Raw genomic sequence first — 288,358 nt, 5'->3', positions numbered from 1 at the left:
AGCTTGGGACTCCCTAACAGTTAAAAATACCAGTGCTATGTACTTTACTCAAGGACAAGTGCAAACTCTTCTGGCCTCTGTACACTCCTCTGTGTGTGTGTGTGTGTGTGTGTGTGTGTGTGTGTAACTGACCCTTGTTTTTCATAGAACCCAGCTTTGCCTCAGTATATCAGATATTCAGTCTCTAAGAGTGACAGAATCTGAATTTTTCCACCCTGAATTTAACCTGTGTGGTTCCAGCCCCCAACCCAGGGTGACCTCCAAGCTCTTCTGAATCTCCAGATCCTGAGTAGCCTCCTGTGATTGACGAAGGAAGAGTCAGGGGAAGTTGTTGAAGGCAAGAGATATTTTCTGTGAAGCTCCCCATAAGCTGCACAGGAAGACAGATTAGAAGTCTTCTCCTGCTTAATGAAGTTTCCTACAAAATTCATCCAGCCAACTCGCCATTCTGCATCATCTGTAGATAATGGATTACACTGACCCAGTGCCCAGCAGAGTAGGTCTGAAATCAATGGTGATGAATAAATAAATGAAAACATGATTTGCATTTAAGCTCAAATAGCTAAGAAAGCGTGATATTTAGTAGCACCTTTGCAAATTCATCTCTTCATGGCAAACTTGGCCTCCAAACCTTGGGTGTATACTGAGGATGCAACTTTCACATTGGCCCATAAGACACATTGTCCTCAGCTGCCTATCCCACCCCTATCTCATTTGAGCCTAAATGTAAGAAAGGACAGGAAGTTTTATTCCAGTTTTCCCAGTGAGGAAACTGGGGCTGTGTTATGGGCTGAACTGCATCCCCCCAAACTCATGTGTGGAAGCCTTACCCCCCCCAGCTCCTCAGAATGTGACTCTATTGGAGATAGTGTCATTAAAGAGGTAATTACGCTAAAATGGGGTCATTAGGGTGGCCCTAATCCAATGTGATCGGTGTCCTTATAAAAAAAGGATATTAGGACACAGAGAGGACATCAGAACATCATCTGTGGGGGCACAGAGAGATGACCAAGGGAGAACACAGCAAGGAGGCAGCCCTCCGCAAGCCAAGGAGAGAGGCCTCAGGAAAAAAGCTAAACAAAACAAAACAAAAACCCTACCAACACCTTGATCTCTGACTTCTAGCCTACAGAAGTGTGAGAAAATAAATGTCTGTTGTTTAAGCCACCCAGTCTGTGGTCTTTTGCTATGGCGGCCCTAAGAGCCTAGCACAGGCTCAAAGATGTTAACAACCTGTAAGAAATAGTGTGAACTTTAGACCACGTGCCCCAATTTGAAACTTCTTTATCAAATAGAACAATTGACTTAGGCGAAAATGCCCTGCTTTGTGGCTGTTAACCTGTAATGGATCTCTGATTTACTTACTGCTTCCTCGCTGTTTAAGTGCCCTAGGGCTATACACACACAAACACAAATTCCAACGGTCCTTTCATTTCAGGTGACTTTAGTTCAATTAGTACTTAGAGCAAAATGTTCATTTGATCCTAGGCAGGGCAGCGCTGGAAAATAATTCAGGGTCCACACCCCCTATTTCCCCAAAGAAAAGCTAAAACGGCCCTTCTTATCTGCCCTTATTTGTCTAATACTCACATTTCTTATTTGAGCAACACGCAGAGAATGACAAAGATCCTGAGAAAAATTAGACTTCTTCAGGCAGACATAATTCCAATTAAAACAGCCCTTGGATCCTGACTTGTCTCCTTTGGGGAAAACTGAAGTGCACTGCTCCCCCCGCTCATGCCAAAAGTGACCAGGCACTGCGAAGGGGTCACCACTTTACTTCTAAGTCTAGGTTTTCCCTGCCAGATTACTGTCTGGGAGGTGGCGGCAGAGCTCATTTGCATTCCGAGGCAGAACTGAAACTTGGGGGCGTGATCAATGATTTGCATTATGAGCCCATTTCCTCTTTTCCTCTCTGCTTCCCCAGGGACACTCACTAAGTCCCAAATGGGCCTGACGCCTGGGGTCTGCCTTCTTGAAGCAGAGAGAAGGCCCCTCAGTCCCAAAGACAGCTCTGGAACAGGTGGCCCAGGAGCCAAGCTGTATTCTGCGCAGAGCCCTCCCCCTGCTGAACCGGCTAGAGATGCCTTTGTTACCACTGGGGTGGGAGGGAGGCTGGAAGAAGGACACAGCTGACTTTCCCAGCAGGCAGAGATCAGGCACTGACCTGGTTAAAATAGTAACTGCTGAAAGGGACAGCGACATAAGCCATGTGTGCAGCGGTCACAATCGGGGTTCTCCAGCCATGCTCTGGCTGAAGACCAACCTGGGTGACCTTGTACCCTGCCCAGCTCCAGGACCCAAACCTAAGTGTTTTGGGAATTTGCATTCCTGTCTACTAATGTAAGTACTGTACTTTAACTGGATTCCTTAAAAATATGCCTCTGTGTCTTCATTATCATCATCTTTGCGGTTTTCAGGATGGTCATTAGATTCTTATCAATATATGCACAACTGGCAAAGATTCCAATCACGCCACTAAAGAACAGTCTCCAAATCTCTGACCTTCATGCGGAGTGGGGAAGTTGTCATCCCACCCAGGCTGTGACATGGGGGTGATACGGCGGCTTGGGAGGTGTGTGAATCTTAGACATGTTAAGCTCTAAGTAATGCAGCTCTTCCCTCTCTTCCAGCGGCCTTTGAAGTAAAGGCAAATTTAAGTCTGCTGATCCCCAAACATCATAAAATGAGGTGTAAGGACCCCGGGGCAGTGGCTGATTGCCCATCTAAACAGCCACCACAGAGGACGCACTACTGGTGCATTCCCAATGCAGCACAAGTCCTTTATTAAAGATTTTATTAAGGAAAACCGTATTTTTCACTCCCCACTAAAGCAAGTTTGCAAATTTCTAGATACACCTCAGTTTTATTACCAAAGCTCCAGCAACATACCCAGCTACTAAAGCAAATATTATCCTACATTAAATGGAAACGGCTCCCTGAGAAAAATTCCCTACATGTCAAGCCAGGGTTAAACCGTCTAGAATGAGAAAGACAGCAATGAGTGAGGTTTTCCTTTCCAGAGAGAAAACCACTTAAAGGAGACCAGGTTCCCGGCAGGGAAGCCTGATAAGTGTCCCCGTGGGCTGCGAGGGGCCCTGGGCCAAAGGAGGAGATGAGACGGGGCTCTACACCCAGGGAGGTGGGGGACAGCAGGGGCGCAGATGGAGGTGAGGCCCTAGAAGGAAAAGAAGGGCAGAGCCGTGGTTCAAGCCGTGGGAAATCCTCAAGCGATGATTTAGGAAGTGAAAAGGGACTCACAGCCTCGGGTCGAGTAAAGTGGCTGGAAGCTCCTAAGGGGAGCTGTTCCCAGCTCGCTCCCCACTCCCAGGGCACCTTTCAAAGCCCTGCCTAGACACCCAGACAAAGAGATGAGCCGGCTCAGAAAGGCGGGTTCGGCTCCTCGTCTGCCTTCCTCTCCACCTCCGCCCCGCCCCCTACCGCGGGCAGGCGGGCCGCTCGCAGGCTTCCTTTGATTCATAGATGGTTGCGTTTCCAACAACCCTATAGGAAGCAGGAGGGGCTGAACCTCCAGCCCAGGCTTTCGGGGGGCCTAGGCTTCCTTCAAAGAAGGAAATGATTGTGTTGACTTAATTTAGAAGCCCCGAATTTCATGTGCCCTTAATTTGAAAGCTGGATTTTCTCTCCCACTTTCTTCCTAACCTGAGAAACAGATCCTTAGCTGGAAAGCTCCAGCCCCAGAGGGAGCATATGGCAACTGTCACTTGCAGAAGGGAGGGCTGGATGGACAGAAAAATGGTCTGGCAATATCTCAGTTGACACCAAAGGCTAGTAGCTCATCAGTAAGAGAGCACTGCCTATGCTGGAGATGGAGGCCCTGAACAGATCCCAGACACACTGAGGCTTTAACTGACAGTGACTTAGGGCACTGGTAGGAGACAGGGGACTGCACCAGAGGACACACTCGCAGTTGCCTGCTCTGAACGAAGCTTCCTGTCACCTCGATAAGGTGTCTTTTCAGACTGTAAGGTCCTCATCCTTTTTATATGAATTGCATGCCCTGCTGTCATCTCCTCCAGCCCTGTTCCAATCCTCAGTCACATCTGTCATGTGGAAATAGAAGAGGAGGACTTGATTCTTAAACCAAGGGCCTCAGTTAGCTACCTTTAGTTTTTCTCCAGAAATTGGAACAATTAATTGGATGGTTATAAACGATAGGAGAAAGTTTTGTTATTTTTAGCAATCTATAGTGAATGTAATAAAATTCAGAGTCATAAAGCAGAGCCTGCTGGATTTCTTCTTCATGTGGTGGTGATATGACATTAAAGCAGCTCTTTTTTCCAGGAGGGCATTTCCTCTCTGCTTGCAATGCTGCTTGATCAATCCCATCCTAAACTCTCTCCAGATAGGAGATAGCTGAGACAGAGCTCAGAAATAAAAATAGTGCTTTCTAGCTGAAAGAAAGAAAGAAAGAAAGAAAAGAAAGAAAAGAAAGAAAGAAAGAAAGAAAGAAAGAAAGAAAGAAAGGAAAGAAAAGAAAGAAAGAGAGAAAGAAAGGGAAAGAAAGAAAAGTAAGACCCATTGATTAAGTTGCTCAAGTTTAATCCAAATTAGCCTCCCAAATTTTGGAGTGTGAAACTATGCTCAATATCCAAAAATAGTGATTTCTGAGATTAAGAAGTTAAAGATTTAGATAACAGTAGTGTTGTTGGCCCCTCCTGGGAGTGGGCAGTTTGAGAAGTGGATCTGCCAGCCGGAAACGAGACGGCTCGGCAGCGCATTGGGCTCATTCTCTCTAACAAACATCTGCAAAGTGCTGCAGGAATGTTGCCTTTCTTCCAAATGTCCAGCTCTAGGAGACTTGAAAATTCTTCAAAGGTTGGAAAGCTTTTGATATTTTCTGTTTAGGGATTTGGGCAACAGTAGAAGCACACACTAGGTTATGCTAGTACCAGCCATCCAGGGTCACAGACTTCTCTGGGGGCTGAGTATACGCAAAGACAGGGACTAAAAGCCCAAGTTACAGGAAAGATCTCTCAGGATCCTGCAGACTGGGCTCCCGCCAGGTGATGAGAAAGAAAGGGAGATGCATGCTTCCTAGTGTGTGATAATTGGCTGGTTTCATAACGTTCCTCTGCCACCTAGTGGCAGTTAGAGCCTACACGTAAGTCCCACAGAACCTTCTAGGAGTTCCTATGTCAGGGAGGATTATCTACAAGACTTTTAAGAATTAACTTTATGCTTTACACAAACGCTTTTCAAAACATCCTTCCTGAGGTTCACCAGAGAGATCAATGAAAACTGACTTCAGGTCTATGGTGGTGTGTGGGGCGATGACCACTTTACAGGGACACTTTGCCTAAGAACTTGTAGCAGGTAACAGCTTTTTCCTTCATAACAATGTGATCCACAGCACAAAAACTAGACACACACACACACACACACACACACACACACACACACACACACAATCCTTGCTCTCTTTATCACTAGACACAAGGAGTTCCACCGTAACTCCCTGACTGGCCTCTACTGTATGTACTGATTTGGGGATTCTTTTCTAAGGATGAAGCCAGCCTTTAATGACATCATGCCAATTTGCATGACTGCAGTCTTTTGCCTGGTATCTATGACCTTGCACTGTTCTTCCTTGCCTGGAAGAGCCATGTTCAGTGCTGGTGTTCTGAACTCTCTATCACGACAACAGCTTGTTTTAATTCAGTGCTCACACTGCATGAAAGAGTAGATGGTATAGACTTGTTATTTCATTTGAATCTCAAGACAATACTACGAGCAAGGTACCTACTCTCATCATCATTGTACCTACGAAGAAACTGAAACACAAAAGGTTTCATCAAGTGATCAGATCCAGGTGGTCAGATTCCAGAATGTATACTCTTTAGCTATTTTGCCACAGCTTCCTTCAAGTTCATATCATATCCCCACTACTGGACTTTTTGATGGTATGAAACTTATCAAATTTTTCAAGCTGATCAAATTGCTTGATTAATAGTCCAAGCTCATCACTATGCACAAATATAAGGTCTCTCAGCATAAATAAACCCAGCCTTATTCCAGGAGGTGGGTGTCATATTGGCATTGCATGTCACATTATGTCGAGGACTTCTTAGCACAGAAGCAGAAGCCTGTAAGTGAATTACACATGTGAAAGATTTGTAGCATATTTCAGACTAGCAAATCTCAGTGAATATTTCCCAGAACCATTCCAAAGGAAGAACTTATAGATGGTGTGAAAGAGTGAAATGAGCCCAGATCCAAAGTCGGGCACCTGAGCCCCTCATATGCAGTCACATCAATTGGGAAACTAATTTTATTAATCGCTAAAAATCATTCTTTCAACAAAGCTAAAAAGTAAAATAAACATTGAAATTTAAAATCTTAAGCAAAATGTGACAGCATAAAAAATACTCCAATTTACACATTTTCAGGCAAACATAACATGGTCTTTTAGTGCTTTGACATGAATAAAATCATTCAGTTTTGTGCCTTTCAATTTTTAAAGCCACTTGAGGTTTTAAGGCCGAGTCTTGCTAAATCTGTTAGATGTTCTTGTCACCTCAGGGTGCTCCTAAATCATTTAAAATTAGTTTTCATTCAGAGAAAGGACATTCTGCTGAGGATAGAGTAATAAGAATGGTCAAAATTAATAATATTAAAGGGAACATACTCCACAAAAACTTATACTCATGTCATTTGAGGTTGCTTAAAGTTTTTTTTTCAATTTTCCTTTTTAATAATGATATACAAACAGTAATTGATTGCACCCATATGATTAATTCTATAGCTCTCTACTTGAATATCTCTATCTTCTCCATATCTTTTACAACAGACGTTTGATTCATGTCGATTAATTAGATCAGAATAAGAAATGTCAATAAGTCAGCGACTGGCAAACTAACTGTACTTGGCCTTGAAATCTTGGGTATATCTGGGCCATATCTTTATTTTACAATATGTGATGGAATTTTACATGTTGTAATCCTTTCCCATCCAATAAACGTTAAAGCTCAAAGAGCTTTTACCTTGGCTGTTGGCAAATCAATCAACCAAAGTAGTTAATGCAAAAAAATTTTAATATATTGTTGGATTTTTAGCAAAATGTCTGCCAAAGGAGCTTTTCAGTACAGAAAACAAATATTTTTAAAATATAAAAATATATTTGTAAATAGAAGATATGTTTTAAAATATAATTTGAAGTGGTCCTAATACAATATTGTTTTCCATTACACATTAAAATGCAATGACAGGGACTTCCCTTGTGGCACAGTGGAGAAGACTCCGTGCTCCCAAAGCAGGGGGCCCAGGTTCGATCCCTGGTCAGGGAACCAGATCCCACATGCATGCCGCAACTAAGAGTTCGCATGCCACAACTAAGGAGCCGGTGAGCCACAAATAAAGAGCCCACCTGCTGCAACTAAGACCCTGCACAACCAAATAAATAAATATGTTTTTAAAAAATGTAGTTAAAAAAAAAAATGCAATGACAAAGCTCTGTTTCCTTTCAACTAAAATGTGTCCGGATACCAAAGGGCAGTCCACTGCCTGGACAGCTCTTTGTGTTTGTTGAAGTCAATGCCTTCTCCCATATCCTGCTAGAGCAAAAACCGGCAAAAAGCAAGAATCTTTCCTAGAGACTCTACCATTTCTCTAGCAAGAAATACATGCCATTTTTGTATACTGTAATAATCAAGGAATGGTGTATTCTTTTTCAATGACCTGCAGAGCAAACTGTACCTTGGGCTGCACAAATAAATCTGAATTACCCGGTACAGAGATCTGTTGTGATATCGTTTATATGCCTGTGTTAATTTTTCCTTGGCATTGTATAATTTGGTCTCGCAACTGCTTAGGTAAATAGTAGTTAAGAGAACACTGAATAATTTATAATTCACTCACTTATTTGATAAGTGGTGATCGTGCATTCTCTAGGTGCTGGACTATGCTAGAGCTGAGGATTTGGGTGACTAGGAATTTGGTGTCCTTGCTGAGAGCAAAAGCTCTACAGTCAGCTGGCCTGGGGGCAGATGCTGACTCAGCTACTTACTAGCCAGGTGACCTCAAGCATGCTGCTTAAACTTACTTAGCTTATTCATCTCTAAAATTGATTTTTTTGCAAGAATCAAACGAGTTAACAAAACAGTACCTGGTTTATAGTAGGCATCTGCCATTTTCATTAATACAGCAATGGATTAGCACAGGCAGAGAGGAGGCATTCCAGAAAAGTTAGGTGTGAAGTTGCTCCCAGTCCTTGTCAGGGAGGCATTTGTTTGCTAGTGTTGTCAGATTTATTGATTTTATTAAAATTTACCTGCTCGAGGCCACAATCAATACCACTGAAACTCTGATCTCAGAATAGTCCATGTGCCCTGGTGTGATGCATCCATTGAATCGACCATTGTTTGCTCTGCCTGATATAATAGGTGTCTTCTCAAAATGCCATGAAGGACCACCACTTCCCTGGTGGTCCAGTGGTTAAGACTCCATGCTGCCAATGCAGGGGGCCCAGGTTCGATCCCTGGTCAGGGAACTAGATCCCGCATGTCGCAACTAAAGAGCCCGCATGCTGCAACGAAGATCCCACATGCCGCCACAACTAAGACCCGGCGCAGCCAAATAAATAAATAAATATTCAAATCCTCTCCCACAAAGACAAAGCAGAACAATTAAAGCTCTTGTGTTCCCAAAATTCTAAAAAAAATAATAAAGCCATGAAATGCTCCTTGTCCTATCTTACCCCCACTCCTTGCAGTGTCTTTGAGACACAGCAATTGCTCACCGCCATAATCTCTCAAAACAGGTCTCCAATTAACTTGCTTGCTTCCTGAAATTACCTGAATTCTCATCATTGGCTCTCATGGTTCTGAGAAAACTATGAGACCAAATGATGCTCAGAGAGATTGCCAGAAGAGCTTGGATGTGCTAACCAGGCCCTGGTGAGTCTCTTACTGCTCTGTAGGTCCCTGCAGCACAGGCTGGAGCCAATGTGTTGTCATCTTGTTTGTTAGTTTATTTAAATTCTGTCCTCATTTTTCTTCATCCCCACTTCCAACTACGTGCCACTTAAATTGTAGAAAAGCACTGAGTATTTACAGCTCACGGTTTCTTGGTACCGCCATTAGCAACTGAAAGCAGCTCAAGGAAGCACTCCACTTGACATAGGATGACAACTAGTTTGCAACAACTAAATTTAAAAGAAAAAAGCTCCTCTCTTCAGGGCAAAATATTTTGAAATAATTTCTCAAACTATTTTGAAGTTACCCTTAATCTGAAGTTACTTGCTTTTTGCTAATATTTTAATCTTTACTAAAAATGTTTACTGCTGGTATTCTCAGCACCTAAAACAGTGCTGGACATGTGCTTTGTAAATTTTGCTGAATGAATTGAAGTACGATGGGCATGATTATCACTATAAGATTGTTCGGAGAATTATATGATGGGTCTTATAATATGAAGAGGATTCAGTGAACTATATCCAGAGTAGAATTTATTCATTTATTCATTTAATAAATATATATGGTACTTAGTATTTGCCAGGCACTATTATAAATCATTTATACACAGTAATTAATTTAGCTAATATTTCCTCTCTATAGGGCTGAATAATCAGATCCTAGAAATAGAGTCTGAACAAAAAGAGGTGCATAGATTCCTATGGATATTTTGCAAGAAATGTGTAAGATTTTTTCATAGTAATAACACCTTATTACTTATTCTAAAAGGCCCATGTTATATGCTTTATAAAATAAACGCCTTTCATCCTCACAACAAATATATGTTGTAAGTGTTCTTACAGGTATAAAAACTGAGGCTCAGAGAGAGCAGATACAGATATAGGTCCAAAACCCAAAGTCACAATGTTAAGAATTTGAACCCAGCTCCAAATTCAAAATTTTTGCATATTTGGAAATCATCTTGTTCCCTTATTTACTTTCTGCCCTCTTTCTTCCTCACTCATACTCGCAAGTAGTTTGTAAGCTCTATGCATCGGCAGACAAAACCTGCTCTTTCATTGTACTATCCCTGTGTCTAAATCAGGCCAGGCATTTATGGGCACTGGGGAAATATTTGTTTGATGGGTGAATAAATGGACTCCAGAGTCCTTGCAGAGGTGCCACACTGCCTTCAGAATACCACCAGTTTCCTCTAAAGTAATTTATAACAATTTCCAGACTTATTTTTCTAACTGAAATGTTTATTAGCTAAAGCATATGTAGTGTGTTAGGTACCTCCTCCAGATTTTTAGGAACCAGGTGTGCTGAAAGAACATGGGCTTTGAGAAGCCATGCAAAAGGCCAATGGGTACATGAAAATGTGCTCAACATCACTGATCATCAGGGAAACGCAAATCAAAACCACAATGAGCTATCAACTCACACTTGTTAGAACGGCTTTTATTCAAAGGACAAAAGGGACTTCCCTGGTGGTCCAGTGGTAAATAATCCACTTTACAATGCAGGAACTGGGCTCGATCCCTGGTCAGGGAACTAAGATCCCATGCTGCGGGGCAACTAAGCCCTCGCGCCACAACTACTGAGCTCACATGCCTCAATAGAGAGCCTGCATGCCGCAAACTACAGAGCCCACGTGCTCTGGAGCCTGCGAGCCACAACTAGAGAGAGAAAACCCACACACGACAACTAGAGAGAAGCCCGTGGACCACAACGAAGAGCCCGCACGCCGCAACAAAAAGATCTCGCATGACTCAACGAAGATCCCGGGTGCCACAACAAGACCCGATGCAGCCAAAAATAAAAAATAAAATAATAAATAAACCTTTAAAAAATTTAAAAAAATAAAAGGACAAAAGATAAATATTAGCAAGGATTGGATGAAGGGGAACACTTGTGCACTGTTGGTGGGAATGTAAGTTGGTGCAGCTACTATGGAAAACAGTATGGAGGTTCCTCAAAAAATTAAAAATAGACCTACCATAGAATGCAGCAATCCCATTTCTGAGTATATATCCAAAGGAGATGAAATCCGCATCCCATGTTCATTGCATCATTATTCACAAAGCCAAGATATGGAAGTAACCTAAAAATCCATCAATAGACGAATGGACAAAGAAAATGTAGTATATATATGCAACGGGGTATTATTCAGCCTTAAAAAAGGAGATCCTTTTCAGAAGGTCATACAACGTATTTCACTCTCACTTTCAGTAGCAGTCTGGGTCCAGTCAGGACACAGAAACAATACATATGCTAAACAAAAGCTTAATACAAAGAATTACTGTGATAAAGAGTTACTATAAGATATAAGGATATTCTGTACGATACCTTTGGCTGAGGGAGAGAACCCAAGGAAGCACAAACTTGGAAGGGGTTCAGACTGCGCTGGAGAAGGTGTGGTTCAGCCCATTGGGTAGCAGAGGTGTTAGCAGGTTTGGCCAGGATGGAGCTGGTCTGGAGCTGCTTGGCAAACAATAGGTAGGAGTGCCAGCTGGGGAGCAGGTGGTCAGCAACCAGTGGTGTGGACCTGCACGGGCTATTTTGTGTGTAACTCTCTGGACCACATGTAACTTTGTGTAGCCATGCAGGGGCTTTGGTTTCCATGTTGAGAAGGCCATGGAACGGTTACCATAAAGTGCTGCAAAGTTGCAGAGGGATGCCTGGGGAAGGCTCCACTGGATGTCCTCTATGCACAAGGCTGACACCCAGCCCCTGCCAGCAACTTCCAGAAACTTCTTCCTCCTGTAAGTTGCTTCTATTGCTCTCTGCCGAGGAAGGTTAACACCATGCTTACTTTAAAGGAGAGATGGTTAAAGGAATTCTCTTGTTGATCACGGGGCAGATATTTCGGAGTGCATTTGGACCTGAGAGGCAATAAGTCAATAACCCACACAACTTCCATCTTCAGAGCTTTCTTAACTCATTTGGTTCCAAGGACCTGCAGAACCATAAGGTATTGGTATTAACTGTTTCGGGCACTACCAGGGTCATCGGTGCCTCTGGAGCAAAGAAAAGCCTGATGAGGTGTGACCTCAGGCAGATCACTTCCTCCCATGAGCCTTTCCCCTCATCTTATAATGAGTGACTGAAGTGAATCAGTGGTTTTCAAATACCAGGCTCCACTGAAGGAAGAAAACAGAGCGTTTTGCAGAACGAAACTCATGCAGTTGAAAAGTGGAATCTTTCAGCCTTTTTTGAAAAGTGTTAAAACATCCTGTCTTTCATGAAATTATGGTGATAAACTGCAGTTCTTTTTGATTCTCACTTAGCAAAATAAAAGTCTGCAAGCTCAGAATTTTGTTTTTGAAATTTTACTAGCCTGTAGGACCTGAAAGTCTGGTCACTTGAGCCTAGATGCTTTCTCTCGAGCCTTCCTTCATCTCTCAGACCTGCGGTTCCACAGAGCCCTGTGGTCTTTGCTTCTCATCATCCAACTCTAAAGCAGGCAGAAGAAAATCTAGAAAAGGTGCTTGCTTCAGCAGCACCTGTTGTAAATTTGCATCCAACACAGAGATTCACATGGCCCCTGCACAGTGATGACTCACCAATAAGTGAAGCATTTCATATTTTTAAGATATTTTGTAAACCCCAGGGCAACCGTCAAGACATTTTTTTTTTTTTTTCCTACAGTACACGGGCCTCTCACTGCTGTGGCCTCTCCCATTGCCAGAGCACAGGCTCCGGACGCGCAGGCTCAGCGGCCATGACTCATGGGCCCAGCCGCTCCGCGGCATGTGGAATCCTCCCAGACCGGGGCACAAACCCGTGTCCCCTGCATCGGCAGGCGGACTCTCAACCACTGCGACACCAGGGAAGCCCCCAAGACATTTTTTTAAAAAGGGTTAACTCCTAAGCCAGTACTGGAGATATAATTGAATCATACAAACGAATTAATCCAAAAGCAGGCAGAAATTCTAGAAAAGGATGCAAGATTTATTTTACACGTGTATCTTGCTTAGCATAATGACTGAGTCTTAGTGGCAGCAAACAGAGCCTGAGTTCTATCAAAACACACATTGAGTCAGGAGCAGTGCTTGAGTTATCTATATTGCTTTGAAAGCACCACAGAACCTAAAGGAAATATCGACAATGGAGCTTTCTTAAACTAAGAAAATGAGCGACAACCACGTGGCAGGGGTGGCACGTCTGCCTTCCTATCTTCAACAGCCCACCAGTGCTTGTGTGTTAGCTAGGGGGTGGCTGGAACTGGAACCCGGGTTAGACCTCCTGACCTCCAGAGGCTACAGGAGGCAAGTCATGTGAACACCTCCCTTTGGCTGGTATTAGTAAAATTCTAAGCCCCATAGTGCTTTTTTTCCCTTTCCTTCCTCCTTCCTACAAAAGGGTGAAACACTCACAGTATGTTCACAGTTAGAACCAGGCCCTCAGGACAAAGTCTACGTGACAATGTCAAACAAGTATTAATTTTAAAGCTCCAGCCATCTAAACACTCCCTCTGCTGACAGCTCAGTGGCTGTGCACAAGAGGATGGGGTTGGCTCGAAAATGAGTAACTTGCATTCTTCCCGTTACTCATTTCCATCACGCAGCCACCGAACCCGCCATCCCACCTCAGACGTGGCATCAGGCTGCAGGCGTCTCTAGGCTGCATAAAGGTCTGAAGCAGGAACTGAATTCTAGACCTTCTCAGGGAATGCTGCTCAAATGAACATTGGCAATACATCGCCTTCTCCTGCCTCTTTCCAAACTCAATCTTTTTCAAGAGAATAAGGAAACTGAACAATAGGATCTTTCCAGATAGTAACTACGTGTGTGTGCGTGTGTGTATAATCTCCACCCCTCACTCCTCCCTTTCTCTTACTATGCACTCCTACGGTACCAGCATGTGATATGATTCTTAGAATACAATTTTAAAAGTCAACTATAGCAGGCTTCCCTGGTGGCGCAGTGGTTGAGCGTCCGCCTGCCGATGCAGGGGACGCGGGTTCGTGCCCCGGGCCGGGAAGATCCCACGTGCCGCGGAGCGGCTGGGCCCGTGAGCCATGGCCGCTGAGCCTGCGCGTCCGGAGCCTGTGCTCTGCAACGGGAGAGGCCACAGCAGTGAGAGGCCCGCGTACCGCAAAAAAAAAGTCAACTATAGCAAAAAAGAGTACATACTCATTGAAAAATGTTTTGGAAACAAGAATTTAAAGTGAAATATGAAAGTATACCACTCCTCAGGGGAAGCCAGTGTTGAGTCTATGTATCCAATCAGAACTTCTCCTTTACATATACACATAGTTGTATATATAACAGTATTTTTTCACTTTGTTGTAAAGGTTATTCTATTAAAGCAACAATTTTTATAATACACATATATATGCATCCTTCAACATTTTGAATAATAGTTTTTTTAAAAAAAAACAGGAATTAGCCCTTTATTTTTAAAGACTTAGCTTATATGTCCACATCTCAGAGCTTTGCAGTTTACAAAGTTCTTCCACATTCAGTATCCTATTTAGTCCTCAGAAAAATAGGTTTTATCATCCCCATTTTACAGGTGAGAAAACTGAAGCTCAAAGTGGTAAAGGGACGTGTTTAAGGTTTTACAGTCAGTGGCGGGGCAGGGTTGTCCAAGTCCATGTCCAGATCATTTCACAGCCCTCAGCATTCTCCGGTTCCTTAGATGGAGATGGGGCAGGAAAGGGAGGCTCCATTACAGTCACCAACAGGGCAGCATGAAAAGGTATACCCATAGGTAATTCAGAAGCTTAAGGAACACCTATTCATTGCCCAGACTGTCAAGAAAATTATAATATCATCTATCAACTGTGAGTCCCCGGCAAATCTTTACTGAGTTTAAAAGGGAACAAAATGACTGATTTTATTTCTGTTCTTCTCTGATTGCAGTTAGAGGAAGAGCTTAGTCAAAAGACAATCAGAAAGAGGAAGAAAAGAGGGGCACCAAGTCTCCAACTAAGAGTCTGCTAAATCACACAAACTTGCACATCCATCTTCTTTAATAGATTATTGGTCTTTTGTTTAAACCATATTAGTGCAAAGAAAAAGAATCTAAATATGACTTCAACCCACTCACTGAAGTATTAGCACTTTTGACTTTTGGGAGGCAGCAGAGGATAGTGAAAGGCACCCCAAAACCGGGTTCCAATTCCAGCTCAACAAACCCCTAGCAAGGAGATCCTCAGAACTACTGTGCACCTATTTCCTACCTCATACGGTTGTCACAGCCTCCCTCAAAGCAGTTCATTAGTGTTTGTTCCCTGCCCCTGCCTTGATGTTTGTCCTTTAACTGTGTTCCTTATCATTTCAAAGGGAAAGCAAACGTTCTTAAAATGCAAAAGCAATACAGTACATTGTATTTGATTTATTTCTGACCAGAGAGACTAGGTTCTAAATGCTACTGTTAAGTAAATACAACGTTGGGTAAACTCCTAAAACACATTAGAGCACCTCGCAGGACAAACCATGTTCATATATGTAGCTACTTTTCTTATACTGACAAGTGTCCAGAACCAATCAGAGGGCCTTTTAACTTCATTGGGGGATGGATCATGTAGCCAGCTTATCAGACCATGAGCTCCATGGCCCTCAGGCCATCACCGCAGACCTCACCTTTACTTGAACTTAGTCCTTACCCCAACGCTACCCAACCCCCCAAACCTGTTAAGGTCTCTGCCTCTCATCTCCACAGCCTGCAATACAATATGACACCTATTTACCTGTTAATGAGCATTTAAGACAGAGGTTAATCTAGAAAAACATTTCAGTATACTCTGTTTCCTAGGATTGACTGGCTTTTTTTCTTTTTCTGGAAGCTTTAATAGAAGTCAACTTTAAATTACATAATATATGAATACATTCTTTTAAAAACTGAAACAGTCCTTTAACCCTGCACCCCTACACCATGCCCCCAACACACAATCACACAAGGTTAATTTCTACTAGGACTTCAGTGTTTAACTCTCTGGAATCCCCTCCTTCAAAAAAAAAAAAAAAACATATGATAAGCTGGTACATCTCTAGTTCGACTTATAATTTCAAAAAGGTACAAAGTGAGATCAGGAATCACCATGGACCATCCTCTCTAAACAGCCACATTACATGGGTCTCGCCTCCTGCGGTATATCGTCCACAGCACAGGCAAGCCCGTCTATGACATGGAGCACTTCCACCAGCGAAATAGTAATTTGACAAGGAACTGAACGTGACAAGGAATGTCGCTGAACTTTCTCTTTTCCCTTTAATCTCTTCCTCACTTGACTGACTTGGTAAATAAAAGCCCATCCAAGCAGGATGCTGAAGGAATCGATGAAGGCTGGAAACTCAGAGACAGCCAAACCAGCTCTGCACAGGTAGAGCTCTGGTTGTTGTTTTGGGTGTGATAAGTTGTGTGATGGGGGAGGCAGTGAGTGTGGGCAAAGACAAAAGGAAAGGTCCTCTTCCGCTTTATCCCAAAGCTGTTACTGAAATGGAACGATGTCATGCCTGCAGGTAGAGTGCGATCTTTAAAAACCATCAGCAACGTTTGTGCTTCAGAGTGTGCACTTTGCAAACAAGTTACTCAGACTGCTTAAACTTCACAACACCTTTGTCAGACTGTGATATTGGATCATCCAATCTCTCAGAAGGCACCTGGGGCTTGAGCATGTGGAGCACCATTCTGCCATGAAGTTATGCTTCCAAGCCTCTGCTTTAACTTTTTTTGAAAGTTGGTGCCTTGGAGCTTAGAAGGCATTTAACCACATAAAGAAAAAAGGTAATAAATGTTACAGGCAAGCACACAAAGCCTTTTTACTCATAAATTTTGATAAGACTTAGTCACTGTTTCAAAATACGATTTCTATAAGAAAGTGGGTTCTGAATTTCAATTAGGAAAGCCAGGAACAGACTCTTCTTGGCCGGCAAGTCCCAGCTGGGTCTCCCTCCAATCCCTCCAGGCTTGCCCCAAATTAACCCCAAAACAAAACACAAAATCCAGGAAGAAGTCAGTTCAGAGACCAAAGCAACAGCCTCCTTTAGCATGGACTCCTAGGGACCTGTTTTTTGGGGGGAGATGGGATCTATGGGGGCTCTGGTGGGAATAGAGCTGCAAGTGTTTCATGTGGGCAGGCAGACTAGATCAAGGGCATCAGAGGTAGTGGACATTTGCGGGTATCTTCCCTGGTCAGACTTCATAAAGAAGAAACTGCCAAAGAAACAATAGCTACTGTGGCAGGTTTAACTGCTATTTCTTGGGACAAGTAAAGCATAAGGATGCTGAAAACACATACACACAATTTCCTGTCCTTGGGCCTTTAATTAGTCATTAAAAGCAAAAACTACACAGTGAAATGGATGATGTGGAAAGCCATTCTAGTATTTAATATAGTTCCCAAGTAAATGTAACTAGAAGTTGATTCTCAACAAGCTAAGTTTTCTTATTTCAGTGAATCCTAAACTTTCAATAGAACTCTTTTTGCACTGGGTTAAATGGTAGAGATTTTCCTCTCAGGTCTAACATCCTATCCTTTTTTTTGAAGTACAATTAGGGGGCAGACTGGCAAGTCTGACTGGCAAGAAGCATGGCCTTTGGACAATTTAAAGGCTGAAAATTCTTCAGAAATAGAAAACTGCTTAAGTGGATGCTTCTTTTAAAAAATAAGAATCAAGTCTCTTAAATGTAACTTAGGAATTAATGGTGCATCTCTGCAGGGGCAGGGACATCAAGTCTAGTCACACTGTTCTCAGAATCATTAAAAGAGCATTAGCATTGGTCAGCCAAAGGCATCCTCCCAAGTTGCTGGTCCTGAAGAAGTGTGCATTCATTCTACACTCATTGATTGAAGCAGACTTTATTAAGAAAAAACAGACTTGGATTTAAGTTTGTTGGAACGGTCTTTTACGACTGTGGGCCACACTGAAGAACCGTAAGCCAATACTCTTCCAATAACTCACCCTCTTCTTTCATATATTCCTCTCTTGCAAACAAATCTACAAGTTGCTGAACGCAGACTATTAAGGATGTCAGGAAAGCTTCCTCTATTCTATTACTTTTACCTTTATTCCAAGGATCCTGATTTCAGGGGATTCTTTCCAATAGTAAACTCTTTAAGGAACGTTGCATAATCTGTGTACTTGAACTGTTAAGAGAAATGGAAAACACATTGTGATGTGAAATATCCACCATACACATTACCTTCATGAAATTAATGCCATTTCAATATATTTTTATTGAACGTATTAGATCTTTATTGTTAAAGCTGGATAATTTGGGCAAGTAAGTTCCATAATTTTGTGGAAAATCTGAATTTATTACTGGCTTGTCAAGTTCAATGAGAAATTTTCACATAGGCATGTATAAAAGGCCTTTTATAAAAGGCCGAATTTTGCTATCAATAATTTAAACAAAAATTTAAAATACAACGTGGCATTCAGTTTGCTTACTATTGTTCACTGACTTTTAATGGTAATCAGTAAAGACAAAAATGGAAAGCAAAAATTCTTAATCTGGTTTAAAAAAGAAAATTCAAGCAATCTGTATCAGGTTTTGCCAAGTCTGGAGAATCAGTCTGTTAGCAAGTGGTGTGCGTAAATAAATAAACAAAGATGCCAGTAAAATACAACTTGGTAAATAGGCATTACCTATTTAATAAGTACAATATATACATAAAATTCTCTTGAAAAGCTTCATTTTATACAGAAACATATTTACAAAATGAACAGTATAATCAAACTAAAGATTATCTGTACAATGCACACACATATATATATATGAACTTTGGAAGGTAAACAAGTTTCATCATAGTCAAAATGGACAGCCATATGCATTTTAAAAAAGAATTTCATTCCAGAAGAAAAATACATCTTTAATATACAATTATATTTTTCATTTATTTTCCTGAAAATTCTTTGTTTGGATTATCTTCTCTCGTTCAGCCTTGAAAATTTTCAGGTTTCTAGTGCCACCAACTGGTGTTAAAAATTCACAATCTTAGTGTCAAAAAAGAATTGTTTTGTTTTAAAAAGGTTACTGGAAGATAGACCACTGAACTCAGCATCCATAAGGCAAATTAATGATATGGAATAACATGATTGATAAAAATATTTTCACCACGGTAGCATATATAACATTTACAATATTAATGGTTTCTAGTGCTTTTTTCCTTCTACTGGTAAATCTTGGTCTAAAATTATATGTAAAAGTCTTTAGAGTATACTGCAAAACAAAGTTTGGAAATATGCATGACAATGTGATTAGATTCATCTTTATAAGCATCAAGTAGACATTAATAATTTACTAAAATGGCAAAAATCAAATACCATTTTATAGTCTTTGGATTTTTTTCCTTCTTCTTAAAGAATAAACATCAAGCTGTGAAAAAGTTAGGAATGTGCAGAACCACCATGAAAACAGCAATCTGCTCTCAGTGTACCTCAGCAAGGATTCATTTCCCAAAGCTTCAAGCCAGAGTGAGACTTCTGGGTCACCGACTTGCACCAGTGAATTAACCCTCTTCCAACAGGGGCTAGTTGTGAGCTGCAGAGGCTTAAAGAGCCGCTCCTACTGCCTCCCAGCTATTTTCACTAGACCATAAGCTCCGTAAGGACAGGAATTGCCCTGTCTGGTCTTTCTACCAGTATAATGATGATACCCTGTATGGTGCCTGGCAATAAGAGGTTTCTAATAACTGTGTTTATTACATGAATAAATTTATTCATGTTTATTACATGAATAAATAATAATAAATGTTGGTAGCCTGACAAAATTTAATTTCAAGATAATCTGCTTTAAATGGTTATGGATAGAAAGTTAAAAAAAAAAAAACACTAAAGTTTAAACTCATTCTTCTGCCCAAACCCATTTTCAATCCTTAAAACTTATCAGGCTAATGTTTCAAGTGGTATGGGAAAAAGGGAGTCACAGCAAGTATGCACTTTAAAAGTGAACCTAGTGAAGTGTATACATATATATACACACACACAAAAATCATTTCCTGCTCAAAGAAACCAAAATACTGCTAACAAAAACAGCATTTGATGTGTTCAATTAATAATAAACACATAAAACAAAATTTCTCCTAGATCTCAAGTTTATCCGGACCATTTTCCTTTTCTAGACACCCCATTCTTCTCTCCATATATTCAGTACAGTAAGGGTAGAAGGTCCTCTAAATGTTTACATCAGAATCTGTCTGTGAATCAGTTTAGAGAGAGGGAGCTGATAAATGCACATTTTTGTACACACTTTGCTCAGTCCCGATCCATATACAAAAGGATACAGTAGAAACTAAGGAGCAAAAGGAAAATAAAGCATTTTCTTCAAGTTTTCCACAGTTCCATACATTTATGGGTGGGAAAAGTAATAATAAGTCAAAATATGGCTTATAATTACATTCTTCTAAAACTGTTTAACCATTAAACTTCTCTAAGTGAATGCTGGCACAAATGTTAATATTGGAATGTTTGTTTCACTTTCATATGTAATATGTGTATGCAAAAAAATGTATATATATTTTTAAGGTGTATAGACATAGAATACTATGGTTCTGACCATTATTTAGTCTCCATTAATATATTTTGTGTCTTGGGAGAAAAAAACAAATATTGTAGTGTATGACTCTATATCACATAAGAAGCTATAAAAATTTAGTTATGTTGACTACTCTAAATAGTCTTTGGGAGTATCGACAGTATTGTCAAAAACAACTAGGAAAATAATTCAGATGTGATTGCACTTACCCTCTTATTTCCTTATTTTGATAAATTATTACTGGTAAAAAGAACAAGATACATTACAGTAAGGCTAAAAGTTTTATAGCTATTTTAAATATAAAATGTTTCTGAACTTGTATTTCCCTTCTGAAGTGAAAAGATTTTGTTTTTAGATGACAACATATAACTCAATATACATAAAAAATGCTGCATTGAATTATCTAATCCTTAGTAACTGATCTTTTTAAGCAATGTTCATTAAAAAAAAAAAAGTTAAAACACATTAAAGGGAAATTGCCACCATAAGCCCAGCTCAACTTTTAAAGCCACACAATTCTTGTTTTTTTGTTTTTTTTTTGCGCTACATGGGCCTCTTACTGTTGTGGCCTCTCCAATTGTGGAACACAGGCTCCGGACGCGCAGGCCCAGCCGCTCCGCGGCATGTGGGATCCTCCCGGACTGGGGGACGAACCCATGTCCCCTGCTTCGGCAGGCGGACTCTCAACCACTGCGCCACCAGGGAAGCCCAGCCACACAATTCTTTAAAGGCTTTTAATCCACCGCAAAGCTTAATTCTGTTAAGGGGAGAAAGAAGTTGGCGAAAATCCAAAACGAAAATGAGGCTTGCTGCAACATCTGTGTATGTGCCAAGGTATCTACTACAGAAATTATCTGAATATAATGAAATGTGAAAAACCACACACAAAAATTAAAATAAGTGAGAAATTACAAGAGGTGAGAAAAAAATTCAATGACAGAAATACTGATTCTATGACTGTCAACATTTAAGTGTACATCATAAATATTGTAAAACTCCAACAGGATACATAAATTTGGTTCTAAAATTCCTTTGGTTACGGAGATGTAATTATTTTGTATTTTAAATAAATATACCAAACACATCATATCTGGGGACTGTAAGATCACCCCACTATAATATATAATTATACCAACAGTAAAGAATGGTACACAGATAAAATGGTTAACAGTGCCATATGCTGGATTTTCTTGGGAACTGGTTCTTTATAAATATCTTAAATTTATCTTTATACTTGATGTCAGTAAAACTAAAGTACTTCAGTTTCAAAGAATTCATTATTCATCTCTCTGTTCTAATGAGACTAATCCATTTCACATTTTAAAATATAACTGAAGTCCACAGGAATTCTCTAAATGAGCAGATTATTTAAAATCATATTTTATGTAACTGGAGATTTAAAAAATTCAACTATTAACTCAATTCGAATCTGAAAAAAATGTACCTAGCACAAATAAGGAAACCTGACAGGGGCATACAATGCCTGATCATTGCTAGTTACCAAAAGCTAGCTTTCCTATTAGCTTCCATTAAAATCAAATGGTTTAAGAACTCATTGGCATCCCCAACACACAAGCAAATGTTATATTAGAAAGCCAAAACAAGTTTTTATCACTTCTTTAGTTTTCTTCATGTTGGAGAAATAGCATATTACTGAATGATTAACACCTGTCCTTTCATGCATAATTTTAAAAAGTGAAATCATTTTTGAGATTATATATTTTAAAGGGAAGAAATACGGAGACGGGGTTTTCAAAAGCCCTTGTCATAATGTTCAGCACTTCATATGACTATCAGCAAATTAAATAAGTTGTTCTGATTCAATGACAGGCTGTCACCACACAAAAACAAGTTTCATCAAAGCTTACATTCTTACAGTATACACAGCAATGCACTTGTATTGTAAAAAGGTACTTTTTTATACAGATGAAGCAAAACAAATTTTTTACTGGCTGACACACAAAGCAGGGAAAAGTTTCCAACAATACTGGGCAATGGCACCTGCTCCTTGTGTAGCTTTTGTCTGTTTACTGAGGAAGAACTTTGTGTTAGGTTTTCTTCGTCCTCTGTTCTATGTCATGCTGGTGTTTAATAAGACGTTCTATTTCTGTTCCAAGTGTTTGCAGATTTTCCTTTAACAATTGGAAAAAGAGGGAAAAGAAAACAGAACTACTAAGTATAATAAGTAAAAAGATTCAGTTTGAACTATTTTTGCCTAAATTCTGAACTGAAACAGTGACAGTCTTAAATGCCATGCGAGATAAACTAGGCACACGGCTGTTTTCAGTAAAGTAATCCTGTATGCTTCAGAGTCAGAAACACTTTTTACTGAAGCTATAGCAAATTTTAGTGCCTAAAAATATTACCAGATTAAAAAAATTATTTTTTAAATCCATTACTAACCATCAAGGCCCAGACAGCACAGATAGAATAGCTGGGTCAGATAACAGCTGCAAAAAATAAAATAAAGCTGGAATACATTAGAAAATAAATGCCTCAATCTTAAAGTCTCAGTAATCAATTATAACTAATTGTAATATATGTCAAAGGCCACCCACTGCAAAGTAAATGACTCGGTAAATGACTCGTCTTAGCGTCTATCCAACAGCTAAACTGATTTTTTTGCTATTTCTTTCTTTCCTGCTAATTTAAAAAATTGTACTTTTCAAAAAGAGAAAAACACAAAATTTTATATATGGAAAAAATGGCTACCCTGCATTACAGAAATAGTCCATCCATGTGTTGGATCGAACTATGAAAGAGGCACCATTTTTGTCATGTTTATTGGTTGGTAAGTGAATGAGAAATACAAATACCTTCAAAGTAATATTTTTCAATAATGTATCCTCCAAAACAGCCTGTAGTTTTCGGTTGATCTCCAAAGAGAGTTCCAATGTTAATCCACTATCAGCTGGATGGGATGTGTATAAAGATGCCATGATGCCACCCCGTCTACTTAAATGGACTTTGTTAAAATCAGATGCCTCTGAAGAAAGTGTGCCTGATTCTTCTCGTAAAACGTAACTCTGAATTATTCTGCAAAATAAAACGACACTATCCGTTATGGCCTTGCAGAATTACAAACACTGTAATTTGCAAGAGTCAACTAATCATAAGCTTAAAGATGATTAGCATAAAGTAATTATCTATTAGTTAATAACAGAACTATATTAGAAAATAAAGGGGTTTTCCTTATTCAGATGGTTTCTTAAACAATCCCATTTTTGTTCTAACATGGTATTTAGATTAAAGATATATAAACATTGCTTTTCTATTTTTTCCTTATTACTTTAAATCAAAATATGTGAGCAATTTATTTTTCCAGTTTCAGTTAATATTTTCTATTTTCCTGTCATTAAACTTAAAACTGTGTTTTACTCTTTTTCGTTTAAAAGTCATGGGCAAATTTTTCTCTAAGTCTAAACTTATTTCAAAATAAAAAATTTTAAGTTATGGGTAAAGACCCACAATATTACTTAAATGAATATGGTATCTGTGAGAGGAATTTGGCCCAGCACAGGCTCTGGAGCCAGTCAGAGCTGGGTTTGGATTTCCAACTCTCGGTCTGTCACTTACAGGATGAGTGGTGACTCTGGAACATTTAGTAATTTGACCTGAGCCCCAATTAATTAACCTATCAAATTAGACACAGTGGTCCCCAACCTTTCTGGCACCAGGGACCAGTTTCGTGGAAGACAATTCTTCCACGGCCTGGGGCGTGGGGTGGGCTACTTCAGGCAGTAATGCGAGCGATGGGGAGCCTGCATTGCCGGGAGTTGGGGACCCCTGAACTAGAGGACTCATTCCCTCCCTGGGTAGTTTTAAGAAATCGATGAGATACTGTTAAGTCACAGGCACAGTGCCTTATATTTATATTTCTCTACTATATTTAGTAGATGCCCAATAATAACTCACTATGTCCTGCCCAACAGGAATGATAATCCACAACCCCAGTATCTCTTAAAACCACCATCTTGAAAATAAAAAGCTAAGTAGAGCACTATCTGTTTTTAAGTCCAAAGGTATTTTAGTATCTTAAAAAATTAGTGTCTACTGAACTCTGTATCACCTTAAAGGAAAGACCTGTGTTTTCTTTAATGTCTGTAGTCCCAAAACCTAGAACATAAATAAGTTATCAGTAAAAGATTGGGAACTGAATGACTATAGTTTTAAGAACTATTTTTTGAAAGAAAAACTCTTGATATGACTAATTTTGAACACAATAACTTTACCATGTGAATAATGGTATTTTGAACACAGATTACAGTACCATAATAATACATACTTTGTTTTTTTCCTAATTTCTTCCACCAATTGTTTGATGTGATCCTCCATAAATTCTATCTTTTCATTTTTCCGAGCATGTGCCTTTTGCAGCCTTACTATCCTCTCAATCAGCATGGCCTTGTCTACTTCTGGAAAGTTATCTACAGCTACTGACGACCCAGTATTTTCTGGAGATCGATCTTCTGCACTGCTTCGAGCATTGAGGGACCCTGAAGACAAAAAAAGTCCACTTATTGTACTTAGTCTGGAGTCAACTCTAATCTCATATATTATTTCTTCTAGTATCATTTTCACATATTCAATTTAACAGAGTTGGGTACAGAACACAAGTCATACGTGACCTGAGTTCTTGTTTCTGAATACATTGATGATAGAAAAAAGGGTCTAGGGCTTCCCTGGTGGCACAGTGGTTAAGAATCTGCCTCCCAATGCAGGGGACACGGGTTCAATCCCTGGTCCGGGAAGATCCCACATGCCACAGAGCAACTAAGCCCGTGTGCCAAAACTACTGAAGTCAGTCAGAAAGAGAAAGATAAATACCTTATGCTAACAAATATATATGGAATTTAAGAAAAAAAAATGTCATGAAGAACCTAGGGGTAAGACAGGAATAAAGACACAGACCTACTAGAGAATGGACTTGAGGATATGGGGAGGGGTAAGGGTAAGCTGTGACAAAGTGAGAGAGTGGCATGGACATATATACGCTACCAAACGTGAAATAGATAGCTAGTGGGAAGCAGCCACATAGCACAGGGAGATCAGCTCGGTGGTTTGTGACCACCTAGAGGGGTGGGATAGGGAGGGTGGGAGGGAGGGAGACGCAAGAGAGAAGAGATATGGGAACATATGTATAACTGATTCACTTTGTTATAAAGCAGAAACTAACACAAGATTGTAAAGCGATTATACTCCAATAAAGATGTAAAAAAAAAAACTACTGAAGCCCACGTGCCTAGAGCCTGTGCTTCGCAACAAGAGAAGCCACCACAATGAGAAGCCCGTGCACCACAACAATGAGTAGCCCCTACTCACGGCAACTAGAGAAAGCCTGTGCACAACAATGAAGGCCCAAGGCAGCCATAAATAAGGAAGGGAGGAAGGGAGGGAGGAAGCGAGGGAGGAAGCGAGGGAGGAAGGGAGGGAGGAAGGGAGGGAGGAAGGGAGGGAGGAAGGAAGAAGGGTCTAGTATGTCTCTCAGGAACAGAATGAGTAAGTGCAATAGAGAAATGAGAAATTCCAGAAAAGTCAGAAAAACAAGTCTGAAGTGACACCAAAATTAAACTGAGACAGACACAGATAAAGACAGAAGACAGAATATAGCCAGTGGGTTAAGCTCTGGAACCAGTCTTCCTAGGTTCAAATCTTACTTCTCCACTTTCAAGCTGTGTGACTTTGGACAAGTTAACTCTCTGTATCAAGGTCACTTCATTTCAAAATGTGAATCATAATATGATTTGCCTCGTAGGACTGTTATCCTCATTTAAATTAGTTAAGATGTCTGAAGTGCATGAACAGCATACATAGTATGCACTAAGTACATGTTAGCTATTATTTTTACCAATATTATTTGAGAAGAATTTCTAATCCTTTTTATCCTACAAAGACACATTTTTTTCCTAACCCTATTATGTAGATTTAAGACAAGTAATATATCTTATCCAAGGTCATGCACAAATAAATGGTAGAGCTGGGATCTAAATACCCAATGTGTAATCTCAAACCCATGTTCTTTCTACTACACAATTTTCCCACTACTGTAACAGTTGATGATGTTTTTTCCCCTAATGTGCAACTCCTGGGAGGCAGTGTATGTAGTGGCGTGCAGACTCCAGAGCCTGAGAGTTCTGTTACTGTGGATTTTGGGAAAGTCATGCAACCACTATGAATCTTAAGTTTCCCCATCTGTAAAATGGGAATACAACACTTATTTCACATGGCTGTTCTGTGAGTAAATGATATGTTTAAAACGTTTAGCACGGTTCCTGGCATTCCAAAAATGGTAAATATGCTGATATTTTGCCAATTATAATTTTCACAGTGCTACTGATCATAATTTTATAGATTCAATTTTTGCTTTAGACTATAGGTATATTTACCATGAGAAAAGCAAAAAGATTTTAAAATACACACACACACACACACACACACACACATATATATATATAAAATCTGATATATAATGATGACCATTTCATTAGCTCTCAGGTGTTAAAAGTAATATAAAATTAAAAGAAAACGAAAGAGCATACTACACCAAATCTCTCTATAGATGGATACAAATCTGAATTTAAAAATGGAAGAGTAAACTGTTGCACAGAATAAAGAAGCAGGTACGGAAAAGGAGGTAGGGAGACAGATGGTATAGAAACCCATGACAAACTTGAAACCCTGTCTAATGATTAAACATTTAACTGGAAATACTTTTTACAACATAATTATGTACAACTACTGCTTTTTATAATTCAAAATTAAAGAAAAGCATATCGATACTTTTTAAACAAAAAATCCTATTTCTTTTCCTTTTTTTTTTGGCCATGCCGCGGCTAATGGGATCTTAGTTCCCTGACCAGGGATTGAACCCACACCCTCGGCAGTGAAAGCACAGAGCCCTAACCACTGGACCACCAGGGAATTCCCGAAAAATGCTATTTCTTTTTATAATCAATCACTAAAAAACAACTGTAAAAACATTAGTTTTTCACCTGATGAACTAGAACGACTTCCCATGCTGCTGACTTCTTTATCATAGCTTCCATTCTCAACCTGATCTAACTTTCTTCGTGCTGCAGAAAAAAGAAATGGATTACTTGTGACAACTGTCATGACCATTGGCCCCCACTATCTCTGATTTTAATTGCTAAAATCACTTAGGCCAAAATGGCATAAACAACAAGAGAAATTTCTTGAACATGTACTTTCGAAAGAAGGGCTGTAGGGTCATTCATATAAAATGACATCTAGAAATGTACAGGTCATATACAAAATATATGGAAACAACATTATGATAACAACTGATAACAGGCATCACTTAGGTACACAGAACCTAACTTTTGGAGTCCTGAAAGATTTCGAAGAGCTCTACACTACCACAAATTTCCCCCAAATTTCCCTTCAATCACATCTATGAAAACAAACTAAATTCTTATGGCAAATATCTGAATATATTTATATTAAGTAAATACTAAGTCTCTTTTACCATATTACTACATTTCATCCTATTTTAATACAAATAAAGCAGTGGGGAATAGTAGAGAATAGGATGTCAGAATATATCTCTTATTCATCTTTGTATCCAATCACATAGCACAGACTCCCAATTTGTATGAATTTTTAAATGTAAGAAATCTGGGTTCCAGTTCTAGATGTTAATTGTTGTGTCCAGGTAATTTATAACCTTTCTGGGACTCAGTTTCCCCTAAGAATAAGGGTTAGGGTTCAATGATCTCTAAGTGAGAGGTCTACAAGGTGGGGGCAGGTACCCTAGATGCTGCACAAAACAACTCACAGACAAGGGTAGGGAGAAAATATCAGAACTCTATTTATACTTATATTTAATCTAATCTTTTTAAATTTGTATTTTTCATGTTTTTCTAATGTGCATAAACTAGAGTAATACATGTTTAAAATTTACAAATAACTAGATACAAATTAGAGAACAAATACTTAAATACTTTTTTATTGACAGCAGTATGTGATCAACAAAGTCTAGACACTACTGCCTTGGTAAGGTACTTTCTCAATTCTTACATTTTGTGGTTCTGTGAATAAATGTCTTTTAACATAGAACATGCTATAAACTATTCATGGAACTACAAGAAGGTCAGTCATGTGGTTTATTAACATTAATACATTAAAAAGAACACACAGCTCTAATCAATGTGGGAGAAACTGATGTAAAATATACTTTTTCTATAAATCCTTAACAATGAAAAGAAACAAAAACATTCAAGGTCTAAGTGTAGAAAAATTTTATACCTTGCTGAAGTTGTTTGGTAAGATCCTTGACACTAGAGGTATGTTTACGTCTTTGAGTTACTAATTCATCTTTTAATTCTTCGACCTGGGTACTCAATGTTTTAACTTCGGTTTGTCTACAAGTGAGTTCAGCTTGCAGAGTCTGGACTTCCTCTTTTCGCAGTTCTTCTTCTTTTAACAACCTACTTTCCTAAATATTAAATAAGATAAAAAATACCAACTTTAATATCTGTTTCAATTACTGTTCACACTTTAAAACCTTAAAAATACTAGGTCTTTCATAGTAAATTCTTCTGTCATCACTCATTATCAGGTTTTGTTTACTGAGCTCCTCAAATTCTTTATACAGTAACGCAGGGGGATATATTAATGCATCTGCCATTCTATACATGTAAAACAACATGTGATACAGGTCTCTGTATTTTTTTTTCATGTCTCTATTTCTGGTTTAAAGTCTCAAATTATTTTTATGAGTAACCTGAAGATACTCTCACTACTTGGAAATATTAAACCATTTTTAAGCTATAAAAATATAGAAATTTAAAGTTCTTTTAAGAAATATATAATAAATCCAGTTAGGAATAACAAAAACCCTGGTTTTCTTACTTTCAAAAGTGAAATATTTCTTCCTAACGATGTTAGGGAAAAATTTTTATTATAAACTACGTAAGTTGAAAGGAAAAACTGACATTTCTCATAGCATTTGAAATTATCAGAAAGTCAGTGCCAAAAAAAAAAAAAAGAGTTTAATCAACTACCATTAAGTTTATGCTTTTAGGGAAATTTAATTTGTGCTACTTGCTATGTTGCTTTAAAAGTTAAATGTACACTTATACTTACCAAATTAATATTTGTCTGTTTCATGTGTTCACATTGGCTTTGTAACTGACTTTCACTACAGGAAAGTTTATCAAACTGTGACTGCAAAGAATTGGATTCAGATTGAAGTTGTGCATTCTTACTAGTGAGCTTTTCTGTAAAGAGTAGTAGCTCAGATTCTCTTTTCCTACTGCCTTCGATGTCTTTTTGCAGGTCATTAATCAAAGAATTAAGACTTTCCACTTCTTCCTTCAAATTTTCAATTTCTTGTTTACCTCTAGAAAACAAAGTTTACAATTAAGAAAAAAATTAAACTATTAAAAGACATTAATGGTTTGAGAATTTTCATCAAATGAAATTCTTTATGAAGGTACTTTTATTCATTCATCCAAATATTTATTTGGATTACTATGAATGCCTAATATATGCTAGGAACTAAGAGCTGGGAATATACATAAGCAAGACTGACATGGCCCCTGCTTTCAAAGAGCTTTTAGTCAAGTAGTGTGAAAAAACATTTTTGATGATGAAAGCACAAAATGGGTCACCTAAGCTAGTGTAAGTGATGAGTAAACTAATATTTAAAGGGTTAGCAAACTTTTCCTATAAAAGGCCCACACAGCAAACAATGTAGGCTTCTGGAGCATATGGCCTTTGTTACAACTGTTTATAACTCTGCCACTGTAGTGTGAAAGCAGCCACACATAATACATAAAGGAATGAGAGTGGCTGTGTTCCCAAAAAAAAGTTTATTGACAGAAAGAGGCAGTGAACTGGATTTGGCTTCTGGGCCATAGTTTGCTAATTCCTGAGCTAAAGGGAAAGTAACAGTGAGTGGGAAAACAAAATATGTTCCAGGTAGAGGAAACAGTATGTGCAAAGCTGGGAAGGGAACAAGAGAATGACTTCTTGTTGGTACTAACAAACAGATGTTCAATACCAATGAGGATAAGGACAGTACTATATCCTAGCACTTAACACAGGGCTCGGCATCTAGGAGACAATTAATTAACATTTGATAACCAACTATTGCTGAAATACAGAATAAAGAAGGAGAAGGCACAGAGGGAGAAGCAAGGTTACTAATGATCTTCCAAGCCATGTTAAGCCATCTGAACTCACTAGGCAATCCTTGAGGCAATGGGAAATCATTGAGAGGTTTGAGATTTCCTTTGTAAAAAAGATTATCCTAACCATAGTGTAGGAAACAGACTAAAGGGAAGCAAAAAAACAAAACAAAACAGTTTAGAAGCCCTGGCAGTTTGCCAGGAGAGCTGATAATGGGTTGGACAATGGTAGCAGCAGTGGGGATGTAAACAGTAAATGGATTTGAAAGATATTAAAGAGTTAGCATCAAAAATATTTTGTGACTGGTTACATGTGTGGGGGAAAGGAAAGAAGAGCCAAGGGTAACTCCCAGGTTCCTGGGTTGGAAAATCATGTGGATGTCACACTCATCATTCATCTCAGGAACATCAGAGAAGCATATTTGTGGACAAGATACATGAATCAGTATTGGACATATTATAAGTTTGAGGTGTCCTTGATACTTGTGTATCTGGAGCTCAGCAAAAAGGGTTGATGATAATTAACTTGACGGTCCTGCAGCACACTACTGAAAGAGTTAGCATCACCCAGGGTTATAATAAAATAAGAACAAAAAACAGCTTTATGACATAAAGAGAAGGCTGCCAAGGAGACAGAAAAGATTGGCCAGAAAGTGGGGAGGAACACCAGGAAAGTACAAGGAAATGAAGCCAAAAGAACAGAGCATGTCAAGAAAGGTAATGGGCTTAGTGTGTCCATACTGAAAATTCAAGCAAGGCTTAATCTGGGAAATATCTACTATATTTAAGGATGCATTAGCAGTTTGTAATCGAATGCTGGGGCATTAGAATAAATGGAGAGGAACAGAAGAAGAAATGTGAAGAAATGGAGAACAAGCACAGATGATTCTATAAAGACATTTTTGGTTGTGAAGAAAGGGAGAAAGGAGATCATAAGAGTTTTGATGTTTTTAAGGTATAATATTTAAATGTAGAAAGAAGAAAAGTCAGTAAAAAGAGGGAGGTAAGAGATAAAGGATAAAGAAGGAATAATCAAGAAAGACCCTGAGAAGGCAGAAGAGCATGGGATCCACAGTAGGAGTAGGGACCACAATTTGATTCAGAAAGAATAGGAACATTTCTTCCATAGTAACAGAAGGAAAAGAGAAATGACTGCAGATGCAGGCAAGTTCATAGGACTGATAGCAAGAGGCTGAGAGAACTGTCACCTGACAGCTCCCTTTTTTTCTGTGAAGTAAGAGGTAATCGCCTGACAAGAGTAAAGAACAAGGTGAGAGGGAAGATCAGAAGTGTGAAGAAAGCAGTAAGGTTTGGAATAATGCTAAGATGGGGAGAAGGCTCTGACTAAGGACATATGGTAGGACTGGAGGTGCATTTGGATTCCCGGTTGAGGCTGGTTGCTAACCATGAATTTATAGCAGCATCAATCTGGATGATCTTGGTGATTTCTTCAGCAACACTCAGCAGCCTGGGTGTTGGTAGGGTATGAAGAAGAAGGTATCTGGATCCAGCCTGAATCCAGGCTCTCTCAGGTAATGTCGTAAGTAGAATTTAGCTAAATGGCTTTATAAGAAGCCAAGGAATAGGACTTCCCTGGTGGCGCAGTGGTTTAGAATCCGCCTGCCAATGCAGGGGACACAGGTTCGAGCCCTGCTCCAGGAAGATCCCACATGCTGTGGAGCAACTAAGCCCGTGAGCCACAACTACTGAGCCTGCACTCTAGAGCCCACGAGCCACAACCACTGAGTCCACGCACCACAACTACTGAAGTCCACATGCCTAGAGCCCGTGCTCTGCAACGAGAAGCCACCACAATGAGAAGCCCGCGCACCACAACAAAGAGTAGCTCCCACTCACCTTAACTAGAGAAAGCCCGTGTGTAGCAACAAAGACCCAAAGCAGCCCCCCAAAATAAATAAAATAAATTTATAAAAAAAAAAGAAAAGAAGCCAAGGAATAATGTTACCTCCTGACCTTGAGCTACATGCATGCAAAGATATAGACATAGATACATATCTATCTTTTAGAAGAAAACCTACTGTGTATAAGTAATAGAATTTGAAAGCTAAGGAATGGATAAAAAACTACAATCCATTCTGTCTTATAAATAACTACTGCCAAAAAAAAAAAAAAAAAAAATAACTACTGCCAATATTTAGGGAATATAAACTTTGATTTTTAGAAGCCGTGATGGGAACTACAAAGAAAACCCAAAATAAGTTCAAATGAAGACAGGAATTAAAGTTTTTTTTATCTAGTAAAATATAAAATTACTCTTATTTAATGCAACAATTGCATTTAAAAACAGAAACAAGATAGAATCAAAAAGCCTGTTGATTAGCATAAACAGAAGTTGCTCATTTTATACCTTTGATGCTGCTCCTGTATCTGACTTGCAATTTTCACTTTGTCCAATAAATTCTGAATTTCAGCTTTTTGGCGATTAATAATTTCTTTATATTTTGATAATTCATCTTCTGTTCTCAATCGTTCATCTTCTAGACATTTTACCTATCAAATCATCATAATTGAGTTAAACTACAAACAATATTTTCTTGTTCTTTATTAGCTATTTCAGACAGTGGTTATACATTAATAATCTAAGCTAAATTCTGAAGCAATATTAATTAACATGAAGAAAATATAATAGGAAGTTAACAGTCTTGGGTTTTAGTCTCAGATTTCTCATGATTTAGTCATGGGATTTTTAACATGCCACTTCATTCTGGCTGAATCTCCATTTTCTCATCTGAAAAGAGGATGTACCTTCCCTATCTGCCTCAAAGTACTGGCATGAAGAACAAATAGAAAGGTACATGAAAGACACTTTAAAAATTATTAAGTGATCGCAAATTCAAGGTGGTTACCTAAAAGCCTATTTCTAAATAAATGAAAGATATATAATGATAACATATTTCACACTTATATTAAAAGGGCAAATATTCTTAAAATGAGAACCATAACACTGGAAAAGATTTAAGAGGTTGTTAGAAATTAAAACTGTATACAAGGGACTTCCTTGGTGGTCCAGTGGTTAAGAATCTGCCTTCCAATGCAGGGGATGTGGGTTCAATCCCTGGTCAGGGAACTAAGATCCCCCATGCTGCAGGGCAACTAAGCACATGCACCGCAACTACTTAGCCTGCGTGCTCTAGAGCCCACGTGAGAGCCTGCAACTAAGAGAGCCTGCATGCTGCAACTACTGAGCCCACGTGCCACACTAGAGAGAAGCCTGCGCGCTGCAATGAAGAGCCCACATGCCACAACGAAAGACCCCGCATGATGCAACGAAGATCCTGTGTGCTGCAACTAAGACCCAACACAGTCAAATAAATAAATAAATAAACAAGCAAGCAAGCATTTTTTTTTAAAAACTGTATACAAGACTATTAAATATACCTAGGAGAAATGTAAACGTTTTCTATTATTTTCTTTCTTTTCTTTTCTCATTAATTAATTTTATTTATTTATTTTTGGCTGCATTGGGTCTTCATTGCTGCGTGCAGGCTTTCTCTACTTTCTCTAGTTGCAGCAAGCGGGGCTACTCTTTGTTGCGGTGCGTAGGCTTCTCATTGTGGTGGCTTCTCTTTGTTGCGGAACACAGGCTCTAGGCACGCAGGCTCAGTAGTTGTGGCTCACGGGCTGTAGAGCACAGGCTCAGCAGTTGTGGCACACGGGCTTAGTTGCTCCATGGCATGTGGGATCTTCCCAGTCCAGGGCTCGAATCTGTGTCCCCTGCATTGGCAGGCAGATTCTTAACCACTGCACCACCAGGGCAGTCCCTTTCTATTATTTTCTGACACAGCTCTAAAGCCCATGTAACAGAGGACCAAGGATAACTTATAGACAAAGCAAATGTGCTGTGAAACAGGAATGTGTGGCAAACACTTTAAAGGGACTGAAATGGAAGACACTTATTTCTCTAAGAGTCAATTTTGTTGCTAGGGAATTGACATGCTACTATTTGATTTTGGAATATTTCTATATAAATATCCTTTCCCCAAGATTTAAAAATCAGAATGAGTACAAAATTAAAGATAGTTATCCTTCCTCTGGAGTCATGCCTAAAGACTGAATTACCTTTGTTCTCAGTGTTCGTAGCTCATCCATGCCCTCCTTAAATGTCCTCTTCAGATCTTCTAGTTCCTTTATTTTGGCATGATGCATCTTTAAAAAAGTTTAAAAGAAACCACAAATCATTATATACTAAACCAGATCTAAAATTTATTACCTGCTCCTTCCAGAAGGCCTTAAAGTAGCTGGCAATAAGTACTTGTTGTTTCTCTCCTCTATATTATACCATCCAAGGTATACAAAGAACAAAGCTACTCACTTCTAGCTGGTCAGATTTTTCTTGCATTTGTTTTTCAAGTTCTCCTTTTGTGACTCTAAGCTTGGCATCAAGCTCATTTGATTTAATTTCTTCTGATTCCTAATGGGAAAGAAATGACAAAAGTATGACAATTTTTAAAGTTTTATGCTTTGAAATGTGAAGAAGGCTTTTGCAATTAAGTTTCCTCATCGTGAAATACATAGCTCATGTATGTAAAATTGATGACTGTATTCAAAGATTTTAAATACGTCAATTTTGCACCAACTAGAAGAGCATACTTAACATATATAACATAATAGAATGGGCTCTTTTTTTAAGTTATACATTTTCTTGTACTCTTCATTCTTCTAACGTTTTCTAGTGTTTTTATTTGGTTAAAAACTTCTCTAGTAAGATCTCTATTTAACCTGCAAGTACTTTAACATAGGAAATAGCCTGTATTTAATTTAGCTGCCCTACCAAATCCATTCCACACTTCGAATATTGTAGATACAAAAATTTATGAAACAAGAGTACTGATATCTGGCATAATTTGTTACTAATCTATTCAAAAATTTAAGCATACCTGATATGTTTTTATCATATCCTGACAATTTTTCCGAATTTGATCTGCTTCTTCCTTTGCTTGAGTTAATTTTGTTGTTGTCTCTTTGAGTTTATCTTTGGTTTCCTGCATTGACAAAAAGACAATGTGAGATGATAGAAAATATATATTGGTCTCTGTCCCCAGTTCCTGGCACAGAGCTCCTAAAACCCTTGTAATTTTTTAAATGATAAAAACATTAGGAGCATCTCTTGTTCTAATACTGGTCTTTAACCTCTGTTCCTGCCACAGAACTCCTGAAATCCTCATAATTTCCCAAGTGATAGGAGTGTCTTTTGTTCTACTGAGGTGACTCTGACTGGACTTCTGGATGACAGCTGGTCCCCAGAAAGACCAAGTCATGGTTAGAAGCTTGGACTTTTCAACCCTGTCCCCCATTCCCTTGAGAAGGCAGAAGGGTAAAAATGGAGTTAATGATCAATCTCAAGCCTATGTGATGAAGCCTCCACAAAAAAACAAAAGTATGAGGCTCGGGGAGCTTCCAGATGGTGCACACATCCAATATCGAGAAGGTGACACACCCTAACTCCAGAGGGACAGAAGCTCCTGCACTTGGGACCTTCCCAGACCTCACCTTATGTATCTCTTCATCTGACTGTTCATCTGACCCTTTATAATGTCCTTTAATAAACTGGTAAAGGTAGATAACTGTACTCATTCCCTGAGTTCTGTGTGGTACTGTGGCAAATTTTTGAACCCAAGGCAAGGGGGTTGTTAGAACCTTCAATCTATAGCCAGTTGATCAGAAGAACAGGTGATAACCTGGGCTTGGGACTGGTGCCTGAAGTGGGAGGTGGGGGAAGTCTTGTGGGACTGAGCCTTTAACCTGTGGGATCTGACACTATCTCTGGATCGATAGTGTCAAAACTGAGTTAAGTTGCAGGCCACTCAGCTGGTATCACAGAGAATTGCTTGTTGTGGGGTAAAGCCTTCTCACATTGGTAACCAGAAGTGACAGAAGTGAAGTGTTCTGTGTAAAAGTAAAAGAGACACAAAGGGAAGAAACCCACAGTAGGGAGAACTGGATTTTTCCCTATGAAGGAAAACTGGGTTTTTCCTTTACAGACAGCAACAAGGTTGGCATAGTGATGTGATGAATGGTGAGAACAATGACCAGACAGTAGAGAAAGCTCTTGTCGTAGCACTGCCACTGGAGTCAGATACTATTTTAGTAATAACATTTTATGCTTCTGACAAAAAACTAAATGTGGCCTGAACAGTTAATTGATAGTCATTAAATAAAGTTAAATTTGATAGAGTTTTCATCAAATCACTAGAAGTTACTAACCTGAAAAGACAAAAAGAGCAAAGTGTTTAAGCAGTTCTTTGTAGATCCATATAAAAGTCAATTGTTTGGTTTATGGCCAAGGTATCTATTCAAAACTTTTTTACAGATTCATGCTGCAATTTGGTTTCTGTTCCTAACTACTCTCCTAAAATAACAATTCTGAAGGTCTGCAGGGACTACTTTCTCATCAAATCCAATTGCTTTTTCTCATTTCTTCTTCTTGACTTACCTGTTCCAGTTCTGATCACTCCTGACTCTGAATAGCCTTCCTCTGTTTACAAGACAACATACTCCTGTTTTTGCCCACTTCATCATTGCCTTCGCTGTCTCCTTGACTAGCTAGACTTCCTGTGGTGACTGTCCCAGTACAGCCCTACCCTGTAGCTCCAACATTCTCCTTCAGAGTACCCATCCAGTCCCATAATTTGGGCTATCATGTGGATTTCAAATGAGAGTTTAGGTATCATCTCCTCCTAGTAGCTTCCCTTCAGAAAGGGGTAGAAGTTGCTATTCTGCCTTCCCATAGATAGAATCCAGGGAATCCCTAGATTGTAACACTTGATACATTGTACAGCAGCTTACATGCTTCCCCCACTGAGGATACAGCTTCTGGATAACACCTAGCTCAGTAGTTGCCACATATTAATTGTTCATGTAATAAATGTTGAATTAACGAAGGAATACCTAACATAAACCTTCTGTTCTAGTTAGGTTGGTTTTCTCAAACACCAAATATTCATCTCCCTTTTCTCTCTTATCTTGCTGTTCCTCCACTTGGAATGCCTTTCCTGTCATCTCTTAATGTAAGTTGCATCTATCCTTCACACACGGCTTCTTATACATCATTTTGGTTTTGGATAAACCTACCATACAATTAAGTGCCTACTTACATACTTTCAGTTGCAGGTCTTTTAAAAATAATTTCACTTATATTAAAACTGTGTTACTTTTAAAATTTAAACATTTGAAGGCTTTTTCAAATATTGTTTTTTAAAATATGAGAATATTAGCTCAACAACAAGAAGGAGAGAGAGATAGAGAACAGAACTTTATCTGTTTTACCCCCCCACTTCTATATCATCAATAACTAAAACAGAGCCTGATACATAGTAGGTACTCACTTCATTTATTCAAAACATAGCAATTGAGAGATTCCTGTGTCAAATACAATTTCAAATGGTTTGTAGCCCTGTGTGAGCCCTAAGGATTGTTGCCCCTACTCCTTCTGGCAGTTCTTTCTCTGCCCATATAGTTTCCTAACACTCATTTGCTGATCAGCAATTAGCTCAGAAACCTACCATTCTCTAACCTATCTCTGACCACTGTCAACAGACACTTCTCCCTACAGTTTTCTCTGATATTATAATATACAAATATCCGAAGGTTAACAGTTCTACCGACTTAGGATTATTTAAAGAGATGCCAATGATAATTTAAACAATATCATTAAGCCTATTTTTGAAAACGTGGTAACTGTTATAAATAACATGGCTCTTTTGTTTAAATCATATTTCAAAGTTTTTTTTTTTACTTCACATTCTATCATCTTCAGATTTTTATTACTGCTTATACCAGTTCAGTTACTGCTTAAAATTATGGCATCAGGTACCAGCCTTTATCACCACTTTTTATTATATTGTTTAATAATATGATATTCATTATACACAATACCAATAGAATTATATTCATAATAAACAGATAAGGAAACTTTCTTTGTTATGTTTATATTTAAATAAAAATTCATATTTCTTGATTATAAGAATTGTATCATCACTAACATTTTTTTAAGAATTTCCAGAGTTTACTTTCAATTTTGATAACCTACATATTCTCTTCCCCCGAACCTGACAATGTTTAATATAAAATATAGAACACTAAAAATGCTTAAAGAACAAAGTCATTGAGGGGTTAAAAACAATGAATGATAAAACAACATTCTATCCAATTTAATATGTAAATTATGCAAGGAAGTATCTTTTTATGATCACCAAATATTCAGGCCCAAGCTATCCTACAGGAGTCACTAAGCTTTATGCCTCATTAATAACTATTACTGCATGTGCTCTTAAAACTGATTCTAATAATTTTTCCACTGTATTACAGTACTCACCTTGTGTGAATCCATTTCTGCTTTTAATTTGTTTTGTGCCCATTTTACTTTAATGATTTGAGAGTTGATATCTTCCTTTAATTTGTCTATTTCTCTGACGAGTCGAGTAGTTTCACCTTCCTAAAATAATATCACCAGGTCATATTTTTCATTTAAACAACCAACCAATCATTTGTGTATCTTTTATATCTCAAGATAATCAATGCAATAACACTATAATTCAGGGCTAGCACATTATGGCCTACAAACTGACTTAAAGTTCAATTCATAAGAGGACAGTAAAAGCCTAAAACCAATTAATAGACATAAGGTGATTAACATTTATATCTTAACCAACTAGTACACTGTGAGTATAAGCATACCTTTCTGATTCTTCTCAACTGGCTGACATTAAGGTGAAATATGAATTAAATTGGTTTTGCCAGAATTCTTGAGAACAATGACAACATTCCTGAACTAAAAGTTAATTAATAAAAAATACCATTGATTACCAAGAAATGATAACCTACTGGACACAAGACTACGCCATGAGGATGCTAGCTAATAGCAAGGATTCTAAATAGCACAGTAATTAAATCTCCTTGGACAGCATGTAAGAACATGTTTTTCTACAAGTAAAATATGAATTCTATGATATGTAAGTAAGTGTTACATTAAGATTCTGGTCAAAGTATACTTCTGGCTCAAAAACTACTCACATTTTGACACACCATGTATATCTTTTACCAAAATAAAATCTCCCTTGGAAGCACAAAGTCATTTCTTCAACATGTAGATTTTAAAAGAAAGTTTTTAAAAAGATCTGTCTAATAAACAACACGTCAGTTTCTCATCTTTTCATAGGAAAAACTTTTTGCAGCTAAGTAACAAGATATTGGAATTATTAAAGCATTCTTTAAAGGTAAACTAAGAAAAACAACTTTATGTTTAACAGTGGTTTAACCATGTTAAGTTATGATTATTTGATTAAATAAGGAAAAGCAAAGAGAGTAAGTTTCAAATAAGATACAATATCAAAAGTTATACCTTTGTTTCGTACAGCTGGTGCAGCCGTCCTTTCTCCTGAGAAAGTTGCTTAATTTTGTTAGTGTTTTTCTCATATTCTTTATTTGCATCTCTAAGTTTTTTTTCAAGTATCTCTTTTTCCTTTCGAAGGTCTAAAGATTCCTTCTCGCCTCTTACATACTTCATTACCATTGCTTCTTTTTCCTGGCGTGCCTCTTCACATTTCTTGTTAGCCTTTGAAAATAATATCTAGCATTAATAAAAAATATTTTTCAAATAAAAATTAATTAAAACAAATAATATTTTCCTATAATATCACCAATGTATTTTTTGGTCTTTTACACAAGATTTTCAGGACCTGTGTCATGAAATTTTAAAAAAGAGAAATGATACAATGAACAAATTAATATCATTAATATTTGCTTCTTCCCTTTCCTATTCCTTTTCCTTTAGCTAATATGGTTGCTATTTTCTGCTTACTCCTTCAGATCACTTTTCCATTCTTTCCTAGCCCACCCTGTGCTCTGGGAAAGTGACCATCAGGGACCATATCAGCAAGTTTCTTTGCCCTCATACTTCCAGTTGGGTTTGGCCAACAGGAGGCACTAAGCAGAAGATTAGGAGGGTAGGCAGAGAATGAGATCTGGCTCCTCCAGAATCATACACTGTTCCTGTCAGGTGACCTCTCTATGCAACTACCTTCTCTGGGTTGTACTACCTGCACCGTCTCCTTATTCCTTTAGCCCAAAGAGTGATGATGGCTCCTCCAGCAGCCCCAGGATCCTGCATTTTCCCAGGTTGGACTCCCTAAATCTCACCCATACCTTTGTAAAGAGTCCTTTTATGAAATTCTCCCCAAATCACCAGTTTCTCTTTTCTGTCAGGATCCTGAGTCTATGGCTGACAATTTCTAAAATCTATAATCTTAGCTCCCTCACAAAAAAGTAAGTAATATGCTAATTAGTGATCGCTGGGTTCCTCTGTATGAAAAGTATTTGGCATTTTAACAAGAAATACCTAATTGGATTAGGTGTGACATCTATCTATATACTAACTTAAAATTCTCTGTAACTATAAGCTGGTACTCCATACTGTGAAATTTCATACAATGAAAACTTCTACAGATAGCCCTTCATTTAAGTAAATTCATAGTTCGCAAATATGATGAAGCACATACTTATTTTACAGAAGATGGATCCTTAAACTTTAAGACCTTCAATGGCATCTAGTGGTAAACTCCAACTAATACTATAACTGAATTGAAGTAGGTTTAGCGTTAGGATAATGTGGGGAAACCTCCTATGCTCTGATGAAAGTGACTGACAAAAAATGTTTCATGAAGTTCTGCTACAGCTGATAAGCACATCGAGTAACCACTCAAAATATTATACATATAAGTATTTAAAAAAATCATCCAATTGGGATTTTCCCCCCATTGAAATAGCCTAATAATTTTCAAGAGAAATTAAAGAAAACACTGGAATAGGGATGGCAGAGATCCCTGAGGATTTGATGACATGCTTGTGGACAAATGATTGACAAAACCGTGATGGAATTGGCTGACAGAATTAGCTAGATTTTTAGACAATTGAATAACTGTACTTAGAAAAAGTCAACTAATGGTAATGTCAACTTTAAAAGAAGTCCAGTTCCATGATAACTTAATGCTTAGATAATGGATTAGCTTTTGGGAACACAATGAAGAATAAGCCATGGTAAGTCCTGGAAGAGCTCACTACCTAGTAAGAACAACACATAAACGAAGATTATGAAACAATTTCTAGTGGATGAATGTACAAAGTTCTTTGAAAATACAAAAATACTAACAGTCCCTGGGAAGGGTTGGCATGAAGGGTAAAAGATGCTATTTGTACTTGAACTAGGTGCTATACTTGAGCTAGACATTGAAGGACTCAGTAAAGGGATCAGTCAAGGAAAGGAATTCAAGCTAGAGTGGTTATCATGTGGTTATTTTAGGCTCAAATGCCGAAAAGTATAAAATAGCATGATATATTTAGAGGACATTAAATTATTCTGTAGTGATTAAATTTGGTGTGTTGATTGCAGTGGAGAGGAAGTAGTTATAAAACAGAAAAGGAGGTAGAGATCAGATCCTGAAAGGAAGAAGGACTTCTCTTCTTGTCATGCTAATGATTTGAGATTTTATCCTACAGGCAAAGAGAAGCCAAAGACAGATTTAATAAAAGGTGTTTTAAATTTTATTAAATTAAATTGTGTTTTAAAAAGATACCTGGTAGCAACATGGAAACTTCACTGAAGTTAAGAGATAAGAAGCAGAAAACAGATAATTATAATACATGAGATAACATATTACAAGGTTCTTACTACAGGAGGGGATATGCACCAGAATGTCCTGTTACCCAGAGTCATCCCTGAATCAGCTGCAAAAGAATAACCTGGGGTGGGACTTCCCTGGTGATCCAGTGGTAAAGAATCTGCCTTCCAATGCAGGTGATGCAGGTTCGATCCCTGGTTGGGGAACTAAGATCCCACATGCCACAGGGGAACTAAGCCCGTGCGCCACAACTACTGAGCCCGCATACCTCAACTAGAGAACCCGTGTGCTGCAAACTACACAGCCCATGCGCTCTGGAGCCCTCGTGCCACAACTAGAGAAGCCTGCGTACCACAACTAGAGAGGAGCCCGCGCAGTGCAATGAAGAGCCCGCCTGTCGCAACTAAGACACGACACAGCCAAAAATAAATAAATAAATTAAAATTTAAATAAATAAATAAAACAAATGTATTTAAAAAAAAAAAAGAATAACCTGGGGTGCTAAGAGTTCACATTTCTATATCCCACCCCAGATAATAGCAGCACCTACTTCATAGATTGTTGGGAGTATCAAATGAGATAATTGACTACTCTTTAAGCTTCTATTGAAAGTCAGTCCATTACGGCACAGATAAAGAGGAGTCAGTAAAAGTCTTCGGATTTGACTAGTTTTAAGATGTTTACCATTGACTTGGATGAAGATATGAATAACATAGTTGATAGGATTCAATAGTCAACTAAAATTATGATAAACTGTGGAAGTAGTTCTGCTTCTCCAAGTATGGCAGATGAACCCTCCCCATTCAAAACACCTAAAATTTTAGATGAAGTACAACAAATGTTTTTTTAATGCAGAGTTGAGCTCACAAGAAAGTATGGGAGGGCTTCCCTGGTGGCGCAGTGGTTGAGTCCACCTGCCAATGCAGGGGAGACGGGTTTATGCCCCGGTCCGGGAAGATCCCACATGCCGCAGAGCGGCTGTGCCCGTGAGCCATGGCTGCTGAGCCTGTGCATCCGGAGCCTGTGCTCCGCAACGGGAGAGACCACAACAGTGAGAGGCCCACATACAGAAAAAAAAAAAAAAAAAAAAAGAAAGAAAGTATGGGAAATTTCAGGGCCAAAAAATCTAAGAAGCAGCAGGAATCCAGAATGCTTCGTTAGAGCTGAATACTTACCAATATGAGGTCATGTGGGACTGAGGGAGACATGCTACAAAGTCCCTAAGAATTTATAACTAACTCTACCCTCCTGTAAATTTGAGGTTCAGATACATTCTACATATCTGTTCTGAGAAATGGAGAAACCTCAAGCTGGAAAATGAAACTGGGGAGTGTACACATGTGTGTGCAGGAACGTGTGCACACTCATGCTAGGAAGCTATTTCTAAATGAAACTCACCAGGTTTGGTGACTCTAGGTGAAGGGTAAACAAGTGTTCATTTTACTATTCTTTTACCTTTTCTACAGGCTTAAAAATTCTCAAATCAAAAAGTTGAGAGGAAAAGTTAGGGGAGAAAAGGAATGAAGCCAATCTAGAAACAACTGAATGGAACAATCTCCAAAATCTACATAATAATACCCACCTCTTAGGGTTATCCTGAATATTAAATAAGTGAATACTTGTAAACCGTTTTCAGCTACTATCATTAACCTCACCTACACTCATCATGAGAGAGGAAATAGATACAGAGTACTGAGTGTAGTATGTTGCCATTTGTTTAAAAACAGGGGGGAGGATGGGAGGAATAAAGGAAATATATACATGCTTGTCCATGCAACAAAGATTCTGAGAAGGATATATACAGGAAACTGGCATCAATGGTTGCCTCTGGGAAGGGTGCGGAGTGGGAGAAGAAGTTTGGAAGAAGACATGTTTTACTGTTTGAATTGTTATTATGCACATTTTACTATCATTTTGTTTCTATTTTAAAATATAATTCCAAAGAATATATATAAATATTTAAATTTATTTATTTATTTATGACTGCGTTGGGTCTTTGTTGTTGCGTGCAGACTTTAGATGCGACAAACGGGGGCTACTCTTCGTTGCGGTGCGCGGGCTTCTCATTGCGGGGGCTCCTCTTGTTGCGGAGCACAGGCTCTAGCTGCGTGGGCTTCAGTAGTTGTGGCACATGGGCTCAGTAGTTGTGGCTCATGGGCTCTAGAGCGCAGGCTCAGTAGTTGTGGCACATGGGCTTAGTTGCTCTGGGGCATGTGGGATCTTCCCGGACCAGGGCTCAAACCTGTGTCCCCTGCACTGGCAAGTGGATTCTTAACCACTGCACCACCAGGGAAGTCCCCAAGAATATATATATATACACACACACACACACACACACACACATTTCTTCTCTTATAAATTTATTTTTGGCTGCACTGGATCTTTGTTGCTGTGTGCGGGCTTTTCTCTAGTTGCGGAGAGCGGGGGCTACTCTTTGTTGCAGTGCCTGGGCTTCTCATTGTGGTGGTTTCTCTTGTTGCAGAGCACGGGATCTAGGTGCACAGGCTTCAGCAGTTGTGGCTCGGAGGCTCTAGAGCGCAGGCTCAGTAGTTGTGGTGTATGGGCTTATTTGCTCCACGGCATGGGGGAATCTTCCCAGACCAGGGATCAAACCCGTGTCCCCTGCGTTGGCAGGTGGATTCTTAACCACTGTGCCACCAGGGAAGTCCCCAAGAATATATATATTTTTAAAGCTCACTAAGTTATTCTAATGAAGCTATGTTTGGGTCTACTAAAACCAACAACTTCTTAATGTCTTATCTTCTACATTTCTCTTTAATTAGTATAAAAGGTTTGAGAACTGATAGTGTAAATTTTAAATATATAACATTCGTAATGCTCAGGGTAAGCATATTGTAAAGAATCACAGGAATAAAGGTTGAAGTTTTTTGTTGTTAGCATGCATTTATGTATTGCTTTAGCATTTTTTTTTTCTTTTTTTTTGCAGTACGCGGGCCTCTCACTGTTGTGGCCTCTCCCGTTGCAGAGCAAATGCTCCGGACGCGCAGGCCCAGTGGCCATGACTCATGCGCCCAGCCACTCCACGGCATGTGGGATCTTCCCGGACCGGGGCATGAACCCGTGTCCCCTGCATCGGCAGGCAGACTCTCAACCACTGTGCCACCAGCGAAGCCCCCTGCTTTAGCATTTTTTAAATCCTAATCCTAATCCTAATGTCCAAAACTGTCTAAAAGGTTACTTAATATACAAAGAATCATCAGAAAGTTAATAATAATAATGCCTTGAAAAATACCTGTTCCATCCGATGGGCCATCTCTTTGTGTAATTGCTGAATTGCATTTTTAGTTGCAATGTCTTGAGCTAGTACTTTATCTTTGGAAGCTTGAACTTCTTTATTAAGTTCCTCTATTCTTGATTCTAACTGTAAAGAAAATTATTTCCAGATTATTTTTATAGTTATAAAAAACAGACCACCAATATTTCAAATAAATATAAACAATGTAAACAAGCATAAAGATGGCAATGAATATACTTCAGCCATAGAAATCAAAAGTAAATGTTAGCACTGTTCTGATATATCAATAGAATTAAGTCAGAATAAATCTGAAGCAGATTCTGATAAGATGGATGATAAGCTCTAGAGTAATTACCAATGAAATAATTCAGAAAATATCATGAAAAAATTTTAATGTTACATATTTACTTAATGCAAAATAAAGCAGTAAATGAGACACAGGGAAACAAAACAGAAACATACAGAAAGACATATACAAAATACAGATATAGAAAATTAAAAAATGGTAGACAAAAATCGAACTGTCAACAGTAACATTAAATGAGTAAATAATCATATCAAAAGGCAGAGATCTTCAGACTGGAATAGAAAACAAGATCCAGACTGGAATAAAAAACAAAATGCTATTTACAAAGGTACTTTAGGGAATTCCCTGTCAGTCCAGTGGTTAGGACTCTGTGCTTTCACTGCCGAGGACGCGGGTTCAATCCCTGGTTGGAGAACTAAGATCCCACAAGCCACGTGGCACAGCCAAAAAAAAAAAAAAATAAGGTACTTTAGATTCATCTCATAATGATAAAAGGGTCAATCCAGCAGAAAGGTATGGTAATTATAAATATACATGCACCTAGTAATATAGCACCAAAATACATGAATCAATAACTGACAGAAATGAAGAAGGAAGTGGACAATTCAATAATAGTTGGAGACTTCAATACCTCACTTTTAGTAATGAACAGAACTAGAAAGAAGATTAACAAGGAAATAGGAGACTTGAACACAACTATGTAACAACTAAATCTAACACATCTATACAACATTCCATTCAGCAACAGCAGAATACACCTACTCCTCAAGTGAACATGAAATATTCTTCAGGACAGAACCTATGCTAGGTCTTAAAGCAAATCTCAATAAATTTAAAACACTGAAATCGCACAAAGTATCTTCCTTTGACAACCATAATGGAATGAAATTAGAACTCAGTAACACAGAGAGAAACTTGACAATTCATAAATATGTAAAAATTAAACAACATCTAAATGACCAAGGGAGAAATCAAAGAGAAAGTAGAAAATAAGGTGACAAATAAAGATACAACATATTTATGGGATGCAGCTAAAGCAGTGTTTAGCGGGAAATTTGTAGTTATAAACATCACTATTGAAAAACAAGAAAGGTCTCAAATCAAAACTAAACTTTCATCTTAAGACACTGGGAAAAAAAAAAAAGAGCAAACTAATCTAAAGCCAGTAAGAAAAAGGAAATAATGAAGATTAGAGAGGAAAGTAATGAAATAGAGAATAGGAAAATGGAGAAAAATCAACAAAACAAAAAATGCTTCTTTGAAATGATCAACAAAACTGACAGACCTTTAGCTAGATTGATCACAAGAATCAAAATGAAAGAGGGACATACTGACCTTACAGAAGTAAATGAAATTTACAGAAATAAATAATTATGAATGAATATTATGAACAATTTAACTTAGATTAAATGCACAATTCCTAGAAAGACACAAACTACCAAAACTGGCTCAAGAAGAAATAGAAAATCTGTATAGACCTACACAGGCATATCTCAAGAGATACTGCGGGTTTAGTCCAGACCACTGTAATAAAGCAAGTACTGCAATAAAGCAAGTCACACAAATTTTTTGGTTTCCCAGTGCATATTAAATTTATGTATACACTATATTGTAGTCTTTTAAGTGTGCAACAGCATTATGTCTAAAAAAAACTGTACATACCTTAATTAAAAAATACTTTATTGCTAAAAAATGCTAACCACCATCTGACAACACAGGTTGCCACAAATTTGTAAAAACCACAATATCTTATGAAGTGCAATATGGTGAAGTGCAATTTTAAAAAAGGCATGCTTGTAATAAGAGATTAAATTAGTAAAAAAAAAAAAAATTTTAACTACCCACAAAGAAAAATTCAGGTCCACGTGACTACATAGGTATATTCTACCAAACATTTAAATAATTAATACTAATTCTTCACAAATTGTCCCCCTCCAAAAAAAGGAACACTTCCCAACTCAATCTGTGAAGTCAGTACTATGCTGCACCAAAACCAAACAAAGACCTCACAAGAAAAGAAAGCTACAAGAGCAATGGCTCTTCTGAATATAGGCAGAAGAATTCTCAACAAAATACTAGCAAAAAATTCTGCAATATATAAGAATTATACTCCATGACCAAAAGGGATTTATCACAGTAAAACTATGTTGGTTTAATATCCAAAAATCAGTTAATGTAATACACCATATCGACAGAACAAAAAACACATAATCATCTCAACAGATGTAGAAAAAGCATTTGGTAAAATTCAACACTCTTTCATGATAAAAATACTCAACAAACTAGGAATAAAAAGGAACTTCTTCAACCTGATAGCATCTATGAAAAGCCGACAGCTAACACCGTACTTAGTGGTGAAAGACAATGCTTCAGAAATGAGAGAAGGATATCTACTCTTGCCACCTCTACTCAACATTGTATTGGAGGGTCCAGCCAGGGAAATCAGGCAGGAGATTAAATAAAAAGCACTCAGATGAGAAAGGAAGAAGTAAAACTCTCTACATGCAGAGGACATGATTTTATATATGGAAAATCCTAAGAAATCTGCCAAAAAATTTTAGAACTAATAAACAAGTACAGCCAAGTTACAGAATATAATATAAAAAAATTGTTGGGACTCCCCTGGTGGCGCAGTGGTTAAGAATCCACCTGCCAATGCAGGGGACACGGGTTCAAGCCCTGGTCCGGGAAGATCCCATATGCTGCGGAACAACTAAGCCATGCGCCACAACTTCTGAGCCTGTGCTCTAGAGCCCACGACCCACAACTACTGAAGCCTGCACACCTAGAGCCCATGCTCCACAACAAGAGAAGCCACCGCAATGAGAAGCCCACGCACCACAACAAAGAGTAGCCCCCGCGTGCCACAACTAGGGGAGGCCTGCGTGCAGCAACGAAGAGTCAATGCAGCAAAATAAATAAAGTTTTATATATACTTGTAATTAACAATCTGAAAATGAAATTAAGAAAACAACTCCATTTACAATAGCATCAAAAAGAATAAACCACCTAGGAATAAATTTAATGAAGGAATTGCAAAAATTACTCCGAAAACTACAGAGCACTTTAGAAAGAAATTAAAGATCTAAATAAATGGGAGGATATCTCTTGTTTGTGAATTGAAAAACATAATATTGTTAAAATGGCAATACTCTCCAATTGAAGTCTACAGATTCAATGCAATCCCTAACAAACCCAGTTGGCTTCACTGTAGAATGACAAGTTGATAGTAAGATTCATATGGAAATACAAGAAACTGAGAATAGACTATCTTGGAAAAGAAGAACAAAATTTGAGAACTCACACTTCCCAATGTCAAAACTTACTGCAAAACAACAGAAATCAAGATAGTGTGGTATTAGCATAATGAAAGACAAATAGATCAATGAAACAGAACTGAGAGTCTAGAAATAAGTTGATGTATCAATTGGTTTTCAACAGGGATGCCAAGACCATTCAATAGAGGAAGAATACTCTTTTTAATAAATGGTTCTGGGACAACTGGATAGCCATATACAAAAGAATGAAGTTGTATATCATACAATATAAAAAAATTAATTCAAAAAGAATCAAGACCTAAATATAAAAGCCTAATTATAAAACTCTTAGAGGAAAACATAGGAGTAAATCTTCATGATCGTGGATTTGCCAATGGAGTCTTACATATGACACCAACTGCACAAGCAATTAAAAGAAAAAATAGATAAAACTGGACATCATCAAAATTTAAAACTTTTGTCCAAGTACACTATCAAGAAAGTGAAAACAAATCCACAGAATGGGAGGAAATATTTGCAAATCATATATCTGATAAAGGTTTATAATCCAGAATATAAAAAGAACTATCACTACTCAACAATAAAAAAGTTTAAAAATGGGTAGAGAAAATACTTCCCTAGAAGTATCTATTTAAGATATACAAATGGCCAAGAAGCACAGGAAAAGATGTGTAATTTCATTGGTGATTAAGGAAATGCATATCAAAATCACGAGATACCATTTCACAACCATTAGGATAGCTATAATAAAGAAGTCCAATAATAACAAGCATTGGCAAGGATGTGGAGAAAATGAAACCCTCACACACTGCTGACAGGAATATAAAATGGTGCAGCCACTTTGGAAAACAGTCTGCCAGCTCCTCAGTAAGTTAAACATAGTTATCATTTGACCCAACAATTCCACTCCTAGGTAGACACCCAAAAGAAATGAAAGCATATGTCCACACAAAAACTTCTACATCGCAGCATTATTAATAATAGCCAGAAAGTGCAAACAACCCAAATATCCATCAGATGATGAAAGGAAATAAAATGTTGTATACCTATACAACAGAATACCACTTGGCCATTAATTTAAGTATTGATACAAGCTACAATTTGATTGAAACCTTGAAAACATTACACTAAGTGAAAGAAGCCAGATATTATATGATTCCACTTATACGAAGGAAAAGGCACATATTATAGGATTCCATTTATATGAAATGTTCAGAATTGGCAAATATATAGAGAGACAGAAAGTAGATTAGTTGTTCCCTAGGGCTGGGGGGAGACAGCTGCAAGGTGTTGGAGGGAAATGAGGAGTGACTACTAATGGATTCAGAGTTTTTTGTATGATAAAATTTTCTAAAATTGTGACAAACCCTGCACAACTAGAAACCACTGAACTGTATACTGAAATAAGTGAATTATATGGTATGTGAATTATATCTCAATAAAGCTGTTATAAAAAACCCTAAATATTAGTTTACATATAGTACATGTTTACTAATTATCCTCATGACAAAATTATTTAGAGCAACACTGTCCAATAGAAATATAAGCCACAATTTTTTTTTTTTTTTCATTTTTGCTGTACACGGGCCTCTCACTGTTGTGGCCTCTCCCATTGCGGAGCACAGGCTCCGGACGCTCAGGCTCAGCGGCCACGGCTCACGGGCCCAGCCGCTCCGCGGCATGTGGGATCCTGCCGGACCAGGGCACGAACCCGTGTCCCCTGTATCGGCAGGCGGACTCTCAACCACTGCACCACCAGGGAAGCCCCTAAGCCACAATTTTTTAGTAGCCACATTTTAAAAAGCAAAAAGAAACAGGTGAAATAAATGTTTTATTAAACCCTATAAATATCATATCAACGTGTAATCAACATGAAAAACAGCCATTTTATCTTTTTTTGTACTAAGTCTTTGAAATTAAGTGTGTATTTCACACTTACATCACCTCTTAATTTGGACTAGCCACCTCTTAGTGCTCAATAGCACTATGGCTAGTGGCTGCCATATTAAGTGGTGCAGATTCACAGATAAAATTAGGAAAGAAAACTCTGCTATACTGGCTAGCAAAAGAATGGTGAATCGAATTTTCTCTTTTAAAAAGGCACAACCACTAACAAGCTCATGAAAAGAACAGCTCTGGTTCACCTCCATCTATTTAGTCTGAAGTTTCCGGTCATCAGCAGTGACCTGCCTACCAAAATATAGATTCAGGCTACTTTTAAGGCACCTTCACACTTTAAAATTCTAAGTTTGGTCTGCATGCAGTAGCCCTTTCCACACAATAATCAGGATTAAATATGTAAAATTTTACAAATATGGTCACCTTCCAACTATGTAAATGTTCATTAAGTATACCAAGGCATAGGTAAGTGAAACTTGGTTTTTTATTATATTACTACCAGCTGTTTACTTTTATTTTCATTATATAGCTTTCTGTGAAAGATGAGGCAAAAAGAAAGACTTTTAAGGCTACAATGTTTCTAATCCTTCCCACAGAAGAAAAAGCAGCTCAGAAAGATAAACAGCAGCTGAGCTTTGCTACCAGTCTTGAATATGAACTTTGTCAATCCAAGCATCACAGTACATTAAAAAAAAAAAAAAAAAAGAAACAGAAAGAAAAAAAAAAAGAAACAAAGATGAACTTTGTCAATCCAAGCATCACAGTACATTTAAAAAAAAGAAAAGAAACAAAGAAAGAAAAGGCAAGGCTGGGGAAGCTAGCTCACCAGATAAAGTCTGAAGAGAGCCAGTCTTCAGTATAGTTCACAAAATACTGAGAATGGAAACATATTAAACTATAAGCTTGAAAACATTCTAATGCCAGATATAAACTTTTAAGTATATACTGCTTCTTCCAAAACAATCTATTTGACTGCCAAACAAATAGTCTTTCCCGCTCAGATTTCTATTATATATAGAATACACTCACACATATCACATAGAAATATTAATTTATATAAAACAGAAAGATCAACTATGATTCCCAGTTCATAAAAGAGAATGCTTCACATACCAAGCAATCTTCTCCATTTAAAGTATGATTTAACTTACAGAACTTCAATTTACACACAAATATTCAGGAATGTATTCATTTTATATAGTGAAGAACAGACTTTAAAGATTTTTGTCTTTTTACCTGTTTAATTGTGTTCATATGCTGCTTCTCTGTTTCTGTTCTTTTTTTTAGTTCTTCTCTTAAATTGTCTTTTTCTGAACAAATGTCTAAGATAAGTTCCTGATGCTTCTTATTTTCTTTAATTAACCTAAATATAAAAAGGCAGTTATCAGTAAAACATAATTAAAAATGACAATGTGTAATATACTCTGTTTGCAGACTAGGGTGTAGATACCTATGATTAAGAAATGAAAATTCCCAAGTAGTCCTTTTGTAATGATATATTATACTTTACAAAACATTCTCTGGCCAGTCAGGCTATTAACTTTTTCCTAGAAATTTGTATTATTTCAAATTAAGATAAATATAATCAGATAAAGAAAACCACACACTTTTAAGTTTATGTCTACAGGCATATTAATTATGTAGTTCATCCCTTCAGCACTGGAATTCCTTCAGGTCAGTCAGTGGCAACCAGGGGCAATTTTTCCCCTCCAGGCATCTGTCTTGAGAAACTTTTTGGTAGCCACTACAGTGGTGAGGATTGCTACTGGCTTCTTGTGCACAGAGGCAGGGATGCTGCTAAACATCCTACAATGCACAGGATAGCCTCAGCATCAACAAAAAATGATCTGCCCCCATATGTCAATAGTGCTGTGGTTGAGAAATCTTGCTTTAGATTTCTAAAATATTTTAATGATATTCTTATAGTTACAAAAGTAGTCTATGTAAAATAATAAAGTTTAAGCAGAAATTTCATTTTGAGTTCCTTAGAAAAATATAAATAAAACCTTAAAAATTACCTGTAAAAGTACTCAGAACTATAAAGTAAGATACCTAAGAGGGTTAACAGCTAATATTTTAGGATTACTAGCAACAGATATTATTTGACATTTATTGCACAATTACTATTTACTAAGTTTAGCTTTAAATGCATTATTTAACACTCAGGTCTATAAATTAATAAGTCTATGAAATTATTATTATTATGCTTTATGAATTTGAAAACAAACCAAAACTGAAGCCTAGAACTTATTCCAGGTTATATAGCTAGTAAGCGGTTGAACTGAGATTTGGACCCAGGTCTAATTCCTTCCCATCTTCTCCTTTGAAGATCCCTCATTTACTCAACAAATGCTCACTGGGTACCTACTATGTACCTATATTAGTCTATATGTTGGGGGTACATCAGCAAACTGTCCCTGCCCTCATGATGCTTACATTCTAACAGAGAAATTAAACAATAAATAGATATATAATGAAATACCAAGTTGTGATTAAGTTCTATTAAGAAAACTAAAGGAGGGCAAGAGGACAGGGAGAGTGACTTGAGCTGTGATTGTACATAAGGTAACCAGGACAGACCTCTCTGAGGAGGACAGTAATGCAGTGAGGAGGAAAGTCATGAAAATGTTTGGGAAAAGAAAAAAATGTGTAGCATGCAAGTTTCTTCAAGCCTTTTATGGCACAGGGGTTTAACTTTGTTTATGTACATGATTAAGGTGTACACTCAATTTGTTGCGAAAAACAACCTGAAACACAAGAATCCTGACTATACCTCGAAAGTAAACAATTTAGGGAGGGAGAAGTGAAGAACAGCAAGCCCTGAAATTGTTATTCTTACATGCCAAATGCATATCCTGTACACAAATAACTCTTCTCAATTAAGAATTCTGGTTGGGACCTTGGACAATAATATTGATGTTAGAAAATAGAGGAATGGATGTATAAACAAAGCCATTTGGAAATAGATGCATTCATGAAAATTTAAGCCAAAGGAACTGAAAGGTAGTTTTCTTTACAGAAAATTAAATGAAGGCAAAAGAAAAAAAATGAGTTGTTTTAGAGCTAACCTTAATCACAAAGCATTTTATTTGAAATTTAAAATATTACACATATGGGTTTCCCTGGTGGCACAGTGGTTGAGAGTCTGCCTGCCGATGTAGGGGACACAGGTTTGTGCCCTGGTCCGGGAGGATCCCACGTGCCGCGGAGCGGCTGGGCCCATGAGCCATGGCCGCTGAGCCTGCACGTCCGGAGCCTGTGCTCCACAACGGGAGAGGCCACAACCGTGAGAGGCCCGCGTACCGCAAAAAAAAAAAAAAAAATTACATGTATAACAAAAAATTAACTTAGATTTAAAATAATATTTGACATTTTTATAATGCTTTAATGTCCTCAAAACAATCCCATCAGGTAAGTATTGTCCCCTCATAAAGATGAAAAAATCTTCGTCTTGGAGAGGTTGATTTAACTAAGGAAACAGAGCGTGCAAGTAGTAATGGGAATCTTCCAACTCTGGGCTTCTGACCAGAACTGTGCTCACCCCAGTCTACCATGTGGCCACTGTTCTGACATGACGGAACAAAAAAGGAATTAATTTTCTACTGTATTCCTAATGTTTTTAGATAAATTTAATAACATGTAACTTGTTCATTTCAGATAACCACATTAAAAAAATCCACTGAAGCCAGACTAATTGGGTTTAACTTTGCCATTTACTAGCATGTGACCTGAAGCAAGTTACTTAACCTCTCTGTGCTTCAAGTACCTCATCTGTAAAATGGGAATAATAATAGTTCATACCACATAGGGTTGTTGTGAGGATTCCATGAGTTAATACATGTAAAGTGCCAGGCACATAATTAACAGCATTTAAGTGTTCCTGATATTATTATTAAATCTGTAACATCTTATAATTTACAAGAGAAGCTTGAAAGTGGTTAAGTCTCCAAATCTAAGGAAAGTAGAGGCATCAAGGATGATCTCAAAGGGAAGGTCTAAGAGATAAGCACAGATAACAGGAAAATGAGGAAGTTACCCTAAAAAGCAAGAATGGCAGAAATACTGATGGTTCAAGTATAAAATCACACTTTTTTCAATAATAGCAGCATTCCAGTAAAGTTATGAGCAGGAGTAGCTGACATTGGTTTTTGCATAGTATTAAGAAAAGTATTAGATTCTCAAGAGATATTTGTACACTCATGTTAACAACAACGTTATTCACACTAGCCAAAATGTAGAAGCAACCCAAATGTCCACTGATGGATGAACAGATAACAAAATGTGGTATGTATACATACAATGGAGTATTATTCAACCCTAAAAAGGAAGGAAGCTCTGACACAGGCTACAATATGGATGAACCTTGAGGACATCTGCTAAGTGAAATAAGCCAGTCACAAAACGGCAAATAGTATCAAAAGCAGTTAAACTCTTAGAAACAAAGTAGAATGGTGGTTACCAAGGGCTGGGGCAGGGGGAAATAGGGAGCTGTTGTTTAATAGGTATAGAATTTCAGATTTGTAAGATGAAAAAGCTATGGAGATCGGTTGTACAATAATGTGAATATACTTAACACTACCAAACTGCACACATTTAAAAATGTTTAAGATGGTAAATTTTATGTTATGTGTATTTTATCACAATTGAAAAATAAAAAAATAGAAAAAAGAAGGGCTCTGGATGCTGAGATTAAAATTCACTGGGTAAACCAATGAAGGGTGAGCTGGCTTGGGGAAGACTGATCTACTGATAATCTGGAAGAGTAAATACTAGAAGCAAGGAGATCATTAAAAGTCAATTGCATATCAAGCAATATTTGGATTATGGTATATTTTCCTCTGTCATCCTCCTCTAGCGTGTAGATTTCCTCCTCCCCTTTCTCTACACACACCCCTCCCATTCCAAAAATTTTTTTACCATTCCAAAAATTTTTTTAAAGTATCACTTTTTTAAAAAGAGAATCTGTCTGTATTTTAGTGAAGGCTAGCAAGTTTTATTTTCCTTTTTTAAAGGTTATAGGAGTACCTAAACATATGCATCACTCACATATATAAATTTAAAACAAAGAGTAATATAATATTATTAGGAAAAGATAAAATGAAATTAAACTGTTGTTAAAATAGAAATTAACTCCATAAATCCAAGAGAAGTCTAAAAATAACTATGTTCTTATTTACTGAATGACACTAAACCAATTCTTCTGTTCTAATTTTAATTTTTTAAACGAATGAATTTACAGTGGGAATTTTAAGAAAATTTTTTGAATTTTATAACTTGTCATTCCTCTTGAATTTATCTTAATTCTGACATTATGCTTTACATTCTTTCAAAACTGAAAAATTTGAAAGAATATAAATTTATTTCTCTTTATAAATCTTTCTAGATCTTTAATAAACACTTTAATAAAACATTTATTCTTTTAAACTTAGTCTAAGACATATGTAAAACAGAAATTTTGAATCATATTCAAAACAGTGCCTTTATACATAAATACATGTTTCTATATATGCTAACGTATTTGACATAGGTATATTATATATAACTCTCATAAAAACACTGTTTAGGGCTTCCCTGGTGGCGCAGTGATTGAGAGTCCGCCTGCCAATGCAGGGGACACGGGTTCGTGCCCCAGTCCAGGAAGATCCCACATGCCGTGGAGCTGCTGGTCTCGTGAGCCATGGCCTCTGAGCCTGCGCGTCCGGAGCCTGTGCTCCGCAACGGGAGAGGCCACAGCAGTGAGAGGCCAGTGTACCACAAAAAAAAAAAAAAAAACACTGTTTACCTATTATTTCTAAAATAATGAAAATACAATACCACATTCTAAGAAAAAACAGAGTTATATATTAAATAACTAGGCAAACTTGACATCTGCTCAACTACCATGTGCATGGCTCTATTGTGGAAATAAAAGCAGATAAAATGATACCTTCCTTTAAAGAATTCAATCTTTAATCCCTGTGGGAAAAAATAACCTGAAAGAATAAAACACTTACTTCTTTATGGTATGCTCCTGCTGCAAATGCTTATCTTGCACACACTTTTCAAACATAACTAATGCATTTTCTCCCTTATTCATTCCATTTGGTAGTCGGTGTTCTTTTGCAAACTCAGTAGATAAGAGCTCAGATTCTATTTCTTCCAACAAATCCTCTGATGTTGAAACATTCTTCATTTTTGAAATAAGTTTCTTGGTGCAGTCTGTATCATAAGGACTTTCTGAATAGGTCTTTTGATTAGCTGCTTCTGTAAATGTAGATGACCTTAATTCCGCCAATATTTGTGTTACTGTTTGTTCTGCTTCATTTGTTTTCAAAACTTGCTTTGTAAAATCTCCACCAGGAAAATTAGCTATTTGTTCAGAATTTTCTGGGCATATGTCTGTTTTAGCACAGGAATCCTCACCTCCACCATGATCTGGAATATAATTTTCCTGTGTTTCAGTTTGATTATTGTGTTCACTAGGCTGACATAAAGTTTTATCAAACTTTAATGACAACAGTTTGGACTCATTTTCTAAGCTGCTGTTTTCATCACCAGAAAACGAATTGCATGAGCCTTCCTTTATTTCAGATGTTTTCTCAATATTTTGATCAGAGGAAATGGAGGTTATGTGCTCTGTTTCTGACATGCTGACTGGCACCAATTCACTTTGCATCTCTTCAAAGCTGTTCCTGATCCTCGTTTTACATCTGAGAAAGTCAAAACATAAACTTTTTTAAAAAAGTTTTTTTAAACCAAGACCCCATATGTATTTGCACACATTCCATGATGTGGAAAATCTAAGGCCGCACATTTTACCACTAATAATTCTTTAAAAATTCTTTCCTTGGGTGGGGGTGGGGGGAAGAATATAACAGCTGACCCATGTGAGCCACAACCAGTCAGGTGCTACAAAGGCTCATTCTCTTTTCTCCTTCAGTCCAGTCCTACAGCTTCACTTCAGTTGCAGTTTGGCATTCCCCAATCACCCCCATAAGACGTTGGGTATGGAATGATACTAATAACAGGAAGATTAGTGCCCAAGAATTGTTTAGAATTCCTTCAGCTCCACAAAGGGAAAAAGACTACCTAAAGAATTTGTAAGAAACTATTGGGGAAATAAGATAGCAATGAAAACACGAGGCAAGAAATTACAAATCAAGATAATAAAACAATGTACATTAACAATGATATTTACTGCAAAAGGAAAACTAAACAATAACAAAACACAGCTACCTATAGTCCAGACACCTAGAGCTGAGCTGAAAGAAGTCAGGGTGTAAAGGATCCCTGACAGGAATTCATTTTTCACCCAGGGCTGCAGGAAGTATCATGGCGATTTCCAAACACTCTCATCAAGAACACACAATGTTCAGTACAACTCAAATGGACCTCATATACATTGCTTAGGTCATAAAAGAAACATTTACAAAACTAATTCAACAATGTTAAAATATATTTTATGCTGTTTATGAGGGTTACTAATCTAGCTATTTTCTGAAAATTAGTCAACTTTAAAAATTATCCTGAGACAGAAATATAAAAACATTCCAGCAATCTTGATGAAGAAGAATTGTCAACTTCTTTTGTCAGACATCAACCAAGCATGTACTGGAGTCATGTGAGGTTGGATAAAAATGTGGGCAGATCATAGTTTTGAAAGAAACTAGGGAAAAAATACTTCCAGATGTAAGGTATAAATGGAAAACAGAAAGACTAATATTTGAATAAAAGAAAGATACATGTTTACGTTGGTCTGTGGTGAAGGTGGTGGTCAGAGGATGGTGAAAAAGGGTAAGAGAAGATGGTCAGGTAGAATCCTCAGAATGATATGCAGGAGTGAAGGTTGTTAAGAAGGACGATAAATCATGACAGACTTGTATACTTGATTATACCATAGAATTTCTAGCATATACTAGGTTTTCAAATATTTGTGGAATTAAAGCAAGAAGTAATATGAGAAAAGCAGTATTTGAGGACTAGGAACGCAGAAAATGGGAAGAATAATTCTAAGAAAGGAAAAGAAAACCAGCTTGTTTGTTAAATACTCTGGCATCGACTAATACAGACGTTGGCCTTAATACTATAAATTACCTACCTGTAAAACATATTTCCAAACAATCAAACAAATTATCATTATTATCTTGCTGCATATATTGCATACTAAGACAAAGTCCACACTAGCAATAAAGGTTTGGTTTAGGCAATACAAATAAATGCAGTAACAAAAAGCCTTGTGAGTATGCTGTATTCCAAATCTAGGACAAAATAAAATAATTCTCAAACAGGGACATTAGCCGCCTACGTTACCTTCCTCAAAGTAACTAATTTCAAGATACAACTTGTGAACGTGTTGCTGCTGAATTTGAAATCTTAATTTAGAAACATCATAACTAGTCAATGCTATGTGATATCTACTGAAGTCAAATTCAGAGCTGACCAAATGTAATGGAAAGCAGATAAAGAATCTATTTAAAAGAGAATGAGTCTACGAAGGCATTGTGACTCTCCAGCATAGATAGCAAGTGAAAAAAAACTCTCATTTGAGAACTCTTAAGGCTCTTGCCTATGCACCATGCTTTGTGAACAGAAAAGCATTACGCAAACAATCGTTATCTTCTCATCCAGCTTTCATATTCCCCAGGGTTCAGTCCTCAACTTTATTTTCCTTCCCAGAATTCATCCACTTTGATAACTTAAACCAAAAACTCACAGTTGATGCCCACTTTAATTATTTTCATTCCTGTGCTCTTGAGTTACAGATAATGAATTATCTCTTTGTCTTCACTCTATCTCTACATAAAATAAAATCTCAAATGAATACAGGCATTTCCAATGGCTCAACTCAAAAATGGTTAAATCCAAAATCATAACAATAGCTTCTAAAATTGAGTACCCCCAGATAATCTTTTTTTTATTTCTGTCAATGGTATCATTTTTCTTAGTCATGACTCCTTCCTTTCCTTTAGCCTCATATTCTTTTACTAATTTCATGTCTCCTGCAATTATACCCTCCTTTCTACTGTCACTGTCCCCAACCTGCAACCCAACCCAGGCCTGATAACTTCCTACCTGGAACACTGAATTGTTGGTTTCTCAGTCTCACTCCATTCCTCCCTCCTGTGTCACCCAATCCAGAGAAGGGGTTGAAGAGTATACTACATTGGCTCTGCCAAAGGGGAACAGGAGCTGCCCTATGAAGCAAGTCCTCAATGGCACAAGGGTCCAGGGAGCTACAACACTGCCCCCCAGAAATCCACACATACCACCTCCAGAGACCACCATCAAATACAACCAGATGGACCAGAGTAAGGCCAGAGCTATCTCTTCCCTCTTTAAAGTTTCAGAGAGTGAGAACTCCGCCTCCACTGGCTGGTTTTCTTCCCCCAACTCCAAAAGGGCTAGTTAGAGAAAGGAGAGGGAACATATTTTAGAGCCAAATTACACCTCTTCTTCTTTAATCCAAGCAGCTGGGAACTAACAGCTTCAACACTTCTTTAGGGAGATGACAGAGTTTATGACTAACATTTTTTGTTGCTTTTGTTTTGTAAGCGATTGAAACCTGTCTTAATTTCTGGAATAAGTTTTTTCTGGTTATCAAAAGTGGCAGCAGAAGAGTTATGACATCAAACCAAGACATTATTGAAGGATTGCACCTCAGAGGGAAGTGGAGGGGATGTGAGCATTTCATGTTTATACCTCATAGTTGCAATTCCTCAATAAACCAGTTGTAGTATTTTTCCAATCTTATCTCTCAACACATTCCTAAAATCCTAGTACTTCACTATAGTATTATACTTTGCCAGTCCCTGACCAGTCTATTCAAGATTCCTCCAAACAGTGTGCTCATTAACATTTCCATGGCTTTGCTCTAATCTAGAACGTTCTTCCCTTCAGTCTATCCAGAGCCTAATTATATTTAAAGGACATATTCTAAGGCCACATTTTCCTTCAAATTTTCCCTCATGAGAAGTACAAAAATAATCTCTCATGTAAATGAAAACATACTTCATTTATACTCATCAGGTACATAGTGGCAGCCTTCCTTGTGACATTTCTTTTTTTGTTTTGTTTTGTTTTTGTTTTTCCTCGTGACATTTCTGAACAGCCTTTTAAATGATCTCTTGCAAAGAAGAGGAACCACACTCTGAACTGAATCAAACTTCTTAAATCTCAAGCAATATAATAGTAATAAAAAATAGATAAATCTAACAAATATATTCTCTACTACCTTTACAGTCATTCTTGCAAAGGCTGTTCAGTGGTTCTCAGTGAGGGTGGGATTGGGTTTACACAATGAGCTGGGGGGGGGGTTGAAGGACATTTAGAAGGTGGGAACCAGGTTGTAAGAAGACTTGTCATGTGTAAGACAGTACTGAACAACAAAAAGGTCTCATTCTGCTGGATATTCATCTAGGTTAAAAAAAAAAAAAAAAACTTTTTATAATTACCTCAGCTTTGACTGTTTTACGTATTATCCTCCTGTAAATTAAAGAAGGCTTAGTTCAACCTCAAAAGACAAGCACTGGGCTTCCCTGGTGGCGCAGTGGTTGAGAGTCCGCCTGCCGATGCAGGGCACACGGGTTCGTGCCCCGGTCCGGGAGGATCCCACGTGCCGCGGAGCGGCTGGGCCCGTGAGCCATGGCCACTGAGCCTGTGCGTCCGGAGCCTGTGCTCCGCAACGGGAGAGTCCACAGCAGTGAGAGACCCGCGTACCGCAAAAAAAAAAAAAAAAAAAAGACAAGCACTTTCTATACTGTTGCGCAGTAATATGCCCATGACCTTTGAAAAAACTCTTCAGATGAACTGGCATGTGAGAATCACTTAACTTGCAAACATAGTTTTCTGATGCTCAAATGAATACTGAGTGGAGGCAAAAGAAACAGGAGAGAAGTTAAAGAAGATTTATGTGTATATATGTAAAAAGCCATCACTAAAGAGTAAATAACTGTACAAGAATGGTGCGGGGAGGGGAGCCATGATGAGCTTGATTGTCCACGATTAACCAGGGGAAAAAAGAGTCAGCTGACTCCTCTTGTGGGCCTCCAGTTGGCAATGGTGATATAGGCCAATTTGGCTGCTGTCCAAGTTTTTTCTTAGGGGGTGGGGGTAGTTATCATTAAAGCTACTGAGGACTGAATAGCCTAGAAGTAGACTAAAGGGGTAGGATGTAAAACTAGACATTTGTTTACAAGATTGTTTTAATTAAGAAGTGCTTGTATAAATCAAATTCACACTCATGTATATAGATATAGCGACTACAATTACAGATTACAATACCTGTTGCTTTTTTGAGGTAAGAAGTAACACAGGTTATTTGACTTTTTAGTAACTCTTACTCATTAGGGGGAAATACTGTATTTAAATTTAGCAGTCACAAAATTCCTCTTAATTCAAGCACGTTTTTCCCCCCTGAGAGTTGTTTCTGTTTCTGACACAGTACTACAGGACCAATTCACACTTCAAAATTGTTTCAGTGGAGTGAGAAGTGGTTTCGCTCTTACTGGAGCTCCTCAGCTGTAGGCAACTGGTCGAGAAACATTTACTTGCCTTAAAGCCAACCATTATCCACCTTGGATTTTTTTTTTTTTTTTTTTTTGTGGTACGTGGGCCTCTAACTGTTGTGGCCTCTCCCGTTGTGGAGCACAGGCTCCGGACACGCAGGCTCAGGGGCCATGGCTCATGGGCCCAGCCGCTCCGCAGCATGTGGGATCTTCCCAGACCGGGGCACGAACCCGTGTGCCCTGCATCGGCAGGCAGACTCTCAACCACTGCGCCACCAGGGAAGCCCTCCACCTTGGATTTTATTTCTTAATCAAAGAACTAGCAATTCTACAAAATTATTTCCAAGCAAAAGTCTTATAAACGAAAACACTGTCTTTAACAGCTTTTAGTACTATTTCTTGTTTCTCAGTAAACAGCAGTATAAATAACAACAACAAAAGAACTTAAGCTTATTCAATAAATGCAAATACAAATGAATCCAATCCACAGATATTTGGTAATAGATTATCAAACACACAAGCCTCATACAAAAGTACCAAGCCAGAAATACATTTCTAAACTAGATATTCATTCATTCATTCACCAAATATGTATTGAGCATATAATTATGTTCAGGCACTGTTCTATGTGTTGGGAACACAGCAGTGAATAAAACAGATATCTCTTCTGGAGTTTACACTCTGGTGTAGTGGACCAACATATAAAATCTATGTTAAATCTTTTGCTCTTGTGTTTACAGTATTTAAATTTGAAGGTCTGTCAGCGTTCCATCAGAAGCTATATAAGATATGCATGAGTGTCTAAGTCCCACAGAAACATGTGACTCAGTTCAGCGTAAGTGTTACTTAGAACAAACTACAAATTCTAAACTTACAAACTGTACCAAGTCTCAAATAATACCAGCTATAGCTTCTCAAATAATGTCCATTAAGATAAGCAAGTTGAGCCTGTGAGGGCACTCCTGTTCTTCAATATAATGGTTTACTGTCCTTTGAAGGAAAAGTAAGTACATCCAAAGGTCTTTTACACACTCCCCGAATACACTCTGAAAGCAGCATAAACAAAATAATGACCTATCTTTCCGACCAGTTGTAACAAGGTTCTAAAATGGCAATTAAAATCAGAAGCAATTAAAAACTGAGCTGGTTATTTCAAAGAACTCTAGTTTTACCAAAAGTAAGATATATTTGTAAAGCAGTCACATTGTAACTAAGCTTTTGGGTAAAATTTAATATACTGAGTTTCCTTTATGTGAAACATTATTACTTGCTCTTAAAAGTTGTCTTTAGTCCACTAGGTTAAAAAGCATATTATATGAGGCCAAGGTCAATTATCCCTGTAGGGATTTGTTTAGTTTTGCAACCAAGGGTTAGGGCATTGTGAATTTTACAGTGTGTACACTATATCACCAAAAAAAAAAAAAAAAAAGATGTTGAAAAGACTCAGGGCAATAGATGCAGCAGGATACCCCATCCCCACCCCAAACAGTACCAAATCCTGTGACATGAAAACAGAAGACATTACAGTCCATCAAGATTCCAGGAAAAAGAGAGTAAGTAGCCACATCATACATCACATTATCAAGTATATGTCATATTATCAGTTTGGTATCCTAGATCCATGCAATTTTATGTACCTCTAATAGTAAGTTTTAAAATAGAGAACATTTTAATACAGAAATCTCAGTTTGAAGCTACTTGTACAGAGCTCACCAAATGAACTTTAATAAGTCTAAGAAAACATGAAAAGTATTTTCAGCTAATTTCCCCCCCAAATCTGAAAGCTAAAAAAAAGGGGGGGTAATTGGCCTATAGCTCCCTTTTCAAAAAGGAAGGCTAATAACTTTTTAAAAAATTAAGTTTTAAGTCTGCCTTATATTATATTAAGAAGTTCTGATTAATGTTTAAATTTTGAAGCCACCTTTGGCCTGGGCTTGGTTAATTTGGTACAATGTAGTTTACCAAAAAAATAAATTATTCATTAGCTACTACATAATCATCCCTGAAATAGACTAACAGTTCATGTGCCTTAATGACCGACGACAACTATACTCACAATCCAATCAATACTTTGCTGGGTTTGATTTCCACTTTGTGTCTATTGCCCCTTCATGCCAATACTTTTTCTTTTGTTTACTTCTTAGCCCAAATAGATTTTTAAAATCTCAGTAGCTGAGAAATAAAGTTCAAAGGTGACATTTGCAATAATATAATAAGATTACAGGGTTAATTTGCAAATTTAAATTATCTATGCTCCCAAGGTTGCCCTGAAACGACACTGAGCATAACATTCCCAACACTGCAAGCAGCATGACATGTTTATGAGAAACTCAAGAATCAGCTTTAATTATTTAAAGCTAGAGATAAGGGATAAAAGAAAGACCTAAATTTTACTGAAAGAAAAGAAACAGAACTTCAGGTTAAGGAGTCTTACTTTAACATGAAACTGTTAAATGAATTTGAAAAACTAGCACAAATTAGGGAAAGATGATTCCCTTCAAAGGGAAAGATGATTTTTCTAAATCTCTAAATAAAGGCTGCTTCAACCTATCACTCTTCCTAAAGAGTGAGTATACTTCACTGTTTTACCTTCATTCCAGGATGTCAGCATGTAGCTGTAAATAGATGGTTTTAAAGTGAATAAGTAATCATTATCAGCTATGCTGTTACTGTACAGCATCAAAGAACAACTCTTTAGTTTATGGTTGAAGGAACTAAAAGGTTAAAGAGTGGTTACTGTGCTACACCACTCCTTTCCTGTTAGCAACGAACAAGACTCTGAAATACCAATGAAACTCTAAGGAATCTCCGCTGTTTAAAGAAACCTCTGAGTTTATATCCAGGTATTAGGAATTAGACAAGGTCTTAAAAAGAATAAAACCAATATAAACACAATCCAGGCACTTCCAGGTAGAATCTTCAGTAATTATACATGCTTGCTTATTACAATGTAATAAGGAGTTTTAATTCTTTATACTGCAAAATTTGTTAATCACTCAATACTGTCACTGAATTTAAAATAAAAGGAAAAGACCAAAAAGGAAGAAAAAAAAAAAAGAACGAGGCCAATCATCACTGTTTTCTATTTGTGTAATGATGGATAAAGAATTGGAAAGTAGCTGTACAGAGACGAGCAGACTTTATACACAAGCAGATAGTTCAGTTTTACTATCAATATCTCTTGAACCTTAACCTTTCCCACACACTGCAAATATGACAGTGTAGTTAGTAGTTGGGAAGGCTGCACCCACAACTACCATACCTAAACACTTAATAGATTTTTCTTTTTGAGTGACTACCAACACACCTCTTGAAACACTTCCACTAATTTGCCGCACAATTTCCTTAGAAAAACTCCCAACCTATCATTTCGGAAAAAATAACAAAGCTAGGCATCAAAGGTACGTTACACACGCATACACGGAGAAAACTGCCAAACGCCTGGGGCTGCATGGCCTTCTAAACAATGCTCCTAGGTAACAAGATTATCATGTCAAAGGTAATCCGGATGTTCCAAATCCAGGCCTCTTTCCTCAAAACAATATCAAAATGTAAATATTAGCTCAAGTTATTAAACTGTTAACAGCCAAGCAATAATTACACCTGTTCCCCAAGACTGCTACTAGGGAACATGTAGAAGGGGTTTTACCATTTTACAAGTTTGAGAGAGGCTCAAATTTGAAACATGATCCTTACCAAGGTTTATCAAATGCCTTGATGTCCTTGAAAAAAAGGCAACATAAACACCAAGAACGATTTCTCTCATATCCACAATCCCAAAGAATCGTCTCTAAATTACTTAAAATCACAGTAATGGAAGTGTTTGGAAGAGAGTTTAAAAAGTCGCTAACAGTCAACATAAAACATATACACAGTGAACCTGGAGAGGAAAGGAGAAATAGGCGACTGAGTCTATGAGGGATGGCCGAGCAGGTAGGGCTTAGCTACAGTTCGCATTAGGAGACCAGGCAAGCGGCCCAAGTTCCGCCGCTCTCTAGGCACCGCTCTGGAGGCGCGGCCCTCACGGCCCCCGGCGACCCCTCGGCCGCCTCCTGCCCCGGCGCCCGGGACTGAGGAAGGGAGGCAGGGAGAGGAGGGGATTCCGAACTCCTTCCCCCAGCGCTCGCCTCGCCCCCTCGAGAAGCCAGGCAGGGAGCCGCCCCGGGACCGGCAGGACGGCGCGGAAGGTGGGCAAGACGGCGCGGAAGGTGAGCAGCCCGCCGCGCCGCCACCGCGACTCCCCGGCCCGCCCCTGCAATCCCTCAGGCACTTACCCGACTTCTTCGAGCCTTAGGCCACACCCCTAAAGAGGCCATTGGAATTCCCGCGTAGGGGCCAACTTCTCCATAACGGGGTCCAGAAGAACAGGAAGTGCGGGGGCAGGGGGCAGCGGTGAGGAACAGGGCCGACACCAAGCTCCCTCCGCCGCGACTTCCCCAAGCCCCCGCAGAGCTGACACATCAACAAAGATGGCGGCGACGCTGAAGCCGGCCCCACTACAGCTGAGGGGGCGGGGCTCCCTGGACGAGCCAATCAGCACGCGCGGGCGGCGTGACGCGACGCCCCTTGATGCCTGGGTAACCTGTCTGCAGTGGGCGGGGCCGGCGCAGCGCTGTCTCCTACCCCGGGAGCGCCAGGCACGAGAGTTAGACTTGCTGGGCACCTCCCACTCCCCCGCATCCCCGGTCGACCCGGCGAACCGGTTCTCCCGCCTCTACTTCCGACCTATCTCTCACGCCCCTCCCCGGCCCAAGCAGGTTATTGCTTCCTGTAGAGCGCGCTCCTTGGAGATGTTCCCTCTGAACCCTTTGGCCCTTACTCATCATAGTCAGGGACATAAAGTTATAAAAATGAGAATTCAAAATTGTGACTTACAAGCTTTGATGCGTAAGTCTTGCACCTGACGTGGGCGGCGTCAGCAGGAGCAGCCTACCTGCCCGTCAGACAGTTCATCTCTGGGAGAGGTTCTCGGGGTTTCCAGAACACCGCGTTGAGTCCACCACGCGGTTCCTACTGCCATTGTTTAATAATAAACTGTTGGTGCGTTCGTGTCCTGTACTGCACTGTGAGCCTTGAGCGCTGGAAGTGTCCTCAACCCCGCACGCAGCGTGGGGGTTGACATGCTGGAGCAGCTCAATAATTAGCAAAAAACTTTAAAAAGGGTACTGGGGGCCGGGGTGGGTGGGTGGGTGGAGGATGTGTATTCAATATAGTTGCCTAATCGCGTCCTGAGAAGTAAGGTGAGAGCAGTTTCAGTCTGGAGGGTTTGCAAACCTACTCTGTCCAGTTAAGTGCTGTTCTTTAAGATACCTTACATACAACTCCTGCGTGAATATAGTTGATTCTGACAAGTCAATTCAAGAGTTTATAAAGAAAAACTTCTTTTTCGGTTAAACTTCTTTGATACTAACTGCTGGCAAAACACACACACACACACACACAAACAAAAAGAAAAACCTAAAAAACAAAACCAAAAAACAAACCCCACTTTAAAAAATTCAACATTTTGTAACTCTGTTCCTCTCCTTTCAACAGGAAATGGCACCTCCCTCCTTAAATGAAGATACTGATTAAAGCATATTATGCAGTGAAAGTGTGACAGTAAAGAAATTATTTGGCTTTTTTTGTTGTTGTTGGCTGTGTTGGGTCTTCGCTGCTGTGCGCGGGCTTTCTCTAGTTGCTGAGAGCGGGGGCTACTCTTCCTTGCCACGCGTGGACTTCTCATTACGGTGGCTTCTCTTGTTGTGGAGAACAGTCTCTAGGCGTGCAGGCTTCAGTAGTTGTGACACGTGGGCTCAGTAGTTGTGGCTTGCGGGCTCTAGAGCACAGGCCCAGTGGGAGCACAGGCCCACGGGCTATGTGGGATCTTCCTGGAGCAGGGCTCGAACCTGTGTCCCCTGCATTGGCAGGGGAATTCTTAACCACTGAGCCACCAGGGAAGTCCCAAGAAATTATTTGACTTTTAAACAATAAATTGACCAAATATTCCTACTGAGATGTTATTCCAAGGGGAAAAATTAAAAAAGAAACTTTAAGCTTTTTCAGTGTGCATATTGTCAGTAATAACATTCATACTGTTATTTCTGAAATATATTAGTATAAAGCGTATATGTAATCCTCGGGAACCAAGATTTTCAGTATTGGAGAAAGGAAATACACATATAAAAATCAAAGAAATTAAGTAAAAACACTACAACCCTAAATTTGAATTTAGAAATATCAGTATGAACTCATGGCACATTTCATTTCCATTTAAAAAAAAGGCTGTCCACTGGAAAGGCCTAGAACAATGATCAACCCAATGCACACCCCTATTCTCCTATCATCTCTAAATATAATTTACCACTAAAAGTCACCTGGGATCCTTGAAGCTCAAGGGCTAAATCTACATCTGGGGCAAGAAATGTAGAAGAAAGCCTAGGACATTTTGGTTGTATCAGAAAGCAAAGAAGAAAGCAAAGATCATAGGAGCTGTGTCAAAAAGATTCAGGAGGCAATTCAAAGGTGTTCCCACTGGTCAAAGATAGGACAATTTTAGCATTCAAAAATAACAGCAATAGAGATACATCTACCAGGTTAAAGATCAATGAGCGTTGATTTTTTAAAATGCCATTGATCACCTTTGGAGGATGCCAAGGAATCATCACATTCTGAAAACTGATAAAAGAATAAAGCATCCTACCTTTTCTGTTACAGACTGAATCTCAGTCAAGTAGTTGATGTGAGAAAGTTCTTTATAGAATTTCAGGTAATAAATGCAGAGGAAAAGATAGACTATCACCATTTTGGAAACCCTAGTGAAATAATGTATCCAGGTAATGATCATCAGTGAATCCAGAATCATTAGATGAAAAGCTGACTGGAAACTTTACAGTGCATGGATAGGTCTGACAACATTAGAACCTGCTAAGTTAATTTTAATATCCCCCAAAGAGAAAGGACTAGATATTAAGTGTCTTCTGATGTGGAGCAATAGAGGAACACACCACCTGTGAAGTATTCTTGCTAGAGCGGATGTAATCAACAAAACTGTGAGAAAAACTGTAGTTACTTCAATACATAAGCTGCAAGAAATCTCTTTTTAAAATACATCACTGAATGCAAATGTAGGATCTGATTTGACCATACCAACTGTTAAAAATCATTTGAGACTATCTGGAAATTTTCAATACTAATTTGATGACATTAGGAAACTATTTTTAAAGGTGGGATAAATTTTGGTGATGTTTTTTAACAGTCATAAGCTTTTAAAAATACATCCTTAAATACATATGGATGTAAAGATACAATGTCCCAGAAAGTAAGAACGTGCTCAAAAAAATAAAAACAACCCCATATTGATGGGAGTATGTCAAAGGAGAACAAAAAAGAACTGAGGGGACTTCCCTGGTGGTGCGGTGGTTAAGAATCCACCTGCCAACGCAGCGGACACAGGTTCGATCCCTGGTCTAGGAAGATCCCACATGCCACGGAGCAACTAAGCCCATAGGCCACAACTCCTGAGCCTGCTCTCTAGAGCCCACGAGCCACAACTACTGAGCCTGCGTACCACAACTACTGAAGCCCGAGCACCTAGAGCCCGTGCTCCGCAACAAGAGAAGCCACCGCAATGAGAAGCCCACGCACCACAACAAAGAGTAGCCCCCGCTCGCCGCAACTACAGAAAGCCCATGCGCAGTACAAAGACCCAATGCAGCCAAAAATAAATAAATAAATTTATAAAAAAAGGACTGAAGGAGCTCCCAATGGCCAAAGTTGGAATTTGAGCAAGGAAATAAAGTAGTATTGGATTATAACCCAAAGTATAAAATAAATATCTATGAGTTCCTACTGACACAGATGATTGAATATATTAATAAATAGAAGAGGAGAGACAAATCTCCCATGCAAAAGAATTTTAAACAGGGACTTCCCTGGTGGCACAGTGGTTAAGAATCCGCCTGCCAATGCAGGGGACACGGGTTCGAGCCCTGCTCTGGGAACATCCCACATGCCGCAGAACAACTAAGCCCGTGCAGCCCACCTACTGAGCCTGCGCTCTAGAGCCCGCAAGCCACAACTACTGAGCCCATGTGTCACAACTACTGAAGCCTGCATGTCTAGAGCCTGTGCTCCACAAGAGAAGCCACCACAATGAGAAGCCCACACACCACAACGAAGAGTAGCCCCTGCTCGCCGCAACTAGAGGTAGCCCTCACGCAGCAACGCAGACCCAATGCAGCTAAAAATAAATAAATTTATATTTTAAAAATTCTAAATAATTTCTGTAAGTACTCTGCCCTTAAGGAAGTGAAGCATAACCCCCTTTCCTTAGGTGTAGACCGCACATAATGACTTCTTCCAAAGTGTATAGTATGTAAAGGGAGGGGAAAAAAGTAACTTTATAGTAGGGAAACCTGACAAGTACTAGCCAGGTGATCGTGGAAAATATCAACTGTCATAAATCACGCTCATAGAATGTACCCTTCATATGATGCTATAGGAATGACACTTCACCTCTGCAGTCTTCCTTCTAATAACCCATAACTACTCTCTTAACATGAGAAAAATATCAGACCAATTCCATCAATGGGGCATCATACAAAAATGCCTCACCATTACTCCTGGAAGCCGGGAAGGCCATCAAAACACAGATAGTCTGAAAAACTGCCACAGCCAAGAGCCTAAGGAGACATGACAACTAAATAAGTGTGTTATCCTGAATGGGATCCTGGCTCAGAAGGACAATAAGTAAACACTACGAAAATCTAAATAAAATATGGACTTTAGTAATAATGTATCAATATTGGTTCCTTAATTGTAACAAACATATCCTACTAATATAATGTTACTAATAAGGAAAACTGGGTGTGGCTTATGTGGGAATTCTCCATACTGTCTTCTCAATCTATTTGTATTTCTAAAACTGTTCTAAAAATAAAATCTATTAAAAAGAAAACAATATACAAGTCGGAATTTGCCTCAAAACAATGGATGGAGAGTATGTGGGGTACAGATGCAGACAAGATTGACCGTAAATTGATAATATTGAACTGGGTGATGGTTACATAAGGGTACCCTTTTTCTTCTGAATTTTTTTAAAGATCATAGTTCAAAAAATAGTTAAAAATATTTTTTCTTTGAGCAACATCAACCTATAATTACGTGCTCTCAGGGCAAACAGTGTGATCACGTGTACCTGGTTTCCGCGTGCAGGCAGAAGCAGTGGATTGATTTGAGAAAACTTAAGACTTTAAGTGATTAATATAACTCAAGTGACCCTTGCGGAGACAAGTTCTACATTTTTGCCCTTGGAGTTTCCAGGGACTCCTTTCTAGAAGAAGCAAAAACGACTATCTTAAGCTTCCGCAGTGGACCTCCCTCTGACCCTGCAGCTTTTGTACCGATGTTAGAGCACAAAAATGGCGCCCCCCGGGCCCAGGGCGCAGCTCCCAACGCGCAGAGAGCTCACGTGGGCGCAGCGGCAGCACGTCGGCGCAGCGGCAGCACGTGGATGCGGACTGCGCAGGCGCGCGCTGCCGCGGGAGAGCGGGCTGGGCATCAGGAGCGAGGCGAGCGCGGGGAGCGCACCCGGCGGCCGGGGCTCCGGGACACAGGCGGGTGCCACCACCGCCAGGCTTCAGAGGCTGGTCGGGGTCAGCGGTCCTTTTGCCTCTTTCCAGGTCAGGATTCCCAAGCGTATGGGGAAGCGAAAGGGACTGCGTGAGGGTTACGGAGCTTCAGTCGTTGGGGGCCGGATGTTGGGCACTGGACGTTTAGGTCGTACGTTGAGCGGGTACCAGGGGCCTGGAAGTGGAGAGAGTACGGAAGGTTGAGAGAACCCCTAGGAGCTTTCGCTGGGAAGGCAGGTCTGGGGTGGGAGGTTTTAGTGGGGAGGATCCTGTATTGGGAGGAGGGGCGAGAGACTGGGAGTTGAGCTTTGGGCAAATGGGGGCCTTGCAGCAGATTTGGAAAATAGTTAATACTTCCAGGCATGACTCTCCTAAGTGTGAACATCCGCTTGCATCCCATTGGAGGACCTCTTTTCCCTTCACTCTAAAACAATTTGGTTCGTGGATTCAATGTCTTCATTTAACTCAAAGCTACAGTGCAGACAATACTTTCTAGACTTCTTTCCCTTACTTATCTACTGTAGAAAGGAAGATACGTCGCAGCATTCGCTTACATATAGGTGAGGCAACACTGGTTCACTTAACACGTATTTATAGCATGTCTGCTGTGTACTAGTCGCTTTTCTTGGCACTCAGGCCCTGCTATAAATATGCTTGCCCTGTTGGCCTCTGGTTCCCTTATTGAGCCGTCCGGTTATTGAATGCGCAATTGCACGACCTAGGAATGTGACGTGAGTTTTCATCTTAGCTGTGTAATGGCGCTGGTCCTCGTGGTTTTGGCGAGTTACTAAACTTTCTCAGGTCTCCCTTCCTTGTCCGTAGGAATAAAGAAATAGGAATACTTTAATCCTCAAATTAGTTTCGTTTTCAGTGTGCAAACTAATTCCACCTGAGTGGAAGAAATTCTTTGTGTGTGGGAGTGGTATAGAAGTAAAGTAAAAATAACGGCTGCATTTTAAGGATTTAGTAAGGACCTGCCACTGTGCTGGGTAGTTTACATGCAGTGTCACATTTAATCCTCATGATTAGGTGTTGTGAGGAAGTTACTACTGCTGGCCACACTTCACAGCCACTGAATCCTAGAAAGATGAAGTGATTTGCCTGAGGTAGCATAGCTAAATGAGGAAGATGAGACTGCTCAGACTTGGGTCTGACCGACTTTAAAGCTCATGTTCTGTGGAACCATTGAGTTTCATAGCTTTAAAACTGACTGTTTCCTTTGAATAGCCATTCTCTCTGAATGCAGGGGGTTACCAGGAGGACAAAAGCAAACAGAGAAGAAAAAGTATTAGTTAAGTATCTGCTGCATGCACTTTTGGTATTAAAGGAACTAACTCACTGTGGGTTTACTCTAGCCTCTAGGTTGTGGTCTCTTGGAAAGACAGGAGAGGCCTTATGTTACTGTTTACAGTGTATCCTGGGATGCTCTGGGCTTCACAGGGGAAGGGTAGCTGGATTTCAAGGGAGTAACAGAAAGGTTTTGCCTCTTGGGGAGCATCAAGTCTTACTGAGATCAATTCATGAAGTACAGAACAAAAGGACAACACAAAACCAAGGCCTTATATTTGCCTGTAGAACTGCAGAAGTTAGTTACTTTCATTCCACTGCTCTTTTATTACATCAGTGATTCCTTAAAGAAATTTGGGAACCCTTCTAATTAATCTCTAGTGTTGATTAAGGAAACACAAAACTAATTACTGTAGATTTGAGGATTATCATAAATATATTTTATTCGTCACTAGTAGCATGTAAAAAATAGTGGATATTGTATATGGGGGAACTGCTTATTTTAAAACTGTGTGAGGTAAGCCTGTCCTCAAGGTATGACCCCCAAAGCAATATCTGTCACACCTCTGTATCTGTATATTCCAGAAGTTTGCAACCCAAGATTGGGAAACACAGAACTATGGTATAAGGCCTGTCCTCTCCAGATTCAAATATGCCCCAGTGATTGACACACGATGAAGCCAAGTAAGGATAAACGCACATTCTTAGTTTTTTTTAATGTTCAAATTCAGCTTTAAAAGTGTATTTTGTGTCCCAATTGTGGTGGTTACATAAATCTATATATGTGTTAAAATTCACAGAACTGTAAGTTAAAAGAAAAAAGACAATTGCATGGTATGATAATTACACATTTAAAAAAAATTAAATTCCAAAAGATTTTAGACGAGTGCAAGTTTTATGGGTACTCCCAGTAGTCCAGGCTTCCCTCCAAAAGCTAGTGCATAGGCAGAAGTAACTTTCAGAGTCAGGGATTGTGTGATTCTCCTGTTGACCCTTTGTCGGCCCACATCTAGAATCCTGTGCTGTTAGGAGAGTCCTGTCTATATGAGGGTTTCGGATGAACTAGAGAAAGTGCTGAATGGTGAGAAGTCTAGAAGATTAAGGACCTGGAGGAAAGTGGACATGGTGGCCATTTCAGATCTTTGAACGGTTAGGGTCACGGGGCAACAGCAGGAGTCACTTGGGAAGAGAACCATTTTATAAAGAAGCATGCAGTACAATTGGCCATCCAAAATGAAAGGAAGTTAGAAGCTTCTAGTTATAGGACAGGGCTAGATGTCTATTTGCCCTGGGTGTTGTAATGAAAATTCCTAAATTGGGTGAGGCAAGTGAGATAACCTAAATTCTAACCTAAATATTCCACCATAGGTGGAGCTTCTTTTAAGCTTAAATCCTTTTTGTTTGCTGCTTACACTTTACATTGGGTCTAAAACTGATTGTTATCCTTCCTAAAGTCAAATAACTTTATTAATTTTGGGACTTTGGAAGAGTTGAGGTAAGACATGAAGTATTGCTATTAAATTTCAGTAAACCTCATAGCATGGTGTAATTCTCCCTTTAAGATTGCTAGATGAAATTTCAGACAGTGAATTTAACTTTCCCTGTCCCGGTTGTCAGGAAAACAGTGCAGTAGTGCATTTTAGATAGTTTTATCATATGAGTATCTTTTTTTTTTTTTTGTGGTAAGCGGGCCTTTCACTGTTGTGGCCTCTCCCGTTGCGGAGCACAGGCTCCGGATGCACAGGCTCAGCGGCCGTGGCTCACGGGCCCAGCCACTCGGCGGCAGGTGGGATCTTCCCGGACCGGGGCACGAACCCATGTCCCCTGCATCGGCAGGCGGACTCTCAACTACTGCGCCACCAGGGAAGCCCATACAAGTATCTTTTGAATGCTGCATTGTACCAGACGCGGTGGTAGGCACTGTGGGAAATCAGAGGGTTTTTTGTAAGTTGTTTTAGTAAGACATGGTTCCTGCACTCAAGCAACTTAAAATAATTGTCTATAGGTAACTCTACAGGGTAGTAAGGAGTTAAGGATTGACTGTCAGCCTTATTAATAAGGACAAAGTTAGAAAAGCTATTTCAGAAGTTAAAGGCTGTGTATTGAGGGTCCCAATGGTGTCTTGAAACAGTGTCTGTACCCTGGTTTTGTGGTTTAAATATTACAGTGATCTTTTATTTGGTTTAAAATTAACCACAGTTTACGAAAAAAAGTTTGAACATGCAATGATATTTTAATCTTTAATATGCTTTTTTATATAAAAGTAAATCATCCTAAAATATAATTTGGAAAATGAAAAAGATTGAAAAAGAAAAAGATTTCCTCAACTTACCTACCCCAGAACACTGTTATTTAAAATTTAATGTCTCACTCATCTCTTTTTACATGGAGTTTTGTTCTTTTTTATTTTGCAGTTATTATACTGAATATACAGTGTTTTTCTGATTTTTCATTTGCCATTCTAATAGACATTTTACAATGTTTTTGAAAACTGTGATTTTAAATGGTAGTGTAATATTCTATGTAGTAGAAGCATCACTGTTAACTTTTTTCCTTTTTTTTTCTATTTTAAATGGATATTTATACATGCCGTATTTTTTGATATTTAAGATTATTTCAGTGGGATGATTTCTAGAATAGACTTGTCAGGTGAGTGGCTATGGATATTTTTAAGAATATATATTATATGTTATATATGTATAATATGCACATATATATTATATAACTATATTATGTATAATACACATGTACATATATAAATCTCCAACTTATTTCTCAGGCAGAACATATTAATTTATATTCCCTTCAGTAATGAGTGTTTTACTTGCACCTATGCTGTATAGAAAATAATATATAGTTATTTCAATTTGAATTTTTTTGTTACAAATGAGGTTGAATGTTTTCCCCCTTATGTTTATCAATGAATCGTCATCCTCTATGTATCCTTTCATGCCTTCTGCTCATTTTTTTTTTATTGGTATCTGTGTCCATTGGGCTTCAAACAGCAGAAAATCCAAAGGTGTATTTTTCTGATGCCACAGCAAGTCTGTGCCTAGGCAGATCAGGGCTGGAGTCAGGGCTTCTGCCAGGGACATCAGACTCTGCCTTCTCCTCTCCACTGTCCTGAGGGTGTGCTGCTTTCTCATGCTTATTGTTTTCTCATTGCATTGTGGGTGATATATCTTCAGGCCTCAGGTCCGTGTTGCAGGAAGAAAGAAGTGAAAGACCCTGCTAGCCAAATCTGTCCCTGTCCATCAGGAAAGGAGAGAGCTTTCTGAGAAGCTCCACTCAGAACTCTGATTATGGCCAGTATTTAACTCAAGCTGGCAAATCAGAAGTAGAAGGTGATGTCTGGGTCAGTTACCCACAGTGTCTGCTACAGTGTCTGGATGTTTTTACTATTTATCCCACTTTTTAAAAGGTATCAAATTTGTCATCTTTGTGTTAGTACTTATTTTCCGACCTCTTTGCTGTTTTTTGTAAGTTTTTAATTGTTCATTGAATCATGTTTGCTATCATTTCGTTTATGGTATTTTACCACTTTAATAAAACAGGGACTTCCCTGGTGGTCCAGTGGTTAAGGCTCAGAGCTCCCAATGCAAGGGGCACGGGTTTGATCCCTGGTCGGGGAACTAAGATCCCCAAAAATAAATAAAACCCAAACTCCTCATCCTCCAGTGTGGGTGTTGCACACTGATTCTCTGGGAAGCAAAATCTGAGATGGAGGTTTGTGTAGTGTGATGAGTGAACATGGCCCGTTTGGTACTAGTTTCTTTTGGAGTTAGTTGAAGTGGACTTCGTAGTCCATTATGTCTCAGTGTTGGAAAAATGAATGTTCTTGGTTGTATTGGTCCCTATTAGATCAAGTTTATTGTGTTAGTAAAATATATATCACTGCTTGTTTTCTATCTGTTGACTATTATGTGTCTGAAGCAGGTGTGTCCTTATTGTGACTGCATTTCTCTTCTAATCAGTTTTTACTTTATACATCTCAAGGCGATGTCATTGTGAGTCAGAGATTTCTGGCCCCTCTCTCTCCTGGGAGGGTTTCTTTTACCAATGTAAAATATCTCTCTTTATCCCAATATTTTCTATCTTGAGTTCTATTTTATCTGCTGTTAATGCTATTAATATTAACAGCCCAACTTTATTTTGGTTATTTGCATAGCACATATTTTAGTCCTTTTATTTTCAAGCTTACCATATATTTTGTTTAATGTGTGCCTTTTGTGCACAGTACGTATCTGGATATTTTTCTCCCTGGGTCCATCTCTCTTTTTCTATTTTGAGACTGAATCATTGATATTTAGATTACTTGGGCTTGGGTCTGTCATCTTATTTGATATTTTCTGTTTACCATACTTGAATTTTTTTTTCCCTGTTGGATTGTGATTTTAAAGTTATGCTTTGTTTTTGTCCTTGTGGTAGTTGCCCTAATAATTTTTTTTAAATTTTATGTATGTATTTATTTATGGCTGCGTTGGGTCCTCGTTGCTGCACGTGGGCTTTCCCTAGTTGCGGAGCACAGGCTCCGGACGCACAGGCCCAGCGGCCATGGCTCACGGGCCCAGCCACTCCACAGCATGTAGGATCCTCCTGGACCGGGGCACGAACCCGTGTCCCCTGCATCGGCAGGCGGACTCTCAACCACTGCGCCACCAGGGAAGCGTGGGGGCCACTCTTCATTGCGGTGCATGGGTCTCTCACTGCGGTGGCCTCTCTTGTTGCAGAGCACAGGCTCTAGGCGTGCAGGCTTCAGCAGTTGGGGCACGTGGGCTCTAGAGCACAGGCTCAGTAGATGTGGCACACGGGCTTAGTAGATGTGGCACACGGGCTTAGTTGCTCCACGGCATGTGGGATCCTTCCAGACCAGGGATTGAACCCGTGTCCCCTGCATTGGCAGGCGGATTCTCAACCACTGTGCCACCAGGGAAGCCTGCCCTAATAATTTAAATGCATGTTCTTTATATTTCTTGTACAGAGTCTAGTGTTACTCAATATTCACATCGCCACCCAGCATGCCCTGGAAGTTATTTTCCTTCTGTAATTTCACAGTATTTCTGTCTTACTGCATCCTTCATAGTAGTTCTCAATCTGATCCTTCAGTTTAGGTATACCTGAACATATCTGCTACAGGTATGCCTTCCCTGACAGCTACAGTATCTCCCGCCACAGCTGCCCATCTGCCGGCCTTCTGTTAGGGATCTTCCCACCTGTAAGTCTGCTTGTGTATTTCTTTTCTTTCTTTCTTTTTGTAAATTTCATTATCTTTTCTGTACTGTTATTGAATTAGGCTGGGCCTGATTTAGAGCAGAGATAGAAGTTTTAGGACACCACGAGGGAGGATTTTTCTGCTCTTTATCTTCTATTTAAAATAAGGTCAAATAATATTTAGCTATTACTCATACCAGTTTCAGCTATCTGTTGCCTTTTTTTTTTCCTGAGCAGTTTGGGAAAGATAGGCAGAAGTTTTGTCTTCAGGCTAAAGACAAAGCAATAGATCACTACTTAAAAATAAGAGTTGTTTGTCTACTTATATTACTTCCTCTGCGCAAACACTTAGTATTTTCAAGGAGTAATAGGGAAACAACAAGCCCACATAATGTCTGATTAGAGGTTTCTCAGAAGCGCTTTGCAACAGTATGTGTACCTTATTTTCAGTGAAGGGCACACACAGGTAAGTCCTTAAAAGCAGTAGATACAAGTTACAATTTATGGAAGCCCAGCTGGACATTATGAAACAGAGGACTTGGGGAAAACAGACCAAACCGGAATCAGCTGAGGCAAATTGTGAAGGATGACTAGGAAGGAAAGGGTTGACCAGGTGGATGAGAGAGTGAGGGCATTCTGGGGACCTGGTTCAGCATAGTCAAAGACGTAGCAGAGCAACAAGTAGGGGAGGATAGAGGGATTCTGAGAGGCTAGACAGGTAGGGGATGACCTGATCTAAACACTACCCTCTATTGTATTTCACCATTAAGTTGTAGGCTTTAGGTCGGAAATACTTCGTTTAAAACTTGATGGTCCTTTTCTATTCATGTTGTTTCCAGAAGCTTTTTAAAGTAAGGAATGGTGTCGAATCCAGAGATAACTCTTTCGATGTCTCTTGATTTGCCCGTTGTCGAATTCTGTTAAACTTGGAGTTTGTACTTAAAGAATCGTTCTTTTCTTGTGCCTGTAGAACGGGCTTTGATATCATGGTTACAGTTACATCTGCTTTGGAATCATTGATGAGAAAGAGCTGTTACATAAAGAGAAATCACCTGGCCCTGCAGTGCTTCTACTTTTGGAATTAAAAGTTGCCTTTTAAATACATTTCTTCCCTTAGACTTCTGTGAATGTTAAATTGCCGCTTGATATGATGTCAAGAAATAATTTGGAGGCATCTAGCTGTAAAATGACAGAGCCATTTAATTTTGAGAAAAATGAAAGCAAGCTTCCACCGCATGAGTCTTTAAGAAGTACCGGAGGACATCCTAACCATCCTAATTTCAGGTTGAAAAGCCCAGAGAATGGAAATAAAAAGAAAAATTTTTTGCTTTGTGAGCAAACCAAACAGTATCTGGCTAGTCAGGAGGACAATTCAGTATCTTCAAACTCTAGTGGCATCAGTGGAGAAGTGGCTGGATCCGAAGGAGACAGGACGATGCTGCCAACAGGTGAGTAAAACCTGTAGGCTTAATACTACTTGATTCTGATGGTTTCTTCGACTTATCGAAAGTATGTGTTAACTATACACCAGTGTGCTATTAACAGAACAGCCAAATGGCTAACTTACAGGATTTGCATATACATATTAATTTAGAAGGAAAAACCAGATGCCAACTAGCTACCTTTGGCTACATTAATCCCAGAAGGATTCCTGAGGAGAAAGTGTCTACAGACAAGCCTCCCTCCTCCCCACCTGCCCCAATCCAGAGACATACTGGGAATGTAGAAAGCAAACACTCTGGCTTTTTATGGATGTTCTAAAGATTGGCCATATTCTAAAAATACTATGCAGATTTTATGCATGTAATAGCTCACAAAGGTATGTCTAAGATATTAACTTGTTTCATTTGATTTTTTAAATCATTCCTTTAGTCTTAATTCTAAAAGTCTGCTTTTTAAGGAGACTGGGGCCTGGTGGAATTAGCCTCTGAATGTGTATGAGATGTGATCTTTTAATTTTATGGTGATGTAGTTCTCAGAGTATGGCCCTTGGGCCTCTGGAGTCACAACTATTTTCCTAATAATATTAAAACATTATTTGCTCTTTTTCACTGTGCTGACTTTATGCTGGTGGTGCAAAAGCAAAGGTGAGTAGACTCTGGCACCTTGTTAACTTTCCTTTAGCAGAGGTACCAGCTTGGGCTAGTGGTCATTGTTTTTCATTTTCATGCCCTTGAAGTTAAGACAAAACAACCCAGAAGTGTCAGTTTTACTTAAGAATGCCCTTGATAGGGGCTTCCCTGGTGGCGCGGTGTTTGAGAGTCTGCCTGCCGATGCAGGGAACGCGGGTTCGAGCCCCGGTCCGGGAAGATCCCACATGCCGCGGAGCGGCTGGGCCCGTGAGCCATGGCCACTGAGCCTGCGCGTCCGGAGCCTGTGCTTCGCGACGGGAGAGGCCACAACAATGAGAGGCCCGCGTACCCCAAAAAAAAAAAAAAAAAAAAAAAAAAGAATGCCCTTGATAAAGCAGTACAAATTTATTAATAAGTCTTGAGCCTTGTGTACAGGTAATTTTAGTGTTTTGTTTAACAAAATGGGAATTGCTCCTAACTTTTGCTGCTTACTGAAGTATGAAAAGCATGTGTGTGATTGAGTTGTGAGCTGAATGGAAACTCTTTTTCTTGGAACGTCATTTATAATTGAAAAGAATGACACACTGTGGTCATTCGGGCTTAGATATCTGGCAGTCATTTTCTCAAAAATGGACAAAGTGAGCCTGTCATGTCAAAGAAAACAGCTGACAGTATTTTGTTGCTAATGATAAAGTGTAAGCTTTCAAGCAAAAATGAGAATTTCAGGAAATGTGTATCTGCCACTCTGAGCTTGACAGTTTCCCAATACTTAAAAGACTTTTCTGGTGAGATGCATGGTGATATTAACACATAAGGTTTTTCGGTACTGTCTTATGAAATGTGTCAACATTTGGAAGATCTGCATAACTCAGGAGTTGCTCAATATTTTCCTGAAGACCAATGCATGATGCTCTGTAGTCCTGCATGGGTAAAAATCCATTTAAAGTACAAGATAAATCAATGGATTCTAATATAACAGTATGAAAAGTTTATTGATAACGGTTTTAGATTCCACATTGCAGCTGACCCTTAAACTACCACTTGAGTTTTGGTGTGAATTAAAGGAGAATATCCACAGTTACCTGAGAAGGCCATAAAATACAACTCCTATTTGCAACCATGTATGTGTGTGAGGCCAGATTTACTTCACAGTTAAAGCAACATATCATAACAAATTGGATCCAAAAGCAGATATGAGAATCCAACTATCATTGGTTAAGCCAAACATTAAAGAGATGTGCAAAAATGTAAAACAGTGCCACTCTTCACACAATTTTTTTTTTTTTTTGCTTTGGAAAATAGTTTTTAAAAAACCATGTCAACATGTAATGCATTTATTATTTTTAAGTAAATATATTTAAATGTTTAGTTTTAATTTCAACTACTAGTATTTGAAATTTCTAATACTTAGTTTTAATTTCTAATAATGCTAAATATTGATAGTTACAAGCTATGTAAACAAAAGCTCTTTGAGGTCCTCAGTAATTTCTAAGGGTATAGAGTCTGGAGTTCAAAAAGCTTGGTAACTTGTTGCCTTCGTGAATGGAGAAAAGGTCACAGTGAGGTATATAGTAGTCAAGGAAATTTCAAACAAATCCTTTTTTTTCATTAGGAAAAGTAGGGTGTTACTTATTTATAGTGTAACTTTAAGGTTATTATGGTATAGCTTTATTATCTGAATGTTACCTAATTATGTTACTGTACATTTTCAGGAATAAAGTAATATTTGACTTTTATTAGGCATTATGTTTTATATCCCAGGTAACTCTGTGTCACCATTAAATGTTGGAAATAATTCACCACCCAAAGAAGTAAATAGTGTAAGTTATTTATTTTTTTTCTATTTTGTGTTTTTGGATAAAAAATTCTAAACATGTTTTTTATATTGTGTTAATGAAGAATTACTCAATTTGCAGGTATTGTTCAAGGTCAGACTGTCTTATCTGTAGCCTAGTATCTTTTTAAAAATAAAATTCAACTTTTTCTATTTAGGTAATTATAGATTGACCTACAGTTGGAAGAAATAATAGAGATTCTTTGTAGCTTTTACCCAGTTGTTTCCTGTGGTAATAAGCTGAAGAGCTATAGTGTAATATTGCAGTCAGGCTATTGACATAATATAGGCAAGATACAGAACATTTCCATCACTCGAAGGATCCCTTCTGCACCTTTTTATGGTCACATCCACTTCCCTCCTGCCCCTACCCCCTTCTTAACCCCTGGCAACCATTAATCTAATCCATATTTCCAAAACGTTGTCATTTCAAGGATGTTATATAAATGAAATCATAGAGTATGTACCTTTTGGGATTGGATTTTTTTCATTCAGCGTAATTCTCTGGAGATTCACCTAGATTGCTGTATGTATCAATAGTTCAATGCTTTTTATTGCTGAGTAGTATTCTGTGGCTTATGTAAACATTCTCCCATTGAAATACATCTGGATTGTTCCCAGTTTCTGGCTATTATAACTAAAACTGCTGTAAACATTCATGTGTAAGGTTTTATGTGAACATGAGTTTTTAATTTTCGTTTTTGCTCTAGGATAAATGCCCAGGAGTGCATTTTTGGGTCATATAGTAGTTGCATATTTAGTTTTTTAAGAAGCTGCCAAAGTGTTTTCCAGAGTGGCTATACCATTTTATATTCCCGTTGAGAATGTATGAGTGATCCAGATTCTCTGCACCCAGCATCCTCACCAGCATTTGGTGGTGTTAGTATTTTTAGTTTCCCTTTTGTCACATTTGTGTAGTGATAGTGGTTTTGTTTGACTAATGGCTAATGATAAACATCTTTTCATGTGCTTATTTGCCATCTGTGTATCCTTTTTGGTGAAATGTTCTCCATGTCTTTGTCCATTTTCTAATTTGGATTGTTTATTTTTTTACTGCCAAGTTTTGCAAGTTCTTTATATATTACAGATTCTAGTGCTTTGTCAAATATGTGATTTACAAATATTTTTTCCCAGTTTCCAGCTTGTCTTTTTATTCTCTTAACAAGATGTTTAGCAGAGCAAAAGTTTTTAGCTAGGTCCTGGTCAATTTTTCCTTTTATGGATTATACTTTTGGTGTCAAGTCTAAGAACTTTTTGCTGCTATAGATGCAGAAAGTTTTGGGGGTTTTTTCCCCCCAAAGTTTGTAGTTTTATATTTAAATTTGTGGTCCATTTTGAGTTAATTATAAGTTGTGAGACTTAGGTTGAGGTTAATTTTTTTTTGGCTAGGGCTGTCCAATTCTGCAGCACCATTTGTTGAAAATGTTATCTTTCCTCCACTGAATTGCTTTTGCACTTTTGTCGGAAATTAGCTGGGCTAATTTGTGTGGGTCTATTCTGGATTCTCATTTCTTTTCCACTGATCTGTGGGTCTTTCCCTCCACCAATACCACACAGTACTGGAGCTATGATGGTCAGTCTTGAAGTTGGGTACAGTGATGCCTCCCACTTTCCGTTTCTTTTTTCAAAATCATTTAATCTAGTTTCCTTCCTTTCCAGTATACATTTTAGAACAATCTTGTTTGTATCTACGAAAAATCTTGCTGGAATTTTGATAGGAATTGTATTAAGCCTGTATATCAATTTGAAAATTGTTGACATCTTTGCTGTGGTGAATCTTCCAATTAACACAATCTGTCTCCCAATTTATTTAGATATTCTTTTATTTCTTTCACTTTGTGGTTTGCAGCTTACCACCTGTGCACGTTTTGTTAGATTTACACCTAAGTATTGTTTTTTGAGTGATTGTAAATGCTGTTATATATTTTATTTCATGTGTCCTCACGTTCATTGCTAATATATAAAAATATGGTTGATTTCACATGTTTATCTTGCATCCTGTGACCTTCCAGGAGTCACTTATTCTAGGAATTTTTTTGTAGACTGCTTGCAGTTTTCTACATAGACAATTATATCATCTGCCAATAAAAGACAGTTTTATTTCTTCCTTTTTAAAATATATGGTTTTAATTTCCCTTTCTTGCTTTATTGCACTGACTAGAACTTCTAGCATTATGTTAAGAGTGGTGACAGTGGACATATTTGTTTCCAAACCTAGGGGGAAAGCACTGAGTCTTTTTACTGTTGAGTATAATGTTAGCTATAGAATTTTTGCAGACGATCTTTATCAAGTTGATGAAGTTTTCTCTATTCCTACTTTTCTGAGAGTTTATATCATGAATAGGTATTGAAATTTTTAAGATGCTTTTTCTTCATCCATTGATATTGTTGTGATTTTTTTCCTCCTTTAGCCTGTTAGTTTGGTGAATTGCATTGATATATATTTTTTTAATTTAACCAGTCTTACATCCCTGGAATAAGCCCCAGTTGGTCATGGTGTATAATTATTTTTTTATATGTTGCTGAATTATATCTGATATTGTTTCGATGAGGATTTTTTACATCCATTTTCATGAGAGAGCTTGGTCTGTGATTTTCTCTTTTTTATTGTCTTTGTATAGTTTGGGTATCAAGGTAATATTAGTTTTCTGGAATAGAGATTATATAGAGTTGGTGTTAAATAATTCTTTAAACATTTGGTAGTATTCTCCGGTGGTAAAAACCATATGGGCTTGGGGATTTATTTTGGGGGGAGTTTTAAAATTATGATTCAGTTTCCTTAATATTTATAAGGCTATTCAAATTATTTCATATTGTGATAATTTGTGATTTTTCAGGAATTGGTCCATTTTGCTTACATTGTGAAGTCTACATAGAGTTGTTCGAAGTATTCCATTATCATTTTTATATCTTCATGGTCTGTAGTAATATATCCCTTATTTCATTCCTGATATCGGTAATTTCTGCCTCTGATTTCTTCATTGTTAGTCTTGCTAGAGATTTATCAATTTTGTTCATCTTTTCAAAGGACCAGGTCTTGTTTCACTGATTTTTTTCCTCCAAGTTTTTATTTTTAATTACATTGATTTCTGCTTTTATCTTTATCGTTTCCTTCCTCTGCTTGCTTTGGGCATGTTTTGTTCTTATTGTTTAGGTTCTTGAGATGAGAACTTACATTATTAATTTGAGACTTGACCTCTTTTCTAGTATGTGACTTTAGAGCTATAAATTTCTGTCTTGGCGATACTTTGTGTCCCACAAATTTGATATGTTGTAATTTTATTTTCTTTTAGTTCAGTGTATTTTTAAAACATTTCCCTGAGACATCCTCTTTGACTCATGCATTATTTAGAAGTGTATTGTCTAGTTTCCAAATGTTTGGAGATTATCTGTTCTCATTCTGTTACTGATTTCTAGTGTAAGTCCATTGTGGTTGAATAACTGTCTGTATGATTTAAATTCTTTTAAATTGGTTGAAGTTTGTTCTATGGCCCAGGATGTTCTTGGCTGGACAAGGGTGGGAGTTCAGCTTCCCAGCATCCTTACTGCTCCCCCCCCCCCATATCCTCTCTACTTAACACGAGGTGGAGGGAGGATTAGAGGTGGAAGGGTTTGGAGACACTCCACTCATTACTATTGAATGGTGGTGGAAAATCCTGACTGTCCACTAGGTTTCCTCTTAACACCACCCCAATGGTGCTGGTAGTTGGGGGGCATGGGGGACACTCTTTACTGTCAGGCAGAAGTCCATGCTCCCCATGCAGTCTCCACAGGGAGACCCCACGAGGATGAAGTGCTGGCTCCGTACTCTGTTGGCTTTCTCTGATATCACCCAAGTGGGAGAGAGGGGCACCTCACTGTAGCCTGGTGAAGGTGGAGGTCTAGGCTCCCCAGTCTACCTTTGCTGGTGGGATGGGGCCACAGTTTTTTCTGCGGCAACTGTCTGGAGTAGAGCAGTTACTGATAAAGTTTTTCTGTCTGGCTGGGCCATAGCTTTCCTGGTCTTTTGGCTAGAGAGAGCAAGCGAGCAGGCTTTTTGTTGGGGCTTTTATCGTCTGTGCCTTTGGGTGTTTCTGACTTCTCCAGCACCGCATCTGGGATATATGAGGCAGAATAAAAACTCTGGGGACTCACTGCCATGTCCTTCTCTGGGTGCCAAGTTCCTAGCCTGTCTGCTGCCTTCCTTCAGTGTCACTGTATGTTTATTTTACATATAAGTCCAAGGTTTTTAGTTGTACTTAATGGTAGGAGTAAGGGAAAGTACATCTATCTTGTCTTCTCGGCAGAGGAAGTCCCAAATCTAATATTTAACAAACAAAACATTATTACCAAGTTTTAATACTGCTATTCTCTTTTCTTAATAGAAGACTAGCAATAATGTGTCTCCTGCAAAATCAAAAAAAGTACACCAGTTGGTTGAGAGTTCCTTGTCCATAAATGATCCAGCACTCTTCAGCTCATTAGGACCTCCTCTTCAGTCGACAACTTGCCATTGCTGTGGTCTGTTTGGTAAGCATATCGCTCTCAGATGCCTGTTGGATTATTCCTTTACACATTTGAAAAATATTTTTATCATGCAAAACATTAAATATAAACAGAAGAGTATATATAAATCATATACCCATTTCCCAGCTTCAACAGCTGCCAACATCCTACCATTCTTTTTCATCCATGCTTTTTTTTTTTTTTTTTTTGCAGTACACGGGCCTCTCACTGTTGCGGCCTCTCCCGTTGCGGAGCACAGGCTCCGGATGCGCAGGCTCAGCAGCCATGGCTCACGGGCCTAGCCGCTCCGCAGCATGTGGGATCTTCCTGGACCAGGGCACGAGCCCGTGTCCCCTGCATCGGCAGGCGGACTCTCAACCACTGAGCCACCAGGGAAGCCCCATGCTTCTTTACTTGATTATTTTTTATACTTTTTTTGAGATAAAACATGCTTGCACTGAAAGGCACAAACTCATAGCCCAATCAAGATGAAGAATACTTCCATCTTCTCAGAATGTTCCCTCATGTCCCTTCCCAGTCACTATACCCCCCAGAGGCAACCACTGTTGTTGTTTCACCATAAATTAATTTTACCAGTTACAGAATTTCTTGTAAATGGAATCATACAATATAGACTCTGTGGGAAGCTTTTCCTGTTCAGAAAATATTTCTGAGTTTAATCCATGTTTTTGCATGTACATTAATTTTTTTGTTCGTTGCTGAGTAGCATTTCATTACATGATATCACAATGTGTATATCTGTTCTGTTGAACATTTCGCTTGTGTCCAGCTTTTGGCTATTATGAATAGAGCTCTCTACACATTTTTGCATAAGTCTTTGTGTGGACGTATGTTCTCGTTTCTTTTGGGTACAAACCTAGGGGTAGGATTGCTGAGTCAAAAGGTAAGTGTATGCTTAACTTTATAAGAAAAAGCCAAACCGTTTTCCAAAGTAGTTGTCCCATTTTGTATTCCCACTGGGAGTGAGTTCTGGTTGGTCCACATCTTTGTCAACATTTGGTGTTTTCAGTCCTTTTAATTTTAGCCCTTCTCATGGATGTGTAGTGGTATCTCCCTGTGGTGTTTTTGTTTTGTTTTGTTTTGTTTTTTGCGGTACGCGGGCCTCTCACTGTTGTGGCCTCTCCCGTTGCGGAGCACAGGCTCCGGATGTGCAGGCTCAGCGGCCATGGCTCACGGGCCCAGCTGCTCCGCGGCATGTGGGATCCTCCCGGACCGGGGCACGAACCCGTGTCCCCTGCAATGGCAGGCGGACTCTCAACCACTGCGCCACCAGGGAAGCCCTATAAATTCAGTTTTAACACCTAATCATAAACAGCATAATCCTCTTCACATATTCTCCTTGATATGATTAATAGAATGACGTCTTTGAAACGGTCTTGTTCCTTCCAACAAATATTTGCAATAAAACACTGGTGGTGTCATGGGCTGTGTTCTGTAGGGCCGCTGAGGTGCTCACAGTGCAAGCAGACGTACTACTGCTCTGTCGCATGCCAGAGAAGGGACTGGGCAGCCCACAGCATCGTGTGCAAACCTGTTCAGCAGAAGTAAGTGTGATTTTTTTTTTTTACATTCATTAGAGAATATTTTAAAATACGGGTTTTTTTTTTTTTTGGTAGTATAAGGATCAAATCAGGTAAGCAGGCCATAACTATGTAAAAGTTGTTGCTTTATACTTTTTTATTTAAGTATAACATAAAGTATACAAATCTGAAGTGAACAGCACTACAATTTTTGATCCCCAAAACTCTGTTTTAAGTAATGTAGGTATTTTCTCCATTTTGCAGATAGGGAAACTGAGGCTTGGAGATTGTGGCTATCTCCCTTTCATTAGGTGGCTTTTGGAAGAAGCACACCTGTGCACAGGGCAGACCCTTGCATAGCCGGCATGGGGTTGTTTTACTTTGTTACTACTGTGATTCTTTCTGGAAGAAGCTGTTTTGCTCTTTCTGGATTTTGTTGAGAATTTAACATTATTGTGGCCCTTACTTTTAATTGGTTCTGTGCTGTAAGTATTATAATTGGTTACTTTATTTCAGTTTCCACAAACTTGAAGATAATAAATCACCTTTTGAAACAAAGAACATGGAAGTGAAAAAAGAGGTATGATATACTTACTTTCTCTTTGCCTTTAGAGTGAATTTTTTTTTTTTTTTTTTTTTTTTTTTTTTTTTTTGGCAGTATGCGGGCCTCTCCCTGTTGTGGCCTCTCCCGTTGCAGAGCACAGGCTCCGGACGTGCAGGCTCAGCGGCCATGGCTCACGGGCCCAGCCGCTCCACGGCATGTGGGATCTTCCCGGACCGGGGCACGAACCCGTGTCCCCTGCATCGGCAGGTGGACTCTCAACCACTGCGCCACCAGGGAAGCCCTAGAGTGAATTTTTAATGACTCCCTTTATTTTGAAATAAGAGGACCTAAGCTAAATAAAATATTTATGACTTATTTCTCCATTTCACCAGTGTTTGTTTATTCCTGTTGAATAAATCTGTACACCCTAGTGATAGATTTGGTGAGCGTTGGGGGTCTGTGAGAACTGTTTATGCCCAGCTTTTTCCGAAAAGGACTTGAGATGGCCGTGTCTCGCTGTAGGTGGACTACTGAGAAAGTTGTCTCTTTGTAGTCCCTGCGTGCACATACTCTCTAGCTTTGTGTACTGGATTCTAATAGGGCCCTGTTATCTAAGGAGCACCTTTTCCTGTTAATACCTTTCTTCCATGTAGATAACTGTATGGGGTAAATCATTTGCAATCTGGAAAGTATCAGTGATGTCCAACTCATATTTTATAGGTAAATTTTAGCTTTCTCTAGCTGGTCCTAGCTTCTACTTAAAAAAAAAAAAATCCATTCCTATAAAAATGTTAACAAGTGAAAACTTAAAACACTACCCTCCCCACCCCCTTTTTTAAAAAATAAACTCAACATTGCCATCACCATCATGGCCTGATTCTCGGGTGATCCCAGTGCTATGCACACTGCCTATGGACAGTACGTTTTAGTGACCCTAGAAGACGTATGTTATTTCTCTACACCCTCATTCAAACCTGGGAGTCAGGCTGTTTTGACCTCGGTTCTAGCAAATAGTGGCCATGGTATCATTTATTTTATTTTATGTTATTTTTAATTATTTTTTATTTATTTATTTATTTTTATTTTTATTATAAATTTATTTATTTATTTTTGGCTGTGTTGGGTCTTCGTCTCTGTGTGAGGGACTTCTTTATTTGTGGCAAGCGGGGGCCACTCTTCATCGCGGTGCACGGGCCTCTCACTGTCGCGGCCTCTCCCGTTGCAGAGCACAGGCTCCAGACGCGCAGGCTCAGCAGTTGTGGCTCACGGGCCCAGTTGCTCCGCGGCACGTGGGATCCTCCCAGACCAGGGCTCGAACCCGTATCCCCTGCATTGGCAGGCAGACTCTCAACCACTGCGCCACCAGGGAAGCCCTATTTATTTATTTTTGACTGCGTTGGCTTTTCGTTGCTACATGTGGGCTTTCTCTAGTTGCAGCGATTGTGGGCTACTCTTGGTTGTGGTGCACGGGCTTCTCATTGCAGTGGCTTCTCTTGTTGCAGAGCATGGGCTCTAGATGCACGGGCTCAGTAGTTGTGGCTCACAGGCTCTAGAGCGCAGTCTGAGTAGTTGTGGCCCACGGGCTTAGTTGCTCTGCAGCAGGTGGGATCTTCCCAGACCAGGGATCAAACCTGTGTCCCCTGCATTGGCAGGTGGATTCTTAACCACTGTGCCACCAGGGAAGTCCGGCCATGGTATCATTTAAACATGTGCTTGTAAGTAACTCACTTAATGTGTTTTTTCAAACCAGAGTGACTGTCCTCTTGGAGTTACTAAAGAAATAGCCATTTGTGCTGATAAAATAATGTTTTCTGATTTGAGAAGCCTACAACTCAGGAAAAGCATGGAAATAAAGGTATTTGTTGTTTAATTTCCATAGACAGAGATCCAAAGAACTGTAGATTTTTATTTCCTTGTTTCCTGTGTTTGGGTTTATAAGACAGCTCCAAAATACAACTGAAATTGATAAAGATTGCAAAAACTTGTCTACAGTACTTTTTGTATCTTGTTATAAAGCTTTACAAAATTAACATTTGCTTTGTTCTCAGTGAGTTACTGCAACTTTTTTGTCTTTGAAAGGGTATAGTTACTGAATTCAAACACCCAGGTGACTTTTATGTGCAGTTACGTTCTTCAGAAGTTTTAGAATACATGAACCAACTGTCTGCGAGCTTAAAGGAAACATATGCAAATAAGGCACATGAAGAAGATTATATTCCTGTAAAGGGGGAAGTTTGTGTTGCCAAGTACACTGTTGATCAGGTAACCCCTAATGAAATATTTAACAAGATATTTTAATTTACTTTGGTCCTATCAGCTTGACACCAGAGCTTTTAATGATGCATTAGATGGCTTGAGGTGAGACTCTGGTCACACTGCTGTTTCTCTTCCTCAGTCAGGAGTCCACGTCTGTTTGTTTACTTCCTCCCTGCCTGAGGCCACTCCAGCTCTGCATGTAGGCTCCTCAGTTGCTGGGTACAGAGTGATTGCTAGTCCTAGAGCTTGTGTTTATCCGTGTAGCTGAGGCATTAGTGTGTCACAGAGTCCGCTGGGCTAGAATAGCCTGGGAATTGTTGTGTATATTAAAGCATCTAAAATGGACAAATTTGGGGATTTCTGAGCCAGATTCTTAGGAAATTAAGCTAACTTGTTAATAGAGTATCTCAGAACAGAACAGTAACTTTTCCTTTGCATGTTCTGTAGATTGAGAGTTTTTAAACCTAAGATTGTGAAATGCTGTTTAGAAGCAGAATACCGTTATATTTCACTTTCAGACCTGGAACAGAGTAATAATACAAGATGTTGATGTGCTGCAGAAGAAGGCACAAGTCTTATATATTGATTATGGAAATGAAGAAATAATTCCAGTAAACAGAATTCACCAACTAAACAGAAAAATTGACTTGTTTCCTCCTTGTGTAAGTCTCTTTTACTTTTTGAATTCCTAATAGCATCCCAAAGGAGCTGTTTTTAATGTTTTGATGGACATAATATTTGTGTGTTTGTTGCCATGGTTATTATGAGAAAGGACCTATTGGTGTATCTTTCACTATGTAGAGAAACAATCATGGACTTTCTTGGCTCCATTTTATTAGGCATTACTTAGTTAAGTACTGCCTCAGGTAGGAAACTTAGCATTTTTAGGGACATCTTATCAATCTGCTCTTTAAAAACAATCATTTTTATATTTATTACATTATTTGGAAGCAACTTGAATTTATGTGTAATTGAAGGATAATAACCATCCTTTGATTGATTTCTCAAGCTTAAAGTCCCAAAAGGAAAAGCATTGTGGATAGAATATCAAGAGAGACAAATAATTATTCATAAAATTGTTTATCGGATTAGTACTTGAAGATTTTTGATGAATATTCAGCATGAAATACATTGTCTTTAAAAAAATCTTTGCATAATTAATTAGAAAAAAGTCACTTTCAAATACTAATTTTTAGTAACTTGTGTAAAATCTTTCAGGCCATAAAATGCTTTGTAGCCAATGTTATCCCAGCAGAGGGGAATTGGAGCAATGATTGTATCAAAACTATTAAATCACTGTTAATGCAGCAGTACTGCTCTCTGAAGGTTGTGGACATCTTAAAAGAAGTGATTTCCTTTGCTGTGGATGTTATGCTGACAAGTTCAGGTAAGATCTGAATCTTTCTTTTTTTTTTTTTTTTAATTTTATTTATTTATTTATGACTGTGTTGGTCTTCGTTTCTGTGCGCAGGCTTTCTCTAGTTGTGGTGAGTGGGGGCCACTCTTCATCGCCGTGTGCGGGCCTCTCACTGTCGCGGCCTCTCTTGTTGCAGAGCACAGGCTCCAGACCTGCAGGCTCAGTAATTGTGGCTCGCGGGCCCCATTGCTCTGCGGCATGTGGGATCCTCCCAGACCAGGGCTCGAACCCGTGTCCCCTGCGTTGGCAGGCAGATTCTCAGCCACTGCGCCACCAGGGAAGCCCTGAACCTTTCTTTTTAAATGGAGCACTTAATATGTTATTTAGTGCCCACCTATTACTCAGAGAAGAAATAGAAACATGAAGTGAGACCAAGTAAGCCCCACTCTGGAGTCATTCAGATTGTGACGGGAAATATGGCCTTGGCTCTGCTCTTGCAGTTGGCAGTTTATCAAAGACAAGGCACAAGTTTATAGAATTTGGTACATTAAAAGGCTAGATCTAGACTTATTATGGGAAAACTCTAGTATCTTTTTAATACAGCCATTATAATATCCCTGATTTCTACTCATTTACTGGGAAAATTCAGGAATTTTTCTGTGAATTTGTCCATCCTTACCATCAGTGCTTTTTCTTTGAACAACCTTCACAGAACTGTATTTGGTTAGCATTAAGCCCATAAGCACATAGTATTTAAGTTGTGGAAATGGAAGCAGTTTGGAATCCTGTTCTTCCTTTATGGCTTTGTACATATTTAAAAAGTGACTTCTGACAGTGTGCTTATAATTGCCTCTTGGTTTCTAAGGTGGTATTACTCTTCTATTGCTTGAGACCCATCATTGGTTGATTACTTGGTAGAAAATTCAGTTAATCCTGTTGTGAAATTGAGTATAAAATCTCTGTGTTTTGTTTCTTTGCTATGTATGTTCCATGTTGTGACTTGAGCTTTTGGATACTGTTTGAGGGAACTTGAAGTTTATGTGGCTGCTGGTTGACACTTGATTCAGCCATACTTTATGTCTGAGATGAAGTAGTCTTATGTCTTAAATTTATTTTTTCTTATAAATGGTGGTCATTCTAAGCATGCCAGTGAGGTGGTAACTAAATCTTCCATGTTATTCGTAATTTTTAAGTGAAATATTTTTATTAAATTTTTTGTTAAGTGATGATGGGGATTTTGACTCAATTTTTTCTAATAAATTTATTTATTTTTATTTTTGGCTGCATTGGGTCTTTGTTGCTGCAGGTGGGCTTCCTCTAGTTGCAGCGAGTGGGGGCTACTCTTTGTGGCGGTGCATGGGCTTCTCATTGCGGTGGCTTCTCATTGCAGAGCACAGGCTCTAGGTGCGCGGGCTTCAGTAGTTGTGGCACACGGGCTCAGTAGTTGTGGCTTGTGGGCTCTAGAGTACATGCTCAGTAGTTGTGGTGCACAGGCTTAGTTGCTCCGCGGCATGTGGGATCTTTCTGGACCAGGGCACGAACCCGTGTCCCCTGCATTGGCAGGCAGATTCTTAACCACTGTACCACCAGGGAAGCCCCTTGACTCAATTTTTAAAGCTGAAAATTAATAAACTATATTTTACACATAGAAACTGAACTAGTAAAAAATATGCTGGTGTGCCAATAGCTATAATCTTTAAATCATGTGATTGATTCATTTCTTTTGTATTTATTCTTTTCCTCTAATACTTAGTATAATATCTCAATGGAAATATGTTCTCTTAATCACTTTTAGGAAAATTCTTAGACCATGTGCTCATAGAAATGGGATATGGCTTGAAACCCAAGGGACAAAATTCTAAGAAGCAAAGTGCAGATTCAAGTGAGTATACAGATTAATATTGAACGGTGTAGTGATTTTAGTTATTGAGGAAGTTATTGTCTCTTGTCTGTATTCCTAGAGTACTGCCTATATAAAATCCCTGAAACATCAAGCTTGGGTGAGACAGCTCTGCTGAACAGTTCTCAGGAGTTTTTTTGGCCATCTGGAGGAGAAAACTCAATACTTACTGGTCTAAAAGTTATCACGCTTGAAATTGTAAATGATGGTGGTGTCCTAGGGAGAGTGTAAAGTGAGAGAAGTGAACCTGAGCTTACAATACCAAGGGAGAAGCTGTGATGGGAGAGGTGGAAAGAGAACAGGGAAAATGTTGCCAGAATAACAGAAGAGTAAATGTTCTGGGAAGGAGTCATCAGCAATAATAAATGCTGCAAAGGGGTCCAGTGGAAGGAACAAAATCCCCCCAGCAGTATCTGCTTCACTAAGGCACTGTGGAGGTGCCTTCAGGGAGCGTATTCTGTGGGCAGTATACGCCCACATGGAGAAGAGATTATAAAACGGTGGCAGGATCGCAGAGTGCAGTGGGGGCCCTGGGAAGGGCACCTGACCCAGATTTGGAGGAAAGCCTTTCACAGTGACATCATACTGAGCAGGAAATACTCAAGTTGCTGGGAGATTTGGGAATATGTTCTGGGAAAAAAGACCAGCATGTATGTATTAAGGCCTAGAAGTGTGAAAGAGCACAGTTAGGCCTGAGAAACTGGAAAATTGGATTAATGAAACCAAAAAGACTTATATTTCTGCTTTTTGATAAGGTGATCTTGAAGATGTCAGGAAAATCACAGCTGAAAACAAAACTATTATAGACAGAAGTGGCCTAATCCCCAAAGTGTTGACTTTGAATGTAGGTGATGAGTTTTGCGGTGTGGTCGCCCACATTCAGACTCCAGAAGACTTCTTTTGTCAACGACTACAAAGTGGGCGTAAGTAAATCTTGATTTGTGTTATCAATATAACATACATCAAGAGACTCAGCATGCAGATATGCAGATAACGTGTAAACTTGTATTTCTTTAGTTTAAGATGTGATCTGTATCCACAGATAAGCTCGCTGAACTTCAGGCGTCACTTACTGCGTACTGCAGTCAAGTGTCTCCACGCTCTGATTTTTATCCAACCATTGGTGATATCTGCTGTGCTCAGTTCTCTGGTAAGGAAAAGAGAGTATTATTGAATTTTTTACTTACAGTTAAGTACCAAGAAATGAACCAATCTTCGTTTTGCATTGATGGCTGCATTTGAAGTTTGAGTAGTGCACCAATGATGTTTTTAAGTGTTCCAATTAAACTGAATCCAAGTGTGTAAGGGAGGAGGAGGATCTGTAAATGCTGCGGGGGTGGGGGTGATGGAGGTTTTTATTTTACCAGCCCTTTAGTTCTGGAGACTGATACAGACATTTGTTTATATCAGTGTGGGAATGTGGAACCTCCCAGGGTCATGTCTTGGCCAGTTTTCTTTGGAACAGCAAGAGTGTCTGGAGGCACATAGCTGTTGTGGCCCGGCCTCTGTAGCTGCACAGATGATGACCCTCTGATGACTGGGTTCAGTTCTCTGCTGAAGGGAGGACCAGTGGCCTCACAGGAGGGGAGAGACAGGTAGGCCTCCGGTAAATCTGTGGCTTGGTTAGTGGAGTCTGGTTGACTCATACTGCCAGGTATTCTAAAATTGATCAAGACCTAATGGATTCACTCACGTGACCAGGACATGTTCCCTTGTCCTAATGAGTTAACTGTCCACTAGAGGGATTAAGCATTTAATAAATAAATAATGACAAGCATACAACATGAGTTACCTAGAAAGGGATGAATAAAGGTGACATTTCAGGAGTTGAAAGCTTCTGATAAGGAAAAGTAGGAATGGTGAATAAGCATGCATAGTTCAGTAAAGCTTGATGTTACATGAAAATAGAATCTACAAATGACCATCTAAATTGAGGAGGAAAAAGTTTTGTTTATATCTACATTGGAAAATCATTTCAGATTGAGTCTCTCCTATTTTTAGAGGATGACCAGTGGTACCGTGCCTCTGTTTTGGCTTATGCTTCTGAGGAATCTGTACTGGTCGGATATGTAGACTATGGAAACTTTGAAATCCTTAGTTTGACAAGACTTTGCCCCATAACTCCGAAGTTGTTGGAATTGCCAATGCAAGCTATTAAGTGTGTGCTGGCAGGTATGTAATTTTTATAGTTCCTGTATTCTTAAAATATTGAAACCTAAAGTTAAGAGCATTAGAATTGAAATTAAACTAGTGAGTAGATCAGGGAATGTGTTTAGCTGTAACTTACCTCAGTACAAAAACAATCCTTAATGGAACATTTAGGAAGTACAGATGACTATTTTGCTATCTGTAATAAAATGAAGTTGAATATACCTGTGTTTATGAAGTTGAGTATTCTTTTTTGTTATTTATAGAACCTGCATTATCAATACATATCCCAGAAGCCTGTCAATTGCATGAATTAGGGGGAAACTGCTTTTGAAAGCAAGAACATTAACGATCATATGCTTAGAAAGCACTGTATATGTAACATGTCCCGCTAGGAGCAGGAGCTTCTTTCCAGTGTAAAAGATTAGCTTCTACAACTTTTCATTCACATGCACCATAATTTAACTAGTATCCAGTTATCAGAAGGATATTTCCAAGATCCTGCTACTAGCAGTGTTCTTTTAACTACATTTTTTAGCCTATCCAAGATCATATCCTTAGGAAGAGGTACAAACTACTGTGTATAAAATAAGTAAGCTATAGGGATGTATAGTACAGCACAGGGAATATAACCAATATTCTATAATAACTTTAAGTGGAGCATAATCTGTAATCTATAAAAATACTGAATCACTGCATTGTACACCTAAAACTAATACAGTATTGTAAGTCAAATATACTTCAATTAAAAATTAATCATCTTTTTTAAAAAACTAATTTTTTTAGTTCCTTGGGATAGGTTGCAAAACGCACTTACATTTGCAAAAATACCACCTTAGGTGGAATGGAGGTGTCAGTGGGTATGCTTTTCATGTTTGTGATACACATTATGATTGTTCCCTAGAAAAGGTAGAACTAGTTTACACACCTACCAGAAACGTAGTAGGGAGTCAGTTCCTTGACACATTGGTGTACCAAATATTGGGTGGGCCAAAAGGTTCGTTTGTTTTTTTCCGTAAGATGGCTCTAGTAGCACTTAGTTTTCTTTAACTTCACTGGAAACAATTTTGTTAGATTGTATGTGACAGCTGTCATATCAGCGTGCATTTATAAAAAGACTTATCAAAATTGGTGAATTTTTGTGTAGCCGTTTTAATATTGAAGGTGGAAGAAAAACAACTTTTTTGGCATATTATGCTTTATTCTTTCAAGAAAGGTAAAAATGCAACTGAAATGCACAAAAAGATTTGTGGAGAAGGTGCTGTGACTGATTAAATGTGTCAAAAGTGGTTAGTGAAGTTTCGTGCTGGAGATTTCTCTCTGGACGATGCTCCACGGTTGGGTAGACCAGTTGAAGTTGATAGCGGTCAAATCAGAAAACAATAATTGAGGACAATCAACGTTATACCACGCGGGAGAGAGCTGACATACTCAAAATACCCAAATTGAGTGCTGAAAATCATTTGCACCAGCTTGGTTATGTGAATTGCTTTGATGTTTGGGTTCCACATAAGTTAAGCGAAAAAAACCTTCTTGACCATATTTCCGCATTCAATTCTTTACTGAAACGTAATGAAAATGTTCCGTTTTTAAAACAAATTGTGACGGGCAATGAAAAGTGGATACTGTACAATAATGTGGAACAGAAGAAATCATGGGGCAAGCGAAATGAACCACCACTAACCACACCAAAGGCCAGTCTTCATCCAAAGAAGGTGATGTTGTGTACGTGGTGGGATTGGAAGGGAGTCCTGTATCAGGAGCTCCTTCCGGAAAACCAAAGGATTAATTCCAACAAGTACTGCTGCCAGTTAGACCAATTGAAAGCAGCACTCGACGAACAGCATCCAGAATTACTCAACGGAAAACGCATAATCTTCCATCAGCATAACGCAAGACCACATGTTTCTTTGATGACCAGTTAAAAACTGTTACAGCTTGCCTGGGAAGTTCCGATTCATCTGCTGTATTCACCAGATATTGCACCTTCAGATTTCCATTTATTTCGGTATTTACAAAATTCTCTTAATGGAAAAAATGTCAATTCCCTGGAAGACTGTAAAAGATACCTGGAACAGTTCTTTGCTCAAAAAGATAAAAAGTTTTGGGAAGATGGAATTATGAAGTTGCCTGAAAAATGACAGAAGGTGTGGAACAAAAGGGTGAATATGTTGTTCAATAAAGGTCTTAAGTGAAAATGAAAAATGTCTTTTATTTTAAAAACTGAAGGTACTTTTGTCCTGCCCAATAGATATTTCTGTATTGTTTCATCTTGGCCAATTTTGATAAGCTAAAAACTAAATCATTTTAATTTGCTTCATTACCAGTGAGACTGGATGTTTTTTCATAAGTTACTTGGCTCTTAATTTTATGAAATGACTTGGTATAACTTTGGGGTTGTTGATTTGTAAGTGCCCTTTCAGTAAATGCTACAGATGTCTCAGACGTCAGTATTAGTGACCGGTGTTTCTTCCTGGATTGTTTGATACTTTTGTTTTTGATTTTTTTAACAACCTTATTGACATATAATTTATATACCATAAAAGTCACTGTTTTAGGGAATTCTCTGGCAGTCCAGTGGTTAAGACTCCGCTCTTTCACTGCCAAGGACGTGGGTTTGATCCCTGGTTGGGGAACTAAGATCCTGCAAGCCGCACAGCACAGCCAAAAAAATAAATAAAAGCAGTGTTTTAGGTATACAATTCAGTGATTTTTAGTAATTTACCGAGTTGTACAGCCATCACCATAATCCAGTTTTGGAATATTTCCATCACCCCCCCTGAGATCTCTTGTGCCCATTTATATATAGTTAATCCTAGCTTCCTAGGCAACCATTAATCTACTTTCGGTCTTCTAGATTTGCCTCTTTGGACATTTTGTATCAATGGATTTATGATGGTTTGTTTACATAGAAATATAGAAGCGTTTTACAGACTTTTTCTTTATAATTTTGCCTTCATTTTCGTGTTTAGAAAATCCTTCTCAGATGGGACTTTCTGGTTCCAGTGTTTGTCATAGAGTCCTTAAGTTTGTGGAAATTAGGAGCTAAATTTGTAAAGGCTTGCAATAAGAAAGATTTTAACATTCTTTTAAAAATTCTTTGTTAGGAGTAAAGCCATCATTAGGAATTTGGACTCCAGAAGCTATTTATCTGATGAGAAAAATTGTACAGAACAAAATGATCACAGTGAAAGTGGTGGACCAGTTGGAAAACAGTTCCCTGGTGGAACTTATGGATAGGTCTGTGATGCCCCACATCAGTGTCACCAGAGTGCTCATCGATGCAGGCTTTGCCGTGGGGGACAAGGGGGTAGTGACAGTTAAGCCCAGTGACATGAAAGAAGCCAGTGGTAAGTAAATTGTCCACCAGATAATGTCTGTGCTGGAATTCAGGTGGCTTTGTGAATGTATGGGTTCTCATACTTTAAACAAGAATTGATGTTGAGTACCTTTTGTCCTTTTAAACCAAGCATTCATCTAAAGAGTGTGTTTGGGTCACTGGCAGCTGAAGGTCGATGAGAAATGTGAATTTGGAATTCAGTGAGGTAGTAATGGTTAATTCTCATGCTAATTAACTTTCCTGCAAAGTCACTAAGAAAGTCATTGGGCATTCAGTTCTTCAAAAGCAGACTCTTTATCTAGCAGCCCTGCCTCCAACTCCCTGCTCTGGCCATTTGTTTTGCAAATCGTCCATTTATTTTCACAGTTCCCTCGGGTGTAGAAGCAGAAATCAGTCTGTTGGAGTGGACGTGGGTTGAACTTGCTGTTGATCAGACAGTAGATGTTGTGGTCTGTGTGGTGTATAGTCCTGGAGAATTTTACTGCCATGTGCTTAAAGAGGATGGTAAGTTGACTCTTACTTACTTCTTTTTACAGTACACTGGCATAGATAATAGGTCAAGATAAGTTTGTTATTGGGTGGTGAAACTGTTCTCTTTCCAGTAAAGGCCAAGTGGGTATTTGTACTTTCAAGAAAGATTTGGTTTTACTTGGTTGCCTTTTATTCCATTGTAAGACATTATTTTCTGTTTTCAATAGTCTCTGTTTAAACCAGCTTAGATTTCACAGAATGTCTCCTAAATTCATTTTTGAAAAATTTTAATTGTTGATCTCATTGACGTATGACATACATACAGATAAGTGCACAAATACGAGTGCAGCGTAACAAATTATCACAAAGTCAAAACCTTGCGTGACCAGCCTCTGGTTACCAGTAACCCGGAAGTTTGCTTCATGTCTGCTGACAATCACTGCCACTTCTTTCTTTCAGAAGTAAATATGATCGTGCCTTCTAATAATAGCATAGATTAGTTTTTCCCATTATGAACTTTATATAAATGGAATCATACAATATGTACTCTTCTGTGCCTTGTTGCTTTTTTTTTTCCACATTTGTGAGTTTGGACCATCATTTTCACGTGTGACTGTAGCTCGTTTTTTGTTGCTGCATAGTGATCCGTTGTGTGAATGTACTGCAATTTACTGTTCCTTTCTACTCTTGGACATTTGGGTTATTTCTAGTTCTGAGCTATAAAATGTTGGTAAGAATATTCTCATACAAATTTAGCGCACATGCATTTCCATTGAACATGTACCTAGGAATGAAATTAGTGGCCAAATCTTAAAGGGTATGTGTGTTTTCAGCTCTGATCAATGAATGCTAAAGAGTTTCCAAAGTGATCATGGCAGTTGTTGGTTTGAGAATTCTAGTTGCTCCACATCCTCACAAACACTTTGTATTTTCCGTCTTTTTCCCTTGAGCCATTCTGGTGAGCATCATTGATTTTAACCTCTCTAAGTTTTGGGTTTTCTCTCTGTCAAATAAGGATGTTACCCTAGATAACTAAGTTCCTGACTGGCTCCCAACTTGTGAGATTTGTCATCCCTTCATACAGAATCATCTGGTAGATAGGCTACTATTTTAAAATATTCGCCACTTATTTTCATAAGTGATTGTACAAGCATATAGTACAAATTTTAAAGTTACAAAAGAGAATATAGTGAAAAGTTAAGTTTCCCAGTTCCTCTTCTCAGATTTCTAAATATCCTTCCAGTTCCTTTTCTCAGTGTTCTTAATATCTTTCCACAGTTGCTCTATACATATGCTTATATGAGTATATATATTCCTTTTTATGTAGGCATAAATGGTAAAATAAATAATATTTGCACTTTGCCTTTTTCTCCCACTCTGTCTTGGATATCACTTCACATAGTATTTCCTCCGTTCTTTTTAAAATATACTTTTAATTTTGGAATAATTTTAGATTTACAGAAAAGTTGCCAAGATAGTACAGAGAGTTCCTGTATACCCCTAGTTTTCTCTATAGTACCACGATTATGTAAGATGTTAACATTTGTTACAGCTTAAGAGACCCACATTGGTAAATGTCTATGAACTAACCTCCAGACTTTATCTGGGTTTCGCTAGATGTCTTTTCCATTTCTGGTAATGGCCTTTTTCTGTTCCAGGGTACCACATCACTGTACGTCCTCATTCCTTTTCATGGTTACATGGTATTCCTCTGGGTGGGTTTACCCTAATTTAGTTAACCTAGGTACAGCTACAGTTAAAGGATTCCTGTGTACAAGTATTTATCACTAAAAACAATTCTTATAATCTGTGATTTTATTCTGAGACTACATCCTTGAGACAAATTCCTAAAATTGTACAATAGTTATTAAGTCAAAGGATATGTGTGCTTGGGCTCTTGAGAGAGTGCCCTCAAGAGGTCATCCAGGCTGATTTCCACCATCAGTGTATGAAAGTGCCCTCTCCCACACCATTTCCTGCAGTGTGTCCTTAAACTTTCTTATTTTGACTAATCTGAAAGGTGACAATTCTAACTCGATACAACTTAATTTCCATTTCTGTGAATGGGTCTTTGCCACATATTTAAAAGATATTTTTCTTTTACTTCTGTAGTGTTCAGATCCCTTTACTTGGCATTTTAAAGCTCTCCACGGTCTGTATCTTTCCAAGCACATCTCTGGTGTTCTTCTTCAGTGATCTACCTTTCCATTCCTCTTCTCTGCCAGACTGCTCCCAGCAAGTGTTTTTTTGGCTGCTTAATTTGGTACTTTGCCTCAGAGCCGTTTCTTTTTCTGGAATTACCCTCTCCTTTTCTAGCAAACAAGTCATACTTCAGATTTCTCTATAAAGCCTTTAGTGCACAGAGCTCACCTCTCTGAAAGTCCTTAGCAGACACTATCTGTGCCAACCATTTAGTAATTACATATACTCCTTCAGGACAGCTTATATGTAACTTCCTTTCTTGTGCAGTGTTTCCTGGTCCACATGCAAAGCTCATGCTCTAGCATACTGACAACAATGCCATCACCATGGCTCTGTGCCCAGTAAATTGTTGGTATGGGGTTTACTGAGAGTATTAACTAAATAATGACTTATTTGCCCAATTTCTCAATAAGGAGAAGGGAGAGGTATTTGGCGTACTTTATAGTTGCTTGGGGATATGCCTGGGTTTTTATGATCAAAACACTTTCCAACTTTAAATGAAAATCTGTTACTCTGCATGTTTTTAAAATATTAAACACTATGTGTATTGTGTTTTCAGCTCTAAAGAAACTCAGTGACTTGAACAAATTGGTAGCAGAATATTGCCAGCAGAAGTTGCCTAATAATTTTAAGGCAGAAGTAGGGCAACCTTGTTGTGCTTTTTTTGTAGGTAAGTTGCAGTTGGCACAATATTGACTATATTAGAATCTTTTATTTCTTGACTTTCAAACCTCATTTTTAGTGTATTTTCTTCCTGACGTTTAAGCAGTTATTTTTCATAATCAAAAGTGAATGCTTAAAATACCGTGGTTTTTTTTGTTCTTCTCTCTTTGTAACAAGGAGCCTCCAAATGATACGTTCTTACCTAACTTTGTCAAATGCTTTTCTTTCCAGAATTTCTGATAATATTAAAAGCTAGAGAGTGGGAAACCTGTTCACTGCAGATTCATTGTTTCTTCTGGTCACCCTGTGCATGTTTATTTTGAAAATATGTTTGATGAAACACCTTAATTTCATTGCATGTTTTTCTGTTTATTTTTTCTATTATTTACCAAGTAACAAGTGAAACAATCTCATTAGTGGTGAGAATATTATAAGTCTTCCAGTTTGACAAATATCAAGTTTATTAAGTCTTTGCTTCACTTAATATTCTGCTTATTGGTTAGGTTATGAATGAAATCTTTATAGTAGATGTAAAAGTGTGATGCTATAAAAACTTCGGTGATATTCTTAGAATGAATTTTGAGAATCCTCCTTCTAGGGATTTCTGAATTAAAAACTAAAGGTGTTGTCTGGGAAGAGAAATATATTAGCTACTTTAGACAAAGAATGGTCTTTTTCAAGATAAAAATTTCAAACCTTAATAGAAGGGAAATATTCCATGTTACAAATTTTGTGTTAAATCTAGGTGATGGTAATTGGTATCGTGCTTTAGTCAAGGAAATCTTATCAAATGGAAACGTTAAAGTACAGTTTGTGGATTATGGAAACATTGAAGAAGTTACTGCAGATGAACTCCAAATGATCCCATCCAAATTTTTAAAACTTCCATTTCAGGGGATACAGTGCTGGCTAGTAGGTATGGTGCAGAGTAAGAAATTTTCTCAACTGTCTTCTAATACTTAGAGTACATAAATTTCTCAGTATTAATATATTTATAATTTTAATATTTTGTGTAAGTTATTTTCTGTTTCATATTATAAAATTTAGAAACATATATTTAAAGATACTGGCCAGAATGTACAGTGTTGATGTCAAAGTAAGGAAGCAGCTGCTTTTCTATACTTATGATAGGAGTGAAAACCGATGCTTTCTTTTGGAGACATTTTGTAGGATTCCTTAAGAGCCTCAAATATTCTTACCGTTTGTCTTGGCAAGTTTACTTCTAATAATTCATCCTAAAGAAATAATCATGTTATTTCACAAAGTTCACCTACATGGAAATTCATTACACTGCTGTTAATAATAGCAAAACAACCTAAATAGCCAATAGTAGAGGCTTGGTTAAATGAGGATCCATATAATGTAGTACCTATTTCATAGGTTTGTTGTGAGGATTATTAAATTAATGTTTAGATCAGGGTCTGTCTGGCACTCAAAGTTCTATTAAGTGTTCGTTCTTATTACACAGTCGTTAAAATGTTAAGTATGTGTTGATGTGAAGACTAGTTCATGATTTAAGTGAAGGAAGCAAGTTATGAAAGAGATGGCAGGATGGCATTGTGATTAAGAGGACAGATTAGAAGCAGCTCTGCTGCCTACTAGCTGTGAGACCTTAGGTAAACTGTTTAAACTCTATGCTTCCTTTTCCTCATCTGGAAAATAACGGTACCTTCCTCAAAAAGGCATTAAGGATAAAAGAGATACAATGCATAAAGCACTGAATAGTGCCTAACATTATAACTATTTTTATTATTATAAAAATTTCTTTATAAAAGAATTATGAGTATATATGTTCATGTGTGTATTTCCATATGCACATAAAGATTATGAAAGATTGGATACCAAAATGTTAATAGTGATCATGTCTAGAAGCATTAGATGCTTTTTATTTTTCCTTTTGCCTGTTTAATTTCTACTTATTTTACACTAAGTGTGTTCTGGATTATTGTTTTTAATCACCATGTTTTATGTCAGTGTTTCTTAAAATATGACCCCTCCACCCCACAGCCAGTAGTATCAACATGAGAACTTGTTAAAAATGCAGATTCTTAGTCCCCATCCAAGACCTACTACTAAATTGGAAACTCTAGGGTGGGGCCCCAAAATCTGTTTTCACAAGCCCTCTACATAATACGTATGCACACTCACATTTGAGAACCACTGTTACGAAAATAAGGGTATAAGCCAAAGTTATCCCAGAAAGATAATTTTTGGTTAAATAATTAAATATGATATTTTGAAATTATCATTGGAAGACTGTTCACAAAGGTGCAAGTGTAGGTTTAACATCTTTTACCAGAACAGTTGATAACTCATCATCGTGTATGTAACCATAGTGGCTTCTAAAAGAAATAATAATTCTACTTTTGCCTATTGGGAAAAATGCCAGGTGAAGATAAGTTAGTGAGGAAAGTGCAGACGGATCCTGAGCCTCCTAAAACAGTAGTATATTTGTAGGTTCATTGTCTGCAACTCAGGCACTGAGGATGTAGATACATAATTGATTATGGAGAAAAGATACTCAAAACCACTGACCTGAATGGTAGACTTGGGAAGGGTCCAGTCCTGGATATTATTGAGGCAAAAAGTGCAGCTTTGGAGCACAGAATTCTTACTTTTTTTATTTTTATACTCCACATCTTTATTTATTTTTATTTTTTTTATACTCCACATATTTATTGGAGTATAATTGCTTTACAATGGTGTGTTAGTTTCTGCTTTATAACAAAGTGAATCAGTTATACATATACATATGGTCCCATATCTCTTCCCTCTTGCGTCTCCCTCCCTCCCACCCTCCCTATCCCACCCCTCTAGGTGGTCACAAACCACCGAGCTGATCTCCCTGTGCTATGTGGCTGCTTCCCACTAGCTAGCTATTTTATGTTTGTTAGTGTATATATGTCCCTGCCACTCTCTCGCTTTGTCACAGCTTACCCTTCCCCCTCCCCATATCCTCAAGTCCATTCTCTAGTAGGTCTGTGTCTTTATTCCCATCTTACCCTTAGGTTCTTCATGACCTTTTTTTTTTTCTTAGATTCCATATATATGTGTTAGCATACGGTATTTGTTTTTCTCTTTCTGACTTACTTCGCTCTGTATGACAGACTCTAGGTCCATCCACCTCACTACAAATAACTCAATTTCATTTCTTTTTATGGCTGAGTAATATTCCATTGTATATATGTGCCACATCTTCTTTATCCATTCATCTGTTGATGGATACTTAGGTTGCTTCCATGTCCTGGCTATTGTAAATAGAGCTGCAATGAACATTTTGGTACATGACTCTTTTTGAATTATGGTTGAAACCTTCCCTAATGTGGGAAAGGAAATAGTTAATCAAGTCCAGGAAGCACAGAGAGTCCCATACAGGATAAATCCAAGGAGAAACACGCCAAGGCACATATTAAACTATCAAAAATTAAATACAAAGAAAACATATTAAGGGCAGAATTCTTCTTAATGCTGTTTTATTTGTTAGATATACAGCCTAGAAACAAACACTGGACCAGAGAAGCCATAGCAAGATTTCAGACGTGTGTCACAGGGATAAAACTCCAAGCCCGAGTGGCTGAAATCACTGAAAATGGAGTGGGAGTTGAACTCACCGATCTTTCCACTTCTTATCCCAGGATAATTACTGATGTTCTGATTGAAGAACATCTGGTTTTAAAAGCTAGTTCACCATGTAAAGACTTAGTGAAAAACAGTCCTGTTAATAAACATGGTCTTCAAATTGATGCCCCATGGCTTCAAGGTAACATTTTTAAACTGCTATTTAAATTTATGTTATCCTTTGCTTTTATAGGCTGTGAAAATTTTTCTATTCCAAGTGACATGATTTTCCTGTAGAAATATGCTTTGTGGAAATAGATAAGTAATAAGTAAAGTTAGTTTAATATTTATTGAAACATGGTTTTTTTATTAAACACTACTCATTTTTTTTTTTTTTTTTTTTTTTTTTTTTTTTTTTTTGCGGTACACGGGCCTCTCACTGTTGGGGCCTCTCCCGTGGCGGAGCACAGGCTCCGGACACGCAGGCTCAGCGGCCATGGCTCATGGGCCTAGCCGCTCCGCGGCATGTGGGATCTTCCCGGACCGGGGCACGGACCCGTGTCCCCTGCATCGGCAGGCGGACTCTCAACCACTGCGCCACCAGGGAAGCCCTGTACTCATTTTTAATGTAATTACTTGTCAAGCAGACGTGTATCATACAGCTATGTATCCTTTAAAGTTTGAGTAAATTTTAAGAATTAAATATGCTACAGAAATGGAAATATACTACTGAAATATACTATAGGAGCATAATAGTTTAAGGATTCTTATTATAGATTGAACTTTTTTGTAATGCACACCAAAATCTCTCAAATTAAACAGATTGTTTTATGAAAATACAGATTTTTGTTTTGGGAATTTGGGAATGTTGGTATTCAGTAGAATACTAAATGTTATCTTTTTCATGAGAGACCTGTATTTCGTATGTTTTCAGCCACCTCTTCAGCTGAGCAGTGGAGGACAATAGAATTGCCAGTTAATAAAACTGTACAGGCAAGCGTATTAGAAATTGTAAACCCAAACTTGTTTTATGCTCTACCAAATGAAATGCCAGGTAAGAAACCAAACAGAGTTTGAGACACATTTATGCTGGTCTTTTAAACTGTAGAATGAACTTACCTGAATTCCTTAGGAAGTGATGGGGAGAAGAAGGTGATGATTTCTGTTCCACTCAGTGTTTTAATTGATCATAATAACACTTAAGGAAAATTTAATTATAAAAACATGAATGTGAACATGCTGTGCATTCAGCACCTACTCCACCTGGTCTTGATCATCTACAGCTTTTTATAACAAAGCAACATCCTTAATTACTGTAGAATTTCTTGTTTAAAAATAGGTACTGTCTGTATTGAATTGTACTTATTACTAAGCTAATCTTCTACAAGCATTACGAGAATTTGATCCCAAACAGTTTTAGATACGTTGGAAAAGCACTTCCTAACCAGTCTGTAATCACAGTGTTACTGTATCTTAGAAACTTGGAGAAATGTTTTACACTGGCCCTAATCATGAAGAAAAGTAGCATGGAAATGTTGACTTTCCTTTTCCTTTTTTATTTCGTGAAAGATTACAATTAAGGCATCTCTTCAGTGTATTTTAGTGTTTTTTTTTAATTCATTTATTTTATTTACTTATTTTTGGCTGCATTGGGTCTTTGTTGCTGCGTGCGGGCTTTCTCTAGTTGCGGTGAGCGGGGCCTACTCTTCGTTCAGGTGCGCAGGCTTCTCATTGCAGTGGCTTCTCTTGTTGCGGAGCATGGGCTCTAGTAGTTGTGGGCTTCAGTAGTTGTGGCTCGTGGGCTCTAGAGCGCAGGCTCTAGTAGTGGTGCGTGGGCTTTGTTGCTCTGTGGCATGTGGGATCTTCCTGGACCAGGGCTTGAACCCATGTCCCCTGCATTGGCAGGCGGATTCTTAACCATTGTGCCACCAGGGAAGCCCCAGCGTATTTAACTTTATTCTTGCGGTATCAGAGGCTGAGTTAGTGCAGGTTTGCTGTTCAAAATAATTTGCACATATTTGAAAGCTGAAAAAAATGAAAAAAAAAAAGTTTTTTCAAATGGTCAAACCAAGAATTGTGGTGATAACAATAACTGCTCTTAATTTTATCCTCCAGTATTAGGAATAATCAACTTTAAACTGTATAGTGGAAAGCAGCGTCTTAGGATTATTGCGTCCTGACAATAACATATGGTATGATGAATTGGAAGTACTTTGCTTCATTTAATTAACTATAACACACTTACTGAAAAGTATACTGAACAGTCGTAAAACTGCAGCTTAATAGAACAAGTTTTTGTAGAATGAACACACTAGAATAGCCACCCTGATCAAGAAATTAGCCCCCCAGTGGCTTCCTTCTTGCCCCTTCCCAGTCTTGCATCCCTTCCCCACAAGGTAACCAGTAGTGGTTTTATCTTTTTTTGGCTTTATCTATTTTAAAAATATAAATGTATATTTTAATATATATGGGTTCTTTTTTGAGTGATTAGATTTGACTTTCCTTTTTATATAAATACTTTATTATAAATAGTAGCATTGAAAATTTCTTCACAAAACATTTTCTATATATATTTTAGAAGATCAGGAAAAACTGTGTGTATTGACAGCCGAATTGTTAGAATATTGCAGTGCTCAGAAAAGTCGATCGGCCTATAGACCAAAAATTGGAGATGCGTGCTGTGCCAGATACACAGGTAAGATTCTTTTCTATTCCCCAAACAGTGTTCACTTTAAAATTTAGATTTACAGTTTAAAAATGTATTTTGTTTCCCTCTTCTTTTGTATGACAACTAGATCTACAATTTCCCTCTCTTTCTTCCCAGTAGAAATGTGTCATAATTTTTGTTTAGATAAGTATTCTGTATTACATTATTAGTTTTGCATAAACAGTATTCACAGCCTACCCACGTAGTTACTATAATTACATTTTTCTTTTGCAGCCTTTTTTGTTACTAGTGTCCTATATACTTTCACTAATGATCTCCAGTTCTCTACATTGGTATAAATTCTCTCCATGAATACTGCCTGTACTTTATCAACTTTTATCATATTGTAGGCAGCTCCAGCCTTCTGACACACTCCTATCCAGACTGCTTGTCCTCCAGACCTGAGCTGTCATCCTGAAATTTTCCTTTCACCATCATACTGGAGATTGTTTCAGCACGAACCCCCTATGTTTCTTGGATTTCTCTCCCACCCCACCTTGTTGGCTAGATTTCTCCCTCCCTCGTCTCAGCTTGTTTTCTGGATCCTTTACTTTTGATTTAATATTTTGGTATATCTATCTCATCCTCTAGAAGCTGAGAAAAGGTACATGTAAGATAAATTTTGTTATCTTTCATGTTTGAAAAAGTCTTTATTCTACCCTAATAGTTACTTGATAGCTTACCTGTAGATAAAATTCTAGGTTGGAAATCATCTTTCTCTTAAAATTTTGAAGGCATCGTGGGTGTTGCTGGTGGAGAGGTAGATGTCATTCAGGTTCTCCAAACTTTGTACGTATTTTTTTCCTCCTTTCTGGAACTTTTGGTAATCTTTTCATCCCAAGTTTTGAATTTTTTTTTTTTTTTGCGGTACGTGGGCCTCTCACTGTTGTGGCCTCTCCTGCTGCGGAGCACAGGCTCCGGACGCGCAGGCTCAGTGGCCATGGCTCACGGGCCCAGCCTCTCCGCGGCACGTGGGATCCTCCCGGACCGGGGCACGAACCCATGTCCCCTGCATCGTCAGGCGGACTCTCAACCACTGGCACCACCAGGGAAGCCCCTGAATTTTATGATGTGACTCAGCACTGGTTTTCTTTTCACCATTGTACTGAGCACCCAGTGAGTGGGCCCTTTAGAAATTCATGAGCTTCAGTTTTGAAAATTTTTCCTGAATTTTCTTATTCCTTTCTTTTATTTTCTGCTCCTTTATGAACTCCAAGTATTCTCATGTTGGACTTAAACTCTACTGCTGAATTTCCTTTGCTGTTTTTTTTTCCAAGAGATTTCCTCAGTTTTCTCTTCCAGCCTTCCATATTTCATTTTTAATATCACATTTTTGGTTTCAGTAGCTTTGTTTCTCAAGTATGTGGTTTTTTTTTTTTTTTTTTTTTTTTCGCGGTACGCGGGCCTCTCACTGTTGTGGCCTCTTCCGTTGCGGAGCACGGGCTCCGGACGCGCAGGCTCAGCGGCCATGGCTCACGGGCCCAGCCGCTCCGCGGCATGTGGGATCTTCGCGAACCGGGGCACGAACCCGTGTCCCCTGCATCGGCAGGCGGACTCTCAACCACTGCGCCACCAGGGAAGCCCAAGTATGTGGTTTTTAATAACTGTCTTGTACTTGCTTCAAGGATGGAAGGCCATTTCTCCGAGGATGTTAACATCATTCTTTAATTTTCATGGTCTTCACCGTCTTTGGGTCTCTGTTTCCTTGAGTTCCTGTTTGTTTTAGTCTTCTCTTTCATGTCAGAGACTCTTCTACTATCTGATCATCTTTCGCTGTTCATTTATGTAAGGTGGAGCATTGAGAAGCTAATTGGAAGTTCCTTTGTGCACAGGCAGAGCTTGTCTGCTTAGTGGACTTTCCTGTAGGGTGACCTGGCTCTGCCGTTTCACTGGGAACTCCTGATGCCTGTGTCTTGAAGTGCTTTTGCTTGAGATGGTCGTCTCCTCCCTGGAGTGCATAGCTTGCCTGACAGGGTTCTTGTAAACTCCCTCCTCTGCTCTGCCTCGCGTTCCCCAGTCCATAGTCTTTCTGGTTCATCCTCTCTGCGGAGGAAACTCGTCTTCTGCCCATGGGTAGGAGCAGTTACCTGAAAAGGGGGAATTTTCTAAGCGTTATTAAAACACGTAAACATAAAACTGAGCATTCTCTTTAGCAACTTTAAAAATAGATATTACGTGTAAATGTGTTTATAAACTAAAGTTCATTCACATGCCTTGGGGAAGCAGCTCTGCTTCTGTTATCCAATCCCCATTTCATCTCCATCTTTGCTCCAACTTTTGAATGAGTAGCATCAATTATTGAGCCTTGATTGCTTGGGGATTTGAGATGCAAACTGAGATGTTTCTTGGCTTCTTTACACCCAGCTTTAGTTGAGCTCTGCTAAATCATTTCCACTCACATATTTGCTTTCCACCTTCCACTATTACATTGTCTTCCCTCTTGTTCTCTATCCTTGTGGTTTTAGGCCTTTTTCTATTTAGTCCTATAACTGTCTTTTGAGTAGAATCTGCAAGGAGTATATGTGATGCTCCTATTTAATCTAAACTCCTTGGCGTGAAGTCAGAAATCTTGGTGTGAGTTTCTAAGTGATGTAAATGTAACTGTGAATAACCATCCTAAAGGAGGAGGGCATCATTGAATGTAACTTCTCACCTGAGATTCCTCTGTATTTTCAGGTGATGATTTATGGTACCGTGCCGTTGTTCTGGGGATGTCAGCTGCTGATGTGAAAGTGCTCTATGCAGACTATGGAAACATTGAAACTCTGCCTCTTTGCAGAGTGCAGCCAATCTCTGCCAGCTACCTGGAGCTTCCTTTCCAAATTATTAAATGTTCCCTTGAAGGTACACAATTAAGTCACTTTCCAATTTGGGTGTCTGTGGGATGTTTTTCTTTCTTTTATAGCACTGAGTCTGAAACAAATGAGTATTTTAGGACTTCCCTGGTGGCGTGGTGGTTAAGAATCCGCCTGCCAATGCAGGGGACACGGGTTTGAGCCCTGGTCTGGGAAGATCCCACGTGCCGCGGAGCAGCTAAGCCTGTGTGCCACAACTACTGAGCCTGCGCTCTAGAGCCCGCGAGCCACAACTACTGAACCCACGTGCCACAACTACTGAAGCCCTCAACGCCTAGAGCCCCTGCTCCACAGCAAGAGAAGCCACCGCAATGAGAAGCCCGCACACCGCAATGAAGAGTAGCCCCCGCTCACTGCAACTAGAGAAAGCCCGCATGCAGCAATGAAGACCCAACGCAGCCAAAAATAAAATTAAAAATTTTTTTAAAAAGCGTATTTTAAGCAACAGCCCAGATTTCTAAATATCAAGCAGAGTTTACCAAAAAATCTCATACCTTTTATTATTCTTTCATTCTCACAAAAATTATGTTCATTTGTTCCATCTTTGTTTTACAGATTAGTTTCAGAGAGTCAAGGCTCAGAGATTCTGGTTTGCCTCAGATTGCAAAGCTAGTTAAGTGGCAGGGCCAGGGTGAACTGGGGTCAGTCATCTGACGTCTTGTGCGGGGGTCTTTCTGCTTTGTCACAGAGGCTAGAGACATTCAAATGGCACCATTTGGGGCTACCTTCCTATTCATACCATATCTGCGTATTTATTCAGCCCTTCAGTTGGAATTTGAATAAATGGAACTAAAATGCTAAAGTAGCGTTTTATTCTTACTCCTGGTTTCTTTACCCAGAGGTCCCAGTAGATAATAACACACTGATTTCCTCACAGTCTGCTTTGGTTTTGACTCAAGAGAGTTGGAAAATTACCTTTATTATTGTTTGCTTCTACCATTAGAATGTAAGTCCACAAAGGCAGACATTTGTCTGTTTTGTGGCTTCTAGACCTAAATTAGTGCTTGACATAGTAGGGATTGAGGAATATTTATTAAGTTGGATTTTTTTGAGCGCAACAGCAGTAGTACATCAGAGCATACCTAAACCCAGCTAAAGTCAGTGAGGCTTTTGCTTATTATCCTTAGATAATTTATCTAAATATCATTTTTCAGGAACTTGAAGATTAACTCTAATATTCATTTTTTTCCAGGACCAATGGAATTGAATGGAAGCTGTTCTCAATTAATAATAGAGCTACTGAAAAATTTAATGTTGAATCAGAATGTAATGCTTTCTGTAAAAGGATTTATCAAGAATGTCCACGCAGTGTCAGTTGAGAAGTGTTCTGAGAACGGTACTATCAATATAGCTGATAAGCTGGTGATGTATGGTCTGGCGAAAAACGTCACATCTGAAAAGCAAAGTGCTTTAAATAAAGGTATTTTTCTCAAGTTTAATTAATAGCAGGTGTAAGTGTAGCCAAGAACAGATGTGATCAATTTAGTTGACCTGATCCTTCCTTATTCTCCGTGGCTGCATTCCCTCTGTCGTCATCCTTTACAAATCCAGCGGCAGGGTGCTGACTCATGTTGCCACCTCAGAGGAGCCACCTGGAAGGAAGCAAGCCTCCCAGTCCAGACTTTCCTTAGATCAGGCTCAGCAACACCGTTGATAGAATCGATGCTGAGAGCTTTAGAAATGTCAAGCATTCAGAGTAGCTGCCAACTTCCTTTTGATCCTGATCAAAGTGAGAAGAACTCACATATTTGAGAATGGATCTTACTAGTTATTTCATAAGATGATGCTTTGGCAGGCCTGCCCTCAACTGAAAAGAGATATCCCGTGTATGACAGGCAAAAGACCTGAAACCTCGGAGGTAAGGGCACTTATTTGGTAAAACCCAGGATAGGAGTAGATAACATAAAGCCCAAATGAAAAATTAATTGATCAAGTCCTTTGTAGTTGGAAAGGATCTGCCCTGAGGGGCAGATCTGTATATGTTCAGACTGCAGGTTTTGTTTTGTTGTATTTTTTCTGTTATTTATAGTGCTAGTTGTCTAATGGCTTTTTGCATTTGCTTTTAGAAAAGGGGAACAGGATGAATTGCTGCTGCACAGAGCTACAGAAACAAGTGGGTAAAATTTCCTTAGTGAAATTATACTCCCAACATTTTTAGGAATGAAATAACACCATTTCTTCTCACCCTCAGGTTGAAAAACATGAACAGATTCTTCTCTTCCTCTTAAACAATCCAACCAATCAAAACAAATTTACTGAAATGAAAAAATTGTTAAAAAGTTAAGTAAGTTAAATTTGATGTTTTTGCACTTGTGTAACCCCCAGCAGGACATCTCCAGTCATGTTGTCATGACAGAGCTAATGGGGTGACACCCGTTTTGAGGCTGTACTTTATTCTGCGGTGTAATGATCTGAGATCTGGCTGTAGTGTTTCTGCTGTCTTTGTAGGTTTTCTTTGGTAAGCTCCCTTTGACACTGCTAGTGGGACTGAGTCCAAGGCTGTCCGGGTTGCAGCGTCCTTTCCTTACAGTGTTTGACATAGAGACAGCTCTTGATGATATTTGCAGGGACTTGTAAAAATTGTCGTGAGGTCAAGCTTAGCCTGAACTTCTTTGTGTCGAGAGTGAAATTAACTCTCCCTTGTACGTACTTCTATAAAAACATTTAGCACTTTTTGTGAAGAGGTTCTAAGAGACCAAGAACAGAAAATGGGCTGTACTGATAGTATATTTCATTTCAAAACAAAACATACTCTTCCTTTTTTGGCTGCGGTGACTCTAGTGGTTCAAGACTACATTGGTGGATTTTGAATAGTGGTTCCCCTGCTTTTTTATATTGCCTGGGATCCTTTGTTCTAAGGTGGCCCTCGGAAATTGTTTTGTGATCAGTAGCCAGTTAGAACTTCTCATCAAAATGAAATTGTCCTTCTCACCACTTTGAATTGATAGAATTCTAGCTAAAAGCAAAGGATCTTTGACTTACTCAGTATGTGCACTCTTGCTGGCTAACCTGCAGTTCATATCTGACCGTTTGCAAGTAGCTCCCGAGGTCCTCCTGCCCTCTGGGGCTCAGTGGGTGTAGCAGCTCTCAAGGAGGTACCTACTGGGGTCAGACCTATTCTCCACATGATAATGGACAGTTGTTTTGTTTCTGTTTCTAAGGAAGTATGGCTAAGTTCTAAGCTAAATATCATTCATGCAAGATCAAGAGTTTTGATTCTCATGATTTATTTTGAGATGATTTATTTTACTTCACAAGTTTTGGGTTATTTTTAATAAATGCTGACTTGCAGTTACAACTTTCAGTCCTTTCTAATACATTAAGTTTTAATACTGACTGCTGTTATGTGTACCATACTTGAGTTTAAAATTTAATGATACCAAATCATCATATTTCTAATCAAGTTGATTAACTGTATGTGCTTTAATCTTTATATCTGTGCAGTAAGCTTTTTTTTTTCCCACAAGAATATTGAGTGTGTTTGGGTACACAACTTCAGATGAAACCTGTATTTTCTATTGTTTCTAAATAGATTGAAGACATTACTTAAAAAAAACAAAACACTTGATTTAAAGCGTAGTGGTTGAACTGGCTTTACCCCTACTGCAGAAATAAATATAGCTTGTCTACCTTTGAATACCTTATATTTGAGTAGTGCATTATTTAATAGTCACATCTTTTTTTTACATCTTTATTGGAGTATAATTGGTTTACAATGGTGTAATAGTCACATATTTAGTCTTCACAGTGCTCAGAAGATTAAAAGAAGGTAGGCCTCATTTTATAGATGAGGAGGTGAAGGCTCAAGGAGGTTAAGTGGCTGCCCAAAAAACCACACACACAGACTGGAAAGTAGGTTTTATGATGCAAGCTGAGTTCTCCGTACCACCGTTTGCTGCTTACCTGTAGCTGTGCTACAATATCATTTTAGATTAGATCAGTTCTGGACGGCAAGAAACTAAGGGGTTATATTACTAGAAAAAATTACATACATGGTTCCTTAAGCATACTTCCTTCATTGTGGTGAAAATATAGTTGGTTTTGTTTTGTTTTTTCCGGTACACGGGCCTCTCACTGTTGTGGCCTCTCCCGTTGCGGAGCACAGGCTCCGGACGCGCAGGCTTAGCGGCCATGGCTCACGGGCCCACCCGCTCCGCGGCATGTGGGATCTTTCCGGACCGGGGCACGGACCCGCGTCCCCTGCATCGGCAGGCAGACTCAACCACTGCGCCAACAGGGAGGCCCTGGATAATTGTTTAAATTATTCTTCTTAGAGAAGGATAAAATGTGCTTAAAGTTTCAGTGTTTCATCATCTCTGGAGAAATTTGTTTTAATTTGTTCGTAATTTTATTGTAAAATTGCTAAACTAGGAGTGATGTGGTGATGAGAACATAAAACTCTCTGTAATCTGTTACTCAAAAGTGGTAAGTATTTCAGCATACAAGTTAATAAAATATTTTTTATATTTGGAGGGAGAGCAAACAGCTATATTTTATATCTGTGAAGGGGAGTACAGACAGCTGTATTGGACATAAAGCACTGTTACTGTGGTGGTGATTTTTTTTTAATTGGCAGATTTGACTTAAAGTAATTTCAGTTAAAAGTGAATATTTGGTTTACTTAAGATAGAAATTAAGAACCATGGTAATTGAGTTTTTATATAAGGCGTAATGATAGCTGATTTTTCTCTTGCAGAAACACTCTCAGAGATCAACACTTACGAGAAAGGAAACAGCGAAGGCTTGACTGAGGAGAGAAAGTACAGCATCTTGTGTTTTTGTTTCTTGGAAACTTTTTCTTTAATGACATTTTATGCCTTAATTTTTGTTTGCTTACCACTCTTCTGTCTAGGCGGGGTAGTTTTATTTTTTTCCCTCGAAGTTCTTCCCCCCAAATAAGTCTTGCATAAAAGATTCATACCAAGTGCGTGGGAATATGGGAAGGGATACATAGGGGCTGTCTAGTGTACATGTAACTTTTTATTACTTAAAGGTACTGAAGAAAATATGGCTCTGGGTTAGTACTGGATCAATTTAGTTGATAGACACATGAGTTTTATTTTTTGGATTTTTCTGTATGTTTGATATATTTCATAGTAAAATATGCCCTGCTTTCCCTGTCCAGTCTGCCTCTTCCACATAATAAATGTTCTTTGGTTTGTTGTTGCTTGGGTCTCTGCCCTTCTTATCCTGTTCTCTCTGAGGTCATCAGCTTCTTTCCATGTTGATTCGGATGACGTTTCCTCAGCCTTTGGGCACAGTCTGCCCTTGGGCTCTCACCCACTAGGTGGGTGGAAGGCACTTCTTCTCTCTGTTCCTGCCATCCAAAGGTACCTTTCCAATCTGTAGCCACTTAGATTGTTAATGTAGATAGAATTTACATTTTCTGAAGCACAAATATAGTTAACAATTTAAGTTAAAAAGCTAAGTTAGAGTATATATTTTTCTGGAAGCACATACAGTCATCTTAAACTGTAAACTCACATATACAGAATTATGGGCCAGCTGACTTTCCTGCCAGCCTGTAAGTTTCTATTTGGGAATTTTTCCATGATTTAAGTATCAGACTGTGACAGCCTAAGAAGATGTTGTCACCAACTCAAAGAAGAAACTTGACTTTTTTTTTTTTTTTTTTTTTTGCTTTTACTGGTAATGTGTGTCAGCTTAGGTTAAGTGGAGTTTTTCCTCATGTTAAAAGTTGTTCAAACGTTGATGTGCTTCTATTAGATAAAAATTTAAGCTGCCCAGTAAAATCCTTTTCCTTCACAGCCAGATTTCCCTTGTGTTCTTATTGCCAGCAGCATTTTGCTAATTTCCTTTTCTTGTTGGCACATACTAGGAGCACTGGACGTTTAGTTTGTTCATACTCTGTTCAATTCCAATCACAATGAAAATGCAAATGAAAACTGGAATCGCAGAATTGTCCTTTTTATTAAGGAAAATTAGGGAAGCAAGTCATGGAACACATTAAAAAAAATCTAAGTTTATCGGATTCCAAGGTTTTATCGTATGGTACATACTGGAAGTTTGAATAGAAACAGTTTAAATTAAATGGAGTTTAATAATATTTGGTGGCTGAGCTATTTGCCTTGTTCCCAAAGAGAAACTAACGTAATCTATAGTGCTAGTCTCACAAGTAGAGAGATGGGTTAAATGTCTTCTGGATTAATGCAGCATATTCTCATATTCTCGTACTGGACCACCAGATCTTATTTTTGATCTTTCACATTAATTCACATATTTACTGAGCTCCAGCTGTGTGCCTGACACTGAGGTAGGTGACGTATTTTTTGTTCAGTAGGGCCATGTGTGGTCCGTCAACACCTGCCAATCCCAGTCTTGGGGTTCCCTCAGAATACTTAGTTCAGTCATAGATAAGTACTTAACACCTGAGACCATATGATCAAACAGTTATATTCCTTGGCATAGGGCATGCAAATATTGAGACAAATCAGATCCATTGTGCAAGGGATTCTTAACCATGGGTTAAGCAGTGAACAGGGGTGGTGGGGGGCAGTGTGGGAAGAGGACGTATTTGATGTGCCTTTTTCTTTTGGTAGAATGTTGTTTGCTAGGGCCGCTAGAAATGAAAAAGTTTCAAAATTGTGAACAAGGGTGAGTGATAGTCTGAACTCGAGCTCTCTTGCTCCAGAAAACCTGAGGATCCTTCTCAGCAGGGCCTTAAACTGCCGAATTGTAGGTGAGGAATAAAGCCATTGTGATGCCCACCACTCTGAGGCTGCCAGGCCAGAGCAGTAAACCAATAGAGTAACTAGTCGGCTCATCACCAACATGACTGCTGCCTGGATTGGGCAAATCGAGCTCTTCTGGGATTAGCCAAAGAGTGACACCTGGGCTCCTCACCGCTGTGGGTGTTTCTGTAGCCAGACTTGCACCCAAGGAGTGCTTTACTTGTTAAACAGAAGAATCTCAAGGGTGCTTTTTGTTTGCTCTGTTTTTCCAGATGAATTAGAGGGCAGCCTGTGGTTCCAAACGTGCAGTTAGGAGTCGTAGGATGGTTTTGTTTGCTGAAATTAAAGAGAGGTTCAGATACGCTAAGGCTTCTGCCCATTTGTATGGGGCAGGAGTTGTGGAAGGCTCACCCAGGGAACTACTAACACCTCTTCTATGCCTCAACATTGTTCAAGTTACCGTTCAGGCACTGCAGTCTAACTTCCCTAGGGAGGTTCTCAAATCTCGGCAGTAGCTTTCAGATAACATTCGTTTCACTTAAGGCTTTAGCTGCCCAGCCTCAGCCATTTTCCTATGCTTTCCTTGAGACCCTGAGGTGATGCCGTATTTAAAAACTTGAGATAACCTTTTGATGATCAGGTGCCCACCATCTGTTACATGAGCCTTCCAGGAAATGAGACCAACTGTGAGGTTGATAATACGTCAGGCAGAGCCTAGTATGCTGCCTCCAAGGGTGCGCCCAGATTCCTCTCAAAATGCACTCAGTGAATACTTACATTAAGGCATGCACATATATGTGAAAACTAAAGACACAAAATTTGGAAGTATTGACAGTTTGAAGTGGAATGCATATGTGGTTTTGGATGTTGATTGAATGACTGAATGTTACCCAAGCCTTTGCCTATGTAGACATTCCATGCTTACTCATGTAGCCAGAAAGCATCACATTTCCTAAAAGCAAATCCAGTAAAACCTTGTGCATAATTTTTCTCACTGTTTTAAGGAGTTGAGATGCTTTAACCCTTAGAACAATTGGTGCCTGCCCCAAACCTAAGGGTCATTAGCTTCAAGATGGCAGTATTTCTGTTCCTTATGTCCCCCTGCCACGCCTTTATTCTCTCTTGCTGCTGTTAGCGCCACAGTTTTTGCTCTGGCTTAATTTGTTGCCTGTGGAGTACTTGAGAGCCAGGCCCTTTGTTTCCTCTGGGGTGGTTTCTTTGCCGTTAAACATGCGTTGTTTCCTGTTCTTTCATCTTTCAACAGAGGGTTCTGGTTAATGGCTGCCTTGTGGGTTCTGGGAAATCTACAACTTCTGTGGCTCTATTATGAATCCTTCTCTGGGTTTTTTAATATGTGCTTCACCTTGCTTTATCATGTGGGGGAGTGGATGCAAAGAATTTGAATTGGGCTTCCATAGGTTTGGGAACCACTGTACCCATCCACTTTTATAGTCCAGCAAACTGAACAGTCAAATATTAAGCATCTTATCTCTTGTCAGAAAGCCAGTAGGGAAGAGAGCTGGGTGGGGAACCCCAAACCACCTCATCTCCAAAGCGGTGGTCACTCTACTACACTGGGTGTCTGCCTCTGCACATTGCTGGGAGCCAAAGTCCCCCTTTATCTCTTCGTGGAATTCAAAGTTGTCTTTATACCTTGTGTGTTTACAACTGAGACATGCTGCATAGGGCAATTCAGGAATTAACTCACATTTTAAAAGGGCACTTACTACGTAGAGTTACAGGGCATTGGGGCCACAAAGATGAACATGGCAAGTCCTTGGAAGCAAGGGGCTCACAAGCCCTTTGGGATCAAGGTCCTTCATGGTGCCTATTTTTAAAATTTCCACAAATCTTCACAAGGGAGGGGTTGCCATGGATGACAAAAGTAGTTGCCCAGCTTCTCCCTGTATTAAAATTCTCTACCGCTGCTAGTCAACCACTCAGCACACGGCATAGCCTGGGCCACCTGCTTTCCCCGCCCACGCATACATGGAAGAAAGGCACAGGTGGTTTAACTTTTGATGTGAGGGAGTTTGAAGCAACTGATGCTGTTACCAAAAGAAGGGGTCCATCTACTTGCCACTCTAAAGCCAATAAAGAAGCAAGGTTGGTGGAAAGGAAAGTTTGCTTTATTTTGGAGGCTGGCAACCTGGGGGGAGGGCGGACGCCTGTCCAAAGGCCAACTCCCCAGAGCTGACAGAGGGCAAGAGCTTTTATAGGCAGAGGGAGGGGGCTACATGCAGAAACAGCACAGTCAGCGCTGTCATCTTGAATTTGGTTATGCGGTGGTCTGATCAGCATCATCTTGATTGTTTTTAAGTACAGTTAATCTTTAGTTCCAGGGTTGGTTTGTTCCCATTTCTTTGAGGCCAGCCCTCGGAATTGTGGCAGCTTATGTCGTGACTACAGCCTTGTCATCATGTAGTTCACTTCTTCCACCTGGCTGGGGTTTCAGTATAAGACAGCTCGCAGGATGTGGCTCAGAGTAGTATCTGTAGCCCTTGAAAAAGGATCTAGAGGTCCTTGATTTGTGTAATGACTAAACTATTATTATTTTGTTGGACTGTCTTCCTGTTTATGCATTTTCTCACTTCTCTGATTAAACTTATTCTTTGGCTAAGGTTTTTTTCACTGAGAGAAGGCAGGCTGAGGACATGGGGGGGGGGCAAGGACCATATAGGGTCCTACTCCATTTCAATATCTCCACCAGTATTTATAGTTTCAGCCTTTTTACTTCTTAATCATGGAATGAAAATGTGAAATGCCCCCAACTACAGATGTAAAACTGTCAGGAGCATCCAGAATTGAAATGTAGCTTTTCTCAGGTAAACCTGCTTAGGCAAAGGTGTGCTGGTTCACTGTCAACAACCAATCAGAACAGGTTGGGGAGAGGGTTGCCAGCTGTGAAGTTCCCACTTTGACCAGGACTTGGTCTGCTCTTCTCAAACCCCTGCTCTATCTAGAGTGGCATGGGCAACTCGACACTTGTGGCTACTGAACACTTAAAATACAGCTAGTCCAAAAGGAGATGTGTTGTAAGTGTAAAATACAACTGAATTTCAAAGACTTAGCTTAAAATACTCTGATTACATGTTGAGATAATATTTGGGAATCTACTGGGTTAGTAAATTAAGTTCACCTGCTCTTTTTCACTTTAATATGGCTACTAGACCATTTTGAAATCACCTGTGTTGCATGCACTGCATTTCTATGGGACAGTGCCCATCTAGGGGCAGAGACCATGCCTCCCCCACTGAGCATTTAGACCCGCAGACAAGTTCCCCTGCACAGGTGCTCAGGCATTACTTATGCTGCTCTGGTTGACTGTTTTTACATTTGGGTGCTCAGTAAATATTGGGAGGAATGAAACGATGTGAAAAAATGAGGCCTCTTTTTTTCCCCTCTTCAGTGAAGTTTGCAACAATTGACATTACCATGGGCCACTTTCACTGGAAGTTGTCAATATTGGGAGGATTGGAAACCAACTGAGAACCACAGAGGGAAATGTGACATTTTTAGAATTTTTTGAAAAGGAAAGATGTAAAAACAGAATTATTAGTCTATCAGATTGCCATTTATAAGAACAGTGGGGGAGGGGCTTGGAAAAAAGGAAACAGGTCAATCTTCCTGGAGGGCAACTTGATAGTACACATCAAAAGCCTTAAATTGTATATGTAGCCTATAGCCTAGAACTTTACCATCTTGCAGTTTACTCCAAGGGAGTAACTGGGCAAAAGCACAAATATCTAATGATTAAAATTAAAATAGTGGACTGGTTAAGCACACTAGAACATTAAAAGTGGCGAAAAGCCACAGAAAGAAGCAGAAACTAACACACCATTGTAAAGCAATTATACTCCAATAAAGATGTTTAAAAAAATTTTTTTTTAAACATTTTTTTAATGTAAAAATATCTCCACTTGCAGATAACATGAATGTTTATGTGGACAATAGTAAGGAATCTACCAAAAACTGCTAGAATTGTGGCAAAGTGTGCTTCCAAAAATAGTCACTGCAGAAGTTCTGGTACCATATCTTACAGAATCTTGTTACTCCCCCCTCAGAATCTTTTCCCCTTTCCTCGAAATTGGACAATTTTGTGACTGACTTGAAAAATAAAATGCAGTGGAAGTGAAGAAAAGCCACAGAAAGATGTTCAAAAAGGGACAAAAAAGCTGGTTATGATACACTATGCATGGAATGAGCTAACAATAAAATTTAATATGAGTAGAATGATGCTGGAAGAAGGAACACCATAATGTTAACAGTGACTGTCTCTGGGAGGTGGGGTAGGTGTGCTTTGCTTATCCATTTTTTTTTGGTAATGAGCACACGTTTTGCAATGACACTTTTTTGATGAAGTATGAAAACTATATGCAATAATAGCTTTTTTTTTTGAGTGCTTACTACGCACAAGGCATTGTGCCAGGCATTGAGCTATTTTCGCTTTGTGGTGTTTGATTTTTTTAAAAAATCAAGGCACCTACTAGACTTAAACGAGGATACTGGCCAAAAGGCCCGCTTACTACCGCCCAACTGCAAGAACAGGACAGACAGGTAAACAAAGGACAATTGCCATGACAAATAGAAACGATGCCAAAGTCAACATTTTCGTAAGGGTCGAAGCAATAAATCCTGCGGAGTCGAAGGGAGATGACACACTGTTCCCTGCTGCACCGCTCGGAGGCTGGGAGACCAGAGCAGAAGTAAGTACCTTTGTTTATTTGCCAGCCTTGGCCAACGCGTGGTTTAAAAACGCGAGAGGCGCTGCGGACCGTGTTCCCAGAAGCGCAATGCACCGCCCTTGGGAGAGCGAGCTCAGCCGGCACCGCACTCCGCGCCTCTCCTCCGTGAGGAACACAGGTGTCCCACGTGGTTCCCACCCGGGCGCCCCTCCCCGGGCCTGCAGCGCCCCCTGGCAGGAGCGTGTCCCGCCGCGCGCTCCTCGCCGCGCTCGCCGCCTCTGTTCCGTGAGGAACACAGGTGTCCCACATGGCTCCCACCCGGGCGCCCCTCCCCGGGCCTGCAGCGCCCCCTGGCCCGAGCGTGACTCGACGCGCGCTGCTTGCCGCGGAGAGCCCAGCCCGAGTGGTCTCCACGCCGCAGGAGCCTGCGCTCCGGGGCGTGGTTAGCTGCGTCGGAGAGGCGGCGCTTCCTTCCTCGCGCTCGCGGGAGAGGAGAAGCCCGGCCCCAGGGCGAATAAGCCCGGCGTGCGTAGACCACTGGCCCCGCGCGAACGCGGCGTCGGGGCGGCGGGTTTTGTTCGGCAATGTCTGCGCTCCACCTGAGTGCGGCCGTGGGGCCCGGTCGTCTCTCCGGGAAGTCGGCGTCCCGGGCAAAGCGCACCTGGCGCGCGCCTCTTCCGGGCTCCCCGCTGTCGGCCCCGGGCGAGCCGGCGGGGTTCTTGGGAGGCAGCGCGCGGCGGGCCCGGGAACGGCCCCTCTCATGGGTCCCCGGCAGCGGAGCACCGAGCGGAGGGGCGCAGACTGCAGGTAAGGGGATGGGGGCTTGGTGAATGTGGGTGGAGGAGGGCACCTTATAATACACCCGACAGGCTTGGCGCGGTCGTGGAGCCCCCTGACCTGGCTCGCCTTTCGAATAAAGGCTTTGGGGACAAACCCAACCCTCCCCCGCGCTCCATTTTACAGTAACAGATGCAGGTGCCCGCTTGGTTTTCCCAAGCAGCCCAGTGGCCCCAGCGAGGTCTCTGCAAGCAGAGCCTGAGAGGGGCCCGCTGCCCTGAGAGACTCGCCCTTGGCCTGTGGGAAGTCCAAGGGATTTATCCTCCATGGTGATTTCACCTGCTGGAACCCCCTCCCTGGCCCAACCCCACTCTGGCGAGCTGGACCAGCCTTGCTTCCTGCACTTCTCCAATTCAGGGCCGGCTCTTGGCCACCTTCTGGGATGGGAAAGGGGAGGGTCTCAGAATTGCACCTTAGAAACTCGGTGGGGGGCATGGATTTAAAAACAGGATGGACACCCAGGCGGAAGAGAAGGGAGGAGGGCACCTTACTGCCCTTACATTGTGGAATCAGTGGCTTTCCCGCTGAGAGGGACCTTTCCATGGTGACGCTATGCAGTGTGTTTGGTGTCTTGGAACTGAATAATTAGAACCTGTACAGTTTTCAAATTATGCGGTCCATTAATTTAAAAACAAAACCCCAAGAACCTCTGAGTGTTTTCTAAATTGAGGTCTAAAAATTGAAGGTCTCTTCTGCTTCCAGTGTGACATTATATTAAGAAAGGTGCAGTTATTGAGAGAAGAGTCAGAAAAGAGAAGGAAACAGAAAACCAAGAGAGGTTTGGCTGTACTTGGCAAAGGCCGTGGAAGTTCATTTGTAAATGCTGCTGGCTTTCGGTAGCCTGCAGCCCTTCTCTTCCTGTGGCTGATGGGGCACAAAGCTCGACTAGATAGTCCCTTGCATTGGGACATGTAGCCCTTCCTCTGCTTTGTAGAAATCCAGCTCAGAGCCACCTCTTGATGTATAAGAATTTCCCAGCCAGGGTCCCCAGGCAAATCCCGGAGGGTCATGGAGATTCCTTCGCTCATCATACCTGTGTCTTTGAAAACCATCAATGGCGTTTTTCTTTATTTTTTTTAAACAATTTTATTTTTAAATTTTATTATTTATTTATTGGCCGCTTTAGGTCTTTGTTGCGGTGCGCAGGCTTGTCACTGCGGTGGCTTCTCGTTGCAGAGCGTGGGCTCTAGGCGCATGGGCTTCAGTAGTTGTGGTTCACGGGCTCTAGGTGCACAGGTTTCAGTAGTTGTGGCGCACGGGCTTAGTTGCTCCAAGGCATGTGGGATCTTCCCAGACCAGGGCTCGAACCCGTGTCCCCTGCAACCCCTGTGCCACCAGGGAAGTCTGACATTTTTTTCTTTAAATCTGGTTTTTGGTCTATCGTCCAGAGCTTAGTGTAGCTCTTTCCCCGCCCCCTCGCTAGGCTCGAGTTCTTGGAATGAATTATAGTCAGGTGCCCGTGTTTTTACAGATAAGGAGATGGAGACCCAGAAAGGGTGGAAGACTGCCCGAGGGAGAATGGGAGAGCCTCCCAGGAACCCTGACTCTTGGGTTTTTAATGAGCTTCTTGAGCATCACAGTCACTAATTGGCAAGTGATGACATTGAGGATAAACTACTGGTGAAAATGTAAAAGCCTTTTGTTAAGAATGTGCCCACCAGTTGCGCATCTTATAGAGCATATTCACTGCATTCCCACCACCTGGGAGGGTGCTGGGCACAGGGCAGATGCGTACTAGTTCTTATTGAATAATTTAAATTTCGTATAATTATATCAATGGAAGGGTCAGCACCACTATAAGGTGTTTTGGAAGACTGGTCTTCACACTTTGGTACTTCACAGATCAGTTAAAAAAAAAAAGAAGAAAGCTTTTAATTGAAAGGACTGTAACAGAATTGCTCATTTTTAATTTTATCCCACAAGGATATTAAAAAAAAAAAAGACACATCCCTCCCATCATCTACAAAGCTATTGGAGGTCTCTTGGGAACCCTGCACAAGGGAGGGTCTATCCCGTGCAACACCCCTGCTTCAGCGTCTCCCCAAGCCAGCAACCTGGGACAGCTGAATACACTTGAAGGCCCTTCTCTTAGTTCATCCTTTTATCTTCTAAACAGCTCCAGCCTGTTTACTCTTCCTCTTCCACCCAGAAAACTACCTGCTGGGTTTCCCTGAATGTGATTATGACCCTCCATCCCTCACTTCCTTTCCTGATCCTGGGTCTCTTCTCTTAACTGGATTTCCCTGATCTCCATTAATCACCTTTGCCCTTGCCAGAGGACTTTTGCACTGTAGTCTCATGTGATGCTGGCAACAACCTTTCCAGGTAAATAGGACGGGTAACGTCACCCCCATTTTTGAAAGAAGAAAACTGAGTGACTAAAGTGAAGGAATTTACCTAAGAGGTCAGCGCTCAGGTCTCCTGATGTCAGACTGGTGCTCTTTGCACGCCAACTGTGTACGGCACGCTTCTTGGCATGTCCGGGCTGCCAGAATCAGAAGACCTGGGCCTGACACCAAACTTGTGATTTACCAGCTCTTTGACCTTGGACCCCAACTTCTCCAAGACCATTTCCACAAGTATAAAAGTGGAAATGATCATGTCTACCCTATAGGGTATGAGTAGTTAAATGAAGTTAATATACTAAGTGCAGTGATAATCTTTTAACATCATACGTTTAGAAAGTCTTTTACCCTTAGGGGGACTTTCACACACTGTTCCACTGGATCTTTACAACACTGTCAGTTTATGAAACAGATGAATGAACTGAGGTGGACAGGGGTGGGGGGGTGTGAGGAGTTGTTTGCAGAGTCACCCGTCTGGTTAGAAGCAGAACTCGTCTGGAATTTCATCCCTGGACTTGCAGTCCTGTGTGTCTTTCCAGAGTCCCATGGCAGTGAATTTGGGTCCTGTACAGTTTCAATAAAGGATTTTCAAGTACTACCAAAACAAATATCAGAATCTCTTTTGGCTAAAAATGTCCCTTAGCAGGTACAGTGAATGTGGGAAACCTGCGATTTATGCCCAATCTGCCTATTCTCCCCAATTATCCAGAGATCCAGAGGGCACATTGTTTGACCCTTGGGGATGATTTCTGGTTGCCAGACTGTTAGGTTCTGAAAATTGTGATTTTGTTAGAGGGAGCATGGCGTGTCCAGAGCAACTTTTAAAATGCTCTTCTTGCCTTACCAGACTAGAAATGTGTCATCTACTTCCCTTGACTTTCTGGGTCTGAGCCAAGTATTTTGCCAAATGAACAAGGAAGATGTTTGTTACAGGGGAAGACCACGGGCTTCCAGGCTGGAGACTTTTGCCTCCGATTTTAAAGTCTTTCTGTTCAGGTGTGGACTGTTTTTGTAAAGCGTTCAGATTTCCATCCTACTGATGGAGAGGAGGCTGCCAAGGGCTAATCTAATATTCGGGGTTGGAATTGCATTTTGTAAGGAGGCGGAGTGCTCTCCTTTTTCACCCTGCCCTCATTTCATTTCCAATCATAGAGGAGAAGGTGGGCATTGTCCTGCAAAACTGCCTTGAGCTATTGCTCAGCCTGGCCCTTCTTTTTCAAAAGTAGCCTTGTTTGGCCTTCCTTTCTTCCTGTCTCATGGGACACGTATTCCTGGGGCAGCACAAAGTGTGATGTTTTGCAGCGTCCAGCAGCAACCCTCACTCACCCGCTGTCCCGAGTACTGCGGGTGCTGCATGGAATCAGGATTGGAAAATACGAATCAGATAAGAAGACGGGGGTGGGGGGTGGGGGGGTGTGTCTAAGTCCAAGCGTGAGAACCCCAGAAGCTAGGAATAATGTGTGGGATTAGCATGAGGGATGGAACAGAAAGGAACAAATGTGATGAGTCAGGCGATTCGTAATGGAAGAGGCTTGACAACGTGTACCTGGGAACGAAGGATTTGTTTCTGCCCCTGGGTTGCAGACCACTCCCAACTGCTTTGTACAAGAATGCATAGAGTTCTGGAAATCTTCTCAAGTTTTGTGCTCGAGTGTGGGAGTTGCTGGCAGGTATTAGCTCATGGAAGACTGCCAATGGGTGGGATTCAGGGTGGCAGATTTTTAATTATGCTTCTGTTCCTCTATCCTGGTCCCCCAGAACCAGGAAGGTGACAGAAGGAACAGATCACCGGGAGGCCAGAAAGGAGTCCGATGCACTTACTAGCTGTCTAACCTGGGGCGAAACACTTTACTTCTCCATGTCTCAGTTTTCTCATCTGTAAAATGGGAGTAACACGCTGTCACGAGCTGGCTGGGAGGATTAGGAGAGAGAAGATACAGAAGTGTGGAGCCTGGTACTGGGCACTTTAGTGAGTTAAGCGCTCACTAGGTGGGAGCAGCTGTTGGTTTTTACTGTGGAATTCATCCTTTAAAAATGTTTCAGATGTAGGGTTGCATTTAGAATGTTGAATTAGTATTGCAAGAAAGTTTTGCTATGTGAGTTGGGGGGAATGAACTGAATTTTTGAGATGATTGGGTGGGAACAGATAGTAAAGAGTGCTATTAACCCTGCACCAGCATTGAAATAACAGTTTCATTTATCTTGGTATAAAAAAGAATACAAAGATTCATCAGGAAGTATCCTTCCAGCCGACCTGCCGTGCTGAGTTCCGGTAAGCACGTGTCTCTCCTACTATGTGGCAGGCACGTGAAGCTTGCTGGGGCTCCAGCAGAGACCGAGACACAATCCCTAGTCCCTGAGCCATTTGCCATCTGGCAGGCAGGACAGATATACCAGCAGGCAGGCTCAGTGTGGGCTGTGTGGCAGTGGGGATTGCAGTGGGTGTGGGAGGACAGGGGAGGGAGGTGCTGCTGAGGTCCCAGAGTCAGCACCATCTCAGCCAAGCACTTACGAGGAGGCGTTTGACTTCTTACATTGATTTCCAGATTGCCAACACAAATTCTGTTTTAATGAGCAGAACCTGAGGAGGCTCTGGCAAAACATTCATCTGGGCAAGCAGAGGCGCATGATAGAGCCCGATGGATCTGCTTAGGTTTGTCACCTAGTAGAGGGAGGGGCCCGTGTTCACTGAACGCCTTGCTCTGCTTCGGGAACCTTCTGCACTCTCTTTTACCTTGTCCTCACGGCAGCCTGCGGAGGCTGCAAGAATCCTAGTTTTGTAAAAAAAAAAAAAAATTAACAGGCCTGAGCCTCAGAGTCCCGCGCGTGCCCAAGGTCAGAAGCTGTGATCCCAGAAAATCATCCTGAACCTCGGGACTAGACGGCGTGGAGAAGCCCTTTCCCTTTGCTCTGCACTGGCCCTTGTCTCCAGGCCTCGCCCCTTCCTGGCTTCCAGGAGCCAGGTGGGGACTTGTCCTGTGGCTGTTGTCTGAAGTAAGAGGAAAGAAAACAGGTCCTTGGGGAAGAGGAAAGTCTGTCTTGCTGGCATGAGCGGGGCAGGAGGCATGACAGCCCCTCCACCAGCCGGTATCCTCTCGGTCTACCTTTCTCCCTTTGATTGTGTCTGGGAAGCTCCTGCCTTCCTCCCGCTTGCAGTATTGCGTGTCCAGTTTTCACTTAGATTAGGTGAGGATGTGAAGCCTCTGAGTTATTTGAAGCACAGAGACCCTCAGCTGGTTAGGATGTTCGATTTGGTTTGCTTCAGAAATGTTTTGAAATCCAGCAAGCTGAATAGACAGGGGAGTAAGGTCCGACCATCGTAGGTCCACGATGGAGGGGAGATCAAAAGGGGATTTTTTTTTTTAAACCAGAAGACACCTTGGTAGCATCTGGTCCAACCTCCTCATTTTGCAGGTGAGGAACTGTAGGCCCCTCTCAGGGTCGCACAGCATCAGATGAGAAGTAGGGCCCCTGGATCCAGGATGCAGACTCTATCTACCACCATGGGGTGGGCATGGCTCCTGCCTGTCCAGGGGTGACTTACGGTGTGCCAGCTCAGTGTGGATGGAGTTCAGGGCTGTGGCTCTAGGACTCTGAGCTGACTTCGGCTCCAGGAGTAGCATGGTTAGAGGAAAGCCTGTTGGATTAGAATCCAGAGACTTGAGCTGTGTGATCACCCAGGACCCCTTCCCTTCTAAGCATCAGTGACGCCTTCCAATCATCTCTGGGGTGTGTACATTCGTTCACTGAGTCTCCTCTTTACTTCTGACACCAGAGCGCACCACCTGCGGGTAGGAGTGCAGACCCAGGGGGTAAGCACGGGCCAGGAAAGCGCACCCACCACCACTGGTTATTCATATTTCCTGCAATTCCAGTGAGGTCTGGCAGTAGCACCTTCATGAACACGAGTTGGGTCATTTTTAACTCTTCTGCAGTTCACAAGAATATGCATTTCCTGGGTGACTTTGATTTTCAAGGCTCTCAGACTGGTCGGCAGATCCTCTGAATTCAGAGTGGAGTTCTGTTGTGTTCCTGCAGCTGGCAGGTGTGTTTTCAGTGCCCAGGCAGAGGTGGATGGGGTGCAGCAGACGAGTGAGACAAAAGCCACACGGCTGAGTCACCGAAGATGACCAGGAGACTCCTGCCAGGTGTTTTGGAGAACTGGCGTCCTCAGTGGAGGTGGGGGATCCGAAGGGCCAGGATCCATAATTGAAGATTTGGGGCTTCTGCCTTGCTCTCCACGTTCTTATATGGAGGAGAGTGGCCATTACTGAGGATGTTAAAGGGATTTTTGGAGAGTGTCAGGTTGAAGTGAGTTTCCTTGCTGCATGTTGCATGCTTCTGTGCCCCCGCAGAGACTGACCGCTTCTGTCTCTGCCCTCGTCTCTATAGCCTGGGATTCTCCTGGAATCCTGCAGTGTTTCCCTTTCCACATCTCTGCTTAGGATTTTCTCTTAGGAATTAGCTCCTGATTGAGCATCTGTGTTACTTGTTTAGTGGAAAGAAACATGTGCATTGCCTGGCTCTTCCTAGTATGGTGGATTTACAGTGTTGTGTTAGTTTCAGGTGTACAGCAAAGTGAATTAGTTATACATATATCCACTTTTTTTTAGATTCTTTTCCCATATAGGCCATTACATAGTATTGAGTAGAGTTCCTTGTGCTGTACACCAGGTTCTTATTAGTTATCTATTTTATATATAGTAGTGTGTACATGTCAGTCCCAATCTCCCAATTGATCCCTCCCTCCCCCCTTCTCCCCTGGTGACCATAAGTTTGTTTTCTATATTTGTGGCTCTACTTCTGTTTTGAAAATAAGTTCATTTGTACCCTTTTTTTTAGATTGCACGTATAAGTGATATCATATATTTGTCTTTCTGTGTGTGACTTCACTCAGTATGACAGTCTCTAGATCCATCCATGTTGCTGCAAATGGCATTACTTTGTTCTTTTTTTATGGCTGAGTAATATTCCATTGTATATATGTACTACATCTTCTTTATCCATTCTTCTGTTGATGGACATTTAGGTTGCTTCCATGTCCTGGCTATTGTAAATACTGCCGCAGTGAACGTTGGGGTGCATGTATACTTTTGAACCATGGTTTTCTCTGGGTATATTCCCAGGAGTGGGATTGGTGGGTCATATGGTAGTTCTATTTTTAGTTTTTTAAGGAACCTCCATACTGGTCTCCATAGTGGCTGTATCAATTTACATTCCCACCAACAGTCAAGAGGGTTCCCTTTTCTCCACATCCTCTCCAGCATTTATTGTTTGTAGATTTTTTGATGATGACCATTCTGACCCATGTGAGGTGATACCTCATTGTAGTTTTGATTTGAATTTCTCTAATAATTAGTGATGTTGAGCATCTTTTCTTGTGCTTTTTGGCCATTTATATGTCTTCTTTGGAGAAATGTCTATTTAGATCTTCTGCCCATTTTTTGATTGGGTTATTTTTTTTTTTGATATTGAGCTACATGGGCTGTTTGTATATTTTGGAGATTAATCCCTTGTCAGTTGCTTCGTTGGCAAATATTTTCTCCCATCCTGAGGGTTGTCTGTTTGTTTTGTGTATGGTTTCCTTTGCTATGCAAAAGCTTTTAAGTTTAATTAGATCCCATTTGTTTATTTTTGTTTTTATTTTCATTACTTTAGGAGGTGGGTCAAAAAAGATCTTGCTGTGATGTATGTTTAATGCAGAAAAACTGTAGGGTGAGACCTTGAATGTATTGCATCCCAAAGGACAAAAGACAGAATTTCTAGAACCTATTGTTGAGATATTTTTAGATTTTTTTTCCCTGCTGAATTATGCTGGGCGGAAAAAGTCTAAATTTCATCTATATGATCCCTTTCAGTTCTTACACTACATGTGTACTTACCAAAATATAAGACTGTCTGAATTGTGCATCATATCTTTGTGATTGAAATGATAATATTGCATTTCCAGGCCTCACAGCTAAAATTAGAAGTAAACCTCAGATATGTGCCCATATGGAATCAAAGTTATGGTCTATGGTTTCCCAAGAAAAGCTCTCACTTCCCATCCTTAATATCTCCTTCAAAAATCGATAAGTAATCAGGCTCCATGGAACTGAATTTTACCCATACTATAAGCATTAGGCAACAAAAAAACTTTACAAAAATACTTTTGTTGCTTCCTCCGCCATGTTACTGTTTTTAAGTAATTTAGGAAGTGCGGTCTGGGAGACCTTGCTGTTTCAGAAAATGAAGACTTTGAAATCAAATCTTCAATCTATCAGAATCTAACTCCTTGTGAAGAAGTGGAGCTGCTAAGAGGGAGGGGCTTTCCCCAGGGTCACATGGCTGGTCGGGACCGAGGCTGAGCAGGGCCCGGGTCTCTTAACTCTGGACACAGGGCACCTTGCCAGAGTCTGTGAAGGAGCTGGTGTCTGGGGAAGATGTTAGACTGTCCTTTAAAATCAGAGTCACTGGGGCTTCCCTGGTGGCGCAGTGGTTGAGAGTCCGCCTGCCAATGCAGGGGACACGGGTTCGTGTCCCCGTCCGGGAGGATCCCACGTGCTGCGGAGCGGCTGGGCCCGTGAGCCGTGGCCGCTGAACCTGCGCGTCCGGAGCCTGTGCTCTGCAACGGGAGAGGCCACAACAGTGAGAGGCCCGTGTACCGCAAAAAAAAAAAAAAAAAAAATCAGAGTCACTGGAGTAGTCTTCCCTGGCTTTTGGGGATTTGAGTCTGCTCCAGGCTACTGTAGTTGTCATGGCAAGGAGCAGCCTCTAGGGTCATATCTGTGCCCTGGGAGAGGCCGAGCCGTTGTGGTCTTGTTTGGAGGTGTGACTTGAGGAACTCACAGAGCTGATAGCTGATGCTTTATTTTCTTGTCCTGGCCCTATAGTTATATCAACATGCCCTCTTTCCTGTTGCTGGAAGCCATCTGCATTTTCCTGTTTGCTGAAGGTAAATGTTCTTGGTTGTGGGGCGAGGGTTAAGGTGTTCAGGGGTTTGATTTGCCTCACATCCTGTTGATTTTAACTTGTAAAGTTCTCGAGTGCATTTGTGTTTCTCCACTCCACGGCCACCTGCCTACTCTAAGCCCCATCATCTGGTGTTTGGACCACTGCAGTAGCCTCCTGACTGGTCTCCTTGGGTTCTCCTGGTTCCCATCCATCCTGTTTTTCACACATCAGCCATTTCAAAATGCAAATCTAATCATGTCTGGGCCCCTCTCCACTCCCATCTCCTACCTGAAACTTTTAAGTGATATCCTGTTGCTCTTAAGAGGCCCTGCCTGGGACTTCCTGGCGGTCCAGTGGTTAAGACTTCAACTTGCAATGCAAGGGGTGCGGGTTTGATCCCTGATCGGGGAGCTAAGATCCCACATGCCCTGGGGACAAAAAAACAAAACATAAAAAAAAAAAAAGGAATCAATATTGTAACAAATTCAATAAAGACTTCAAAAAATGGTCCACATCAAAAAAAGAAATTAAAAAAAAAAAGAGGCCCTGCCTGATCTGATCCCATGCCACCTGGTGTCCCCTCTGGAGCCCCCTCTGTCCACCCTTTGTGTTGCAGCCCACACTCCTTCCAGGCCTGCCCAGCACCCTTGCTCCCTCCCACCTTAGGGGTTCTCAGTTACGGTGGCCTCTCTGCCTGGATCATCGCCTCACCCCAACACTGCTCTTCTGGTCAACTCCTATGCATCTTCCAGCACCCAACACAGTTCCTCCTGGACCCCCAGATCAGGTCAGATCCCCCTATTAAAACCTCCTGTAGTGTTGAGTTCCTCTGCTGTGTAGCACTTAACACAGATATGAGTTTATTTCTGTGTGAATTTTTAAAAAATGATGTCCATCTTCTCCACTGGACATAAGCTCCATGAGAAAGAGACTCTGCCTATTCTTCCTTCACCACTTACTGTGTGATCTTGGCTCCCAGCACTGAGCTTGGCACATAGTAGGTGCTCAAGAAGCAGATTAATGAATGAATAATGGAGCAGATCAATTTTCTGTTTACTTCCCACTTTGGCCCTCCCAAGTTCTAGCCCCTCTGAAATATGAGATGGTAGAAAGGAATAGTGTGTTCTGTGGATTGTCGTCCAACGAGTAAGAACCAGTGGGCTGGGTGACTGGCTGAGGCTAGCCCAGGGTCCTCTTGCGGTCTCTGAGGCTCTCTTCCAATTCTTCCCTGCTCTTTGTTTCTGTGAGTAGGGGTACACTCTGCTCGTGGGCTGCTGTCACCACCTGCCTGTTCTCCAGAGCCTCAGGGAGATAAGAGAGGCTGGAAGAAGGGTGTGCTTGCCCAGCCTGCCTATCCCCTCTCTTGAAGCCATGTAGGTGCTGAATGTAACACAGTAGCTTCATGGCCAAGGAACTGGGGAGAGATGAGATGTGTTTGGGGACAGGGCCCGAATGCGGTCCCTGGGGGCCCAGGCACAGTAAAGGTTCTGTTCTAGCTCATCGTGGAACTTTACCCTCTGTAGCCTGTCCCGTTTACAGGGCACTTGATCTGACCACCCCTAGGTTGTACAGATGAGGCAGGGGAGGCCCAGAGAGGTTCTGTGATTTGCCTGGGGCTGCACAGCTATCAGTAGCAGGGCTGAGATGAAAACCCGACACCCACTCCATCCCCTCCCCATCCAGCTTCTTATCACCACCCATTGCCCCCGCCCTCCCCAGGCAGGTGGTCCTCAGAGGTGTGGGCTGACTTGGTTGGGAGAGGAAACAACGGTCACACGTTCATCAGCTCCCTGTTCCAAGGGGGACTTCTGCAGAGTCCTGAGGTGGTTTCACAGGGGCGCAGTGGGGACATCACCCCGGTACCCGCTCCCCTGAAGGACGCCTCACCTGAAGCCTGGCACCCGCCAGGACAGCTGGGCACATGGTGCGGAGTTACATTAGCTGAGTCACATCTGTAGTGAGTGGCCTCTGGTCACGGAGCGCCTCCTCCCTCCCATCCGGGGCGATGGCTGGTCTGCCTCCAGCTGGAGAATTTGCTGGTAAGATGGATTCCTTAGCTCCTGGACCCTTTGCCAGTAATTCATGGGCTCATTCAGGAAAGCTTAGTGCCTACTGGCTTTGACTGCAGGGTCAAAGGATGTGAGCATTTTTATAGTTCTTAATTCATTTGGCCAAACTGTGTGCAGAGAGCTGGGCTGGGCTCTGTGGAGGACAGGTGGAGGTGTTCCTGCCCTCGGAGAACTTCCGGGGGTGCAGGGCTCATGGGAGCTGCACCGCATCACGGGATGGGCTGCAGCAGGAGCCCCCCCAGGTTGACAAGATCTTGATGATGTCGAGTGCACTGACGCAGAAAGCCTCCATTTTCTGGAGGACCAATTTGCTGAATTACTGAGTGATTTTTGTGATCTTTTGTTTTTGGAGTTTGGGGCTAAGTGTTGCCTCTGCTTCTGTCCCAGCATCTGCCGTGTGTTTTATGGAAGTGGAGGATTTTTTTTTCTTTAATTCAGTCTACCGTCTGTATTGTAGTTTATGTCTTGTTTCTCCCTCTGGTGGCAAAATGGCAGTGGCGGACTTTCTTGGACTTCATGACATCTACTTACTTGTCTGACAGCTTTTGACTGTGGAGCTAATGACTGGTTTGGCATTTTGGCCTAGAACCATCTTCTACTCGAGTAGAGATTAAGGGGAGGGCATATCAGGTGAGCAGGAACTCAGATACGGTCGGGGGAGAAGTAGACACTGGTTTAGTTTGTTTTTCAGGGACTAGTGAATGTAGAGGAGCCACAGAAGGTGGAGCTGGGACCAGCCAAGGGGGTAGTTGCTTAATGCAGTGGTCCCCAACCTTTTTGGCTCCAGAGACTGGTTTTGTGGAAGACAGTTTTTCCACGGACCCACATGGAGGGGGATGGTTTCGGGGTGATTCAAGAGCATTACATTTATTATGCACTTTATTTCTATTATTATTACATTGTAATATATAATGAAATAATTATACAACTCACCATAATGCTGACAGGAGGCGGAGCTCAGGCGGTAACGCGAGCAATGGGGAGCGGCTCTAAATACAGATGAAGCTTCGCTCACTTGCCTGCCTGCCGCTCACCTCCCGCTGTGCAGTCTGGTTCCTAACTGGTCATGGACCAGTACTGGTCCATGGCCCGGGGGTTGGGGACCCCTGGCCTAATGAGCTCCAGGGGGTGCTGCCAACGAGAAGCATGCCCCCCAGAACCTGACATCATTTTTTGGTGTCCTCCTCCTGGTCACCTTCCTGGCAGGGGCAAATCCCCCTGAGCCCAGCTTCCCTGTGTTGTGTGATTGCTACCCTACACCCACCCCCGCCTAGCTCCCTCTCCTTTACCTCTTTCCTCGGCAGTCCCCCCCACCCCATCTCACATTCCTTCATCTGCCCCATTCCTGGCCTGTCCGGCTCCTGGGCTTTGCCCACCCTCACTTTGTGCCCACTGTGCTTATCCAGTGGACATGGACATTTATAAGCATCTACATGTCTGCTTCTTCTGACAGTGACCATGCACAGTTGGCTTTTCAAATAATCCCTCCAAGTGGCGCCTCACTGTCTTCAGAACTTTCTTTTTTTTTTTGCGGTACGCGGGCCTCTCACTGCTGTGGCCTCTCCCGTTGCGGAGCACAGGCTCCAGACGCGCAGACTCAGCAGCCATGGCTCACGGGCCCAGCCACTCCGCGGCACGTGGGATCTTCCCAGACCGGGTCACGAACCCGTGTCCCCTGCATCGGCAGGCGGACTCTCAACCACTGCGCCACCAGGGAAGCCCATCTTCAGAGCTTTCATCGGGGTTGGCTTGCTGTTCAGCACCTGGCATGTTACCTGCCCTCAGAGTTTATTTTGAAAATTGTTGTTGGCTGCTCATATGCCATTATTACAATTTTACTGGGTATCACATAGAAGAAAAAAAATGTATCCACAAACTTTCTACCCCAAAACTTTTTAGCACTTGTTCATATTAATTGCTTTGAATGAATGTATCAGTGTTTACTGAGAGTTCTATCTCTTTGGATATTTGTTATCGCCATCATTCCTCTGAAACAAGTAACATTGAAGGGAGTGTCTTGGTGCACATTTTCCCTTCTCTAAAGTAGTTTTTCCTTTGGATCAATTCCCAGGTGCGATACTGTGGAGCCTAAGCACTTTGATGGCTCTTAATTCATTTGGCTGAATTGTTTTCCAAAAGGGTTGTACCACTTTACAGTGTCACCACTGGAAAAGCTTTTCCTGATTTAATCTTTCCCCAGTTATATTTAAATTTAAAACTTGATCGTCTAAATTTCACATTTAAAAGGGTATCCCACTGTTTGAGTTAAAGTGTTTTGTCACCTGTTTGAAAATTTTCCTTGTGCTTTTCTATGAATTCTCTTTGTTCTATGAATTGTCTGTTCATATCCAAGGTTAATGTTTATGGCAAGATGCTACACCCCAGAGGGGCACTCAGTTATTATGCTCTCACAGGCTCTCTATATCCCCCCATATATCTTTTAAATTTTTCTCTTCAAAATACCCACATTTAAATGCAAAGATACCTGATAGAAGTGGGGCAATTGGTGGGGGCGGAGGGAATTATTTATGTTATCCATCTGGTAATTTTTAAGATACAATATCATTAAACTCTTTCACATTCCTGTTTTCTCTCTTGTGACCCATTTGTTCTGGTCATTATAACGTGGAGACTAAGACTCCTCCCCTCTCTGCCTTGTAATGACTGCTTCTGGTGTTTTCTCTCCTAGTGCCCCCATCCCTCCCTCTTCAGGAAGTCCATGTGAGCAAGCAGACCATTGGGAAGATTTCAGTCGCCAGCAAAAGTAAGCCCACGTTTTACTTAACCCTCCAAACACCTACTTCAGCCTCTGTGTGATGGACTCGAGAAGCCATGTTACTCCGGACAGTTTCTGCCCCACTCCTGTCTTCTTTCATGCTGTGGCCAGAGTTATTTTCCCCAAACAGGGGTCTGACCAAGTTCCTCTCCTGGTTAAAAACCCTAGGAAGATCCCTGTTGCCAAATTTCTTGGCCCGTGCTTCAAGGTCTTCTGTTGTGTGACCACCATCTACGCAACCAGCCTCGTCTGCTGCCATATTCCTTCTCTTCCTCCCTGCTCGTCATCCCCTCCACATGCTCAAGCCACACCCGCCCACTCCTAGGGACCCTGCAGTCCCTTCCCTCCCTCTCTGGTGAAATCCCCCTTGCACGGTGCTACCAGGTGGCGCCTTCTCACTGGTGCTTCTCTGACTTCTTCTCTCTTGCATCTTCCTGGTGAGGTGATAGGGTGTGGACTCTGGAGCCACACCTGTGGACAGCCTCAGTTTGATTCCCGGCTCCACCACTTTTCTGGTACTTTGGCCTTAGGAAATTCCTGAATTTCCCTGTGCCCTGCTCTCCTTATCTCTCCAATGGGAATGCAGATTGTAAGTCTGTTTAGGGGTGGGGGTAGGGGGCTAGAGAGCTGATAGCTAAAGAGTACAGGGTTTCCTTTTGAGGAGATGGAAAATGTTCTAAAATTGATTGTGACGGTGATAAATACATCTGTGAATACACTAAAATCCATTGAAGTGTGTACTTTAAATGGGTGACTGGTGTGGTATGTGAATATTATCTCAATATAACTGTTGAAAAATAAAGAAATAGTATATCTCAAGGTGGTTATGAGAATTAAATAAATTAGTACATATAAAGTGTTTAAAGCAGCACCCGGCATATAGGAAAGATGCAGTCAGTGCTGGTTATCATTACGTAGACTCTTGGGTAATGCAGTCATATGAACCAGGGTGCCTGGCTGTGTCCCAGACAAGATTGTGACCCCTGAGGGCAGGAACCAAGGCTCTTGGGTGTCCCTCACTGGCCCAGTAGCCCCTCCTCTCATACGGCTCAGTTAGTGTTGTTGAATTAGACTCTTCCATTATTATACAGACTTTCATGAGTTGTGCTCATGGTAGGTGGGTGCTCCCTACTGCAGAGGAGGGCTGCCTCTGGCCCAGAACTTCTACAGTGTTATTTCCCCCATTGGGCTTAGAGGAGCTTGACCCACCACAAGGTTGTTTCCGCCTCCACTCTGCTTTGGGAGTAAGATCTTTTGGGGACCAGACTGTAGGGAAGCTGATTGTCACCCATTCTGTCCCCCTCTCCCCTAGTGATGTGGTGCTCGGCTGTGGCGGACGTCCTGTTTCTGATCCATGGCTCTCACAGCGTTGGGAAAGGGAGCTTTGAAAGGTCCAAGCACTTTGCCGTCACGGTCTGTGATGCTCTGGACATCAACCCCAGGAGGGTGAGTGCAAGTCTCGTTGTCTTTGTATGAGGGTGTCTTTGGCTGCAAGTGACAGAAATTCTGTCTTAAGCAGAAGAGGGCATTTACTGGCTTGTGGAACCAGGAAGACTAAGGAGGTGAATCCTGGTTCTAGGCACAGTGGGATCCGGGGACTCAATCCCTCTCTTTTTCTCCTCCTCTTCATTTTGCTTCCCTCTGTTGGCTTCCTTCCCAGGCAGGTTTTCCTTACATAGCAAAGTTGCCCTACATTGTCCCTCAAGGTAGTCACCCCAGGAAAAAGAAAGTAGACTTCTTACGTGTAGAACTGGCAGCAGTCCCAGGGAGGGCTCTGATTGGACGGGCATAGGTCACATGACAATCCCTTGACCAATCACAGAAGTCAAAGGGAAGAGCTTGTCTGGCCAAACCTGAGTCATGTGCTCATCCTCATTCTTGCAGTGGGGATGAACACTTGGATTTCCCACTGGAAAGAGAGGTTGTGTTTGCAGAACAGTGGGAAAAAGAAAGCATGCTGGCAGACAAAAACTATAACTGCCTCTGAAGACTAGAGTCGTAATATGAAACACAGCTCCTACCCTCTCTGTTCACTTGAAAGGAACAGCTCCTGGCTAATCAATCCAGCCAGTATCTTCATTTCTTGTTCTTCCTTGTTTCAAATAGCAAGTCTTAAATGTCAGCAGTGCCCTAGCTGTGGCTCTTGTTGCTAAAGGGGCATTTTGGAACAACTCAACAGAAAAACAGGCAGTGAACACAGATAGTTCCCAGAAAATGAAACGTAGATGGCCCTTTGACATAGGAAAAGATGCCCAACCTCACTCAATGTAATAGCAAATCTCTGACCGATATACCATTTTTCACTTAACTAGATTAGCAAAAATCCAAAGTTTGGTGTCATGCTCCATTGGCAAGTCTGTAGGAAACCGGTGTTCTCATGCACTGCTGGTGGGAATGTGCAACCTCTCTATAGAGGAATCTGTAATAACAGTGTCAAAATTACAAAGGCTGGGACCCTTTGACTCAGTATTTTATTCTACAGATACTCCCACAGGTGCAAAATAATGCACATATGAAGTTATTCATTGCAGTGTTGTTTGTAATTGTAAAAGATTTCAGGCAACCCAAAGGCCTGCTCACAGGGGACAGGTAAATCTATTATGGTGTCTTCATATAATGAAACACAGGGCAGCTTTAGAAAGTAAATGAGGAAAATCGCTGATGTGGAAAGACACCAAAACAAATTGAGTATAAAAATAAGGTGTAGGGCTTCCCTGGTGGTGCAGTGGTTGAGAGTCCGCCTGCCGATGCAGGGGACACGGGTTCGTGCCCCGGTCCGGGATGATCCCACATGCCGCGGAGCAGCTGGGCCCGTGAGCCATGGCCGCTGAGCCTGCAGGTCCGGAGCCTGTGCTCCGCAAAGGGGGAGGCCACAACAGTGAGAGGCCCGGGTACCGCAAAAAAAAAAGGTGCAAATGGTATGTATAATGTGTTACCTTTTATGAAAAATTGAGATGAAAAGAGTCTGTGTTTATATTTGTATGTGCATGAAGAAACTCTGGAGGGATTTGTAAGAGGCTAAGAGCAGCGGTTTCCCATTGAGGGAGAGGGTGGGAACTGAGCAGATGGAGCACAAGTCCAGAGGGAGGCCCATCGGTATTAGACGTCTTTATACTTTATGGATTTTGAACCACGTGAACTGACTCAAAAATCAAGTAAATTTAAGGAGGGCATTTTGGTCTGGAAAGCTATAATTACTTGAATTAGGGGCTAGTCACATACAGGTCGGGGAAGAAAGTGGTTTTCCAAGATGGCATTCCTGGGTTAATCCTAGAAAAACTTCTAGGATTTAGGAGCAAAATAATGGCTTTTAACGAGGGCCAGATTTTCTCCAGAATGACATGTCATTTGTGGAGAGTGAGCACATTACCCTGGACCTCAGGCTGTCTTGCATGGTTATAGCTGACATCATTCCATCGAGGCATGAACAGCCTGGAAGTTCCAACCGTGTAGTCATCCCATCACAGACCCTCAGAGGGTCAGGGCCAAGGGCAGCTGAATCTCTACCCTCCTACACACAGGGCCCTGATTTTGAAAGGAAGTGATTCTCTATGAAGTTTCACTAATTTTTTCATGGAGGAAGAGCCATAAAGATCAAACACTGTTGACCTTGGCATGGATATAATATGTCCTGAAATGGGTGACCTGGAGACCCCAGCGGATGGCAGGTTGGAAGGGAAGAGTTGTATGGATTATTAGAGAATGTTTTACAACTGAAGAAACAGGCTCAGAGAGGCTAAGTGACTGCCTAGGGTCACACAGCAATCTTAGAAGAGAGCTCAGCTTGGAAGAACTGGTGCTCTTGACTCTCAGCCCAGGACTTCACATTCTGCTGTCACAACCACGTAGCACGTGGACAGCAGGCAACATGGTGGTGTGTGTATGTGTATCTGTGTATGTGGAAGTGGTGGGTGCTGATGGAATTCAGCATCCTCAAAGAGAGGGTAAGAAAACTATGACAGAAACACTTGATGGGTGGTGCTGTTGAGAGCAACTATCTCAACACACAGGTCCCCAGATTTCAGGGAATTTAATCTCAATGTTGCCAAACCATGTCTAGAATGTGGCATTTTTTAGGTTAGATATTGGCAAACCAGACGGTGCCCACAGCAAGGAGACAGAACATTGAGAGGCCTGGACTTTTCCATGTGAGGGAACCTGATTATCATTTTCATGGGAAAGAGGGTGCCTAGCGGCTCTCTTTTATTAAGAGGACATAGCCTGGGTGTTGAGGGAACTGTATTTGGCTTGTCCTGAGAAAACTTTCTCACAGCAAGACCTGTTGAGCAAAGGAGTTGGGTGTCTATTTCACGAGCAAATGAGAACCTCCACCTCCAAGCGGCTCAGACTCGATGGAATTGCTAGCGAAGGGTTTTTGCATTAGGGTGATTTCAGACGCTTCAGTCTGACTTGTGGCTTCAGGTTTTGTGTGTTTGCTGCTGCATTTTGGTGTCATCGTCTTATCTCCATGTACAAGGGATTTGATTTGCACCTAATTTTACTTTCCAGGAAGAAATTTTTAAGTAGCTATAAATTAAGGCTTTTTATGGAGGCTCTGTTCTGGATTTAAGGTGTTGAAAAAGTCTTCCTCTCAACCCTTAAGCTGAGAAGTTCACTTCCTGGCTCTAATATAATGATTGCAGCAGAGTGATTACAGTGTGGTGAGAAATCTGGGCGGGCTTGCTTCTGAGCATACAGTAAACTGAAGATACAAGGTGACTATTTGGCTCCCAAACCACCAATTAAATTAAATGCCTTGACTACTGACTCAAGCTGTTTCCATCTTGTTTTGTTTTGAAGTTGGCTCCTTCCTGTTTAATTTAAATAAATACACCCAGCTGTTGGTCTCAAGAGAGTTTTTAAACTAATTCATTCATTCACATGGTTCCAAAAAAAGAAGATATTCAATGAAAAATATCTCTCCCAGTCACACATTTTCTATTTGCCCAGCCCCGTCCCCCTGCTGTCTTGAGCGTCCTTACAGAATCGCTTCATGCAAATATAAGCAATATGAATATATATTCTAATTTTTGTCCTTTTAACACAAAGGTTAGCATGCTATACATACAGTTTTATCCCTTGCCTTTTTCTCTTCACATTATCTTGGAAGTCTTTCCATATCTAGGTAGATAGGTAATATAGGTCTTAATATAGGCATATACACTATCATTTTTTATAGCTGATTTATGTTCCATTGTAAGGATTTACCAAGGTTTAGTTAACCAACCCTTATTGATGGACATCCACTATTACAAATATATTGTGAGCTTGTAAATATGTCATTTCACACATGTAAAAGTATATAGCTGTAGGATAAATTCCCGATAGCCCCATGCATTAGTAATTTTCAATAAATATTGACATTTCTCTCTATGGATGCCATAACATTTATGTTCTTATAGCAGTGTTTGAGAATACTGGTTTCCCCCTGCAAACATTGTTATCTGGCTTTTTGCTACATCTCAGTGCAACACGATCAAGCATCTTTTCTTATTAAAGAGCCGTTTTGTATTTCCTGTTCTGTGATCTCTGTTCATAGCCTTGGCCCATTTTTCTGTTGGATTGTTGGTCTTTACACATATCAATTCCTAGACACTCTCTATATATTGGGGAAACTAACCCTTTGTCTCTGACGTGAGTTGCAAATAACTTCATTTTGTCTTCATTTTTTGGTTGTGTTATGGTATGTTTTGCCCTGTAGAAGTTGTCTTCACGTAGTCAGATTTATCAGTTTTCCTTTACGACTGCTGGATTGCAAGTCTTTTCTACTTTGAAGTTACGAAGGAATTCTCCCAAGTTTTCTAGAACTTCTATGGTTACATTTTTGACATTTCAATCTTGAATCCATTTGCAATTTATCCTTTATTCTTTTGCAGATGGCTATCCAGTTGTCCCAATATCACTTACTGAATGTACCATCTTTTCCCAGTGGTTTGAGATGCTCCCTTTATCACATGCTAAATTCAAGGGAGATTTTAAACAGGTCGCTTTTCAGAAACTCCTTCCTGAGGTTCTCTACTACTCTGCTTTCCGGTGTCCCTCTCCCTCACATGCCCACCCAAGACTTAAATTTCTTCCTATTTAAGATTCCCAACAGCTCCTCCTCAGAACTTCCTGTGGGAGGAAGGTCCAATGGGCTGTGCTCCCTGGAAGCAGATGCAGCTGGCATGGTGTGGCCAAGTGCTTTGATCGGCTCCCAAGCGCCAGGCCTGTTAAGGAATCAGCAGTGAAGGAACTCACAGAGCAGGAAAAAAATCAGCGTTGTTGTTTAAATATGAATCACTTGGCCCATTTGCAGTCTTGGCCAGAATCGGGGTTAATTGTGGGAATAAGTAACTGAGAATGTAGTTTCTCCAGGAGTTTAGAGAGCCAATGACTAGGTGCAGGGGTTAGGCCCTCAAGAGGAAGCTTAAATGTTTAAACCCTTCTCTGCTTGACATACACTAATCTTAAGGATCCAGGGAATGACTTTACTCAGTTTCCCTTCTCCAGTTTTGTAAGGCATTGGATTTTCTCCCATGGCCTTCTGAATGAGGATGCAAAATCAGGACTCGCCAGTGGCTCTCATAACCTCCGATACTTCAGCTCCAATAGCGCTCGTCTCCGGTTAGGAAGCTGCTTGTCCCCCAGTCTGACTGTGGCCTGGAGAGCTGGCCTTTCCCTAGCTTGGCAGGAGGAGGCCTGGAAGGGCGGGCCCCCCAACCAAGGATGGATGTGTGGTGGCTGCGGATAGCTTCTGTGACACCCCTGGTTGGGGGTTTAGCTGAAGTCGTGTGCTGGCTGAGAAGGTGATCGGCCTAACAGGTTTAGTGAAGATCACAGGCACCAAGCCCAAAGGCCGCGCTCCTGTCTTACTAGCCCTGGGCCAGACCTGTATCCTCTTGGTTTTAGTTTCTCCGGCAGTAATGTGGGTAGGAATAGCACCTCTGTGGGTTAAATGAAATAAAGAGTTGAGAAGGCTTAAAACAGTGCTTACACCTGGGAGGCAGTAAGTGTGAGCAGAGACCCTAAAGCTCACAGCTCCGCCAAGAGAGCTGTCGGAATGGGGGTCGAATTGGTGGTGGTCATTGTGGAGCACGGGCAGATGTGACCGTCTCCTTCCAGATTGTCCTCTCAGTCTTTGGAACCTTCTTTTAAGGAGAGAAATACCAGCACTGGTATTTGTGAGTGGGCAGGAGGCAGCGTCGTTAACCTTTCTCGTCCCTTCTTTCCTCTTAGAGATGTTTGTGAATTGACCCTGCTCTCGGGCCCCTGGGCCCACTGTCTCCCACTGCAGGTCAGGGTGGGAGCAGTCCAGTTCAGTTCCGCCCCTCATCTGGAATTCCCCATTGGATGCATTTTCAACCCAACAGGAAGTGAAGGCAAGAATCAAGAGGATGGTTTTCAAGTAAGTACGATCAGATGATCAGATACTGCCGTGGTTAGGATGAAGCTAGCTGCTCTCAGAATCATCCCTTGAAGGGTTGGGCCTGCTCTTGACCTCACAGAGAGAGAGGCTGTGGCCCGCCTTCCAAAAGCCCAGCAGAGCGCAGCGGGTGATAAGAATTCCCTTCTCAAAGCTGCCCCTTATTACATGATAATGTCCCAGGTGGAAACTTTAATGCAAGTTAAAAAAAAAAAAAGATTTGCTGTTACTGTGTGTGGCTGTCAGCTGGGAGAAAGGGCTAGTGAAGGTGGAGACAGGTTAAGAGCATGAGGTGGTAGGAAGAACCCTGGGTCCTTCTCCCAGTTCCGTCCCTGGTGACCACACAGCCAGGAGAATTCGCCATGCTTCTTGGAGCCTCATTTTTGTGATCTAAAAAGAGTAAGTGGCCCTCTGTTACTGAGAGCTCTTTAAAAATGATGCATTTCTGTTTGTGTGCTCATACACATACATCCTGTAAATATATATATATATGTAATGAGTCATAATTTTACGCACAAGTCAGCTGATGTGTGTATATGCACATATATATATGTGTATACATATATTTTATGTATAAATTTTTTTTTTTTTTTTTTTGTGCACGGGCCTCTCACTGTTGTGGCCTCTCGCGTTGCGGAGCACAGGCTCCAGACGCGCAGGCTCAGCGGCCATGGCTCATGGGCCCAGCCGCTCCGCGGCACGTGGGATCTTCGCGGACCGGGGCACGAACCCGTGTCCCCTGCATCGGCAGGCGGACTCTCAACCACTGCGCCACCAGGGAAGCCCTATGTATAAATATTTTATATATGTGTCTTATATACATACACATATACAGCTACATGGATATAAATGTGTGTTATACACATGTATGTTTATACATGTACATACACACAGTGTTCTTCATAAGCCCTCACAGAGGAATGCCTTTATTTGTCACCTGCCACTCTGATCTCTGGATCTTCTTTGCCCCCTGCTGCCTCTTGCCCTAGCGGATCTGAAGTTCCACTCAAGTCCATGGTCCCAGCCATGGTCCTTTAATAGGCCTCCGGCCTCTGTAGGTCCCCAGTGCTCTCAATAAGCCAGAATCCCCTTACTGGACACAGCAGGAACTCTGGGTGTCCTACAGGTCCCAGAGACCCCCAGTGACTTTTCTTAAAATTTTTATTTTATATTGGACCATAGTTGATTTACAATGTTGTGTTAGTTTCAGGTGTACAGAAAAGTGATTCAGTTATACATATATCTATTCTTTCTTAGATTCTTTTCTCATTTAGGTTATTACAGAATACTGAGCACAGTTCCCATGCTATACAGTAGGTCCTTGTTGGTTATTTTATTTTATTTTATTTTTTAATAACAAAGTGAATCAGGTATACATATACATATGTCCCCATATCTCCTCCCTCTTGCGTCTCCCTCCCTCCCACCCTCCCTATCCCACCCCTCCAGGCGGTCACAAAGCACAGAGCTGATCTCCCTGTGCTATGCGGCTGCTTCCCACTAGCTATCTACCTTACGTTTGGTAGTGTATATATGTCCATGCCTCTCTCTCACTGTCACAGCTTACCCTTCCCCCTCCCCATATCCTCAAGTCCATTCTCTAGTAGGTCTGTGTGTTTATTCCTGTCTTACCCCTAGTTCTTCATGACATTTTTTTTTCTTAAATTCCATATATATGTGTTAGCTTATGGTATTTGTCTTTCTCTTTCTGACTTACTTCACTCTGTATGACAGACTCTAGGTCTATCCACCTCATTACAAAGAGCTCAATTTCATTTCTTTTTATGGCTGAGTAATATTCCATTGTATATATGTGCCACATCTTCTTTATCCATTCATCTGATGATGGACACTTAGGTTGTTTCCATCTCCAGGCTATTGTAAATAGAGCTGCAATGAACATTTTGGTACATGACTCTTTTTGAATTATGGTTTTCTCAGGGTATATGCCCAGTAGTGGGATTGCCGGGTCATATGGTAGTTCTATTTGTAGTTTTTTAAGGAACCTCCATACTGTTCTCCACAGTCGCTGTATCAATTACATTCCCACCAACAGTGCAAGAGGGTTCCCTTTTCTCCACATCCTCTCCAGCATTTATTGTTTCTAGATTTTTTGATGATGGCCATTCTGACTGGTGTGAGATGAGATCTCATTGTAGTTTTGATTTGCATTTCTCTAATTTAATGATGTTGAGCATTCTTTCATGTGTTTGTTGGCACTCTGTATATCTTCTTTGGAGAAATGTCTGTTTAGGTCTTCTGCCCATTTTTGGATTGGGTTGTTTGATTTTTTGTTATCGAGCTGCATGAGCTGCTTATAAATTTTGGAGATTAATCCTTTGTCAGTTGCTTCATTTGCAAATATTTTCTCCCATTCTGAGGGTTGTCTTTTGGTCTTGTTTATGGTTTCGTTTGCTGTGCAAAAGCTTTGAAGTTTCATTAGGTCCCATTTGTTTATTTTTGTTTTTATTTCCATTTCTCTAGGAGGTGGGTCAAAAAGGATCTTGCTGTGATTTATAGAGTGTTCTGCCTATGTTTTCCTCTAAGAGTTTGATAGTTTCTGGCCTTACATTTAGGTCTTTAATCCATTTTGAGCTTATTTTTATGTATGGTGTTAGGGAGTGATCTAATCTCATACTTTTACATGTACCTGTCCAGTTTTCCCAGCACCACTTATTGAAGAGGCTGTCCTTTCTCCACTGTACATACCTGCCTCCTTTATCAAAGATAAGGTGACCATATGTGTGTGGGTTTATCTCTGGGCTTTCTATCCTGTTCCATTGATCTACCTTTCTGTTTTTGTGCCAGTACCGTACTGTCTTGATTACTGTAGTATAGTCTGAAGTCAGGGAGCCTGAATCCTCCAGCTCCTGTTTTTCGTTCTCAAGATTGCTTGGGCTATTCGGGGTCTTTTGTCTTTCCATACAAATTGTGAAAGTTTTTGTTCTAGTTCTGTGAAAAATGCCAGTGGTAATTTGATAGGGATTGCATTGAATCTGTAGATTGCTTTGGGTGGTAGAGTCATTTTCACAATGTTGATTCTTTCAATCCAAGAACATGGTATATCTCTCCATCTATTTGTATCATCGTTAATTTCTTTCATCAGTGTCTTATAATTTTCTGCATACAGGTCTTTGTCTCCTTAGGTAGGTTTATTCCTAGATATTTAATTCTTTTTGTTGCAATGGTAAATGGGAGTGTTTTCTTGATTTCACTTTCAGATTTTTCATCATTAGTGTGTAGGAATGCCAGAGATTTCTGTGCATTACTTTTGTATCCTGCTACTTTACTAAATTCATTGATTAGCTCTAGTAGTTTTCTGGTAGCATCTTTAGGATTTTCTATGTATACTATCATGTTATCTGCAAACAGTGACAGCTTTACTTCTTTTCTGATTTGGATTCCTTTTATTTCCTTTCCTTCTCTGATTGCTGTGGCTAAAACTTCCAAAACTATGTTGAATAAACTATGTTGAATTGCTGTGGCTAAAACTTCCAAAACTATGTTGAATAAAACCTCCAAAACTATGGTGAGAGTGGGCAACCTTGTCTTGTTCCTGATCTTAGTGGAAATGGTATCAGTTTTTCACCATTGAGGACGATGTTGGCTGTGGGTTTGTCATATATGGCCTTTATTATGTTGAGGAAAGTTCCCTCTATGCCTACTTTTTGCCGGGTTTTTATCATAAATGGGTGTTGAATTTTGTCGAAAGCTTTCTCTGCATCTTTTGAGATGATCATATGGTTTTTCTCCTTCAATTTGTTAATATGGTGTATCACGTTGATTGATTTGCGTATATTGAAGAATCCTTGCATTCCTGGGATAAACCCCACATGATCATGGTGTATGATCCTTTTAATGTGCTGTTGGATTCTGTTTGCTAGTATTTTGTTGAGAATTTTTGCATCTATGTTCATCAGTGATATTGGCCTGTAGTTTTCTTTCTTTGTGACATCCTTGTCTGGTTTTGGTATCAGGGTGATGGTGGCCTCGTAGAATGAGTTTGGGAGTGTTCCTCCCTCTGCTATATTTTGGAAGAGTTTGAGAAGGATAGGTGTTAGCTCTTCTCTAAATGTTTGATAGAATTCGCCTGTGAAACCATCTGGTCCTGGGCTTTTGTTTGTTGGAAGATTTTAATCACAGTTTCAATTTCAGTGCTTGTGATTGGTCTGTTCATATTTTCTATGTCTTCCTGATTCAGTCTTGGCAGGTTGTGCATTTCTAAGAATTTGTCCATTTCTTCCAGGTTGTCCATTTTATTGGCATAGAGTTGCTTGTAGTAATCTCTCATGATCTTTTTTTATTTCTGCAGTGTCAGTTGTTACTTTTCCTTTTTCATTTCTAATCCTATTGATTTGAGTCTTCTCCCTTTTTTTCTTGGTGAGTCTGGCTAATGGTTGATCAATTTTGTTTATCATCTCAAAGAACCAGCTTCTGGTTTTATTGATCTTTGCTATCGTTTCCTTCATTTCTTTTTCATTTATTTCTGATCTCATTTTTATGATTTCTTTCCTTCTGCTAACTTTGGGGGTTTTTTTATTCTTCTTTCTCTCATTGCTTTAGGTGCAAGGTTAGGTTGTTTATTCGAGATGTTTCCTTTTTCTTAAGGTAGGATTGTATTGCTATAAACTTCCCTCTTAGAACGGCTTTTGCTGCATCCCATAGATTTTGGGTCGTCGTGTCTCCATTGTCATTTGTTTCTAGGTATTATTTTATTTCCTCTTTGATTTCTTCAGTGATCTCTTGGTTATTTAGTAGTATATTGTTTAGCCTCCATGTGTTTGTATTTTTTACAGATCTTTTCCTGTAATTGATATCTAGTCTCATAGCATTGTGGTCGGAAAAGATACGTGATACGATTTCAGTTTTCTTAAATTTACCAAGGCTTGATTTGTGACCCAAGATACGATCTATCCTGGAGAATGTTCCATGAGCACTTGAGAAGAATGTGTATTCTGTTGTTTTGGGATGGAATGTCCTATAAATATCAGTTAAGTCCATCTTGTTTAATGTATCATTTAAAGCTTGTGTTTCCTTATTTATTTTCATTTTGGATGATCTGTCCATTGGTGAAAGTGGGGTGTTAAAGTCCTCTACTATGAATGTGTTACTGTCAATTTCCCCTTTTATGGCTGTTAGTATTTGCCTTATGTATTGAGGTGCTCCTATGTTGGGTGCATAAATATTTACAATTGTTATATCTTCTTCTTGGATTGATCCCTTGATCATTATGTAGTGTCCTTCTTTGTCTCTTCTTATAGTCTTTATTTTAAAGTCTATTTTGTCTGATATGAGAATTGCTACTCCAGCTTTCTTTTGGTTTCCATTTGCATGAAATATCTTTTTCCATCCCCTTACTTTCAGTCTGTATGTGTCTCTAGGTCTGAAGTGGGTCTCTTGTAGACAGCAAATATATGGGTCTTGTTTTTGTATCCATTCAGCCAATCTGTGTCTTTTGGTGGGAGCATTTAGTCCATTTACATTTAAGGTAATTATCGATATGTATGTTCCTATTCCCTTTCTTTAAATTGTTTTGGGTTCATTATTGTAGGTCTTTTCCTTCTCTTGTGTTTCTTGCCTAGAGAAGTTCCTTTAGCAGTTGTAAAGCTGGTTTGGTGGTGCTGAACTCTCTCAGCTTTTGCTTGTCTGTAAAGGTTTTAATTTCTCCATCAAATCTGAATGAGATCCTTGCTGGGTAGAGTAATCTTGGTTGCAGGTTTTTCTCCTTCATCACTTTAAATATGTCCTGCCAGTCTCTTCTGGCTTGCAGAGTTTCTGCTGAGAGATCAGCTGTTAACCTTATGGGGATTCCCTTGTGTGTTATTTGTTGTTTTTCCCTTGCTGCTTTTAATATGTTTTCTTTGTATTTAATTTTTGACAGTTTGATTAATATGTGTCTTGGCGTATTTCTCCTTGGATTTATCCTGTATGGGACTCTCTGTGCTTCCTGGACTTGATTAACTATTTCCTTTCCCATATTAGGGAAGTCTTCAACTATAATCTCTTCAAATATTTTCTCAGTCCCTTTCTTTTTCTCTTCTTCTTCTGGAACCCCTATAATTCGAATGTTGGTACGTTTGATGTTGTCCCAGAGGTCTCTGAGACTGTCCTCAGTTCTTTTCATTCTTTTTTCTTTATTCTGCTCTGCAGTAGTTATTTCCACTATTTTATCTTCCAGGTCACTTATCCGTTCTTCTGCCTCAGTTATTCTGCTATTGACCCCATCTAGAGTATTTTTAATTTCATTTATTGTGTTGTTCATCGTTGCTTGTTTCATCTTTAGTTCTTCTAGGTCCTTGTTAAATGTTTCTTGCATTCTGTCTATTCTATTTCCAAGATTTTGGATCATCTTTACTATCATTCTTCTGATTTCTTTTTCAGGTAGACTGCCTATTTCCTTTTCATTTGTTAGGTCTGGTGGGTTTTTATCTTGCTCCTTCATCTGCTGTATGTTTTTCTGTCTTCTCATTTTGCTTATCTTACTGTGTTTGGGGTCTCCTTTTTGCAGGCTGCAGGTTCGTAGTTCCTGTTGTTTTTGGTGTCCCCAGTGGCTAAGATTGGTTCAGTGGGTTGTGTAGGCTTCCTGGTGGAGGGGACTAGTGCCTGTGTTCTGGTGGATGAGGCTGGATCTTGTCTTTCTGGTGGGCAGGTCCACGTCTGGTGGTGTGTTTTGGGGTGTCTGTGGCCTTATTATGATTTTAGGCAGCCTCTGTGCTAATGGGTGGGGTTGTGTTCCTGTCTTGCTAGTTGTTTGGCATAGGATGTCCAGCACTGTAGCTTGCTGGTGGTTGAGTGAAGCTGGGTGCTGTTGTTGAGATGGAGATCTCTGGGAGATTTTCACCATTTGATATTATGTGGAGCTGGGAGGTCTCTTGTGGACCAGTGTCCTGAAGTTGGCTCTCCCACCTCAGAGGCACAGCACTGACACCTGGCTGTAGCACCAGGAGCCTTTCATCCACACGGCTCAGAATAAAAGGGAGAAAAAGTAGAAAGAATGAATTAGTGAAAGAAAGAAAGGGAGGGAGGGAGGAGGGAAGGAAGGAAGGAAAGAAAGGAGATAAAGTAAAATAAAGTAAGATAAAATATAATAAAATTGTTAAAATAAAAAAATATTAAGAGAAAAAAAAGGAAAAAAAAATTTTTTAAAAAGCAAAAAAACCCCAAAACGGACGGATAGAACCCTAGGACAAATGGTGGAAGCAAAGGTATACAGACAAAATCTCACACAGAAGCATACACATACACACTCACAAAAAGAGGAAGAGGGGAGAAAATCATAAATCTTGCTGTCATAGTCCACCTCCTCAATTTGGGATGATTTGTTGTCTATTCATGTATTCCACAGATGCAGGGTACATCAAGTTGATTGTGGAGTTTTAATCCGCTGCTTCTGCGGCTGCTGGGAGAGATTTCCCTTTCTCTTCTTTGTTCTCACAGCTCCCAGGGGCTCAGCTTTGGATTTGGCCCCGCCTGTGCGTGTAGGTCGCCGGAGGGCGTCTGTTCTTTGCTCAGACAGGACGGGGTTAAAGGAGCTGCTGATTCGGGGGCTCTGGCTCACTCAGGCCGGGGGAGGGAGGGGCACGGAGTGCGGGGCGGGCCTGCGGCGGCAGAGGCCAGCATGACGTTGCACCAGGCTGAGGCCCGCCGTGCGTTCTCCCGGGGGAGTTGGCAGGCTGCACAGGCTCCCCGGAAGGGAGGTGTGGATAGTGACCTGTGCTCGCACACAGGCTTCTTGGTGGCGGCAGCAGCAGCCTTAGCGTCTCATGCCCGTCTCTGGGGTCTGCGCGTTTAGCCGCGGCTCGCGCCCGTCTCTGGAGCTCTTTTAAGCAGCGCTCTTAATCCCCTCTCCTCGTGCACCAGGAAACAAAGAGGGAAGAAAATGTCTCTTGCCTCTTCGGCAGTTCCAGACTTTTCCCCGGACTCCCTCCCAGCTAGCCGTGGCGCACTAACCCCCTGCAGCCTGTGTTCACGCCGCCAACCCCAGTCCTCTCCTGGCGCTCCGACCAAAACCTGAGCCTCAACTCCCAGACCCGGCCGCCCCGGCAGATGAGCAGACAAGCCTCTCGGGCTGGTGAGTGCCAGTCGGCACAGATCCTCTGTGCAGGAATTTCTCCGCTTTCCGCTTTGCCCTCCGCACCCCTGTGGCTGCGCTCTCTTCCGCGGCTCCGAAGCTTCCCCCTCCGCCACCCACAGTCTCCACTTGCGAAGGGGCTTCCTAGTGTGTGGAAACCTTTCCTCCTTCACAGCTCCCTCCCACTGGCGCAGGTCCCATCCCTATTCTTTTGTCTTTGTTTATTCTTTTTTCTTTTGCCCTACCCAGGTACGTGGGGGGTTTCTTGCCTTTTGGGAGGTCTGAGGTCTTCTGCCAGCGTTCAGTAGGTGTTCTGTAGGAGTTGTTCCACGTGTAGATGTCTGGTTACCTATTTTAAATAGAGTAGTGTGTATATATCAATCCCAATTTATCCCTATCCCCACCTTTCCCCTTTAGTAACCATAAGTTTGTTTTCCACGTCAGTTCATTTGTATCATCATTTCCACTTCCAAATAAGTGATATCATATATTTGTTGTTGTCTGACTTACTTTTGTCTGACTTACTACCTAGGAGTTCACTGACTAGAGAAAACAAGATCCTTGCATTGAAGCTTAAATTCTATTGCTGGTGGGGAAGAGGGGGTGGGGAGGTAGATAACATGCCAATGAGTAAATATAAAACAATTCTGTTAGTGATAAGTATAAAAAAAGAGAGGAGAAAAATATATTTGAGAAAACATCAGTGTGCTAGGGGTTAGGAGTGCAGGGATGCAGGCTGCTCCTGTTTTGTAGCGTGGTCGGGGAAGGCATCGCTGTTAAGGTGCCAGGTGACCAGCAGTGTGATGAAAGTCAAGGAGAGGTTCCTGTCCTTGCTGGAGACGGATGGTCCAGGTGATGGCTCCGAGGAGCGTGCTTGGCGTATTCAAAAGGAACAGCCAGGAGCCAATGTAGTTGCATCCTTGGGTGTGCTGTTCCTCCCAACAGCTGCGGGGTGTCTCATTGCTTCCCAGGAAACCACTGTGGGGTTCCTGGAGTCCTTCTCCTGGAGAGTAGCCTCGGGTCTTTGCACTCTCCCGAGCCCAGTCGACTTTCAGCCCCTCTACAGGGGCCCCTCCAGCAGGAAATCTTTTGCACGCCATGGGGCACGTCCACAGTCTGACTGACTTACTTAGTATGATAATCTCTAAGTCCATCCATGTTGCTACAGATGGCATTATTTCATTCTTTTATGGCAGAGTACCATTCCATTGTGCATATCACATCATCTTTATTCATTCCTCTGTCAATGGACATTTAGGTTGTTTCCATGTCTTGGCTATTGTAAACAGCACTGCAATGAACATTGGGCAGCATGTACCCTTCCAAACCATGGTTTTCTCCTGAAATATGCCCAGGAGTGGGATTGCTGGATCATATGGTAGCTCTGTTTTTAGTTTTTTTAAGGAACCTCCATACTGTTTTCCTTAGTGGCTGTACCAATTTACAATCCCACCAACAGTGTTGGAGGGTTCCCTTTTCTCCACACTCTCTCCAATATTTATTGTTTGTAGACTTTTTGATGATGGTAATTCTGACTGGTGTGAGGTGATATCTCATTGTAGTTTCGATTTGCATTTCTCTAATAATTGGCAATGTTGAACATCTTTTCTTGTGCCTGTTGGCCATCTGTATGTCTTCTTTGGAGAAATGTCTATTTAGGTTTTCTGCCCATTTTTTGATTGGGTTGTTTATTTTTCTCACATTGAGCTGCATGAGCTTTTTGTAAATTTTGAAGGTTAATCCCTTGTTGTTTGCATCATTTGCAAATATTTTCTCTCATTCTGTGGGCTGTATTTTCGCTTTGTTTATGGTTTCCTTTGCTGCACAAAAGCTTTTGAGTTTAATTAGGTCCCATTTGTTTATTTTTGTTTTTATTTCCATTGCTCTAGGAGATGACTCAAAAAAGGTTTTGCTCCGATTCATGTCAAAGGGTGTTCTGCCTTTGTTTTCCTCTGAGAGTTTTATAGTATCCAGTCTTACATTTAGGTCTGTAATCCATTTTGAATTTATTTTTGTGTATGGTGTTAGAGAATGTTCTAATTTCATTGTTTTACATTTAGCTGTCCAGTTTTCCCAGCACCATTTATTGAAGAGACTGTATTTTCTTCATTGTATAGTCTTGCCTCCTTTGTCATAGATTAATTGACCATAGGTTTATTTCTGGGCTTTCCTGTTCCATTGATCGATATCTCTGTTTTTGTGCCAATATCACACTGTTTTAATTACTGTAACTTTGTAGTATAGTCTGAGGTCAGGGAGCCTGATTCCTCCAGTGTCATTTTTGTTTCTTAAGATTGCTTTGCCTATTCGGGGTCCATACAAATTAAAATTTTTTTTGTTCTAGTTTTGTGAAAAATGCTATTGGTAATTTGATAGGGATTGCATTGAATCTGTAGCATGCTTGTTATAGTATAGTCATTTTGACAATATCGATTCTTCCAATCCAAGAACATGGTATATATATCCATCTGTTTGTTTCAGCTTCGATTTCTTTCATCAGCATCACATTGTTTTTGGAGTACAGGTCTTTTGCCTCCTTAGGTAGGTTTACCTAGGTATTTTATTCTTTTTGATGCAATGATAAATGGGATTGCTTCTTTAATTTCTCTTTCTGATCTTTTGTTGTTAGTGTATAGAAGTACTACAGATTTCTGTGTATTAATTTTGTATCCTGCAACTTTACTGAATTCATTGATGAGCTCTAGTAGTTTTAGGATTTTCTATGTATAGTATCATGTCATCTGCAAACAGTGACAGTTTTACTTCTTTTCCAATTTGAATTCATTTTATTTCTTCTTCTTCTCTGATTGCCATGGCTAGGACTTCCAAAACTATGTTGAATAAAAGTGGTGAGAGTGGACATCCTTGTCTTTTTCCTGATCTTAGAGGAAATGCTTTCAGGTTTTCACCATTGAGTATGATGTTGGCTGTAGTTTTGTCATATATGGCCTTTATTATGTTGAGTTAAGTTCCCTCTGTGCCCACTTACTGGAGAGTTTTCATCATAAATGGGTATTGAATTTTGTCAGAAGCTTTTTCTGCATCTATTGAGATGATCGTACAGTTTTTATTCTTCAGTTTGTTAATGTGGTATATCACAGTGATTGATTTGCGGATATCAAAAAATCCTTGCATCCCTGGGATATACCTTGCATCCTTGAGATATACCACGATCCTTGCTTCGTGGTATATGATCCTTTTAGTGTATTGTTGGATTCAGTTTGCTAGTATTTTGTTGAGAATTTCTGTGTCTGTGTTCATCAGTGATATTGGCCTGTAATTTTCTTTTTTTGTGGTATCTGTGTCTGGTTTTGGTATAAAGGTGATGGTGGCCTCATAGAATGAGTTTGGGAGTGTTCCTTCCTCTGCAGTTTTTTGAAAGAGTTTCAGAAGGATAGGTGTTAACTCTTCTCTAAATGTTTGATAGAATTCACCTGTGAAGCCATTTGGTCCTGGACTTTGGTTTGTTGGGAGTTTTTTAATCACCGTTTCAATTTCAGTACTTGTGATTGGTCTGTTCATATTTTTCATTTCTTCATGGTTTACTCTTAGGAGATTGTATCTTTCTAAAATTTGTCCATTTCTTCTAGGTTGTCCATTTTATTGGCATATAGTTGCTTGTAGTAGTCTCTTATGATCCTTTGTATTTCTTTGGTGTCAGTTGTAACTTCTTCATATCTAATTTTATTGATTTGAGCCTGCTCCCTTTTTTTCTTGATGAGTCTGGCTAAAGGTTTATCAATTTTGCTTATCTTTTCAAAGAACCAGCATTTAGTTTCATTGATCTTTTCTATCACTTTCTTTGTCTCAATTTCATTTATTTCTGCTGTAATCTTTATGATGATTTCTTTCCTTCTAATGACTCTGGGTTTTGTTTGTTCTTCTTTCTCTAATTGCTTTAGGTGTAAGGTTAGGTTATTTATTGGGGATTTTTCTTGTTTCCTGAGGTAAGATTGTATTGCTATAAACTTCCCTCTTAGAACTGCTTTTGCTGCATCCCATAGATTTTGGATCATCATACTTTCATTTTCATTTGTCTCTAGGTATTTTTGGATTTCCTCAGTGATTCATTGGTTGTTTAGTAGCATATTGTTTAACCTCCACATGTTTGTGTTTTTTACAGTTTTTTTCTTGTAGTTTATTTCTATTCTCATCGCGTTATGGTCAGAAAAGATGCTTGATATGATTTCAGTTTTCTTAAATTTACCGAGGTTTACTTTGTAGCCTAGCATGTGATCAGTCCTGGAGAATGTTCCATGTGCACTTGAAACGAATGTGTGTTCTGCTTTTGGACAGGATGCTCTATAAATATCAGTTAAGTCCATCTGATCTAATGTGTCATCTAAGGATCTAATGTGTCATCTAAGGCCCATGTCTCCTTATTGATTTTCTGTCTGGATGATCTGTCCATTGATGAAAGTGGTGTGTTAAAGCCCCCCCCCCCCATTATTGTGTTACTGTTGATTTCTCCTTTTATGGCTGTTAGTATTTGCCTTATATATTGAGGTGCTTCTGTGTTGGGTGCATATATATTTACAATTGTTATATCTTCTTCTTGGATTGATCCCTTGATCATTATGTAGTATCCTTCTTTATCTCTTGTAACAGTCTTTATTTTAAAGTCTGTTTTGTCTGATCTGAGTATAGCTAATCTAGCTGTCTTTTGATTTCCATTTGCATGGAATACCTTTTTCCATTTACTCACTTTCAGCCTGTATGTATCCCTAGATCTTAAGTGGGTCTGTTGTAGACAGCATATACATGGGTCTTGTTTTTGTATCCATTTCAGCCAGTCTGTGTCTTTTGTTTGGAGCATTTAATCTGTTTATGTTTAAGGTAATTACCCCCACCTCCGATACCAGCAGGTAGGTCTGGCCCAGGCTCTTATGAGATCACTGCTTTTTCCCCTGGGTCTTGGTGTGCACGAGACCTCGTGTGTGTCCTCCAAGAGTGGAGTTTCTGTTACCCCAGTCCTGTGGAGCTCCTGTGATCAAACCCTGCTGGCCTTCAAAGCCAGATGCTCTGGGAGTTCCTCCTCCTGATGCCAGACCTGCAGGCTGGGGAGCCCGACGTGGGGCTCAGAACTTTCACTCCTATAGGAGAACCTCTGAGATATAATTATTTTCCAGTTTGTGGGTTGCCTACCCAGTGGGTATGGGATTTGATTTTATCACAGTTGTGCCCCTCCTACCATCTTGTTGTGGCTTCTTCTTTGTCTTTGGATATAGGATATCTTTTTTGGTAAGTTCCAGCAGTTTTTTGTCGATGGTTGTTTAGCAGTTAGTTGTAATTTTGGTGTTTTCGTGAGAGGGTGAGCTCACGTCCTTCTACCCAGCCATCTTGTTACTGCCCCCATCCACAGTGACTTCATCTTAGGTTGTTTATCCCAGCCCTTTCCTCTGACCTTGGGTGCAGAATGAGCAGCAAGTCAAATACAAGAAAGTTCAAAGGAAAAAGCACGTTAATATGCTTTTAAAAAGTGATATTAGTGTACATTGACCTTTCCATGTTCCCTTGGAGCCTTCTACCCTTGGGCCCTCCACAAATGGTTCCCGTAGAAAACAGTGGCATCCCCACTTCTGTGTCTTGGGCCCAGACACACTGAGCAGTACTTGTCAAAGTGAGGTCTTTGGTCAGATGGTCTGAGTCAGAATTGCTTAGGGAGTATGTTAAAGTGCGGGTGCCTGGGCTGTCTCCAGACCTGCTAAATCACTCTGGGCAGTGATACTTAGAATCGGCACTTTTAAAAGGTCTCTTCCCATTGCCCCCTGGCCTAGGAGTGTTATACACACTAATTTATTTAAAGCAGATTTATTGATACATAATTAAAATACTGTAAAGTTCACACCTTTAATGTGTACAGTTCAGTGGTTTTTAGTATATTTTCAGGGTTATGCACCTATTACCATCATCTAATTTTAGAATATTTTCATCATCTCAGTAAGAAACCTTGTAAATAGACTTTTCTCCAGAGAAGATATATAAATGGCCAATAAGCACATGAAAAGATGCTCAACATCATTAGTCCTTAAGGAAATGCAAATCAAAACCATAATGAGATACCACTTCACACCCACTAGGAGGGATAAAATGAAAGACAGACAATAACAAGTGTTGGCAGAGATGTGGAGAAATTGGAGCCCTCATACGCTGCTGGTAGGATTGTAAAGTGGTGCAGCAACTTTGGAAAACAGTACAGGAGTTCCTCAAAATGTTAAACATAGAGTTACCACATGTCCTAGGAATTCCACTCCAAGAGAATCAAAGACATATGCCTGCACAAAAACATGTACAGTGATGTTCACAGCAGTATTATTTATGATAGCCAAAATCCAATGGATGAATGGGTACACAAAATTTAATTTATTCATAGAAGCAAAAATGAACAGATAGGACTACATAAAACTCAAAGCTTATGCACAGCAAAAGAAACAACAAAATGAAAAGGCAGCCTACAGAATTGGAGAAAAATTTTGCAAACCATATATCAGGTAGGGTGTTATTATCCAAAATATATAAAGAACTCATACAAGCAATAACAAAAAACCCAACAATCTGGTTAAAAAATGGGCAGGGGGCTTCCCTGGTGGTACAGTGGTTGGGGGGTCTGCCTGCCGATGCAGGGGACCTGGGTTCGTGCCCCAGTCCGGGAGTATCCCACATGCCACGGAGCGGCTGGGCCCGTGAGCCATGGCCACTGGGCCTGCGCGTCCAGAGCCTGTGCTCCGCAACGGGAGAGGCCACAACAGTGAGAGGCCTGCGTATCACACACACACAAAAAAAAAAAACTTTAAAAAATGGGCGGAAGAACTAAGTAGACATTTTTCCAAAGAGGACATCAAAATGGCCAAGAGGCAAGATGCTTAACTAAAATGCTAAGTGAAACAAGCCAGGCATAAAAGGTCACATGTTGTATGATTTCATTTATATGAAATAGTCTAAAATGGGCAAATCTGTGGAGACAAAGTAGATTAGTCATTTCCAGGGGATGTGGGGAGGCGGGATATGACTGCTAATAGGTATAAAGCTTCTTTTTGGGGTGATGGTCATAGTTTGGACTTAGGTAGTGGTGATGGTTTTACAACTCTGAATTATACTAACAACGACATTTGTATTTTAAAATGGTGAATTCTGTAGTATGTGAATTATATCATTATTGATATAATATTTTATTGTTATAAAAACTTTTGTACCCATTATATACACACAAACATTTGCGGAATAAAAAGTAACCTAATGTTTTAAATTTAGGACTGAAAGTCAAAAACGTTTGGGGGACTTTGACTCAAATGACTCAGCCCTGCTGTCTTGTGAAAAACTAAGCCAGTTTAAGTGACTTGGTACCAAAAGGTACTCTATAGAGAACACCCAGTACCTCTTCCAACCCCTTATTTTATGGAAGAGGATACTGAGGTTGGGGAGGAGCAGGTGACTTGGCGGGGACCACAGGGTCGCACTGCACGTCCAGGAGGCCCCATGGAGCTGTCCTTGCCCATCTCTCTCCGACCTCCCCATCCACCCCTGCCCCCTAAGTAATTAGTTGAGCCTCTTGTCAGCTGTGCTGAAAATCGTAACTAAGGGCTGTTATTCATAACCCATGACATGCGGAGAAGCATTGAGGATGCACCAGATGAGGACACTAGGGGGTGGAGAAAGATGCCTCTTTACGTGTCTGGATAAGGTCAGCTCTTCTTTTGGGGATGAGAATGGTTAGCATTTGTGTATCCCAGGTTGGCTGTAAGACAACAAACAAGAAAAGGAGGCAGTTCCTGGTTTTTTGGCCACGGTTGCAAGGTCATTGAGGACATTGAACGTTAAGACACTCTTACTAATAACAGAGGAATGTTGGCCGAATGGGAGCGATGACCTGCCCAGGGCTCTTTACCCCTTTTCTTCAGTGGAGTTTTAAATTCTCGACGGATGAGCACAGCTCTCCCCAAAACCCAGAACACTTGCCTTTCCAGATCAGTGCAGTCCCCTAAAAGCATGTTTTGAAATGACTAAGAAGACACTTTGACAGTCACCTTATTGTTACTTCGTAATAAGTTTAAAAAATACTACAATCAAACCTTACAGTGTTGTACTCCATGAAAACCTAAAATCAGATAAAACACAGCCAGCAGTTGGCTTCTGAATGCCTAGAAGTCTGGCCAGAGGGCTGTGCATGTCTGTTCCATCATCTGATTAATTTCACATAACATGACTCTGAGTTTCCTATGATTGAATTTTTTTTTTTTTTTGGGGACCCCATCTGTAGCTTTATCAAAGTTGTACCGTGTTGAGTAGCTCTGCAGAAATAGCAATGACCCCTTTCTTTAGCACAAAGCCTTTTATAGCCAGCTCTGGCCTCTTTCAAGCTGCATTAATATTTAAACATAGTTTTTAGAATAGTTAGAATTACAAAGCACTTTGCTCTTTTTTTTTTTTTTTTACTTAATATTATTTGGTGTGTATTTTTGCATAAAGCTGCGTTATTTTTCATGTTGATCCTTTTTAATGGTTATGTAATCAATGAATTGAGCTCTTACGATATAGTAAATCAGACCCCTAAAAGGACACATTTAGCTTGATTCCAGGGTTTTTGTCCATCGCTGAAACCAACAGCAACAAAAGCTCCTGTAATCAACATCCCTGTACCTACAGTGAGTGTTCTTACGAATTATTTTTCAAAGTCTATTCCATGAACTATCTGCATCAGAATCACTGGGGGTGGGAAAGGGGAGGCGGGTCTAAAATGTATTGATAGATTCTCAGGCCTGGTCACACACCTACCAATTTGGACTCTGGGAGGATGGAATCTGAAAATCCACATTAGTAAATCTCCTAAGGGACTTTCATGCTAACTAGAATTTGAGACTAACTCAAAAAGTAAACTTCTTAGAAGAGGCTGCTAGGTAGTTCATTTTAATGACCACTGATGGAGTGCTTACTAGGTGCTAGCAGGCACTGGATACAGCATTTAATCCTCAAACAATACTGTTACTTTTTCTACTTCAGCAGGTTTAACAGGAGTGTCAGACCGAGTAACGTTGCCAAGTTTAGCTGGCCAGTATCTCACGGGACTCGTATCTGCGCCCTTGTTCTTAATCAGTCCACGCGTTTCTATCATAAACAGCAGTCCATCTGTGAACCTTCACTTTCTACCTAGTTTAGTCCCGTTGGAGAGAAATTAGAAAAACCTTAGATTCTGGCCTCAGACCTTCCTGTCTGGAGCCAGATGATGAGGTCAGAACAGTCTCTGTGAGAAACACTCCGTGGAATAAGAAAAGTGGAGGTAGCAGGGTTTCTTCTCATTTCCCAGGGTTCAGATGCTGTTAGGAATCTCACCTGCGCTCGGTCGGTCAGAAGCCAGCAGGTCAGATGCAGAGGTGGAGAGGGTGGCCGGCACGGGCATTTGTGCGCTAAGCGATGTGGAAGCGGAGGTCCACAGAGGTCCGTGGAGTTGTAGTCTGGGCCCTCATGGCCTTGAAATTTAATTTCTCTCTAGCCACAGGCTGGTAGCTATGAAGAGCGGGGCCCAGACCCACTCAGAAAATCTGGATTGAAACGGGAAAACAAGGTTAACTCTGGAGGGGCTGAGGGTAGACCTGTATGAGAAACAAGAACAGAGTTGCAGAGAACAAGTGGTTTTTTTCCTGGTCCTGAAGTTTTGAATCCATATGGAAAGAAGCGATGATTAGATGGGCAAGGGGTGCGGGGGTGTTTTGAGGAGAGAAAGCGAAGTCTGGCTGAGAAGCTAAGGATGCAGGGCCACAGCCAGAGGCTTGTGGGGAACCCTGCCAGGGGGAAGGCACAGGGAGCTCCTGGCTTTTGGTGAAAAGTGTTTTGAAACCATTTAGAACAGTATAGAGTAGGGGTCAGCAAACCTTTTCAGCAAAGAGCCATAGAGTAAATATTTTAAAGCTCTGCTGGCCACGTGGTCTCTGCTTAGATAGTACATAAATGAATGGGCGCCCATTTTCCATGCCCGTTAGGCGCAAGTCTTCAGAGGAATGACCATTGGCTTTGGAATTAGCTGGACTGGGTTTCAACTGCAGTTCTGACCTCCACTGGCTGGGGAGAGGCAGGCTGTGTAGCCTGATGGTTAAGAACTTGGGCTCTGGAAGTGGAGGGTTCAGGTCCTACTTCCACCACCCATGAGCTATGTCACCTTAGCTAAGGCCGTTCTCTTCTCTGAACTCCCGTGTCCCAGAGCTGTGGTGAGAATTATATGAGCCAAGCACCTTTACACACACACACACACACACACACACACACACACACACTCTTAGCACAGGGGTGCCTGACATGTGGTAAGTGCACGGTAAATACTAAGTTAGTATTACTGGTCTCTGAGCAGGGGATTCCTCATCTGTTACCATCCACTGAAAGGTTTTGCCCAAAATCTATTGTAGTGAGTCATTATTTTCTTCCCAGTTGACAGAGCTGGCAGTCCACCCTCTGAGGACATTTGCACGAGCCTCCTATGGTGAGCTTTAGTAGGGATTCTGTGCTGGGATTGCAAGCTCAGTCGACAGTCCCTATAATTAGGCCGTGAGGATTAGAGAATCTTAGCATCCTGATGAGATGGGACCACCGTAACCTGCCCTGATCTGAAAGCAGTCAAACGGTTCAGCCTTCCAGCGCCCAACCCTGAACTTGGAAGTGGGACAGAGAGGCCTGATCACGGACCCTTGCCTCAAAGCCCCGTCCTTCACGCCCATAAATTCTTATGAAGCTCATTTATCTGCTTTCCCACCCCAAGGAGATGTTGAGCTGTAACAAGAAGGGAATGGTATGCGGATGGGGAGATGGGAGGTGGGTGTTAGACAAATGAGGAGAATTGTGCCCCGGAGACACCATGGCGAGAGACAGCAAACACACACACAGAGCATGTCATTGTTATATAACACAACAGAGATGTATGGGGGAGTGTTAAGTCCAGGGGAAAAGTTCATTTCTCTTCATCATTCTTGTGGTTTAGATGGTGAGAGAGTGCATATCTCATGCTGGAATTGTCCCTTTGAGTCTCTGCTGGAAGAAGGTGGCCATCATTTCAGGCTCTCATTCCAACTTCACCTCTGGACCGCTGACTCTTTCTTCTTTGTTTTTTTCCTTCTGGGTGAGCTCAGAGGAGGATGTACAGAGATGGGCCTTGCTCTGAAATACCTTCTGCATAAAGGATTCCCCTGGGGGCAGAACTGCCTCTGTGCCCCAGGTCCCCATCGTTGTCACTGACGGGAGGTCCCAAGGGCATGTGGCCCTGCCAGCCAAGCAGCTGAAGCAAAGGGGCGTCACCTGTGTTTACTGTGGGGGTCTGCTTCCCAGTAAGAGATTTGGTCACGCGGGGTCAGCCCTCTGAGTCAGCCTGGGGACGTCGCAGCCATGGGAAGAGAGGGGAGCTGGGAAAACCATCCTGATCCTTCCTGGATCCGTTTTTTTGTCACTTTACTGTATTGTTGCTGGCACAAGGGGACCGCCAAGTCTTTGGAAGTCTGAGAGTTTGCATCGTCTTTAATTTAGTCTGAATACTTGATTTCAAGTGTCAGAAACTTGACTCCAATTTATCTGGGCAGAAATGGAAGTTCATGGACTCATCCAACTGCACAGGGTGGGTCAGGAGCCAGATGCAGGAATAGGCCTTCCTAGAGGAGAGGGGGGCACAGTTCCTCAATGCTCTCAACCCTGAAAATGGAGGTGACCTCAGTGGGGCTGTTGTCATTTGTGGGTATCAAGTGAAATGACTCTTGGTCTGGGCACTGTGCCTATACATAGAAATCTCTTTATTAATTTTAGTATAGTTGTTCCTTGGTATCTGCAGGTGGTTGGTTCTAGGACCCCTGTGGATACCAAAACCCATGGATGCTTAAGTCCCTTAGTTGGCCGCCCATATCCATGGATGTGGAACCCACAGATATAGAGGACCAACTGTACATTATTTATTCTCTCAATCAGTAAATATATGTTGTCTTCCTTGTGCCAGACACTATTCTAGGTTCTCAGGATGCACAGACAGCAATACAAAGTCCCTGCCCTGATGGAGCTTCTGTTCTAGGAAAGGAACTAGATTTAAAAAAAAAAAAAAAGAGTGAATAAATAAGTAACAGTTTCAGGTGGAAATAAATTTCAAAGGAGAAAAATAAAGTAGGGAAGAGGTTACAGAGTGATGGGAATAGATAGGACAGCTGTTTTAGATAGGGGGGTCTGGCAAGGCTCCTTTGAAGAGTTGGTTTTTGAACAGAAACCTGAGTGAGGAACAAGCCTTCCAAATAACAGGGAAAAGAGCAGGCAAGGCAGGCAGATGGAAAGTGCAAAGGCCCTGAGGCAGTAGCTAGCTCGGTGTGTGATAGAAACAGACAGCCAGGAGTGGCTGGAGCCCAGCAAGCAAGGGGTGAATTATAAGAAATAAGGTAGAAGAGGTGGGCAGGAGTTAGGTCTAGAGCTTTTGTGGGTTATTGTAGAGACTAAAGTTTGTAATGAGTAGTCTGGGAAGTCTTTGGGGTGGGGGGTTTGAGCAGGAAAATAACATGAATTGGCTTACATTTTTAGAAAATCACATGACTGCAAGGTAGAGAGAATAGACTGGTGGGTGAGGCAGAGGGAGAAGCAATAATAGGGGCAGTGGGGAGTCTAGTTAGGAGGCCTTTGGAGCAGCTCACACGCAAGATTATGATGGTTTGCAGTAGGGAAGCAGCTGTGACCCCGCTAAGGAGTGGCTGGATTTAGGATGCTTTTGGAAGGCAGAGCAATGGAGTGACCGGTGTATTGGACGTGGGTGTGTGAGAGAAGAATCAAAGATTTTGGCCTGAGCTCCAGTGTGAATGGTGGTGCTATTTACTGAAAAGAGAAAGAATGGGAAAGGAACAAAGGAAATTGAATTCTGTTTCAGACAAGTCAAGTTTGAGATGCGTATCAGCCATCTAAGTAGAGAAGCTGAGTAGAGAGTTGGATACGAGAGTCTGGAGCAGAGGAGAAAGGACAGGCATCGAGATTGAAACTGAGGATGGTATTTAAAGCCTAAATAAGATCACCAGGAGCTGAGTGCCGAGTGGACGAGCAAGTGCAGAAAGAGGAAGAAGATAGAAGGGGACTGAGGTTGTAGGTACCATGGAACTGCCCCGATTGTGCTGTGTCCTGGTGACGATGATGACAGCTATCACCACCATTATTGTTGTCATCGCCAGTAAGTTGGTATTAGACACAAGCTGCCTTATGGCTGGCTCTTTCTGTGTCCTCAGATATAACGAGTATAAACCCCTTGAGAGAGGAGAGTGGACGTTACTTCATGGCTCCCTGCCCACCCTCATCCCCACATAGGGCCAAATAGAGTGCCTTGCACGTAGTATTTGCCCAAAGGTTTGTCACTGAGGATAGAATCTCCCATGGGTGGAAATACTGGCCCGTTCTGGGGCTTTCTTCTCCAGCTGCTGGCTGGAGTAGCGCTTCTCAAACTATCTGTGGTGAAGGTCCAGTTTGTTTTTTTTTCTAATCCGTCATGAACAGATACTTTTTTAAAAAAAAAAAATACAATAAAAATGAGTTACTAGAAAGGTGAAATAAAAACAAAATAGAAACTCAGATATTTATTACTTGACCCAACAGACATAAAATGACTGTCAAGTTTGCTGTACGATTAGTTTCTAAATGCTTGGTGTCTATACTTATCGGATTCTGAATCAGGGTGAAACAGTTCGGGGCTCTTCACTGGCCCACAGACCATATTTTTAGCATCCCTAGTGTAGGGAAATCAAGAAGCCATTGCTCAGAAGAGGGGGCACGGCTCAGATATGAAGACCTGAGCTGCAGACACAGGAAGCCTCTGAGAAAGCCTGTTGGACTTCCAGGGCTACCTGACCCCTCCCCACTCCTAGTAAGAGGCCAGCTCACTGTTGACCAGTGGTTCTCCAAGTGTGTTCCTTGGACCAGCAGTATCAGCATCACCTGGGAGCTTGCTAGAGATGCACACACTCAGGCCCCACTGCATTGAGTCCAAAACTCTGGGGCAAAAGGAGCCTCAATCTGTGTTTTTTCTGGCCCCTCAGTGATTCTGATGCCGCCAAAGTCTGAGAACCACTGCAGTGTGAGATTAAAGACTGTTGCCTGTTCAAACTCTTTCCCCCTTTTAGTGTACATTGAGCCCCTTCTCTGATGGTTCTCAACTCTGGCTGAGCATCTGAATTACCCAGGGAGCTTTTAAGAAGGTCTGTTTGGGGGCTGGGAGAGCTAAGGGTGCGGCCCGGCAGAGCTGCCCACTCAATGCTAATGTGAGTCCGGAACTGAGGAGCCCCTGCGTGTGCCAGGCGCTGTCCCAGGTGCTGGGCAAAGTGTCTGGTCTCTGTGGCTTCAGAGGAGAATGGGGAGCTTTACATTAGGAGGTTTAGAGATACATGAAGGTTTTGCTGTATTGCCAAGCCGTGGTCTGTTTTGATGAATTTTTGATAGGCAGGATTCTAAATGTGTCACTGACTGCCTTGTCTTCTTAAAAACAGGTTTCTCAACATCATTTAACCCTTTCTTCATGCCCTACGGTCATCATCCCCCACAGCATTTCTGTTCTGGACACTAACAGTGCCCTCTGGTTGTAGAGCTACGCCAGCTCCTGCCTCTACACGGCCTCATGTTGCTGGCCTTTGAGTTCTTATTGCCACTGTTTATAATTCTTCAAGATTTTTTTTTCTTTTCTGTTACTAGCTGTCCCTGTTTGTTCTTCTCTTGCTGTCACCTAGAACCACTTTCCTTCATTTCCTTTCTAGTTAAAATTTTTTTTTTTTCATTTTTGGCTGCATTGGGTCTTCGTTGCTGCGCATGGGCTTTCTCTAGTTGCGATGAGCAGGGGCTACTCTTCGTTGCGGTGCGCGAGCTTCCCATTGGGTGGCTTCTCGTTGCACGGGCTCTAGGCGTGCAGGCTTCAGTAGTTGTGGTACTCGGGCTCAGTAGTTGTGGCGCATGGGCTTAGTTGCTCCGCGGCATGTGGGATCTTCCCGGACCAGGGCTCAAACCCGTGTCCCCTGCATTGGCAGGCAGATTCTTAACCACGGTGCCCCCAGGGAAGCCCTCTGGTTAAATTTTTCTCATCAGCTATAGGTTGCAAAACCAGACGACTAAATCTGTTAGGACCCTGTCTCAAATAAGAGCCGACGGTTTGAGTGTGAGGCTCTCCTCTGAGGAAGTTCGGGGACTGAAGCATGTGCACGTTTTGACCCATGGCTGAGCATCCTCGAGGTCCTTCTGTGCTTCACTTCTAGACCTTACCTGCATCCTAGGTGGGTGAGGTTGCAGCTCTGTGGCTCCTGCAGTAGTGGGTGGCGGGGCTGTCCACAGGGAGCCCAGCGTCTACGAGACGGGTGGATAGGAGGTGGGTGAGTGTGGGGCGATGAGCCATTGTAACTTCTCGGCCGGGGGCTCGGGGCACAGGTGGGAGGAGCTGCGCACGTTGACCAGCGAGCCAAGGGAGCAGCACGTGCTGATGGCCGAGCAGGTGGAGGACGCCGCCCACGGCCTCTCCAGCACCCTCGGCGGCTCTGCCACGTGCACCATTGCCTCTCCGGGTGAGTAAGGCCTTTCCATGTGGAAAGGAGTGGCCTCGCCTGTATGGAAGTGGGATGGGGGTGAGGAGGGTTCCCCAAGGCCGGAGGTCCCCCTGAGAGGGAGGGAAGAGGAATGGAGCCCAGCAGCCTCGGCCCCGGGGCCCTCTGCTCTGTTCTACCGCCCTGTGTCAGGCCCTGTGGGGTTCTAGGCTGGGAATTCCGAACTTGTCGCACGGGGTAGAGAGCCTCAGATCCGGTGGGGTCCCCTCCCCTGCTGTCAGCACAGGGAGGCCTCATCTGGGGGTGAGATCCCTGTATTCCCAGTCATCTTTGTCAGGCTCCATCCAGGAGCTAGAGTGAAGTACGTTGTAAAAAAAAAAAAAAAAAAAAGTACACGTGTGCACAGGATGGAAGAGCGGTGTGGGGCGGGGCTTGTGCAGAGGAGATGCTCGGAGACCGGCTGCCCCTCCCCCATGTACTCTGCCGGGAGAGAGCCAGGGCTGAGGGTGGTGGGCCCACGGGCGGAGGAAGGAGGCGTAACCCTGTCTTCCCTGCCTCGGGTATGCACGGTGGACACAGACTGCAAGGTCCAGCCTCACCCCTGTGAGCGCAAGACACTAGAGATGGTGAGGCAGCTTGCCGGCCAGGCCCCGTGCCGGAGGGGATCTCGGGGGACCAAGGCCGTGCTGGCTGCTCTCTGTCCCTTTTCCAGGTTTGTCCACAGGGTGTGGGGTCAGAGCCTGCGGGCAGGGCCTGGGCGGGGATGGCCAAGTGCTCATGGGCTGCAGGGAGAACGGCTCTCCGGGGCCTTGGCTGTGGAGTGTGTGACAGGGATCGGAGGAGACCTGGGAGGGAGGCAGGGACAGAGCTCCGGGGACCCAGGCAGGGGCACAGCTACTCAGTGTCAGAGTCTTTTAGACACACCGCCCAGGAGCCCCGGGCCTGGGTCACAGCCATTCTGAAGGCTGGTAACTCAGCCAAAAGCTGGTCTGACAGGGCGGTGGTCTGGACTTGGGATAGTGGTCTGCTAATCTGGTCCCTCCGATCACCAGTTTCCACATGTATGGGGGCTGAGCAAGGCCAGAGGCTTACGGTGCTTCGATGGATTCCGGATGTGGCGGCCATGAAGAATGCTGGATTCTTCAGGGCCGGAGCTCAGGCATTCAAGAGCACCTGCCGCCCGGCTCTCAGCCACTGCCCCGCAGACCCCCAGGTCGACCCCCTTTATCCGGACCACCTTCAGTATGGCACCTGGTCAGGAGCTCATGATCTCGCCCTCTAGTGCTTTCTGGAGGGCCAGGGTAGCGTTTGAACCAGCTGCACCTTGGCCCCTTGGCCTGGCCTCAGCGATGAGATCAGAGTGCGCACAGCAGTGAGATGGAGCGGCTGAGAAGCCGTGAGGGCCGTGTTGGGTCGATGCAGAGTCCGAACGCCATCTCGGCAGGGAAGGGCGGTGCCCCCCACGTGGATCAGAGGAAGTGGGGCCTTGTGCCATGTCAGAGGCCACTAGAGGCTCTCTTCCGAACCTGCACTTTCGAGTGAAAGGAGGTAGTTCTTCATTCCCTGGTGAACATGTTTAAGGACTCACTGTGAGCCAGGCAGGGTCCAGCGAGGAGGCAGGCACAGTCGCGGCCCCAAGAAGCTCGTGGTCCAGAGAGAGCCTCCCAAGTGCTGGGATGGGGCCTGTCCTCGCCACACGTCATGGAGGAGGGGTTGCTTGAGCAGTCTCGAAAGATGTGGGAACCGGGTAGCAGTGGGCAGAGGCGTCCAGAGCCAGGAGCCCTGGGAGAGGCTGGTGGGTAGAGTACACTTAATGGCTATGTGCTCAGACTCTGGGGGCATCACCACTAGTGAGCCGGGAACTTCCTGCTGTCTGTTTCCACATTCAGCAAGGGGGTGATAACAGGACCTGCCCCCAGAGGATTGCCAGGGGCACGCAGCGAGGTAATTCGTAGAATGCACTGACATTGCAGGCAGCGAGGTAATTCGTAGAATGCACTGACATCGCAGGCTCCTAGAATAATGCATATAGTAGGCTTTTCATCAATCCCCTCATTCAAGAAATACTCACCGAGGCTCTCCTAAGTTCCCAGCACTGCCCCAGGTCCTGGGGAGTCAGCATGGGCGTCTCGGAAACAAATCTGCTCTCATGAGCAAGAGGCAGCAGTGAACAAGGTGAACACCTAAATGAACGATTAGGTGGTGGTAAGTGCAATAAGGGGAAGGATGCGGGGTGGGACAGGGTGGGGTAAGTAGAGGGTAGGGGCGCAGCTTTAATTAGAGTGGGCAGGGACCAGACCTGAGGGAAGTGGGGGACTAGCTGAGCACAGGCCCAGGCGAAGCCCTATGGATAGTGTCTGCTCAACAACGCTGGCTCCTGTAGGCCTGGGTAGGGAGGGCAGGGCCCGTGGAGCTTTCTGGGCTAGGACCTGTGGTTTTATGAGGAGTAGACATGAAGGGGGAGAAGAGTTAGTGAGCTGGCAGCTTGGCACAGTTTTGATTTCAGCAACCCCTTGAGTTCGTAGTTGACTTGGCTTTTATCCCAAGTGGATGTTTTGCCTCAGGAAAGCCCCCGCCCTAGAGGTGAGCCCAGTTAGCCTGCCCGCCAGGTGAGCAGCCCTGGGTGGGATCTCCCTGGGAGAAGTACTCTTTGGCAAGTTTTAGAGAACTTTGTCGCGAAGGCCCCAGGAGAATCTCCTTAGATGAGGCCATCCGTGGAGCTGCTGCCAGCCAAGAGGAGGGCTTTCTGCCCGAGGGATGAGGACCCACTCCTCTGTGGTCGGCCCATTGCCCCGCAGACTCAGGAGAGCCAGGGGGCGAGGCCCAGAGGGCAGGATGCATGGGCTTTGGAGTGGGAGATGGAGTTCAGATCCCAGCTCTGCTGTGTTCTGGTAACCGTGTGACTCTGGGCAACTTAATTCAGCCCTGAACCCATTTCTCCATCTGGAAGAGGAGACTGCTGTCTCTTCAAGTAGCTGAGGACTTGAAGTAACGATGGGGGATGGCTGGGGCATGGAAGCCAGCACAGGAATGGTGGCCCTTGTGTTGTCACAGAAGGTTGTCACTCAGACCGACCTCAGAGGTCATTGAGACCAGCCAGTGGTTTGCAAATCCTCCTGAGCTACGGAGCCTCATATGGACACTTGTTATGCAGACCAGAAAAAGCACATTTGGGGTGGGGGCGTGGGGCTGGGGCACTCGGGGAGCCCTGGACAGTCCCCTTCCCTCTCCACTGAGGCTCTGAGGAACACAGTTGAAAACTACAGAGTTGCTATATAGAAGAGGGAACAGAAGACCAGAGAAGGAAAGTAACTTGTCTGGGGTCACATAACCAGAATCCAGTCGCCTAATCCCAGTATTTCCCACCCCCCACTCATTGTGCTGGCCCCAGAAAGTAACTCGTAATAGAAAGCTGTTGCCGTAGTTGAGAGTATTGAACACAGATATCTCTAATTTCTGACATGATAGCCGGCTTCCATTATCTTTTTTAATTGAGTAGTTTGAAACATTTCCTACTCTATGTGCAGACAAAAGCTGGGTAGAATCAGGAAAAAAAAAAAAGAACCAAGTCTTTCTTGACTTGCTTCTGCATTGGCATCTTGTGTCAGCTTTTAGTGTTTTAAACACCGTCTCCTGTTAAAGCTTTGATCTCTACCATTTGTTTCCTTGGGTTGTAGCTGGAAGAGAGCGTTCTTAACCCACCCTGCCACCTGCTACAGGACCACCCGCCCAGGTACAGTCTGCCTCTTGGATTCTCCTTTTCTTTCTGGCCCTGGGACTAGGCTGGCTCCCAAAGTGGCATTTATACTCCTGGGGTAGCAAGTGGGGTTGGACTGAGCTCCAGGGCACAGGGACAGGCATTTTCAGAGGCAGAGGAACACGCTCATGCCATACCCATGCCTCCCTTGGTCAGTGGTATATTTTCACTGAGAAAGGGAGTGAAGGCTTTGGAATTACTTCCTTAACCAGGGCCCCTTGCGTTGACAAGAGGCAGAGCAGGGCGTGCACTGAGCCCCAGCTGTGCGGACAGAAAGCCTCACATCTTGCACCAGACTCAGGGCAAGATACCTGAGCCTCAGGTTCCTCCTCTGTAAAATGGGGGTAATGTCTGCCCCATGTCTGGACTCCCCATTTCCCTGCTCTGGAGCATAGTGGGTACCACACGAGGGATCCTAGGGAAGACTCAGTAGGTGATGTCCACCAAAGTGCTTCATCGGCTGCACAGTCGCAAGCAAACAGGAGGACTTTTCAACGCCGTTAAGACCATGCAGCCTGGCTTCCCACCGGGCCCTCGCTGCTCCTCCCCGGGGTCTAGTGCGTCTCACTGGCCCAGGAGCACACAGATCACACTGAAGCGTCTCGGCATCAGTGCTTGTGTAGATACGCTACTCCTGATGAGGTCGGGAGTCCGCGCCTCGGAAGCAGAGCCAGAGGCTTTGTGCGCGGGCAGGATGGTGCTTCCTGCCTGGCGTTAGGTGATCCTCTGGGCATCTTAAAGTTCCAACTTGGCTGGTCTCTGACACATGGGAGGAACTGAAAGTGGGGTTGTTTCTGCTCAGAAATTACAGCTCAAGGACTTACGGTTTTGGAACCAGTGACCTGTGTTTGAGTCCCAGCTCTGCCACTTTCCAAGTAGCTGACCTTCAGCACGTGACTTCTGTTCGTCAAGTTTCAGCTTCCTCGTCTGTGACGTGGCGGTTCACGGTAGCTGCTTCATCCAGTTGTATCAGTGAAGTGAGATCATACATGTGTAGCGCTTAGCACAAAACCTGGCCCCATAATAGCTGCTCAGTTAAAGGCCACTGTTGGTGCTGTTAATGAGCCCTCAGTTGTTTGCATGAAACTCCAACTGACAGAACTGCTGACCTAGGAGCCCAGAGTTACCCTCGATAATTCCTGCCTTCCAGAAGTGTACACTTTAATTACAGTCATGTGACCACCAAGTAGTAGATTAACATTTTTAAGGTATTGGGGGTTTGGACTCCTACATATAAATTTGGAGGCCGGGGTGTGGGGGGGTGGAAATTCAGTCCATAACACGTGTTCCCAGTATCAGAGCCAGGAGCCAGATCCCACTGGCAGAACCCCAAGTGAGCCTGTAATTTGCACGGGGCCTTACTGAGCCCACCATTCAGTGTCTGGTACCACCTACACCCTAACCCCGCCTTACGTACCTCATTTACTTTCCTTTTCCTCTTTGCTACAGGTGTTGAGACTAATTTCCTAGTGCATCTGGGGAAAGGAAGGGGCTGGGCCCTGGTGGGGCAGGGTAGCCAAACCCCTTCACATCTCTGGGCTGATGTGCCAGACTGTTAACAGGCATCTCTCTGATAGGCCCCTGTGACTCGCAGCCCTGCCAGAATGGAGGCACGTGTGTTCCAGAAGAACTGGACAGGTACCACTGCCTCTGCCCGCCAGCCTTTGGAGGGGAGGCTGACTGCGGTACGTGTGCACAGGACTTCCCAGACTCTGTTGGGGAGCAGTGGAGCCGGGGTTCCTGCTTCTCACCTGCCACCCTTTTAGCTACTAGGTAGGAACTGGCCCTGGAGTTAGGGCCACCTGCTTTTCAAGTACACCACTGATCTGATGTCTCAAGTGATACACTGAGGGTTCCATGAAGAAGTAACTCAGGTGGTGGAGCTCTGGGCAGGACACGGCTCCTGGCTTCTTAGCTTTAGAATGGCTGCTGCTTGATCTGTGAGCATCGCGGAGCCCAGCCGCGGGCTGGAGCTGGCCGAACTGGGTCCTGATTCTGGGTTGAGTCTCTTCTCCCCTCTTCCAAGAAGAGGAGTGAGAAGCTTCAGCCCCTTTTGGTTTTAAAACTGAAATGAAGATTATAACCGGCTTTACCCCTACGGTTACGGGACTTTGAAGTAAGATTCTTAGCACAATGCTTGACACGTAGGACGGGACTTGTTAAATAGTCACTTTTTAAAAACTGTAGTGCTGGGTCAATTGGAGACTTATATGGGAAAAAAATACATATGTTGACTCCCTACCTCCCAAGCTACACAAAAAATCAAGTCCAGATGGATCATAGATTTAAATGTAAAAGGCAAAGTTGTGAAGCTTCTGGAAGAAAACATAGGAGCATATCTTCATGATCTTGGGGTAGACAAAGATTTCTCAAACAGGACACAAGAAGCACTAACCATAATGGGAAAAAGTTACAGAAAAAAGTTTTTCTTTTGAAAGAGTGGTGAGATGGAGACACTTGGTGGGAGCCAGGGAGCTCTGTGTCCGGCCGTGGCTAACCCTGTGACCTGCACTGGTCACTAGGCCCTGAAGCCTCTGTGTCAGTGTCTCATCTCCCTCCTGGGAGGGAGGCGGCTCCGGCCCCACGTGGCGCCTGGGGGGTCCCGGGTGGGACAGTGGTCTGCGTGCTCCACAGCACAACAGCCGCTGTGATCCTGGCAGCCCCGAAGCTGAGCCTGGAGTGCAGAGCCGACGTCGTCTTCCCGCTGGCCGGCTCGGCGGCCGCCACCCCGGAGGGCTTCCTGCGGGCCAAGGCCTCCGTGAAGCGGTTCGTGCCGGGGGCGCTGAGCGAGGGCTCCCGGGCATGCATGGGCGTGGCCGTGCCCGTGGGCAAGTACCGGGACGTGCGGACCTGGTCAGGAGCCTCGACGACCTGCCCTTCGCTGGTGGCGCCATCCTGACAGGCCAGGCCCCGCAGCCGGCGGCGGAGCGCGGCTTCGGGAGCACCGCCGGAACGGGCCTGGACCGGCCCCGCAGGGCCGTGGTCCTGATGACTGAGGCGCGCTCTCAGGACCAGGTGGCCGGCCCGGTGCCTTTCGCCAGGGCCTTCGGGCTGCTCCTGCTGGGCGTGGGCAGCGAGGCCGTGCGGGCAGACCTGGAGGAGGTCACTGGTAGCCCGGCGCGCGTCATGATCTACGCCGGCCCGGAGGACCTGTGCCGCCAAATCCCGAAGCTGCGGGGAAAGCTGTGCAGCCAGCAGCGCCCAGGTAAGGACCAGTCCTGCACGGGCGCCAGCTGCGGGCCGGCCTCGCCCGACCCGGGGGCCAGCTGGCCAGTGGCAGACCCTTCCTCCCTTTGGTAGCGACTTAACCAGGGCCTGTATTGGGGGCCGCAAGCACGGCCCGACTCTTCTGTGTGCTAGCCTTGTGATGAGTAACTTCTCAGTTTACTGGTCAGTAAAATTGGACTAATAGTAGTTCCTAGTACCTCCAGAGGGGCTTTTGTGAGGATTAAGTAAGGCAAGCACCATACACACTAGTACACAGTAAGCTCAGAGTGTACGCTCAGAATTGTAGGTATTGCTGTTTATTATTGTTATTTATTGTTGTTAATAAGGAGTTCTGAATCTTCAGTCTTTAGCTGAAATGTCGCTCCTCAGAGGAGCCCCGACCCCATCCTTACCCACCCATGCCGCCCCCGCTGGTCCCTCTCATAGCACCCTGCTCCTTTCCTCCGTGGCTGCTCACATAGTTTGTAATTCTTTGTTGGTTTCACGTTTGTCAGCCGATCAAGGACAGGCATTGGCAGTTTTGTCCACATGGTATAATTAGTGCCTTGTATACAGTGCACGGCACGTGGAGGGCACTCGGTAATGGCACAGATAAGGCCCCGGAGCTCAATGGCTTACGCACGGTGGACGTTTATTCCTCTCATGTAACAGTTCAGAGGTGAGCGGCCGGGGCCAGCAGGGTGGCTCGGCTCTCTTGTGGTTCCACCTCTAACTCCAGGGTCACTGTTTCTCAGACAGCAGGAAGAGGGCAGAGGGGAAGTGGAAGGCAAGCAGCTTCCTTTTGAGGACATAACTTGGAAATTGCACAATTACTTGCAATCACAACCCATTATATAGAACTTGTCATGTGGCCACACCCGGCTGCCAGGGAGGCTAGGAATGTGGTCTAGCTGAGCATTCACGTGTCCTGCTACCACTCTAGGAGAGGGTGGAGGACGGATACTGCAGTGCACAGACAGCAGACCGGCTGACCTGGGCTCCGCTCACCCCAGAGCAGTCCTCACTTTGCTGCCCGCTGAGGTCCACTCTGCTTGTTCTGCAGGCTGCCAGGCCCGGTTGCTGGACCTGGTCTTCACGTTGGATGCCTCGGCCTCTGTGGGGCCCGAGGACTTCACCCAGATGCAGAGCTTCGTGAGAAGCTGTGCCCTCCGGTTTGACGTGAACCCTGACGTGACACAGATTGGCCTGGTGGTGTATGGCGGCCAGGTCCAGACAGCCTTTGGGCTGGACCCCCACCTCACCAGCGCTGTGGGCCAGGAGCCAGGCCCCCTACCTGGGTGGGGTGGGCTCGGCAGGCACGGCCTTGCCGCACATCTATGACAAGGTGATGATGGTCCAGAGGGGCGCCCGGCCTGGTGTCCCCAAGGCTGCGGTGGTGGTCACGGGTGGGAGGGGGCAGAGGATGTGGCCGTCCCTGCCCAGAAGCTGAGGGACAACGGCGTCTCTGTCTTGGTGATGAGCGTGGGGACCATCCTGAGGGAGGCACTGCAGAGGCTCCCACGTCCCTGGGACTCCCTGATCCACGTGGCAGCCTACGCAGACCTGAGGCGCCACCAGGACACGCTCATCGAGTGGATATGCAGAGGTGAGTGGGGGGTGATCCACACCCTCGGGGCCGCCTCCAAGGGAGGACCTCAGCCCGAGCCTTCACGTACATCATTACAGGGACAGTAACTCCTCCCAACTGCCAGGTGCTTCCCACATGCCGGGCTTTATGCTAAGTGCCACACTCGAATGTCACTCACCTGACATTTAAGGTGCAGCTAATGTAGCACAGGCACCTCTTCCCAAACTTGGGAATGTATGCACCCCACTCAAAAAGAAGACGTCATTAGGATACCCATAGGACCCCGGGTTGGCACTGACCTCGGTAGGAGCAGACACAGCCAGGACAGCCTGACTCCAAGCCTTCCTTTTGCCAGTGACATCCTTTCCACTTTTTAAAAAGCATGTGGCCGTGATAATAACAATAAGCACTGCTGCGTGCACGGCCCGCCCTAAAGAGGGAGTCTCTGTACACATGTAGGAAAGCTGGGTGGAAGTCAGGTCTTCGACCGGCCATGCAGTATGGGGCCCAAGTAACCTGTAGCTCAAAGGCCCACGAGGCCACTAAGATGTGTAAGACTGCTCTGGTGGCCTCGCCTCTGCACTGGGCTCCCTTAGAGTGGGGTCTTCGGGGCCAGCCCAGGCTGGGTCTGCTGGTACGTGCTCCCTGGCAGAAGCCAAGCGGCCAGTTAACCTCTGCACACCCAGCCCGTGCATGAGCGAGGGCACCTGCGTCCTGCACAACGGGAGCTACCGCTGCGGGTGCTGCGATGGCCGGGAGGGCCCGCACCGCGAGAGCCGTGAGTGGGGTGCCTACGTGCACTTGGGAGCTGGGGTGCTGTTCTGAGTCCTGAGCCCCAGGGCCACAGCCAAAGGAGGCTCTAGGGCATCAGTGGAAGGAATCAGTCATTTGTTCGTTCATGCAGGAAACATTCAGTGGGTGCCTCCTACATCCCAGGTGCTATTCTAGGTGCAGGGAACAGAGCAGGAAGCAGGACAGAGAGAATCTCTGCCCTCGTGGAGCTTCCATTCTAGTGAGGGAGACAGCAAGTAAGTAGAGCACGAAGGGTATTAGATGGTGCCGAGCACACACTCTGATTGATGAAAATTGATGACTGGGAGGGAGGAGCAAGTGGACCCAGACTAACTGAAAGGCAGGCAGAGGATGTGGTACCGGCTACAGGTGGGTGGGTAGATGTGGCGGAGGAAGTTGGTGGGAGTTCCGAGCGTTTTTTTTTTTTAAATGTTGAGCCTTTTTTAAATTTATTTTTATTTTTGGCTGTGTTGGGCCTTCGTTTCTGTGCGAGGGCTTTCTCTAGTTGTGGCAAGCGGGGGCCACTCTTCATTGCGGTGCGCGGGCCTCTCACTGTCGCGGCCTCTCTTGTTGCGGAGCACAGGCTCCAGACGCGCAGGCTCAGTAGTTGTGGCTCACGGGCCTAGCTGCTCCGCGGCATGTGGGATCCTCCCAGACCAGGGCTCGAACCCGTGTCCCCTGCATTAGCAGGCAGATTCTCAACCACTGTGCCACCAGGGAAGCCCCCGAGCGTTTCTGTTTGCTCAGCTGAGAGAGAGGATGGGGAGACATGGAGGTTGAGGAGGGAAGAGATCTAGTAACTGTCTAGGAGAGAAGGGGCCCAGCGTGAGGACGGAGAGATTGATTGTTGGGTAGCACTCTGGCCCACCTGTGGCCGCCGTTCATGAATTTAAAGTTAGAACAGCAGCGGCAGCCAGAGGATGACTCCCACTGGAGCCCTGGGTTTTCAGGCACTGGTAGAGGTGGGCTTCCTGATACCAGGCGTGATGTGAGGGGCACCTCTTCCTTGGCTTACGGAGTAAGAGCAAGGCATGATGGGGCCCGTGAGGCAGCTAGTTGGTTGAGAAGAGGACTCAGACACTCCTCGTGTCCTCAAAGTTCACTTCTCTCCCAGGGACCTTGAGAGGAGATGCCCCCAAGGCACGTGGCCCCAGCCGAAAGCCTGCAGGAGGGCAGCAGCTGCCCCCCTCCCAGCTGCTACCAAGAAGGCCTGGGTCCCCTGGGCGCTGAAAGGGGGCCTGCCCTCAGCGGAGCATCCTGTCCCGTGCGGTCCTTTGCGTGTCTGCCTTCAGCCCTGTCCAGAACCCTCCTGCCCACTCTCCTGACCCAGGGAGAAGGCCCAGCTGCGGACGGTGCTGCCTAGGGACACAGTAGCAGCTGGTGTCGCCCCTAACGACGATGTTGAAAGTTCTTCAGGTGTAAGTACTTACTTTGCTGACCTACTTGAGCGCTGCTGAGCTGGTGTCATCTGCCACCTTTCCCCTGAGGAGGAACAGAGGAAACTGGAGACTTTTGATGGCCTGTTTAAAGCTCACTTTTCCCACAACAGATGCTAAGTAGAACGTTGTTGGGACAGTCATGCCCAACAGAAGGCAGTGATGAGAGTGTCACTCGGACCCCCGACGTGATGGCACTTCAAGATAGACAAAGGGTGGACCTTGAAACACATCTTTCTCCTAAGATGTCCCAGAGGGATTCATTCTTAGTTTGAAAAGGGGCCTGAGTGGCAGTTGTGACTTGTTTTGGTGACTGGATCCGCGTGTGGGAGTTGGAAAGGCCCCAGACTGGAAGGTGAGTGATTAACCAGCTGTTTGGCCTTGGGGGAGGGGCTGAGTGTGCAAACGGCCCTCGTCTCGAGGGGCCACGTGAGCTGGGCCTGGGCACTGGGCAGCATTCCCTTCGAGGGGCTTCACAGCCTTCACTTAGGAGGGTTAATTGCAGGGTGTTTCTTGAGTGCTCGTCTTACTCTGCCCTTTGGGGGCAAAAAGGAGTAGAATTCTTAAACTCAATATAGAACAAAGAAACTTGGAGGAGTTTTGTTTTTTTAGGCATAGATCTTATTCTGCTTGGTTTTAGGTTTTTTTTTTTTTAGACCTGGTTTTGAAAGGAATATTTCAAGAAGTGTAATGTTGGTTATTTATTTAACAGGAGTTTTTGTACCTAAATGGCAAAGAGGCTTAGTTGGAATTTTTTTTGGTGAACCAGATATTTCCTTACCCCACAGTATTTAGGAATCAGTTCTCCCCCTGGGTGGTCGTGTTGGGAGTTGGGTTTTTGGTAGAAGCCTTTGTAGATCTCTGATTTGAATCCAAATACTTTATCACAGTTTTTATTTTTAAAGTAAGTACCTTGATGTGATGTTTTATAGGCAAACATTCAAGGCTACCTTGGTTTAAGTATAGCTTAGCTTTAAGAACTTTAGGATTTCTGGTGCAAGAAAAGTACTTGAAAGGTCATCACCATGGTTCTGTGAGACGTTGCAAAGTCCTGTGTGCCGAGCACTGTGCATGACAGTCATTTGCGTTCAAGGGATATTTTCATTCCTATTATTGCTTTTGCCTTGGCAGAAGGTGACATCAGAGCAGGGTCACATGCCCACCTGGCAGGTGCTGATAGGTGATGTCTGAATTTACATGAACCCCGGTATATTAACAGCAGTTTAATCGTTTCATAGTGTAGGCTTTTTGTCTGGTTCAGGGCTGACATTTTGATGTCCCATTTGAATTGGACTTAAAAAACCCCCCACAAAACTGTGGTCCCTGGGCTTACATATCAAAGGCTTTACTGTTTCTATTTTTAGGTCCCAGCCCTTGAAACTTTACCTTTTCTAGTGAAGGTGTGACGAGTTCAACCCTTTTGGGGTCCCAGTAGCGGCAGAGGGAATTCCTAACAAGATAGCCTTAAGTGATCTTTTCCCAGCCAACCCTTTTTCTTTCTTTTAAAATAAATTGGCTTTTAATTACACCTGTAATATATAAATATGTTCTCCTTGGAAAAACTTAAACACTGCAGATAGATCATAAATCTTTTATTTTCTCCAAATGATCCTTATTCCAGCCAACTTGCTAAATGCTCTAGTTCTAATAGTTGATTATTTGATTCTCTTGCTTTTTTAGAAAGACAGCATTTACAAGTACTAACAGGTTTGTCTCTTCCTTTTGAAATCTTACACTGCTTTTTCTTGTCATCTTGCATTGTCTAGAACCTTCAGAATGATGTTTTAAGAAGTAGTGGTAACAGCATGCATCTGGTTCTTGACTTGAAGGGACTTTTTCATCATTATGTTCTGTGGATTACTTGATAAGGAACGTTTACTTCTATTCCTAGCTTACAAAGAGTGTTTATTAGGAGTGTTGAGATTTGTGGTTTGCTTTTCTGCTTCCTTTCAGAAGATGTTCTTTCACATTTAATCGGTTAATATGATAAATTACCCATTAGTATATTTTCAGTTGTTGAATCACCTTTGATTTCTTGGATGAGTGCTGTCTGGTCGCAATACCTGATTCTTTAAGCACTGTTGAATTTCATTTGCCAATACTTTAAAGCTTTTGTTCATCTGTGTTCAAAAATGAGATTTTATTTTGCAATATGTGTTAGCATAGCTCTGATACAAAATTCTAACTTTCTAAAATGAAAAATATATAGTCCTCAGACTTTCAAGCTGCTATATTCATAGTGTTTTCTTGTAATTTAAAAAGTCTTGTCAGTATCTGTACTTAAGGCCTCCTTTTCAGTTCTGCCGTTTAATACTGCCCTTGGCTGTCTTTTTATTGTATTCGCCTTTTCAATGAGCCAGAAGTTTGGTTTTGTCATTTTTTTTAAATTTATTTATTTTGGCTATGTTGGGTCTCCGTTTCTGTGCGAGGGCTTTCACCATTTGCGGCAAGCGGGGACCACTCTTCATCGCGGTGCGCGGGCCTCTCACTATCGTGGCCTCTCTTGTTGCGGAGCACAGGCTCCAGACGCGCAGGCTCAGTAATTGTGGCTCACGGGCCCAGTTGCTCCGTGGCATGTGGGATCCTCCCAGACCAGGGCTCGAACCCGTGTCCCCTGCATTGGCAGGCAGATTCTCAACCACTGCGCCCCCAGGGAAGCCCTGGTTTTGTCATTTTTAAAACCAGCATGTTTATGCTATAAACTTTCTTAATTATTACTACTAAGGCAACTTTCCAAGTACTGGTACCTTTTTTTCCCCCAAGAATTATTTAGGAGTGTGTTTAATTTCTAGGAGTACTGATTTTCAGTCACTTATGTATGATCAGCCTCTAAAGAGGTTTCCCTTGTGTTAATTTTACTATTAAAATCTTCTTTCAGCCTTACCTGTGCTACTTGATTTAAGGAGGCTTAAAGTCTCCTGCTAAGATCCCACCTTGTAGTTCTACCAGTTTTTACTACACATAGTTTGAGGTTCAGCGCATAAATAACCATGATGTTTCCCCCCTTGAAGCAGAAGTCTACCAGGCCTTGCCCCATGTCGTTCCGTGAAATACAAGAAAATCCAAAATACAATTAACATTTTATTAAAAAAAAACAACAACAACTAACTCACCACTTGGGACACCAAGTGTTTATGACAAAGGAAATAAATGCCCTGGGATTAGAAAGACAGTAAGACTCAAAAGACCTTTAGTTCTCAGGAACCAGTGTTAAAGAACTCTGATTCAGAACCCCCAGAAATGAGGCTGAGAGATGACAGGTGAAATGTGCCAACCTGTGTTAACCAATGTGTTCCAACATGTGTTAACCAGTGCCATCAGAAGAGAACAGGCAACACAAAGAACGGCACTGCCAATTTTAGGAGAAGAAAGAGACCACCAGAAACAAAACTCACCCCTTTTTTCTTGGAAAGGGCCTGGACATCGAGCACAACTTAAAAAAACAGGGACTAAGAGAACATTATACTAAGTAACTCTTCTCTTAGAAATTGCCTCACCGCAGGACTGAATCTGTAAACACAGGGTAATCTTGTTTCTATGGTAATGTAAAATGTCAGTTAAATCTCAACAGACACTTTTCACTGTTCTAAATTACAGGATTTGAAACATTTTTTTTTCTATGTAATACAGCATCACTTAAAATTTTATTTAAAAGCAATTGGTTCTGGCCTGGTTTAGCCTGAAAAAAAGTCTTTAATTTACTGGGAACAGTGCCTCAGCTTGGTCCCAAATGTTTTCCCCGTTACCATTTCTCAAAAAACCATAGATGGCTTTACACAGTTGAAGACAAGGACGGTTTAACCCCTGACACTGCTAAGAATCAGATAGGGGTTTAGACCTTCTCAATCACCAAAGCCATGTGACCAGTGGGACAGGGCCCTGCTACCTTAATTTCTCTTCCACCAAAGTCTCCACATCAGAATCTTTTCACTTAAAAAGCTTGATAAAGCAGTTGCTGAAAACTTTAAGGAAGAAACACAGAATACCCCTAAATACAGCAATGTAATGTTTACAACCAATAGATTTAGGTCTCCAAACAAGTCTTTTTTGTTGTCGTATTACTTCCTTTGGCTCTGCAAAGGGACAGAGCCTCCTCTTAGCTGAAGTTTTCCATTTATAGAACCCCAGTCCTTCCTTTTTCTTGTAAACAGACTCACCCTTTTACAGAGTTGCTGCTTTAACGAAGACTGTAACGAAGCAGGATCGTCACCAAGGTCCATATTGACAGGAGAGTCTCTAGATGAAGTTTGTTTCCTAACTTGCTCCTTTCTTCTCCCATTCCTAGGGTACCATTCAAACACCAGCGTCCCCCCAAAAGAAGAAAGTTAGTTATCCTCCGTAGCCAACCTACATATTCCTAGAAGAAGCTAGGAATAGAGACGCTAATTAAGTAAGGTTCAACCCCTGCGTGTCCCCCACTGCTTGGAGCACGTGTTCAGAGATTTCTGAGGCCCTGGAGCAGCAGAGGGAGGTGAGTGATGTCTGCCGTGGCAGTGGCTCGTGTGTTTGCGTGGATTTAATACTTAGTCATTGGTGCAGGTGCCTCAAAATATCTCCTGCAGGTAATAAGCAGGATAAAAATAAGGAGCAGAGTTTGCCAAAAACACAGGCAGCTCTAGGCATGCTCTTGACTGTATAAATAAGTCAAGGATTCATGACACTTTTTGTCTAGCCCTCAGGCAAAAACCCAGCAATGGGCATCTGCTCCCTGTTTACGCCTTTCACCGAGCCTTTGCCACCAGCTGGCCGGATGGCTTTAGGCAAATCCGACACCTGTCTGAATCTGCTGCTTTGGTTTTCATGGCAGAAGTCTTTCAGAGTCACTGAGGTTTTTTTTAATTGGAAAACTGTCCAGCCCCAGTCTGTCTCTGAACTGCAGCTCTCCCCCGGACTCTACTGGGAATCACGTGGCGGGCCGGTGCAGGGATTCACGCGCCCTCAGGCTGACTCGTAAGGACACTGAACCAAGCGCAAGCACCTTTCTGGTTGGTCAATGCCAAAGACACAGCAAAGCCCCAGCCCCTGCCTCTTCCTGCTGAGAGCAGAGCCCTCACTCGAAGCAGGAAAGTGCCACCCGCATCAGAAGGGGGCCCCCACCGTAGTGACAGTTCTGCTGTCCACCCGTGGCCCTGAAGGACGCCGGGAATGACCGCTTACCTTGGCTTTCTGGAGGACGGTGCCTTTGCCCGTGACCATGACCGACAGAGGCCTGTTCTTGAGCGCAGTTGCGGAGTTGACTGGGGTACAGTCCGGGGCAGGAGTCGAGGGGGCAGCTTTGGGCTGTGGTCACAGGAGAGAGGGAGGGCTGAGTTCAGGGCGGGGAGGGTGACCCAGTCCCCAAGCCCAGTCCAGGAGGCCCTGCAAGCAGCTCAGAGGAACGCGGCTCCCGAACTCACCCGGGGGCTCACGTTCTCCAGGTGGGTGGTGTCTACAGTCGTGCCCAGCGTCACGGGCCCAGCCTCGGCCTTCTTCAGGCTGTCCTTCACCTCCACGATGCTGAGCTCCAGGTCCACGCGCCTGCGCTCCTCCACCCTGCACTCCTCGTCAATCTCCTTCAGCTTCTCCTCCAGGCTGGCCGCCGCCCCCTTGTCTGCAGAGAGAAGCCAGTCGGCTGCAGGGAACAAACAGCCCTTCAGCCAGAAGCCCCACCAGGGGGAGGGCAGGATTCGCACACGCTCTGCTGGAACAGGACCCCAAGTGGCCCCGGACCACAGGTCTGGCTCGAACACTCAGGGCTGGGATGGGCCTCTGGGTGATGGGCGGCCTCCCAGCCCAGGTCCTGTGTCCGCACTCCACAAAGGCTGGGGAGGCCCCCAGAAGAAGAGCTCTGTCTTCACAAGAGGGCCTGAACCTGAGTCCTAAGTCCCTTCTGGTAGAGAGACTCTCAGTTGTTTCGATACCTGCTATTGTGACAGCGACCCCAAAGGGACAGAGGAGCTTTATTAATGACCCTTGGAGGATGGCTGGGCCACTGCAGCCTGCCCCACACGGTTCCCTCCGTCCTTCTGGCACGTGTGCTGCTTCCCTGGGCCTAGTGGAGCAGTGGTCCTCAGCCCTGGCACCTTCTCAGCCCTGTTTTATGCTTCCCTCTTCACCCTGGAGTTCTCAGGTTGGTCCTACAGCACCAAGAAATGACGACTTATGAAGAGTCAACCCCAGGAGCTCGCTGCGCTAGAGGAAAGGATGGACGTGTTCAATATAGAATCCTAAGCAAGGGCGCCTGCTAATGAGGAGGAGTGATGAAAGTGTTCTGAAATCGACTGTGGTGACGGCTGCACAGCTCTGTGGATGTACTGAAAACCACCTGTAAGTGGGTTATCGTATGGTCTGTGAATTCTCTCTCGCTAAAGATGTAATATTAAAAAAGCAAAAAAACCAGTGGGTCACTTTGTGCCCCCATGACCTTCCACCACCAATCATGTTATAAGCTCCCCAGAGAGCCCAAACCTGTTAGTGTGAGTTTGCAGTTTAAATATTAAATGAGCCCAGAGTTACTACTCTGAAAACGAAGTCAAATGCTGCTGAAAGGTCTTGGGAGAGACAAGGTGCTAGGAAACGGCTGAAGAATCATATGAAGATGACTTGGAAAATAATCTACAAGGATTCAGATTTCTTTAAAATGAACACAAACTCAAGGTGCTTGTAAAGAAATGACCAGATGAGGCATTAGAGATGTGGTTACTGTGGAAACAATGACCCGGGGCTCCCGTCAGCCAGCCCAGATGGCAGGAAAAGACCTTGGCACTGCTTTAGAAGATGGGCCAAAAAATATTCATTTGTTTGAAGTGAGAATCAAACACTTCAGGTCTAAACACAATTTTTAGAGAATTTCCTCCTTTAACCAGCTTTTCCAGCTACGTCCTGGTACAGGACAGTGGCCCTTCAGACAGGCTGGAGGGGGAGGACTTTGCAGGGAGCATCCACCTGTGCCAAAGGCTGACGGGGCTGCAGCCCGGGTGCAGATCCGGATTCTTCCCCCGGAAAGCCCAGGCCCCTCCACGGGCCCTCTCTGCTGAGGGGGGGCCCTTACCTGTACACTTCAACAGGGTCTCCTTCAACTCGCGTTTCTCCCTCCGGAGCTGAGCCAGGTGCCCCCGGATTTCTTCCTTCTTCTTCTCAAGCCTCTCCTTCTCCTCTGTGTACCGCTTCACCTCGGCTTCTGTCCTGTTCTTGCCAAGTTTGATCTCTACAGACCCAGAGAGGGGAACCCCCGGGTCAGCCAGGCTGGCCCCTGAGGGCTGTCCCACCCCACTCTACAGGCTCAGACGGAACCCAGGGCTTTGGCAGTAGATTACAACTGGATGCCAGGCCAGCCTAGCACGGACAGAAAAGGAAATGGGGCCCACCCTTTCTTTGCTGTGTGACGTTGGGCAAGTCCTTCACCTCTCTGAGCCTCTGTTTCCTCATCTGAAAGGGAGGGAATTGGGCTAACTTCTCCAAGCCCTTTCCAAAACCTTCAACTCTTAATCTAGCACAGGCACCTGCATTGGTTGCCTTCAACCTGTCTTTCACAGGTGGGCTGGCCCCGGCTGGGGCGACGGGCACAGTGTCAGGGCAGCTCGGTGGGAAGGAGATCTTCTGCTGTTCAGTCTGGATTTTGACTGCCGTGATTCCCAGGGAAGGCTCCTCAGGTTCCTGACTCTCCTGCTGCATCTGCTTTGGGAGACAGCAAACAGGACCCAGCTGGCCGAGACACCCCAGAAGGTGAGGCCAGCTCACCTGCTGGGGGACCCCCTGTACCTGCAACTCGGGGTTCTCTGGAGACACCGTGAGGGGCTCATCGGGGGTGGGGTTCAGGTCTGCAGGGAGGGCCTCGGCCGGAGGGTCCGGCTGGGGCAGCGTGGGCGAGGGGGCCCGGGCCTGTGCACCGCCGGTGCCGTGCAGGGAGGACTTGACGGGTGTGAGGTCCAGGTATACGCGGTCGGGGTCAGGCTCACTCGGAGCATCTGTCGCAGAAGCAGCTTCCTCAGGGGCCTCCCCCTGCATAGGGAAGATACAGGGGGCTTTCTCCACTGCCTCGGCTCCCTGGGCTCTGGAGGGGGCCCTGCCGCAGGTCTCCTGTCCCCTTCCTTGTGCCGGAGTTCGCAGGGCCTCCTTCCCAGGGAGCTTCCTGCTGAGCTGGAGTGAGAAGGCCTGGGTCTGCCGTTCAAGAGCTGGGGGACCCGGGAGACCGTACTTCACCTTCCCGACCTCACTTCCTCATCTGGAGAGAAGAGACTAGTAGTACCTCCCTATCAGGTGGTTGGGATTAAATGAGATAACCCACAGAGGCCCATGCCCAGTGAAGCAAACCTGCTGTCAGGGGGATTATTCCCCCTCCGCTGTGAGCCTCAAAGGCTAATGGTGTCTAGACAGCTACACGTTAAAAGAATGAGATAGAACATTTCCTCATACCACATACAAAAATAATCTCCAGATGGATTAAAGACCTCAGTGTGAGACCTGAAACCATAAAACTCCTAGAAGAGAACATAGGCAGAACACTCTTTGACATGAAGCATAGCAATATTTTTTTGGATCTGTCTCCTAAGGCAAAAGAAATAAAAGGAAAAGTAAACAAATGAGATCTAATTAAACTTAAAAGCTCTTGCACAGCAAAGGAAACCACTGATGAAATGAAAAGACAGCCTATGGAATGGGAGAAAATATTTGCATATGATCTGACCGACAAGGGGTTAATATCCAAAATATATAAATAGCTCATACAACTCAATATAAAAAAAAAATCAAAAAACAGGCAGAAGTCCTGAACAGACATTTTTCCGAAGAAGACATACATATGGCCCACAGGCACGTGAAAAGATGCTCAATATCACTAATTATTAGAGAAATGCGAATCAAAACCACCACAGGATACCCCCTCACACCTGTCAGAATGGCTGTCTTCAAAAGCCTATAAATAACATGTTGGCAAGGATGTGGAGAAAAGGGAAGACTTGTGCACTGTTGGTGGGAATGGAAACTGGTGCAGAGTTCCTCAAAACAGTAAAATAGAACTACCATCTGATCCAGCAATTCCACTCCTTGGTATATATCCAGAAAAAGCAAAAGCACTTATTTGGAAGGCTGTACACACCTCAGTGTTCATAGCAACACTATTTACAGCAGCCAAGATATGGAAGCAACCCTAGTGTCCAACAGATGAATGGATAAAGAAGGTGTATGTATGTATTATATATGTGTGTGTGTGTACACACACACACACACGGAATATTACTCAACCATAAAAAAGGATGGAATTCTGCCATTTGCCGCAATATGGATGAACCTAGAGAATATTACGCTTAGTGAAATAAGTCAGAGAAAGACAAATACTGTATGATACCACTTGTATGTGGAATCTAAAAAATAAGACAAACAAATGAATATAGCAAAACAAACAGATTCACAGATATGGAGAACAAACTAGTGGTTACCAGTGGGGAGAGGGTAGGCGGGAAGGGCAAGATAGGGGTATGGGATTAAGAGATACAAACTGCTATGTATAAAAGAGATACAAACTGCTATGTTGATAAGCAACAAGGATAGATTGTACAGTACAGGGAATTACAGCCATTATTTTGTATTTTTTTGTTTTTGTTTTTGTTTTGCAGTACGCAGGCCTCTCACTGTTTTGGCCTCTCCTGTTGTGGAGCACAGGCTCCGGACGCGCAGGCTCAGCCGCCATGGCTCACGGGCCCAGCCGCTCCACAGCATGTGGATCTTCCCGGACCGGGGCACGAACCTGTGTCCCCTGCATCGGCAGGCGGACTCTCAACCACTGCGCCACCAGGGAAGCCCCTGAAATAACTTTTAATGGCATATAATCTATAAAAATACTGACTCACTGTGCTGTAAACCTGAGACTAATATAATATTGCAAATCAGCTCTACTTCAGTTTTTTAAAAAGGCTAATGGTGTTGCTGCTCCCCATTCCCACCGCCACACCCCACACCCCTGGCACTGACCAGGGTGGTTAACCAGCTGTTTTATCTCGACAAGTCCCCAAGCCAGGCAGATGGCACTGCCCCACAATACAAAATATGACCTCGTTGCGCCTCGGTTTCTGCACTGATGGCCCTGAGGGTGACCTGGAGTCCATTCCTCTTAGGGACCATCTAACGATCTCTGGCGTTGAGGCTTGGCAGGAAGAGGATGGGCAGCCCCAGGCTGCAGCCCAGCCGGCGCCCTTACCACAGCCGTCAGCTCTGACACCTCCACGTCATCATACAGCAGCTCCTGGTGATGCTGGCTGGGCAGGCCGTCAATGTAAGTGTTCGGCTCTGAGAACTTTCTCTGCATCAGTCTGGGAGACACGGCAAAAGAGGGTTCAGGACAGGGTGCTAAAAGCCACCAGTCTCAAAGGAGTCATAACAATGAGAGGTGCAGAGAAATCTGTGGGCAGTGCAGGCGGCCTGGGGACTAGCTCTGACCTCATTTTAAAGCAAATTCATTTATTTAGTGGTATCTCCGCCCTCTCTCCCCAGGGCCTTCTTACTAGAACTCCTGGTTCCAAATTTCTCTTCCCGAAAAACGAACTTCCCTCGCCCCGTACCCCTCCTCTTGGAATCCTTTTGCCATCTTCTCGCCCTGATTTCTCCTTTTCAGGATCTCCTTCCAACAGCAGCAAAACCCTTTCTCGCTTCATCTTCACAATACACTTGGCCAGCACAGGCCAGATGCCTTCCCCATTTTGGCTCAGCCGGCCTCTACCCATGCTACTTCTACCCCCCAACCCAGGACCACTTCTCCCCGAGTCCCAGTTTGCTCATCTAGGAAGCAGGAGTACTACCCCTGCCCTGCTTATTCCAGGGTGTGCTGGGACCCAGCGATGGAGCCATGGGAAAGTGCTACCTCCACAGAAAGGAAAGCAGAAGGCCAGGAAAGGCGCCAACTCTGCCTTCAGGAGCTGGATAGCGTCTCATGAGAGCCAGGGATGCTGTGGCTGCCCCCGGGCCAGAGGCCTGGCTCAGCTCTTTGCTGGGCCTCCTGCAGGGCTGCTCCCTGGCCCTGGCCTGCCTGCTGCTGAGTAGAACAGGGACCACCCTGAGTTCCCAGCTGCCACCCTGCTCGACTGACCACCAGAGGCCAGCCTGGGCCTCGGTCTAGAAGCATAGCTGGGAGTGGGAGGGTGCAAAGCAGGAGGCCCCTTAATACTCACAGCAGAGAGGTTTTGGCGGCGCTTACGATACAGGAAACCCTGTCGGCATCCACGTAGTCGTAAGTGAATTCTTCTGGGTCTGTCTTGGAGCCCGACTCAGAAAGCAGGAGGCCTAGCCAGTGGCCCATTTCCTCGGAAGACTTGGCCTGGGAGGAGGCCGAGAGGGACATGAGCAAGGCTGGAGTGTGCTGCCTGGTGCCCCCACCCCTGCCCTGATGCCCACCCCGGGCAAGGCCTCTGGGAGCACTGGGGTCATGCTCTTCATTCTCACTAGCATATCCCATCCCCCAGGGACCCCCAAATGATATTTCCTGCTACTACTGACACCCTGGTGCCACCTCAATGATGCTGTGGACATTTGTCCCAAGTATCACGTGATGTTTATAAACATGTATTTCTGGGAGGCTAATGGACCGGGAGAGGACTGTTAAAATGTATGTATTTTAGGTCGACACCTCTATTTTATGAATGATCACATTTCAGTTTACAACCCTAGTCCATTTATACAAGACTACCTGGATCCCTAAGAAATAACAAAATTCAAATCTATTTTTGTTTATGGTTTCAAGAGTCAGGATGTCTCATACACGTTACACCAGGTCAGCTGGCTCTGACAAATCGTGAGCTAAATTCCGGTGAAGTTGGTGCCTGATTTTCTCCAGGGGACAATGCATTCTAATCAAATATGTATTACACAGTATTTCTATTAAAATGCCAACAGGGTTTCTGGGCTTTATAATGAGAAAGAACTGGGAATTCTATAAATACTACAGGTTTACTTTCATGAGGAAGAACAGTCACCATGCTGGCATTACACCGCACCGCTCTGCCCCCTTACTGCTCTTTTCTCGCTATCAGAGGGGCAGCTAAAAGTGGTTTGACGTTTAGCTGGTTTCCTTTCCCCACTCATTTTCGAGTGGATTTCTCAATACAGCTTTTCACGGGCTGCTTCTAGTTCCTGCTACCACCATCCCTGCACTGGGCGATGGTAACAGCTTCCTAACGGGTCTCATTTTATCCCTTCCTGTCCCCCTCTCCTCCGTCCCCCACCCAGCAGCTGGAGGAGGAATCTTGGAATCCAAACCTGAACACGCCACCCTCCCTTGAAACCCTTCAGGGTCTCCCACTGCTCTTAGGATCAGCCTCCCCGTCCCTCCCCACCTTGTCCCACAGGCTTTCCCTACACCAGCCCCCATCCGCCCAGCACGCAAACTTTCCTACCTATTCATGGCGCCTGCCCCACTGCTGAGTGATTACTGAGTAATCAGTTGGACAACCACTGAATAATATCTCACTCTCGTACTAGCATGTAAGTTCCACGGCAGGGAGTCTGTCTTGTTCACCCTATCACTGTGCTGAATAGGTATCTGTCAACGGGATGGATGGATGCAGGAATGAATACAAGCTTGTCCCTGGGAAGCAGTTGGGATGTGGATCTTTTAGCCACCAGAGGGCAGTATTGGAGCAAAATCTGGATGAAGACCCCTGGATACAGGACTAGATGAACAGGGGTGAACTGGGCTGTGTGCTTAAGTGCCTGTAAAGCCCTCTGGCTCAGGCCTGCCCGGCTCATTGCGAGGCATTAGGTCACCTCTTATTTTTTGTAAATGTAACATCGAACAGAGGACGGGGGGTGGGAATAATGTAATTGTGTCACAAACCTTATTATTCCCCCCCGCCAGATAAGCCCTAACAGTCAGCATTTTTATGTACTGGCCCCCATCTGGTGATACACAAACGAAATCACAAACCCGCTTTGAGTCCCCAGAAAGTTTTTCCAGTAGCTCAGGGAGTTATAAATACTCCTCCTGCCCTAAGTGCAGGAAATAGCTCATTGTCCCATTCCTATAACACAACCACCCTGAGGTCAGAAAGGGAATGGAAATTTTTTTAAAATGCAAACAATCTCAGGCAAAGGAAGTAAAAATAAAGGGTGGCTAAGTTGACTCTCCCATTGTAGGACTGCGGTCCTCAGGACCTGCGGCAAACAGCCGTGACCACGACCTCTGCCCTGGCCGTGCCTCCCCACTCCCACCCAGCCAGAGGGCCAGCGGTACCTCGAGCTTGGCCAGCTCCTCGCCATCGTGGAGGATGCGGAAGGAGTAGAGGTGGTCGGGGCTCGGGTCTGGCACCACCTCACAGCCCACCAGGCTGAGGGGCTGCTGGGCCGCCTTGCTGCGGTTCCGGTCCTGGTAGAAGTACAGGTGACTGTCCCTGACGGAGCACCAGCGCGACTTCCACTGGCTGTTCACCAGAACGTTCAGGTAACCTGCGGAGTGGGACGCGGCTTCAGGGCGGGTGGGTGGCTGAGGGCCGCCCTTGCCCCCGGACCCCTGGAGAGGCTCCTCCAGAGCTCAGCTCCAAGGCTTGCCATGCTTTGCCCAAGAGACTTTCTTGCCTCGTAGAGGCTGTGAATTCTCCTTTGTGTTAGCTGCTAGATCCTTTGAAGGTGGGCAGCGCCGTGCTACTGGGTTTTGAGAGAGGCCTGTCCGGAGGGAAGTGAGTCGTGCCTTGGCCTGGACCAGGCAGAGAGCGTGTGTGTGTGCGTGTGTGTGCGTGCATGCACGTTTGTGCGCGTGTGTGTCTGCATGCGTGTGCGCGTCTGCGTGCACGTTTGTGCGCGTGTGTGTGCGCATGTGTGTCTGCGTGTGTGTGTGTGCAGGACCGAGGCAGGCACCCCCACCCCGGCCTCCTTGTCTCCCTTCCCCCGCCCCTGCCAGCCCAGGCCACCTGCAGGAAGCTCACCCCAGCCTGGGTGTCCTGGCCGCAGATGCGACCCCCTCACCTCCACAGCCGTAGTTCCCTCAGCTCCCCTGACACCTTGCCGTCCCCAGTCGCTGGGTCTCAGCCTGCAAAGGCCCCTCCCCCCTCGGCCAGCTCCTCCACGTCCTCCCAGAGGTGGCTGGCCCTCCTGGGTCCTGCCCTCCCTGCACGGTCGGCCTTCAGAACACTTGAGTCCTGGAACAGCGACATTCTCCACTTCCATGTCAGCCTCCCAACGGGACACAGAGCTTGTCAAGGGCAGGAACTTGCCACGTTCGTCTCCAGCGCCTGGTTCTGTGCCCCTTGGCCTCTCCACCAGGCAGCCCTTCTTTCTCTACCGGCACACAGGGGCTGCCAGTGCTGGGGTGCATCCATCACATAGGGCTTTCTTGTTTTTAAATGGTTGCATGTGTTGGGTTCAGCTTCCTCCCAACTTAGGTGAATATTTATGGAGCTGACACCGTGCACCAAGCACAGCCTTGTCCCTGGGGCTGGAAAGACCAGTAAACATCCAGTCTCAGGCCCCTCTGCCTGCCCCACACACCGTGGGTCGACATCTCTCTGTGCTGCTCACCTTCCCACGGGCACTGGCTTACAAAGCGGATGCCTTCTCCATCCTAAGGGACCGGCAGCTGCTCTGAACCTTAGTCGGGAAGAACTAGGCCCATGCAACAGGGTCAAAGTACACGGCCACCTTCGCACCCAGTCCAGTGCTGGACAGTCAGTGGGGATCGTGAATTTCTCAGGGCCACGAGACCATCACATCACAGTAGCAAAGTAGAAGAATGTGAGCCCAGGACCTAGGAACTCTGGCTCATTCAGGCAGGCGCCCCACTCGCCCATCACGATTCTCTGGACCAAAGAGAGGCAGGGAGCTCAGGCACCGAGTCCTGGGAAGGAGAGTAGCCATGTTCTCTCTGGCCCTTCCCCAGCCACAGGGGACAGGAGCGTGCTTCCCTGCTGAGTAACGGCCAGCAAGAACCCAGCCACGTCGCGCAAAGCGACTCACTGGGACCAGGCTCCCAGGCCCAACACCGTGCCCTCTGAGGCCACAGGGGCTGGCAGAGCTGGGCCGTCACCCGGCAACCTGGCCACAGAGCCAGGAGACTCCAGAGGCAGGGCCCTGTCTGCTGCCTTCCTGTCGCTCCAGCCCACAAGAGCCGAACTGGGACTCAGGAAGAGAGCCCAGGGCTGGTACACGGGTTCCATGAGGAGGAGGAAAAGGCCCAAAGATGGAGAGTAGTGGCCTTCAGGTTCCAGGGCGTAAGTATAGCAATGAGCTTTGAGTTGGAAGCCAGGATGTTTTCTGGGAAAGGTCTCTCTCTCTCTGTCTGTCTTTCCTGTCATCAGTTTCCTCAAGGCCGAGTAAGGGCAGCAGAGATGACCTGGAGGGCCTCCCAGCACCCACACATTCCCTCTGTACCAGCGACACGGGCTTTTGTCATCCCCTTAACGGGTCTTACCAGTGCCCCCTCAGAGTCTTTGCTCCTGCCCGCGGGGGCCATCCCAGCCCGTTTAGCTCCCGCCCGGCCTTGGCAGCTCAGGTCCAGGAAGCCATCCATCTCTGTCTACAGAGTAAGAAAGGTTCTTTCTGTCCCCGAGTCCTTGTAGCTACTGAGACGGCACAGTGTGTGGTGATGGGTATGAGGCCATCATCTCTGTTGAGCTGTAAGCTCTCAGGACTGTGTCCTCCGCCTGCTTGGGCCCCTTTCCCTAACACCGTGCCTCCCGTGCTCCATACACATTGATCGAATGAACATACAACTTTAAAGACTGTTAGGAGGACGGCCATCAACTACCCTTCACTTCCGCACACTGCAGCAAGAGGGTCTGGTGAGGCTTTATACAGGGCTGCCTGCAGCGAAGATCAGCAGAAACCGTGGACTGTGGGCTCACCCGCTCAAGAGCTGCTAGAGCAAAACCCCAAGTCCCTGCCCTGGCCGTCTGAGCCGCCTTCCCGGAGACGGAGACGGGCTGTGGCCCAGCGGGGGGCCCGCCCTCTGGCCCAGGAGGCGGCTATTGAAGCTTACTGGATGTCTCGAGGGACCTTTCCGGAGGCTCCAGCGAGGTAGATTTCTTCCTGCCCAGGTTCATTAGGTTGCTCAGTTTGAGGCCAGCAGAACATTTCTTCTTGACTGTCAAGATGAGAGGAAAAACTTTCAGCCTTGCACACAGCCTACCGATGTGCCCTCGTGGATGACGGAAAAATTAGCAGACCTGTCCCTGTCCTGTCTGCCCCTCCCTGTGCGCGCACAGGTCTGTGCCCCAAACTCGGATCCACAGGCCGGTCAGGTGTCTCTAGAGGCACACCACCCTCTCTTACAGAACATGTCAGCACTGGAGAATCTTTACAGACTGAATTGGCTCAGAGAGATCTGAACTAGGGTTAGCAAACGAGATGAAAGAATATTCTACCCCCAGCAATTCATGAAACGTAACTTCAGTTTGGTCCTCTCTCCTTTTTTCCGGGATCTATCAGCTATATACTTGTAAGCAGTTTAGAAACTGGAGGCATGCTGGAATGAGCTGTTAAAACTCGGTAGGGTTGAGCCAGACAGCCGAGCCTCAGAGCCCGGGATACCACCCCTCCCAACCCTAGGCTGAGAGCCAGAGCGTTTGTACCATCTTTGGTCTCCGGGACCTCAGGGTGGCCATCTATGGAGCTTCCATACTCCGAGGCTGACAGGTACTTCTCAGTTACATCTGGCTGTGGAAGAGAGAGAGACAAGTGGGTGATCTTGTCTGGGAATGGTTACCTGGGAGACCACAATTTAAGGGAAAATAATAGATGACTCTTGGGTGTAGGCTAGGGGTCACCTTGGAGTCCAAGTCACTGGTGGGGCATGGCCAGGCCTCCCTGGGGCTCCCTAAAGGACCTGCCTTTGCCTTCCCTTGTGAGGTTCCCCACCCCATCCCAGAGCATTGTTTCCTTCTTCAGGCCACCGCATATCCTTGATAGTGAGTCCTCAAGATGACTACTCCACTTGGTGTGACAGCGGCTCCGTAGCCAGTGGGCAGCGCAGGTAGCCAGCCCCAGGGTGCACGAGAGTCAGCGTCGCAACTGAAGCTGGGACCCACCCATACCAGGACGTCTTTTGAGAGTTGACTGTACTACCAACGCGGCAGGCTTTGCAGAAGAGCTGGCTTGTCCTCACAGGGTCAGACCACGATTCGAATCCCACCTGGAGCATTCTCTAGTGTGGCAGGGCCTCTCTGAGCCCCACCCCGCATGTGTATAAAATAGGGATAACACCCCTGTCTGCATTCTCAGGGCTGTTGGGGGACTAGAGACAGTCCCTAGAGTGGACACTCAGAAGATTCCCATCAGGCTTCTTCTAGAACCACTGACTCCAGAACCCCTGGAAAACAAGCCCAGCGACTCCCAACCAACAAGGCCTTCGCTGAGGACCAAGGACTGCAGTACCTGGCCAGGGAATCTTGTGTGCTGGGTCTTTAGGGAGAGGCCTTGTTTCTCACCCCAATGTGAAGGAATCTCCCAAGTTTACTCTGGCTTTGGTTTTCTTGTCAATGACCAAGAAATGAGTAAGAATGAAAACATCAGCCCCTCTTCCGTCACCCTAGAAGGCTGTGGGTTTTCCTCCATGGGGGTGGCCCGTGCCTTCCAAAGGAGCAGAGAGCCTCCTCCCTGCTCAGGGCCTCTGCCCACCCTCTGCCTTCCTCCCTGCCGGGGGTGGAGACCCCAAGATGAGCCACAGGGACCCTCTGTGCACAGCAGGGTTCCGGGCACCCGCCTGGGGACGTGGAATGTGACCCCGCAGTGACAGCCCTCCCCTCGGCCAGCACCCAGCCCAACTTTCTCAACTTTGACCCTAAAGCAGGGCTCCCACAGCTCCATGCAAATCAGCAGTAGGGCCCTTTGGTTGGGGTCCAACACCCAGACGGTTGCCTAAGTGGGAAGGAAGAGCCTCGGAAAATCTCCCTGCCCAAGAACAGAGGCAAAGTGACTTTTGTCCCAATGAACCTTCCCCCAAGCAAGAAACTACTGTAGGCTTCTACCATTCTCGTCAGTTTCCCTGCCAAGCTGAAGCTACTGCCCTTAGCCAAGCACTATACGTTTATCAACTGGGCTGACGTGCAAGAGCACAGCTCCCCGTCTTAACACCTTGAATTTTATAGAGACAAAAGTGGGACTGAACGCTCAGGCAGGGTAGAGGCTTACTTTCGGACAACTCGGGCGCTGGGCATCTGGGGTGTACTGGCTTCCCTCACAAGCTCCTTCAGAAGGCAGGCCACTCACCTCCTGGATGACCTGAAGGAAGAGGAAGACCCTTCAGGCCTGCAGCCACGGCCAGACCAAAGCCAGAGCCCCCCTAGCCACACGTGGCCTTGGGACCCAGCCAGGGAGGGGGCGTGTTCCCGAGGCCTGTCTCCTGCAGGCACCCAGGTGTTTGGTGGCATGCCAGGGAGGCAGGGGGCAGGGTTGGCAGCAAAGCCCAAACAGGGTGAGGGCAGCCAGCCCTCAGCTCCTCTCACCCCATCCTGGGCAGAGGTGGCTGTTCACTGCGGGCGTAAACACCCACGTTTGCCAGATGGCTCTCTGGCTCCTGGGGGCTGTGGGGCTCACTGTGGAGGGTCTGCATGCCGCCTGGGACTCAGGCCTGGACGCTGCCTTGGTCCAGGCCAGGCTCCCAGACATGCCTGTCAGAGTCCACCCCAGCTCCCCGGGAAGGAGCCTTTGAACTGGCTGGCGATGCCTCACTGGAGACCAGAAGGCAAGTGGATTTCAGCTAGAGCCCGAGTACAGGTGTCTGAGATCGCAGACATAGCCCCACGACCCATTTCCCTAAGGTGGATCGCTACCACCGACGACGTGGGAAGCCCTGCGAACTTGAAGGATCATAGACACTTCACCCCCGACCACAGCCATCCCTTTTGAAAAGGCTGGGGAGCCCCAGAGCGGAGCAGGCCCACCTCCCCCGCAGCCTGGCGCCTCCCTCACCCTGAGCCACTGCTCAGCTTGGTCCTTGCTCTGCAGGCCCAGCACGATCACGTCGGCGCTCACGGGTGTGATCTTCAGCTTGTGCTCCTTCTTCCGCACTTGCTTCTCCTTGTGCACCACACTGCTGCCCAGCAGGTTCACGTCCAGCTGAGGACTGTGGTCCTTGGAGGACTTGTAACACTGGAAGAGGGGAGAGGCGAGACGCTGCTTGGCCAGGTTCTGCAGAGGAGGGGGCCGCTGGGCAGGGCAGGACCCGCTGAGGGGTGGGCTCTGCACGACAAACCCAAAGGCCGGACACCCCTGTGCAAGCACAGAGCTGTCACCTCCAACACTGGCAACGCGTGCTCTCGGCGTCAGAGTGACCAGGCAGCTGTCTCTGTCTCCCTCAAGCCTCTTCCTCCCGCGTGCCAGAGAGGCCCCAGCCCTGCTCATCCAAGCTGCTCTAATCCCACTGCAGACCACACCGGCTCCTAAAATGTGTCCTCTGCAGGCAACTCCCACCTTTCCAGGGTGGAAGGCACTTTTCCCAGTTCTCTGTCTCTCTGCTTCTGTTCCTTGCTCGGCTTCCCCACTAAGGGGTCCAAAGGGGATGAAGGCCAAGTTTATCATCCGATTCGTTAGGAGACGATGTGTTAGCAGAGAAAGGAAGCGACTCTCCTCCCTACCAGAGAAAACGCATTACCCCTCTGTTTCTCACTTGTAAAATGGAGGTTCTTTACAGGGCTGTTTAACAGGACTACCTGAAAAACACCTGCACGCAGCAGGGCGGGTTGTAACCAGCGAAGAAGGGGTGTTTATGATGACTCCGTGGAACTTCACACTGGGACATAAAACCAAATTTAAAGTAACAAGAAACGGGGCTGTGGTCAGAGTACTATCTTCTGATTCCCTTATGGGTCTCATCATCAGTCACCTGCCTGGGCAGCAGGCTCCACCCCAAAAGGACTGTAAAGAAGAAGGAGCCCACAGACCAGGGGACAAAAAGATCCCCGGAAAAAATATCTGTACGATGGGATCGGTGGGGAGGGGAGGGGGCAGTCGTCACAGACCCCTCTGAAAGCCTGCTGGAAGTACTAGTCCTTCCTACGTAAGAGAAAGCACGTTCATCCTCGCACACGAAGCTCTGCTGGGGAGAAGCAGAAACCCCCCGATGCGACAGGCTCTAAGCACCTGGCATCAGGGACCACCCGCACCTCCACTCCGGGGAGAGGACACTCACCAGGAGCCTGGTGTCCTTGATCACGCAGAGCTGCTTGGCCCACTGGCCCAGCCACTTCTTGCGCCACAGGAAAGCACAGATGCGGGCGTCGCGCATCAGCTCGATGCTGGCCTCGGGCGAGGGCCACTGGTAGGGGGCCGACTTGCCCTTGCTGCTTTCGTCCTCGTCGTAGGACTCGTAGGAACTGCTCACGGCCTCTCCGTCCTCTGCAAGGAAGAGCCCTCCGTCACAGTTCCAGCGGGCAGGGGATGTTCTGAAACAGGCTTTGCTCCTTCGGGAGGGAGGGGAGCAGGCAGGGGCATCCAGTGGTCCCCAGGCTACCCCGCCCCCGCCGTGCCCTTGGACCAGCCCACAGTCACCAACCACACACCCAGGCGGACTTTCCGGCCCCCAAACCCCTGAGCAAAGCGCCTTGGATGCTGCCTCCGGCCGCAGACGCAGGTGACGTAAAACCAGGAGTCTCCCTCTTCCTCCTCAAATCCTGTCGCCTCAGACCCCGTGGAAACCTCTGACCAGACGCGGCCCTCACACGCCTGCTCTTGAGAGGTCCAGCGCCCCTGCTGGGGGCCTCCATTTCTTCCGCTGAAGGATGAAGCAGTGGGGTGAGATCGCTTCTAAGGGCCCAGGAGGAGAGGGTCGCCGTCTGAGCCCAGAGCTGGGCGAGCCTCCAGCAGCGGCCCACTGGGCCTGCCCTGTCCCTGGTTCTGTCCTGGGAGCAGCAGGAAGCTGTGGCTCCGTGGAAGTAAAAGATGAAACAAAGCCCAGCAGGAGCTGGCCCTCCGGGGAAGGCGGCCACCCTCGCACTCCTGAAGGCTCTCCTCACAATCGCAGCCCTGCTGGAAATCGGCTCATCTTCCACAGGCTCCGTTCTCTTTCCCTCCCCACAGAGCACCTCCCGTCACGAGCTTAGCATCTTCTGCCCATCCCCACCTGCTACCCTTCCTTTCTAGCAATGAGCCACCCTCACGTTTTTTGTTTTTTTTTTTTTTTTGCGGTACGCGGGCCTCCCCCTGCTGTGGCCCCTCCCGTTGCGGAGCACAGGCTCCGGACGCGCAGGCTCAGCGGCCATGGGTCACGGGCTCAGCCGCTCCGCGGCATGTGGGATCTTCCCGGACCGGGGCACGAACCCGTGTCCCCTAGCATCGGCAGGCGGACTCCCAACCACTGCGCCATCAGGGAAACCCCCACCCTCACGTTTTTATTCTGTTTAAAAGAATCCCAAAACGCACCAAATTGCACCCGATCCTGTGCCCGCTCTGCATGCCTCGGTTTCTGCCTCCACCACCCTGCAAGAATTTCTCTGTTCCCCAGGCCTCACTGCCCTATTCAAGGCCAACAAAAACTAGGTGCAGAAAAAAATCAATCAAACCCCGAAATGCAGGACACGGAGAAAGGAGAACCTCAGGATCCAGGTCCAACCCCTGGCTCAGCACAGGAATCCTGTCTGTCATAGCCCTGCCCCAGCCTCTGCTTGAATCCCCCCGTGGACGGGGAGCTCATACCGCTCGACTGCTGGACAATTCCTTCTATTACTGGGCAGCTCTAACAGTTAGAAAGTCCCACCTACTTCCCTGTGACTTCTACAGGCACGTCTGTCCCCTTGAGTCACAGTGAATGAAACCTTTCTTCTGCACATTATCCATCAGAAAAGAGACAGCCCACGGGTCCCCCATCTTCTCTTCTCCAGAAGCCTCTTAAACTACCTGCATAGCTAGGTTCCTGCAATACTAAGAAAACAGAACCGCATTTGAATTAGAACGAGGCCACGGCCACAGTTACTCTGGCTACAATGCCAATGAAAATGTGTTTTATTTTGCTTTAATAGTTTTAAAAATAATACTTTGACTATTTTAATATCAGTCTTCTTGCAAAGCAGTGTGCTACTACTCCCCTTCCTGGCTTAATAAAAAAGTTGCACAGTTCACAATTTTATACCCATTAAATAAACAAAGATTGAAAATAGTGGTGCTACCCAGTAGGGGACCCTGAACTCTCTCGTATGGCTGGTGGCAATATAAATGTACACCAGCCTCTCAGGAAACAACCTGTCAGCCTGTTGTTTCGAGCGCCATAAAAACATTCATACCCTTCGACCCCATAATCCCAGGCCTGGGAGTTTATCCTAAGAAACTAGTTTTTGAAAAAGGAAGGAAGGGGGGAAGGTTACATGCATTAAGATATTTATTCAAGAAGGAGACTCAGGAAAGTCTGATTTCATCCAGCGTACCATGCAACCGTAATCAGCGAAAGCTCTGAAGCCTAGTCTGCAACTTGAGAATCTCCTTAAGAGGAGATGGTAAGTGAGAAAGCACAATTAAAATTATCTATACAAGGAGAACAGTACTGAAAGGCTCAGAGAGAACTCAAAGTAGTTGGTTTGATCTGGTGGTAGGATCAGGGTGACTCTGTAAAAAATGTCCCCCTTGTCAGCACTGCATTAGCTGCATAATAAATAAGAATGATGTAGTCATCGGGATAGCTCTTTCGGTGATAAAGATTAATAAGCGAGGCTACAGAGTTTAGTGTGAAGAAGCTGGCCAAACTCCCCCCACACCCTGCCCCTGGCTGTTCTGTGCTTCTGGGGTTGCCCCACATGTTCCATGGAGAATTCTAACATCTGCCCCTCTGCCTCCAAGGGTGATGGGGATGCTACCTGGAACAGCTTGGAGGAAATCTAGGGCAAATGTATTGACCATTTTATTTATCTCTAAGAGGGATCACGGCCCAACCATAAATGTAGGGTGTTCTTAAACAGGTACTCGGCTTCTAGAGGTCGCAGGATGAACAGGAGTGAAAGGCAGGATGCTAAGATAATTCCATACCCCTGTTTGCTGTCCCCAGGTGGAGACTGCACCCACTGTGTCCTGTGGCGTGTCCTCGGGAATAGAGGGCGGGACAGCCGTGCCACGCTCTGCGTCCTCTAGCCGCCTGTTCGGATGCTACAGGCAGGGGTCTGCAGAGGGACAGCACACGGCGTGCGCACGCAGAACCCATGCAAGAGGACGGGAAGAGGGCGGCAGCCACCCTTGGGGCACGCACCCCGCCTCAGAGAGGGCCAGGCAGCAGATGGGATCACCGGCATTCCCGCTGTGGGACAAGCAGTACCCAAGGTGATCGTGGCGTAAACGACTCCTTCAGGCACCTGTACCCATCTGGGGACTCCACTGGGGGGAAATTTGCCAGAATGATCTGTGTGGGATCCAGAAGAACAGACAAAGGCAAGAGGAAGAGAGAGAAGATGAAGAGAGCGGCAGACCGAGATGCAGAGGCACAAAGAGATGTGGCGACGCGGCTGCCCTCCCACCAGAAGTTAGTGCGTTCCTGTCAGAGATGTGGGCTTGTCAGGTGTACCCCAGCCTGGCCAAGGACGTCATTTCCCAGCCCCTTCCCATCCAGAGATGTGACTTCCTGCCGCCAATGGAATGTGGATAGAAGCACTGGGTGTCACTCTGCCTGGTGCCTTTAAGGAGCACATAGAGGTTCTCCACCCTTTCTTTGTGGTGGATTCTGTGGCCTCAGAAGGTGACCGAGCCCACGCTGGACAGGAGCCTGCTGACCAGTAAGGCCCAGCTGAACTATTCCGTGAGTGAGAATCAGATTTGCATTGGGTTACTCTAAGCTGCAAGAGGGGTTGTTTGTTACAGCAGCTGCCGTTACTGATGTCTACTGTCTCTAGCAGGAGACACCAGCAATGCAGGTGCTCTACCTAATAGCTCCTGCACAGGCCCCTGGCAGGGCACTTACTAAACTTGTTCAGAGAGAGGACCTGACCCAGGGAAGCAGTGAGTGGACTGCTGATAAAGCAGGCCAAGAGGCCAAGCAACTGGTCTTTTTCAGGAAGTCAGCAAAATCGCTGTTGGCCAAAGAAGTAGAGCAAGGGGTGGGAGTCCGATGGTCATTTCTGCTGTTGTGACCTGTGCGTCCCACTGGTCAAACAGGTGTGGGGGACAGCAGGCCGGCTTATGATGCAGGGGAGGCCCCCTCTTCGTGGTAAGTATGACCAGCTCCCCACAAGTCATCCTCCATCCTCGAGCTGGCAGGGGACAAAAGGCACCTGGGCTTCTCCCCACCCTCCTTGCTGACCTTGTGATGACCCCCTGGTTCTGGATAAAACCAATATGAACTCCCAGTCGAGAGACAAACACCGGGATCCTTCTGACTGCTTGTTTGTGTCGAGATGAAGTGTCTGCCCCACCAGCAGGCCCCCGGGAGCGTCTGGGAGGCAGGCCCCGGCTGGCACAGGCCACACCCGAGAGAGATGGGCTTCAGACACATGGAGGTGCTCCCCGGGGTGAGTCACTGCTCCCACCTTCCAGACGCACCCAGACAGCCCCACCGCGCTCTCAGCTCCAGTCTGAAATCACAGTCCAGCCGGTGACTTGGCAACACCTCACAAGCTAAGTGATGTCTGTCCACAAAGCCAGCCTCTTAGAATAAAATTCCTTCGGGCCAAAGAAGCCCTCACCTCCCACACAGTTCCCGGGACCGCAGACAGTAGGTAAAGTGTGAAGAAAGAGGACAAGAATCCCATGTGGCTCCATGTGACTGGTCCCATCTCATCCCAGGGCCAGTTCTTTGTGACACCAACAAGGTCCCCCCCTTCGGCCAAGTTCATTCCCACCACCAGGGATCCTTACCACTGACATCTGCAAGTTGCTTTACGCTTTCAAAGACCTTTCACTTACAAAGGAAGGAAAGAGAAGGAGGTAAGAAAGGGAGAGTGAGGGGACCAGAGTCCAGCTACCTGGGAGAATGGGGTCACAACCATCTCTTTCTTCCAGAACCTTCAAGGCCTTTCTGTGTTATAGAATCCCCACAACGAGAGCATTTCTATTTCTGATCCAACCTCATCAGGCTGAGAACCACTGGCCGAGGACAGATGACTCCAGCGTGAGCCCTGCCCCCATAGCAAAGGCCATCTACCTAAGTTAGGTCAGCCACAAACAACCCTCCCCTCCAAAGGCTGGAGAAAAGTCTATTCAGAGAAAAGCCGAAGTCTTTACCAAGGCCAACAGCTGATTTCTGTGTCCCCATCTCCCATCTCTCTCCCCCAACCCCACCTGCTCCTGCCACAATGGCCTCCAAACATGCCAAGGGCTCTCCTGCCTCAGGGCCTTTGCACGTACTGTGCTCTCTGTTTAGAAAGTTCTTCCTGCAGGTATCAGCCCCACCCAGTTCCCACTTCATTTGGGAATCTGCTCAAGGTCATGCTATCAGAGAGGCCCTCCCTAATCTAAAATAAAATCCTTCTCCTGCCCCAACCCAGCCCCTGCAGCTTTCCATCCTGACCTGACACATCCTATGTTTATTTGCTGTCTGTCTTCCCTCTCACAATCTAAGTGCCGTGACCACTGAACCCCACTGAATCCTGCATGCTGCTGAGCTCCTGATTCCTAGAAGCGTGCTGGGTACACGGTGGGACCCAGTGACTATTAGTCCAGCGCAAGAACCTGGGAACTGGGCTCTGGCTCAGCCTGACCACATTTCCATTGCTTACGGGGCCTTGTGCCTCTCGGCCAACACACCTCTTCTTTGTCACATTTCTGTGCTGAATCCAGCAACATCCAGGCAGGACCACAGAAAGCATCAGACACAGTAAACCAGGTCCTTGTGGACCACCCCAAGCCCCTCCTTGCAGGTGGGTTGGGTCTGCTGTAGGTCTCAGCTCCCCAGCAGACCAGAGGCCAAATGCTCTGTGGCCAGTTCTCAATTCGGGCCATGCTCTCTAGTTAGAGCCGCCCAGGCTGCCCTGTGTTTCTAGCCAGGGTAAGTGTGCCGGTCCCAACCAGGGGAGTTGGCACTGGCATCCGTGCAGGAAGTGATTGGACCCCCTCCAAGCCCCGTCCCCAGGATGTACCATTGAGGGATGTGTCATATGGTTCAGCCTCTTCATAGTAACCCTCTGGAGACTCGATCTTTGGGGTGGAGAGCTGTTTCCGTTCTGGAATCTGTGGTATGAACAAATAAAACAAACATTTTCAGATACGATACACTGGGAACAACTTGGAATTAACCCTTTGGGTGGAAGGAGAGGGAAGCAGAAGAAAAAAATGCCCAGCTTGGACGTCAAGCAAGTCGAGAGGGAGAACGGGAATTATCGTGACTCCCATCAGCCACCCCATCCACAGCGTTTGGTTTGCATCCAGCTGGAGGGCTGTGGGCGCATTGCTTGACCTCACCAAGCCTCAGCATTCCCCTTGCCCCCTGCAAAATGAGGCTCCGATGCCCACCACACACACAATGTCATTGTACACATCGTGACATGACATAACACACTTGAAAGGCCAGATGGAGTCAGGCTGTCATGGTAGCTATGATGGCTTCTGCATAGAATACATTTTCTACAAAGACAAGGGCTGATCAGGGGTACACAGAGGAAGAGGACCTGGCTGCTAACTCCCAAACTTCTCCCATAACAAGTTCAATCATTCGCTCAGCAGATACTGGATGGCTCCCACGGACTAGCTGAGGGACACATCCAGATGGTCAGGAGTCAGTCCTGAGAAAGTCTTAACTAGGTGCTCACAGCTCCTTATCAAGTGCTTTAATAGACAAGGTCAGAGCTCCATGGGAGCGTGGAGGGTGTGATGAACATTTAGGACCAAGGAAGGATGCTCAGAGGACAGGACCACCCAGCATTTCTTACATGGCATGAGGGTAAATGAGCATAATTTGAGTAGAATAAAAAACAGAAGCAGGGCCTCCCTGGTGGCGCAGTGGTTGAGCGTCCGCCTGCCGATGCACGGGACGCGGGTTCGTGCCCCGGTCCGGGAGGATCCCACATGCCGCGGAGCGGCTGGGCCCGTGAGCCATGGCCGCTGAGCCTGCGCGTCCGGAGCCTGTGTCCGCGACGGGAGAGGCCACAACAGTGAGAGGCCCGCGTACCGCCAAAAAACAAAAACATATGCAACTGTGGAGAAGAACAGAGCATGAAAATCGTTCTCTCCTCCATTACTCCATCTGTAAGATGGGCACTAGACTATGAAGGTGATCTCATAAGCAGTAGCAGGGGAGAAAGAGAGGTGGATGGTGGCATGAATATTACTATATATAGGTCATGAACACGTAAGTGTCCATCCACACAAGTCTCTGATGTCTTTCTGAATCACGAAGTCCCTGAAGAGGGCCAAGGGAATATTCGTGATGAGAACAGAAATGGCAAAAGCTGAAGTGCATTCCCAGTCCTGGTTTTGAGAAGTCCTTGCGCTGGGTGTTCCCCATGAGGGGCAAGGCCTGGACCTTCGGGGGGTGCCAAGTGAAGACAGAGGAGGCTCTTAAGGTAAAGGGGGTGCAGGGAGATCGTAGGAGACACAGCGCCCTGACCTCGGACGGACCCCTGGGCTGCTGGGGATTCCTTGCCCCACCAGGAAGAGGGGCAGGAGGTGGGGAAATCTAGAAACCTTTGCCTTGGAAAATGAGCTCTTTGGGGGACCTATGACAGACAGAGCTTCCCTAGTCCTGGCCCAGGCGATGGTGGGAGAACAGGCAGCGTGGGCTCACGTCCCCGTGGGACAGTACTCAGCAGGGACCACAAGGGCGTCGGTTCCCAGCTTCCCCCGGGGGCAGAGTATTGCTCCTGCAGCTGCTGCACAAACCAGGCCCCCCCCAGAGCCAAGTCTTCTGTGGCTTTGGCGACTAGAGCTATTTCTATGATCTCTGGAGTGAATGGAACTAGGTTTGAATCCAGCCTTTAGGAGCCCATGGATTTAACCATGGGTGTGTGACAGCCTCTCTCGGTCTCACTCTCCCTCTTCATAAAACAGGAATAGTACTGGAATCGTTGAGGATTCAAGGAGACAAAACGTGATGGTGCTTCCACAGGGCCTGGCGCGCATCCAGTACCAGGAGGCTGTTGTCATCGTTGTCTGGGGGCCTCCACAACCCAGGCGCCCTGCAGGAGCCAGGCTACTGGATTGCTGTCTGGCAAGCTGAGACAGGTCCACATGAAGAGGGTCAGCAGAGGCCAGGCCACCACCTGGCTCCCATACCACGTCCTTCGAACTCCATCTGGCCCGACGCCAAGAGAGCTGACCCAAGTCCCAGAGGCAGGCTCTGAGCAGCCTGCAGCCCCAGCAGGTGCGACACACAGCGTGCAGGAAGGAACAGAATAATCTGCTCATTTCCTAAGCAGCCCAGCTGCGCTCCGGGCCGGCTGCGGAAGGGCGACGGCTGTGAGCGGTACCTCCGTCCGGGCTCCTCGCCGGGGCGAGGGCCTCGCACATGGTGGACACATCTGGTAGCTGCTAGTGGACGATCCTTCGCCTTTGCTGCCCCTGGCCTGGAGAGACGTTTCTGCTCCTCTCGGCCACTCCTGGCCCCTCGGTCAGCCAGAGAAAGGGCTGCCTCTGAGAGCCTGCTTCCTGGGGTCTGAGGGGAAAATGTCTCCTTACCTGGGCCCCGACAAGGTCTCTGCTTTTGGGTCCTGGGGCTCAGGCTTCCTGAGTGGGCTGGGCCTCCAGCTGCAGCCTCCAAGAAGCCCCACTCCCCATCACGGGGTGTGGGAACCCTTGTCTTGGTGAGGGCGTGGGGATCCCATCCGGAGGGAAGCTCTGAGCACCCAAGGTCTGGCTCTGGTCTGGATTCCCATGATTAGAACAGGACAGAAGGGGATTGAACCCTCCTGTGGGAACTCCTGCTGGGTCATTATCCCCACAGGGGGCCTGCCCTCCCATCTAGGAGTTGAGCACCAGGGGGTGTTTCTTGAGAGTCTCCCAAGCCTCTCACTGTGAAATCATCTGTAAATGGATCTATACAGAGAGGCAGATAGGGCAGTGGGGCAGGAATCTGACCTTCGGGGCTGGGTTCGAATCCTGACACGGGCACATCGAGCTGTGTGACTCTGGACAACTGACTTGACCTCTCTGGGCCTCAGTTCCTTTGCTATAAAATGGGGAGAGTAGAAGTACCCGTCACATGGGGTCACTGTAAGGATTAAACTGTGCTCAGCACTATTAAATAATAAATATTAGTGCTCACTGACCTTCAAAATAAGATATAAAAATATCAATCAAAGGGAGAAAAGGTGCCTGTATGCATGTTTGGTGGGGGAAGAACAGGGGTACTCTGGGAGGATACAGAGGAAGTATTTGGGCATGACCTGGCTTACAGCAAGCTCAACTGCCTTAAAGAACAGGACAGCCCCTGTCCTCAAGGCGGCCAGGGCAAAAGATACGGGCCTGGGTCACGTTAAAGGACAAAACGATTCCAACAATTCAGAAGAGAGTCACATAATCACACAGGCGCGATGGCCTATTATCAGAGGTCAGGGGAGCAGGAGATCCTAAACTCCCGGAATTCAGAATAAAGGAAAGTTACTTTATCATCATGACCATGAGGATGGTACACAGTCAACGAAGGAGCAGAAGATGTGTGACTTCGGAACCTGAAATAACTGAGGGTTCACAGGAAGGGACAGGGAAGAAAGCCACCCTGCTCAGCGTGACTTGCCAGAGACTGGCAAACTTTACCTGTACAGAGCCAAACAGTCAATACTTAGGGATTTGCAGGCCATTCAGCGGCTCTGATCTCAGCTCTTCTACCCTGCTACTGTAGTGCAAAAGCACCCATAAATAATACACAAATGAATGAGCTTGGCTGAATTCCAGCAAAATGTTATTTACAAAAGCAGGTGGTGCAGGATTTGGTCAGGGGGCTGTACCTGGCCAGTGCTGATTTAGATGAGACACAGAGCTGAAGATGCGGGGTGGCCCAGGTGACCTGGGGCATCCCTGCAGTTCTGAGCAACCTGCCCCAGAATGCACTGTGGAAGCTTCCGGGGTGGGGGCTAGCGGATCCAGCCCGAGCTCCCCAGACCAACCATGGTGACGGCCTTCCCTGCCCCCACAGAGCAGCCTGCAGAAGTCCAGCCCCGACGCGTGGTCAGGCCTCAGAGGGGAGGTGGGCGGAGATGGCTGCCCAGGCCAGGAGCACAACGGTGCCAGCAGACGTCTGTCTCTCGGAAAGCAACCGCCGCACCTGGCTGTGCGGACCGTGGCCTGGAAGTGCCACGGCTGCTGAGTCACTGGCCACACCCATGAGATTTGCTCCAGACCCCTGGCTGCCCCCTCCAGTGTTGGACGGGCTGAGCCTGGGACAGAGGCCAAGCTCCCGGCCCAGCCCAGGGCACTGAGGACCCCAGGCAGACACCCAGCTTGTGCTACAGCCACCAGAGAGCCCGGGGCCGGGCATGCAAGAGGACAAGCCACCGTGGTGCCCTGAAGCTCCTGGGTCAGGGTGGGAAGGGACACGGCTTTCTCTGGCCGAGGAAGAGAGGTCACAGGGCCAGCCAGGCTCAGGCTGCCACGCTCCCTCCCTCCCAAACTACTTGCTGTTCTGGTTCTCCTCCTCCCTGTGAGAGCCAGAAGACACAGCTGTTCCCCGCTCCACCCTGACACCGCTCCTCTGGGGGCCTTGGACTGTCTTCAGCCAGACTTGACCAGAGAGGAGGCTGGAGGGGAGCAGGCGTGTGTGGGCAGGCAGGGAGGACCCCGGATTCTGCACCCCCCCTTCCTCACTCCACATCCAGAAGGCCCTGGGGTGGAGGTGGGCGACTGGGACAGAACTAGGAGGGACCTAGGAAAGGTCCTTCTCAGCAGAGAAATTCCACAAGGAGCGGAGACTGCCAAGGCCGCTCGCTCTGCTGGAAGTTGCCCCACGGCCTGGAGTATGTCCACGGGAACCGTCACCACGCATCTGAAAGGCCACACGTCTCGGGTCGTGGTGTCTTTCCAGTGCAGCAATAGCTTCCTCTCGAGCCTCTCCTGGCCCCGATGGCCCACAGACACAGCTGATGCCGGGAGTCCGCTCCAGGGGACGACCACAGTCCTGGCCTTGATCAGAGGCCCTGCGTCTCACACCCCCGAGCCCTTGGGGCCAATGTGCCAGGGTCACAGAAGGCTAGCAAGGGAGCACTAAAAGCCAGCCAGAGTCCCGGGGCTGCCGGACTCTGTGACCACGACCCGGCCCCAGACCCTGGGTTCCCAGTCCACCACCACGTTCGTCAAACACGGGCTTCCAGAGCGAGTCACCGCTAAGAGGCTCCACCAGGTGAATGCCCCTCCCGTCTGGTGTGGACCCCTAAGCAGCTAGCTGCCCCACGTGGGGTGGGTAGTGGCACCCCACTGCACAGAGGCCAAAGGCACCCCGGTCAGAATCACACATGAACTCAGGCTAGGACAGTTGCAGCCCTGGCTCAGAGCAGCCACCTCTCCTTCCCCCCATCCGGCAAGGGGTGCTTGGGGCGTAACCCGAAAACCACAACACCTCCCGTCTGCTTAAAACCAGCAGCAACTGGATGGGAGCTGAGAGGCCATGCCACCTCCCCAAGTCCCGGCGCCAGAAGTGAGGGGAGCCTGCAGCAGAAAGGGACACGACTTGTACCTTTACTTGGCTAAGAAGCCGAGCTGAAGTCCGGGACGCCGCAGAGTGGCCCAGAAACCAAGAAACTGCATACAAATCCTGGGCCTGCTACCTCCCAGTGGTGGGATCTTGGCCAGTTGTTTTAACTCCCTGAGCCTCTGATTTTTGGCAGGTGGTGGGAGGACCATGTTTGTGTGCACGGAGTGGGCAGCGGCTCAGAGCATGGCAGTCACTCACGGCATCAGCATATTGGGGTACCCAGGGACTGATGCTCAGTCCACCAAGTCTCAGTCAGCCTGAGATGAAGGGTCCCTGCCAAGCTGTCACCCAGCTCCAGGGGCTCCTGCAGTGGGATGCTGCCCAGACATTCCAGGCCTGCCCTACCAGCTGTGAGAGCAGTGGGAAGAACCGTACTGCCCCCAGGAAGGCATGATTGAAGGGGCCAGTCTGGGGACGGGACCCCCTCAGTGGTGACCTGAGCCTACGGATCCGGTGATGGATGGCTTGGTGGGAGCTCAGTGACCGTGCAGTCCCACGGTCCCAGAAATCCTTCCCAGCCAGATCCTAGCGTGGAAAGAACTTGGGTTCAAGTTCTGCCACTTCAAGGCTGTGTGACACTGGGATGTTATAAACCCACTGATTCTCGGTTCTTCACCCATAAGATGTAAATACTACCACTCACCTCACTGAATACTAATGTGGTCTGCCACGCCCCCTGAATAAGAGGAGCTTAGGTGAGAGATGTTTACGTTCCTTTCATTTAAACACCAGGAAACAGAGGGCCAGAGACCTTAAATAACCTGCTCAAGGTCAAGGAGCTAGTACCTGGCAGAGCTGGAATCTGAACCCAAGTCTGTAGGAGTCCATAAACCCATCCATCCACAAACATGCGTGTGGTCTACTGTGCGCAGACACAGGACATGAAGCAGTAAACGAGACAGAGTCCCTGTTCCAGGGAGCTTACATCTACTCTGGGAGGCAAATAATAAACATGGAGGGGTAACTGGGTGGTGTGGCAGGCAGTAATGGGGGCAGGCACTGAGATGGGATGCCTCACATGGGTAAGTCAGGGAAAGTCTATCTAAGAACGTCTGAGACAGGAGGAGGGGGCAGCCTTTGAGGGGCCAGGGCCCGGGGACTGCAGAGTCCCTGAGGCAGGACTGACCACAGGGAACAACCCAGGAACAGAAAGGAGGCTGGTGAAGAGCAGATGCAATGAGGCTGGAGGTGCAGCTGGGCCAGACCGTGTAGGCCCTGGGGCCACGTGAAGGAATGGGGATGTTCTGCCCCAAGTCCAGTGAGAGCTCTTGGTGGGTTTCAAGCAGGAAGTGATGTGATGTGGTTTACATTTCTGAAAGGTCACTGTGGCCTGAGCTGGTGCCCATGTCTGTTCAAGGCCCCGCTCACGGGGTGCTGGTGAAGAGCCTGGCGTAGCCTCGGACACACAGGGACCCTCATCTCGCACTGCCGTTCCTCTTTGCGCTGAGCAAATGATGTCACCTGCTAGCACGCTTACTTGTCTCCGTCCCTCCCGGTGCCCCGGACCCCACAGACAACAGGTGCTCCGAAAATGCCAGACGCTGGGTAGACTGACACCTGCGAGAAGCATTGGACCTTCACGGGACCCAAGTCAGGGAAATGAGGGATCCCGGACCCACACTTACGATCTTGGGTGGCGGGAGGTCTGGAAGACTCTTCTGAGGGGCCGAGGAGTGCTGGCTGGGCTCGCCGTTAGTCAGTGGGCTCTGCTCCTCGGGCGCTGTGGGAAGCAAGCAGAAGAGGGCTTCGATGAGGGGCACCCAGGCTTGCAGTGGAGTCTCAGTAGCCAGGAATGTCTGGTCACATGAGCCCCGAGTTCTATTTGGGCGGGTGTTAATTACCCAGGCAGGCGGTCCCTGGAGCCAGTGTTGTTTTTCCTCCAAGAATAGGGTAGATCGGCCATGGGCAGTTTCCTCAGGAGGAACTGGTTTGAGGTTTCTGGTAGGTTCCGCACCCTCTCCTCCACCGGCCCCATGTCCAAAATGCCCTGGCCACAGAGCTTCAGTGAGTGCAGGAGCTGCCCGTGGTCACTATATTGAGCTGCTCTCAGCACCGACCCTGTGATTACCTCTGTCCACCCCATGGTTTCCCCGGAAGGCAAACAACCTAGGGCCCGGGGGCTGCTTTAGTGCAGGGGACTTCTGCTGAGCCCACGCTTGGTGGTGGGGCAGGAGGTGAAAGCCACACTGGGGACCTTGGCCACCAACCCTCTGTGCACTTTTAAGGAAAAGGCACCAAAGGCTCTTCTGAGCCTGACCGTTTCAGCCGGTGGCCAAGCCAGCTGGGGACAGACAGGTTCAGGCAGATCTGACCCTGGGGCTTTGCTGGCTGATGTCCTGGAGCCAAGTCTTTAACAGGACTGAATGTTTTGGGATGCTGTGTTCCCACTTCTTGCTAAGCCTCTGCCTTTGAGTCACAGGCTTGAGAGCTGCGAGACGGGGGCTTCTACTCCCCACTCTTCTGCAGCTAGGCAGCTCTGCAAACCTCTGGGCCTCCCTGGGGTCCTGCTGGACCCACTCCTGAGGGTTTTCGGACAAAAGCAGAGAGCAGAACAGAGAAGATTAAGACGCCATGGGAGACACCACCTGTCCTTCCAGTGGAAGGTAAGATGTTCTGCCAAGCCATCACCTTTGAACAAAACCTTCGATCGAATATTAAGGCAGCTGCTGACATCACGGACTCCTCGCCATCACTCCCCCCCAACACACACACACTCATAAAATCCAGACTTCTGTCAAAAGTCATAAAGCTGGGGCTGTGGGATCAGCACCTATACAGCTGCTTTCTTAGAGCATCTGAATTATAACTTCCTACTCCTGGGACGATGCTGGCAAACGCTGAGAGATTTTAGGGACTGAATCCTTATCCACGCAGGGGACACGAGACCTTTAAGAGGCAAGGAGGTGGCCTGATGAGACATCCCAAAATACATCAACCCCAAATAGCATCAACCAAAATGCGACTTCCAAAAATAACCCCACCAGGCCTGTCTGTGGTCCTGGCTGGGAGGAAGGAGGGGTGGGACGGGACCAAGGCTTATACTGGCCCCCTTCCTGGGAGCTGGCCACTCCATCAGCGGTAGACCCGTACCTTTGTCTTGGGACTCGGCATCCTGTTGCCTGTGGACCGTCACTTTGTTCATATAAATGTACTCCTCATCAGAACCTGCAGAAGTAGGACGGAAGACACAGGCTTCATGTGATTTCATGAAGGGAAAGGGACTCTAGAGAGAAAGGATGTCCCCTCCACCCCTCAGAGACATTGTCATCAGCCTGGATTCCAGTAAAAGCATACAACATTTTGAGTTGATTGAAAGAGTCCATTGTAGAAAGAGCTGACAGATTTCCAAAAAAAGAAATACCAAATTGCTGACTGTTAGTTTTCTAGCCTGGGGGGAGGGGAGGGGAGGGAAGGGAAGGGGAGGGTACAGAAGGATAGCTTTGGGAATAAAAGGCTTAAGTGGAAAAGCACCCATACCTTAAAGATCTGCCTCATATTCCACCAAGCAGAGATTTCTCTGGGTTTCCTAGCATTTTGTTTAAATTGTAAAACATTTCCTATCAGTCATTCTCACCCTAGTCTGAATTACATTCATGGGCTAATCAGAGTGAGGTCTATATAAGATAGGTCATATTCAGGACCTGGAAGTTTAGCTCCCAGGCCTCTAGGTGGGGTGCCACTGTGGGGGCCTGAGCTCTGGGTTTGGAGTGGGGAGTGTGCTGGGATTTGGACCTGCAGGACCAGCAGCTACCTGCTCTACCTGCAGTGCACAGCCCTTCCCCTCCTTTAAAAACATTTCTGTACAGGCTGTCACCTTCCCCGTGCATGTCTAGGCAGAGAAAGGCCTGGACCCTTTCTTCAGAAGCCTGCAGAGGAGACTGATCTGAGTGTTTCTCCTCCTAGAAATCCTCCTGCATTTCTTTGTGCCTCTTAATTTGCATTTCCTAGAAACTTGCGGCTGATAAATTCCAGTGGCTGGAGATGGTGCTACAGAGCCACGGAGCCCAATTCAAACCCCTGGCGAAGGAGGCAGTTCAGCGCCAGCCAGTTCCACACCACAGACCGCCTAGACTCCAGCCAGCAGGCCTGCGTCAACAGAGCCCTGAGAACCCAGAGGAACAGGAGGAGGATACGGCTGGATGGATCTTCCTCCATCAGCCCGTGGGATTGCCACCCTGGTGCCCAGCCCTACCAGAACCGGTCAGCAACGTCACCCCTATACCAAGGGCCGCAGCAGCTTATCAGAGGGAACTACAAGGTCTAAACGTAGTTATCCACAACTTGCATACCTCCACTGAGGGGCTGGGTCTGTACCTCCTCCAGAGCATGACACAGGATTAAAGCACTCTGCAGGGGGAAGCAGGAGACAGGGTAGGGGATGGGGGGCGGGGGGCCTCGGCCAAGCTCTGCCATTAACAGTAATTCTGAGCAAAACAGCTAACCTGTGTGCCTTGGTTCTCTTGCCTGCATAGTATGGAAAATAATTGTGATGAAATATTGCCTAATTCTACCTAACTGAAATTTTCAAATGTACAAAACACAAACGTTAGGGAATTTGAAAAAGTAAGGTAACCTTGTAACTAACAAAGATTAAAAATGACAGCCTAGGGCTTCCCTGGTGGCGCAGTGGTTGAGAGTCCGCCTGCCGATGCAGGGGACGCAGGTTCGTGCCCCGGTCCAGGAGGATCCCACATGCCGCGGAGCGGCTGGGCCCGTGAGCCATGGCCGCTGAGCCTGCGCGTCCAGAGTCTGTGCTCCGCAACAGGAGAGGCCACAACGGCGAGAGGCCCATGTACCGCAAAAAAAAAAAACCCCCCCCCCAAAAAAAAAAACAAACTCACTGAACTGACTCCTGAAGATCTGTGTACTCGACTGGATACAAAATCTAGCTCAATTAAGAAGCCTAAAACATGGGAAATAACTCAAAGGCTCAATAATAGGAAAATGGTGAAAGAAACCATGGCACATCAACATAGGTAACAGCAGGTCACCTTTAAGAGTAAATGGATTACCGGCACAACCATTTTGGAAGTGATCTTGGAGGATAATTTAATTTTAAGTGTTCATATTCCGTAACCCAACATTTCCGCTGCCAGAAATCTATCTTGAAGATAAACTCCAGCATGTAAACAAAATTTTATTTGAGGGTGTTTACTGCAATATTATATGAGTTTTTTTTTTTTTTTTTAAAGAACAAAACTTAAATACCCACTAATAGGGGGCTGGTTGAACATTACTGTTCATCCATCGATGGACACTACCCACCTGTGAAAAATAACAAAGTAGCTCTATGTCTGCTGTTTACAAAGATATCCAAAAACTACAGTTAAAGGATCGTGTTTCAGAAAAGCAAAAAAAAAAAAGAAAGAAAGAAAGAAAAAGTATGCAAACTGTCAACATAGGGAAATGTGCACAGGCAGCAATTCTAAATGTAAAAATAATGCAAAGCAGAGTACAGAGGCAAACCACAGCTACATGAAAATATCCCGATGACAGGATAAAGATCAAAAAAGGAAGTGAAGGAATGTGAATAGTGTTTAATGTTCATTTCACATTCTTTTCTTTTTTCATACTGTTAACTAAGCCCACACTCCCGTACAAAAGAAAAGGCAAGATATTGTTATTGTTTTAACTGTTAGACTCTGAGCAGGTGCTTCCCCCACAAGACGGTGATTTGTAAATTGCAGAGAAAGCTGGCACTGGCCGTGTCATGAGGCTGCGTCTCCCTCCTTGGACACTCTGCAGGCCATCCTTGACTAGGTGTTGATTCTCAGTGTTGCTAATCCACTACCATCCAGTTGGTAAGTAAGAGGATCCCAGGACCATCTGCAATCCTGTGAACTTGGCCCTGGAAAGAGAAGCCTGATGAGCTGTCCCAGGTCTGGGAGGGAGCAGCCTCGGGTTGGAGAATTTCCATTATTGTCTCATTCATTTTCAGAAATGCACTGAGCACCAGCCCTGTACTAGGTGCTGGGCATACAGCAGAGAACAAAACAGACATTGTCTCTGCCGTTGTGAACCCACAAGATTGGGGGCGAGGGAGCGAGGGGGAGAGGGGGCAGACCCAGATGGGGTAGTCGCACAGGTATGTGGGAAATGACAGCAGCTACAGGTACTGTGGAAAGGAGAGCTCATCGTGCTTTGAGCAAGTGTGTGGATCCTGGGGGAACGACCCTTATCTGAAGAGGGTGGTGGCAAGGGGTAGGGAGGAGGGGCCCGGACCCTCTTACTACAGCTGCATAGACTGAACGTTTGAAGCATTTCCCATCACAGGGGCAGCCCTGAAATGTTCCCAGAGTCTCTGAGCAGGGTACTGGGGGGCCCACAAGGTTAAGACAGGAAAAAATATCGGGCCCCCAATAAACAGACCTCAATCCATGTCTTGACCTTACCACCTAGACAAAAGGCAAAGAGAGTGGAAAATTCAGTAATATACTGAAGATCAGAAAATGGAAAATTCCATTTGAAAAGTGCAAACACACACACACACACACACACACACACACACACTCATGCTCTGCCCCAAATGTGTTGAAGTAAACAACAGCTCAGCCAGTGGAGACCACAGCCTATCTTGAAATGATCATCCTCCCGCCACCTGTAAGTCCCGTCAGGCTGAGTTAATTTTCTGGAAGATACACAGTGAGGCAGGCATGGGAAGCTGAGAGAAAACGACCAACGCGTTCAATTTAAGGGGCTTTGGATTCTATCCCGTGCAGCACGATTAACCTGGTACAGACTCATCCGGACCGTGGAGAGGGGAGGGGAGCGTAATGGTTAGGTCTGCTGGCCCAGGCCCAAGCCTGGGCTCTGCCACGCATGGCCATGTGCCTAAAGTAACTTTCCAAACCTCAGTTCCCTTGTTGGTAAGATGGGGACAGCAACTCCCTCGTTGCCGTGGGACGGGGTCAGATGACATAATCCAAGTCATTTCATTCGTTAAGCACCGGGCTGGGAAATGGTAAGAGCCCAGAAAGTGTGAGCTGCTGTTATAACCACTCTGCCATCCGAGAGGGTGCAAAGAGGACCAGAGGGGAAGTTCGAAAACAGTGGCTATTCATCCGTGGGCACTGACCTGGAGAACAGAAGTGACAGCCAAAGGCCTCGGTACGGCTATGCACATTTTATCGGTGGTCCGGGTGTGCTCTGGGGGCAATTCACACCGGGGGGGCCCCCCCGACCTGTTCTCAGCAGCTCCTGCAACCCTAAAAGCTGCAGAGACCAAGGGTGGGGAAAGCCTGACTTTATGAGAGCAGAACATACACACATCAAAGGTGAAACAGAGGTCACCCTACAGGAAACCACACTAGACCACAAAGGGGACCCCACACCGGGAGCTCTGATGGAGTGGTGAGAACCAAGAACCAGAGGTCAGACGCCATCACAGGGGCGTTTCTCAATTCCCAACAAAGGTGTTCTTTATCATTAAACATTCTCAGGTTGGAGCACGCCTAAATGGCCTGGGAGTGTGCTCTTTAAAGAATTCCACGGATGAGTCCTTCTGTGGAGTGATTCATCCCTCTGTAACTTACCTGCTTTGTAATGGGGATTTCCCATCTGCTCATCCCACCTTTGAAGTGCTACTGACCAGCACTCAAGGCAGGTCAGCAGATGCTCACTACAAAGCTAGGAGGCGCCTGTAGAGCTCAAAGGCAATGAAGGGGCTGCCGGAAAACCCCTCTGATGAAAGGCTAAGGGAGCCAGATTATGCCGACAGAAGAGAAGGCTGCCGGGCATATAGCAACATGCTTCAGCTTTATGACTTCTCTGATATTCAGACAATAGGAGCTAATTCCACAGGGAACAAAAAAAAAAAGGGGAAAAGGGACTTTGAAATGTAGCCCAGTGGACGCAGGCTGGATGTCATGGAGGAGTCCCTGACTGTGATGGCCAAAGAAGGTGCACTTCCCTCCCTGGCAAGGATCTGGGCTATTCCTACTGTGAGACAGATGGATTAGATGTCCTCTTACTGTCCCTTACTGTCCCCAAAATATCACTTTCGGGGCTTCCCTGGTGGCGCAGTGGTTGAGAGTCTGCCTGCCGATGCAGGGGACACGGGTTCGTGCCCTGGTCTGGGAAGATCCCACGTGCCACAGCAGTGAGCAAAAAAAAAAAAAAAATATCACTTTCAATTCTCAAACATCCGATATAAAAATAAACTCGACTAAACTGTTATGACTTCACAAGAAGGTGTTTCTTTAAAAAAAAACACACCTGGGCTACCCTGGTGGCGCAGTGGTTGAGAGTCCGCCTGCCGATGCAGGGGACACGGGTTCGTGCCCCGGCCTGGGAGGATCCCACATGTCGCGGAGCGGCTGGGCCCGTGAGCCATGGCCGCTGAGCCTGCGCGTCCGGAGCCTGTGCTCCGCAACGGGAGAGGCCACAACAGTGAGAGGCCTGCATACCGCAAAAAAAAAAAAAACAACAAAAAAAACCCACACCTGTGCTAGAAATGAAACCGTATGTCCACTGAAGACTTGTACAAGGCTGTTCAAAGCAGCCTTATTATTCATATTAGCGCAAATCTGCAAACAACCCAAATGTCCATCAACAGTGAATGGATGAGCAGATTGCAGTATATTCGCAGAAGGGAATACCATTCAGCTATAAAAGGAACTACTGATACAGTCCACAGCATGGAGTGACAGGGGCCAGACCCAAAGCACAAACCACCCAATTCCATTTACAGGAAGCTCCAGAACGGGCAACGCTAATCAATGGTGGTAGAAATCTGAAAAATGGTTGCCTTGGGGTGGGGCTAGGGAGGAATTCTTGCCCTGGGAAGGGGCAAGAGCGAATTTTCTGAGATGATAGAGATGTTCTACGTCTTAGTTTGGGTGGTAGGTGCACAGGTGCATACAGCTGTCAAAACTCACTGAACTGGGCTTCCCTGGTGGTGCAGGGGTTGAGAGTCCGCCTGCCGATGCAGGGGACGCGGGTTCGTGCCCTGGTCCAGGAGGATCCCACATGCCGCGGAGCGGCTGGGCCCGTGAGCCATGGCTGCTGGGCCTGCGCATCCGGAGCCTGTGCTCCGCAACGGGAGAGGCCACAACGGCAAGAGACCCACGTACCGCAAAAAAAAGAAACAAAAAAAAAACCCCCCAAAAAAACTCCTGAAGATCTGTGTACTCCACTGGATACAAAATCTAGCTCAATTAAGAAGACAGAAAATCAATGAACTCACAGTTCTGTGATTTACAAAGTCTTAAAACAATGTTTTCCTGTTTTCCCTTGGGCTGTATGACACTGGGCAAGTTATTTACACTCTCCAGGCCTGAGTCTCCTCATCCGTAATAACAGCACCAACCCCACAGGGGTGTCTTGAAGATAAAGCCCGAGCAATGCATGTGCAGGCGGGACGTGCTCAATTAAGCACTAGCTATGATTACACCACTTTATTATCCCTTCTCTACTTTCAACCATAAGGAAAAGTGCTCTTCGTGGGCTACTGTGTTGAGTGTTCTGAAACTCCGGGGGCTGCCATACACGTCCCGTCACTCTTGCCCTATAGTTACGGGCTGAACTGTGTTCCCCTCAAAATGCATGAATTAAGTCCTAACCCTGAATACCTCAGAATGTGACTGTATTTGGAGAAAGTGTCTTTAAAGACATAATTAACATTAAATGAGGCCACTGGGGCAGGCCCTGATCCAGTATGAATGGTGTCCTTATAGGAAGAGGAAATTTGGACACCGCCATTCACACAGAGGAAAGATGGTGTAAAGACCCAGGGAGAAGGGGACCATCTACATGCCAAGGAGAGAGGCCTCAGAAGGAACCAATCCTGATTTTTAGCCTCCAGAACTGTGACAAAGTGCGTTTCTGTTGTTCAACCCAGGCTGTGGGGTGTCATTATGGCAGCTCTAACACACGTACAACCATCGTCCTGCTTCCACGGGGACCTCTTTACTAAGGCCCCGGCCACACTCACTGCTGCTTTTGGTGTAAAGCCGGAGGAGCTCGGCCAGGCCACTCTTCTTCACCACAGCTGTGCTGCTCAGGTTCTCTTGGTCAAGAATCCTGAGGAAGTCATCCAGCTCTGTCAGCAGCTGCTCCAGGGCTAGAGACAGAAAACAGAAGAATCCCTTATAGCAGCTGCCTTCTCTCCAAAGGCCCAGCTCAGACACACCTCCAATCCCACAACATCCCATGACGGACCCTCCGGTCTTGAGGGGAGGGGTCCAGGGTGAGGCCCAGCCAATAGGTGCAATTCCCAGTGCCAGCGTCGCTGGGGAGAGGCAATCAGGCCCTTGGCTTCGAGATGGACAACCTCGGCCAAAGCTGCGGGGCTACCATTTGCTGGAGTGACAGTGGCCAAGGTGGTCCAATCAAGTCTATCAGGCTGTGAGAATCTGGAAACAGGATTTTATCCCTAATAAAGGTCAATCAAAGCAGCTCAGTGTCTGGGGAACTTGAACACAGATCAGACCCGCAACCGTCAAAAGAAATGCTGTGGTTGACCCAGTTGTTAATCCTTTCCCCAAGCATGGGGAAACACAGAGTCACTTCAGGGAGATGAAACAGTGATTACTCTGTCCCCGCAAGAATATGGACAACCTATCAAAAGCCACACTTGGACAAACGAAACCTTTCCCTGAGATTCTTCAGTGACTGAGCCACTTCAGTTGCCACTAGGCCAGCGTCACTCCCAAGCTGGTTAAGGGCTGTGGTGCCTCGGATCTGGTTGTCAAATACGCCTCTCTCAAGGGCCACTGTTACAGAAGCACTGGCCAATTCCTCGCTGGAAGTACACTGCAGAAACATCAGTGCAGCGGGCAGCAGTCTAGGTGCAGGGCCTTCCCCGTTACTGTTGTTGTTCTTATTGTTAATGACCTAAATCTCTATTAAGAACAGGTTGCGGCATTCCCTGCTGGGGTCCTCACCTCAGCGCTCCCTGCCCAGCTGGCTCTCCAGAACGTGCTCGTCAATGGCAGCAGCTCCTTGAGGGTCTAAACAATGCTTTCCAACCCTGGCTGCATTGGAATCACGTGGAGAGATTTTAAAACTCCTGATGTCTAAGCCGCACCCAGACTGATGATATCAGGATCTCTGGGAGTGAGACCCAGGAGTTATTAGGTCTTAAACCTCCTCAGGTGATTCCAATATGCAGCCAGCGCTGAGAAGCATGGGTCTAAATGTAACGCTAGGGGCCACAACTGAGGCCCCTCCTTCCAAGACAGCCGCCAAGACGCCCAGAGCCGCCCTCCACCACCTGCTGCTGGAACTCTGAGCGGTCATACCATCTCTCCAAGCTCATTCCCTCATCTGTAAAGTGGAGAAGACTGTGTGGGCCCTGCCCATCTCACAAGGTTGGTGTAAAAGACAAAATCTGTGAAGCTCTTCACAGCCATGCTTGTGAAATGCTATGCTAACCACACAAAGAGCTTTGTCATCATCGTCTCCTCCCATCCTGTGACATCATTAGTCATTTCTTACTCTCCACCAGTAGCATTCGTCTCTAAGCTCCTCTTCAGAGAAAACCCAAAACCTTGCATTGTAACATTCCCTACCCCACCATGTAAGGGAGAGGAAGGAAAGGAAGGTCACCTCCTCGGAGCAGCCCTCCCTGACCACCTTCTCCATACTAGATATTTCTTATCATTTGCTAACTCGGCATCTATCTCCTGCTTTCATAGCCCTAATCACAACTTACTAGCAATATGAATATACAATATTTTTTGAATACACAGTATTTTTTAAATAAGATTTAAAAATGAACAATATCAACAATGAATAACAGTTTTATTTATTTGCTCATTTTTAGTGTGTATTTTTGTCTTTCTCATCCTGGTCTAGTCTGTTAGCTCAGTGAGAGTCAGAACCACACCTGTCTTGCATCTTTGGCACCTCACGCTGTTATAAGCGTTGAATGAATGTTTATGGAAATAATGAATAAATGAATGAAGTTATCAGGTACCTACCAGCTCACAAGAACTCTAGGAGGTAAGCAACATTATGCCTATTTTGCAGATGTGGACCTGGTGGCCCAGAGAAGACCCATAACGGCCCATATGGCCCATGACAGAGAGCTAGGTTTGCCGCCTGACTCCAAGGCTGAGCTCTTGGCAACACCCCACCTGATGCCTCCATGTAGGGCCTTCTTCCAGCATCCCCCAAAGGCCTGGCGCCCCAGAACTGAACCAGAGCCCCTGACTATCCCCTAACCCCCTCATTATAGAAGCCCTTATACTCCCCTGGTTCTAAGGGAGAGCCCAGCGTCCTATTTCTGTTCAAACACCCCCTTGGCTCTCAGTGGGGTAGTAGCCTCTGACTCCATTCCTGAAAAACCAAACTCCCTGGAATGAATATTGCCACTGACCGGGAGAGAGTTGGAGGAAGGGAACGGGGAATGAGGATGCTTATTTCGGAAGAGAGCAGTGATAACAGTACCAGCGCATGTGACTGTCAGGTCAAACAGCCTGCTGGCTCAGATGAGTGGGTGCCGCCTGTCGTAGGTCAGAGCGCTCTCCCCCTGCAGAGAGAAACAGCAGAGAAACCGCCTCTCTCCCTTTTCAGTGTCCTGGTAAAGGATGAAGAATCAAGCGGGTCCCACAGAAGTCCACGTGTCACTTCCCCTCTGGCTTGTCAAAAGCCAAGTGAAGGTAAAAGACACCTTCACATAGCCAGCGGCCCAAATGCTGCATGTGGTACGTGTTGGCCCGTGTGCCTAGAGGTAGGACGGAAGATGCCCTCATCTCTGCCCGAGAAGAGATGAGCAGATGGTTAAGTGATAGCCAAGGAGAGGCAAGAAAGAAGCCACATTAGGTAGTTCTGCTTGGGAAAGAGCCATGGACCAACAGCAGAGTCTCCTGCCCCGTCCTTGGGTATTGAGAAGAACACCCCAGGGAATCTCCAAGAGGCCAGCGGCTTCTGCCCAGTTTACTTAAAATTGATTAAACTCTTAACACAGTGAATTTTGAAAGAGCACCAGCAAAAGCCCCCAGAGCCCACCGAATCAGCATCCGGCGAGACCCCACAGTGTGCCCAGCACTCAGCTGGGCCCTCAGCCTCAACTTACTGGGAAACTGGAAAGGAGACCTGGATGGCGTGGCTCCTGCCTTTTGCAGGCTTGTTGGCGGGACAAGACGAGCACAGGTGAAGTGATTAACAGACCAGGGCGCACCACAAAAGAGTCAAGAGTCTCGCAGCTGATATGAGACGATAGGTTTAAGGCTGGAAGGTTTCTGGGAAGAGGCCCTCGTAGAGTAAGGCCTTAGGTTGTTTTTTGTTTGGTTTTGTTTGATTTTGAACAGTTATTCATGAGTTTCCAGTTGGCTGCAGAAACTCAACAGGCTGAAAGCAATGAGCTTAAAGAAGTCAAACTGGGGGACTGCCCTGGTGGCGCAGTGGTTAAGAATCCGCCTGCCAATGCAGGGGACACGGGTTCGAGCCCTGGTCCAGGAAGATCCCACATGCCACGGAGCAACTAAGCCCGTGTGCCACAACTACTGAGCCTGCGCTCTAGAGTCCGCGAGCCACAACTACTGAGCCCGTGTGCCACAACTACTGAAGCCCACGCGCCTAGAGCCCGTGCTCCGCGACAAGAGAAGCCACCGCAATGAGAAGCCCGCGCACCGCAACGAAGAGTAGCCCCCGCACGCCACAACTAGAGAAAAGCCTGCACACAGCAACGAAGACCCAACGCAGCCAAAAATAAATAAGTACAATTAAAAAAAAAAAAGAAACAAGTGAATTAAAATGAGACACTAGAAAAAAAAAAAAGAAGTCAAACTGGGGAGAAACAAAGGATAAATGACCCTGAGGCTTGAACTCAGCTACAGTGGATAAGGAAAGTGAAAGGGCCTTGCAAAACAACTAGGATCTCAAGCTGCATTTTTCCTGACCTTCTGAACTCCACTGAGCTGTAACTGCTGCTACCCCTGCTAACAAAGAAAAAACACGAGAACTTTAAGTGTCTCTTGTTTCCACATCCTCAGCTATTCCCAAAAGCTGCCTGATTCCTGGAAAACAGCCTTGTTTATTTTTATGTGAGCAGATACATACCAAGCCAAAGGATGAAAAGCATCAATGCCTGGCTCTGGGGAGACAAAGGTGACCCTGATGGGGTCCCTTGCACTTCCAGGAGCCCCATGCCTGGAAATAGGGCACCAGTGAATACACAGGAGAGAAGTGATCAAGGGACAACTCCAAGGATCAGGAATGCACCGAGGAAAGAGACAAACTTCGGGGTTATCAGGGAGAGGAATTTATAAGCTGGCCATTGCGGATGAATAGGAGCTCACCAGGAAGAGGCAGAGGCATTTCAGGAAAAGGGAATGATGCTCAGAAGAAGACTCAGATGCTGAAAGCACACGGGGTGTCTGAGAAACCACGAGTAGCTCTGTGTATCAGGGCACCCAGAGCATGGGGGCAGGGTGGGTGGGCCACGAAGGAGAGAAAGTGGGCTCTGCGGCCAGAAGTGCAGACTTAGATCCTGTGGGCAGATCATAAGGGCTTTATTTGCTTTGCTAGGGAGTTCGTGCCTCACCCTGCAGGGCTTCTGGGCAATGCAGTGGAGGAGGCCATGCTATGCTGCTATTCAAGCAGGCTAGCTCTGCCAGCTGTGGGGAGGACGGTGGAAGGGGACCAGGGGACAGGAAGGGGAGGCAGGGAGGCCAGTGAGACGACTGCATTAGCTCAGCTGAGGAAGATGAGGGTGTCACCCAATCACAGCGGCTGGGGCCATGCAGGGCGCTGCACCCCACCACCTCCAATTCTCCCGAGCACTCTGCAAGTGCACAGTGGGGGGAATGGGCTCTTGAGCCTGGATTACAACCTAACTCTGTCGCATCTGCCGTTAACAGCGGCACTGGGGTTCAAGTCCAACTGTGAACAAGTCCAAGTACTTGCTGTCTGCCGACCGCCCTGGGGAAGTCAGAGAGGTTGACCCCGATCATGGCCTCTGCTTCCCAAGGTAGCAGGGGATGGGATGGAGGGGTTGGACTTGAGACACGTGACAGGTAGCAGCCATGGGCCATTAGATGTGGAGACTGTAAGAGAAGATGCCCACGGGTGGCTGAGAGCTGCGGAATACCGTCAGACACACAGGCCTGAGGACACTGCAGTTAACTGGGCATCTGTGCTCCCTGCTGCTGGGGAACTGATGGGCTAGGCCGATGGGAAAGATGGGAAGAGGGGGAGTGCTGAGGAAGCAGATACCCTCCTTTTCCTCTAAAACAGCTGAGTCAGGTGAAGGGTACGCACCAGGGTTGAAGAAACGCAGGACCGGGAAGCAGAGGGAGTCACGAAACCCAGAGGTCATTTCCCTTCCTCTCTGGATCCACATCATCCTTCAAGCTCCGTCCAGGCCCCGACTCCACAGAGCCACACCCATGACCGAGGACACTCAGCTCTCTTGCCAGCTCTTCCCTAGATCCCTCACTGTCAAAGTCAGCTGTTCTCAGTTGTCTCAGTCTGTGCCAGGTCTGTATTCTGGGCTAGGCCTGAGCCCTTTCTGGACAAGGGTCAGCCTTCGTAGGTTTGGGCCTCTGACAAGGCGCTAAGCACATCAGAGGTCAGTGATGCTCCTGCCATCATACCCCCTGGGGTCTGGCTACAGGTTCCCCCGCTAGCCCAAAGGACAGCGTCCCTGTGAAAACTCTCGTAACCCGACAAGAAATAAAGTGAAGCAGCTACTGTCTTCTTCTGGAAAAATGAAGCTCCTCTCTGGATGGATTTCAGTTAGCGCAAGCAGGTATTCACGTAGGCCTTTCATCAAAGCCAAGTGGCGCGAAGCAAACTTTGGGAAAGCAGGGGAAACCGAGAGCTCAGGCTCTTGGGAATAATAAAAGCATGGCCCCAACTTGCGCCAACCCTGGTGACATTTTAAAGCCCTTAGAGCTCGGAGGGACGGGCCATCCCTGGGAGGAATGTGGCCATTTCACTGAGGCTCTGGAACGCACTTGTCCCAATTCCCTTCCCCCATCACCCCCACATTGCTCATTTTGGTCTCTTCCTCAACCTCCAGCGGAGGGAGGGGAAAATAAGTGTGCTGTTCATCGTGGAAACTGTAGGCCCTTGTGCAGGCTTTCCATCCTGGCTCTGTTAAAGTTCAGAGTTGTCTGCTCACGGGCTGACAAATCATCAATAAGATTCTTGTTCAGGACTTGCAAGGCCCACGCAGAGCTGGACGGGTCAACTGCTCGATTCATCGCCCTCGGCCCCGGCAAAGCTCTGCCTCCAGATGACCTCCTCCCCCAGTTTTTCTCATCCTGAGGCAGTCCTGCTTTTTGGTCACTAGGTTCCCAACCATAAACGTCTTCCCAACATGCAAAAAAAGCTGCTTCTCGTGATTCCCCTGCTGTTTTACACACACAGTTTTGTTTATTCAGCTGCGTTTGCTGAAGACCCATGATTGAGGGTGATTTTCCTTCCAAACGTGAAACTAAGCAGACCTGTTCTTTTAAGTATAAAGACACGCATCCCCCTCCCTGCCCCAACGGGGTTCCGAACACTGAGCCCAGGGCATATTATTTGCATGAACCCGACTGCTGGGCACCAACCAAAGTTATGAAGCTGGTGAAAGTTTCTGCGACATGCAACAGCATCAGGTGGGTTGCAATGAGGAGCAGAAAATGCCAGTAGATTCATCCTGGTCATAGAGAACCGTCAAGTTCTCGAGAACGAGCTTTTGGAAAACATGCCCCTTTACTCCACCTAAAAGGAGACCTCCCCCCACTTTTAGGAGGCCCAATCCCCCTTTCTCTAAAAGTGCCAAATGCCAAGTCAGCCTTTACCAAGTACCCGATGTACCGATGGGTACGTGCCAGGCAGGTTGGCAGGAAGTGGGTCTTTCTTTTTTTATGGCGGTAATACACACATAACTTCACATTAATTTACCACTTTGGCCACTTTAAAGCTTACAGCTCAGTGTTACAATGCCACGCAACCATCACCACCGCTACCTAGTTCCAGAACTTTTTCATCACCTGAAACATAAACTCATTAGGTTGTCGCTCTCCATTCTTTCCTCCCCCAGATTTGTGGCAAGCACAAATCTGCTTTCTGACTCTGTAGGTTTGCCGATTCTGAATATTTCATGTAAATGGAATCATATAATATGTAGCCTTTTGAGCCTGGCTTCTTTCACGATGCACCATGATTTCAAGGTTCATACATGCCGTAGCATGTATGGTGTTTCATTCCTTCTTATGGCTGAATAATGTTCCCTTGTATGGATATACCACATTCTGTTTGTCCCTTCATCATTAATGAGGAAGTGGGTTTTTTTAAACAAAAATAATTTTTAATTGGGCTATAACTTACATACAGCAACATCCTCTGTTTTTACTGTATAAAAATCTAGTGTTTTGACCAACACACTCAGCTGTGGCAACTACCACCACAATCAAGATACAGAACAATTCCATCACCCAAAAAGTTCCTTTGTGCCCTTCTGCAGGTGACCCCTTCTCCACTCCCAGGCCCTGGCACCCTGCAGAACCTCTGGAGTCTGGCTCCTTTTACTGAACATAAGGCATTTGAGATTCATCCATTGTTGTTACATGTATGAGAAGTTTGTTCCTTTTGACTGCTGTGTAGTATTCCATCCTACGGCTGGAGGAGGCCCATATGTCTCCATATATTAAGAGGTCTCTGCTGGGTGCTTCTGCACAGACACAGCAGGTTCCTGTGTCCTCACCCCAGTTTCTCATGCTTTTGAAGGCACCCTCCTGCTGACTTTCAAGGGCACTCCTGCTTTCAGGACACCGAATGGAAGACCACTCAGGGCCATGCATACAAAAGATAAAGTGGTGCCTCTCAGCAAAGGCTGCCTATTGGATTAACTGGGGACTTAAAAAAAATTCCTGATGCCTGGGTCCACCCCCAGAGCTCCTGCTGTAATTGCTCTGGGTGTGGTCTGGTCCTCAGGAGTTTTCAAAGCTTCCCAGGTGATTCTACTCTGCAGTCAAGGTGATGAACCACAGAGATAAAGGTGTGATGATTGCTTCATGAGAAGTCTTTTTACTTTACAAAATTACTTATGAGTTCTTAAAAATCAAGTTTCCACAGTGCTGCTACATAACTCGATTCTGACTCCACACGGAGAACTTTTTAAGTTCACGCTTGTCATATCCAGTCAGATACATTTGAAAATACCTTTCTTTTCCTCCTAACATCTTTTCCCTTCTGGACAGTGAGGGTGTGGAAGGCAAGAACCAAGATGCCTCTGTGTTTACACATCACTGAACTCAGTTCCCTGTCCTGCTTAAACAAGTGGGAACTCTTATCACTGGTAATCCGCACCCCAAAGATTTGCAGGCTACTCCTCCGGTGGGCTGTCATTGATCCCGCCTGCCTGGACCTCAGGAGACTGAGCCAGAAACGTAAATAACTTTCTCCAGGATAAATACTCCAGGAGTTTTTCTTTATTTCCATCTCCAAGAAATGGCGAGGGGGGGAGGGCTGTGCTCCATTTACCAGCGCTGTGACTGCGCTTCTCCCTGCTGAGTCTGACCTTCAAGGTCAGTCTGTCATCATTTTTGCAAGATCTGCTTTTTCTCACCTATCTTGGAGTCTCATCACTTAAAACACATCCCCAAGAAGAGGCCGCCCTCTGCATTCCCAGATCATCTGTGCGGGCTTGAAGAGATGGGACAGACGCTTTGCTGTGGCTTGCACTACTGGAAAAACAACTCAAGTTGCTCACTGGTGACCTCTCAGATGGAACAAACCTCCCCAAGAGCAGAATTCCAACCCCAGCTATGAAGCCAACTGGAACCAGAGCCGCTCAGATAGGGCCCCTCAGAAATTTCACATACTAACCACCAAAGACATCAAACCAAGCACAGAGAGGAAGAGAGGCCAGGCGCCTGCCAAGGGCCACTTCTTCTCTGCCTCAGCCTGCCCAGAAGCACCACCTGTCCATCCAGTCCAACAGCACGGGGACTATCACTTGGTGATTCTCCCATCTTTATTTTCTATTTGTCCCATGAACGCAAGTCCTTGGTCCCTAGTTAAGTTGAAGGTTCTGTGTAGGTAGGGACCACACCTTCCGGTTTGGTTTCCCCCACTGTGCTTAAACAGTGCTTTGCTCTAAAGTCAGTGCTTGGAAAACATCTGCTGAGCATAAGGCTTCCATACTCACACTCACACACGCACACACACACACACACAGACACAGACACACACACGGCCTAAGGAAGGCTTCTCCTGAACTGTCTTGTAGTAAAAGGATTACAAGACAGGCCAGGGGCGACAGACCACAGTTCAGGTCCCCACAGCTAACAGCTCTGGAAGGACCATCCAGAGACAGCCCCCAGCAGCGGACATATCTCACACCTGGGCAGCACTCTGGTGGGAGAACTTACTCAAGGGTGCAGTGGGAGGGGCATGGAGGTTCCCCTGGAGACCAGGAACCCAGGGCCAAAGGAGTTCGACCCCCAGGGCACTCCAGCAGTTCAAGGGGCGCAGGAGGGCCGGAGCGAGGCACCCCAGGTTCTAGCAGCCACCAGGGTCCAGGCCAGACAAAGAGGCTTTGGGGCCCAGGGGGCCTTTGTCCCCGGGCTCAGTTAGGACATTCCTTAAATGCAATCTGCCAGAAGAGTGGCTTCATTCAGACTCAGTTATGCGGGTGGGAGGCGCAGAGGTTCAGCTGGGTGGCTCCCCGCATGGCAAGTCCCACAGCAGCTGGCACAAACCATTTCAGTCTCTGAACAAGAGGCTGTCAGGGGTCACTCAAGTTCACTTTGGAAGTTTGGGAAGTACTGTGTCTAACAGAAAAAAAAAAAGAAGGCTGGAAAATAACAGTGGTTATCTCTCGGTGGAGGGGTTCTGGGAAATTTTTCATTCCTGCTTTACACCCTCCCCTTTTCCTCAACACAAAAGAGCAGCGAGTTATTCCATGAAGAGAAGACACTGCTGAGGGGCTGGTATGCTTTCGGTTTTGGCTGCAAATTTAGGTTTGTCCTTATTCACTTGCTATTTGTATTAGACAAAAAGGACACAAACTAAAAATGTATGGAAAGAAAACATAATCACTGTCCTATTCGGATTTCCTGTTTCTTTCCAGCAGTTGGCAGAAGTAATGACACACCACTGGGCTGATGTGCCAGTGGGGCCTCTTCATCCTGTTCAGGCCTCCAACGCGAAAAGAGGTCAAAATCAGCCCTGGCAATCTAAAACCACGACCCCCTTGACCTTGGAGTCAGCCGGCAGGAGGCTACCCCCAGCCTGATTCAATGTCCCCCTGGCCCACACAGGCAAGAACCCTTCCTTGGGGCTCCAAGGAAGCTGGGCTAGAGGACAAAGGCCTCCTAGCCCCCCAGCCTCCTTGTCTGGCCTAGACCCTGGTGGCTGCTGGAACCTGGAATTTCTCGCCCCTGCCCTCACACTCCCTCTGAACTGCTGGAATGTCCTGGGCAGGTTGCGGGTGGTGGTTGTGTACCTTTTGCCCTGGGTTCCTGGTCCAGAGAAAGCAGTGTCCTTCATGCCCTTCCCACCTGTACCAGATTCCAACTTCCCATTGCTTAGGGACTTCCCTGGTGGCACAGTGGTGCAGAATCCGCCTGCCAATGCAGGGGTCACGGGTTCAATCCCTGGTCGAGGAAGATCCCACATGCCGCGGAGCAACTAAGCCCGTGCGCCACGACTACTGAGCCTGTGCTCTAGAGCCCACGAGCCACAACTACTGAGCCCATGCACCGCAACTACTGAAGCCCATGTGCCTAGAGGTGCTCCACAGCAAGAGAAGCCACCGGATTGAGAAGCCCGCATACTGCAACGAAGAGTAGCCCCCACTCGCTGCAACTAGAGAAAGCCCACACGCAACAACAAAGACTCAATGCAGCCTAAATAAATACATAAATAAATTAAAAAAAAAAACAAATTTCCTTTGCTTAAATCTTAGTTCCAAATCGTGGCTCACCCTTGGCTTTACCATATACAGGCTGTGTGGCCTTAGAGAGCTGAATTCACTTCTCTGTGCTTCAGTTTCCTCGTTTGTAAAATGGGGTTAATAACAGTACCAACTTCATAAGACTGGTGTAAAGATCACAAAATAATCCCATAAAGTACATATACTAAGGTAAATGTTAGCTGCTAAATAAAACCTAAATCTCTCCTATAAGATGGATATGGAAGACCCTCCATAAACACACACTCTCACACACATATACATTGTAATTTTAGTAGAAGTTTCAAAAAAGTGATTGGAAATATCCCTGTTTGGTTTTTGCAGGACTACTACACTGTCTCCTGGCAGAAGGGCAGCAAAGGTAACTGGGGTGGAATTCCGGTTAAGCCCCTCTGAGGAACCACCTTCCTAGAAACACATAATGTTGAAAATAAATAAGTGCAGGTTTTCCAAGCTTCCTGTAGCTCCCCAGCCCAGGTCTCCATACCAGATACGCATGTGCAGAACAAGAGTCAATGGCAGGCTGTGAATTGAGAAGTGGCTACCAGGTCCTGTGCTTCTTTTCACCCTCTGCCCATCTAACCCCTGACCCTGCAGCACCACCCTCCCTACCTGCCTTTATAGCAACCCAGGCAACGTTCCTATGGGCAAAGAGCACAACACCACTAAAAACGTTGCCTCAGAAGGGACAGCCCATGAGCGTGTGCAGTGGATCCTATCTGCTGTTTTTCCCCCTTCCCCAGCATCTACTTGCCCTTCTTATTTGTACCCAATTTCTCTTTGGGAAACCCTTTAACCCAGCTGTATTTGCAGCTTGGGCGGGACTAGAAGCCCCACCCCCGACTCCATGGCAGCTACATGACCCTGGAGTTAGCCAAAGTGTTTCATCCCCTTAGCCACAGTGATTGGCTTAGGGATGGACTCATGATGAGATCCAAGCCAATGAGCGGCAGCCGTGGGACTCTTCCTAGAACTACCTCTTGGTCTCCGAGCTGCTGGAATGTCAGCCCGGGGCCACTTTGGCCATCTCCAGGCACAGTCTCCCAAGGAAAGAAAACAGAGCCTGGAGACTCTGACCTTTCAAACTCCGACTCAAACAAGCCTTTTCCTATACCGCTCAGTTTTGTGCAGCCAGGACTTCCCATTTTTTGATTAAGCCAGATTGAGCTGGGTTCTCCCTTGCTTGCAAATGGAGAGTCAGCTACCACAGCACAGTTTTTGAGCCTGGAATCTGGGCCGGGCAGTCTGCATACACAATTTCAGTTCATCCTGTGGGGTAGACATTTTCATCCCCCTTTCACAGAGGGGAGACCTGAGGCCAAAGGAGGGCCACAATGTAAACACCAGAGCTCAGAATCAACAGGGCCTTCTGGCCGCATGCCTAGAGTTTACTCCGTTAACCTGAGTCTACTTTACAGTGGTAAGGATTTGCTTATTACTCCAGAGAGTAGAATTAAAAAACATTCTAATGAAAGCAAAGTGTGGGGGAAGATCCAGGAAAAAAAGCACCTTGAGAAGCCTGAGATAAAATGTCACCAAGGCCTGGGATGAGGGCAGAGATACATGGGCAAAGGGCAGTAAAGATAAATTCCTGCCAGCCTTAGGAATACCAGCAGAAGGAAAACTGAAAGGGAAATTCCAAAGGCCCAGAGGGCAGAAGCAGAGCAGGGCATGGCATTGGGGATATGGAAGGACCTGAAAGAAGACCTTCACTTATTCCAGGCAGAGCTGACAGATTTCAAGACAGCCAAGCCCTCCAAGGCAGGCTGATGGGAGAAACAATGGTGGCAGCTGCAACTCTTGGCTCAGGGAGCAAAAGAGCTGGAGAGAGCATGCCATCCCCAAACCTCCAAACCTGACTCCCCAGACCCATAGGATGGAACAGAAATGGGAGGGGCTGGGGTTGTTCAGTTGTGGGAGAGCACAAGAAAGGGTCTGCCTAAAATGGTCCTTAATTCTAGGAGGACTGGAGAAGCAAAAGTCCACACAAAGGAGCAACTTTAATAAAGCCAGCAGTTCTGAACAGACAGCTCTTTAGCTAGACCAGTCCTGCCTCTGCTGATAGAACATCTCTAATGGACGAGAACTGATAATCAGACAGAGAGCTGCATATACTCCCGTTACGTGAACCTCATCAACTTGGAATCGGTCCCTTTAGCAGCGCTGCAGGAATTAGGAATCGATAATGAATGAAAATTAATTATTTTGGTATACTTAGCATTCTTTTCCCCTTCTTTTGGGAATGGGAGGACCCGTTCCATACAGTTCAGATCTGGCGGGCCCCGCCTGAGCCATGGGAGGTGGGGATGTAGCTGAGGACCGGCCATTCTTTAGGCCCCAGCGATGGGTTCAAGCAAGACCAGAATTTCCCCTAGGATTTGCTCTACTGGCTTTGGGAGAAAGAGGCCTTTCCTGTCTTCAGATTATAAACCACGAGGATATATACTTGGAGCTGCAGTCGACTCTCCATCCTCCACGCCACCTTCCCAGTCTGAAGATGAAGCCAGTGCTCAGAGGGGAGGAAAGCTGAGAACTAGAGAAAGAGACAGAGCCCTCCCCACATTGCTAGAGTTCCTAGGTCCAGCCGTGCCTGAAGCTACCTTTGAACTTGACAACTACATGAACCTTTTTCACGTAAGCTGGGTTTTAGTCACCAATGACCAGAAAGTCCTTATTCATATGTAAGTGAAGTTTGAACAAATGGTGGCTTCATGTAAACCACCCCCTTTACGAGGCATACCTCAATTTCCCAAAGCTATAAAATGGTCCAATAGTAATCTTAATTTCCTGCTCCCTTTGAAACGTCCAAGCACAAAGCCAGGTAATTTTCTTGGATGACAAACATGGTGCCCAAACCACCAGAAAAACAGCTGACGATGGCCCACAAACACTGAGGGCATGGCTGTGATGGTCTGTTTAAACCACAAGAAGCATCAGGCCTAGGGACAGGTGGCGGGGGGTTGCTTCCCAGCCAGGAACCCAGCTCCTCTCTTTTCTGACTGGTGTCCATGCCCCTGTGCTGCTCTCCACGGTCCCCAGGACAGGGCCCACAGCAGTGCTTTTCAAACTGGACACGACCCTTTAGTGGGCTATGCTGTCAACTCTGTGAGTTACCAGCAGCTCGAAAAAAAACGTAGTAGGAAATATCAGGATGCATAGCATCTAGTAAAGGAGTGTAATCTTTCATAAAACTTTTGTTTTTAGATGTATGTCCTGGCATACAACGTAAAATACATTTCTTACCACGGTCACAATCAAAAGGTCTGAAAAACACTACTGTAGGCCTATGATCTCTTATCTGAAACCCACAAAGGCAGAGTTGTTTTGAAAGTCTGTACGTTTTAAATTCTAGAAAAGGAACCTGGTGCATAAGGTCTGGGGAAACACTCAGGAATAAAACTCATTAACATTTCTATAGCAAAATACACAAACATTCAAGCTAAGTGGGCTTGATAGATTACATATCCCCTCACATCATTTCAGATGCCTTCATATTAATTTGTTCCAACCTTACCAAAAAACTCCTGGCTTTCCAAGTTTGGGGATTTGGGAATTGAAGCAAGAAAACTGTGGACCTATGTAGGGATTCTCAGGACCTTTTTCCTTCTTCTGCCTTGAAATTGACTTTTAATTTTCCAATTTTTAAAAACGACCTCATGGGGCTTCCCTGGTGGTGCAGTGGCTGAGAGTCCACCTGCCGATGCAGGGGACACGGGTTCGTGCCCCGGTCCGGGAAGATCCCACGTGCCGCGGAGCCTGCGGGTTCGGAGCCTGTGCTCCGCAATGGGAGAGGCCGCAACAGTGAGAGGCCCACGTACCGCCAGAAAATAAATAAATAAAATAAAATGTCTATCATAGACTCGGAGCATTTTGAAAGCAAGAAAAAAGTTATCCCTCGGATGGAAACAAAACAACGTTCAGAGAGAGAAAGGGACTTTGCCAAGGTCATACGGTCAGTTTGTAGAAAGCTAAATTTCCTATATCTGCCCTAGGCTTTCTAAACCTAAATTCAAGTAGTTTTGTATCCTAGAGAGTAAAGGAAAGCATAAGGGTCATTCTTTAATGAGAGTTGCACGGGAGTGGCAGAGAAGGCCCCAGAAGATTCTAAATGTATTGGTTGCGATGCACCAAAGTGAGAGGGGCAAGAAGAGAGAAGTTCTCTCCACAGAAAAACAGCTGCTGTGACCCGGATGGAAAAGATTCGGTTCCTCGGTCCAGGCTGTTCTTTGTTTACATGAACAAGGGCCAGATATTCATCACAGAAATATTCTAAATTAAACCCTTGAAGCCCTGTTATATAAACAACGTAAAGGTATCACAGAGTTTTGAGTTGGATCATTGTTTTTGTTTTGACAAAATTTGTCAAAAGAAACTGCTGATGTACAATTTCTGACTCTCCCAGAGCGTTTCCGTTTGGGGGAACATTTTAAGTTTGCATTTGGCTCTCTCTTCAAATCTCCCTTTCCCTCCCTGGCCAATCTCATAGGGACCTCTCTGCTCCTCATCTCCGTGTGCCAACATCTCCAACACAGTGGCCCCCAGCCTCAGACTCCCTGGAACCGTCTTTAGCCACTTTTTCTCTGCCATAGCCAAGTTCTCTAACGCAACACCCACACTCTATCTGAACTACTATCCCCTTGACCCTCAAACCAGGCTTTAAGAGCCCCCTAAGGCATGGTCAGCACTTCAGCCCAGCAGTGCGCCCTGCCCCATCTCACCCCCGCCCTGGCCTGTCTACCCATGCTAACTGTTCTGCAAGTATTTCCCGAGTGCCGGCCACACATCAGTGGTCCTTTTACAATGTAGTTTAAGTGCCTACTCTCTGCCAGGGCCATGCTAGGCAATACAATACGGGAGAGAAATGGGCAAATTTCTATTTCTCTATTTCAATTTGCATATATTCCTTGAAGTCATAAAACAAGAATGCATGCTGCCACCCTGTCTGCATGTAATGCAGTAGTGGTTCCTTTACTCCCTCCCTCAAGCACGGCGCTACTAAACTGAGGATACTTCTTGTATCCAGTGACATCTTAGAATTAGTCATCCCTCAGTCCGCTCTTCCCCTTCCCACCACAGTGATTTTCCATTCACTCATAGTGAGGGCTGTTTGCACCGTGTTAAGTTTCTCTGGACAAGTTACTTTCTAAGTGTTTTCAAGTCTCCTAAATGCTAAAATTGTGTCTGTCTCAAATCTCAAACCAGATCTCTACAGTGCAAGCATCGGAGTTCACTGTAGGCATCCCTGCACCTGGTAAGTACCTGGGTAGGTACCTGTTAGGCACGGGTTAGGCGCACAGACCTGAAAAGGAGTTCACACATTTGATGACTAAATGGTGCTGGGCCTGGGTGAAGAACCCCCCTCTTCCAGCCCATGGCTCTGAAAATCCCTGTCCTTTCCATTCAGAACTGGTTGTTGGGGTCCCATCCAGCATCTCCAGAACAATCCTAGCTCTGAATCCCAAACTTGGTTCAGGAGTTGCTTACTTAGAAATAAGGCCTAATTTTAAAAACCTGGGAATAAAGGTGCCTTCTTTTGCCTTACCATTGTTCTGAATGTACTTTGGTGTAAAGTAAAGCAAAAATGCAATGAACTCTAAATTCAACAACCAGGATTAAGAGATTATATGATGGGCAGTTTTCTACTGAAACTTGAACAATGGAGATAGAATTACAGTTAAATAAATAACACAAAATGCTATTCATAATAAGCCAGTAAAAGAGAAAGAATATAAACCAAAAGAGGAAAACTGCTTTTCTTAAGAATAAAGTCACATTGTAAAGCAGTTATACCCCAATAAAGATGTTAAAAAAAAAAACCTAATGACCCAAAAAAAAAAAAAAGAATAAAGTCAGCCAAAAGACTGACAAAGTCTATCACACTGAGCTCTTAATAATAAACCTATACGGTAGACAGAATTATCCCTTAGATGAAGAAACAGACTCAGGGAGGTTAAGTAACCTGCCCACAGTCACACAGCTAGTACGTTCAGATCTGAATTTTCAAATCACTCTGGTCTCTCCCACCATAACCTTGGCTGGCCTCCCTTGCAATTTCTTCTTTCATGTCCAGACAGCACAACTTACGAAAAAAAAAGAAGAAGAAGAAAATCTGCAGCCGTTTGAAAATAGCGTCCAGCAGAACTGGCATACCTAAGAGAATATTATTGCCTAGATTTATATATAAATACAGAAGATCTCTGCTCGTCCATTTCGACCCTCCTTATTCATGCAAGTTGCCAATGACCAAATCACATCCTATGAGAACAGTAACAGTAAAAGAGAACAGTAAAAACCCGGGAGATACATTTGACTCACAACAGGAGCTGAGACCACTATTATTAAAGTTTCTGGTGTGTGACATTTAGTTATTCAAACACCCGACAAGTTTACCAGTACCTCTTGCGTGGTACGTATTTTGCTAATGCAATATCTGTAAGCATCAGTAGCCAAATTACAAAGAGTATCAACTTGGGCTTCCCTGGTGGCGCAGCGGTTGAGAGTCCGCCTGCCGAGGCAGGGGACGCGGGTTCGTGCCCCGGTCCGGGAAGATCCCACATGCCGCAGAGCAACTAAGCCCGTGATCCATGGCCGGTGAGCCTGCGCGTCCGGAGCCTGTGCTCCGCAACGGGAGGGGCCACGGCATTGGGAGGCTCGCGTACCACACACACACACAAAAAAGTATCAACTTTATTACTGGGTTTAAAATGACTTTTGGTTTTAAAAAGACTAAATGCCTTGTAATCAAGTTAGCCAATAAAAAAAAAAATCCACCACTCAAATGTATTTTGTGAGCCATGCATGTAAACATGCCTTGCACTTGTCAACACAGCAACTGGGAAATGAAAAGTGGTGGGAAGGGGGCCGAATGAAGGTCCATGGACCGATCCTACTGGAGGTATTTATTCATCGAAGTCCTCTGGAAATTAATTGACTTTCCTTGCACCCTGCATAGCAAGTCTATTCAACCAGAGTGGGTTCATGTGGGGGGGCGGGGGCAGGTTATATCTGGTAATAAAAAGGGAAAGAGTTTGGTTGGCAAATGTGGTTTTTTTTTTTTTTGCGGTACGCGGGCCTCTCACTGTTGCGGCCTCTCCCGTTGCGGAGCACAGGCTCCGGACGCGCAGGCTCAGCGGCCGTGGCTCACGGGCCCAGCCGCTCCGCGGCATGTGGGATCTTCCCAGACCATGGCACGAACCCGTGTCCCTTGCATCGGCAGGCGGACTCTCAACCACTGCGCCACCAGGGAAGCCCGGCAAATGTGGTTTTAATCAAAGCCTTCCTCTGGCTATTAGAAACAGGTTTCAAACAAGTGACCTGTTGGCTTATTGCAGACGTGGTCAAAGAAAGCCAGACACCTCTCCCTGAACTGTAATAACATATCTTATCCATCTTTTCTTTCATTCATTAAAAAAAAAAAAAGGTACTGATACAGTCAGGACAAGAAGCAAAGGAAGCCAGTGGAAACTCAGAAGACTAAGAAAACATTCTATCTTATGAGCCACTGTTTCGATTCCTGCCTTGGCCCCTACATTCTTTTGTTTCTACTGAATACACCTTTGCCAAGAACATTAAAAAGGGTCATATCTATGACACTGCCACCTTACTAAAGCTAAGAATGAACAAATGCCACAAAGTGTGAAGTTAATTTTAGGGGTCAATTTAACTGGGCCACGAGCATCTATAATCACAGGAACCAATTCCTGATAATAAAGCTCTTCCAATGGATGGATGGATAGATGGAGAGAGAGATCCTATTGGTTTTGTTTCTCTGAAGAACCCTAATACACAGAGCTTTTGCAAACCAAGGAGATGTCCCATTCAAGTTGAAAGACATTTAGAAAACAGCAAGGAAAATTTCACATGGTTGGGAATTAAAACATTCACCACTATCGTCCTGAAATCTCAAATCTCCTAGGTACTTTTCTATCCCAAATTTATTCCATCAAGCATGGTTCAAACCCCCACAGATCTGGACAGTTTCTTGGGTGCTGAGGCTCAGAAGTTCGCAGAACTTTGAACATGCATTTTCTTTTCCAAGCAAAATTTCTGCAACAGTACAATCGTTGTCTCCACTTGCATATGTGCTATCCCTGTGAAATCATGGGACCGAGTGTCAGCAAATGAACCCAGGCAGAAAATGGTCTGTAGCATTCCTGTGATGTCTCAACCGATCCCAGTTCAGAAATATCAGTGAGACAACTGAGATTATTCCCAAACTCCTGGCACCTGACTTTTAATACAGACTTAAGAAGAGCACTCCACCTGACATGTGACATCTGAGCAGACAGGCTAGGACAACTCTGGTGCAAAGAGTGTGCACAGTGATGGAACCATCTTGACTTTCTTTTGGCAACTAAGAGGTCACATCCCATAGGGGGGTGTTGTCCCAAGGTGACCGTGTCCTTATGCTTCTCACAGCTTCATTTCTTCAGGCATTCATTTACTCACCAAATATTTATGGAGTGCCTAATATGTGTTAGACCCTTAGATTCAACCACTAAATAAAATGGGTATGGCCCTCCTGGAGTATACATCAATATGCTTCGGTATAAATTCTTTTCCTATAGTTATGTTGGCTTTTCAGCACCTTTTGGATGAACGTCAATACAAAATTCCTGCTATTCTTTTTTTCCCCCAACCCTGTATTGCCCCTCCCCCTCCCAGTCCCCACTGATAACGACTAGTTTGTTCTCTATATCTGTAAGTCTGCTTCTTTTTTGTTTTATTCACTATTTGTTGTCTTTTTTTAGATTCCACATAAGTGATATCATACAGTATGTCCTTCTCAATCTGACTTATTTCACTTAGCATAATGCCCTCCAAATCCAACCACGTTACTGCAAACAGCAAAATTTCATTCTTTTTTATGACTAATATTCCATTGTAAAAAAAATGGAATTTTTTTGTTGTTGTTTTTTGCGGTACGCGGGCCTCTCACTGCTGTGGCCTCACCCGTTGCGGAGCACAGGCTCCGGACGCGCAGGCTCAGCGGCCATGGCTCACGGGCCCAGCCGCTCCGCGGCATGTGGGATCCTCCCGGACCGGGGCACGAACCCGTGTCCCCTGCATCGGCAGGCGGACTCTTAACCACTGAGCCACCAGGGAAGCCCTCTCTTGGTATTCTTAATGTCCCAATATTCTTCTGTGATTCTTCATGCATGAATGAGTGGCAGAAAAACCTATATGTTTTTTCTATGGGTATTTTATGACAGTAGCTGTTAAATTCTCTCCCTTTTATGATGAAGGATGGCCCCCATATAGTGGAAGGAACTGGGTTGAAATTCAGTGGCTGTACTAACAAGCTGTTTGAACTTCAACAAATTTGACAACTTCTTGGAACCTTCGTTTTCCCACCTACAGAAGTGGGAAGAAATGGTACCTATCTTGTAGGGTTGGTGTGGGGATTAAATGAAATAACATGTGAAAACCACCAGACACAAAGCATCATTTAATAAATGCTATTATTACCCCCTGTAGTGGGTTGAATAGAGGTCCCCAGAAAGATATGTCCAAGTCCTAACCCCTGGTACCCGAAAATGTGACCTTATTTGGAATTGGGCCTTTGCTGATGTAATTAAATTAAAGATCTCAAAATGAGATTTTTCTGGATTTAGGGTGGGCTCTAAATCCAATGACTGATGTCACTGAAGAAAAGAGAGGGAGCTTTAAGATGCAGAAACACAGGGAAGAAGGCCATGTGGAGACAGACTGGAGTGATACCCACAGCCAAGGAATGCCAGGCCCCACCCAAAGTGGGAAGAGGCAAGAAAGGATCCTCCCCTAGGGTCATCAGAGGGAGCATGGCCCTGCTGACACCTTGATTTTCGATTTCTGGCCTCCAGAATAAAGAGATAATAAGATTCTGGTGTTTTAAGCCACCGAGTCTGTGGTAATTTGTTCCTGCAGTCCTAGGTAACTAACACACTTGCCTTCAAGTCATGGAACTGGAACAGAATATTCGTACACAGCTTAGGAAGAAAACAAAGAGCCCAGTGAAGAATAGACTTACAAAAGATCTAGCCTGGTTGGAAAGCTCTGATTTTCCACTGAAGTAGAAGAATCTGATTAGGTTTAAAATCAGGCAGGTAAAAACATCTGAATTTGAAAACATCCGTTCTGGTGAAATAGAGCCCTCCATTTTGGCCATAAATGATAGTAAACAACTTTCACAAAAAGCTGAGCGGGTGGTGGGCCCAGGGCTTCTAGGCCGGACCCTGACAGGTGCGGGCAGGACAGCTGCACAGGGCCCAGGGGAGAAGAACGAGCCCGGGATGCGGGCTCTGCTCCCCACTCAGTGCCGGTGAGGTCCAAGCCGCTCATGCCCCGGGAGCCGTCTTGCAAGAGTAGGTGCTGGACACAGAAGCAGTGAACTGGGAAAACAGAAGTCGGGGTGGGGCAACCCCTGGAACATACGCCAGACTCAGATTCCAAGTTGTGGTTCCTGGAAGGTTCTCTTGAGCCCACTGGCTTCCCATCCCACGTACAGCCTGCAGTGTGTACACCACACGTGCCTCAAGGCCCAGAGTCAGGCCAGCTACGCATTCTAGACTCAGAGCCCTGGGCTCCCAGCGGCCCCCGTCGCAAGAACCAGGCTGAGCCCCTGCTCTGGTTCTGAGTCCTGGGCCTTCCTGTCCTTTCATGTGAGCCCCCGACCAACGCTGACAAATGACACTTGCGTCATTTCATCTTCCACAGTCTTATTCCAGACTTTGTTAACCAATCTTAAAGTTGAGGACCCTGAGTGAAGTAACTTTCTTAAGGTCACAGAGGTCACCAATGGCAGAGCCAATATCCAAGCGCAGATCTTCGCCCTACCATCCAGTGCTCACCCCCACATCGGGGAGGTCATCGGGGAGGCCTTCCCTGATCAATCCAGGAGGATTGTTTCCTCCACCGCTCAGCCTGCTCTGCTCATGGCGCTGAAACAACAGCGCTTTCACCTGACGGCTGCCTTACCAAGGCGTTTACTCACATTTTATCTAATCCTCATGACAACCCTATATGACATATATCAGTATACCCATTTTATAGACGGGGAAACTAAGGTCTCCGAGAGAGAAACCGCCTGGCTCAAAGCCACACAGCTAACGCGACGCAGAGCGGGATTAGAGCCAAGGCCCCAAAGCACACGCTCTTTCCCCACACACAACACTGATCGAGCCCCTGACTTGATAATGAGGCCGTAATGCTCAGCAGCTGTTGCTGTGGAACTACTTAAGGGGGAGCCGAGCTGTCACTGACACTTTTTGGAGTCCCCTTTTCCCTTGCTGACATTCCCCTCTGCAGGCTGCTACCTTGCTAAGAACTCAGCAAAGTCACAGCTGTGACAGCTGCTGAGGGTTTGCCTCTGGGCTCCTGCTGCATGGCATCACCCTTCCCACAGGCACAACCCTTAGGGTCTGGATTAGTGTCCCAGGGCTGCCACAACAAAATACACCGGAATGATGACTTAAATCAACAGGAATGTACTCTCTCCCAGCCCTGGAGGCTAGAAGCCCCAAATCAGGCGTTGACAGGACCATGCTCCTCTGATGTATGCGGGGAAGAACACTTCTTTGTCTCATTCTAGCTTCTGGTGGTTGCTGGCAATCCCTGGTATTCCTTGTCCTGCAGCTGCATTGGTCCGATCTCTGCCTCTGTCATCACATGACATTCTCCCTGTGTGTCTCTGAATCCAAATTGCCCTCTTCTTATATGGACATTTTATCCTTACTGGATAAGGGCCCATCCTAATCCAGTAGGGCCACTGGATCTTAACTGAATTACACCTGCAAAGACCCCATTTCCAAATAAGGCCATATTCTGGGGGTTGGAACTAGAACGTAGCTTTCTGGGGGCTCCACAAGAGGCCACATGGAAACCCAAACAAACAGATCTTCTTCTCACCTGTGGCCCCAGCACTGAGCAAGGCCCTTGCTTCTCAGTTACATGGGGGCAGGATGGGGGGCTCTTTTGGGTCCTCTTGCCCCACTTGGACCATGAGTTTTGTTTTAATATCCACACCCCAGACCAAATAAGTCAGACTCTCTCTTGTTGGGTCCAAGCACCTGGAGGCTCCCCAGCTGATTCACACGAGCAGACAGGATTAAGAATGAGAGCCCTGGGGTAGAAGTTGATTAAATCATTGGTTCGCCAGGGGTGGTAAGTCATATGCAACCAATAACTGACACTCCTCTGCAACACGTTCCAGTGCTTCCAGACTCCTTCTATGATAACACGCCTGAGCTGCCAAGGCTTGTTTAAGGCCTGCCTCTCCTCCCCAATTTCCCCTCAGCCTAGAAGCTTCATGAGGAATAGTCCTCCATGTCTGTCTTGATCACGGCTTACTCGCAGGGCCAACTTTGGTGGCTGGCACATAGCAGCTACTCAATACAAACTTGTTAAATGAACGAGTGAGCAAATGAAGGAGTACGTGAGTGAATGAACAAATGGACACAGGTACTATGAAGGGCGTTTTAGAAGGAGACATAGCCACGTCGGCGGTAAGTTGAATCCTGCCATCCATCCAACAGCTTGTAACCCCGAAGGGGCGCAGACCCACCACCCCACCACAACTCGAGTAAGAACGTGTCAAGCCTCCGTGATTGCCATCCTATGGGGGAGGAAAGGGGAGTGACAAGGGACGGGGGTGATCAGAGAGGGCAAAATGGTGCCTGGGCTGGGCTGTGGGGGGGTTTGGATAAAGGGAGATGGGGCAGAGGTGGCGTTCAAGGAGGTGGTGAGAGCTTTGGGGGCTGCTGCGAGGGAACGGTGACCGCAGCCCATGCTTCATTCAGGCAGGCGAATGGTGAGATGAGGCTCCCATGCGGTCAGCCTTGCCAACCAGGTGGAGGTGTGTTCTTCAGGTGGAGCATCCAGTTGGTAATGGGAAATCATAAATGGCTTGGAGCAGAGGAGTAATGATGAAAACAGAATCATAGAAGAGTTAGCTGGCTGTGGTGTGTGGAAACCAGCAATTGGAGGCCCATCTCTGTTCCAGCCCAGCCACAAACTCAAGTTCCCAGCTCAGACAGAGGCTGGGCATCAGAGGTTGTCTGACGAACATTACATACTATCCAGAAACTCCTAACAAGACATGTTTTACAAGGCCAATGGCTTGAAATCAGAACTTCAACGCTGAGGGCTTTCAATAGGAAAGAATTCTCTCCCCCTTTCTCTGTATACGTACTTATTAAATCACTGGGATCATTTTAGCAAAGAAAGCTAACTTCTCCGGGCCCTGTTTGACTCACAGTAACACAACAAGGCAGTGTTAATTAAACACACAAAATGTGCAGAAGTGTCGAGGCGTTTGTATTGTTCTCTTGCATTCTCAAGCTAACAAACGATCCAGGAACCCCCCAAGCATAACCTTGTGGACCCTCCAGGGAATCCAGTTAGTATGAGTAAGTTTGGTCGTCCCTGGGCACCAACCTGATAGTACATGTAACTGAGGCTATAAACTCTGAGTCATAGGTAGCCATCCAGATGATCCAGAAGAGGCTTAAAATAATTTTATAAATTATTACCAAAATGAAAATATAAAATTCAAATCATCAGAGAGAGCTTAGAAACAAATATCTAGGGCTCCGTTTGAGAAAAGTAATCTTCAATCAGATGCAGAAAACCATCTACAATAGCTTCCAAGGAACCAGTCCCCACCCCCCACCGCACTCCCCACAGAGCTCATGACCCTCACAAAGGCCTTTCCAGCCAAGTCTGTCCAAATCCAGTTGTACAACCAGTTTAAGGGGCAACCTTTCTTTGAGCATCCTTCAGATGCCCATCACACATTTGTGACTATCTTTGGGGTTGAGATTGACGACAGAGGTATCCCGCGCAGGACTGTTTAGTGAGCAGATTCACTGATTACAGAGAAGAGCTGTGAGCCTCAGTTCCAAGGAACAAGGTGCTGCCTCTTAGCAAAAGGAAAGATTCTCAGACACTCGTGAAAGATGCAACGGAGGCAGGCCTGGGCTGTGAAAAGACAGGCCTGGACGGGATTCTGTCAGGAGGAAGGACACAGCCTTCCAGAGGGGAGGGCTGAGTAGGGTCCTCAAAACCAAAGGACAAAGTGATGATGGATGGACGGGGAGTGAGGATCAATGCCTCTGAACAGGTCACTTATTTGCGCCCGGTACGCTTCCTAAACGGTTTCTGAAAATGGAAACAGAAAACCAAAACCAAAAGGAGGGGAAAGAAAATGTACCCCAAACCTAGGCTAAAGTTGTAAAGAATATGAAATACGAGCTTTGCCTTTCAGGGTAGTCAAATCAGGTAAAGGAGGGGAGGCAATCATTCTTACCTGATCCAAGGGAACATACCAGTCCTTCGTCTTTTTCCTGATACTACATTGCAGGAGGGATTATTGACCTTTGACAGATCAAGGCTCCTCCAGTGCTTTTTCACATTATTAATACTTAGCAGCGAGGCCAAGCCGGTCGGCTAAGATGGCCAGGCCACACCACACCCGTGAACAAGGCTCCAGATGTGTGGGAGGTGACAGCCCACACGTCACTTTCTGGCTGAGCCAAAGGGAAAATAGAGCTTTGGGTGACTTCCCATCTCTTCTGTGTAACGGGAGGCTTCTTGACAAAAGGCAAGAAGACAAATAGCCTTCTGGAAACACTCTGTCTATGCCAGAGGGCAAAACATCCTCAGCTGTTGCAGACATTCTGGGACTCAGACTCGTATCAGGCCAACCTCATGTTCTCCGAGAATGTGTTACAGAGAGTGAATTTCAGGGTGCATCACACCTCCAAAATGTCAGGGGGAAATGACTTGGTGATTCGGTCCACCTGTCTAGGGCGGCTGCCTCTATCTCACACCCCTCCCCTGCTTCAGCGCGGGGTAGCCCAATACCCTCCGGTACTAAAGGGACAGGATGTGATTGTGGGCAGGAGCTAAACGTGAAAAGGGTTGTTTGCAGAGCAGCCAGGAACTGACCAATAATGAGCCCCAGTCCCTGAAGCTGCTGATAACAGGAGGCCAGAGGCTACACTAGAATGTAACCTCCAGTAAATCACTGTTAATTGCCAGCGGGAGAGGAATGAAGGCTCTGCTTGCACTTGCAAGTTGATTTCAGGTCATTCCACAGCCTTCCCAGGGGCTCCCTGGCAAGAAGGTGAGGCGGGCAGAGGGGCTGGGAGAAAGACTGCTCTCCACCCTTTTCTGTGTCCTTTGTGGCAGCGGCCACTGCAAACGCACACACACACGGGAATGCACACACCCTCCCAACAGAAAGCTTACTTCTTCTTCCCACCCTTGCAGGCCAGGCTGGAGCACGGCTCTTGGAGTCATTAACTACAGGAACACGTTAACAGACGCCGCTGCACACAGGGAGCGGAGACAAGAAGCAGGAGTCACAAGAGTGGGATTCCATAAACGGCTGAGAGTGAGTTGGTACCACATTGCCCTAGCGGTGGAGGAGATGAGAGGCTACGGACACCTACCTCAAGGGGTTGATGGCTCAGAAAAGGATGCCACTATTTGGCTGGGTGTGAAAACTCACTGCTGATTTTTAACAACTTCTAATGAAAATTTTTAATAAAATTTAAAAGAAAGTTTTCAAACATGTAAAGTAGGAATAGTAAAATGGACCCCCCATGGACCCATTACTGAGGTCATCATTTTCTAACAGTTCTAAACATATCGCCATTCTTATTTCATCCCCTGCTCCACCTGTTTTTGCTGAAGTATTAAAAACAAATCTATTGGGGCTTCCCTGGTGGCGCAGTGGTTGGGAGTCCGCCTGCCGATGCAGGGGACACGGGTTCGTGCCCCGGTCTGGGAAGATCCCACATGCCGCGGAGCAGCTGGGCCCGTGAGCCATGGCCGCTGAGCCTGCGCGTCCGGAGCCTGTGCTCCACAAGGGGAGAGGCCGCAACAGTGAGAGGCCCGCGTACCGCAAAAAAAACCCCAAAAAAACAAAAAAACAAATCTATTCAAAATAGAATACGTTTAAGTTCTGCAATGTGCATAAATACCTCTGTGTCTCTATCAGGTAAAACCTTTTTACATTCAAAACAGATGATCATACAGATGAATGGATGAAGAAGATGTGGTCCATATACACAACGGAATACTACTCAGCCATTGAGAAGAATGAGATAACGCCATTTGCAGCAACATGGATGGACCTGGAGATTATCATGCTAAGTGAAGTAAGTCAGAGAGAGACAGCTATCATATATCGCTTTTATGCAGAATCTAAGAAATGATACACATGAACTTATTTACAAAACAGAGTCACTGACTTAGAGAACTAACTTATGGTTACCAGTGGGGAACCATAAGTTAGTCGGGGGGGGAGGGGAAAGGTGGGGGGGAGGAATAGATTGACATGTCCACACTGCTAGATATAAAATAGATAACCAACAAGGACCTACTGTATAGCACAGGGAACTCTGCTCAATACTCTGTAATAACCTAAATGGGAAGAGAATTTGAAAAAGAGTAGATACATGTATATGTATAACTGAATCACTTTGCTGTACACCTGAAACTAACACAACACCGTTATTCAACTATACTCCAATATAAAATAAAAATTTTTTAAAAACCCAGCGATCATACCCAACAAAATGAACACGCCTATTCTTTAGTTATTTTGGCACCTCCTGCCCAGATGCAGGATTCAGTGGGTAGGAATGGGAGGACTTGAGATACCCTGTCCTCTTTTGCCACCACCAGGCAGGGTGACCCCAGGCGAGCTGATCAACCTCCCTGGCCCACAGTTTCCTCATCACTAATAGAAAATCAGAGGGGTTGGTCTCTCAAGTTTCATCCAAACTCCAAATATAGCTATTCTCAGGTCTCCAAGGGTCGTGCAGTATTGCCTATAATCCACTTTCGTACTTTTCTTTGAATAGTGCAATATATGTGTGCAAGTAAGTTAATCTAAATCCACACCCCAGGGTGGGGAGCTCATACTTAAAGTACCCTAAACAGATTACACACACCAGGAGCTTTGGTTAGTTGAAAGACTCTGATCACAAATCCACACCCCAGGGGCAGCTACTACAAGGCTTTAGTTATTTTGAAGGATGCTGAAACTGTTTCATTGCTGACTTGAGTGGTGTTCCCATAAACGGAGTAGCTAGAAACCCTCTTCTGGAGCCTCCACCCTCGCACGAACCAGGCCCGGGACAAAATGCAGCGCGATGCTCACGCGTTGCTGAATGATCCACTAGGGTAGCTAAATCCTCCCACGAGCATTTTATCGAGCCTGCCTTAAGTGAGGTGCCTGTTGGGCAGAACAGAAAGCTGGGTCTTCATTAGGCCCATAGAACAGACTAAAGCTGTTCTTTTTTTTTTTTTTTTTAACATCTTCATTGGAGTATAATTGCTTTACAATTGTGTGTTAGTTTCTGCTTTGTAACAAAGTGAATCAGCTATACATATACATATATCCCCATATCTCCTCCCTCTTGCCTCTCCCTCCCTCCCACCCTCCCTATCCCACCCCTCTAGGTGGTCACAAAGCACCGAGCTGATCTCCCTGTGCCATGAGGCTGCTTCCCACTAGCTATCTGTTTTACATTTGGTAGTGTATATATGTCCATGCCACTCTCTCACTTCGTCCCGGCTTACCCTGCCCCCTCCCGATATCCTCAAGTCCTTTCTCTAGTAAGGCTGTTCTTGTACCGGCTGGCTCACAGATACCTGGGGTGCAGCCGACTTTGGTCTGAGACTTGGTTTCGTTTTAACACAGCAGCAGGGAGTGAAATTGTGTGGGAGGGGACCCATGGCCCCCTTCTATATCTTACACTGGAAGTCACGGTGTTTGCCAAAAGCACCCACAGTGTGGCGCTCTGCCCACTTCTGAACTTACTCCCGTTATTTCCCTTTATCTGAATTCTCCTCCCCCCGCACCCTGTTTCTCTATAAATCCTTTCCATCTGTTAAAGCCCAATGCAAATCCTGCTTCCTCCAAAGAGCCTTCCCCAGCCAACAGGACCCAGGCAGCAGTCAGGCAACAGTGGACTAATCTTTTCATTTCCCATGACCGTGAGATATATTTGGGGGCTGCAGGAATGCGGTGAGTTACTCACTCTGACAGGCTGGTGTCTGCGGGGCCTCCCACAGGGTCCCAAGGAGAGGACATTGGCTGGGGGGAACCAAGCGGGGGCTCACGCCTTCTCTCTCATCTTTCCCCACCTGCAACTGGGCAAAGCAGCTAAAATAACGCTGAAAACTTCTCAGTCTGCCTGTGACATGCTCAGTTCTCCATGGACAAAGCCAGGTGGGTTTGTACCGAGGAAGGAAAGTGGGGAAGAGAAGCCAGGGATGTGGCTACCATCTTGGAAAGAAGGAGCTCAGCTGAGAACAGGCAGATCATAAAATTAAAGGCTTCTGGTGTGGGTAGTTGTAAATGCTGACTCTGAAGAAAATAGACCGGCAGGGCAAGACCCCTCATCAGTCCAAAAAAGGATGATTTACCAAGGTCAGAATTTGGGCCATGGAAAATTCCCTTTGTTTACTCCTTTTTTTTTTTTTTTTTTTTTTAAGCAGCCCAAGAGCAGAGGGAAGATTTTCTTTTTGCGGGGAAAAAAAAGGCCCCTTTTATAGCTCATAAACCTAGTGAATTAAATGGGCAATATGGATGAGTTCTATTGTATTTTATCACGGGAAAAAAGATTAATTGGAATGCCTCTCCCCACGAGAACCACTACATTAACTTCTCCCCAGCAAGCCACATCCTGTAGAGACAACAGCAACAAAGGTTTCTTTCCCTTAACTTGGATGAAACAGCAAAATTCCTGAGTAATTTGTTCCAAATTGAAGTTTCTCTTTGGGCTTGAAAAGGGATGCTGTTAATAGTAGTTTTGTGGAGAATCTCAGGATGGCTGGAGAGCTTAACCCCGAGAATGACCACCGGTCTTTTCCCTTGGTCCCTCCCTGGGCAGTCACCTGGATGGGCTCTAGAGCCACCTTGGGGGCCCTCCCTCCCAGCCCAGAAGCCCAGAGCGCCATTATTCATTCCAATGAATTCCAATGGGTTCCCAGATTTTTCCTCTGTAAACACCAAGTCCAGCCCTGGGCTGACTTGCCATTGTTTGGCCCCGAATTTATGGCTCAGATAAGGGAAGCAGCATAGGGCTGGGTGGGGTGGGAGGGGCAGGGGTTGCCACGAGTGAAATAACCCAGTATTTTCTTGTGCTTTTTTCTCCATATCTCAAGGTCCAGAACAGGCTGAGGGTGACCAGCTCCGGAAGCTTCCATGATGCGAAATACCTTCTCAATGACTTCTTTTGTGTACTTTCTTCTATTTTTTATTAAACTTTTACTGGAAAAATGGAATGTATGCACATGGTAAAAATATACTTATTTGTTTATTTACTTATTTATTTATTCATATCAAACAGCAGCACAAATGTAGACGATGAGAAGTTTCCCTTCATCTCAGAACCCCCAGCACCAGCCCCCTCCCTGGCAACTACTATCAATGGACTATATGTATCTTACCAGGGCTTTCTATTGCACACTAGTCTATGTAAAAAAAAAAATACATAGAAATATACAGGTAAAGCTCTTTTATACTAGGAAACTTGCACTACCTATGGCATTCTGAACCTTGCTATTTTCATCTGTCGATGCCCCCTTGGAGAGCCACTCTGGGTAACACATGGATGTGTCTTGTTCTTTTTAATAGCTACGTGGTACTCCATTGAATGGATGCAACATGTTTAAAAATATATTTTTTTGTTTATAAAATACTACAGCTATTATTTTGCAAACCTGCACTACAGGAAATGCATAGTAACGAGGAAAATCTCATTAACCCTTTCTTCCCCTCTTTTTTAAACTTTCAGTCCAAGCACTCCAAAATCCCTCTGCCCCATACGTTGCCCCGAAATGATGACACTAGGACATTCACGTGGCGGCCAGCAGAGAGGACAGGGACTGGGAAGATAAAGGCCAGGCCCCCAGAGCTCTGTCTCCACTCCCTGGTCTCTGTCTTGCAAGTCCCCAGGCCTCTGTCACCATGATTACCTGCCAATGCACCACCCCCGCCCCCGCCCTTCTCCCAAGGCCAGGCAGCAAGGTAATCTTGCCCCTTCTCTGCTGGTAAAATCAGCAAGACCTGGGTTCACAGTGGACAGAACACTGACTGGGACCCCAGGACCACCCCTGCCTAGTGTTTGTAGAAGATACAAAGCCCCTCGTTGGGCTTCCGTGTGGTGTCAAAGAGAAAAACACCACAATCCCACCGATTAAAACCGTCTCACAAGCTCTACACGCCCAATCCCCTCTCACTCCTCAGGCTGTGGCTTCAGCATTCCAGGCTGGGGAGGACACTTTGTCAGTTATTTGGGTATTTCACAGACCTTAACGTGCCCACCCCTTAAATCTCCTAGGCAACGTTACCCTAAACATCCCAGCTCAAGTTACAGATTTGAAACGCCTGCAGGTTATCATTGGATTTTTCTGAAACTTGGTCATTCAAGCAGAAAGGGAAAAAGTGTTCCTGGAAACTCTCTCCGTGAGACAAACAGTACAGCTGGCTAACCCTCTGACACAGAACCATCATGCCCGGGGCAACAGGCCTGCCAACGAGGATGAGGGCTCATGTAAGGAGCTGCAGATGTGCAGCTGCCCAGGAGGGTCTTCACAGACACCCAGCTGAGGGACGGAAAGCCCTATGGGTCTCGGAAGACTCTCCATGAGGCTCCCCTTCCCCAACCTTGGCCTCAGAATAAAGGCAGATGCTGCAAGCCCTGGTTCTGGGAGGCCGTTCTCGCGGGTTGCGGAGCAGCAGGGTTTGCTCCAGATTTGTCTTTAGCTGCTCAGCATTTACACAGGAGCTGCCAGAGTCCTGAACTCACCCCCCTGCTGGATGATTCTAGAAGAAGAAAAAAAAAATCATGCAGCTGTTTCAGCTTCTCCATCCTTGGAAAAACCTTCCAACTAGGAGCTGGAAGGGGCCCAGGGCTGATGTTGCATCCTGAAGACTCTTTCCTAGACAGATTTTAGAGAACTAGGTCTGTGGGACGGTGGGTGCGGGATGTTCGATCCCTCGAAGCCGAGGAGTGGCCTGTGGGAGAGCTTCCCTCGTGGCAGTGGTGAGAAGGGAGTCTGTCACTAGACCAGACATTACCTAGTCTAGTATTATTTCAGGTTCACCAGTGAGCTAACCTAGTCACTAAGGCATTAGGGGGGTTACCGCCTCATCCTCTAGAACAGGGATAAGCAAACGACGGCCCACGGGCCAGATTGAACCCGCCACCTCTTTCTGTACAGCCCTCATGCTAGGATAGGTTTTTACGTTTTTCAATGGTTGAAAGAAAATCCAAAGAAGAATATTTTGTAACACATGAAAATGATATGAAATTCAAGTTTCAGTGTCCGTAAATAAAGTTTTGTTGGAACTCAGCCACGCCCATTTGTTTACAGTCTAGGGCTGCTTACACATTACAACAGCAGAGTTCAGTCACTGCCACAGAGACCACATGGCCACAAATCCTGAAATATTTACTATTTGCCCTTTCTGGTCCCCTCATTCTAGAGCAGGCCACTAGGTAAAAATCAAGGATATTATGTAGGTACTACTATAACAAGAGAAATCACAAATTTCTACAAATTCTCCATTGACAAAACTCAAAATATCATAATTGAGTACAACGTTTTATAATACGGGTCCAACGCAAAGGAAAATCTTTCTATGGGGGGATATTTCGCTTATTGGGGGTTCCAAGTTAGTGTTCCCTTTCACCAAATTGATTGCAAATGTTCATCTGTAGAAACCTTTCTTAGCTTGAAGGGCCAGTACAAAAAGATGACTTCAATTTTCTGATCTCTTATTTCCGTTCCATGAGAGTCTAACCGGGAACAAATATTAACAATTTTAAATTGGATTTGGGACAACAACAGAGTACATGGTCGGTTATACTGTTCCTTCCTATCCCTCCCCCACAAAAGTCAGCCTCTTAAAGGAACCGCACACACTAAAGTTTGTTCGAGAGATTGTGAGAAATTCCAGAGGAAGGATCATGTTTATTTATAAGCACTCTGACGTGTGGCATAAACCAAAATATACGGAGCATCAGCTATGAACCAGGCCTTGGTGGAGGTGGGGTACGGGTGGTGAGTTCAATACAAAGAAGTCTGAAATGTTATCTACATTTAAGGACTTTCAACTAAGAGGAGAAGAGAAGGAATAAATAACAGTTAAATAATAGAACTAAACTCTGACACCAATGCTGCTGCTATGGTAGCATGTGACTAGCATGTAAGCAGTCTTTACTGGAGCCTATAAATGCAATTTCTCCTAACATGGGGGTGGGAACTGAAGAGCCTGTGCAATCACTGCTCCTCTTGCAAGAGGATTACAGCAATCACCTTTCTCAAAAACCGCAAGGAAGAGCATTCTGAAACAATCACTGTGGGGACTCCCCTGGCCGTCCAGTGGTTAGGACTCCACACTTCCACTGAAGGGGGCACAGTTTCCACCCCTGGTCTGGGAGCTAAGATCCCACACGTTGCACGGCGCGGCCAAAAAAAAAGAAAAAGAAAAAAAAGAAACAATCACAGGGGCTGAAACAACACTGCAAATTCAGACCCCGATAATGCAGTTGCTGAATGTGTTATAACCAGCACTGTCAACACTCAGTTAAAACACACACACAACGACTTCAACCCTATCCAAGGGATAGAAATACTGAAGACGTAAGAATAGAGAAACATGGGAAGAATAAAAGACCACCCAGGCAGAATCAGCCAGAGCCTGAGAAACCATTGGAGCTTTCACGCCTCCCTAGAAGTCACCACCCACAGAGACGTGAGCCATGCAGGGGCGGGAAAGGAAAGGTGGAAGAAGCCCAGCACAGCCTTCACCTGCCTTCCCGAAGGCCGGGAAGGAGAAGGGTGCTCTGCTGGGTGCTTTCAAGCATCCCTAGGGACGTTATACAAGTCAAGGTCATAATACACATAGAAAATGTCTCCTTTGGCCCACAGTTTACTAATTCACACTTACCCCCCTCCCTCCTAACCCTGGCTTCCTAAGCGAAAGAGCACCTCTGAACAACCAAACGTGAGATGCCGCGAACTTCATCTTGACTAGCACACGAAGAGTTATCACACAAGCTCAGTACACGGAATGTTTTACCAGATTATCTGAAAAGCCCAGCGGAGATATTCCTTTTCTACGACTCTTTAGAGAAGCCAGTCTCAAAGTAAGGATCAAACGTGGCACAAAGTATGATTTGCAAACTCGATGACTCTGGATGAAGTCCAACCAAGGACAGTTCTGTGCTTCTTGAAAAGAAGCCATCACTGTGCCCATCAAGGTATAGTGCGTGGGTGGCGAATGTGCAGGACACGAACATTCGTGGACCGTTTGCTGTACCGTAGACACTGGACCATATGACAAGTGTAATAATCAAGGGAGTACAACTTTTACATCCATGGTCAATGCTGTCTACAGAACCAAGTTCTTGGCAAAACAGCGGCTAATGGAAGAGAATGGTTACTGGTTTTCCCCCGTGTGATGATATAATAATTCAATAATTATTTTTCGAGCCCTTACACTCTTCTAGACACAAAAATGAGTAAGATGCATTTCTACCCTCAACTGCCTTCGCTTCAATCCAGCAAGACAGTGGTAAGCCAAGGGTGAGGTTGGCCTGAGAGGCTTAAGGAGAGAGCATCACACAGGTGGCTCCATTTCAAAGGGACACTGAGAATCCTCCCCATGTCTGGAAAAGTCTGTAAGGGCTCAGATGTGTTTTCTGCCACATTTCTCAGAAGTTGCTTCCCAGGAAACTGAATCATCGTTCTTATGGGTCTTCGCTGGTGCCACACCTCCCATGAGCTTTGTCCCTATTTGCCAGGAAGCATCTCGGGCAAGGAGGTTCTGTCACAGCAGAATCAGAGCCCAAGTCAAGGGAAAGGACCTTCAGAATGAGCATACAAATCACCAGGTGTCTCACCACCTGCTCAGGGATTGCCTGCTGGCAAAGAACATGAAGAAGCATTCTTCTTTACATTACTCATGGAATTCACAAGACAAGCCATTCTTTCTTGTTTGAATGCTAAACATGTTTCTAAAATAAGCACTAGCTGTGTATTGACACAGGAAATTGACTGGAATTTTCAGTCAATTGGGTACAAAACCATCTCATTACTACTGAAGCTTAAACCTTTACTTTATTAATCCCCACCAGTCAGTAACATTGTGGACACCTGGATGGAACACAGAAAAGGCTAAAACAAAAGTGGAACACACACTAAAATCGGAGTTACCAGTGCAACCTGAGAAGCTTTCTATGAAGAAATATTAAAAGCACTGTCACTGTCTTCATTATCCCTAGACGCCAGGAGATTCAGAATGTAAATATCGTCTAATATGATGAACTACAATTTCTACATGAGAAAGGTAGAGTCTTTCTCCATAAAGCAGTGTTATTTTGCTTTTCCTGCAAATGTACCATCTTCCAGATTGTCAGAGATCCCCGCTTCTCAAATGGTACCTGAAATTAAATTAGCCCCAAAAGACCAAAGCTAAGGGCCTGGAAGAGAAGTAATGACCCCCACTTCCCAGCTTCCCAAGACACTACAGTCCAAGAAGTTCTCAAAGAAAACTCATGGAGGAAGAAGCTTGGCCTCCAGGTCTACAGGGATGTTCTGGCCACCACGGAAGACAGAGAATACATCACTGGTCATCACTAAGAGGGTCTGGGCCAGTGAGCCCCAGACCCACCAACCTTGAGGAAGCACCTCCCCTGGCTTGGCCTGGGCCAAGACATGCATCAGATGGAGAAGGGGCTACACCAGCTATGCCAGCGATACATACACCCCCTGTACCAGCTCCTCTGCAATGGTGATGTCTGACACTAAGTCAGCAAAACCAGGATCTTCAAAACCAGGTCACACTGGCCTAGCCTAAATATCCTATTTTTCCACAATAAAAAACAAAGGACAAGTCATCTACCACCCAGTGGAATAGTTAAAACTTTGGGAAAATTTTCCCATAAAACAAACGTCTTTAGGGGGTGATAGGAAGACAGATGAAGATACAGACAGACATTTTTTCCTTCAGTGGAAGTTCTGAAATATTGAGGCAACTTGGATTGCATTTTTACTGCCACTTCCAGGCAAAATCCTTTTGAGATTTCTTGTTCTGCACGGGTTTACCCCACATTCCTACAAGTGAATGCTTCCAGGGCGGTCATGAGATACTCTCCTAATCCCATAACCCCCGAAACCCCGAGTGTTTGATGAAGGCTGAGGAAGTGAAAATTAAGTAGATCTTTTCCTTGAGTCAATCAGTTCCCTTGCCTTAATACCCCCCGGAGAGTGGAAATCAGCCAAGGTCAGGAGAGCGAGTCTGCCTGGGAAGAGATGATTTCATTGATTGGGACTTTATGGGGCTTGTATGTTTTATGTGGCAAATCCTTTTGCTACCCTTTTGCAAGGGTGGGGGGCGGGGAGGGGGAACAAAACAAAAACTCTATCCCTGGCAGGGATCTTGAGTCACACAATCTGGGAAGGGAATGAAGTCCAACCTCATTTCCCTACTGTCTGGAGTCTCAATTTAGTTCTGGGGGATGACAGGGTTTACATCCAAGAGGCTTCCGTTCCAAAGTGTGGGGCTCTCCTCAAAAGGCTCACTCACCCTGATCATTCCATGATGAGGGAGCAGACACTGGCTCCAGGGAAGACCCTGAGTGAATTCACACCACACTGCCCTGGACAGTCTCTCCACTGACAAGGCACCCAAGAGCACCTGACCCAGAACTCTTTGAAGACAATTCTGTAGGTGTCTTGTCTTCTTTCTGTCTCAAGGTTACCTGTCTCACATCTACAATGGGAATGCAAAGCTCTAGCTACCCTTATAGAATTCTAAGGTGAAATAAGATAATTCATGTAACACATTTGTTAGAGGCATGGCAATGAGAACTCTTATTTACTACAAGCTTCTAGGTGGCAGGAACAATATTGGATACGTCGATCTCTGACTCTGCACTATATATAGATAAGGGTTTAATAAATGCTTGTGATGAGTGGGTTTTTTAAAAATTAAGAGTTAAGAAACATGTTACAAAGCTACAAAAATTAAAGCAGTGTGGCAATGACATGTGAATGGACAAACAAATCAACGGAAAAGACTAGAGTGTACAGAATAGGCCCTAGTATATACAGTGATTTAGTTTATGATAAGGACATTGAGAAAGAGAGATTACTGAAAAACACTGTTGGTACAGCAGGGTAGCCATCTGGAAAAATATACATTTAGACCCCTATGTCATACCTTGTGAAGAATTTCAGATTGTTCAAAAGCTTAAAACATGAAAAATAAGATCACAAAAGTTCTAGAAGAATGCATGGCTGGTGAGAATGTAAAATGTTACAGTCACTTTGAAAAACAGTCTGGCAGTTTCTCAAATGATTAAACATAATGTTACCACATAACCCAGAAATTCTACTCCTAGGTATATACCCAAGATAAACAAAAATGTATCATAAAAATTTATATACAAATACTTATAGCAACATTATTCACAAGAGCCAAAAAGTGGGAACAACACAAATGTTCATCAATGGATGAATGGATAAACCAGGTGTGTTGTATCTATACATAGACATGCAATGGAATATTATTTGGTCATAAAAAGGAATGAAGTACTGATAACGTGCTACCACTTGGATTGAACCTTGAAAATATTATGCCAAGTTAAAGAAGCCAATCACAAGAGTCTGCATATCATGTGATTCTATTCATATGAGAGTCCAGACTAGGAAAGTAGATTAGTAGTTGCTTAGGGATGGGGGGAAGGAGAGAATGGAGGATAAGGGGGTGACAGCTAAAGGGTAAGGGGTCTTTTTTTTTTTGAGGTGATGAAATGTTCTAAAATTGACTGTGATGATGGTTGCATATGTCTGTGAATATAAAAAAAACCACTCAGTTGTACACTTTAAATGGTAAATTGTATGGTATGCAAATGATATCTTGATAAGGCTGTTAAGAAAAAAAAAGAAAAAGATTTTTTAGGTAGAATTTTATGGAAAGACTTTCTAAGTACCAGCAAAACCCAGAGCTATAAAAGGAGATAAATTTGACCACACACATACAGAAAAAATTCTAGTTTAGAAAAATAAACATAAAAACAAGTCAAAAGACAAGAAACTGGGCAGCAGGGGTAGGGGTACAATTTTGCAGCTCATATCCAAAGGGTTGATTTCCTTATGATATAAAAAGTGCCTACAAAATTAATTTTAAAAGGCCAACAACCCAAGAAGAAAATGAGTACACACACACACAAATGGTTTTTAAACATATGAAAAGATGTTCAACTTTCCTTATAATAAAAGAGAGAAACCATATAGAGATGCCTTTGGCCACTCTGATAGGCAAAGATGAAAAAGTATAATATATTGATGAGGATGTAGGAAAACAGATACTCTGACACTTCACTGATGAGAGTAAAAAGGACACAACTTCCCAGGAGAGCATTTATCTAATAAAATTGTAAATGCATATGTCCTTCAACCCAGCAATTCTGCTCATGAGTTTCTATCCTGAGATGAGATCCTTCATGTGTGTGAAATGACCTGCATGCAAGGAAATTCATGGTGGCATTGTTTGTTATAGCAAAGGATTGGGAAAATCTTAAATGCTCAACATTGATATAAATCATGTGATTTCCACATGAAGGAAATACACAGCAGCATTACAAAGAAATCAGAAGATCTATCAGGAATGAACTCCAAGAAACATCCTTAACTCAAATAAGAAGGTAAACAGTGGGTATGCTCCATTTGGGGGAAATGGGGACATTATACCTACATGGCTGCTTATATATGCATCTTTTTTTTTTTTTTGAAGGATCTATAAAACTGGAGTAGTGCTTGCTTCCAGCAAGGCAATGTGAGTGAACAGGGGTACAAGAGAGGTTTACTTTTTACTGTACCCTTTTGCTTTTTAAAACTATGCCATGGGGGTTGGAAAGAAGGAGAGAAAAAAGGACAGAGATGAGGGGAGGGGGAAAAGGAGGGAGGGTGGGAGGAAAGGAAAGAAAGGAAGGAAGGAAGGGACAGTTAGGATTATTGTAGAGAGGAAGAAAAATATGTGCTCAAATATATCCTTGACAGATATTATCACTGAGGGTGGAATTCTAGGGATTTTCACATTATAAATTTCTGCTACATATGTGTATTTAATAATAAGCAGGTATGACTTTTGCCATAAAAAACCCCATAAAATTACTACATTGAACTCCTTAAAGAATGAAATAAGTTTGAAATGTGTAGCTGTTGTTTACACTATTTTAAATTATTTAAAGTAACTCCACTGGAAAAAAAATGAAAACAACAAAAAGAAAAACTGAGTTTGCCCAGTTGGGCCCTTTTATCTTAAGCTTGGAAAGCTGAACTTTTGTCCTGGAAAGTCAGTGGAGAAACAAGCACAGAACTTGGTGGAAGGGGGTCTTGTGGACGCCCAGCCTGAGGCTAGAAGCACTGAGATACCTACTCTCAGCCCAAGGCCAGAAGTTCTCACTGGCTCTACCTAACTCTCTACCTCATCTTCTCTTTCTCCATCATCCCTTCTGATCTGGTTACAGGAGGAAAGAAGCAGACAGATTCAGGGGAGGAACCAGGGTCAAGTTCAAGGGCTCTAGCCCTTCATCTCCCTTAGCCTCGGTCACTCTAGAGAAACATGCTCTGCCCTAGAAGGACTAGACCCTCCAAAACGCTATGATCCTTTAAGAACTGCAGTGGGCTTTGCAAACGTATCAAGGGGGAGGGCCATCATCCCATAAGTCACCTCCTAGAAGGCAGCATTTGAGAGGTGGAATCATTCACTCTGATTATTTGGGACCTTTCTCAGCAGCCATCAATCCCATCCTTTTCTCTGTTTCTTGCTGCCTCCAGCCTCTCCATTTTCGTGGCTGTTTGGAGCCCTCCTTGCTGAATCAATGGCATCTTGTCTGTGGTCTTGACCCAGCTCCAAGTGATGAACCAACTTCACTGGGAGCGTCTGCTGAGGGCTCTCTGAGAAGGGCCATTGTTCCCCCCACACTTGTCCAAAGCCTCCATTTAGGGACGGCTGTGAGCGTGGATGGAGGACATTCATCACCGGGAACATTTGCCAACAAATGAGAGACAGCTGTTGGGCTCGAAGGGTATGTGGCTGAATGTTGCCTGCAGTGAGATTTATTTTTCCAAATGAGAATACCCTCACTTACCTTTTCTTCTTCCAAATTATAAGAAATGGGGGCAGTGCTCACCTTCCCCCTTACCTGTCAGAATCCATGGCCACCCCACTAATCATACAGCGTGCAAGGCATCATGGGAGCACATTAGCAAACAAGGCCTCCCGCACACACACACCTGCCTCCAGGCCCACGGGGATAAGTGGCTGGGTCACGGAAGCCGTGCCCTCTGGCCAGGGATCAGGCCTTGCCTCTCCTGACCCTCCACGTGCCCACAGCAGTGCTGGGTCCACACGCTCAGCAGAGACTCCTGAAGGCTGGCTGAGAGAGGCAGATGGGAAACTGGACTGAAACTCCTGGGAATTACCAGGAACAAAGCAAATGCCCGCTTATGTGCCAAACATTCTGCTGTCCGTTTTAGGGGCTATAAAACTAGCCACGGGGACAAGGCAGGGATACGAGGAACAGAGACCCACACACGCCAGCCCAGGGAAGTGCTGACTGGACCCCACGTGGAGCCTGAGCATCTGGAGCCAGATGTGGTCAATGGAAGCTTCCAGAGGCAGGGGTGGTGATGAGGTGGGTGTAAGTGGGAAGGGAGGAGGGATGGGATGGCGTTCCCTGTCATAAAGAACAGCAGAAGCGCAGGTCTGGCCAGGCCAGCTGAGGATGCAACAGGCAGACGGGACACCCGGAAGCCAGACACACAGAGAAGCCTGCTCTTAGGAAAGGCTGCTTCATCAACCAGGGCTCTCCTCAGAGACAGCTGAGCCTCAGCTGTGAGCAGTGCTGGGGGAATCCGCATCCCAAAGGGGCACACCAAGATGGTGGACTGCAGCTGGGAGACTCAACACCCCGTTTAACGTAAGATTCAAATGTGGCTGCGGATCAGGTTTGAGGTCATTTGAGGATGGAGACCATGTTGAGCTCGATCAGGCCACACCAAGCAGTAGGATGTGCTGTAGGGTCCGACGGAGCTGGGTCTGGATCCTTCCAGACTGGCTGTGAGCTTTTGCTTGGGCTGCCTCTGGCCTCAACGGCTGGCTTCAATTTCCTCCATCCACAGAATAAGGATAGTAATGTTTACTGCTGGATCCCTGCCTCCCTGCCCCCATGCCCAGCCCCCGATTCAGCAGGCCTAGAATAAGATGAAAGTGTCCAATGGAAAAGCTCTGGGAAGCCTTTTATTAACATTCTCAGCTCAGCCTAACTCAGGGGAACGAGCCTCTGCATTCCAGGGGACTTCTCCCACAGCAAAGCAATGACAAGAATGTCACCGAAAGATTCTAAGAGGCTTTTCCTATCAGAATCCTCTCACGTATGCAGCTCCCCCAGGGAGGCTACTGGTACCTGGTGGAGGGGGAGAGGAGGGATGTGAGGGGCTCACCACCACTCCCCCCCAGGAGGATGTAGGGATTAAATGAGAGGGGGAGAGCAAAATGCCAGGGGAGAGAGGCCTCTGCTGAGCCTGTGAACGCGGCCGATGCCAGATGTGGGCAGCGAGACTTATTACACTCGGCTGAGAGTCTGAAAACTCGCCTTCCGGTAGAAACAGCTTCCTAGTGGGTAGCTGTGTGACAGTTAAGTTTAAAGGCTCAGGCCCTCAGTTACCCCGTGGAGAAAACAGCTATCTTAAGACTTCTGACACATCTCACTGGGATATTCACGAAAGTTAAAAATGGAACATACACTGAAATAAGCAGCAGAAGACACGGGTATTATTATTTTTTCATAATCACTATAATCACTCCTGATGCTCCACTTAATATGGAGAAGGCGGCAGCATCTACAGCGCAGGGAAGATGAAGAAAGTCAGGGTTGATGGGTGGGGGGCAACCCCCCAGAGAGAGGCAGTGCTGGAAGTCACGAGAGGTGCAATGCATGTGTCCCAGGCAGCAGCTGCCAGGAGGCCAGGGCTTCCCTGGGCCCAGCGGGACCCCACTGCCAGGCCAGGGAGCAGTAACCTGGGGATGAGCAAGCAAAATATACCCGCAGCAACGTGGCTCTGAGCAGACGTTCTCGTGGGGCTGCAACTGGTAACCAGGCCACGTGGGCACTGGTCCCGTGACGACAGGGGGCTTATCACCCTCCTCATCTTGTGGATGGGCACTTGGCACGGAAGCGTCCACTGCCTGTGGGACTGAAATGAACTTCACCAGCCTGACCGGATCTCTTACTGAAACCTCACTGCTGACTGTGATCCCGCATCTAATTGCCCATCTCAGCAGCCAATCTCAAACACGTTCCCACAATGACCCAGAAAGCCCGCCTTCTGGGGAGAGCTGAGAACTAGTCAGGAACCGTAGCAATGCCTAAGGAAGCACCATGGACTGCCCTTTGCCTGCTATGCAAATCCCAGTCTGGCACTGAAATAACCACCTTCCATACACGTTCAGTGCTTTTCAGTTTTCAGGACACTTTCATGCATGGTTTTCATTCATCTTCCCAACAAGCCTGGGACAGGAGTAGAGCGATGATTATTATAGATGGAGAAAACTGAGGCTGGGGTGACAGAGGACTAATGAGGCACACTGTTCCCATGCTAACGGGTTCAGAAACAGGAAACAGTCAGCTTGCCCCTCCCTCACACAGCCTTAATGGCCACACTACTGAAAGCAAAGGTTTGAGGCATCAGAAATAAACATGGCAGGGGCTTCCCTGGTGGCGCAGTGGTTGAGAATCCACCTGCCAGTGCAGGGGACACGGGTTCGAGCCCTGGTCCGGGAGGATCCCACATGCCGCGGAGCAACTAAGCCCGTGCGCCACGACTACTGAGCCTGCGCTCTACAGCCCGTGAGCCACAACTACTGAATCCATGAGCCACAACTACGGAGCCCGCATGCCACAACTACTGAAGCCCATGCACGTAGAGCATGTGCTGCACAAGAGAAGCCACTGCAATGAGAAGCCCGCACACCACAACGAAGAGTAGCCCCCATTCACCGCAACTAGAGAAAGCCCCCATGCACAGCAACAAAGACCCAACACAGCCAAAAATAATAAATAAATAATACAATAAATTTATTTTTTAAAAAAGAAAGAAAGATGGCAGATCCATGGCTAATACAGCGCAGTACCTTGTTTCACCACAACTTACGGCCCGTAACTAGCCTCTTGGGGCTCTGACCATGTGCTGAACCTGTGGAGAAGTATGAGATTTCACTCAGTTCTTACAAACCTTTAGGGAAGAGGGTAATCAGCCCCTTTCAGATGAAGACACTGAGGCTCAGAGAGGGCAAGTAACTGCTCAACGTTGCAAGTATCCAAGCTGGATGTGAACCAGGTGGGCATAAACCCTGACATTTTCGACCATTATTATATTCCCTGCAACCTGCACAGTGGGGGAATAAAGCATTCAATGCCTCTTAACAGGGAGAAGTAATTCAGAGATGTTAGATGGTTGAGAGATCAAAGAGCTACTTTCCTTCCCTGGCTTTGCCTGGTGGGAAGGTTGCAGTACCATCATTCGGGAATCTCAGGCAACTGTCCTACACCTGCCACCAATGAGCTGTGCACCTGCGGGCTTTCTCCACGCCCAGTCTCACCCTCAGAACCCCCTTCAGTAAAGTGCAGAAAACTGTAACAGGCCTGTAGCACCTCAACCTCTTCAGAGAAGTATGAAGGAGAATATTCTTCTAGGATGTGCTTAGATTTTTGCTGTGGAATAAAAGACTGGTGGTAACCTACCCATTTGTAAGAGGCAGTGGGTGACTAGGAAGCTAAATTCCACTGCTTGTAAAGTGCTCTCAGAATACGACCCAATTTTGGCTTTGATTGTAATAAACATGCTATATTTTGAAAATCTTAAAAAAAAAAAAATACAACCCAAGCTTTTGGCTCTCCCACCTCATCTCTCACCACCGTCCTCATTGCTGACTCTGCTCCCAGCTCCCAGCCCCTAAATCCATACCATTCAAGCTCTTGATGCTCTCAGGACCTTTGCACCTGCTGCTTTCTCTGCCTGGAACTCCCAACCCTGGTTCTCCATGCAGCAGGCCCCTCTTCTTCACTTAGATCTCAACCCAAACGTCATCTCAGAGAGACTCTCTGTGACCACCCTGGCTGACAGTGGGGCTGCTCCCTCCCCCTGCCAATTACTCTCAAAACACACTGTTTAACCTAAGTGTCCATCATCGGATGAATGGATAAAGAAGATTCGGCACATATATACAATGGAATATTACTCAGCCATAAAAAGAAATGAAATTGAGCTATTTGTAATGAGGTGGATGGACCTAGAGTCTGTCTTACAGAGTGAAGTAAGTCAGAAAGAGAAAGACAAATACCATAAGCTAACACATATATATGGAATTTAAGAAAAAAAAATGTCATGAAGAACCTAGGGGTAAGACAGGAATAAAGACACAGACCTACTAGAGAATGGACTTGAGGATATGGGGAGGGGGAAGGGTAAGCTGTGACAAAGCAAGAGAGAGGCATGGACATATATACACTACCAAACGTAAGGTAGATAGCTAGTGGGAAGCAGCCGCATAGCACAGGGAGATCAGCTCCGCCTGGAGGGGTGGGATAGGGAGGGTGGGAGGGAGGGAGACACAAGAGGGAAGAGATATGGGAACATATGTATAACTGATTCACTTTGTTATAAAGCAGAAACTAACAAACCATTGTAAAGAAATTATACTCCAATAAAGAGGTAAAAAAATATACTGTTTTTCATGTTACTTACTACTATCCGAAAGTATCCTTTATTACACCCATTAATACCGTGCCCAGCTTTATCTCAACACCCAGACGACACCTGGTACATGATGAAGCTCAAAAAATGCCTATGGTGTGAACACCTGGAAATTCGCCATTACAAAGGGCTATTTACACACATCAGCAAGTTCAGTAAAAAACCACAAACCCTTCTAACTGGAAAGGACCCTGGGGCTGACACTTGCACTTAGGAGAACAGAAATGAAGATCTACATTGTTCCAACACTGAGGCATACACATTCCAGTGGAGCTAGGAATGGGGAATGCAGGGCAGAAACTGAACTTGGTCAGTAAATGGACAGGTCAGATGAAGGACAGCTAGAAGAAAAAGACATCAGTGCATGAGAAAGAACGGTGGGAGAACAATCAAAGCAGCAGAGCCAAAATCAGGGGTTTTTCCATTTTCTGAAAACCTTAAGCTTTATTTCCTGGCTTTTACACATAGCTGGATTTGCTGCTCCGCACCCCCAGCTGAGCCACACCTGAAAGAGTCAGCTCTTCTGCCCACGCTCACGAGACCCCAGGCAGCCTCGCAGAGCACACGTTGGGCAGAGCAGAAGCAGGCAGTGGTCTCCCCGGTCCAAATGGCTCTACCACACACACCTTTGAATCTCAAAAAGACTTAAAAAAGACAAAGGAGGGGCTTCCCTAGTGGCGCAGTGGTTGAGAGTCCGCCTGCCGATGCAGGGGACGTGGGTTTGTGCCCCGGTCGGGGAAGATCCCACATGCCGCGGAGTGGCTGGGCCCGTGAGCCATGGCCACTGAGCCTGCACGTCCGGAGCCTGTGCTCTGCAACGAGAGAGGCCACAACAGTGAGAGACCCGCGTATCGCCAAAAGAAAAAAAAAAAAGACAAAGGAAAACAAGTATATTGCAAGTAGGAATAGAGGTGGAACAAAAAATTTCAGGGGCCAACTCTGTTCAGATTAAATAGACCCCAGGTCTGTTTGTGGAGAAGCAGTTGCTCTCGTTTGGATGCATCGATTTTGAGTGAATATTCCCATCTCCTGGGCTGAGAGAAGCAAAAATGAACTGCTGTACAGAGTCTAGCAACTTCGTGTCCAATCAGGTACTGGAAAAATCCAATTCCAATGCCTTCGACTCAATCTGATAAACCTTTGGACACAGCCCTTGGCCGTGACCTGTACGTACTTATTAGCAATCTGAACCCAAAGATGACACCTGGTGCTCAGAGTAGCTGGAGGTGACTGAAAAATAACACAACTCTTAAAAGCCAGCTCTATCATCCCAGGCTTATCCAAGGGTGGGTTACAAGCATCCCCTCCCCTCCTGACCACGGCAGGCTGCTAATCACTACAGCTCTGAAAAACACATTAACTTTGGTGTGAATTGTAAGGGTGGTCTATTATCACAACCTCACTGGCAAAGGGTCTTGGACAGCCCAGCACTTAACAGAAAGAAAATGGCCTCCCCAGTAACTCTTCCCCCTGGCGGGGGCTGCAGGGAGATGAGTGCCCACCCGACTCCCACCTCTCCATCGCACACTGCATGTACTGCTGGTGTTGCCATCACTACGCCCAGTTCTATTTCAAGTCAGATTTGTAGGCTTCTGGCATCAGCAGCAAACTATAAACAAACTCTTACAAATCCCCTTTCCTGGGCTTCCCTGGTGGCACAGTGGTTAAGAATCCGCCTGCCAATGCAGGGGGCACGGGTTCGAGCCCTGGTCCGGGAAGATCCCACATGCCGCGGAGCAACTAAGCCCGTGCGCCACAACTACTGAGCCTGTGCTCTAGAGCACGCGAGCCACAACTACTGAGCCCACGTGCCGCAACTACTGAAACCCGCACGCCTAGAGCCTGTGCTCCGCAACAAAGAGTAGCCCCCGCTCTCAGCAACTAGAGAAAACCCACGCACAGCAACAAAGACCCAATGAAGCCAAAAATTAAATTAATTAAAAAAAAATAAAAATTCCCTTTCATGCCCATATCCCATCCCCCACTACCAACAGAGATGACGGTTCTCTCCATTATGTACTTTTTTTTGTTATGGGTTCCTGCTCAATGTGTACTGCCTTATGAATTTTGAACGGCCTGAAATACAATTGTCTAAAGGGCCTTTCTGCTTCCTACCTTTCAGTCAGCACTACGTCTTGAAGAGCATCTATGTTTCTGGACATTTAATCCATTGCTTCCGCTGCTGCAAAATTTTCTAGAACGTGCACCTGCTGTCATAGTTCACCTGGACACCAAGACCACTTCCCGCCCTCCACCACCGAAAATAACGCTGCAAAGATCATCTTCAAACCTGTCCGGAGTGGACCCATGCAGAAAGTTCTGGGTGTTCCGAGAACACCTGGCCTCCTGCAGCCCCTCACTTCCGCCAGCCTGCTGGGCGGTTGCTCTGGCTGGTTTGGCTCTGAAAACTAAAGGAGCCCAAGCAAGGGTTTCTTCAGGTGCTGCCGTTCCGGAGGCTCCTTCACCCGTAAACTCCCATTCACACCCTTTACTCACCTTCTTTTCTATTGAGATTTCAGCCTTTTTCTGGCTGATTTGCCAGAGGTCCTTGAATATTCTAAATGTTAATCCCCTGAAGCTTTCAGACAGTGTAAATCTCTCTCTCCTTTCGGCCAGCTGCCTATTACCTTTGTCCGAAATCTCATTAATGAACAGAAGCCCTTAACTTTGACGCAATCAAACTCAGAACACAGCACAAAGAGGAATAATGGCTTTTGACCCTTGAACTTTCACCTTCCTGGGAACACAGACTTTCCATCAACTGTAACATGACCGTGGCCATGGAGGGTCATGCAAGGTGCAGTGAGGGGTTAAAGTCTTGGGGGGGGGGGGGGGGGGTCAAGGTTAAGGGTGAATGAGCATTGACAGATAAGCCTGGCAGGCAGCCCTGAGTGGAGAACATTCCAGGTCAAAGGAACAGCATTTGCAAAAGTCCAATTTGGGGAATCACAAGGAATCCAGTATGGCTGGGGCACAGAACGAAGTGATAAATAGCCATAGGGGCTGGACAAATAGGCATGGGCCACTGCCGAAGGAGCTCGGATTTTTTCCAGTGCCAGACAAGGAAGAGCACATCTCCCTGCTCTCTGCACAGCCACTGGAGAGTTGCTTTAGCCACTGCCTGCACTCAAGGTAGAGGGCCTGGTTCAGGGACCCTAAGAAATCTGGGCTCACCTGGGGTACGTAGCAAAGTATTGAAGTCTAAGAGAAACCCACAGAATATTCTAGAAAGAAAAGGTTCATGAGCATCCGAGTTAAACTACCAAGGTGGTAAGAGACACCCATTGGACAGGTCTGGACTGTCCTGAATGGAGACTTTCCTTCCTGGCCTCAGCTGGAAGCTGCTCCGCGTGCTGCTCTTGCCTTTGGTGAAGCTCTCAGCGACAGAATTCCCCAACTGCCAAGTGTGCTTGTGCCGGAAATGTACCTAATAAAGTCATGAGTGACAGTGGACTCTTACCCAAGACCCCACCAGGATCTCTGCCAGCCAGCTGTTTCCTCCTGAATCTAAACCATTTTCACACTCAGTAATGGTAATGTTTTAAGAAAGAAGAGAAAGAAAAGAAAAAGAAAGCCATTTGTAGAGAATATTTTGCTCCAAGCTATGTGACTGGCCTTATTTTTTCCAGCCAGAGAAGAAATCCACATGCACAGACACATGGCAGCCGAGAATGGAGGCACAGAGCAGGGCTGTGCAGGATGCAGTGAGGGGTTGAAGGCTTGGGCTGGGCAGGGGGGGTCGAGGTCAAGGTGTCAAGGCTGAGTGAGCCTTGATGGATAAGTGTGGGATCTGGGCGTCAGTCTACCCCAGCAGAACGCGTCCTCTGAATTCTCACTTTCTCTCTCCCAAGCTGCCTCAATCTCCCCAGGGCAGAAAAATAAATCGTGTTGTAGGACACTAATCTTATCCTTTAAGGGCATTAGGTAAATAGCTTTAGAAATAAATAGCTCAAGAAAATGGGGCTGATTGTCGCTGACATCTTCTCCAAGACACACACACACACACACACACACACACACACACACACACACAGTCCCAATCATGCCTAATGTCTGTGAAGTGAATGAGATTATCAGCTTCTTTCCCCTTCACTGGGGCCCCACCCGCTAGGTATGTTAAGGGCTGCAAGGATGCAAAGAGGGGGGAATCCAGACCCCCGACATCGGCGCCCACCATGTCCCCCAACTGTCCAAAGGCATTTTCAAACACTCCCTGCAACCACTTTCGCTCTGAGATGACCTCCAAGTCTATTGCTAGGGCCAGGGAGGTAACAAAGGCCCAAAGCTGCCTACACACTTTAGAGGCTTCCTGCTTAGGACAAGAGGCTCCCACCTGCCAGCTGCCATGCCCGCGTCAGGCATCCAGCTGTACTTGAGAAACGATGCTAAAACTGACCTGAAACTTGCCCTGGTGAGTGGGCTCCACAGTCTCACACAGAGAAGGCAGGCTTCTCTGTCTGCTCCTCAGTCAACGGCATCGCGTCGATGCCTCCCTGAAGACCTGAGAGCACTCGGGGCCCTTACCTGGGGGTCAGAGAAGCAAAAACCCCACTCACTCATGAATTAAAGCCCCCTCCCCCAGTCTCTTTCAGTCGTGAGTGGAGACCTGGGGGGTAGGGGCACGGGAGACAGTCATGCTTCCAAAGGATTTGATCTCAAAAGCAACAGACTAAATTCTCCCTTGGAGAACAAAATGACCTTTCCCACTCTCAAGGGAACCAGTGCGTGGCGAGCCAGGAGCGACACCTGGATCCCATAACTCTCGGAGATTTGCCCCCAGCCTGAACTGTTTACAATGACATGCACCAAACCAGCATCAGATGGGCGGGAGATGGACACTTGCCCACGGGGAAGCCAGGAGGTCAATGGGAAAAAATTATTTTAGTCAATGTTGAGCCTTCATGTTTGGAACGTTTATCCAAACTGTGGCGATGTTCTCAAGCTCCCCCCTGCGCAGATGCCAGGCCTTCCTCTGATGCTCATTTCCAGGGAGCTTGGGATGGCAGTGGAAGGGGCCCCACCCAGGGCTGAGACTACTTCTTCCACTCCTTGGAGGTGAGCAGGTCACAGGGCTGTTTAAGGACCAGCAGAGAGAGGGCAAGAACTCTGCTGGGCATCCCAGTCTTTGTGACTAGTCACATTAACCCGCCCTAGGTCAGGTGGGATGGCTGGCAAGCTTTCATGGTTAGCAAGTGACTTGGACCATGAGGGCTGGGGAAGGTGACCGTCTTTGCAGCAGGCAGTGTGGAGTGACACTTTCTAGGGCCTCATGAAGCAGCAGGGGCTGCACCGAACAGACTTCACCCAGGCCTCCTCTTCCAGGAAGGAATGAGATGCTCCTCGTTGGGCTGGGAGCATGCCCCATTTCCCACCCTGCCTCTGAGGTCATCAGCTCCTCCTGGGGAAGCCTGGAGTTCTAGCCTTGGCTGCTAGAAATAAGAGCAGAGACCTGGAGGCAAGGGGAGGCTCTCTCTTTCTGGGTCTTTCTGACCTTAGCTTCCTGGGGAAGATCCTTTTTCTAAAAATACAGGAGACCTGAACAGAATTAACAGAAAGAAAGAAAGAAAAAAAGAAGTGAGAAAGTGTGAGAAAGTCAAAAGGAAGAGAATAAAGGAATGAAGGAAGAGAGCAAGGGTTGGGGAGGGAGAAAAATAAGAGAGAGAGGACTTTGAATGTACAGAAGCAGGTGTGAGCCTGTGTGCGCCCAGGAGGGGTCTTGCAGCACCTAACACACACTCACACTTGCCGGAGCTGGTTTTGTCATCAACCTGACCTGCTTTGCCACAGTCTAAGTTTCAGGGCACCTGGGACATTACTGAGTCTCACCCCAGCTCAGGCTGCCGGCAGTGGCTCTCTCAGGAGAGCCTCAAGGGCTTCAGACACCTGGAACTGTCACCACACACTAGACAATGGCACCGGACCGTCAAACACACCATGACCCTCAGCCACAACTCCAGAAATACCATCCACAGAGACCCCATCTCCAAATCAGGCTAAAAGACATGTATCCAGCTCTGCCATGACTGTCATGGACCAGCCGCACTGCATCAGGCACTCGAGCAATAGGTGTGAGGTTGTCTGGTACTTGCTGCCTCTGTCCAAGCTCTGCCACATCACCATCCTTTACTTCCTTCCCCTTGTGCAAGAAGCTGCCCAGCAGAAGCCACAAGGGGCCTCTGTTAATGGAAGTACCTAGTGGTGGTGTCCATCTTCACTTCTTCAAAGAAAGTGCTAGAAGGGGATGCCACAAAAGGCCTGATGATGCAAAGGGCAGTAGGGTGGTGACCCTCTCAGGCTCATAAGAAGTCTGGGATTGTAAATGAGAGTATTTTCCCCCAAGGAGACCCAAGAGCATGAAGATGAAGATAAGATGCCCCCAGCAAACCTGCCACCCAGTAAGTCCCAGCCCTGATATCAGGGACACCCAGCACCCTCGGAGTTCCTTCCCAAAGGCCCGTGTTTGAATTTTAGTAAATCAGCTCAATATGTTCTAGGATTGTGGGTATTAAATAAGTCAGTGAAATCCCCAAACAATAAGCTCATTCAACACAATCTTTCTTCTCCCCCCTTCTGGGGACTTGAATATAGTTAACATGAATAAATCCTCTTGTGTAAAAACTGGGAGAGAAGAAAAAGGGGGGTGGAGGATGGAAGGAAATGGCAGGATTCCCACTTGTTGGTCTAAGAGGAAGGCTGACAGCCCTCAGAACCCCCCAAAAATGCCAGTAGGCCAGGGTAGCCTGGGGAGATGGTGGTAATCGTTTGCAGTCTGGGGAAGGAAGTATCTGGAATTTCCCCACCCATGCACTCCCAGCTTCTCCTCTGCAGCCCTCAAACTAGAATTCAAACTAGTACTGTTTGTACTCAACCTAGAAGTGGGTCCTTGGGCTGCCCCAAACCTGGTCCTTTCAAGGTGGACCCTCCACAAGCCAGGCCTGACCCTGCATCAGGGAAGATTCACTGCAAATATGCACAAAAAATATTCCCTGCCTCTACCCCACCCTCCACCACTGTCCCCCAACACAGTTGAGAAAATTGGGACTAAGGACTGCAATTATTCTATCATTATTCTGCTATTATTCAACAATTCTTCCTGGATACCCCAAGAACAGGTAGAACGGACCTGCCTCTGTGGGTAGCCAGTGTCCTGGACGCATTTATGATTAAGAAGAGTTGCATGTGTGAAATTCTCCTGTGTAATTCATGACTGAAAGTTATCTGGGCCCATATGGTCCTCAGGGATGGAAGTTCTGCAGCCTTCCAACCCACTGTACTTAATGAAGACGAGAAGACACACAGTCGGCTACCCGGGTCGTAGAGCCAAACACAGTTCACCTGAAGAACAGGCCAGTTCGACTTAGGGTTTGAGTTTCTGGGAAATGGGAACCACTAAGCTCTTCAGATTCCATTAGGACCACCAGAATGATACTTCCTCATTCACGGGGGATTCTGCATCCCGTCTCCTGGACTGGTGAGCAAGGGCATCACAAGGCTTTTCCCTGCCTGGAAACAAAAGGGCTGATCCCTCACCTCACATGGGAATAGGTGCATTATTTTGCTAAATCATGCCTCCTCCCCCCCTCAAAATCAATCCTAGCTAGCACACACATGCAGGATTGCCAAAATCAAGAGGTCAGCCAGGAAATAATTATGGTACAGACTCAATTCCAATTCAATAACTTTGCTGGTGAAAAAAAACAAAACAAAACAAAAAAAAGACAAACCTTGCAGCATAAAGCCTGCCAAAGTCAATACATTAGATCCATGTGTGTGTAGCAGAAGAGTTCCCAGGGTGGGAACCCAGAGCTAATGCTTCAATATTCCATGACCCTCCTGGGCACATCTGCTGCCTGGGTTTTAGGAGACCTGCTTTTCCTTTTCTCTAAATAGAGGGAGAGCTTCCACCATCACCCTGTCTGTGCCTCACAGTAAGTCTCTCGCGTTTAGCATACCGTCCCATAGTCATTTTGTTTTGCACCAAAATTCTTCACTGTCTTCTGCCGCCCCTCCAGATGGCTGCAGGCATGACCACACCAAGACCTCAGATGCTATTTACAACCTGTGATGGCCAACCACATGCTTGATCGATTCTTCATCTTATACCACAGTGTCACAAATGGCTAGTGTTTGTTTTAAAGTCAGCTTTCTGGAGGTATAATTTACACAAAGAAAGAAAAAACCAAAAACGCTTCCCTGTTGACCGTACAGCTCTAGAACTGTGTAACCACCACCACTATAAAGATGCAAAAAAAAATGAAGATTTGTATCATTCTAGAAATTTCCCTCCTGCTCCTTTGTGGTGAACCCCTTGTCCCAGCCCCTGGTAGCTACTGACCTGTTTCCCTTTCCGACAGTTTTGCCTTTTCCAGAAAGTCACATAAGTGGAATCATGCAGTGTGACTGCAGACTTTTCAAGTCTGGCTTCTCTCCCCTAGGATGACTGGTGGATGTCCTTCGTGGTTAGTTGCAAACGGCTAGTTTTTAAGCTTTGGGCTTCTGCTTTCTTGTCAAAGAGACAAAATAACTGGCTCTAGTTCGTCTTTGCTACGGAGCAACCACATGTTCGATTTAGAGCCTTTTAATAAAGCTGAGGCCTGGGAACAAGGCGGCCCACCATCTCGGGTCGGCCCGGGACTAAGGGATTTCCTGAGACTCGGCACTTTCAGTGGCAAAACCAGGAAAGTCCCAGGCGAACTGGGACAGCTGGTCACCCTCCTTGGGAAAGACACCTCCACCGGCAGGAATGCACATGGCCCCGCTCAGATTCCTTCTGGGAGAAGCGGGCTGCTCTCTCAGAGCTAACAGCTAACCATCCTTCCTCCATGTAATCAGGAGCAGAAGGCCAAGTTGCTGGGGCACAGCTCACCACACTCAACAGGCCTGCTGCTGTCTTTGATATCCCTGGGAGGGGTTCAAGGAAGTGAGAGGAGAACTCAGGGGTCTGTTTAGGAAACAACAGAGCAGGGCTTCTGTTGCTGTCGGTGCCCCTCCCTGCTCCTCCCTGCAATTTAAGGCCCACGGAGAGACGGGACGTGAAAATACGCTGGGCTCATCTGGCTTTGCACCAGTGCAGCACGACGCCCAGGGTAACGCAGGCTCCCACATCTTCTACACGTCCTCCCTACTCCCTCTCAATGGAGTTTTTTGTTAGTTTGTTTTAAGACCAACTAGGGAGAAGGGGAGAGCCAAGTGACAGAAAATTAGTAAAGAGCTTGAAGTTCTAGTTAGAATTTAAGGGTCTCTCCTATATAAACTTACTGAGACAGCAAAGAAGTTCCTTGCCCAGCTCCTTTCCAGCTGACCTCAAGGGGATTACACAGATGCTCTGAGAAGCTAGGCTGCCTGGGAACAGGCCGAACATCCCCGCTCAGAGCTCCCAACAGCTTCGCAAAGCATGTGATGGGCACAGCTGGTGCCCAAATTAACGGTGAGGAACCACCCAACCCCCAAGAAGGCAGGAACTGGTGGGGCCAGGACGACATCACCGAGGTTTCAGGGTGTTTGCTCCCCTGAATTAATACAACGTTGCCCCTTACAAGTACAGCACAGAAGCTCTTAACAATTATTCCATCAAGCAGCAGTTAGTAATCATTATCCTCACTCGTACAGGTGAGGAGACAAGGCCCAGAGAGATTAATTGACTTGCCCAAGGTCGCACAGCGAGTTAGTGGCAAAGGTCAGATTAGAACCCTGAGCCCCGGAGTGCCCAGGCTGGCGCCCAGCTCCACGAGATCCCTCAGCCATCGGTCCAGAGCATGGGCAGAGCCAAGTCTGTGCCCTCGGGAGCCCTGGAGGCCAGGTGAGCTTCTGCAGAGGGCACAGGCGGGCTCATACTCACAAGCAGAAACCTGCAGCATCCTTCTCTGTACCACCAGACAGCAACACCCCTGTGCTGGAACAGACAGAAACAAGGCTCAAGTCGGGAAAGCCAAGGGTGGCCACTGCTGGCTTGCATCTCCACTTCTGGAATCTGGCTTTGCGAGCATGCCTCATTTCCCTTTGTGACCCAGGGCTGCTCCTGAGGGCCGGAACCTGAGAGAGGAGGCACTCCTGTTGCCTGCAATTCCTTCCTTCCTTCATTCCCCCGTCTTGTCTCAGGCACGCACTATGTGCACTAGGGGCTGAGGGGGAGGGATCCTTGGAGGAGAGAGATACCCCTGTCTTGAAGGGGCTTCAGGGGAGACAGACACAGAGGCATATAATGATAAGACAATGTGACTTTAATTCAACAAACAGTTTTTGAGCACTTAACGATGTGCTACACCTAACATAGTGAGGGAACACAGAACAACTCAGGGGAGGCTTCATGGAAGAGGAGGCATGTGGGCCAGGTCCTGAAGACGGAGGAGAGTTTCACTGAGTGGCTAATCCCTTCCTGGCTAAAAGGACGCTGATAAGGAATGAGCCTGAAAACTGCTCCTAGAACTTCTTTCTAAATAAGCCCTTGCTGTTATTAGAACAGGAATCTGCCCTTTAGAAACTCACTTCTCAGGGATCTCTTATCTTGGTTGTGACTTGCTGAGCTGTTGCTTAATCTCTTTCGGCCTCAGCGGATCTGTCTCTCAAATGGAAGCGAATAATCCTGCATTTCAGAGAGTGGCTCCAGGCTTTGGAGACACGTTCACACAAAGGTCCTTGAGAAACAAATTCCTCACATGTCCGATGGCATTCTCTTTCCCACCAAAGCTGCCTTTCTCCACTCTCAACAGGAAATTGGTTTTATTTATAAGAATCACAGTCCTAAACTGGAGTTTGCTGGGCTGCCCACATTCCCTCCCTCATTTTCCTCCCCTCCTCAAGACATATCCTCCCTCCAGAGATTCCTCAGCAACCACAGAGCAAGTAGCATTGAAGAGTGCTCGGAAAACCTGATGGCCAAACACTGGGGGGTGTTTTCTAGAAGGGGAAACTGAGGCCTGGACAGCTCAGCATCTCGCCTGATCAAGCAGATCCCTTGGGACTCCCGGTTCCCAAGCTGCTGCCTCTTCCTCGCACCCTGACTGTTCTCCCTTCCATTTCAGCCTGGGTTCTGGGCAGACGTGCCATCCTCCCTTGGCTTGGGGAAAGTCTCCCTTCTCTGGATGACAGAAGTCTCTAGAGAAACATTTCCCATCATTAAAGGGATTTGGAAGAAAACTGGCACAGCTTCCTTAGCTTTGAAGCTCCTCGGCCCCTCCCGGCCCTTTAATGGTCCTTGGAACCAGCCCAGTTCCCAGAGCTCCCGCCCCTTCAGAAGAGGGGAAGGGCCGAGAGCAGAATTCCCCCACCCCTCCTGGCCTTTCAGCACCAAAGGTGACCTCTCAGTATTTGTTTCAGACCATTTCATTGCCAAGGCATCAAGGGCTCCCACACAAAGAGCTTCAAAGTCAGGAGGGCTTGGGGTCAAGTACAACCATGAGCAAACCCTGAGCTTCGGATTCTGAAGCATCACACTGGAGACTGTTTTTCAGCAGCTTCCCCACAGCCTTTTAAAGCCCATAACAGCTTCAGGTGAATTACATTAGATTTCTGTAGGTATCACAAGATTTGGTTAAACCACATCATGGGAGTATGGAGGGGGTATCCGTCTCACTCCACACGCGCTCTTAGTTTTCCAGGTGAGGAAAGTGTTATATAATTATCTTTTTTCAATGGTTCTCATTGTTGGCTACACACTAGAATCACCTAAAAAACACGCTTAAGCCGAACCCTTAGACCAATTAAATCAGAATGTCTTGGGTGGGGTCTATGCATCCATATTTTTTAAAGCTCCCTGGATGTTTCCCACATGTGTCTAAAGTTAAGACCCTCTGCTTTAAGTAGAACTTCAACTGGGAAAATCTGAGCTCCTAGACATGGAAAAACAACACATTCAGATGATTCTTCTGAAGGTGAAATGAATATTATCAATCTGTTTATCTCTTTTAATTAGTTTTCCTTTTTTGGACCTTCCCTGACCACAGATCTCAGGATTCCCACATAAGCTTTCAAGTATTTTTACTGGCTTGACTCTTCACAGCTCATCTCTACCTTCCAGTACCCTAGAACCAAGTGCCCTCTCCCAAAAATCAGGTGATATGATTCAGAAACCAAAGAATACAGGAAAAGAATGATACACTTTCAACCAATTACTGTGATCCAAATTAAAGTGACTATCTCAACCTTGCATGTTTGTATCCAAGTGTGACACAATTTCAGGAAGCTTTGGCATGGACTTCCAAGTGCAATACCACAGACAGTAGGTCAGTCACATTTGGCCCTGGACACACTCACCAGCTGGAAGAGCAGTAGGAACCAGAATCCTTGACTACATGGTGTGAATTCAGCCAGTGGGCTTATGCAGTGATACAAGGATGCCCTTATGAGATTCATAAATATGTAAACACCCAAGGATGGGAACGGTCTCAACGTACCCCGCAGGGCTTAGCACAGCTAAGACAACACCAAAGAGATTCACGTACAAGACACAGCAATTCTACCATCACTTTCTAGGACAACTCTTAATAAAAGCTCCACCTCTCTGGGGAAGACACCCTCACCTACTGCCTCCACCACCACCTTGTTTTTGCTTAAGAGAATCATGGCTGTCTCCAGAATGGCTTAGAAGGGATGAGGAGAAAGCCTGGAAATGTTTCTGCATTACACACAGGGTGATATTCCAGTCTTTACCTCCAGACGTCTCTTTACCTCTTACAGGACAATGGAAAGTCAGCCCAGAGCCTAAGAATGATAGGCTGGTTTTGGAGATGCCCAATATGTGACATGTAGGCTGGGGAACGTGGAAAACAGTTTCTCCTACGTGGACTGATCTGTGAGATTTACAAATGAGAGAAAACATTTTGAGAATCTGGAGATGGTGATGAGGCATTCAACCTATTTGTGAGGAGAGAGAGCTCAAAACTGGGAACTTAGAAACACAGAAGGAGACATTTAAATAACAAATTTAAAAGCGTCACAAACAATTCTTTACAATTTTTACCTATGTTCTGAGAGCCCAAGTATACCTTGCTCTTCCATTTAATTTTGTTGTTAAAACCACCATACCTAGTCATTCCATAATTATTCAATCTTACCAAAAAAAAAAAAAACATCCCTCACTCTCTGACAAGCAAGAGACTACAGATACTAGTAAGAGTTGCACTGGTTAATGGAAGATTGGGTCCAACATGCTTAGTTTTGCACAGATCAACTTTTCAATCAATGACTGTTCAAAGCACAACTCAGCTTCTCCAGTGAACGGGGAATTCTACATCCCTGGTGAAGCGGGGGATCCCCAAATTCCTTGGCTTAAAGGTCTAGTAAACATTAGTAGCATTCACCAGTGAAACCTGGAGATTTTTCTCCATAGTCAAACACCAAAAGATGAGCTGGATTAGCCTCTGCAGTCCAGATAATTCTCAGATGTATTCGCTTATCACTCGCTGTGCTTGATTTACTGCAAAATGAGGAGGCAGATACATGTGTTACCAGAAACATAAACACTCTGAACGGGAAACTAAATTTCCTTCAGTTGGCGAAAACCTCTCAGAGATCTTTGAGGGTGGGAGGATGTTAAACCCCCAAGAGGAAAAGATAAGAAGACTTTCTCAGGTTAAGGGCCAAGTCAAAAGCTATTAATACAAAAACCTTCTGATAATAACTGGGCATTTGGAAAGACGACACAAAATGTTATCATTTGCCCTAACTCAGAAGGATTAATATACTGATTTGATAATGTAGCTTACAACCAGGACCTTAAATCAGCAGCTAACACAATTCAGGAAGGGCAGACTCTGAGCTGGAAGTGGCCCTCAGGGAGGCGACTCAAGTCTCGAATTCCCTGGGAGGGTCCCTCCCGGGTCCCTCCCAAAGGGCGGAGGGGCCCCAGCCGGGTGGGGAGCAGCAAATTACAATTTTAGAAGGAGAGGGCCTGTGGCTTCCTCAAGGGTTCTAAGACGACCGAAGCACGCGTTCAGGCACAAAACTGATGTGATCTCAGCAGAATCTGAGACAAAAAACCACCCGCTTAGAAATGTGAGAGAGGCTCCAGGGAGGGTTCACAGAAAACGAAAAAAGAAAGGTTTTCAACTAATTTAACTCGGTCTCCCCAGCTGGCTTCTGTGCTCCTGGCAAAGACCCTTCCTTTACATGTGAAGCCCTGCCCAAGATTTAGTTCTTTCACCCTCACCTGTAACCAGGTGACCCAAATAAGGAAAAAAAAAAAGAAAAATCAAAAGATACAACTAGTTTAGGGGACCAAAGCTGAGCCCTAAAAGTTTGTCAGTTCAGAAATGAGAAACCACTGGAGTGAGATTCCTTGGGAATCTGAGCGGCCTCCTTTATTACTCTCTCCCAGGGGGAAATAAATATAGAAACAGTATTTCCTTTTGCAGGTTTGGCAGAGACGAGTCCAGGACGAGAAAGTGCAAGAAGCTTTCCCAAAGGAAAGGAGTTGGCGGAGGGGTCCGGGGGGGTCCCCGCAGCGTCATGCTTAAGGGGCAGCTCTTCAACCTCCTTTTCCAAACGATGTGCAATCCGAGGCTTCTAGACTCCAGCCGCGGCGCTCTAAGCACGGGAGCGAGTCGGGCACAACCAGCACACCAGGGTTTGGCCGAGATCCCCGGCCCAGGCCAACCCCAAAACTTGCCCAGCTGATTACGAGCTAAGCCCTTGGGCTGAGACGCGCTCCACCTGCCGGGCACCCCGCTCTGCCGCCAATCCCTGCACCTCGCTCTTGCTTGGGGGTAAAGCAGCGGAGAAGGGCTCGGAGAGAGACAGTTTACCGGGGCAGCTGAACGACTGGGATGGCCCGACCAAGCCCGGAAGAAAGCTGCGCGCCCACCCCCAACTTACGCCCAAGCGCATCCCCTCGCAGGCTTTCTCCGGGTTTGCAAGAAGCCCTCCACTCCGGCTGGCGCCCGCTCGAGAAACCCCAACTACCTGCCCCTTTGCCCCCCAAGCAGCCCCGCACTGTTCCGACCTCACTCGGGAACTCCTCGGCCTCGCTCCATCTTTCCGGGGCGACCGGGGCTTAGAGGGTGGGTCTCCAAGCGCACCCCGGGTCCTCCAACAGGTGAGAAGCCTCGCCACGCCGACCCCGGCCCTCCGCGCCTGGGAGGATCAAAGCTCCCGGGCCGCAGCCGCCACCTAGGAGTCCGCTCTACCAGCCCGCGGCGCCGCTGTGGCCCGGGTCTTCGGCCCAGATCCGGGCTGGGCGGGGGCAGCCGGCCTGGCTCACCTGAGCCCCGGCGGGACGCGAGGCGCACCTGGTGACGCCTCTCGCTATGCCCGGCCTTGCTTTCCGGCGTGGCGCGGGGCGAGTAGGTGTTGGGGGCGCGCCGGCCCGGGACCCGCGTCCTCACCTTTGAACCGCTCCATCTGGGCCGCGGCGTGCGCTCCTCGCGGCTCGGCTCCGGCGCTGCGCTCTCTGCGCTCGGCTCCGCGCCCAGGGCTGCCGCGCTGGCCCCTCCCCGTGAGGTCACGCTCGCGGCGGGACCTCCTGGCGCGCCTGGCGCGCCCGGGGCCCTCGGACCCGGTCCCCTCCCGGCGCGCCGGCCCCGCAGAGGAACTCTGCGGCCGGCCTGGGCGGACCTTCAGCGCTCAAGTCCGTGCGCGCCCCAGGCCCCACTCCCGCGGCCGCGGCCGCTTGGCAGCTGCTTCACGTCCCGGCCCCGGGATGGCGGGAGGGAGACCGAGACGTGCCCAAACCCTGGGGGAGGCCCCGGGGAGGGGCGGGCCTACGAGAGCCGTTCTTCCAGCCGCCGGGCTGCGAACCCACTGCCGAGAGCGGGAGACTGAGAGCTCAGTCAGAAGGCAGATAGGTGCCTAGAGCGCCCCCCGCTCGACCCCCGGGCCCGCGCCCTTTCGCCTTTGGCATTTCTCGAGGGGAGACGTGGGGAGAGCGCTGGGGTCAACTGAGCCCGCCCCCAGTTCTTCGGGAATCGCTCCCACCCTCTCGCAGTCTCTCTGGGCAGCCGATGGCACACACATCTACTTGCTGTCTTTTACCCCAGCCTAGGTTCCCTGGGCGCGTTGTGCCAGGCTCTTCTGAGAAAGACTAGGATTTCTAGAGCCGCCTAGATGAATGGGGGGGGCGCCGGGTTTCTGGGCTGGCGCAGCGCCAACCGCCCTGGAGGGGTACCATCTCTTCCATAGGGAGCTCAATCGTGGCTCTAACTGCACCCTGCACCACAGCTGCCACCAAGGTCCACACTTCTGTCCTTTACATTTTTTTGTTATTTTGGGGGTTTTTTTTTGCCATCGATCCCTCCACTCTCTCACGCCCTCTCAACATGCCCATGTCCTCCCCACCTGCCCCCAAAGAAGATCCGTGTTTTCCTTTAAACTTCCGTTTTCACTTTAAAATCTCAATCACAGTTTTTTGCTGAACGTCTGGTTTTTCAACATGTCTTCCCCAACTTCCCTGAAGGAACACTTAAGGATGATTTGTTGTTGCTGTTTTCTAAAAGATATCCTAATTCTTCCTTGGAACAGCAGTTAGCTCTGATGTTTGGAAACCTTCTGTCCCAGCAGTCTTAGAAATGTTTTTCTCAGTTCCATTAGCAGCTAACATCCATGGAGCCATCCTCACAAACCAGGCACGAGGCTGAGGGCTGTACCTGCGCAGCCTTTACTTTTCCCAATAACCCTGTGAATTATTTCTGTCATGTAGTTGAAGAAACTGAGGCTTACAGAGGTTAAACAACTTGCCCAAAGTCACACAGCTAAAAGAGGACACAGCAGGCATTAAGCTCACGTGGTCTGCTTCCAGATGTTTATTCACAAAACTTTCCTGGAGCTCATAGGAAGTACCAGGCTGTCTGTCACTGTCTTGGGGAGCACGCAGACAAGTGAACAATGATGGCCCAGCCAGGTAGGGGCTCTGATTAGACCCAAGCACAAGGGATTCTGGAAGCCCAGTGGAGGGCCCTGATCCAGCCTGGAAAAGCCTCCTAAGCCTTCTACAAGAGGGGATGGCTGAGCTGAGTCTTAAAAGATGAGTTAGAGCTAGGGTGATGACAGGAGAGGCAAAGTGACTGCAGCCTTCCAGGCAGAAAGGACAGTGGGGACAATGGCAAAGAGGCCACACCAAGGCTCTGTGCCTGAGCACAGGGCGTGAGGGAGATGGAAGGGCCAAGGCGGACGCTGCGGTTTCCAGCAACTTAGATGACCAGGTGGTGAGTGTCCCCAGTCAGTCAGTCCTCAGATATTTATTACCTGAGCCCCTGTCAGGTGCCAGGCGCTACCAGGCACTGCAGAGCGTGTGAGTCAGGTGGCCGAGGGACTGCTGGTAGGAGTGTAGGGTGGGACGACAAGCAGGAAAGGAGCTGAGCGTCCCTGAGTCAGACGCAGAGAAGTGTTAGCAGGTTGGGATGTTGCGGGCAGAATGTGAAGGGCCCCCAGCATCTCCAGGCGGCTTAGAGTCCTGGATCTGAGCCTTCAAACTCACCCCCGTACATTACTTCAATTCTCGCAGCCACTCTTCCAGGTGGGCCCGGCTCACGGGGGTTCAAAAAATAGGAAAAGTGAAGGTTGCAGCAAGAATGCAAGCATCTCAGGGGACCAGGGGACAGGAAATAGTGTTCAGGGGGCCTTGGGAAGCTGGGACAGGGAACCGGGTCGGGACGGAGGGTGCTCTTGCTTTTTTGTGTTCTCCCTTGTCCCTCCCTTTCCCCATCTTGCAAATGGCCAGGCCTGGTGCCCACCCTCCCGTGTACAGTGTCCATCACTGGGTCCCGGGTTTCCTTTCAAGTTCTCAAGAAGAATCTGATCGTGTAGCTCGTTGTTTTGAAAGCAGCCTCAAGTCTGGTGGCTGGTCACTCTTGGGCAGATTTCAGCTCCAGCTGTCAGCTGGGGCCAGTGGGGAGAGGTTACATGGTCCAGCCCCACTCAGCAGGGCCTTTGTTCCAGCTGACCCTCCCAGAGGGATAAGAGCAGGGTTGGCTCTGACTGAGCTCACTAAGTATAAAAGGTAGGGTTAAACTACCTCCATCCTATGAATGAGAGGAGTTAGGGCCTCGCCAAAGTCACCAAGTTAGGTATCTCTCCTTCAGAATCCAAACTCAGGTTTCCTGATTCCAGACCCTGTGCTGTGTCACACCCCTGAGTTCCGGCTTTCCCGGGGCTCTAACTGGACAGGGCTTTACCCCAGCCAGTCCTCTGGTAGCTGTCTCTGTAAGCACTTCCTGTAACGGCAACCCCTCTCTGCAGGCTGGGGAGGGGGAGGCTCGATATCCCTATCATGCCTACTCCCTCCCCCCCCAACCACCCCCCACCCCACCCCTACCCACCCCCTGGCTCCAGCGCGTTAATTACCTCTTCCTAAATCCTCTCTAGTTTATCATGGAAACTTGGCAAATCCCAGAGCCTCTAGACAAACAGAAATCAATCGGAAATGTATGCAGAGTGAATTTAAAATGGAACTTCACTGCCCTTTGCAAGAATGAAACCGAAACACTACTTCAAACCATCAGTAGGAATCAGGCCTCTGGAAAGCTCAGTACTGTTTCCCCCTCTCTCCAAGTGCTGGGTGTGGTTTAACCCTGTGTCTTCAGTCACTCTGCAACTTCCACAAACGAGCCACTCACATTCAAATTATAATTCATTGAGTTTCTGGCCTCCGGGATCAGACAAGCTGGTTTCCTTCTCAACCTTCTGAGGGCTATGACCGACCCCACCCCATACCATAGGATCCCAAATGGGCTGTTCTGTTGCAGGCAGTCCTGAAACCAAACTGAGTACCCCCAGCCTGGAGTGTAGGTGGTGGGTGGGTGTGGGGTGGAGGTGCACCGGGCCCTCTGGGTGTGCAGGTGAAAGTGTCGGCGACACAGATGACTGAAGGGCTGCTTCTCCCTTAATTCCTAAACCAATTCTCGGCACCAGACAGCTTTCTTCAACCGCAAAGGGGTTGAGGCTGTTGCCAGCTGGGGCAATGAAGAGGGAAGCCCAGTTTTACAAGATTTATCCTGTTTGATTCTCACAACCATCCAGGCGGCCCATACTATTTCCCCTTACGTCACACATGGAGAACCTAAGTAACTTGCCCGAGGTCACCACTGGGCAGGACCCAAGCCAGTCCCATTTGAACAGCATCTCTGACCCAACTACCGAGGAGTAGAAATGCTGCATCCTATGGTACCTCTGTGTTTAACTTTTTGAGGAACCACCAAAATATTTTCCCCAGTGGCTCCACCATTTTACATTCCCACCAGCAATGCACACGTGCTGCAATTTCACCTCCTCACCAACACTTGTTTTCCATTTTTTAAAATTACTCCCATCCTAGTGGGTTTCTTTATTATTTTAAGTCTCTGAAGTCAACATGGCATGAAGTTAACATTTCTTAAATCTGAGTCGTTGCTACAAGAGTGTATTTTATATTATACAGTGAGGACCGCTGGCTGGAGTTCAACCCTCTCGGAGTTTTACATTTGAGGAAACCAAGGCCTGGAATCTTGAAGTAGGAAGTGTTCACTCAATATTCAGGTGCTTGAGCCTCTCAGCCAGCATGTTTGAAATACTCCAGAATTTAAAAACAAAAGAAAACCATAAATATTTGGCCTACAGAAAGCAAGCAAATCTAGGCTGAGAGCGAGTAGATAGAGGCGAGGAGAGTGGGGCGGTCGGAGGAGGGGGATTCCTGGGCGCCCCTCTGGTTGGACTCTGTGCCAGAGCCCACAGTGGGTAGCTTGATAGGGAAAAGCAGGAAGTGCCAGTGCCACTCCCTGGTCTCCTGGTGCCCTTACCTCCGTAGCAGGGCTGGCACAGCAGAGGGATACAGGCCTACAAACTGGGGAGAATGTGAGCTTTTGACTGAACCTCTAGGAAATCTTCAGCTTGGAAAAAACACTCCTGGTCTATTCTGGCCAATATTCCTATAATGATTTGATTTCTATAAAGGGGCTATTTATGTTTATAACTTTCCTTAAAATATTCCTATCAGGTAGAGTAGACGAAAGGTGACTTTCCGAAGATCTACGTAACTGAAGATCAAAGAATCCAAGAATGTCCCTTTGGAAGTAGTTGGACACAGGACCCCTTATTTCATACCAGAGAGGCCTGTGATTCCAGGAGCAGGTCTGCTTGTCCAGGTCATGCTGGGGGTCAAGTGCTCATGGCCCAGGGCCCATGGCCCCTCTGGGCCTCCCTTCTGTGGTCTGAGCGTCCTGGGTCCTCCTTGGTCCCTAGGACCGTGGATGGGCAGGGCTGCTGGGTTTCCTGACTCCGTGTACAAAGGTCACATTCTGTTCTCACAGCTCTGCGGTGCCAGCTGGGCCGCACACTTCCTCTCAACTCTGGAAAAGCACACTGGAGGTTTTCATAAACGACTCCCACACCATCCCCATTCTGATGTGCCGCCCCCCACTCTCCAGAGAGATCCAGGATTGACTCTCCTTCATCACCTTTCTCCCTTTCCTCCTGAAGTTAGCTAACAGGTAAGATTCTCAAACACTCAGCTGGGTCTTCTCTCCAATAAATTGGGACTGTGGGAGTGAAAGGACACATTCTCCGGTCATCTTCCCACCAAATCGGAGGCTCTGAAACTCGGTGGACACAAGCATCCTCGCTCTGTCTTTTCCTCTCTCCGTGTTGTCGCTCCTAACACTTGCCCCAGCCCATCTCTAGGCCCTTTGCCTCCCATTTCCTGCCTTGATTCCCAGTCCATCGATGCAGAACATTTCACAGCTGTCGGGAAACTTGGAATCAACAGCGAATACGACCGTGTGACCTGACGCTCGGGATGCAGGAACCCAGAGAGGTGCCAGCACCAACCCAAGAGGGCCAGCAGCTGGCAGGTGGCACCAGAGCCCAGACACAGTATCCAGCAAGAGCTCTTCTTCCAGCTGCTTCTGCTCAGGGCTCGGCTGCCCTTTCTCCTGGGTAGTCCTAATCCTGTATCATCCTGGATCATACAGTAGCCCTGACACTTGCCTGAAGTCTGGTGCCTGGGCAGTTGTCAGGGTCTTGATCTTGGATTCACTTCCTTGATTGTTTTTGCTGACTCTTCCCGTGGTCGCTAAGATCATCCTTTCTCAGATGAGGCTCAGAGAGAAATGCAGCTGGACCAGAACTGGCAGCCCCGCAGGTTCTTCAGAGTCCCCAGATAAGGCCACCTTGCAGAGGAAGCATTCATTTGTGCCTGGAAGCAGAGTACTTCCTGCTTCCTTTCCTGAACTCCCTTCCCCTGCAGAGTCCCAGCTGTCCTTCCAGACCCAGCCCAGAGGCCTTTCTCCTCCATCCAGTCTTCCCAGAATGTTTCGAAAGGACTGAAGGATTGAAAAGATTCTTGAACTCCTGTAACACTTGCCCCCTCCCCCCCCAGATCCATTTCTCATTTAATAACAGAAAAAAATGACTGTCTTTTTAGGTCTGAGTCTCTCCAAATAGCCTGTAGGATCCTGTGAGCAGGAGCCCAGTATAGGCCCCTAGATAGCCCACCAGTCAGGACTGGCAAGTCTTGGGTGCCTGGGATTTAGAGATTGGTGGTGGGCCCACAGATCCTGCCACAAGCCCACAGCCGCTCACGCAGGCGCAGCCACCTCTCTGCAGTCGGTGCTTCCCCAACACTGCGCTACCAACAGGCTTAGCTCCCCAAGGCCTCTTGGGGCTTCCTGGGCCCCATACCAGGCCAGAACAGCTCAGCCTGTTAATCCTTCTCCATCTAGCAAGGCTGAGCTTCTTC

At 44.8% G+C, this 288,358-nt stretch overlaps 4 protein-coding genes and 2 non-coding genes across 18 annotated transcripts; 4 read left to right on the top strand and 2 right to left on the bottom strand.

The window, feature by feature from the left end:
* Positions 1-8,436: 8,436 nt before the first annotated feature.
* TRNAW-CCA (transfer RNA tryptophan (anticodon CCA)) lies at positions 8,437-8,509 on the top strand. Its single transcript has one exon. It is a non-coding gene; the product is annotated as a tRNA-Trp (tRNA).
* A 3,890-nt stretch (positions 8,510-12,399) lies between these two features.
* On the top strand, positions 12,400-12,504 carry LOC136136768 (U6 spliceosomal RNA). The gene has a single exon (XR_010656700.1). It is a non-coding gene; the product is annotated as a U6 spliceosomal RNA (small nuclear RNA).
* Positions 12,505-22,450: 9,946 nt separating this feature from the next.
* CCDC186 (coiled-coil domain containing 186) lies at positions 22,451-66,882 on the bottom strand. The gene is made up of 16 exons (XM_065894397.1): positions 66,687-66,882; positions 56,923-57,618; positions 52,166-52,292; positions 45,443-45,571; positions 39,915-40,127; positions 38,889-39,008; positions 35,452-35,556; positions 34,887-34,985; positions 34,634-34,720; positions 32,922-33,064; positions 29,508-29,763; positions 28,668-28,857; positions 27,395-27,475; positions 24,688-24,898; positions 23,219-23,438; positions 22,451-22,534 (listed from the first exon to the last, which is right to left on the bottom strand). Exons 2-16 carry the CDS (start codon positions 57,582-57,584, stop codon positions 22,451-22,453), a joined length of 2,727 nt encoding a protein of 908 aa, XP_065750469.1. The 5' UTR covers positions 57,585-57,618; positions 66,687-66,882.
* Positions 66,883-79,650: 12,768 nt separating this feature from the next.
* Positions 79,651-114,738, top strand: TDRD1 (tudor domain containing 1). The gene is made up of 22 exons (XM_065893979.1): positions 79,651-79,969; positions 82,355-82,413; positions 86,792-86,936; positions 88,372-88,477; positions 88,970-89,033; positions 90,748-90,852; positions 91,077-91,259; positions 91,772-91,915; positions 92,472-92,640; positions 94,406-94,492; positions 95,266-95,433; positions 95,553-95,660; positions 99,766-100,008; positions 100,365-100,502; positions 103,231-103,341; positions 106,819-107,094; positions 107,827-107,946; positions 109,471-109,587; positions 112,276-112,443; positions 113,647-113,874; positions 114,521-114,567; positions 114,646-114,738. Exons 1-22 carry the CDS (start codon positions 79,669-79,671, stop codon positions 114,736-114,738), a joined length of 3,180 nt encoding a protein of 1,059 aa, XP_065750051.1. The 5' UTR covers positions 79,651-79,668.
* Positions 114,739-133,895: 19,157 nt separating this feature from the next.
* Positions 133,896-179,150, top strand: VWA2 (von Willebrand factor A domain containing 2). The gene is given in 18 exon segments (XM_065893883.1): positions 133,896-133,947; positions 138,705-138,779; positions 140,104-140,237; positions 146,068-146,115; positions 146,117-146,178; positions 165,379-165,433; positions 165,435-165,565; positions 168,547-168,558; positions 169,661-169,794; positions 170,353-170,485; positions 173,451-173,506; positions 175,108-175,215; positions 176,191-176,373; positions 176,376-176,735; positions 177,801-177,987; positions 177,989-178,152; positions 178,155-178,343; positions 178,978-179,150. Coding segments are annotated over 18 exon segments (2,256 nt in total).
* A 4,471-nt stretch (positions 179,151-183,621) lies between these two features.
* On the bottom strand, positions 183,622-282,098 carry AFAP1L2 (actin filament associated protein 1 like 2). Of its 13 annotated transcripts, none has more exons than XM_065894809.1 (19): positions 282,039-282,098; positions 221,965-222,093; positions 215,124-215,198; positions 213,659-213,753; positions 206,494-206,584; positions 200,637-200,842; positions 199,418-199,597; positions 198,638-198,727; positions 197,080-197,164; positions 196,488-196,592; positions 193,752-193,963; positions 191,695-191,840; positions 190,728-190,839; positions 188,294-188,533; positions 188,035-188,206; positions 187,584-187,739; positions 185,950-186,143; positions 185,711-185,833; positions 183,622-184,834 (listed from the first exon to the last, which is right to left on the bottom strand). In XM_065894809.1, exons 1-19 carry the CDS (start codon positions 282,052-282,054, stop codon positions 184,808-184,810), a joined length of 2,454 nt encoding a protein of 817 aa, XP_065750881.1. In that variant the 5' UTR covers positions 282,055-282,098; the 3' UTR covers positions 183,622-184,807. The 13 variants fall into 13 exon arrangements, with proteins under 13 accessions (XP_065750881.1, XP_065750882.1, XP_065750884.1 ...); XM_065894810.1 differs by lacking the exon at positions 282,039-282,098 and adding an exon at positions 203,742-203,825 and having other exon boundaries at positions 184,808-184,834; positions 188,035-188,209; positions 221,965-222,088; XM_065894812.1 differs by lacking the exon at positions 282,039-282,098 and adding an exon at positions 203,742-203,825 and having other exon boundaries at positions 184,808-184,834; positions 185,962-186,143; positions 188,035-188,209; positions 221,965-222,088.
* Between the last annotated feature and the right edge of the window lie 6,260 nt (positions 282,099-288,358).

The sequence above is a fragment of the Phocoena phocoena genome, chromosome 16 (genome assembly GCF_963924675.1).
Source record: "Phocoena phocoena chromosome 16, mPhoPho1.1, whole genome shotgun sequence".
Classification (NCBI taxonomy): domain Eukaryota; kingdom Metazoa; phylum Chordata; class Mammalia; order Artiodactyla; family Phocoenidae; genus Phocoena; species Phocoena phocoena.
Note: the sequence above shows the minus strand (reverse complement) of the source record. Positions and strands in the feature narration are given on the sequence as shown.

Bases quoted from the DNA above. Each gene is read 5' to 3' on its own strand.
- CCDC186 (XM_065894397.1), bottom strand. From the start codon at position 57,584: ATGCAAAGTGAATTGGTGCCAGTCAGCATGTCAGAAACAGAGCACATA. The intron at 35,557-38,888 runs GTGAGTACTGTA...TTGTCAATGCAG, and splicing joins CAGAAATGGATTCACACAAG to GAAACCAAAGATAAACTCAA. The intron at 27,476-28,667 runs GTATAAAATTTT...TTTTTTCTGCAG, and splicing joins TACCAAACAACTTCAGCAAG to CACGAAGAAAGTTAGATCAG.
- TDRD1 (XM_065893979.1), top strand. From the start codon at position 79,669: ATGATGTCAAGAAATAATTTGGAGGCATCTAGCTGTAAAATGACAGAG. The intron at 82,414-86,791 runs GTAAGTTATTTA...TTTTCTTAATAG, and splicing joins CACCCAAAGAAGTAAATAGT to AAGACTAGCAATAATGTGTC. The intron at 103,342-106,818 runs GTAAGTTGCAGT...TTTATTTGTTAG, and splicing joins TTGTTGTGCTTTTTTTGTAG to ATATACAGCCTAGAAACAAA.
- AFAP1L2 (XM_065894809.1), bottom strand. The intron at 190,840-191,694 runs GTGAGTATTAAG...CGTGTCTCCCAG, and splicing joins GCCGCCAAAACCTCTCTGCT to ACTGATGCAGAGAAAGTTCT. The intron at 188,207-188,293 runs GTACAGGGGGTC...CTCCCAAAGCAG, and splicing joins CAGAGAACCCCGAGTTGCAG to ATGCAGCAGGAGAGTCAGGA.